The 287,012-nt window shown below is 48.9% G+C and overlaps 2 protein-coding genes, 1 long non-coding RNA gene and 3 pseudogenes across 9 annotated transcripts; 3 read left to right on the forward strand and 3 right to left on the reverse strand.

The window, feature by feature from the left end:
- Nucleotides 1-5,258: 5,258 nt before the first annotated feature.
- On the forward strand, nt 5,259-196,561 carry Hlcs (holocarboxylase synthetase). 5 transcript variants are annotated; one of them, XM_052158116.1, is made up of 11 exons: nt 5,263-5,617; nt 32,953-33,087; nt 45,811-45,973; nt 46,177-47,117; nt 51,961-52,143; nt 87,532-87,803; nt 185,210-185,277; nt 188,132-188,292; nt 190,540-190,654; nt 192,359-192,572; nt 193,321-196,561. In XM_052158116.1, the coding sequence occupies exons 1-11, from the start codon at nt 5,393-5,395 to the stop codon at nt 193,490-193,492; spliced, it is 2,649 nt and encodes an 882-aa protein (XP_052014076.1). In that variant the 5' UTR covers nt 5,263-5,392; the 3' UTR covers nt 193,493-196,561. The 5 variants fall into 5 exon arrangements, with proteins under 5 accessions (XP_052014081.1, XP_052014079.1, XP_052014076.1 ...); XM_052158117.1 differs by lacking the exon at nt 5,263-5,617 and adding an exon at nt 30,596-30,813; XM_052158120.1 differs by lacking the exon at nt 5,263-5,617 and adding an exon at nt 40,677-41,023 and having other exon boundaries at nt 33,010-33,087.
- LOC127665620 (uncharacterized) lies at nt 8,406-10,386 on the forward strand. 3 transcript variants are annotated; one of them, XR_007973479.1, is made up of 4 exons: nt 8,406-8,488; nt 8,748-8,796; nt 9,385-9,496; nt 10,309-10,386. It is a non-coding gene; the product is annotated as an uncharacterized LOC127665620 (long non-coding RNA). The 3 variants fall into 3 exon arrangements; XR_007973478.1 differs by having other exon boundaries at nt 8,421-8,488; nt 8,706-8,796; XR_007973477.1 differs by lacking the exon at nt 8,406-8,488 and having other exon boundaries at nt 8,638-8,796.
- Nucleotides 75,274-78,254, reverse strand: LOC127665891 (aminoacyl tRNA synthase complex-interacting multifunctional protein 1-like; annotated as a pseudogene).
- Nucleotides 147,510-147,746, forward strand: LOC127666266 (MICOS complex subunit Mic10-like; annotated as a pseudogene).
- Nucleotides 196,562-199,655: 3,094 nt separating the features above from the next.
- On the reverse strand, nt 199,656-241,199 carry Sim2 (SIM bHLH transcription factor 2). Its single transcript, XM_052158751.1, has 11 exons — nt 240,950-241,199; nt 232,624-232,706; nt 229,771-229,860; nt 221,542-221,650; nt 219,830-219,915; nt 216,996-217,195; nt 211,760-211,866; nt 204,249-204,396; nt 202,733-202,901; nt 201,958-202,366; nt 199,656-200,050 (listed from the first exon to the last, which is right to left on the reverse strand). Exons 1-11 carry the CDS (start codon nt 241,122-241,124, stop codon nt 199,656-199,658), a joined length of 1,971 nt encoding a protein of 656 aa, XP_052014711.1. The 5' UTR covers nt 241,125-241,199.
- Nucleotides 241,200-264,760: 23,561 nt separating this feature from the next.
- Nucleotides 264,761-266,124, reverse strand: LOC127666284 (histone-binding protein RBBP4-like; annotated as a pseudogene).
- Nucleotides 266,125-287,012: the final 20,888 nt, after the last annotated feature.

Consider the following 287,012-nt stretch of genomic DNA (forward strand, 5'->3'; position numbering starts at 1 on the left):
TTTGTCCATCCCTTAGTTGTAACAGGGTCGCACCTTGTAACTCTGGCTGGCCTGCCCGTCTCGACACAGGCTAGGCTGGCTTTGAACTCACCCAGAACTGCCTGCTTCTGCCTTCCAAGTGCTGGAATTAAAGGTGTGTGATACCACACCTTGTTTTCCAACCCCAATTTTGAAATAGGTTCTTACATGTGGACAGCTAGCCTTGAAAGCCTAGGCTCAAAGCTATCTGTGATGGCTAATCCTGGTTGCCAACTTGACTATATCCAAAACCAACTAAAACTCAAGCAGCTGCACACACCTGTGAAGGATATTCTCGATTGGCTTTTTGGAGGTGAGTATTCAAAGTCTAAATCTGGGTCTTTTGAGGCAGAAGACTCACCCTAACCCTGGGCTGCACCTTCTGGAAACAGCCCAAAGAGAATGTCACAGAAGACTTGTTTTTTGATGGCTTGCCCTGTCTGGTATTTTTTTCTCTCCTGCCACTGAGACACTCCTTCACTGGTATTAGACCCTACCTGAGACATCTGGCTCATGGACTGAACAACTACTGGATCCTTGGCCTTCCCATGAGACAGCCATTGCTGGGCTAGCCAGACTGGCCTGTTTATTCTCTCAGCTGGGACTACAAGCAGGTACCACTGTGCCTTGATACACTGCTGTCATTGATGTGGGTTTGAATAGGTTATAAGAAAGTGCCTACGCCCAGATAACAGTTCTGGAGACTGGGAGTCCCAAGATGGTGGCACCAGCACTGGCTGCAGCCTCTTTGCTTTATCGTAAGAAGGTGGAGGGTATCCTATGGACACACACAGCAAGTGTGTCACTCAGGGGATATCCTATGGGCACACACAGCAAGTGTGTCACTCAGGCCTCTATGCCCCTCTCATGAGTCACATCTATTGAAGCCAGCTACCACCTTGATGACCTAACCATCTTGCAAATGTTCTCTCTCCAGAGGTCAGGAGCCTGTGAAATGGGAGGTTTCCAGCTTGTGAATTTTGTGGGACACATTCAAACCTTAACGAGGAACGAAACATTTCCATGGATCAGAACTTTTAAGATGAAAGGTATCCGTAAACCACAAGGACACAGGGGAAAATCGAACTAGTTAGCATGTTCCTTGGGAAACTAAAATGTACATTAAGTGCATATGCCAATATAAATGTCAAAGATAAAGCAGCAGAAAGCTCTCGGCTTCAGGCAGCCAAGGGCAGTAGACTGTATGCCCAGAGCGAGCACAGAGCCACCCTCTGGTGAAAGCGGCCGGATTGGCTGGTAGGATTTGCTATTCCATCCGCACTGCACGTTTGGAAGTACAGCTGCTCTTCTTGGAAATCCCTTTCTTTCTCCCGTCTCATCATTCCACATGTGGGCAGGGCCACAGCCTTCCCTACCTGAGCTTCTCCCTGTTCTGGTCTGAGCAACACCCCACCTTGAGGTGATTTTTCCTGTACTGCAGTTTTCTGTAACACATCTGTAACATGTCTGTAACATGTCTGTAACACGTCTGTAACATGTTCTGTAACACGTCTGGTGACATTGGGGGTCCACCGTAGGACAGTGATTCCCATGTGCAGGGCCCCGGACTCAACTTCCAAACCCCAGTGCTACCAACACTAGAGAACCAAGCCACCAAATTGTAAAACACTGGTCAGAGGCCGGTCACACCACTTCGAAGGTCACATGCCTAGGTTCTAGACCGTCAGTGCTTTTGTTAATCTTTGTTTATTTGGTTACTTTTGAGACAGGTTCTCAAAAAACTCATGGCAATCCTCCTGCCTCAGCTTCTCTAGAGCTTGGATTGTAGGTGGGAGTCACTGTGACTTGGCTTTAATTCAACTCATAATACAACCTGCTTCAAACTTCTCTGCTCTTAGATTCTAAGACCACCTTAGTTCACAAACACACTCTCCATTTAGAATTGGATTGCCTGGTTCCTTCCGGCTTTATCCCAAGGCCAGCTAGGGCAGGGGTTGGGACTTCGTGCCCCCTCCCCCAATAGGAACCAAATGGTTGAGGATTTCTTGATTTCTTACCACTGAGTTCCTTGTGGCCATCGGTTGAGGTCTGAGTTAGTGAGGGGGAGGAGAGGTGGAAGCAGATGGGATGGGTCTGACCTGAGCAAAAAGGTCTGCTCGCAGAGCCTACAGCTGCTGTCCTTTTTCATCCTGAGTGACTTGGGGGTTTCAGTGAGGCTCTCCACCCTGTGCCCCAGGACACTGGTGAATGCCCTTCAGTTTTGGAATCTACCTTGTAACTTCTTCATCCTCTTGGAGACCCGGTACTCCCTCTGTACCCCACATCCAGTGCCAGGGCCCCTCAGCCCACAGATGGTTCCAGAGCCCATATGGATGAAGTCCAAGGCTGAGCAGAGGCTTCGGCATGCGGCCTTGCAGAGGGAGCAGGCACCATCTGTCTTTTCTCTGGATTTTATAGGTCATAAGTGACACCCACCTACAGGGTCCTCCAAATGGAAAGGGCTGGCTGCCTGTGTCAGCTTTGCATTGCAATTAAACGGCTGTGGCAATTGAGATATAAATGTTTGTACAACTGATGGCTCTGGAGGGCTCAGTTCAAGACAGGGAAGCTCCACTGCTTTGGGTCTCTGCTACGGTGTGGATTAGCAACAGTGGGATGTGTGTTCATGGAAATGTCTCACATGGTGAACCAGGAAGACAGAGGACCGTTGTTTTTTGTTTTTTGCTTTTTGTTTTTTTTTTTAAAAGATGTATTTATTTATTATATGTTAGAACACTGTGCTGTTTTCAGTCACCCCAGAAGAAGACACCAGATCTCATTACGGATGGTTGTGAGCCACCATGTGGTTGCTGGGATTAGAACTCAGGACCTTTGGAAGAGCAGTCAGTGCTCTTAACCGCTGAGCCATCTCTCCAGCCCAGGACCGTTGTTTTTTTAACAAAATCTCAGTTGTTCGATTTTACCAATGAAGACTCAGGAGCCAAGTGCTGGGGCCAGCAGTGTAAGCACCCAGCTGACCTTCTGCCTCAGTAGACAGAAGAAACGCCCTTCTCCCATGATCCTTCTGCCTCAGCAGACAGAAGAATCGCCCTTCTCCCATGATCCTTCAGACTGAATGTCCCTCCCTTCTACCCCCCCTCCTCTCCCTACCTCCTTACTCCCTGTGGCTCTTTTTTCTCTCTCTTATAATCCTATGTTCACGTCCTCTCACCTGATTCTTGCTCTGATTCTTGACTTATGGTTGACTTTATTTAATTCTGTTTACAATATTCAAGCAGAAAGTTCTTGCACTAAAGGTGTGTGCTAAGAGTGAGCCACATCACAACTGAAAAGGGGTTTTTCCAGGAAATAACACAATCTCGGGGTGTGATCAAATATCCTGCAACAGAAGCCAGGGTCCTACAGTCCCCTTCAGGGTCACCCTCAACGACCTAAGGATTGTGGCTGCTAAACTCAGCTCCTATCTTAAAGGGAACATATTACTTGTTCAGGATCCAGATATGAGTGAGTATGGAGCTGGGGTGTCCCAAATACAGAGCTTTGATATGGTAACAACTTCATGAAGTTTTTACAGTTAACAAAAAAAGAAGAAGAAGAAGAAGAAGAAGAAGAAGAAGAAGAAGAAGAAGAAGAAGAAGAAGAAGAAGTAGTCAGACAAGAAAAATTTCAAAAACTTTTAAGGGAACATGATGAGGCATGCGAGCCGTTATTCCAGCACTCCAGAGGCAGGGGCAGGAGGGTCTGTGAGTTCCAGGCTGTGCAGGATTAGGTGGCTTATGCAGGTCCAGGAGGTGAGCATCTCAGAGCAGCAAGGACCCTTCCCTTCCGCAGGTTGGCTCTGTGCATCCTTGTCTTTCTCTGCTCTGGGTTGCATCCTCTGAGATAACCTGGTAACAGCAAGTTGCTGTTACCTGTGTTGTGTGAGTCTGTCTTTCTAGGGCCCAGTTTCTTAAATGGTATCTCACCCCACATGACTGAATGTGTTGGTCCCTAAGAACTTGGCAACAGTACAAGGTTTTGGAATGTAACAACCATAAACTAACCCCAGTCAAATGCACAACGTGTCAGTGTGTCTGGCCGCACTTGCCCATTGGGTACCCTGACCTCATTACAGCCTTGTCTAACATATCTGGGCTTGGCACCCAGATGGCCCTGTACCGACTTAGTGTCTTACTGTACACAGGAAGCTTTCTGCTCTTACAGAAACGTAATGGTTTAATTACAGAAGCAAAGGCTTTCAATATGTCCCCAATGCCATTTATCAGCATGTATCAAATTAGTATGTATGGCTTTGGGTTGTGTCGTGTTGGAATGTTTGATTTTCAAAGCTGCCGTCTGGGTGGAGCTTCAGAAAAGAAATCTTTAGTAAATTTTGGCTTGAGATTAGCACAGAATTTCAGGCATTTTCTGAAATGGCTTTAAATTTACTTCTGCAGTCTCATACAGATATTTATGTGAGGCGGTATTCTCGGCACTGCTTGTAAAACCTCAAGAGACAATGCCTTCACAAGGCTAGCTTATAGAGCAGGCTGTAGTGCTTGCTGCACACCTTAAATCCCTCACTCAGGAGGCAGTGGAAGGAGCTCTGTGAGTTCAAGTCAAGTCAGTCTGCATAGGGAGTTCCAGGCCAGCCAGAGTTAGGCAGAGAAAGACCAAAGGCCGTCCCTCAACAAACAAAAAATTCCCAAAACACATATATGTATATACATGTACACACACACACATCTAATTTTCTTGACTTATGCTGGGCTCAGCCCACTGTGGCAAGTGACCCTGGTTATTATATATAAGAAACCTAGCTGAGCAAGCCAGGAAAGAGCAATCTAGTAAGGACGGCCCCTACCCACCTTCCCAGGCTCTTTACCAGTTCCTGCCTCCAGTGTTGCCCTGATTTCATGAGGGCTACAAATGGAAGCTGAAATAATAAACCATTTCTCCTCAAGAACTAGCACAATACTCTGTTCTACAGTATCAAATATTATTCAGTTTGTATGTACTCTATGTAAAACCAAGCACACTAGTGTGCAGATTTGCTTTCAAGTAACCTAAGCATTATCTTGTAGTTTATTAGTAGCAGACGTTTGATTTATGTAACTACTTTATATAGCTATACATTGGGGTTGTGAGAAAATTTCTCAGGCGAAAAGGGTGCTATGTTCAGGAGTGGAAACAGTTTAGGAAGCGCTGTTCTAGGGTACTACTTAAGCCTGAGGTGGGGCGGGTTCACGGGTGGCCATCTCACAGTTCCGACTGGTTGGGCAGAAATTTGGGGCTGCCATCTTAACTCGGGAGCTGGGACCTGATAACGCGGGGGTTGGCTCTGGAACTGATTTGCTAGACGCTGGGTGGGAAATCTGAGCAACTGTCTTCTGGGACTGGGAAGAGACGCCGCGGGGTGGGTACCCAGAGGAAAATGTGTTTGGCACGCGGCGCAGCGCGAATGGCTCGCCTGGCTTTGCAGGGGACGGGGAGCTCCGGATCCAGATTGCAGGGGCAGACTGCAGAGCGCGTCCCCGAGGCACGGGCAGCTTTGCGCTGTGCGCATTCCCGCGCGCTGCTCGCCGCGGCCGCCAGGGGGCGCAGCGGGGTCTCAGCGCGACCACTGTGCGGAGCGGGCAGCCGCGATCAGGGCGGCGAGGTAAGCGAGGCGCCGCGCTGGCCGGTATCGTGGGCGGGCGGGCGGCGGGCTGGGGCGGTCAACCGGCAGAATGTCGGGCCGGGCCGGGATGTCGTCCCTGCCCTGCAGCGAGCGAATCTGGCTTTGGCGCCGGAGGCGGGGCTTCCGGTGGGGCCTCTTCCGGAGACCTAGCTCCGCTCCCACTGCGCATGCGTGCAGTCGCGAGGCCCGAACTCCCTGCTGGGAAGTGACTCCCGCCCTCCAGAAAGAGAAAATCTACTGCGTAGGTGAAAAAAAAAAAAAGAGCCTAAACAATGTAAGAGACAAGTGGTAAATAATCAAAACCATTCCTAGCATATGTCACAGACGAAAGATTAATGTCCATAATACGTAGATGGATCTTGAAGATTGGGGTAACAAGTCAATTTAAAGAGGGGACAGGAATGGAGGGCGCGCACCACGTGACGTAAAGCCTGGTTTCTGCTGGATGGAAAGATACTCTGTAGCTCTCCAAGAACCAAAGCAGGCGCTGTGCCTTTACCCCGCCTTTGGGACCCGCTAGTCTGTGGGAAACAGGCTCACATCGGTGTTGATGAAAGGTGGAATCACTCCACCACTCCCGTAAAGGGAATTTTGGTGATGTCCATGCACTTCGTATGTATCTGTCCTTTAGGAATACCGCAGTAGGGAGGCATGTGAAATCTGGTTGCTCCGTGTAGTCGCCTGCAGGGGCACAGCTCTGCAGACCGCGTCAGTGCTAGCACACCAGTAATTGGTTGGATGAATCCGCAATGCAGCACCATTCGGTTGTGCAGAAGAGATGTCATCTGACAGAGTGCTTTCTAGATTTCACCGGCCAATGGAGGAAAGCTAGGCATACACGAATGTTATATAACTGTTATTTTTCTGTGAGAAGGGAGAACTAGTAAAATTTTCCTATTATTTTTAATGAAAGAATGAAGGGAAGATTTAAAATGAATTTTGCCACTCTAAAACCTGTGGGTTTTAGCCAAATTATTTTGGGGTAGGGATGCAGCTCTGTGGGGGCGGATTTGTCTAACGTGAGTCAGGACTAGGTTCAGTCCCCAGTGGCCCTCCACCAAAGAATAAGAAAATAATTACACTGAAGAAATGAGAAAGTGAAAGGTTTCTTCAAATATGAAGAAGATTTATGGAAAGCAGGGGATTGGATAAGCAATATTTATAAGGAGACACCATCAGTATCTTCATTATCCACCATTATCTTCATTTGGGGTTTCTCTAAATTGTCACTTTTATTATTTAAGAAAATAAACCAAAGTCAATTCCAGATATCTCAGACATTTTGTAATAGATACAAACGTCTTTGCAAACTGTTGTGGAAGCATCAGAGCGGGTAGGAATGCTGCTGCGGGGCTTTGAGTTTGTCACTTGGAGTGCTCTATTGTCCATACAGTCACAGCTGAGAATCACCCAGCTTTTCTGCAGTCCGTGTAGACATGGCTTCACAATGAACTGATGGTAAGTAATGATCGGAAGCTTTCAGCACAAGTGAGGAGGTCTGTTAGGGACAGCGATGTCCCTCATTGGTGTGGGATCTCCCTCACTCCGATACACAAAAGGCTTTAACTCTTTATCATTTAGGTCTTTGTCTCCCAGCAATGCCTTAGTAAAGTCTTTGTGAGCAATTCTGAAATTTCCTCTCTCTCTCTCTCTCTCTCTCTCTCTCTCTCTCTCTCTCTCTCTCTCTCTGTGTGTGTGTGTGTGTGTGTGTGTGTGAGAGAGAGAACTGTCTGTTTCCTGAGTGACCCACAGGAGCCTGTTTGGTGTCCTGGTCTCTCATTCTCATGCCCTTGAGACAGAGTCCCTACTGCTCCGGATGCCAGCGAGTTCCAGCCATACATACCCCTTTCTTTGCTTTCCCCGACCCACAGTGCTGGGGTTACAGGTGCATGTGTGGCTATGCCCAAGTTTTTATGTGGGTACTAGGGATTTGAACTTGGGTGTTTGCTCTTGGGCAGCTAGTGTACTTATCCCAGTCCTGAAGTTTAAAAAAAACCCTGCTCCCTCATTGCTAGTGTGTGTGGGGGGGTGGGTGGGGGTGTGTGTGTGTGTGTACACAGGTGCTTGTGTTTTCTTTGAATATATGCCTGTGCACCACTTGTACGGTGCCTGTGGTGAGCAGACATCTTCATGTCTGATCCCTTGGAGTTGAGTTATAGACTCATCATCTCCAGTGTGGGTGCTAGGAATTGAATCCTGGTCCTTTGGAAGAACAGCTAGTACTCTTAACCTCTGAGCCATCATTTCTCCAGCTCCATATATTTTAAATTGCCATTTGTTTGGCAGACATACAGCATTCAACAGTCCTGATATCTGTTGGCCATTTGAACAGGCTGGCCAGGGGTTTAGAACTCCTCGTTGTGTCTGCAGCATGCTGCAGACAGCTGCCGCTGCAAAGGCTGTGCAAATATTAGCTATTTTTGTTTTTGATAAATGATGTGTTATGGTTAGGGCTATAAAGTTAGACACCAGAGCAGATTTAATCACAGAAAAAATGAATATGCCTATAGTCCTAGCACTAGGAGGCAGAAATGAGAGGATTGGGGCTCAGGGCCAGCCTTGGCTACTTAGTTGGAGCCTGTGCTGATTGGAGCTCAAGGCCAGCCTTGACTACTTAGATGGAGGCTGTGCTTGCCATTTTTTTCCCATCTGACATACACCTAGATAGATCTTGGAAGAGGGGATGTGAGAAAAATGCTTCCATGAGCCTGGCCTGTAGGCAAGTCTGTGAGGGTACTGTCTGGATGGGCGGATGTGAGAGGTGAGGTAGAGCTCAGTGTGGGTGAGGTACAGCTCAGTGTGGGTGAGGTACAGCTCAGTGTGGGTGAGGTACAGCTCAGCGTGGGTGAGGTGCAGCTCAGTGTGGGTGAGGTACAGCTCAGTGCTCAGTGTGGGTGAGGTAGAGCTCAGTGTGGGTGAGGTAGAGCTCAGTGTGGGTGAGGTACAGCTCAATGTGGGTGAGGTAGAGCTCAGTGTGGGTGAGGTAGATCTCAGTGTGGGTGAGGTACAGCTCAGTGTGGGTGAGGTACAGCTCAGTGTGGGTGAGGTACAGCTCAGTGTGGGTGAGGTACAGCTCAGTGTGGGTGAGGTACAGCTCAGTGTGGGTGAGGTACAGCTCAGTGCTCAGTGTGGGTGAGGTACAGCTCAGTGTGGGTGAGGTACAGCTCAGTGTGGGTGAGGTACAGCTCAGTGTGGGTGAGGTACAGCTCAGTGTGGGTGAAGTACAGCTCAGTGTGGGTGAGGTACAGCTCAGTGTGGGTGAGGTACAGCTCAGTGTGGGTGAAGTACAGCTCAGTGTGGGTGAGGTACAGCTCAGTGTGGGTGAGGTACAGCTCAGTGTGGGTGAGGTACAGCTCAGTGTGGGTGAGGTACAGCTCAGTGTGGGTGAGGTACAGCTCAGTGTGGGTGAGGTACAGCTCAGTGTGGGTGAGGTACAGCTCAGTGTGGGTGAGGTACAGCTCAGTGTGGGTGAGGTACAGCTCAGTGTGGGTGAGGTACAGCTCAGTGTGGGTGAGGTACAGCTCAGTGTGGGTGAGGTACAGCTCAGTGTGGGTGAGGTACAGCTCAGTGTGGGTGAGGTACAGCTCAGTGTGGGTGAGGTAGAGCTCAGTGTGGGTGAGGTACAGCTCAATGTGGGTGAGGTAGAGCTCAGTGTGGGTGAGGTACAGCTCAGTGTGGGTGAGGTAGAGCTCAGTGTGGGTGACGTACAGCTCAGTGTGGGTGACGTACAGCTCAGTGTGGGTGAGGTACAGCTCAGTGTGGGTGAGGTACAGCTCAGTGTGGGTGAGGTACAGCTCAGTGCTCAGTGTGGGTGAGGTACAGCTCAGTGTGGGTGAGGTACAGCTCAGTGTGGGTGAGGTACAGCTCAGTGTGGGTGAGGTACAGCTCAGTGTGGGTGAGGTACAGCTCAGTGTGGGTGAAGTACAGCTCAGTGTGGGTGAGGTACAGCTCAGTGTGGGTGAGGTACAGCTCAGTGTGGGTGAAGTACAGCTCAGTGTGGGTGAGGTACAGCTCAGTGTGGGTGAGGTACAGCTCAGTGTGGGTGAGGTACAGCTCAGTGTGGGTGAGGTACAGCTCAGTGTGGGTGAAGTACAGCTCAGTGTGGGTGAGGTACAGCTCAGTGTGGGTGAGGTACAGCTCAGTGTGGGTGAGGTACAGCTCAGTGTGGGTGAGGTACAGCTCAGTGTGGGTGAGGGACAGCTCAGTGTGGGTGAGGTACAGCTCAGTGTGGGTGAGGTACAGCTCAGTGTGGGTGAGGTACAGCTCAGTGTGGGTGAGGTACAGCTCAGTGTGGGTGAGGGACAGCTCAGTGTGGGTGAGGTACAGCTCAGTGTGGGTGAGGTACAGCTCAGTGCTCAGCGTGGGTGAGGTACAGCTCAGTGTGGGTGAGGTACAGCTCAGTGTGGGTGAGGTACAGCTCAGTGTGGGTGACGTACAGCTCAGTGTGGGTGAGGTACAGCTCAGTGTGGGTGAGGGACAGCTCAGTGTGGGTGAGGGACAGCTCAGCGTGGGTGAGGGACAGCTCAGTGCTCAGCGTGGGTGAGGTACAGCTCAGTGTGGGTGAAGTACAGCTCAGTGTGGGTGAGGTACAGCTCAGTGTGGGTGAGGTACAGCTCAGTGTGGGTGAAGTACAGCTCAGTGTGGGTGAGGTGCAGCTCAGTGTGGGTGAGGTACAGCTCAGTGCTCAGTGTGGGTGAGGTAGAGCTCAGTGTGGGTGAGGTAGAGCTCAGTGTGGGTGAGGTACAGCTCAATGTGGGTGAGGTAGAGCTCAGTGTGGGTGAGGTAGAGCTCAGTGTGGGTGAGGTACAGCTCAGTGTGGGTGACGTACAGCTCAGTGTGGGTGAGGTACAGCTCAGTGTGGGTGAGGTACAGCTCAGTGTGGGTGAGGTACAGCTCAGTGTGGGTGAGGTACAGCTCAGTGCTCAGTGTGGGTGAGGTACAGCTCAGTGTGGGTGAGGGACAGCTCAGTGTGGGTGAGGTACAGCTCAGTGCTCAGCGTGGGTGAGGTACAGCTCAGTGTGGGTGAGGTACCGCTCAGTGTGGGTGAGGTACAGCTCAGTGTGGGTGAGGTACAGCTCAGTGTGGGTGAGGGACAGCTCAGTGTGGGTGAGGTACAGCTCAGTGTGGGTGAGGTACAGCTCAGTGTGGGTGAGGTACAGCTCAGTGTGGGTGAGGGACAGCTCAGTGTGGGTGAGGGACAGCTCAGTGTGGGTGAGGGACAGCTCAGTGTGGGTGAGGGACAGCTCAGTGTGGGTGAGGGACAGCTCAGTGTGGGTGGCGCCCCCTCTGCACAGGTGGCACTGGAGAGCAGGCTGTGCAGCCCGCGGAGGGAGAGCAAGCCAGTGAGCAGCCTTCTCCACAGCTCTTCTTCACTTCCTGCCTCCAGGTTCCCACCTTGAGTTCTGATTTCTCTCAGTGATGGAGTGTGGCCTCAGGGTTATAAGCTGAAATAAACCCTGTCTTCCCCAAGTCGTTTTTGGTTGTCTTAGTCAGTTTCTATCGCTGGGATAACAACATGACCAAGGCAGCTTGTACAGGAGTCATGGTTTCTGAGGGGCAGAGTCTGTGACAGCAGCAGAGTGAAGAAACCACTCATGTTTGACCCACAGCAGAGGAGCAGAGAGCGCCCAGCGTGTGCACTTTCTCATGCTTTGTTTATATATATATATATATATATATATATATATATATATATATATATATATATATATATATATATATATATCGAGACTGAGTTTCTTTGTTCAGTTTCTTTGTAGACCAGGCTGGTCTCGAATTCAGAGATCCCCTTGCCTCTGCCTCCCAAGTGCTGGGATTAAAGGTGGGCACTGTCCACGGCCCAGCCTTCTAGTCTTTTAAAATCTCAAAGCCCTCTTCCAGTGTAACAAGGTCATAACTCCTGATCCTCCCCCAAACAATTCCACCAACTAGCCACAAAATACTTGAATATATGAACCTATGGAGGTCACTCTTACTCAAGCCACTGCAGTTGTGATGTTTTATCACAGCAATAGACACCTAACTAGGGCAGAGGCCAACCTGGGAGGCATGAGACACCATTTTAAAAAACAAAACCCAGGGACCTCAGGTATGCAGGCTACACAGATGGCCCAGCTCTCTACTCCAGGTTTCAGATGTGAGCTCATGTTAATTTTAGCTTTTGGGTTGCTGCAAGCTAGCGCGCACATGCATTGGAATAAGAAGTTTTTCTTTTTTCTTTTTTCTTTTTCTTTTTTGGAATTTGTTTTTTCGAGACAGGGTTTCTCTGTGTAGTCCTGGCTGTCCTGGAACTCACTCTGTAGACCAGGCTGGACTCGAACTCAGAAATCCGCTTGTCTCTGCCTCCCAGAGTGCTGGGATTACAGGCGTGCGCCACCACCGCCCGGCTAAGTTTTTCATTTGGAATTATTTTTTAAGCAACTACTTCTAAGAGCCTGGGACCGGGCCACCCATAGGAAGGGAATTCCCTGGCTCATATCTTTGTTTCTAAGTATCATTGTCCATGAAAAGGAGCCAGAGATCCTTGGAGAAATGCCTCCTTCAGGGAGAGTGAGAGATGGACCAGGAATAGCTCCTGCCGGAAAGCATAGAGGTGCCGTGAGGCATGATGGGGAGGTGGGTGTCCAGAGGGCATGGTTTCATTTGTCAAGCCTGGCACAACCTGAGCATTAGAGTGAACAGTGGCAGCACTGGGTAATGACACCAAGGAGGAAAGAGGTGGAGCTGGAGATGGTTTAGTGGGAAGCATTTGCCATGCAGGGCGAGCCCTGGAGTTCAGAGCCCCAGAACCCACATAAAGGCTTTGTGAAGTGGTAAAGCGTTCTGCCTATTCCAGCAATATCATTGAACTCTGGATTCCATTGAGAGATCCTGTCTCAGTGGGTAAGATGGGAGAATGATTGAGGATTAGCCACCACGTGGATGTGCACATAAGTGCAAGCACACCCATGTGCATTCACACACACACACACACACACACGGAAAAAGAAAGTCCGCCACTCAAGAGTGAAAGCAAAAAGCAAATGAAACTTAAAATCAAACAGGTGAGCAGGGTGGGTGGAAGGGACATTTCTGAGCTGTAGTAGATCCTACATAACGACATGCTGGAGGAGCAGCCCAGGGAGTCAGTCATGGTTCAGACACACAACAGGTGCGACAACCATTGGGTGAATGATGGGGGGAATAAACACTACAGTTTCAGAGTGTCACCCCACAGACAATGTTTTATAAAGATTGAAAAGGAATTTGTTGAACACGCCTGCACTCTGTGATCAGAGTCAGCATGAGTGAGGGTTGAACTGACGTCTTGTGCCAAAACTGTACACTCTGAGATGTCACCCAACAGTCGAGAAGGGTCACTGCCAAGAAAAGTTGCTGCCAGAAGAACAGACCAACTCCCTTCCTGCTCCCGCCCCCCAGACCGCCTAAAACCATTCACAAAAGCAGAGCCTTTGTGACCTATCCCCCCCCCCCCCCAGTTAAGTCCCAGCTCCCTCTACAGACCTAGGAAGACTCAACAACAGGGGTCTGGGGGACACAGTCAAACCACAGCGGATGCAACCTGATAGTCCTGGGAAAATCTTACAGCTGGCATATGTTAGCTGTGGGGCAATTTAAATCTGAATTCAGTTACTGCAGCATGATTGGGTAAGAGGCGTGTTCTTAGGAAATACACCCTGAGTGCTTATGGATGAAGGGTCATGATTATTGCAGCTGAATCTCAAATCATTCTGGAAAGAAAACGTTCTGTACAATTCTGCGTGCACCGTTTTTTTGTTGAACATTTAAAAATTCCCAACTTGGATAGTTACTCCTTAAAAATATTATTCTTCCTTTATTACCACTTCTAGGGTAAATGCCTAGCTTATGCCGTGGTCTCTGTAAGCAGGTACATGCTTTGTACAAAGGAGCCTTGTGTTCCTGGGAACTCTGGAGGTTAGAAATGCCCCTGACATTATCCTGGGGCTGCTCTGACCTAGATTTCGAGTTTGGACAATGCAGTATCTGTAATTAGCTGGAGTATTGCCTCTAGGAGATTTCCCCAAGCCACTACAGTGTGAAGCTTTGTGTGCAGAGATTCATCAGTCTCCAAGGCACTTGTGAAAATTGGTAGAAATCTAAAATCTGAATGGAAAAACAAACAAACATGAAACTCCTGGCTTAAAATGCGGAGTGGAGAACAAAACCCACTGACAACGGGGGTATGGTCAGTGCCGGTTTTAGGAAGGTTTAGCGTTATCTCTGTGAGCGTATGCACTGTCGCAAGCATGTGCCTTTGTCTTTCCATAATGTCAAAATGTAATGAAAAGCAATAAATTCAAAAGCCGTGCCAAGTCTATTGGTTGCCACTTCCAAGTAATCCAGATTTTGTTCGACAGCTGCTACAGTCATAGCTTCTTTGTTTTTCAAAGATTTGGTGTTTTGCTGTTTTGCCTGCATATATGTCTGTGCACCATGTGTGTGCCTTTAGAGGGTGTTGGATTCTCTGGAACTGAAGTTACGTGTTTGTGAGCCACCATGTAGGTGCTGGGAATCAAACCTGGGTCCTCTGTAAAAGCAGCAAAGCAGCCAGAGCTCTTATCTGCTGCGCCGTCTTTCCGGCTCCTAATGGGTGTTTTATTCCGATCTTAGACATTAACTCTCAGGTCCCGTGTTTATATAAGTGTGTAAGAGTGAGAGTGTCTCTCTGTGTTATATGTGTGACTGTTGTGTGTGAGTTTGTGCTGTGTGACTGTGTGTGTATCTGTGTGTTGCATCTATTGTATATTTGTGTATGTGTGCATGTCTATTGTGTATGTGTGTCTGTGTTTTTGTGTCTATTGTGTGTGTGTTGTATGTGCCTCTGTGTTGCGTGTGAGTATGTGCGTTGTCTGTGTTGTGTGAGTGTGTGTGTGACAGCGCGTGCGCACTGTCATATACAGCATATAGATGCCACATTTGTGGGGGAGCACCACACTGTATCTCTTCCTTGCACTCTGGTCACTTGTGAATTTTGTATTAACTACTGTCCACTGCAGGAACCTTCTCTGAGGTCAGGGAACTGCACTAATTTATGGGTGTGGAATAAGAGTTTAGAGTTTCATATTATTTCCATTCAACAGACTGACAGTAAGAGCCTCACTCATAGGGCAGTGAGCTTCCAGCCATTGCCAGGTCCACAGCACCGAGCCGAGCGTGCTTTTCCTCCAGTGGAGACAGGCTTAGATCCGACCACAGCATGTGAGTCACTGGTTTACTCGCAGGCTTATCCTTCTGTGCTGCTCATTATTACAGATTACAGGGTTTGAGGCTGGGTCTGATTATTAATGGATTCCCCCCATGCAGCCTACAGGGTACCTTCTGACACTGAGGTCTTGCTAGCAGGAGGTCAGTGCTAACTTGATGTCCTCTGTCTGGTCACCACTTTGTGTCTCCAGCAGCAGGGTCTTACTCTCAAGTTCTGAGGGAGCAACCAGGAGCAGCAGCAGCAATAGTTTGTATTATTTTGGAGGTTTCCGGAATACTTCTCGCCAATTGAGGTATCCAATATCTGGCACTGGGTTTTTTTTTTTAAGATTTATTTATTTATTATATGTAAGTACACTGTAGCTGTCTTCAGACACTCCAGAAGAGGGAGTCAAATCTCATTATGGATGGTTGTGAGCCAACATGTGGTTGCTGGGATTTGAACTCAGGACCTTCGGAAGAGCAGTCAGTGCTCTTAACAGCTGAGCCATCCCTCCAGCCCCAGCACTGGGGATTTTATTTGTTAACTTATGGCTTATGGGGGAGGGGCAAAGACCCCATCCTACCACACACACATACACTATACACTCACCCACACATATACACAAACACACACATGTAAAAGTTATTCACCAGATATTGTCACCTTGGAGGCTTGCTGCTGAATAAGCTCACCCTTCCTAGCTCTTCCTGAACTCTGGCTGGCTGGCTCAACTCAGCTGTTCTGGCTCAAACTCCTCTGCAAGCTGACTGATTCAAACTGGCTTTTCTTGGCTTCTCATTGAATTGCTCTGCTTGGCCTCAAATTAACTCCAACAATCTGTTCTAATCTTCTGGCTCCTCATCCTCTGGCTGGTTCTGTCTTCACCTGCAGCCCGTCTCTGTAAAACTGCCTCCTCTCTCTCTCCCTGCTCCCTCTGTGCTTCCCTTAAGTAGCCTCTCTTCCAGTGCTCTTCTCCTGAGAACTGGGCATATCTGATCTCTGACTTTGTGGCTGCTTCCTTCTATAGACTAACTTTACCTTCATTGCTTGGAATTAAAGGTGTGTACTAAGGATGTGTCTGTATTCCAGTCAGAGGGGATTAAAGGTGTGTCATTCCAGCTGGATCTCCCAGAAGGTCTTTGGATATTATCCCTTGACAGAGCAGCGTCCTTGCAGGATTAAAATTCCTACACATACACACACACACACACACACACACACACACACACACACACACACCACTCCTCCCACTCCAGGAAATTTAGCATGGTGGTTTGAAAGAGAAATGTCCCTCACAGGGACATTTGTATTTGAACACGTGGTATCTAGTTGGTGGTTCTGTTTTGGGAGGTTTGCTGGAATAAATATGCCACTGAGGGATGAACTTTGAGAGCCCCTAGCCTGTGAGGGTTTGTATGTGTTTGGCTCAGGGAGTAGCACTATTAGGTGTGGCTTTGTTGGAGTAGCTGTGTCATTGTGGGTATGGGCTTTAAGACCCTCATCTTAGCTGCCTGGAAGCCATCCACTAACAGCCTTCAGATGAAAATGTAAAACTCTCAGTTCTGCTTGCACCATACATGTCTTCCAGCTCCATCCATTTATCTGCAGATTTCATTTTTCTTTACCACTGAATAAAATTTCTTTGTGTATAGCTGCCACAATTTCATTATCCATCCACCAACTGATGGGTATCTAATCTGTTTCTTTGTTGTAGCTATTGTGACTAAAGGAGCTGTGAACATGGGTCAGCCTGTGTTCCCAGAGCAGGAAATAAAGTCCTTTGGTTTGTGCCCTGGAGTGAATAGCTGGGTCACTTTGTTTTTGTCGGCGTTTTTTTGTTTGTTTGTTTTGTTTTTTGTTTGTTTGTTTTTTTGAGGAATTGCCACACTGAAGCTCCGCACCAGTTTGCACTTCCCAAGAATCAAACAACATTAATGCGGATGTGTTCTAGCTTTCACCCAGGCTTTTATCTTCAGTACTGTGTGAGGCACCGGGGAGAGGCAGACAAGCTCTGAAGAAGGGGTACAGAACCCTTGGATGCCAGATATTTGTAGCCACGGAGAACTGTGTCTTTGAGGATGCTGATCATGATCACCCTTGAATGGCAGGGGCACTGGGAACCCCCGCAGGGACCGGAGGCCACTGGGACTTACACACACGGTTCTGTGCAAAGCACTCACAGTCAGGTCCCTGGGCTCCCCGTGCCTCCCAGCCTCACTCAGTCCCTCACCAGAAGAGTGTCTTAGTTAATCTCAGGTGCCAACCCATGTCATAACCAGAATAAAGGACCCTCCAGTTGTACCAGAGCCTGGCTGCACACATCTGTAATTACAGCTAATAGGGAGGCTGAGGCAGGAGGATCAGTAAATGGTCATGCCTAGCTTAGGTAAACTAATAAGACTTTAAAAATAGTATTATAACGAGGTGTGTGTGAGAGAGAGCAGACAAAAGAAAAGGGGCGGGACTTCTTGAAACCATTGACAAGAAAATGAAGGAATCAGGGGTTCAGAGGTAAGAATCAAGATCCTCTTAGGCTTCCCGTCCCCAGGGGAGAATGGTAAGCTAGAAAATTAAATATTAAGAAATAGGTAGGAACCTCTTGTTTCAAAAACCAAAAATAAATAAGTAAAGGGAGAAAGAAAAGCAAGCAAGCAAGGAAGCAAGCAAGCCGGGTGTGGTGGCGCATGCCTGTAGTCCCAGCACTTGCGAAGCAGAGGCAGGTGAATTTCTGAGTTCGAGTCGAGGCCAGCCTGGTCTACCGAGTGAGTTCCAGGACAGCCAGGGCTACACAGAGAAACTCTGTCTCGGAAAAAAAGAAAGAAAGAAAGAAAAGAAAAAGAAATAGAAGCCGGGCGTGGTGGTGCATGCCTGTAATCCCAGCACTTGGGAGGCAGAGGCAGGCGGATTTCTGAGTTCGAGGCCAGCCTGGTCTACAGAGTGAGTTCCAGGACAGTCAGGGCTACACAGAGAAACCCTGTCTCAAAAAAAAGAAAGAAAGAAAGAAAGAAAGAAAGAAAGAAAGAAAGAAAGAAAGAAAGAAAGAAAGAAAGAAAGAAAGAGAACCGTTCTCACACAGCTGAGAGGAGGCAGGAGTAACGTGCCTCTCTAAAGGGTCTGGATCTGCTTGCTTTCACCCGGTAAGCAAAACTTTCCATGGGGTTTATTACCCGCAGGGAAAACAGCCCGAACAGCCTGGGGATTCTGAACCAAGTCAGGCGGGCACAGGTGTCTAAGCGATCCGCGACGAGGGCAGTAGCGTACTGCAGGTTTCCACCGGGAGGTGACATTCTGATCACAGAGGCCAGCATCCCTAACGACAAGCCTGCTGCGGGTCAGGCTGAGCTGAGGAGCGCCCTCCGTGTAGAGGGAGGGCCCTGGAGTGTGGCTAGAGGTAGCCCTGGCACCGCCTGAACCTGGCTGGGGTGTGGCCAGGATCGGGGCCGCAGGGATCCTGGCCCTTTCCCATGGTCTGTCTGTCCCTGCTCACGAGGCTGCCACCTGCCTGTGGTTGGCGAGGACACGCCGCCCCACTCCGGTGCATTTCCCTGCTTGCTGCCGGCTCCTGGAGCTGCGGGTCGCTCGGGCCAGGAGCACCGGTGAGGGACCGCGGCCGCCCGGCTTTACAGGTACGTGCTACGTGGTGACCGCGGCTCCCACTGGGGACACACTCCTTTTCTAGCTCCTCGGGAGCTAGCCGGCTTGCCCAGCTCGGCTCACTGTCTGGGCTAGTGTCCTGACTTTGATGTTTCTGTTTGTCCCCCTAGGGGGAGTTATTTATAGACAGGAATAATTTCTCCACAGCAGGGCCCTTCTGGCTTTGCTTGGCCGGTCTGGATACAGTCATCTTTTCGGGGTCAGAATCTGGTAGGAAACCGGCGGTGGAAAGCCAGCCCAATCCAGCTGCCTCGTGCTCTCTGCCTCTTCAGTAGTTAGCTTCTCTCTGTGTGTACGGGGCGCGCGCGCGGGTGTGTGTGTGTGTGTTATTGTTTATGAATATGGGGACACCTCATCTTCCCCGTCGATGACCGAGTGGGGCTCGCCCCTTTTCAGCTTTAGCCCGCAGCAAAGGAGGTGGTTTTGACTTTGGAAATCTGTGAACGCTGCCCGGTGAGCAGAAGGGAGCGGCTATAGGGCTCCTCTGGAAAGTGTGTACGTTCAACCCCAGGCGCCCCGCTGATTGTTTGGACGGGGTCTCCCTCCTGCAGCCAGGAGCTGGCTTCTGTATATTTTGCTTGTAAAGCTCGTCTCCCCCTCTGCTGAGTGAAGATGGATTTACTTTCAGTGTAGAAAGTTTTGTGAGCACTTTGCTTTCTAGTAGCCAAGCAGGTAAAAGAGATGGCAGTTGTGCCTCACTGGAAAAAGAAAATGGAGTTTTAGGATCAGAAACTTCTGCTGAGAACCTTCTGCTGCAGGCATGGTGCTAAACACCTTGTAAGCTGAGTCATGTTGTAGCTGTGCCGGGATCTGAGTGTCTGAGAGTTGGGGGTACAGAGGGAGGCAACTGGAAACTGTCTAGTTTGTGTTCATCCTTTCTAGAAAATGAGGCTATGGATTTTCTTTTTTAAGAGCAATATTTCTTTTATTTAAAAAGTAGTTATTTTTATTTTATGTGTAAGAGTGTTTCCCTGAATGTATGTGCTGTGTGCATGCAATGCCTGCAAACACCAGAAGAGGGCGTCTGACTCACCATGCATATGCTGAGAGTGGAATCTGGGTCCTTGTCAACACTGAGCCATCTCTCCTTTCCCGTGTTCAAAAGTGCGTATGGGTGCACGCATCCCATGGTGGTCCATGCAGAGGTCCGGTCAACCGTGTAGGGTCTGTCTGTTCACCCCTTGTGCCCTTATGTCAGTTCTGCAGATGGAACTCAGCAGTCAGACCTGCATTTTACCTATTAACATCTTGCTGGATCAGGATAAGAGCCTTTTTCTGTTGCCCAAGCTGGCTTCCAATGCTTGGTTCTCCCATGTTGGCCTCCCTAGTAACAAAACTGTGTTTATCTGCCTTCATGCCTGGCTGTCATTTCATTTTGTTTTTTATGGGTGAGAAATCAGGACTCAGCAAGATGAAGTAACTTGCTACGGCTACATAATTAATTAGGGACAGAAAAAGGAGTGCTAATGAAATTAAGGAGAAAGTCACTCTCTAATACCTATTCTGAAGTCAGGCTAGACTTCCTAAAGAGTTGTAGAAACAGGACTGAAAGTTCTCTCTCATCTCTCCTCAGCTCCCACCAACACTGGCATCTTACACAACCATGGCTCGATCAGTCCTAACGCAGTAATGGTAGTGCAACATACAGACGCCAGTGCAGGCTCCAGAGCTCACTCATTTGTCCCACTAGTGTCTTTTTTTTTTTCTGGTCTAGGATCCATTCCAGGATTTCACATTGCATCTCAAACCCTTATTTAAATATCACCATCACCACCCCCACCCCCACCATCACCACCCCCACCATCACCATCACCACCCCCACCATCACCATCATGTGTGTGCACGCATGTGCACTGCCCATGAAGGTCAGGACAGCCTTAGTTGCTTCTCTCCCTCCACCTTCACATGGGTCCTGGACTGAACTCGCGCTAGGCCTGCTCAGCAAGCTCTGTTATCACCCACTCACTGTCCCACTACACTGAAGAGAAACCATGACCGAGGCAGCTCTTTCTTCCTTTATAAAAGAAAGCATTTAATTAGGGGCTTATTTACAGTTTTAGAGGATTAACTCGTTATAATGGCAGGCAGAAGACAGGCATGGCACTGGAGCAGTAGCTGAGGGCTTTACATTCTCTGTCTGCAGGGAGGGGGGAGGGGAAGGGAAAAGGGGAGGGGAAAGGGGAGGGGGAGGGAGACTGGACCTGGGATGGGCTTTTGAAACTTCAAAGCTCACTCGGTGACATACTTCCTCCAATAAGACCACACCTCCTAATCCTCCACGAACAGTTCCATTCTGTTATGACTGAGCATTGAAATATGAGCGTCTGGGGCCGATCCTCAGCCAAACCGTCACCTCTGTGAGCTATCATGCCAGCCTTGTCTTTTTTATTTTATTTTTATATATTTTTTAGCAAGTTTCTCAGTTTGTTTCCTGCTGGCCTGGAAGTCACTTTGTCGTCTGGGCTAGCCTCTACCTCCCGAGTGCTGGGATAATAGACATAGAGCACCGTGCCTGGCATGAACCTTTAGTTAGTAAATTAAAACTTTAAAACTTTTTTTTTTAAAGACAGGGTCTTACTCTCTGCCTGGCCACCTGGGAAGTCACTATGTAGCCAAGGCTGGCCTCAAATTTAATAGTGTCCTCCCCAGGCTCATGAATGGTAGGGTGATAGACATGAGGTACCACTCGTGGCTGCTGAGCTTTTTAATTTTTAATGTTGGTTCCTCCCTCCCCCGACTTGAAGTTTCTGCAGCTGGTGCTGAATTACTGAGAGTCAGCGTCTGTACAGAAAGCCTACCCCAGGCTTCTTTTCTCTTCCTTCTCCTCCTCCTCTTCCTCCTCTTCTTCCTGTTCTTCCTCCTCTTCCTCCTCTTCTTCCTGCTCTTCCTCCTCCTCCTCCACCACATACCATGCACTTGCACTTTCAGAGCAAGCTGTCTCCTCGGGTGACCTTGATAATACCCACCCACAGCTTTTGGGTGTTCCCAAGTTAGGGAGAGTCCCAGCCCCTGCGATCTGGATACCGAAGGTTGCCCCCAGGGCTTACAGTGACAAACCTGGAACCTTCCGTGAGGTGCCTCGTGTGGATCCTTGATGATGTGTGCATATGTGCGTGTGCAACTGTGTGAGTGCCAACGGCATGGGAGTGAAGCACAGATGACTCCTGGTACAGCCTTTGATATGAGCTCCGGGGGTTGGATTCAGACCATGCCGACTGTGTGGCGAGTGCATTTACCTGTAGAGCCACTGTTCAGGTCTTGGTTCTCCATTGTCATCCTTGTGGGAACTACATTCATCCAGGGAGCTAGAAAGCCACAAATTCATCCCTTAGCTTCCTCATTTGTTTTTTAAATTTATTTATTCATTTACTCATTTATTAGTTTTTCGAGACACGGTTTCTTTGTATAACCTTGAGTGTCCTGGAGCTCTGGAGACAAGGCTGGCCTCGAACCCACAGAGATCTGCCTGCCTCTCCTTGTTGGGTGTTGAGAGCTGGGGGAAATCACTCAGTTATTCTAAATTCCACTTTTCAGCCGGGCGGTGGTGGTGCTCGCCTGTAATCAATCCCAGCACTCTGGGAGGCAGAGGCAGGCAGATTTCTGAGTTCTGAGTTCGAGGCCAGCCTGGTCTACAGAGTGAGCTCCAGGACAGCCAGGGCTATACAGAGAAACCCTGTCTCGAAAAAAACAAATCCAAAAAACAAAAACAAAAACAAAAAATAAATTCCACTTTTCTCCTCTGCAAGGAGGAGACCCTGATGGCTATTTTGCACAGCGTATCAGTTTGTTTTCTATTATTTCATTTAATTAAAAAAATTTATATACGTAAAGTACATTGTCAATGTCTTCAGGCACACCAGAAGAGGGCATCAGATCCCATTACAGATGGTTGTGAGCCACCAACTGGTTGCTGATAATTGAACTCAGGACCTCTGGAAGAGCAGTCAGTGCTCTTAACCGCTGAGTCATCTCTCCAGTCCCCATTTAAGTTTTTGATGGAGGGGTCTCCTAAAATCCCCGGCTGGTCTTGACCTTCTGGGTTGAAATGACCCTCCTACCTCAGCCTCCCAAGTAGCTTGAACCACTATATCTATGTGTTTTCTATCGTTACAGCGTGTACTGGATGCTGGGTAAAGAGTAATCTTTATCGAGCTCACAGCTTTGGAGTCTGAAGGCCAAGACTGAGTAACCCCAATCTCTGTCTCTAAGGGGGAGCTTCTGGCAGAGCTCTCTGGGAAACAGGAAAGGAACCGGTCATGTGCAGAAGCAAGCGCACCTGTTGCTTTGTAACATCACATTCTGTGAGAGCTGATCTGAGTCCCATGGGGATTCCGTTAATCCCTTCTGAGGATAGCAATCTGCCATGGCCTGTGTGCCTTCCTCTAGGCCGGTTGGTCCACCCCGCGGCCCCAGGGTAGCTATGCATGCCACCCAACGTAAGATCACAAACCTACTGCAGACATTGTGAGGTTTTCTTTTTTTCTATCAATTGGACTGTCCAGTTCTCAAGTGTGACTCCTGTAGATGAAAATGCCTATCACAGGGCTGGAGGGATGGCTCAGTGGTTAAGAGCACTGACTGCTCTTCCAGACGTCCTGAGTTCAAATCCCAGCAACGGCATGGTGGCTCACAACCATCTGTAGTGGGATCTGATGCCCTCTTCTGGTGTGTCTGAAGACAGCTACAGTAACTCATATACATAAGATAAATACATCTTTAAAAAAAATGCCTACCACAGTGTAAGAAGGCTGGACATGCCTGCAGCTGGTCCTGTTACTGCTGCACTGGGGACCAAGCCTCTAGTTCTCAACCTTCCTAACACTGCACCATTTTAGTACAGTTCCTTGTGCTGTGGTGGCCCCACCACCATAACATTATTTTTGTTGTTACTTCATAAGTGTAATTTTGCTACTGTTATGAATCGAAACGTAAACATCTATGGCTTTTGATGGTCTTAAGTGACGTCTGTGAAGGACTCATTCAGTCCCCAAAGGAGTGGGTGACCCAGATGTCACCGCTGCTCTAGCACATGAACCCTCAGGGACCAACAAGCCACAGCACAAGCTCACTGAGAGACCTGGGTGTATGAAATGCCTGGCGCAGTGCCTGGTGTGTGGTGGGTGCCAGGAACGTGTCGTGTCTTGTGAATGAATGGAGCTGAGGCAGATAGCGTCTTGGAAGCCAGGCATGAATGGCTTGGATCCCATGAGGGGAGGAACAGCAGGCCTTTGGGAAAGGATCAGTGGGACCTATGGGGGCATTTTACTCATTTCTGTGAGATCACACTGAGGCCTGCAGTAGAAAGATTAAACATGGCCGCTCTCCTGCTGGAGAAACAAGTGAGATGTGGAGGAAGGACGTCAGGGCTCTAAAATGACTAAATTCTGGTCAAGAGCGTCACGGAGAATACGCTCATGTGAGCACAGAGAGAAGAAACCAGGAGCTGACTTGTTGGGGGAAATGCATTTGGTTTCATTCAAGTTGCCTTTGGAGCACCAGCCAGCTCTAGAGTGAGGTGTGGATGTGACTCGGTGGCACCAAAGCCTGGGAGAGGACAGCATCACAGTGCTAGCTTGTGGTGGTGGCTGATGCCAGCAGGGTGGGCAGGATCCTCAAGGATAGTTGGTGTTGGGTTGGAAGTTAGAGCAAAGCCCTTCCCAAGCCTGGTGGTTCAAAGGTGTCCATTCGCCAAGGGTGCGGTCGCAAAGGCACTGCTCAGTTTGGGAGCTAGAAGTCCAACGTGGAGGCGTGACCACAGCTGGTTTTGCCTGAGGCCTCTGGATGCAGATGACGTCTCTCTGTGCCATCGAATGATCTGTCCCTTGCACGGACACTAATCATACTCACTGGATCATGCTCCCACTTTACAGTAATCAATCACCTCTGTAAAGGCTTCACCTCTAAATATGGCTACATGTGAAGTTCAGGGGTCAGGTCTTCACTGTATGAATGGGGGCGGGCACAATTCACCCATAAACACTGGACTAGAAACAGGAGTTTGAACATTGAAAGATCCAGAGGCAAGCCGGGCGGTGATGGCGCACGCCTGTAATCCCAACACTCTGGGAGGCAGAGGTAGGAGGATTTCTGAGTTCGAAGCCAGCCTGGTCTACAGAGTGAGTTCCAGGACAGCCAGCCAGGGTTATACAGAGAAACCCTGTCTTGAAAAAACCACATCCAAAAAAACAAAAAAAAAAAAAAAAAAAAAAAAAAAAAAAGAAAGAAAGAAAGAAAGAAAAAGAAAGAAAGATCCAGGGGCTGGCTTCTAGCCCCCCACACTTCCTGCCTCTCCCTGTCGGGTCCCAGACATTTGACTCCGGAAAGCTTCAGCCTCAGGAATCCTCAGCCACCAAGAGGTGCTCCCCCACCCTCCCTCCTCATGCGTCTTCATCTTCCCCAGGTTCCGCTGGGTTCTGGCTTCCATCACGTGGCCTGGGTCCTGGAGCTCCATGCCCAGCCCCATGAGGGCAGAGGCAGCTGCTCTGTGCTCTCAGTTTAAGTGTGGGCTATGTTCTCAGTGGCCGCGTGCATCGTGCTGAGGCAGAGGTGTCTGTCCTGCTCAGTCGCCGCCGCACTCTCATCAAGCTCCAGCTGTCCTCTCCTCTCAGTGAAGCCCCTTTGTCTGACTGCTGCCATGCAAAACTGTGGCCAGAAAGCCACTGATGCAAGTCAGTGCAATGGCTTCTGCAGTGCCACGGAATGAAATGACAGGGCTTACAAAGGGATCTCCGCTAGCCAGATATGCTTAAACCAGTTCTTACCAGGGTTTCCTTTTCTTTTTCTTTTTCTTTTTTTCTTCCCTGAGACAGGGTTTCTCTGTATAGCCCTGGCTATCCATCTTCAGCCTCCTGTCCTGCCTAACCACGCTTTATGAGTCTGGCATTGTTTACTCCAGATCTGAAGCCTTCATCAACTAGCTGTGCCTCTGGTGTCTCCTCTCATGTCAAGTGTGTGCCTTCCCAAATAAATTCAGGGTTTTAAGTTCAGCCCATTATCACCAAGGCTGAAGCATGGCAGCATCCAGGCAGGCATGGTCCAGGAGGAGCTGAGGGTTCTTCACTGAAGACCACTAGGAGAAGACTGGCTTCTAGGCAGCTAGGAGGAGGGTCTTAAAGCCCATGCCCATAATGACACACCCACTCTTACAAGGCCGCATATCTTAATAGTGCCACTCCCTGGGCCAAGCATATATAAACCATCACAATAAAAAAAATACATTAGGTCCAACTTCTAAAGCCCCCATAGTAACAATGTTAAAAGTCCAAAGTTCAAGGTCTCCTCTGAGATTCATCCAAACACTTAACCCTAATCCCCAAAGCAAGACAGGAAACCAGCTGGGGAAACTCCAAACTCTGCATCTCCATGTCTGATGGCAAAGCAGTCTTCAGAACTCCAACTCCTTTTTCATCTTTGTTGACTGCAACAAACTTCTTTCTCCTGGGCTGGTTCCACTCCCTGTTAGCAGCTTTCCTCTGCGCTTTCCTCAGCAGATAGCCCACGGCTCTGGCATCTGGGTCTCCAAGGCAATTTCTTTCTTTTCTTTTCTTTTCTTTTCTTTTCTTTTCTTTTCTTTTCTTTCTTTCTTTCTTTCTTTCTTTCTTTCTTTCTTTCTTTCTTTCTTTCTTTCTTTCTTTCTTTCTTTCTTTCTTTCTTTCTTTCTTTCTCTCTCTTCCTTCCTTCTTTCCTTCCTTCCTTCCTTCCTTCCTTCCTTCCTTCCTTCCTTCCTTCCTTCCCTTCCCTTCCTTCACTTCCTTCCTTCCTTTCTTTTTTTTCCCCGAGACAGGGTTTCTCTGTGTAGCCCTGGCTGTCCTGGAACTCACTCTGTAGACCACGCTGGCCTCAAACTCAGAAATCTGCCTGCCTCTGCCTTCCATCCAAGGCAATGTCAATGTTACAACTTCTTGTTTCAATGTCTGGGAACCACATATGATCTGAGCTCTTCCAGGAGGCTTGGGTCACATCTCCAGCTCTGCCCTCTGTAGCACTCTAAGGTCAGGTTGATCCACTCTACTGCTGCTGCTGGCCTTGGTGATCATCCCATGGTACTGGCATCTCCATTGACTGTGGTCTTTGGCTGCAACTAGGCTTCACCAATAGCCTCTCAAAGGCTCTCTTCATGGTGCTAAACCTCAACTTCTTTGCATGACCCCTTCAGTCCTGGGCCGTCAATTGCCACTGAGGCTGCACCTTCACCAGGGGCCTTCCCTGGCCTCTCAGTGCCCAGCCTCAGCTGCTTTTCAAGACCCCATCATACCTTCAAAACAGTACCACCTGGGTGACTCTTACACAGTACCAAGACCTGCTGCAGCACGAGGTACAACCTTGGCTGTCTCTGGAACACAGCCTTTGTGCTCTCAGAAAACTCTTCCCTGAAGATCTCACCTCAGTGATGCTGGTCTCTTCTTAATCATGGCCAGTTTCTTAGCTCCAGCTAACCAGCATCAATTGTCCCAGCAGTCCCTTCTACTCTGGACTTTAAAGGCTGAGACACATAGGGAAAGCAGCTGAGTTCTCCTGCTTGCTGGGCCTGGATCACATTCCCCCTCATTCTATCACCAGCATCCTGTTTTCCAACTCTCTCACTGCCTAAGCTTGACTGTCCTGGAACTTGCAGTGTAGATTGACCTTGAACTCATTGATCTGCTTGGCTCCACCTCCTGATGCAGGATTACAGGCTTGTGCCGCCTGGCCTGGACTTACCTAAATCTAGCTTGGTAGAATTTTGCTCCAAGGTCACTGCTCCCTAAATTCTATTTAATATCCTTGAACACAGGTTTCAGTTCCATTTCACTTCTTGGTGCCTCTTTAACACTCATACAATTTTTATATTTTTCCTTTCTCAGCTTGCTTCACTTGTTTAAAACACTCTTCATGAGTCTTAACTGGAAGAACAAAGTCTGTGATTGGCATTTCTGAGACTTCTCTGTCAATGCAATTAACCTGAGTCTCTCCACCTTAGCCCCAGGCAGCCTCTTCCAACCTGGGCAAAGAGTAGCCTCTAGTTCTTCACCAAACTACAAAAACAAGTCCCTAGGCCACATACTGCAATTCTCCACTGAAGCCCCTGGGGCGGGGTCTACACAGTTCACCTCACTCTCAGCAACAAAGTCTCCTATATTCCTACTAGGTTGGCTCATTAAGCCTTTCTTAAAATAATCCATGGCTTTCCAAATCCAAAGTCCTCAAATCCACATTCTTCCAAACAAAAGCTTGGTCAGGCCAATCACAGCAATACCTGAGTCCCTGGTACCAACATCTGTCTTAGTTAGGGTTTGACTGCTGTGAACAGGCACCATGACCAAGACAACTCTTATAAAGGACAACATTTAATTGCGGCTGGCTTACAGGTTCAGAGCTTCAGTCCATTATCAAGGTGACAGCATGGCAGCTAGGCTGAGAGTTCTAAAGTCCATACCCTCAGTGACTCACCCACTCCCACAAGGCTACACCTCCTAATAGTGCCACTCCATGAGCCAAGGGTATACAAACCCTCTCTTATACACACATGGAGATCTAGCTCTGTGGTAGCATGGCACTGTGGACTGTGCCTTCCCTGGGTAACACTGCACTGCATGTGAAAGACAGCCAGCTGAGTGAGCCACGGTGAGGAAGCTGTGGGTGGCTTCTCTGTCAGTCTCCTGCCTTGGCTTCCAAGATGTATGCTAACCCCCCCCCCCCAAGGTGGATTCATCAGTGTTTTTATAACAGCCATAGAAAGAAAACCAGAACAGTGTCCTCATTAGGTTCACTGTCGCCAAGATGAAATATCTCAGGCAATGGTAAGCTAGGAGGAAAAGGTTATCTGGCTTACACTTCCACATCAGTCCATCACTGAATGAGGTAGGGACAAGAACTCAAGTAGGACAGGGACTTGGGTGCAGGAGCTAATTCAGAGGCCATGATGGAGTACTGCTTAGTGGCTTGCTTAGCTTACTTTCTTATAGAACCCAGGGCTAATTTATGGTTGTGGGTCACTAAAACAAGAGGAACCGTATTAAAGGGTGACAGTGTAAGACCCCCCAAAACCGAGGGTGCCCCAGCACCCCACGCCTCGGAAGTCGACACCCAAATCACTCGAGAGAAACTGTCTCGATGCAATAGCATGAGGATTTCTTTATTCCAGAATTCTGGGTTCCACAGCCATACACCACGCAGGGGTAGAGGACTGAGGACCCTGTGCAACTGAAGCTGGGTATTTAAAGGGGAAAAAAATCACAAGACAAGGGTTGGAGGACACAATTCCTAAGGCTAGGGGTGGAGGACAAAACGTGCATGGAATGGGGAAGTACAGAATAAGGAAGTCTGGCTGTAGTTTATGCCTTAAGGAAGGTTAGAGATTATCTGGAGCAAACGTCCTTGGGGCCTTGTATAGTTAAACTAGAACAGGGTGGGCTATCTTTCTCAAGCTGAAAGCAGAAAAACAAGTTACTCTGTGCTGGGCTAGTTGTTTAGAGGTCTAAAAACATTGAGTTGGGGGTCTCTCAATAGTATTAGGAAGGTTGAGAACCACTGCCCTACAAGCTTGCCAGCAGCCCAATATTTTTTGTTGCTGTTGTTAGTTTTTCAAGACTGGGTTTCTCTGTGTAGCCCTGGCTGTCCTGGAACTCATTCTACAGACCAGGCTGGTCTTGAACTCAGAAATCCACCTGCCTCTGCCTCCTGAGTGCTGGGACTAAAGGCATGTGCCACCACTGCCTGGCTCAGCAGCCTAATCTTAGCCCAATGAAGGCATTTTCTCAGTTGAGCCTCCAGGGACTCTATTACACTATCCAGACAAACACTATTTGGCAGTAACTTGTGCCACACAGGGAGCCACTTCCACTGGGGAAGGCAGCCTGCCGTCCTTCCAGTACAGCCTGCCTCCCCATCCTCAGTGGTGTGTACCTTTCTTATGAGCCTAGTCATTTCTTCCTGAATCCTCCAGTTAAATCTGTTGTTGCTACGCCATCTGTCTGAGGTTCTGTGAGTGGACTTTTGTTTTTTCTTTTCAAGACACAGTTTCTTTGTGCAGCCCCAGCTGTCCTGGAACTCACTCTGTAGAAGAGTCTGGCCTCCAAAACAGAGATTCGTCTGCCTCTGCCTCCAGAGTGCTGGGATTAAAGGTGTGCGCCACCACTGCAGAGTGGCCATTTGAAATTCGAGGATCCACAGCCAGTGGGAGCGGTGTACCTGACTGTTCTTGACACATTGGCTGCTTGTTTACAGCTCGGGAGCAAGGGTCAGGGAGGCAAGCAACTAGAAATTGTTTGTTCAGAATTAGAAACTGAATTAGAAACTGCTGTTTAATTGCTGGGAGAATTGCTTCCCCTGGGAGTCATAACTGACATTCCCTCCTTCCACCGGACTCAGGATGCTCACGGTTAACCGGGTAACAGACATGGAGTGGGAATACCACCTTTGTCTTTTTTTGTGCTTCAATCCATGTAATTTACCAGGTAGTACTTTTTGAAGGTTTAGCATGATCTAATGAAATAGCCTCGCCTAATTTTCCAACTGTGCCTGGTAGAGGCCGTCAGTCGTCAGTTCTCTGATTTGTTATGTGTGGATAGTTAGCAAATACTGGCTGTTGACATAAACTTAGGCCCAGTGCCTTACTCATTCCCACCCTCAAGGAAGGGAGGCTGGACTTTGACTTGATCAGGCTATCCACCCCCCTCCCCCTTCATCTCCTCCCCCCTCTCCCCCAATTAAACTCCCCTGTGCCTACTTTCCCAGACCCTCACTACACTGCTCCCAGTTCACTCTAGTTGTGGAGCCCAGGCCTCTCCATCTCTAGAGCACACCTCCAATCTCCTGGCTCTCCCTTCTCCCCTCCCCCCTTGGAAAAGCCAGCCTCCTGAGACCTGACAGTGACCTCTCTTCCGGTGCCTTTTTCAGTCCTAGCCCTCCCTTTCCATTCTACCGGAGGCACCCTCTCCATGGTCCTGGCGCCCCCAGCTGCTACCCAGCCTGCAACCTTCCACTTCTAGCTCATCCCTCCCCTGCATCCTGCCCTGCTCAGCACACCCGCCCCGCCCTAAGCCCCCTTCTGCAGCGCACGCGCACTCCGCACCCTCCCTGAAGCCTCGCTTCCGGCCGGGGCGGGGCCTGGCGCGGGCCCGGGCGCGGGGCGCCGGCCATGCTCATCACGCTGTGCTACCTGTACCTGTGGGCGCGCTGGGGGCGCCGGCCCGCCGCCCTGGTGCTGTCCACGGTGCGGCGGCTGCGCGCCTCGCGCTGCTCCTTCACCTTCTGCCGCGCGGCCGCGCAGCCCGGGGGCGCGCGCGTGTGCCTGAGCCGGGGCGGCCGCGTCTTCTGCGTCGGCGAGAGCCAGGTGGGCGGCGGGCGGGGTCGCCGCGTGGACGGCGCGCGGCGGCGACTTTGCAGCTCCGCTCGCACAGCCCACGCGTGCACTGGGGCTGGGAAGCCCTGCTGTGCACTGTCGGCTGCGGGCCAGCTGCCCCTCCCTCGTGTCTCCGGTCCTGCAGCTGTAGCAGGGACATCCCGGACATCCCTCGTGGCACCTAGTGTTTCCGTGGGGTAGCTTCTGGTTCTGCCGGAGGGCGATGGCCGCTGCCCCTTACTGGGAAGGGGGCACTGGCCGTTTGCACAGGCTGGCTGCAGGCAAGGGACCTGACTTCACAGTGCACTTACTACCATATACTTCTGGACATCGTTTGTTTCCGTGAACATCACACAGCGTTTTGCTTTTCAACGGTCTCTTGCCCTTTCCGCTTCCTTCTGGAAATCTGCCTCACTTTCAGCACGAAACTGAGTTTTTTTTTTTTTTTTCATAGATGTGAAACCATAACACCCATATGAGAATCATAGTCTTACTTCAGGTGAATATTTTGGTCGAGCTGCCTAGGAATGAGGATGGAATAGTGTTTCTAGGGAACTAACAAAGCCAACACTGTAAGAAATACAGTGTAGGCATGGAAGATGGCTCAGCGGTAAAGAACACTTGTTGCTCTTACAGAGCCCCCGTGTCCAGTTAGTTCCAAGTCCCCACACGGTGGCTCATAACCATCTGTAACTCCAGTTCCAGAGAGTCCAAGGAATGCAGATGGTGCACATACACACACGGGGGCGAGACAGCTGTACACATAAAATCAAATGAATCTAAAGCAGAGTACAGTGTGAATTACACACCGAGTTTTCTCGGGTTTCCCAGGTTTACCGCTGCAGGACCAGACATGACTAGTACCACCTGGAGCAAGGCTCGAGCAGTACACACAGACAACGCCCCTCTTAGAACATCTGGGCTCAGTTCTCTAAAGAAACCAGTTAAGACAGATCGCAAAGAAGAATAATCCATGGTGGACTTTTTCACTGCGGCAGTCTCTAAGCTGATTATTTAAAACAAAACCTTTGGGATTTATAGTAGAGAATTTGCCAAAGAAAATTTCCTAGATACTTTGGACACGTTCATGACCTTGGCTTTCTAACTCTGCCAGCTCAGTTGCTTGGTTCCCCCCTGCTTCAGAACCCCAAGTAGGGCACAGCCTGATGGGTATCTGTCCCTTGATGCACTCCTGCTTGTCCCTCAACTGAGCTTTGCCCACACATCCCTACTGTGTCTCTCCGGATTCAGGGCTGTGACTCTTCTGCTCTGGGTGTCCCTTGATTTTAGTAGACTAAAACCTTTTAAAATCAAATTACAGTCCTTCCAGAAATCTGAAAACGAAGGAAGTAGATTTTCAAGGTTGATAGCTCACCTAAAACAAGATATGAACACCCGAGGAATGCCCAGTCCCTAGTATAAATGTATGTTTGCATTCAGTGTGGGGCCTCCTATATTTGAGTCATCTCTTGGTTACTTCAATGCCTGATGCAGGGCAAAAGCTGTAAGTGGTTATTATACAGTGTGGCTTAGGGGTCAACGACAAGAACAAAAGTAAATTTATTTGTACAGACAAATTATTTTTTGTTTGAAGCCCTCAGGTAAAAATGGCCAGACACGTCTGATCGGCTAACCAGTCTTATTGCTAAACTGATGATATCTGATGCCCACATGGTTGTGAGCCACTGTGTGGTTGCTTGGAATTGAACTCTGGTCCTCTGGAAGAGCAGTCAGTGATCTTACCCCGTGTGTCCGCACGTGTGCATGTGGGAAAGGTTCTTTCCTGAAGTAGCTCCAGTCCCTGGGTTTGATGACTGTGTGACTCTCAGACGTTGCCAGGCACGCGCCTCGCCGTTAATGGCCTTCCTTCCAGGTGTGATTGGGAAAGCTCGTGCATGTTAGGCTGTCAGGAGAAGCAGTCAGAACGACTCGTGTGGAAACAAATATCCAGAGACTTTCACATTCTTGTGAACCAGGCCCAGGTCCACAGTCAGATTAGGAGGCGAGTGTTGCAGGGCCTGCAGCAGGCTGGGAAGATTGCGGGGAGGCCACTGCATGCCAGGCACGCTGACCCAGGTGACACTGGGAGGTGACGCTGACTCCTCCTTTTCTTTCTCTCCTTATTTGTAGTCTGTGGATGACTTGAACAAATGGGCCCTGTTTCTTGTGTCTCCCTTCGTACTTGAGGCAGAACACATAGCGTTTGTGACAGAGAGCATTTGGGCACAAGGCACCAGTTTCCAGGAGCCATCATCCTCAGAAACCGTGAGTGACATGTCCTACTTCTGTGTCCTTTTTTTTTTTTTTTTTTTTAAAGATTTGTTTGTTTATTTTATGTACGTGAGTACACTGTAGCTGTCTTCAGACACACGCCAGAAGAGGCATCAGATCCCATTAGAGATGGTTGTGAGCCACCATGTGGTTGCTGGGAATTGAACTCAGGTCCTCTGGAAGAGCAGTCGGTGCTCTTAACCTCTGAGCTGTCTTTCTGTTCCCAGCTTAAGGATGTGTCTCAGTCCAAACCCAAGTGGGTTTTTGTTATTATTATTACTGTTGGTCTGTTTGTTTATTTTTTAATAAGTGATCTTTCCCGGACTTTCTGTATAACTTTCCTTCTTTTAGGATATATTGGGTTATATAAAATGTACTAGTAAAATTATTTTCATCTGTTTGTGCATATATGTGTTTGTGAGTGTGTTTATATGTGTGTGTTTGTACATAGTGGTTGGTGTGGAGGCCAGGACACCACCTCAGGTATCTTCAGTTTCTCTGCCTTGTTTTTGAGACAGTCTGGTATTAGGACCTGGAGCAGACCCATCTGCTAGTCCCCACCTTCCAAGTGTTTGAAGGCTCAACACTCCTGGCATGGTTTGGTGCTAGGGTTTATACACAGGTCCTCGTGCAAACATGGGGAGTGCTTTACAGATGGAGCCTTTCCCTGGTCCCTCTTTTCTTCTTTGTATAATTTTGTTCCATTTACACTTGTTGGTTGATTCACAGGTTGTGTATAGATGTGTGCGTGCACATGGAGGTTTGTGTGAACGTGGAGGGCAGCACCAGAGGGTCGACTGCCACAAGTCCATTCTCTTCCTCCATGCTGGGCCCCGGTCTGTCCCAGGTCGTCAGCAGAGGCAGCAAATGCCTTCATCTACTGAGCCATCTTGCAGTGTCTTTGGGCAACAGTGTCCCTCTCGTGTTCTGTCCCTGGTGGGCTGGTCTGCCCTGTAATCTCTTCCTTTTCCTGGCACCCCAAGTAACTACCTTCTTCCTGGAGAGTGTGTCTAGAGCATGCTGAGAAAACTTCAAACTCAGTCACAGGTCCAAAACTATTGTTTGTAAGGAGAGGGAGAGAGAGAGAGAGAGAGAGAGAGAGAGAGAGAGAGAGAGAGAGAGAGGAGAGAGAGAGATGGACAGAAAGGCAGACAGAGACACACACAGAAAGACAGATACAGACAGACAGACAGAGACATACAGACAGACAGACAGAGGGATAGGTTGTCTAGAGCATGCTGAAAATACTTCAAACTCAGTCACAGGTCCAAAACTTGTTGTTTGTAAGGAGAGAGACAGAGATAGAGACAGAGACAGGGCGGAGGAGAGAGAGAGAGAGAGAGAGAGAGAGAGAGAGAGAGAGAGATGATGATGATGAAAATACTTCAAACTTAGTCCAAAACTTGTTTACAGGAGAGGGACAGGACTGGAGAGATGGGTCGGCAGTTAAGAGAACTGACTGCTCTTCCAGAGGTCCTGAGTTCAATTCCCAGCAACCACATGGTGGCTCACAACCATCTGTAATGGGATCTGATGCCCTCTTCTGGTGTGTCTGAAGACTGCTTCAGTGTACTCACATAAATAAAATAAATGAATCTGTTAAAAAAATAAAATACAGGAGACAGACACAGAGAGATATTCCAAATTAACACCTCTTCACCCCTCCCCCGCTGTGAATATAACAAGTTTGACCCACACAGCTCCTCCTTCATTTCCATGGCGACACATTTCATCTCCTTCTTGAGCCTTCTGTCTAAGCTGGGGCAGCGTCCTCCTGCCTTGTCTTGTGGCCCTTTGGTTTTCCCCTATGGACAGAGCACACCCTTTGGGACACTCTTGCTTGAGCATTGGTGGCGGCCTGCCCCTGAGATGCAGTCCTGGTTCTTAGGCTGGGTAGTTTGACTCTCCTCGGCTTGGGGTCACCTCGCCCCGCCCCGTCTGTCTGTCTTTCTGTCTGTCCATCAGTCCGTCGTGAGCCTGGCATGGCTACCTGTTCTCACTTGCCCTCCGTGCCTCTTGCCTGCCCTTCAGGGATTCCGCTGTTCACTGCTGCACTCAAGGCTTGTGGAATCCCTAGTTTGTGTAATCATCTGCTGGGAGGAGAGAGGAGAGGGAGGCAGCTCTCCCACCCACCTGAGTGGCCCCTCGCCTGGAGTGAGAAGTGGTACTCGGAGACCCGGGAGGAGAGCGAGGAGGTGGTGGGAGTGGGGTGGGCAGATCCAGAATATTCACGAATCATTGTTTACCTTTTCTACGGCTAATGGCAAAGGCGATGCACTCGCTCTACCGACTCCCTGGAGATATTTCACATCCATCGCAGCATCCGAGGCCCAGAGCCTTGTGCCTCCGATGTTGCCTTTGAAAGGAAGCTGCGGGACCTAAAGCCACTGGGGCCAAGCGACAATTTACTGATGCTGCTCCAGCCTTAGGTCCTTCCGGGTTGCCAGCGGAACCATGAGTGGTTTTCCTTTGTTGATTCTGAGTTTTCTAAACAGGAAGAGGTTTTGTTAAGCTGAGTCTAGCCAGCGGTACCTGTGGCTGACTAGAGTCTGCTTTGGTATCAGGAAAACAACTATTGAGGCCATTTCTTTTTGATGAACTTGAGAAGTTTTGGTACACAGAAATGACTGTTTATATACTTACCTTTTAAAGAATTATTTTCAAAACAAATGGCAAACGATCATTTAGTTAAACCACCTAAAACTGCTTATATTTAAGTTTTTTTTTAGAAAAAGATTTATTTATTATATGTAAGTACACTATCTGTCTTCAGACACACCAGAAGAGGGCATCAGATCTCATTACAGATTGTTGTGAGCCATGTGGTTGCTGGGATTTGAACTCATGATCTTTGGGAAGAACAGTCAGCGTTCTTAACCGTAGAGCTATCTCTCCAGCCCTTTAAGTTTTTTTTTTTTTTTTTAAATCTATGAAAAGTTTGTGTGATGTGCTTGCATATTCTTCTCTGGGTCTTTATTTTTATTCTTACCATGTTTATTTATTTGTGTATGTGTGTGAGCGCACATACCATAGCATGTATGGGTCAGAGGACACGTTGAGGGGGCCAGTTCTCTGCTCCCACCACATGGGTCACAGAGATCAAACTCTGGTGATCACGTATCCTGATTAGATCTTTGTCACCATGACGCACGCTAAGGTCATCTGGGAAGAAGGAACCTCACCTGAAAAAATTCCCCCATCGGATTTCCTTTAGGCAAGTCTGTAGGGTATTCTCTTGATTCCTGGTCGTGGAAGGGTCCTGCTCACCATGGGCGGTGCCATCCCTGAGCAGGTGGTCTGGGTGCTACAAGGGGAACAAGCCAGTGACAGAGCCCCGCATGGCTCTGCATCAGCTCCTGCTTCTAGGTTCCCGCTCTCATTTCTTGCCTTGGCCTCCTCTGATGGTAGACCATGACCAGTGAGTCAAGGAGACCCTCTCCTCCCAAGATGCTTCTGGTCATGGTGTTTTATCCCGGCAATAGAAACCTAACTAAGACACCATGCTTAATGGGAAGTAAAAGCCCTGTGCAGCCTAAAGTATTATGTGTAAATTTAATAAAGTTTCAACCTAAAAAAAACCCTCTACCAAAGCTAAAAGTTTTAAAGCATTACAATAAAATATTGAATGTATGCAGGTTCTTTTGAAACATCAAGATGTAGCTAGGGTAACTTCTTTGATTTTGGAGCTGGGTGTTGAATTTGGACCCGGAGTCACTAAGCAACTGCATTGTAGCAACACCCTCAGCCTCTACCTGCTGTCGGTTTTAATTTCCTAGTTACTTAGTTGCACATTACCACTAGGTTAAGGGCACCTGCCTCTTAAGCGACATGGTGGCTGCACTGCAGGGACAGCTACTGTAACAAAGAGATCCAGAGAGAGTTAGTGGCTCAGGCAGGCGAAAGTGAACTTACCTCCCTGTGAGGTGTCACAGCAGCTAGGGGAGCAATTCTCTTTTGTTTTGTTTCTCTGCCATCCCAGATCAAAAGCACCCTCTGGCCCCTGCTGCACCCTGACACTCTACCAGGGACGTCGCATACATTATAGCCCCCCAGGAGAGAGGAAGAGGGAGAAGCAGAAGGTGGCCAGCTTCCTCTTGGACACCGTGGTCCACAAATTGCCTGGCTATAGCTGCTCCCATCCAGTTGCCCAGAGTTTAGACACCCAGTCTTTTCGTCCATTAGCTATAGGGAGGACGAGAAGTCCAGTCCCTCACTAGACTCTATGGGTTTAGCAAAGACTCAGAGTCCTGTCACTTCAGGGGAAGAGGGAGCACTAGATATGGTTGTGCATTAGCACACTTGCCACAACCATCCTCCCATTAGCTAGCTAAGGCACCGTCTAATAGACCAGACTGGCCTTGAACTCATAGAGATCCACCTGCGTCCGATGCCTTGGCAGTCACAAAACAGGCTGGCAGATGATGTTAAGATGTTCAGATCAGTTCAGCGATCAGTGAGAAAGGAGAGGAAGTCTGGGGTGGAACAAGGCTTTGGATCAGGAAGCCATGCTTAGAGCATAGGCCATGCAGTCCCCTCTGCAGTGTCAGCAGTTCCTGCCGCCCAGAGGTTGCCACGGCACAGCAGACGGAAGGAATGATGGCGTCCGAAGCCAGCGTGCTGTTGCTCTGTTGTACTGATGTGGCATGCATTCCTGATGCATGTTGATGTGGCATGCATTCCTGCGGTGGCTGGGGCTTGCAGCCATCTGCTTAGAAGCCAAGTTGATATTTGTCGATGCTTTTACGAAAGTATCCATGAGGCTTTAGAGAGTGGTCTGTGAGGATGACGTAACTTCACATCTAGATGTAGCGTAATTTGTGTTCTCCTTTTTTTTTTGTTTTTCTTTTGGTGCTGTGATCAAATGTCCAGCGAGGAAGAATTTAAGGAAAGGGGTTGCTTTGATCACAGTGTGAGGACACTGTCTGTCATGGCGGGGAGGGGTGATGCTGGAGGGTCCCGAGGCTGTGGCAGCTGTGGCCTCAGGAGTGAAGCTGTCTGCTCACAGTGCAGCAGACTGGGGAGGCAGGAGAGTCAAGAATGCTGACATGCATCGGACCTCTGCTTCCTGTTCAGCCTGGGTCCCTCGCCTGTGGGATGAAGCCCCTTGAGATTAGGTGGGAGTTCCCTCCTCAGGTGATAAGCCGTGGGGTGTGTGTGTGTGTGTGTGTGTGTGTGCTCTTAAATTGGATCAGGTTGACCATGGAGACTGGCAATCACGCTTGGTCACCCGTGATTTCCCATCTCTGGGAAGCGCTCCTGTTCTATCTTTACATCCAAGTCGGCACACACAGGTCACGTTTGTCTGTCCTTGGATGTCTTACAGGTTTATGATTCTATATCATAAAATAGGTGTCAGGGGGCTGGAGAGGCAGCTCAGTGGCTAAAGAGCGCTGGCTACTCCTCTAGAGACCCAGGTTCTAGTCTCAGCACTTACAGCCATCTGTGACTCCAGGCCCAGGATATCTGATGCCCTGTTTTGGCCTCTGAGGGCACCAGGCGTGAACGTGGCACACAAACATACATGCAGGTAAAACTCACTCCCGTACACATGAAAATAACTTCTAAAGAAGATAAAATATACACAGTTGTTTAATTCAAGAGTATGTTTTACTGTTTGCTATGCGGCGACATTGAATGTTAACTGTGTGACAAACACATGCTGTGGTGACCCTCAGCCATTAGATTATTTCATTGCTATTTATAACTACGTTCTTTATGAATCATAGTGTGAATGTCTGATATTCAGGATATGTGGTGTGCAACAGCCACAGGGGTCCCGACCCACAGGTTGAGAATCACCGCAGCCTGGTCAAAAAATGCTTTAATTGGGAACTGGAACTCTGTCCTGGACTCTGGCAGGCATGTTCGTCGGGGGCTGTTCATCTGATGGGGGTGGGGTGGGGGACAGAGGTGGGAGTGGGGTAGGAAGTAGGGGTCTGAGAAAAGATGAAGTGCCCAAGGACCGATCCCAACAATCCTACTTCCTAAAATTTCCACAGCCTCTTAAAGTAGCGCCATTGAGGACCAAGTGTCCAGCGAGTGAGCCTGGTGAGGACATTTCATGCCTGACCCTAAACCAAACGCTGTTCCCGATCCTGGGAGGCAGCAGATGTAACAGCAGGGAGTAACCCCTGTGCCACAGATTCCGACTGGGCCATGTTACCCTCTTCCACACACCCGCCCTGTAATCCAATACCAGGACCTTTTTTTTTTCCTGTTCATGTTATTGAGACATGATCTTTCTATATAGCTGAGGCTGGCCTCACATTCATGGCAGTCCTCCTGCCTCAGCTTTGGGTGCTGCATTACAGGTGTGTACCACCTTGTCTACCATGTCCAGCTTTTATGTTTTGAGACAGGCGCTCACTACACAGCCCAGGCTGGCCTCGAGCTAGCATCTCTCCTGCTTCCTACGTGCTGAGATTCCACGCCTTCGCCACCATGCCCTGCTTAGTAGAACTTTCAGCAACCCATCCAGCGTGCGTTTCAGAAACCCATCCTTGCATGTTGTCATAAGTAGTGACCCTGAGCTTCAGACAGGGGACAGGTTCTGCCAGCGTTGTGTGAATGGAAATCCGGAATTCCGCACTCAGGGGCAGCCTCCGCTTCCTTCCTTTGATCTTTGGCATCGGCCTCTTTCTTGCCCGGCTTCCCCTTTCTTCTCTTTCCCTTTGTCTCCATCTCCCAGTGCAAATCTGAAGCCTCCCGTTTGCGTTTAGGGCTGGAAGGTGACCCCACCCCTGCGAGCTCTCAGCGGGTCCTCTGGTATTCACTTTGATCGGAGCCCCGGCACTGCGGGGAGGGGTTTCCACGCTCCGCGGCTCACAGACCTCTTCCTAGAGAAAGGATGCGCGCACTTAGGCGAGGAACTCGATCAGGGGGTGTCCATGTTGTTCCATGGCTGTTTCCTGTCCTCGAGCTTCCTTGTTTCTTCTTCCCTTTGAGGTGTGGGGATCTAATCACTGCACCTTTTCCCTGCAGCAGGTGCAGAGGCATTGGGAGCAGCTCTGTTGGCCGCGCGCTTCCCCCTTCCTGGCCGTGTACAGCTGACTCCCGACTCCCGTGACTCCGTGGCCTCTCTCCGGAGCCAGGCCTACTTCACTCTGCTCCTTTGCTTGCCTCCACTTACCTCCATCTGCAAAGTCCACACTTGCATTAGTGCCTCCTCCAAAGACAGCCCTGCCCCAGGGCCACGCACAGCGTCAGCTGGTGTCCTGGCGACTACGCCATCAAGGTTTATTTGTTTTTTGTTGGGTTTTTTTTTTTGTTGTTGTTTTGTTTTTTTTCGAGACAGGATTTCTCTGTGTAGTCCTGGCTGTCCTGAAGTCACTTTGCAGACCATGCTGGCCTCGAACTCAGAAATCCACCTGTCTCTGTCTCCCGAGTGCAGGGATTACAGGCGTGCGCTGCCACCGCCGCCCGCACACCATCGCCGACCATCAGGGTTTAACATATTTATTTTTGTTTATTTCTTTTATCTTTGTCTCTCTCTCTCCCTTTCTCGTGTGTGTGTGTGTGTGTGTGTGTGTGTGTGTGTGTCTGCGCGCACGCACTCTCAAGTGCATTTTTGTTTTTGAAAACAGGGTCTCCCTCTGTAGCTCAAGAAAGCCTTGAACACAAGGCAACCCCCTGCCTCAGAGTCCTAAGTATTGGGATTTCAGACGTGAACCATTGTGTCCAACTAAGATGTCCGTTTTAAATATGGAAGCCTATTGGATACTGCTCCACTTGGCCCTTGTGTATGAAGCCCGTGCGCGGCTCCGTGTGTGCTGAGGTGGAGCGACCTCCGAGTTTGCCGAGATTCTTGGGTCTCTCTCTTCGTGTGTTCTGCCAGTTTCTGACCCCATGGTCCTGTATTTATCACCATTCCTCCTGTCTTCCCACGGGGCCGATTCACTTCTGCGTTGCTGCTCTTATAAGGAAAATCCAGGTCAGTTTAAATTCTGAGGATACTGGGGAATGGAGAACTTCTTGTGGTAGATTGAGTCTTGGGGCCAGAAACCACTATAATATCTGACTCTTTACTTTTAAAAAAGTTTATTTATTCATACGAGTACACTGTTACAGTCTTCAGACACACCAGAAGGCGTGGGATCCCATTACAAGATGGTTGTGAGCCACCATGCGGTTGCTGGGAATTGAACTCAGGGCCTCTGGAAGAGCAGTCAGTGCTTTTAACCGCTGAGTCATCTCTCCAGCCCTGACCCCCTATGCTATACACCTGATATGTTTTATAACACCGTTGGCATGTTGTGGCTGGAGGGGGTGCCCTAGTGGGCCCATGCTGAGGCCTCCGTCCCTGAGGTACCAGCATATCACGGCTCTAGGGTGACATGAAGTTTATTTGAGGGCATGGGAAGCATGGCGAGAAGGAAGAAGGGACAGGGAGGAACAGAAAGAGAAAGGAGAGAGGAAGACGGGAGCAGGCCAGATGGCCCATGTGGAGAGGGCCTTGAGAGGAGGAGGAGGGAGGCCGAGAGGGGGAAAGGGGTCAGAGGCCAAGCAGTCCTTCTATGGCCAGCCAGGCTTGTACCTGGCTGTTGCTAGGTAACTGTTGGGCGGAGCCTAGAAGAAATGCTAACAAAGTCTCTATGTTCTGCTCCCCCCCCCCCCCCCCCCCCGTGAGAAATTGCTCTGAGGACTTCAGGTTTTGGGATAATCACCCTGAGTGGACCTGGCTGTTTAAGGAGTCTCCCATTTAAATCTCCCTGGCCTTCTAGGGAGGCAGCCTTACCAGTTCTAGAAGACCAGTGCCGCTCAGATCAGTCAGCTCCGGGGTTCAGGGGCAGTCCCTTGCTGACTGACTCTGCTGTCTTAGAGTAGTGTGGAGACTAGCCAACGCCTCCATTCCTCTTGAGAAGGTTGGAGGTTTGGGTTGCAGGGACAGCTCTGTGGTTAAAAGCTCTCCATGCTCCAGCTCAGGTGGAAGTTGGGCTCACAGCACCTAAGTAGGGCGGCTCACAGCCACTGTAGCTTCAGCTCCAGGGAGCTCTGATGCCCTCTGATGCATGTGTACACACACAAACACATATGCATACACACACATATACACACACATATACACACACATACATACATACATACAAACACACATACACATACACACAGATACACACACACACATACACACATACTCAGACACATACACACACACACAGACACACATACACACACATACACAAATAAAGTAAACCTTTTGAAAAGTTGCTAGGCAATTTCCATGTCATAAGGTTTATCTTTCTATTGTATATAAGCCAGTTAAATAGTTTCTGGTGCATGCCCAGCATTTTACAGTTATCAATCCTGTATGACCTAGAAAGCCTTCCTCACCTCAGAAACTGTCTTCCCTCCATCACCATTGTGCTCATCACTAGTCTATGTTCTGACCGTGGATCTGCCTATTTTAGATATACTGCATACATAAACATCATACACACATACATATCATACATACATATATCATACATATATGTACATACATATACACACACATATATATCATACATATGCAAACATATACACATGCATACATATATACATATACATACATATCATACATGCATATATATCGAACATACATACACATACACACATACATATACATACATATCATACATACACATATACATATATGCACACATATACATATGCAGACATACATGCGTACATGTATATCACATACATACACATATACACATACATATCATATATATATATATCATACATACACACATACATACATAGGATCATACATGACCTTTGCCTATTGGCATCTGTCCTGACAAACTTTATGTGGTCTTGACACAGGCTTAGAGCCATCTGAGAGGAATGAACCTCAACTGAGGAACCACCTCCCTATCACTGGCCTGCAGGGCATCTTCTTAATCAGTGGTCGATGTGGAAGGCCCAGCTCATGGTGGGCGGGGCCGCCCTGTGCAGGTGGTCCTGGGTTCTGTAAAAAGTGGGCCCAGAAAGCCATGGGAGCGACCAGTCAGCAGCACCCCGTGGCCTCTGCATCAGCTCCTGCCTGCAGGCTCCTGCCCCGAGTCCTTTGATGGTGACATGGAAGAGTGAGCCAGATTAACCTCCCCCAGCTTGGCTTTGGTCATGGCGCTTCATCAGAGCACCAGGAACCCTGGCTGAGACCCGATCTTTTCAGCCGATCATGGTTCGCCTGGGGCTCTACTTTGTTAGTGGTTCAGCATCGGCCTAATTGTCCATTTATGGACAGGCATGTGCTTACCTTAGGCAGTCCCCTGTTACAGGATAGTAGGGTTGTTTTTGATTTGGGGATTATGTACAGCGCTGTGGGCATTTATGCGGGCATTTATGCACTCTGCGTGTGTGCATGCATGTGTGTGTGTATCTGAGTGTGTGTGTGTGTGTGTGTGTGTGAGAGAGAGAGAGAGAGGGAGGGAGGGGAGGGGGAAAGAGAGAGGCACTTGTGTTTTTTTTTTTTTTTTTTAAGATTTATTATTATATGTGAGTACACTGTAGTTGTCTTCAGATGGTTGTGAACCACCGTGTGATTGCTGGGATCTGAACTCAGGACCCCTGGAAGAGCAGTCAGTGCTCCTAACCGCTGACCCACCTCTCCAGCCTGAGAGACTCAGTTTCAAGAACTGAGATGGTTCTTGATGACACTGAGCTGTTTGCATCTCTACCAGCAATGCATTCAAAGTCCGATTTCCTTTTTAAAATTTCCCTTCATTACATTTATTCTTTGTGTACCTGTGTGTGAGTACACACATGCACTTTGGAAGACACGTGGAGGTCAGTGGACCACACTGGCAGGAGTCCGTTCCCTCCCCGCACCGTGTGGGTCCTGGGACTTGCACCTCAGTCATCAGGCTTGGTGAACATATGTGTAGCATCTTAGAGAACATCCCTCTAATTGAAGACTTTAGCCTAAGCTTTATTCCCCTTTTGGTACAGGATTGTTACTTATTACTTTATTTATTTATTATTTTACTTATTTATGTGTATGTGTATCAGGTCCGAGTTCACAGGGAGGGAGATGAGTTCACAGGAACAGCTGGAAGTGCTCTCAGGACTGAGCCTCTCTCTCTCTCTCTCTCTCTCTCTCTCTCTCTCTCTCTCTCTCTCTCTCTCTCCAGCCCTTGTGGTGGGTAGGACAGGCTCTCTTTGATCTCATAGCCACACAGACCCGAGGTGACCGTAATGGTACCATCTTCCCTACTTTACAAAGAGGGTGCTGTGTGGTGCAAGATGCTTGCACAGGGCCAAGGAGGGCGGGGAGTGGAAGTGGAGCCGGGACTCTGCGGCCGCATTCCCCTGAGATGCTTTCATCTCACACACTGGAAGGCGGTTCTCGCCTCGTGGCTCTCTCGCCCTCTAGTGGTGAGCTTGTGAACGGTCTGTGGCGTCTTCCCATGGTAACTAGTGCTTGGACCTGTTTGGTGGTTCTGATTCCTGGGGTGTAACGGCAGGGAGTGGAGGTCTGATGTGCTGTCAGGTACATCTTTGCAGCTGGCCTCTATCTCCTTGAAAATAGCTGTAATCCTTTACATTATTGGGTTTTCTGAACTCTCCTGTCCCATGCCTGTCACAAAAGGAAGGTTTCCCCATGTCTGAGAACGCCCCTGTCACCTTTAGTGTCTAAAACAGTGGAGGCTTTGTTTACCTTCATTTATTTCTAAATTATATTTATTTGTATTTTAATAAATATATTTTTAAAGATTTGTGTATTTTATGTATGTTAGTACACAGTTGCTCTCTTCAGATACACCGGAAGAGGGCATCAGATTCCATCACAGATGTTTTTTTTTTTATTCGATATAATTTATTTACATTTCAAATGATTTCCCTTTTCTAGCCCCCCCCCCCCCCAGATGGTTTTGAGCCACCATGTGGTTGCTGGGAATTGAACTCAGGGCCTCTAGAAGAAGAGTCAGTGCTCTTAACCACTGAGCCATCTCTCCAGCCCTCAATATTATTTTTTAAAATTAATTCTGTGTGTATGGGTGTTTTACTTGTGTATGGGTGTGGTCCCCATGGGACCAGAAGAGGGCATTAGATCCCCTGTAACTAGAATTGTAGATGATTGTCAGTCACTATGTGGGTGCAGGGAACTGAACCCAGGTCCCCTGGAAAAGCAGCAAGTGTACTTGATGGTGGAACCATCTCTCTGGCCCCCTGCTTTGCTTTTAGAGGAAGGGTCTCACAGCATGGCTTATGTTGGCCTTGAAGCTGAGAGCCTCAGGCCTTAGCCTTATTGGTGCGGCTGGTGTGAGAGGCATGCGTCCCACACACATCAGCTACATTAAATGGCAGAGTTCCTGTTAGTGCTCTGTAATCAATCACTTTTTTAAAAAAAGATTGTTTGTTTATTTATTATATCTAAGTACTCTGTAGCTGTCTTCAGACACTCCAGAAGAGGGCACCAGATCTCATTACGGATCTCATTACGGTTGTGAGCCATCATGTGGTTGTTGGGATTTGAACCCAGGACCTTCGGAACCGCTGAGCTATCTTTCCAGCCCCCAATCAATCACTCTTATTAGGTCAGAATAGAATGTCTGAGCCCAAACATCTTTGCTCCCAACCAAGGGTAACATCCAGTAACCTGCTGGATGCGTCAGTCTGTCTGACTGCAACCCAGTATCGAGGAGGAGCCGGAGGGCGGAGTGTGTGTCTGCTCATTTTAGATGTGAGAAGTTCCAGCTTCCCTTTCTCCCTCTCCTCCTCCTCCTTCAGGTTGTAAAATGGTCGGACTGCTGTTTGCCGTTAGCTTGCCGGCCCGGGGACCCCTACCAGTTAATCGCTAGAGCGAGCGTGGACGACTTCAGCAAGCTGGGGGCGGCCTTCATGGAGGGCAGGCTCCAGATGGATGACGGCCTGATAGCCCAGAAGATCGTCTGTAAGTACAAAGTGTTTCCGTGAGTCCCTGAAGCCACGACTTAGGGGATTTTATTTACTTTCAGCTTTAGCCAACAGGTTTGATCGCACAGTGGAAGTGCGCAGTCAACGCACGCGGGGTTGGGCGGACAGGAAGTGCCTTCTAATCTGCTGGGTCTCCGATCGATCGGTGCTGACTGGTGATCTCTCCCGTTCACACTTTAGCAGTCCACTTAAAGGACCCTGATCTGCAGGAACTCGGCAAGGCCTCCGACGAGCAAGTGCAGGCCCCACTCCCGGGCCCGGAAGCCTCCCTCGAGGCCCAGCCGGCAGCGCAAGGTGTCATGGAGCACGCTGGCCACGGTGCCGGGAAGGCTGCTGGCGAAGGCCCTTCCCCACCGGGGAGGGGCTGTGCCCCCGGAAGTGAGCCTGCTGCAGATGGGGACCCAGGGCAGGGTTCCACCGAGCTCTGTCAGCTCCACCTGTCCAGCTGCCGCGAGTGTTTGCAACTCGAGAACAGCACCATCGAGTCGGTGAGGTGTGCGTCTGCTGAGAACATTCCGGACCTTCCCTGTGATCGCCGGGATGGCGGCGTGGAGCGTGCTGCGGGCGAACTCTGCCCTGAACGGAAAGGGAAGAGAGCCAACATTTCGGGAAAGGCGCCCAATATCCTGCTGTACGTGGGCTCTGGTTCCGAGGAAGCCCTGGGCCGGCTCCAGCAGGTGCAGTCTGTCCTGACCGACTGTGTAGACACGGACAGCTACATTCTGTACCAGCTGCGGGAAGACAGCGCTCGGAGGGACCCGTGGCCGGACAACTGCCTCCTGTTAGTTATTGCCAGCACGGACCCTGTCCCCAAAGACATACACCACAAGTTCATGGCCTATCTTTCTCAGGGAGGGAAGGTGCTGGGCCTGTCTTCCCCCTTCACGGTCGGTGGCTTTCGGGTGACCAGGAGAGATGCGCTACAGAACACAGCCCAGAACTTGGTTTTCTCCAAGGCTGACGGGAGTGAGGTACGGCTCAGCGTCCTGAGCAGCGGCTACGTTTATGAGGACGGCCCGGGCCCTGGCAGGCTCCGGGGCCACCTGGAGAATGAAGACCAGGATAAAATGATTGTTCATGTGCCTTTTGGAACCTGCGGAGGGGAAGCTGTGCTCTGCCAGGTACTGCGGTGGTGTTGATATGATGCTTTGGGGTATGTTTGGGACGGAGTATGCTCTTTAAGGCTTGAGAAGTCCCGGGAGGGGCTGGCACAGTAATACTGCCGTGAAGTGCTTGCCTTTTAAGCACGAGGGCCCGAGTACGATTTCCTGGAACCCACATGAAAATCAGGTGTGGTGGTGTGTGTTTGTAATCCCAGAGCTGGGGGAGTAGACACAACTGGATAGCCAGTGTACCTTACCTCCAGGTTAACCAGGGATTAGCCAGAAAATTCTTTCTTGTTTTAACCTTTTTTTTTTCTTTAAAGATTTCGTTTATTTATTATATGTAAGTACTCTGTAGCTGTCTTCAGACACACCAGAAGAGGGCATCGGATCCCATTACAGATGGTCGTGAGCCACCATGTGATTGCTGGGATTTGAACTCAGGACCTTTGGAAGAGCAGTCAGTGCTCTTAACCGCTGAGTCATCTCTCTAGCCCTGTTTTTGTTGTTGTTGTTGTTTGTTTTTGTTTCTTTGTTTTTGTTTTGTTTTGTTTTGTTTTTTTTGAGACAGGGTTTCTCTGTGTAGCCCTGGCTGTCCTGGAACTCACTCTGTAGACCAGGCTGGTCTCAAACTTAGAAATCCACCTGCCTCTGCCTCCCAAGTGCTGGGATTAAAGGCGAGTGCCACCCCTGCCTGGCTCTCCAGCCCCGTTGTAATCATTGTTAGTATCACTCTTCCTAAAAATGTTGCTTTATTTCCTTGCCTCAAAGCAGGCACTGGTTAAGATCATCAAGCCCTTGTTCAATGCAGGAAGTTCTGAGGCATAGGGTTGCAGTTAGAACCTAGCTCCGCTCTCCTTCAGCGGTGCTCTTGCTCATGCACGCATGTAGCATTGGGCAGATCTTCACAGCCTGCTCTCCTCCCACGATTTGTTATGTTTAAAACCTAAGTGCTTAGGACTGGAGAGGTAGGTAGATCAGCGGTTAAGTGCACTGACTGCTCTTCCAGGACCCGGGTTTGATTCCCAGCAACCACGTGGCGGCTCACAACTCTCATTGATTCCACTGATATGGATCAGCCTCAGTCTTCTGGTGTCCACAGGCACTGCATGCACACCCGTACATACGGGCACACATACTAGATCTCTGTCCGTCTCTGCACATGTCATGGTTCTTGTGTGGTGGTCTGGCTCGCTCCGACCTGTGCTAGGCAACCTGGGCAGCAAGCTTCCCGGGAGTCTGTCTCCACCTCCTATCCCTGTAGGAATGCTGGGGTTCCAGATGCGTGCTGCTGAGTCTGTCTTTCGTGGGTTCCGGGAGTTCAGGTCTGCACACTTACCCAGTTATCACTTGCCCCAGCCCTCCCTCATGCCTGTGTCTTTGTTCTGAAACCCATTATTAAGACGATGCACGAAATGCAGGGATCGGGACAGTGGGGCAGATGTTCGCACACGAAGCCTGCAGGTTTCCTGTGAGGCTGCAGACCACATGGGTTAGTTTCGGGAATGCCTGCCCAATAAACGCCCCTCTTATCTTTCCCTCTGCAAATATGGTTACCATAGTAACCATGCATTCTCAAAAAAATCGCTTGAAAACTTCACTTCCTGGAGCCGTGTTTCAGTTTTGAAGACTCTTTTTCTCTTTTTCCCCCTCACTTCTATGCACAGACTTGTGCTAGAAAATTGATTCGGCACGTCACAACCCATTTCTCCGAGTTCCACGGCACATCTGCCTGTTGTGCCGTTCAGATTGACCCCAACACTACCATAAAATTTGATACCGCAGTATATTGCCCCAGGAAGAAAAAGGCAATATGATGCAGACTCACAAATCAGAGTTGGGGGATTAGAATGTCATTTTTGGTTCTAAATGACTTCCAGTCTCCTGTGTGGCAAGGTCACCGTTTGCTCCTCCAGCGTCGGCTGCTATCCTACCTCACTGAAATCAACCAATAAATATTACTACAGGCTGCTTAGCTTCCTCCTTCTCTCTTCAATTTTGTAGCCTTCATCTTTGTAATAAATCTAGTAACGACGTAACCCAGCAGGAGTAGGCAGAACACAGACTGCCCACCAGGCGGGGCAGCCCAGCCTGCCTGCACATTCATAGTAACAAGAAAAGATTGGCCAGCGGCGCGCAAGCCGCTGCCACGAGGGCCGCAGTTACTGCGGAGTCGTGAGGCCGAGGAAGGCCGGCATCTGATGACCAGATGGATCTGGACTCTGGTATGGAGCCCACGTACCAGCTCGAGAGTGAATTTGAGGTTTCACTTGCTTATCCAGCTTAGTTCAGAGAAGATGACGGACAGCATAGTTTCTCAGGTTTTGACATTTTGGGCCAGGTCAGTCTTCGTGGGGAGGTGTGGTCCTATAAACTCTAGACATTTATCAGCATTTCTGCTCATTGCCCAGGGGATGCACTCACCCCTCCCTGCATTGTCGCTGGAGACGTTTTTCTTCTGCCCTTCAGTCCAGTTGAGGAGCCGTATGCTTCCGTGAGGCTGGGTCATGCATCTGTGGCCGGCGTCCGAGTTGCAAGCAAATGGATTACATGTCAGGATTACAGAAGCAGCCAGGCGGTGGTGGCGCACGCCTGTAATCCCAGCACTCTGGGAGGCAGAGGCAGGCAGATTTCTGAGTTCAAGGCCAGCCTGATCTACAGAGTGAGTTCCAGGACAGCCAGGGCTACACAGAGAAACCCTGTCTTGAAAAAACTAAATCCAAAAAACCAAAAAAAAAAAAAAAAAAAAAAAAAGGATTACAGAAGCGCAGGAATCAGAGCCGCACGCCCAGTGCCCAATGGATGCGCTGTTCTGTCTGTCATTAATTGACGGGGCAGCACCAGGCTCTCGTATGTGCTGAGCACACACTGCCCTCCGAGGCACTCCACAGCCAGCAGCTGCAGCATCTCAGCCTTCGCAGTGGTGTCTTTGGCTGATGGAAGCCTTTCCCCTGTGCATCTTTCTCTGTACAGAAAGCATACTTGACTGTGCGTGTGCCTGCGCGTGTGCCATCCGGTGAGGCATGCTGCACGCACTCAGCTGTGCATGCGTCTGCGCGTGTGCCACCCAGTGAGGCATGCTGCACGCACTCAGCTGTGCGTGTGCCTGCGCATGTGCCATCCGGTGAGGCATGCTGCACGCACTCAGCTGTGCATGCGCCTGCGCGTGTGCCATCCAGTGAGGCATGCTGCACGCACTCAGCTGTGCGTGTGCCTGTGCATGTGCCATCCGGTGAGGCATGCTGCACGCACTCAGCTGTGCGTGTGCCTGCGCGTGTGCCGTCCGGTGAGGCATGCTGCACGCACTCGGCAGCACGCTTGCTTCCCTTTCTCCCTGGGCTCCTTGCAGGAGCACAACTTTCCATCTTTTTCTTTATTTGGTTTTTTGAGACAGGGTTTCTCTGTGTAGCCCTGGCTGTCCTGGCACTCACTCTGTAGACCAGGCTGGCTTCCAACTCAGAGATCCACCTGCCTCTGCCTCCCTGGTGCTGGGATTAAAGGTGTGCATCACCACCCCCAAACTTTTGCTCATTTTATTTGTGCCACCGTATTGGTTCAACCTTCAGGGCAAGGGTGAAATGGTCCATTGTCTAGGACAGGGACCCTGCAGGCACCTCTTTCTTTCTTCTTTCTTTCTTTCTTTCTTTCTTTCTTTCTTTCTTTCTTTCTTTCTTTCTTTCTTTCTTTCTTTCTTTCTTTCTTCCTTTCTTCTTCCTTCCTTCCTTCCTTCCTTTCTTTCTTGTTTTTCCTTCGGTTTTTTGAGACAGGGTTTCTCTTTATAGCCTTGGCACTCTGTAGGCCAGGCTGGCCTTGAACTCAGAAATCCGCCTGCCTCTGCCTCCCAAGTGCTGGAATTAAAGGTGTGCGCCACCACCGCTCAGCACAGGCCCCCCTTTCTTTTCTAACTCCTTGAGTGCTGTCTGGGGGACAGGTCCACCTACTGACCGCCTGACCGCCTGACCACCATGCGCCACGTTGTTCAGGGTGGCCCCATTATGGACAATGTTTGGAGGTTACCTTTGCCTTGGTAACAACTCCAGTGAGAGGTGAACGGCCGGATGAGCCCGAGGCTGGCACCCTGCTTCCTTAGCCTCCTACTGTTCCGCTTGGAAAATAAGTTCACAAAACCAAAGTAAAACTAAGCATGGGGGCTTTGCTGTCACCGAATGTAAGATCTGCTCTCATGGGAGCTAGGAGTTCCTTTGTCCTGGCGGGGATGCTGATGGAGGTATTTATGTATTTATAACCTTCATGTGGTCTCCATTATGCATCCTAAATATCGATTTAACACCTGACTTTATATAGGAAGCCCCAGATTTTAGAATCCAGACAGGTGCGGGGGGTGGGGAGGGGGGTCAAGGAAGGCCTTTCTGTTGTCGGGGAAGTCCGCTCTATCCACTCCCCATCCTGCAGACAGTCTCCAAATGATGAATGTGCCACTCTGTTATTCTGATTGCAAGGTAGAATGGAAGTCTCTAGTGACCCATCATGCCTCCCTAGGTTGTGTAGTGTGTTCTGTTGTATTCCCAGCATCATTGTGTTTCCAAATACTTTAGTCCAGGTTTGGTGACTTTCGCAAGAACCTGCGGTTAGAACATTGAAGGAAAGCATCATGACCTGGAAAGAGGCTGGTGGTCGTCCAGGGTCGGGCTCTACCATGACTTTTGAGCTGGGAGGGCATTATTTGAAGTGGTCCATTCCAGGCCTCATCCTGATGTTTCTTGACACTACTTTGCAGATGGTCAGGCTCCAGGCCGATGGGGTAAGAAGGAAAAGTCACGGTTCCGATTTCCACCAAACCTAGCAGACACCGCTTCTCCGAAGCAGGTGCCCACTGTTCACCTGCCGCTCTTTCCCTCAGGCACATCTGGAGCTCCCTCCAAGCGCTTCCCTGGTGCAAACCGAAGACGACTTTAACGTGCTCAAATCCAGCAACATGAGAAGACACGAGGTCCTTAAGGAGATCCTGGCTGCCCTCGGTCTGAGCTGTGACACACCACAGGTTCCTGCCTTAACTCCGCTGTACTTACTGCTGGTCGCTGAGGTGAGCGGGCTTAGTGGTGGGCCGCCTCAAAGTCACGACTCCTTAACCTGTCTGTCAGGACCATCTTCAGCCTCTTTTTCTAGTTTGACTTTGGTTTGGGTTTGGTTAGTGTATCTGTAATGTTTTATTCGTGTGTATGTGTGTGTGTGTGTGTGTAAGGAAAGTAGAGGTGACTGTGGAGTTGTGGGTGTCAAGTCTGAAGTTTGTAGTCCTTTTGTGGGGAAATGGAGCTCTGTCTGTCCTGTGTGCTCAAAGGGCATGGCTCCATCTCCACATGTGGTTCTGTATCTGTGGTTGCAGCCACTGCAGATGAGATATTTGAAATAAATAGGGAGGGAAGCCTGTATTAGGTCATAGAGATGGCTTGGTGGGTGAAGACCAAGTGTAGGGTATTGACCTTTAAGGCCTAGGAACTTGTGTGCGCACCTTACGTGAGGCAGAGATGGAGAGTCCTGAGAGCTCCTCCCTCGGCCAGCAGCCAGCCTGCACAGCAGGGGGCCGTGTCTCCAGTAGGGTAGGAGAGGAACACCCACGCTTGTCCTCCGACATGTGTGTGCCATGGTGCATACTTACCCTCAGCCTCACAGATGTATACATAACACATCATACACATACAACACACTACACACACAAGAATAACATATACATCACACACATGTACACAGCTAAAAAGAATCCTGCCTCTACTGAACATGCAAAGACTATTTTTCTTGTCATTATCTGAGCAATACACAGTACGGTGTAACAACTGTTCACATAGCATTTGCAGTGTAGTGTGTACCTTTCCAGCCTCCTAGAGATTGTTTAAAGTCTGCAAGAGGATGTGCATAGGCACATATGCAAATGCTGTGCTGTTCCGTGTGAGACTTGAGATTCTGGCTTTTGGCGTCGGTGGGAGAGAGCTGAGGAGCCAGCTCCCTGAGCACGCTGAAGGGTGACCATTGTGGAATTCAGTTGGGATGAAAACCAGTCGTTTTGATCTGGGTTTTCCTCAGTAGGTGGGAAATCACAACTTCTGTGTGCTGATGTCTGCTGCCTTATGGTCAGAAGGTTTTAGGTTTTATGTTTGCCACTCATGTCTAAAAGGAAAACGGAAGTGTTGGCAATGTGTCCTGAGTCCATCACCCACCTGTATTCATCGCTGGTCCCTGAGGGATGCCTGGTTTTGGGCAGGCTGCCAGACTTTCCAGGTGTGTGTTCCTACTAATCCCTTCGTGGTGACATGTTGTCAATTTCTTTTTCATTGTGACAAATGAATTTGTGGAGCTCTTTCTGTTCCCAGCCAGCATCAGGCCAGTCTGTGGGGTTCGTGACGGTAACACGCAGCCAAAGCACTGAGGCCCGGGGATGCCACACACCAAACCCACCTGCTTCTCTTGAAAAGAGCAGAATCCACCCTTTCATGCCTGCAGTATGAGAAGGCTGCCTTCCGGGTTGGCCGCCATCCCTGGGGAGCTCAGATTGTGTGGATCAGAGCTTCGCACTGTGCTGGCCACGAGAGACAGATGCAGATCTGTGAGGGCCGTGTGAGGGAGACCCGTGTAAACGCCGCCATTTAAAGGATAGCGCAACGAGCCAATGCAGGGGCGGTCGGATGGTTAAGGTGTTGGATGGTTAAGAAAACAGGATGTGCTTAGTAAGTTCCTGGTATCCAGCCTGAGAAATGGAAGGCAGTGCTTCTAACTGAAAAAACAGGGTGCCCTTTTTCCATTTAAAAAACATTCTTTCATTACATTTCATTACCTAATTTCTAAACATTTTTTTTTTTTGAGGCAAGTTTTCACTAGCCCACACTGGCCTGGAACACAGTCTGTAGTAGAGGCCACCTTTAAGTCTGCAGCAATCCCCCTGCCTCAGCATCCTGAGTGCGGGAGTTACGGATGCGAGTTGCCAAACCCAGCTCTGCAGTTTGCACCGTTTCTGCTGTGCATTCCTGGGCATTAATGAGATGGCTTCTGTTTGCGTCTTCATCATAGGAACTCCAACACCAAGTTACTCGTCACTGTTTTATGCTCAGTTTATGTGGCAAAACTTATGACTCTGTAATCCCAGCACTCTGGGAGGCAGAGGCAGGCGGATTTCTGAGTTCGAGGCCAGCCTGGTCTACAGAATGAGTTCCAGGATAGCCAGGGCTACACAGAGAAACCCTGTCTCGAAAAAAACAAATCCAAAAAAACCCCAAAACCAAAACCAAAAACAAAAAAACAAAAACAAAAACAAAAACAAAAAAACCCCCAAGTGGAGCCACATACCAGAGCTTTTGGTTCTTGTCCGTGCAGGCCAAGGCCACCTGTCTTCGGTGGAGTGTGAACAGCAAGGTGGCCTGCTTGCCCTTTTCTGGGTCCTGCCTGAGGGGTGGAGGCCTTGGGTTATTTTCCCGTGATGGCGTCCGGAACCCTTTGCTCTTCAGGTGTTTAGTCTCTTGGTTCTTGGACAGAGGAGGACACACTGTGGAGAGGCTCTGGATGTATTCGCAGTGGGGACCTAGTTAGTGCCCTCAACATCTGCATAAAACACTGGGTAGGTACAGCAGCCTGCCTGCAGTGCAGCCTGTGGGGAGTGGAGGTGGCCCTCCTGGGCAAGCCAAATGGTCTAGCTCTGGGCTCAGCAAGAGACCCTGCCTCAGGAAATACAGCGGCGAACCAATGAGAGGCTCTGACCTCTACACACGTGCACTCACTTGCACACATTCAAACATGCGTGTGCACACACACAGACACATACAGACACATAGACACACACACACACAAACACACACAAACACACACAGACACACACAAACACACACACACACAGAGTGATTTTAGCTCTTTAAAATGTCCCATGTCAGCCAGTAGCAATGGGGGTGTGTTTGCTTTCCTGTTGAGTAGCTGGCTGGAGGAACGTTAATTTACCGACTCACTATCCACGGGATGAAGTTCTTGAGAAAGGTGAAAGCCAAGGTTAGCTCTGTATAGAGCATGCACATGCAGTCTTGGAAAGAATGGTTTTGAAATTCTTTCCAGGTCCTGGTCTCCCTCACAGACTTGAGGTTGGCTCTGGTCGGAGCTCTGGGTTTTTTCCTTTCTAGTATTGATCAAGTGTTGTGTTTTCTTGGGGCCAAAGATCTCCAAACAATTATAATGAAAATGAATTTGAAAACAGAAACAGTAAGTGAGGTTTTTTTGGGAGGGGCAGACAGAAGATTCTTCCTGCCCTTTTCCTGATGCTGCAGTTGCCACATCTAGTTCCTGTGCAGCTCAACATATAAACCGAAGAGGTAATGTTTTCCCTCCTGCGTCTGTGCACAGTAGGTCTCACTGACCTCGCTTCCTGCGTCTGCGCACAGTAGGTCTCACTGACCTCGCTTCCTGCGTCTGCGCACAGTAGGTCTCACTGACCTCGCTTCCTGCGTCTGCGCACAGTAGGTCTCACTGACCTCTCTTCCTGCGTCTGCGCACAGCAGGTCTCACTGACCTCTCTTCCTGCGTCTGCGCACAGCAGGTCTCACTGACCTCTCTTCCTGCGTCTGCGCACAGCAGGTCTCACTGACCTCTCTTCCTGCGTCTGCGCACAGCAGGTCTCACTGACCTCTCTTCCTGTATCTGTGCACAGTAGGTCTCACTGACCTTTCTTGGATGAAAGGTACAGTTGGCCTTCTCCATCTGATGGACCTGCTGCAGCTCGCCTTAGACTTCCTGCCTGCTTCCTGTAAAGCTCTCTGCTCATGGAAATCCACGCTCACACCACATGATGTCGCTGCTGAGCTAGGCTGCCTGTGTTAAAGACCGCCCTCCCAACTGTAACTGTTCAGAAATTTAATTTATTTGCCATATCTCCGTGTCACACAGTGTAATAGTTTTCTACTATATTGGTGGCACTTTCTTTTGGGTCTGTAGAAATCATTTCAATGCCACAGTTCATAAAATTCATCCATTCATTCAACATTTATTCAATATTAAGTCCTGTCCTGGTACACGACGTGAAAGAACAAAATAAATAGAGAAATTATCTAAATACCTTCACCGAGCAGCAGCTGTGTTTACTCAGTTTGGAGCCCTGACGCTGCTCCTGACGGCCGAAGCACGAAAGATTTATGGCATCCCCCTCTGCCCGGTGGTTCTGTGTCACCTCCATAGAGACACTTGAAGAGCAGGCGACCCTCGGTGTTCCTGGGCTCCTCACTGAGAGTTCCCTTCCTGCCTGAGCAGCAAGGCCTGCACGGGACGCCCTTGGTAAAACCCAACCACGGTGACCGGTGAGACCACTGGGAAGGGAGGGCAAAGCAGGGCTCTGCGAGGGCGACTCCCGGGCCAAGCTGCCTTCCCTTCTGACATGGCTCTTTACAGCTGAGCCGTCCGCCCAGGGACAGTGAAGGCTCACAGTGCACTGAAAACCACCACCACCAAATGCCGTGGGTACCTGGCTCCACTGAAAGCAGACTGGGAGAGCCACGGTGTGTAGACACATGCATATGTATCTGCACACACATTCACATATACATGCATACACAAACACATATACATGCATGCATATGTACACACAAACATATATACATGCATGCACATGTACATACAAACATGTACACATGCATGCACATGTACGCACATACATATACAAACATGCACACACAAAAACACACAAACACATACATATATGCACATGTACATGCATACACATACACATGTACATGCACATAAATATACAGGCACACACAAACACATATACACATGCACACATAAACACACTTATATATAAACATACATATGCACACATGTACAAATACATATATGCATATATACACATACATACACATTCTGGTGGTAAGCTTAAGGTAATTTTAATAACACTTTAAAGTTTTCTTTATATTTTTCAAATTGTCTATGATGGATGTATGTTACTTTCATAATGAGCAAACCAGTTATTAGTAAGTAAAAAAAAATAAACTAGTGTGTCACCAGACATTGGAAGCATCTCACATGTACTTAAAACCTGATCATTTGGGATTTTCTCTAGACACTGACCTTGGTTAAAATTTGACATCTGACTTAATTATTGAGAGCAATTGTTCTCAACCTGTGGGTAGTAAATATCCTGCATATCAGATATTTACATTATGATTCATAAGTAGCAAAATTAGTTATGAAGTAGCATCGAAATAATTTTATGGTTGAGGGGTCACCACAACATGAGGAACTGCACTAAAGGGTCGCAGCATCAGGAGGACTGGGAACCGCTAGTGTAGGCGGTGTAGCGTTGCCAGTTTGATGCCTGTTAGTGGCATGTCAGAGCCATGACTGCCAGGCTTAGCAGTGAGCAGCAGGGTGCCTCACGGGTGTTCACCTGTGGGAGTGACTCACAACTGGAGCCCTGTTCCTGCTGGGGTGATCCAGAAGCCTCTGCACTATTTCTCCATAAATAACCTCACACAGGGGCCAGTGAAGGGCCGTGCTGGACGCTTGCTGTAAGATGCATTATGGGCTAGCATTACATGGTGGCCTCCCTGTCAGCCAGAAGACAGTGTGTTGGCAGCAACGCAGCATCTCTGTGGGGTATCTGTGGGAGACACACATTTTATAAGGAAAAGACAGACAAGGAACCCATTTCTGTGATGCTGTGTAGGAAAAGTTTCAGTGAAAACTGTCGTGTAATCTCTGTCTGAGGGAGGACCACGCTGGAGGCAAGCCGTGAGTCTCTGGCGGCTCCTGTGGAATGACTATGCCAGCCAGGGTTCTGAACCTGCCCCCCCCCCCCATACCGCCCCTGTCCGTGTGACGTCGATGTTTCCCTGGTGGCCAGAGGATGCAGAGGAGGATGGACACGCCACCTCAGGCAAGGGGAGCTGCATTGCTCTGAGGAACCCGGGCTGTTTGCAGATTTGCCCCGGCTTGGCTTCCCACTCAGATAGGAAGCACACACACACACACACACACACACACACACACACACACATTTTTGTTTTTGTTTTTGTTTTGCTTTCTTTCAAAATGAAGAGCCTTGGGATCTTCTCGGTGTTCACTGGGCTGGGAGGCTGCGGTGTGTAGGCAACCTGGGAAATGGACTCCGACTGGGCTCGTGCTTGGCAGGAGCTCTTTGAGGGTGTCCAGTTACTTGCCCTTGGGATCAAGATGTAACCATAACAAGAAGTGACAACTGAGTTTGTTGATAAAGCAGCTGGGCAAAGTCATGGTGGTGTGTGTGTGTGTGTGTGTGTGTGGGTGTGATGTCAGTGCTGTGGGTGTCGTGGCATGAATCAGTACATGCTTAAAGATAAAAACCGGTTACGGTATTCCATTTTGAGTCACCCTACAATCACACACAAAGAAACTCTATTTCCTTCTTCAGCGGCCAGCTCCTGCTGGTGATCAGCTGTTGGTGGTAGGAATCAGTTTTTATATTTGTAGATATGTCAGAAAGCCCTTAGTGTGGCCTTTCCCAGGGGAAATCCCTTCCTGAAAATTCAGTCTCAGTTGCTCACATTTGAGGTGTTTAGTGTGGTGTTTAACACATAGCTGTCATGAGGTGGAAGTCTCTCTTCTGGTCTTGTTCCTTTACCACAGAATGTAGACCAAGTCATTCCACGTGGGCCTCCCTTTGGTCCGCACTGGCCACTTCCTTCAGCAAACATTTGGGAGCTGGTGAGGGTGAGGCAGGAGCCAGGGCAGTTTGGGAGAAATGGTCATTTCTTATCTTAATTTTAGTTAATTGAGGTTTAACGTGCTTCATGAGCTCACCTGGTCTCCCCACTAGGCAGGATGAGGCGTGTGCGTGCGTGCATGCATGCATGCGTCTGTCTGTCTGTCTGTGTGTCTGTGTGTCTACCCTGGGATGAGGAAGCTGAGCTTTTATTGACTTATTTACTTAGGTGGGAATCAAACCCAGGGCCTGGCTGTTGTATTACTGAAAGTCGGGTTCTTTCTTCTTAATATTTAAAAACAAAACTGTGTTTGGGGTGATATATGCAAGTGTGGCTGCATTAGCCTGGCGAGCGTGTGGGATGGCCAGGGACGGACTGTGATCTGTCTGTCTGCAGTCACTTCTCTATGTAACAATAATGTTGCTGTTGGGAGGTAGGGTCTCTCCCTGAATGTGACTCTGCTCGGCTAGCTGCCTAACACCTCCCGGGATCCCCTCCATCTCCCATCCTCAGAGTTACTGTCCCTCCACCGCACCCTGCAAGTGCTGTGCGCACCGAGGTGTCTCCCCAGGTTTGGAGCCTAGAGGGTCTAGTCTTGTTGCTTTTTAAATTCCAATATCCATTTAAGAAAAAAAAATCTCTGCCTGACATTTTCTTTTTTTTAGCATAGTTTTGTCATGGAATCCTCCCCTCCCTCCTGTGGCCTTTAGGCCTGGCTCAAATCTTAAATAAGAGACAAACGTCTAGCAATACTTAAAATATAGTTGAAGAAATGTTTTTTTGGAGATCCAAATTGGAGAGAAAGTCGGGGTTCCAGGTGCACCGGTGGCTCCCGGCGTGCCTGCTCTGTGGAGGTCTTGTGGCGACTGCTGTACAGGACGGCCCAGAGCAGCTGGCAGATTAAAGCCAACATTTAAAAGCTTTTATAACTGCGAATGTGTTCAAGGGTCTTTCATATACCTTTCTCTCCTTTCTTCTCTCTCTCCCCACCAATACTGGAATTTTTTGTTGCTGTTCCTGTTTTGACTGACTTCCTGTTATCAAGTACAATGCCGGTGTAAAGGCAACACGATCCCCTTTGACGTTGAAATCCAGAGAGCATAATACAAGGGGTGTGGGCCTCAGCCTCCTCTTTACGGGGCTGTTTTTGTGAGGAGCCTTCACGCTCCTGGGTGACCTGCCTTTGTCTGTGGATCTTGTTCTTACAAGCATGTTCCAAAGCTGCCTTCGGGGTCCACACTAGAGGGCAAACATCAGGTAGGAGAGAAATGCTTACGGGAGGAGACACACTAGACACACGCGCCTCCCGGCGCCTCCCAGCCTGGCTGGTTTCGGTGCGGGTTTTGGTTTTCTGTGAGCTGTGTTTTTCCGCCATGGGATCTGGAGGGGTTGGTGGAGGTCCACACAGCTCCGCGGCCTCTTGCTCACAGAAGGGCGGCCCTGTTTCCTTAGACTATTTATATCCAGCGTTTATGCAGTAACCGATTTGTGGATGGGAAGCAGGCTCATTTGGAAATTTAAAAAAAAAAAATCCTCCAAGAGCAAATGCTTTCTGTCTCCTACACCAGCCCCCTAATAGCTGCCATGTGTGAGCGGGTATGCATGGTGCCATTACCGCCCGGGAAGCCGACCGAAGCCGTCTCTACTAAATCTCAGAACATTCTTACCAGCAGATTTTTGTCTCTCGGGTCCGACAAACACATCCCTAGGAGTCAGCCCACACAGGTACTGGGTTAGGGGGCACCATCAAAGGGCCCTGTGATCAGGTGCAGAGGTGAGATGCGGATTCAAGGTGGCCAGTGGTCGGCACCTGTGGTAAATTGGCAAGGCCTCCACACGCGTTTTCCCCCAGCCTGGCCTCGTGGGGTTCCATGTCAATGCAGGAATGCGAGGGTCTGGGACCTGATGGCCACTTGGAAAATGTGTGCACTAGAGCGAGTGTCACGTGCTCTCTCTGTCCATACTAACCTGGGGACATTGCTCTGAGAGTGAAGCTAGGTAGGCATCTTGGACAAACATGGAATTTCAAAACAGGCAGGCCAGCCTTGACGCTGCACCCGGGTGATGGTCAGGCCCCAGCAGGGAGGGTCAGGTCAGGGTACTGCCGTGTGACTGGGCCCTTCAGGCTCCTCTCTCTGGCTTCCTTAGGAAAGCAGGTGACTCCACCAGGGTTAGGCTGTCTGTCTGTCTGATCACCAACCAGTCACTTTCTGCAGACTGGGCAGACCTTCCTTTGCTCGGTCCTACCTCGGGACTGCGTGCGTGCGTGTGTAGGATTGTGTGCTGGGCACCGAGGGGTTTGGGGCTGTTTCTAGGCTCCTGCTGGAAGTTCATGAAGTTCCCTTCCTTAAGGGGTTTTCAGCATTTGGTTCAGTAATGTAATCAGAGGAAGGCGGGTTGGTACTTCCATCTATGGCTGACAGACAGGCATTACGTTGTTCAGTATAAATGTACACAGATTTAATGTGTCAATGAAAAAGAGGGTGTACTGGAGTTAAAGACTACATTGCCAGCTCTGACTGGTCATGAGGGACAGTATCCCGCATAACACAGTTTTAGAGTCTGAACCCTGTTTTATCACCCGAGGAACATGGCTTTTATAGGTGACAGCCGTTAGAAGATTTTTTTTATTGCTGTTCGTAGTTTAACTTTTTCGTGTTTGCCACATGCACATGCATTTATCCATTTAAATGCATGTCTCCTTTAGCTAAAATTGTACTGAAAATAAGATTCCTGAGGGAGAGCCTGTCTCTGAGAAGCAGTGTTTCTTTCCTTGACCCGAGGATAAGGAGATGCAGGTTGAAATATCTGGAGACCTCTGACACAAGAGAAGTCACAAGTCTCCCTGTGAGATTCGCAGTGTAAGGGGTGCTCTCTCTCTCTCTCTCTCTCTCTCTCTCTCTCTCTCTCTGTGTGTGTGTGTGTGTGTGTGTCGGTCTCTGTAGTGTGCATTTGCCTGGGCAGAGAGATGGGGAAAGGTGGAGAGAGGCTTGCTTTAGCACAGGACATTTAAATTCTAAATGTTTGTGAAGGAAGCTATCACCTGTCTATAAGGATGTGAGAAGGGCCACCCCGTGCATCAGCATCACAGATGTCAAGGCTTATTTGCAACTTGAATTTTAAGAAATGAGAAATAAGCTTACTGCCCACATGCATGTGAAAGTGTAGAAAATTAAAACTAAAAGCTATACTAATTAGAGAATAAAACGTGAAGATTTGCTTTCTGTGTCAGAACATTTCTGAGAAAGAGAGAGAGAGAAAGAGAAAGTGAGAGAGTGAGAGATGGCCTCACTCATTCCTCTCTCAGTTTTTTACAGATAAATGTAACTAATTAATAAAAATGTGGAAGTTGTACATATTTACAGGGTTCCCTTAGGCAATCAGGGAGATAGATATGCATGTGCATATTGTGTGATATTTAATCAGCTAACACTTCCCATATGTGGTAGCTGTAATACCCACCTGTAATTTCTACAGATAAGCAAATATAACTTTTAAAAGATGCACCAGACAGTGGCTTCATATTCTAAAAATGGTTAAATTTTGAAGAGCACGTGGGGCATATTTAATCACATTTGCCTGGAAGTTGAGTTAGCTAGAGTGTTCTGTCGGCAACCTTGATGTATAGCTGCGTCAGGGTTGTTTTCCTACAGCCTTTTAGTCTATAAAATATCTAAAAGTCCAAAGTCTATAACTTTGAAGGTTCTTCTTGGAATGTTTTCTTTCCCTGATGTTAGGCACTGCAGATTCTTCACACGGAGTCTTTCACAGACGATGCCTTCTAAAAGACAGCCACCACAACTCCAGAGTCTTCTCTCTCTGCCAGAACATGAGAGACGAGATGCCCTCCACATCCTTTTCCCAAGCCTTGAGGTGTTTATGTTGCGACTGGCAAAGCAGTTAGACTAAAAGTTCCAAGTGTGCACACGTGTGTGAATGAATTTACACGTGTGTCCGTGTTGCTGGGAATCGGACTTAGCATTGTGTGTGCCTACTGATTAAATCTCTCAGGCTTAAAAACCATTAAAAATGCCCTTACCCCTCAAAAAAAAAAAAAAAAGAAAAGAAAAAAGAAAAGAAAGAAAACAAAAACAAAAACCAAACTAACCCTTTGAAGTAATTCCCTAGGATGCAGCCTATCCTAAAACTCTAATTATTGCCACTTTCATTTTTATACCGGAACAAATCCTGACTGGAGACCAATCAGTGCTTAATTTAAACACAATTAAAGAATATTTCACTTATTTTAAAATGTCAAGCATTTTCTCAAATCAATTTGCCTTTACTGTAAGAATTATCATTATGGTCTAAACTAGTCTCAGCTTTTCAAACAAAGTTATATTTTCAAAAACTGTGTGTTGTCTGTTGTAAGACTGTGGTCTCTGTCACTTGATGTTAGGTTTTCTTACCGAATGTTTCCCTGTTCCACAGTGCAGTGAAGTCCTAGGGAGGTGACCTCTGATGCAAATTCATGTTTGCCATACAATAATCGTATGTGTGCATGTGTGTGTGTGTACATGCATGCCAGCCTGTCTTTATGTCCATCTGTCTTTGTGTCTGTGTGTATTGCTAGCAATCAACCAGAGTCTCACCCATGCCAGGCGCCTGCTCTACCTCTGAGTAATGTTTCCAGGCCTTTTTCGATACCATCTGCTGGTTCTCATTCTGCATCTGGGTCTGACGACTAGGCCATGAGTACACTGAGAAGACGTGGCGTGTCCCTTCTGCTGGGTAGAGAGTCATGGCTCTGCTCAGACATTGCTCAGAGAGTGTCGAGCGGGCCACTAGGCACCATCGTGGAACACGCCTATCCGTACTTGAGGGGGCTCACGTATTTGTTTTGACAGCTCAATATTTTCTTACAGTCAAAAACCAAGAAAACATTCTTCTCTCTGAGCGACTGCTCAGCTGTGCACATAAGCAAAAGTAGACGCGCCTCACCGAAACTGTCGCACGTGCAGCTGTGAATGAACACAGCGCGCCCCTCTACTCAGCACGCTCCTTCACGGCTATCCACCTCCAGCCAGTCAGAGTTCATCTGACACACCCACGCCTTCAGGGCTGTGGTTCCAAACCAAATCCCAGTTAATGTTCCGCTCCCCTTGTGAATATTGCAATATGTATTTCTAAAGAGATAACAGCCCTGTTTGAAAATGTTGCTACGAGGTCACCGTGGCGTCCGTGTCGGAGCGCTTCTTCCCAGCGGTCTCCCCTCTAGCTTCTGTTTAGACACATGGAAGAGCAGGCTGTCTCCCTTGCTTGCTCTCAAGCATAAGCTGCTAAGGCTACCGAGAGACTGACGAGGGAGGGAGCAACTGGGAAGCCATTGTAACCAGGGGTTGGTGGAGACAGGGAGAGGTGCTGGCTCTTCCAGGGCCCCTCTGGAGGCAGCAGTCAGTAGCTGTGGCCACACAGAACAGCAGGTGAGCTGAGCTGACCTGCACAGGTTTATCCCCGCTCCAGCCCTCTCAGAAAGAGCTCTTGAGTGTGAGTTTCTCACCTCAGTTTTCCGCGTGCTGAGTCCCAGTTTCCTTAGCAAGTATTGGATTTTACTCTGTATGCTTTCAGTTTCAGGTTGATGTCTGCCCTTTGACCCAGCCACTTTCTTACAATAAACAGTTTGTTGATGAGAGCAGCTGCCCAGCCGATTGTTTCCAGATTGTTCTCTCCCGGCTGCAGGCCAAGCACTGTAGGAAGTAGAGGAGCCGGTGGCTTCTGCTTGCCAGGCTCCCTGCCTTGGATTCTGTCGGCCTCGGTCTCCGGTTCTTTTGTTTGCATCTCAAAATGTTGTGACTCTGAAGACCTCATGGTGCTGGGTGCTTGCTTGCCCTGCGTTAGCAGCATCTGCTGCACGTTCTGTTCTGAAAAGCAATCCTTATGTTGCAGTAAGAACTGCCCAAGTTCAGAATGCAGAAGTCGGCAGACTGCAGAGAAACAGGAAGGGATCTGACTTCGGCCCCTCAGATATAGACCTTCAGGGGTGGGACGCCGATTCAGTGGTAACGGGCTTGCTTGCTTTGTAAGTGTGACTGTGGACATCCCACACCTGCATAAAAAGCCAGACAGTACTAGGGTGCAGAAACCTGGAGGGCTCGGGACGGACAATCTGATAGCTTTAGCTCAGTGGTTGTCAACTTGTGGGTTGCAACACCTTTAGGGGATGAACAACCCTTTTAAAGACCACTGGAAAACACAGCTATTTACATTATGATTTGTACCAGTAGCAAAGTCACAGTTATGAGGTAGTGACGAAAATATTTTTTTTAAAAGATTTATTTATTGTTACATGTAGCTACATTGTAGCTGGCTTCAGATACCCCAGAAAAGGGAATTAGATCTCTTTATGAATGCTTGTGAGTCACCATGTGGTTGCTGGGATTTGAACTCAGGACCTTCAGAAGAGCAGTCAGTGCTCTTAACCACTGAGCTATCTCTCCAGCCCCAAAATATTTTTTTGTTCATGACAGCATGATGAACTATATTAAAGGGTCACAGCATTAGGAAGGCTGAGAATCGCTGACTTAACCCCAGATTCACTGAAGAGACCCTGTCTCTAACACCAAGGTGAAAAATGATAGAAGACACCAGAGGCTGAGCTCTGGTCTCCACAAGCCCACGCAGAGGCAGCGTGCATTGCACATACGTGTGCATGCACCCGCACAGATGCATATACCTTTAACACACACGACTCAATTCCTTTCACTCTGTACAGTGTGCATGCTTGCACACATGTGGTGCTTTAGTGGAGACCAGAGCTGCACGTGCCTTGAGTCCTTCTGCTTTTGAAAGATAGAACTTTTACTGTTTTTATTTTTTAATCATGAGGGGGATTACTTATGTGACTCAAAGCCACACCTTCATGGGTTTTTCTTGCTTCCCTGGTCTCCCTCAGTTCTTACCTGGAATGGCCTGTCTGCCTGTAGCAGAAGGGGAGGTCAAAAGCTTTCGGCAGGAGCGCCAACACTTCTTGCCAAACCGGCCACCCGGGGCTGCTGTCAGAAGGGTGAGGCTGAGCTCACTTCCCCAGAGGCTGGTGACTTTTTCTACAACCCGTAAATTTTGTTAAGCTACCATTCCTGGTTTCAAAACTTAGGTCTTACCAGGCAGCCTGCAGTCACCAAGCACACTCAAGCTGCAGCCCTGTCAGCCAGCGGTTATGTGCAGTCTGGACAGGATTCAAGTCCCAAGACCCAGACTGGTGTGCTTTCCCTGCCAGCAAGCCATTAAGAACTTGCCGAACCTCAGGCTGAGGAGCCTCACGAAACGTACCCACCGGGGCCTGTACAGCCCGCCTGTCTTCGAACTGCTCCGTGGCGGTGGAAGTCTGCAGTCTCTCAGAGGCTGCTTGCTCTGGTGCGGCCTCAGCGGCCCTGCACTGACCCCAACGGCAAGGGAGTGGGGGTGAGGGCCACCTTCAGATCCAGCTAAATGCAAAATGGCCGGATGTGTTCTTCCATGTGTTTTGATTGGGATATGGGGAGGTCTTTTTCCAACTGTAGTCTCATTTTGTCCACCAGGCTGGCTTTAAGAGCAGTACTTTCCTGCCTCAGCCTTTCTTGTGAACCACTACGTTCAGCTGTTCTGATTTTATTTCCTTTCTTTTCTTTCTTTTTTTTTTTTTTTAAGGTTTATTTATTATTGTATGTAAGTACACTGTAGCTGTCTTCAGGCACACCAGAAGAGGGCATCAGATCTCAGTACAGATGGTCATGAGCCACCATGTGGTTGCTGGGATTTGAACTCAGGACATACGGAAGAGCAGTCAGTGCTCTTAACCACTGAGCCATCTCTCCAGCCCCTGGTTTTATTTTATTTTTTGAAAGAGGGTCACATCTCTTTTAGTGACAGAAGTGCCTTCTGTCCACACATTTATTTTTGAAAAGTAAAAGGACAGGAGGACTTCTTTCTAGGTTGCACTTAAACCTTCAGCCAAATTCACTACTGTTGACATTTTACTGATAAAAAGGGCTGCAAGCTTCCGTGTGCACGTCTGTGCGAGTGTGTGCCTACCTCCATATGTACATACATGTGTGTGTGTGTGTGCGCGCGCACGTGTGTGTGTATATGTGCGCATCTGTGCGTGTGTGTTCCTACCTCCGTATGTACATACATGTGTGGGTGAGCGTGTGCATGTGTATGTGTGTGTGTGCATGCGTGTGTGTGTGTGTGTGTGTGTGTGTATGTATGTATGTGTGCGCATCTGCGTGTGTGTGCGCCTACCTCCGTATGTACATACATGTGTGGGTGAGCGTGTGCATGTGTATGTGTGTGTGTGCGCGTGCATGCGTGTGTGTGTGTGTGTGTGTGTGTGTGTGTATGTGTATGTATGTATGTATGTGTGCGCATCTGTGTGTGTGTGTGCCTACCTCCGTATGTACATACATGTGTGGGTGAGCGTGTGCGTGTGCGTGTGTGTGTGTGTGTGTGTGTGTGTGTGTGTATACGCGCACGGCTGTACACCAAGGGTTAAAACATGGAGCGCTTGCTCCGCGCGCTCGGTCTTTGTTTCTGAGGCAGGATCTCACTGACTCTGGAGCACATTGGTTCAGCTCGCAGGTTGGCCAGTGAACCCAAGGATGCCCCTGTTCTCCCTCCCGCTACTGCTATTATGGGCCTAGACTGACATATCAACGTTTTATTCGGGTCCCTGGGTACTGAACTCAGGTCCCCATCTGCCCATGGTAAGCGTTTCCCTGACAGCCATCTCCCTAGGCGGACCTTTTGTTTTTAAGATGCTTGTGTTATTACTAATACGGAAATCAGAGCTCAGAGCCCCCTTGGGCTCCTTTCAGGGCAGGCAGCGGCCTCTGGCACTGATGTTTAGGGTTGTCAGACGGTGGCATTGGTTCCCAGTTGGCACTGGGTGCACTTGCTCCCTCTCAGCTTTGGGCCAGCCTCGCCTATGAGGTGGGTTTCTGGACAACCAGGGCTACATAGAGAAACCCTGTCCCCAAAATCAAACCAAACATCCAGACAAGCAAACAAAAACCACAGACAACAACAACAACAGCAACAACAGCCTAATGAAAACGGAGACCTGGAGGCCCAGCACAAGCTGCGTTCACTTGACTTTACAGTTGGTTGGTGGCAGGCCAGTTTATCTGACCCCCATGTCCAGTGACCCTGCCCCATGGGCAGTGCTCCAGAGAACAGAAGACAGGCACATGAAAAATGGTGGCACCTGAGCATATCCTGGATGCAGAGGAGGTCTTGGCTCTTGGTGGCCAGCAGTTCCATCGTGGGACAGAACACATGACAGAGAGGATGTAAGGAGCGGGGTTTTGCTTTGGATTGTGGCCTCAGGAACGTAGCTCATGCCAGAGTCGCTCAGTGGCAGAGGGGGATTGCGTTTGTATGCGTGAGTCCCTGCCTAGCCTGGTTGGACCAGGAGCAGGGGTAGGTCCGACTTGAAAGACCTGCCTGCGTCTGTATCTCCCAGCTCCTAAAGGCGCCCAGCTCCTGCAGTGCTTCCATCGGGGCACTAAATGCAAAAACGTGTGAGCTTCTGGGGTACACGTCACTGTCAAGCCTTAACATGCAGCAGATATCTGTGCAGTAGGTGACACACAGGTCAAACTGCTCTGAGGGAGGGCTGTCGGGCGACCCATCCAGCCTCTGGAGGAGAAGGGGAACCAGTCATCCACACTCAGGCTCCTCGACTCCCCGTGACCCAAGCGCTGATCACAAGGCCCCACCCCCCAGTACAGCTGCATTATGGAATTAGGGCCATGACCATGAACTTGTGGGATACATCCAGACCATAGCAGGAAGTATTAATGGTCACTCCTGGGTACGAGGAGACCAGGCGAGTCCACTTCCGGGAGAGCTGAGCAGGCGTTTCCACTGGCACCCCAGGCGTGTTTTCTTGGCTTTGCCCCCTTCATGTTCCCCAAACTGTCAGAAGTTGGTTTGTGTTGGACTCTGACAAATGGCGGGCGTTTCGAATAAGGCATGGCTAATGAAGGCCTTGGAGACTCTTGCGGATGCCGGCCCAAACCCAGGAGCCCTGTGAGTGGAAGTCCGCCCTCTTAGTTGTAAGGGCAGCAGTTGATTCCTGCCTAAAGCCTCCCTTTGTCTCAGCCCCCCCCTCCTGCCCCTCCCCCCTGCTTCTAGAATGAACCTCGTTGGCTGGAGGAGGTGTGAGGCCCATAAACCCAGCCTTGTTAGAAATGACTTACTCGGTTCTCTGTTACTCTCCCCCTCAGCCCTTTGTGGTCTTCACCACTTGGGATGGGAGGGTAGGGAGTGGAGCAGTGGGGGGAAAGGGGTGTGGGGTGGAAAGTAGTAAATCTAGGGCCTTTTACCGCAACTGCACCAGGCTATCACTTTACATAATAAAGGAAGACACACACTGAGTGCCTACTTCCCGAGGCACTGCTGTAGATGGAGCCCGAGGAGCCCCTCAGATTCATGTCACAGGTGGCACGCATGGTACACTGTGGTGGCTTAAATGTGTCCCTGGTCTGATGCTTCAGGACTCAGGGGGTTCTTCAGGGCTGCGGCTTTACAGCAGGAGTGTGGTCACTAGGGGGTGGACTCGGACCCTGGCTAACCTCACTTTCCATTCGCCCTCTCTGTCTCACGCCTACAGTTGAAGGCCTGAGCACTCAGCTTCCTGTCCTGGCCACGGTGCCTTCTGCTGTACCTCCTGCCAGGAGGAACCACCAGCCCCAATCCACCATTCCTTCTGTAAGCCCGTCAGGTTTTACCTCATTGTGTTTAATCACAATGGAAAATAACTCAGAGTTGCATGCAGACTTCCTGGTTCAGTGTGGCCCAGGGTCTAGCTGAGGATCAGAGTGTGCAGAAGGGCAGATGGCAGCAGGGACAGACGTCAGGCCTGGCCTGTGAGAACCCTCCCCAGGCAGTGCCCACTGCAGAGGGGTGCTGGCCCCTCCATAGTCCTCCTCACCCTCAGCACTGTCCCCCAGTCTTGCTCCTCCTGCGCCCACCTCTGGGTGGTTCCATCACGAGGTTGTGCAGTGTTCCCTGTGCTCCTCAGGTGCCGCATCGCCCCTTGCTCTGGTTCTTTCAACCCTGCCCACAGTGAATGCGATTTATCCCGCTCAAACCGGATCACCGTGAGGCCAGTAACTCAGCTACGGGATTAAAATCTTTGCTTTGTGTGAGAAATGTCATCTATCAGAAAGGAAGCAGCAGGGAGATGGTGAGTCCAAGCTTCACCTTGATGTGATGTGGTTCCTCGCACCAACCCACAGTCCCCCCACCACCCTGCTTCCCAGATCCTAGCTGCACCCCAAACTTGCACTTGCCAGAGTTTGTATCTGTCTGTGGGGCTCTGGTAGCCGGCCATGACAGTCTGTGTTGCTTCGACTTGGGTAAGACTGGGGTCATTGCTAGAGACCGTGGGGAGGAATTAGAGCAAGAATTCAGGGGCCAGTGGATTCGGTTTCATGGCATCCAATTCCAGCTCTGCCACTTGTTGCTTGTGTGGTTGTGAGGCAGGGTGGACAGGCGGGATGTTGTGGCACTGTCGGGAGGGAGAGGAGCCCTTCTCTCTGGAGTCCAAAGCCCCTGGCAAGCCGAGAACCAACATTTGTTGTGAAGAGTGCCAATGTAGCTGAGGGCTGACAAAAGGGCTCTGTGGGCAAAGGGGCTTGCTGCCAAGCTTGACCAGCTGTGATCCAAAAGACCCACCTAGCTGAACGGACTCCTGTAAGCTTTTCTCTGACCTCCCCACAGTGTGGCACCTCTGCCCTCCCCCAACAAAAGGAATAAATGCTAAGGGGGGGGGGCGAGGAGGAGGATTCAGTGAGCAAGAGAGCCTGCTTTGGAAGCATGGGACCTGAGTTTGGATCCCAGGTACCAGTGAATCTGGGTGTAGGGCGGGGACATTAGCTCTGTGACTCAGAGTGCTTAATACTTTTACAGAGGACCTGAGTTTGGTTCCCATCACCCACACGGTGGTTTACAACTGTTGAAACACTCAAATACACGAAAAGAAGTAATTTTTTAAAAAGATTTATTTATTTATATTTATTAGATGTAGTGTTACACCGTAGCTGTTTTCAGACATACCACATAAGGACATCTGATCTCAAGACAGATGGTTGTGAACCACTGTTTCTTTCTGGGATTTGAACTCAGGACCTCTGGAAGTACAGTCGGTGCTCTTAACAGCTGAGTCAACTCTCCAGCTCTCGCTCTGGCCTCGCTCACTCCAGCTCCGCTCGCTGTGGCTGTCTTTACACACCCCAGAAGAAGGCATCTGATCTCCTTACATATGGTTGTGAGCCACCACGTGGTTGCTGGGATTTGAACTCATGACCTTTGGAAGGGCAGTCAGTGCAGTTAACTGCTGAGCCATCTCACCAGCCCCCAAGTAAATCTTTTTTTAAAAAAAACTTCTCCGTGTGGCTTCACCGACCTGTAACCCCAGCACTACGTAGCAGAGACCAGGAGATCCTGGGGCCACCCCCAGTCAGACACAGTGAGGTCTGGGGCTCAGTGAGACACCCTGCCCTGAGGGCATAAGGCAAAGGGCGCTGGAGGATCCCTGACGTCCCCTTCCCCTCCTGCATCACATTTGTAGGCATGCACAAAACTGTTAAATGGAAAGAGGCTGGGGGGGCACTGAACATGCCCCCCCCCCAGGCCCACTCCTCCCTCGAATGTTGGATGGGCTGTTGTTACCTTAGCTTACACTGGGGAGTTTCTGACTTCCTGAGTTCCAGACCTTCCAGCTTCACCTTATCAACTAGAGTCCTGCCCTGTGCCCCAGGTGTCCCTGTGATCTCAAAATTACCTCGGAAATCACCCAGTCTTCTTTCCCTGGCTGTTGCACACACTAGAATGTGTGACTGTTCTTGGGATGCCTCGATTTTTCTCAGAACATCTTTCTATTAACTCCTTTTCTTATGTTAAACAGGTCTTGCACGGTGGGGAGATGGCTCTGTGCATAAAATTCCTGCTGTGCCAATTGAGGGCCTGGGCTTAAATCCCAGAGTCCCTGTAATCTAGTTCTAGGCTTCCTGTAGTGAGGTGAGAGGGAGACACCAGAGGGTGCAGGGGGTTTGCAGGGCCAGCCAGCCTGGTATGTGTCAAACAAGAGATCCTGTCTCAAACAGAGTAGAAGGACAAGGGGCTGTTTTCAAGCGTCTGCTATGGCAAACACATAACACACGTGTCACATTCACACACACAAACACACACATTTATAATACATTTGCACATTATCAACTAGAGTCCTGCCCTGTGCCCCAGGTGGCCCTGTGATTTCAAAATTACCTCATTTTGAGACATGAATATTATGTGCAAACTGACACAAACTATTGATTTCAATAAACTTCAACTCTGCTCAGTACTGACTTGTCCTGAGTTTTCAGTGGCAAAGCCAAGAATCCCGGTTTTACCTGGAGTTTGTTAATGTTCCCCCTCTTTCCTTCCCCCTCCTCCCTCTCCTCTTCTGTCTTCCTCTCCTTCTCAAGCTCTTTCTCCAGAGTCTTTATGTAACCCTTGCTCTCCCAGGACTCACTCTGTAGACCAGGCTGTCTTCAGATTCACAGAGACCGGCCTGCCTCTTCCTCTCTTGTTGTCAGGACTAAAGACTGGCACCAGCTTACCCTGTGGAGAGGAGCTCCCATACAGACCTCAGACTGCTTTCAGTGGGGGCATGGGACAGTGTTCTAAGCCACCTTGGCTTTCTTAGGCGATCTGTCCTGTCCAGTGGGAGGTCCGAGGTGCACAGAGATGTCCTCTGGTTTGAACTGCCCAGAACAGTGCTTGGCATGAAGCAGGTGCCCAGGAGGTGGTGGCTGTTTGAGTCATTTTTCTGTTGCTGTGATAAAACTATGACCAAAGTAACTTTTAGAAGGATAATTTTGGCGTATGTACCAGGGGGTAAGAGTCCATCACTATTACTCTGGAGGGTTATGTGTGCGTGGTGTGTCCAACAGACCGATGAGGCGGCTGGAGCTGGAAACTGAGAGCGCATTTTTTGGAATTGCAAGAGGAAGCAGAGAGACCACACTGAGGATGACATAGAGCTCCCAGTGACCTACTTCCTCCAGTGACCTACTTCCTCCAGCAAAGCCACACCTCCTAAGCCACCGAGGAGCAGGGGAAACCAAGCATTCAGATGTCTGAGCCTAGGGGGGGACATCTCATTGAAACCACTACCAAGGCTTTTGTTCTGTTGCTGTAGGTGCTTGTGTGGTGAAGTGGTATTTAAAATCACTTAGCAGGGCTGGAGAGATGGCTCAGCGATTAAGAGCACTGACTGTTCTTCCAAAGGTCCTGAGTTCAAATCCCATCGACTACATGATGGCTCACAACCATCGGTGATGAGATCTGATGCCCTCTTCTGGTGTGTCTGAAGACAGCTACAGTGTACTCACATACATAAAAAATAAATAAATAAATAAATCTTCTTTAAAAAAAAAAATCATTTAGTAGAGGAAATTGCTGCTAACATCTTGGTGTCACTTTGAGAGACCTGTGCAGAGAGGTCCCTTCTGTGGCTTCTCCTCCTAGTCACTCAGCACTTGGGGGCCACAGAGTGGGGGTTGGGAGTGGAGAGGGTTAGGCGTAGTAAGACACTTGGGATTCTGCACATCCCCCTGGGAGACAGAGTGGGGGCCTAAGTACGAAGTGGTGGGGAGCCTCCTGGAAGAAGAGAAATGGAAATCTGACCTCTAGAAATGTTAAATTATTTGTATGGGCGATTTAGAGAGCAGAGGATATAACCCGTGGGAGTCAGTTTACTGTTCCCAGGATATGGGTTCTGAGCTCCGGCTCAGGTCACCAGTGTGAGTGGCACGCACCTTTACTCACTGAGCCATTTGCCAGCCCTCCTTCTAGTCTGTGTGTGTGTGTGTAAAATCTGATACCTTGAAGATCTGTGAGTTAGCAGTTCTGTAGCATAAATGACACCTCAGTTTTTCACAACCATCTCTATTGTCTATTTCTAAAGCATTTAAATTTTTTTTATTTATCTAATGTCTGAGTGCTCTGCTGCATATATACCCTCCTGCCAGAAGAGGGCATCAGATCCCCCTATAGATGATGTGAGCCACCATGTGGTTGCTGGGAATTAAACTCGACCCCTGGAAGAGCAGCCAGTGCTCTTAACTGCTGAGCCATCTCTCCAGCCCTCTAAAAAATTTTTTTCTTTTTTTAATCAACCCAAGAAGAAACTCTTGGTAACTCTCCCTCCTCTTCTGGTTCCTGCTGACCTCTGTCTTCCTGTTTTGAGGAGTTTGCCTGTTGTAGATCTTGCTCATTGTTTGGAATCCTGTATGTAGCCTTTTGTGTCCAGCTCTTTTTCATATAGCAAAGTATCTTCAAGAGCCACCAATGTATCAGAAGATACATGTATCCAAACTCTTCCTGCGTAGTGACTGGGTAACATTAAGTTAAATGTATATTGCTGTTCCCTCTTTTGATGGACGGACAGAGTCAGGCTGTGAGAGGTGTGGGCTTAGGCACTGGGCCTCCACTGACGTTGTGGACCAGAGGGTAGCTTGCTGGATTATAGGTCAACTTTGTGTTTAAATTTTTGAGGAAGTACATAAACATAATTCCTTAGCTATATTTCTTTGTTGCCGTGATAAAACATCATGACCTGAAACCTCTTGGATCTATTCAGTTTGCTGTGTTGGGGTTGGTGGTTAAGCTCCTGAGGAGAGGCAGCACCTTGGGAACCTGATCTGGGAATCCGAGCCCTCCCTGTAAGGAGGAGTCTGCAGGTATCAGACGTGGACAGCAGCCTGCACAGGGCCTGTGTGGCTGGGACAGCAGCATCTGGCTTGGGGACCATCATGGTGAGGAGATGCACAGGTGTGTGAAGATGCCTCTCACACGTCACGGAGCCTCGCTCAGCTTGATGTTGGTGCTTGGGGTCAAAGTTCACCTGGAGAGTGCTCTGAACATAATCCCAACCTTCAGTGAAGTTAGGACTGACCCAGGCGGGCAGCATCCTTAGTGCCACGCTTTGACAGCCCCGTGTGGTGTGCCTGCATCCTGATAGACACCTGGCTGTGCAGTGTTTAAAATGCTAATAGGAGAAACTGGGCCTCCTGTAGGATACACAGTGGGCTTATTAGCCTCCAGTTTACATGGAGTCCACCACAGGTCAGCAAAAGGAAGTCAGACTCAGCTTCTAAAGCTGCCCTGGGTAGCAGGCTGTGCTGTGGCCAGCCAGTCGCTTGTTGGGCTCTCGTGTGTCCTCCTCTGGGTCCTGCTTCTTTCCCAGTCAGTGACTGGTAGGAGCCGTCAATGCGTTCCTGCCACCAGGAGGCCCTCCCTGGCCTGCTCTCTGGGGGAGACCCTGTTACAAGAGCGTCCTGTCTTAGCCGGTGACTGTGAAAATACCCTTCACGTTTCCCAGATTTGGGATGGCTCCAGATTCCAGGGAGGGAGAAAGTGACATCTTTTTCTGTTGTTCTTTTTGGTTGTGCTTTCTGTCTTTCTTCTTTTTTTTGAATTATGAATAATAAACTCACTCCTCTTTATTGCTATTAAGGTTTCACCAATGCCTTTCAGTTACAGAGCACTTATTTAATTCCACTATTGGCCATGGTTTGGGCCCTGCAAACTCCTTTCCCCTCCAAGGGAGCTCCTTTGTGTGTGGCCACACACTCATCATTGGTGTGCAGGTCAGGCTGAATCTGCTCCCAGATCCTCTTCTTAGGGTTCAGTCCCTTGTCGGGCTCTCCAGGGAAAGCATCAAAAGTGATTCTGTCTCCGGGGACGGCCCCGTCGGGAGGGGCCGGAATCTCCACTTCTGGTGTACTGGCACACGTCACCATTGCTTGAGACAGCACTCCCCGCATTTTTGCAGGCTTCAGATTACAAAGCAAAACCACTGTCTGCTTTTGCATCTGTTCTAGAGCAGCATGATTCACCAACCCGTTGATGACCACTCTTGGGGCTGCTTCTCCCACATCAACATCATAGACATACCGTGAATCTACGTCGGGGTGTTTCTTGGCAGCAACGATACAACAGTTCGAAGATCCAGGTGCAACGTGTCCATAGGCTTAGAGTCAGCACCTGCTGCTGCCGACTACTGCTATTTCTCCTTTTTCTCTCCTTTCTTTTCAGTCTTCTCTTTTACCGTCTTTTCTTCTCCTCCCCCTCCTTTGATCTGCTCTTTTGTACCAGAAGAGGTGGTGGTTGTTACTGATGTTGACTGTATCAAATTTTCAGACACTGTACAATTAGTCTCTAGTGAAGTACTCATGGGACGGGTACTTGCTTCACTCCCTTATGAATTTCTGCCTGAATCAGCTCTTGCTTTAGTTCTTCTATTTCTTTTTTTCAGTTTAGCATTTTCAACTCGAAGTTTCTTTTCTTCTCACAATGTTGCCTGCAACATTGTGAGAAGAGCAACCTGCTGCTTGAGATAATGATCAGACCTGCCTCTGTACCCTTCTGCTCCAGCCTCCTCAGAACAGCAGCATTACTGCCATCTTTCCCCAGAAAATCATGAAGTGGGGAGGCTCTCGAGCAGCCTCAGCCGGGTTGGTTGTGTGTTTTCAAGACAGGGTTTCTCTTTGTAGCCCTGGCCATCATGGAACTCACTCTGTAGACCAATCTGGCTTCAAACTCACAGATCTGCCTGTCTCTGCCTCCTGAGGGCTGGGATTAAAGATGTGTGCCACCACCCACTGGGCGAGAAAAATTAAAATCCTGACCTGTATTGGAGAGGGTCTTCTTTCTCATAGTAGCTCAGGGGCCACATCTTCCTGAAGCTCAGTCACCAAGAGCCCTGTGCACGTCCCTCCAGGACACTGTAGCCTGTACTCACATCTTTTCTTGTCTGCCTTTCAACTTCTTTGGGAGTTCCTTCAGGCTGTGATGACTTAGGAGTATCAGTGTATCCTGCAAGGCTGGGTGGGAAGGAAGGAAGGAGCGTGGTAATTCCAGTCCAGTCCATGTCCTACGATCTGGTTGTTGGGGAGGGTGGCAGTAATTCAGTTTAAGAGTGAAGCTTGTTATCATCATTTGGAACTTTTCAGGAGTGTCGTGAAGACAGGGTCTCCCTGTGTAGTAGTTACTAGCCTTGAACTCACAGAGATCCACCTGCCTCTGCCTCCCAAAGTTGGGCACCATTGCTTGCTCCTGGCAAGAGTGAAGTTTTTGTGTATGGTCTTAGAGTAGGAGATAATCAACATTTCTTTTCAAGAACTGTAGAGGAGCTGGGTACAGTGGTGCATGCTTATAACTCCATAGTTGGGCGGCAGGGGCAGGCAGGTGGGTCTCTGTGAGTTGAAGGCCAGGGGATCTACATGTGAATTCTAGGACAGCCAGGGCTAAATAGTAAGGTCTTGTCTTAACAAAACAAAACACAACACTGTAGAGGGCAGTGGGGGTTTCATAAGAGGAGGGTGCTGGGTCTTGATTTCCCCACTAACGGCTTGAACAACTCTTAGCACATGGTCTTCTGACTCTGTCTTGCACATCTCTGCCGTCCCATATCTGAGATCCATAATCACCCAGGGCCTGCACCTCCTTGCTCTCAGTGAGAGGAGAGGGGTTAGTGGAGACACGGTGTGGTAATGGGTCTCAGGGTCCCTGCTCTTTCCCTGAGACCAGCAGGGCTCCATTCCTTTGTGTCTTCAGGACACCCCACTTTAGGGAGGCTGTTGTCAAAGAGTTGCTTTCCTCGGAAAACAGAACTCTACACCCTGGCCCAGCTCTCGGGACCACACCCTTCACCCTCGCTCACCTGCCTGGCTTAGGGCTTCCTGCAGGGCTGCGGCATCTCTTACAGGTGTCTGTGACATTTCTCTGTAGATGCTCTGTATATTTTTATTGGGACTAGGGTCACAGGTCAGTGAGATGGATTCAAACCTTAAACATCTTACTCTTTTTTTTTTTTTTTTGAGTGGATTTTAAAAAGATGGAGAAGAATTGGGGTGTTTCACAGGCATTCCATGAGAGTAGACATACATTTGTCCCTGGTCCCTAAAGTATTTAAGAACCAGACACCCATAAAAAGGGCTTGCGTGCCAGTCTTTGATGACTCATTTCTGATTTCCCGCTCTGGTTGCCTAGCAGCTGCCGATGCTGTGACCGGAGTGGGACTAATCTAATTATTTATCATGAGCCAAATGTGTCTCCGAGATAAAAAGCTTTATAGATTGGGAAATGGAACTTCAGAACACAAACACAGACGGTAGTAATACTTCTAATCCAGCACTGATTTGTCAGATGAACAACGGGTTTTGGGGCAAGAGGGGTAGCGAGGGGGGAAGGGTGGCTTTGGAGGGACAGTCAGCATCAGGTCCCCATCCTAGCCACACACAAGTCATCGTGTTTACCAGAGTGCCGCTCTGAGTGTGCGCACTAGCACAAGCGAGCCCCCACGCCCTGCGACCTGCTTTTGAACGCCAGTGATGGGGTGCTCGTTTCTGTGTGGCTCAAACTTTCGGCCATTTGATTTTTTTTTAATCAATTTTATTTAGGTATGATTTGTACTCGAGATAATGGCACTGATCTGGCGTACAGTCTCCTGCGCTCTCACCCCCATGCCCAGCCTCACGACACCCCCTCATCCTTCACCCCCTCCCCCTCCCCACCCTCTACCACCATGGATTGTGAACCTGGCCTTTCTGAAATGTTGCCTAAATGGGATTTTGTTGAACACATTTATCTTACTATGTGTGTATATGTTCAGGCATGTTCAGGTGCATATGTGTATGTGTGTCCATGCAGAGGTCATTAGCTTGTTGGTACCAGGACCTCTGAAACCTGTCACATCACATAGGCCACAGCGTGACCTATACACCTGTTGCCAAGGCAACAGCCACCATATTCCTAGAATCCACTTGGTTCCCATCTCGCTTGGCTCCCATATTTATCTGATACCACATCACCATCATCATCCATATATAAGAGCGCTCTCTCTCTCTCTTTCTCTCTTTCTCCCTCCTCTTCTCCTTCTACTGCCACCTTGCCCTTTCCCCTCTCAACAAACCTCTCCTGGAACTGTTTGGCTTGGTGTGGTCTTTCTGGAGAGATCCCAATAACGTTCACCCCCCACCCCCCACACCTTTCCTCTTTTATCTTTTTGGAAGCAGGGTCTCTTAATCCCCTGGAAGTTGCCACATAGTGAGGACAGTTGGCCAGCAAGCCCTAGGAATGTACCTGTGTCCCTCGCCTCAGTGATGAGATTTGGGATTCCAGTGTGTACTGAATGTGCACCACCACACCTAGCTTCCTTAAGGTGGGCTCTGGGAATTCTCATTCTTGCAAGGTAAACATTTTATCAATTCCCTAGACTCATAGTTTTGATTGGCCCTGTTTTCAAGAGTCATTACATGTTTATATGTGAGTAGGTCAACATTTTTATTGCTGAGTAATGCCCTGGTGAGCATTTTAAATTGCTGAGTCATGCTCTGCTGTTTTTTTTTTATTGCTGAGTCATGTTCCAGTGTTTCAATAGACCCGTTTGTAGGTACCTAAGGCCTAAGACACCACGCAAAGCAATGTATAGGTCCGTTGCCCAGGCAACGGCTGCCATCTACCCAGAATTCCATAGCCCACCTTTACCTGTAATTACGTCACCACCCCTATATAACCTAGCAGCGCCCCTTTCCGCTCTCTCTTTTCCTTCCCTTCCTACTCCCGTTCCCGCCGGCTACCCCTCCCTTCTTAAATAAACTCCACGTGGAACCATTTGGTCTAGCGTGCCTCATTGCGGTTCCCGGCTCCACCGCGGTCCGCGGCCCGGCGTTCGGGGTGCGCGCGTGTGTGCCGGCTAGCGGCGGTGGCTACAGAAGTCGACGCAGAAGCCAACAGACGCAGAAACCAACACCGTTCCTTTATTTATCCATCTCCTACCCATGGGCATTTGGGTCTGTGCCTTCTGGCTGTTGACTGGAGTGTCACAGACACTCAAATGAAGGTCTTTTGTATGCATCTGTGGTTTAACTCTTGGCTCAATATTTAAGACCTAAATTTTTACTGTATGATACACGTTATTTTATAAGAAACTGCTAGGGCTGGGCATAGTATCTCATGTCTTTACTCCCAGTGCTTGGGAAGCAGAGGCAAGCCGATCACTATACCCTCAAGACTGAGTAGCCCGGACTCTACAGAGAGTTCTGGGCCAGCCAGAGCAAGACTTTGCGACTGTAAGACCCCCCAAAACCGAGGGTGCTCCAGCACCCCATGCCCTGGAAGGTGACACCCAAATCACTCTCGAGAAACGGTCTCGATGCAATAACATGAGGGTTTCTTTATTCCAGAATTCTGGGTTCCACAGGTGTACACTGTGCAGGGCTAGAGGACTGTGGACCATGAGTGCTGAATTGCGACAGCTTTTATAAGTTTACGACAAAGCCCTCGAATCACAAACCAATCATTTCTTAGCATGGAGAGCCCTCGAAATGCGAGCCAATTGATTTGTACCACTTCATAGTTTTTAGGCCAATCAGTTTAAATTGGTCCCTCGCTCAGTGGACCAGTTAGTTTCCTATTTTCTTGAATGTCTACAGCTGCGTGAACTCCTGCTTTGGGGTAATGGCGTAAGCAGTTTACAGAAGCAAGATAAGCTTAGCCCATTTCCTGTTACCTTGTGGGGCCAGGATCACCTATTCAAGGCCTTTCTGCTAGGTCTAAACAAAGGGCGGGCTCTGGAATGTGACCTTTTACCTAGTTTCTAACAAAGCGAGATAGCATTTTAAACTCCTGATTTCTTGGGGTCATTAGAGTTAGGCTGTATTATTTTCTATCCTTTCAGCGACCAGCTAAATTGTTTTCCAAAATTACTCTGGCCTTTTATTTGCTCAGAGTTCTCTTTACTCTACAGATTGCTGTCACACAGCAGTGTCAGGATTTAAACTCATCATTTCAGAGGACATTAGCGAGTCTCACTGTGGCTTTTCATTCGCATTTCTGGGCAGCAAATGGTGCTAAGCATTTTCTTCATTGACTTATTGGTTGTGGATTCTTTTCTTTTGGGCAATGTTCTGTCAGACATTTTGCCCATGTTTTAAGTTGTTTAGTTTAAAAAATACATTCTAGATAAAAGTTCTCTGTCTGGTCACGTTGAGGAGACTCTCCCTGGTGTTTGCCTCACTTCCTTCTGTAATATTCTCCTCTTCCCACCTTTCCTGCCCTTCCGTGCTGAGGGCCAAGCCAGGGCTGTGATAGGCTCCGTGTGTGTGTGTGTGTGTGTGTGTGTGTGTGTGTGTGTGAGTGTGTGAGTGTAAGCGCACGCTCTGCCGTAGAGCCTTGTCCCCAGCCCTTCGTGTTAATTCTTGGTGGAGTTGCTGGTACTCTTTCTTCTTCCTTATGGATTGACCCCATTGAAGTCTAGTGTGACACATTTTCCCCTTCAGAGTTCATTTATATTTTGTACCCTCTGAGAAATTATGTATCTTAAGATATTAAGATGTCTTTAATCCCAGCACTTGGGAGGCATAGGCAGGTAGATTTCTGAGTTCGAGGCCAGCCTGGTCTACAGAGTTAGTTCCAGGACAGCCAGGGCTACACAGAGAAGCCCTGTCTTGAAAACAAAACAAAACAAAACAAAACAAAACAAAACAAGAAAGGCATGGTTCTATTTTATTGACTTAATTGTATTTTTAGTACTTTTGCAAAATAGTTGGTCAAATGTGTGGCTCTGCTTTTGTGGACTCTGTTCTGCTTTCGTCTGTGAGTCTGTGCAGGGCTGATGCATCTCCACTATTGTGGCTTTATAGTAAGCCGTGAAACAGGTAATCAAGTCTTTTAACTTGATTTTTGAACATTTTAAGTATTTTCTATTTTAGTATTAATTTTAAGCCAATTTATAAAAAAAGAAAAGAAAACGGTGCTTGAGAGTTTGGTTGGAATTACATTGAGCCTGTAGACCAAGAACTGCAGAGTGAAAGGAGAGAACCCACCCCACACACGGCATCCCAACCTCCATGTCGTAGTTAGGGTGTCTGTTGTTGTGCTGAATTCAACACCATGACCAAAAAGCAACTTGGAGAAGAAAGGGTTTATTCCTCTTACACTTTCACATCACTGTCCATCACTGGAGGAAGTCAGGACAGGCCCTCCAGCAGGGCAGGGAGCAGGAGCTGATGCAGAGGCCATGGAGGGATGCTGCTTACTGGCTTGCTCCCCTTGGCTTGCTCAGACTGCTTTCTTATAGAACCCAGGACCACAGCCCAGGGACAATACCAGTTGTAGTGGACTGGGTCCACCCCGTCTATCACTAATTAAGAAAATTGCCTACAGCTGGATCTCATGGAGCCATTTCCTCAGTTGAGGTTCCTTCTCTGATGACTCTGGCCTGTGTCAAGTTGATACCCAAACTAGCCAGTATAACCAACAAGTCACACACACACACACACACACACACACACACACACACACACACTCTCACACACTCACACACACACACTCTCTCTCTCTCTCTCTCTCTCTCTCTCTCTCACACACACACACACACACACACACACACACACACACACGAACAAAAGATGACCTTGTCCTATTACCCTCTGAGGGGTTTGCCTATAGCTAGGAGGATGTGCCCATGTGTGTGCACATGTGTCTATTTTTTGTACAGTTTCCTTGGTTAGGGACTTAGTATGAATTTCCACCATGAATGATTGTTCGGGATTTGCCAGACCTGATCCTGGATGCCCTGGGCACAAGAGAGCAATGTACATGTGTGGCTTTTATGGAATTCTTGTTCTCACAGGACAGGGGGACATTGAACATGGGGCCTACAAGTTATAATTCTGATGAGAGCCGTAAAGTCGCTGAAGGTCTGTGAGTGTCTGACCTAGATTGTGAGGGACTGTGCACAGGGATGTCCTCTTAAAGAAGAGACGATAGTGTGCTCTGGCTCATCTCAAAGGCAGAAATGGGTTTGGAGGTTGAGAGTGGGTCACACTACTGACATTTCAGCCCAGTTAGAACATGCACATAATGCTTACACATAGCTGTTCATATATGCATATATGTGTGTATGTATACATGTGTGTGTGTTTATATATATATAAAATCCAAAACTTTAAATTCAGCAACATTTTCATACTGCCTAAACGGTTACTGCTAAGTTATCTGAGAATCATGAATTTGTTCATTTATCTGTTCTTTCATTTTGCTAAGTTGATTTAGTTAATTTACTAACAAAACACTACAGTAAAGAAGAACCTGTGTCTCCTGGTGATGGAGACATTGCTGTAGAGTGCCACATCACGATCCTATCATCTGGTGAGAGCATCTTGTGGTATTATACACTGGCAGCAAGAAGAGTGGGATGGAGGGAGGGAAGAAGGGAGGGAGGGAAGAAGGGAGAGAGAGAGAGGAGGGAGGGAGGGTGCTTCCATTATACGCCCGGGACGACTGGTTGACGTGAGCTAACCACATTAACCTGTTTGTGGGTGCCAAGCTGTCATGACCTAGTCAGCTATTAAAGGCCCCACTTCTTAATGCTGTTGGATCAGAAGTCAGGTTGCCAACATGTGGGCTTGGGGAACACTCAACCCATAGCCCGTTCATGTCTTAGCGGCAACTACCTCAGCCTCCAAGTCATTGTAGTCATCCGAGTGCATATGAAAGGGCACAGCTGGCCGGTTTGCAACGGACAGGTGGAAATGTTTATACTTCTTGATGATTATATCATATATGTGTGTGTATGCTTGTGTATGTGTGTATATCTCTGTGTGTATATATCTCTGTGTTTATGTGTGTATCTCTGTGTATATATCTGTATGTGTGGATACATAATTATATGTATGCATGTGTGCATGTTTATGTGTCTATGTGTCTGTATGTATCTGTATGTATATGTATACATGATGGTTATATCATGTGTGTGTGTGTATGTATGTTTGTGTATGTGTATATATCTGTGTGTATGTCTGTGTGTGTGTTTATGTGAATGTGTGTGTATATATGCATGTGCATTCATGTGCGCACAGCGTGTGTGTGGAGGTCAGAGGACAACTTTGTGATGTCAGTCCCTTCTTCTACCTGTGTGTGGGTTCCAGGAATTAAACTCCAGTTGTCAGACCTGTCGGGAAGCGCCTTTCCCTTTAAGCCATCTCTCCGAGCCGGGCTCCCCATTTTGATAACATCCGAGTATGTCCTGTCAGCAGATGCTAGCCTGCGCTGGGAGCATGTTCTCAGCATGTGTGCGGCACAGCTTCAGCCTGTGCCCTCACTCCTCCTGCATGTGCTTCTCCCTTCAGTCCTCACCCCAGCAGGCAGGGCAGGGACCCAGTTCCAACAGCCTTGCCTCATCCTGTCAGGAACTCCTGTTGCTTCCCAGGTGGGCTCCACCGTCTGTCTCTCTGCCCCTTCACCTCCTTGGCCCCTCTGCCCTTCCAGATCCTTTCCCTTTTCGTGCTGTCTCCATACTTGCCTCTTCGGAGCATCTGCCCTGCTCTTCTGGAATCCCTTCTCCATAATAAATACAAATGATGTCATTGCAGTCAAGCATTACTTAATGACATGGATGTGTTCTGGGAAATGTGTTGATTTCTTCACTGTGGGAGCATCATAGAACTCTGACACAGAGTAGATGGCTTAGCCTGACTCCAAACAGATCACACTGTAAGGACTTCCTCCCCCTCCCTCCCCTTCCCTCCCCCTCCTTCCCACCTTCCCCTCCCTCCCTCCTCCTCTCTCCCACCTTCCCCTCCCTCCCTCCCCCTCCTTCCCACCTTCCCCTCCTTCCCCCTCCCTTCTTCCCTCCCCCTCCTTCCCACCTTCCCTTCCCTCCCTCCCACCCCTCCCACCCTTCCCTCCCTCCTGCCTCCCTCCCCCTCCCTCCTATCTAGGTGCTGTGTAGGCACTGTGTGTGTCCCAGCCACCTGTGTCTGGGTACGATAGGTGTTATGTAGGTGCTGTGTGTGTCCCAGCCGCCTGTGTCTGGGTAGGGTAGGTGCTGTGTAGGCGCTGTGTGTGTCCCAGCCGCCTGTGTCTGGGTACGGTAGGTGTTGTGTAGGCGCTGTGTGTGTCCCAGCCGCCCGTGTCTGGGTAGGGTAGGTGCTGTGTAGGCGCTGTGTGTGTCCCAGCTTCTGTGTCTGGGTACGGTAGGTGTTGTGTAGGCGCTGTGTGTGTCCCAGCCGCCCGTGTCTGGGTAGGGTAGGTGCTGTGTAGGCGCTGTGTGTGTCCCAGCTTCTGTGTCTGGGTACGGTAGGTGTTGTGTAGGCGCTGTGTGTGTCCCAGCCGCCTGTGTCTGGGTACGGTAGGTGTTGTGTAGGCGCTGTGTGTGTCCCAGCTCCTGTGTCTGGGTACGGTAGGTGTTGTGTAGGCGCTGTGTGTGTCCCAGCTCCTGTGTCTGGGTACGGTAGGTGTTGTGTAGGCGCTGTGTGTGTCCCAGCCGCCTGTGTCTGGGTACGGTAGGTGTTGTGTAGGCGCTGTGTGTGTCCCAGCTCCTGTGTCTGGGTACGGTAGGTGTTGTGTAGGCGCTGTGTGTGTCCCAGCTCCTGTGTCTGGGTACAGTAGGTGTTGTGTAGGCGCTGTGTGTGTCCCAGCCGCCTGTGTCTGGGTACGGTAGGTGTTGTGTAGGCGCTGTGTGTGTCCCAGCTCCTGTGTCTGGGTACGGTAGGTGTTGTGTAGGCGCTGTGTGTGTCCCAGCTCCTGTGTCTGGGTACGGTAGGTGTTGTGTAGGCGCTGTGTGTGTCCCAGCCGCCTGTGTCTGGGTACGGTAGGTGTTGTGTAGGCGCTGTGTGTGTCCCAGCTCCTGTGTCTGGGTACGGTAGGTGTTGTGTAGGCGCTGTGTGTGTCCCAGCTCCTGTGTCTGGGTACGGTAGGTGTTGTGTAGGCGCTGTGTGTGTCCCAGTTCCTGTGTCTGGGTACGGTAGGTGTTGTGTAGGCGCTGTGTGTGTCCCAGCCGCCTGTGTCTGGGTATGGTAGGTGTTGTGTAGGCGCTGTGTGTGTCCCAGCTCCTGTGTCTGGGTACGGTAGGTGTTGTGTAGGCGCTGTGTGTGTCCCAGCCGCCTGTGTCTGGGTACGGTAGGTACTGTGTAGGCACTGTGTGTGTCCCAGCCGCCTGTGCTGTGGATGCAGACGTGCACATCGCTCCTGGTCTCACCCGCTCTCATCCATCCCGCCCTCTGAACACTAGACAGTATCCACCTCTGTCCACTCTCATCCCTCACTCCATTTCATTCAGGACCCCGCCCGCCTGCTCTGTAGCCCTGTAATGTGTCTCACTGGCTGGATTTCTTCCCATATTCTTATTAGTTGTTCCTGTTTGCTTGATGTTTCCTACAACCCAGAAGTGAGTTCTGAAGGCTGGTAGGCAGTGATTGGTTGAATGATATTCCATCTCATCGACCCTTTCTCTGGAATGTGGGGAGCTTTGGGGCACACTCCTAGTATTAATGGAGAAGGGGACACTTTTTATTTTACTTTGAAAGTTCTGACATTTGCATGGTCCTAAAACCCTGGCTCTCAGGGCTGGAGAGATGACTCTGTGGTTAGAGGGACTCACTGCTCCTACAGAGGACCTGGTTTTGGTTCTCAGCACCCCCACTATGATTCACAACTGTCCATAACTCCAGTTCCAGGGGATCCGATGCCCTCCTCAGGCCTCCGCGGGCACAGACAGACAGATACCCTTACACATACACTAAAAGTGATAAAATCTTTTAAAATACCTGGATCTGTTTTGTGCAGGCCTTTTTGGAAGGAATCTACACAGTTCTTGATGAACCATCCCAAAGTAAGGTCTCTGACCTCTGCAGATGGGCATGGAGGTCTCCTCGGAACTTCAAGACCTCCCTTAGACCTGGGCTGGAGACTCTGAGTTAAGCACGGTCTTTCCTGTTGTCACCTTTAGGACAAAGGAGAGCAGCTTAGGGTGCCACACCGTTTCCCCTTTGCTGGTGACAGTGTCCAACTGCCTTTACATGCAGACAGTGTGTCTTCTAGGAACCAAGATTAGACACTTGTGTGAGGGCCTGAGACTTCTGCTTAGGGTTTGTTTCTAGGTTGGATAATTCGTTACAATGTAATTCAAAAGTGTAAATATGTAAGGGTGATTGTTTTTTGTTTTTCTTTTCTTTGTTTGTTTGTTTCTTTCTTTGCTGTTGCCTTGTAGACTGCACAGAGCACTAGATAAATAGGAACTCTAGAGCTGGAGAGGGCTTCTGGTGTGTGCCAGGATAGAATTGCCAGGTTAGAAAGTAAATGACGGCTCACCTCCTTGGATCCTGGTGTATAATTCTTAAACTATATTTTACTCTGTTAGGGCTGGACAGTTTATAAGGAATTAATTCCTCACAGTTTGAAGACTGAGAATGGGAACGTTTATGTGAGTGCATGCATTGTGTGTGAGTGTGCATGTGCGTGTATGTCAGTGAGGGAAGGCTTTTTTTGCTGGTGACAGAGGGACAGAGCACTCTGCACAGTCCTTAGGGAGTGCTGTGCATGTCAAATGGTAAGCGCCTTCTAAAAGGTGACTACCTTAGCATTTATTACAGTCCTGATCTACTTTCGTGATAACTAACTCACTCAGTGACCCAGTAATCCACTAATGGTTTAATCCATTTGAGAGGGCAAAGACCCCCTTGACTCAGTCACACCTCAAAAGTCTCATCCCAAAATACCATTATGCATGAATTTGGGAATTAAGTTTCTAATGTGTGAGTTCTGGGAGACAGAATTGAAACTGCAGTACTCACTTAGTCTATCATATTGTGTGTGTTTAGATGTACCAACTCTGCTTATGTGGTTCTTTTGTTAGGATCTAGAAAGTACCAAAGTCACCCAGCAGCATCTTCAGGAAACACTACTGTCAGTGGATTAAACCTCAAGTCATAAGTCCTTCCCCCCTTCCTATGACACAGGAAATCCAGGATCCGTTTATGCAGTGGCTTGGGAAGCGCATGGATCCTGAAGGAATCATAAAATCCAGCAAGCTCTCCCTTAAGTTTGTCTCCTCCTACACATCTGAAGCGGAGATCACCCCGTCTTCCATCCCTGTGGTCACCGACCCTGAAGCCTTCTCATCAGAGCACTTTAGCCTAGAGTCCTATCGACAGAATTTGCAGACCACGCGCCTTGGGAAAGTGATTCTGTTTGCAGAAGTGACCTCCACGACCATGAGTCTCCTCGACGGGTGAGTTCCAGCCAGGCCTGGCCAAGGTGTCCACTGATGTCTGTTCTCTACCCAGTGGGAGGGACAGATCTGCCCATCATGTGAGCGGAGGGGGGTGGTGTAGGAAGGAAGACCTGCCCTTCCTTGCCGCCCCTCCCGGCCCCGGCCCCCCACCCCTTCACCTGAGCCATAAAAAAGGAATTAAAAGAAGCACTTGGACTGGAGCTCGTGTTTTATACGCAGTTTTTGTGACTGGTATAATTCCTTTAGTCAGCCATTTCAAAACATCCTTGAATGAAATTATGAAAAATAGTGCAACAGGTGGCCATGACCAGGTGACCATTTTCTTTGTGTAGTAATCAGTGTGACACATTTAATCTAGGACATTCTGCAGGGCGCTAAGAGTCGGTCAGAGCGACACATAGCTGGGTTAAATGGAAATGTGCCGAGACATTGTGTTTTGCAAACGGTCCTGGTACATTCCTAGACAGCCAATTTTCAAGCTCTCTCTCATCCGACTTGGATGTTTGAAATTCATTCTTGCGCTAAGCTTTAATTTCTCTTTCTGTTCTGTGGCCTCTGCTTGAAGTTAAAACACCCAGCTTCTTCTTCTTCTTTTTTTTTTAAAGAATTTTTTTTTTTTAATTTCATGTATGTGAGTACACTTTCACTGTCTTCAGACACACCAGAAAAGAACATTGGATGCCCATTACAGATGGTTGTGAGCCACCATGTGGTTGCTGGGAATTGAACTCAGGACCTCTGGAAGAGCAGTCCAGAGCTCTCACCGCTGAGCCGACTCTCCAGCAGAACACCCAGCTTCTTTATGTTGCTGCTGTGGAGTCAAACTCAGGTACTTCTGTTTGTGTGGCAAAAGTGTCACCAACAGAGCCATCTCCCCATGAGGCGTCTGTGGATCCAGCTGAAGGTTGGCCATTTCTAAAGTGGCGAGCAGCTATGTGGTGACAAAAGTCTTCGTGGCGGTGTTTCAGTCTAAGAGAAGTATCTGGAGACCTGTGTTGTGAATATGTTGAAGCCCCAATGACTGTAAGATTCAGAGGCACTGGCGGAGTTACTTGTACTTGAATGCTCTCTTCTCATGCACACCAGAAGAGGGCGTCAGATCCTGTTGCAGATGGTTGTGAGCTGCTATGTGTTTGCTGGGAATTGAACTTGGGACCTCTGAAAGAACAGCCCAGTGCTCTTAACTACTGAGCCATCCCTCCAGTCTGAGACAGTGACTCTTTAGAAAACAGTAGCTTTTTTTGCTGCTTTCTTTTACTATCTTTAAAGTCACCCTTCTGTTACTGTATATCTAGGGAGATTTGGAGATTTCTCACCTGACAAATGTGTTTGCCCTCATTGTATTTTTGCTTTCTCTACAAAGCCCACATGACCACCACACTGCAGCAAGGCCTACAATAACTCCTGTGCTGCAGCAAACCCCATGTAACTTCCATGCTGCAGCAGGAGGTACTGGCAGCCACCATTTGGTCTCTGGGTGTGACATCGGGTTCATCTGGAAGTTATGACGACCCTTCACCTTCTGTCCCAACCCGTGACTCCAGGAGTTGGAGCAATAGGAAGTTAAGAATTGCTTACTGATTACTAGAGGCAGTCAAAGGGCATATGGCTCTCCCTTCCAAAAACAAGAAACACTCGATCGGTGGGCAATGTGTCCGCAGTCATTAGACTTGGCCGTGCCATCGATTTCTTGGGTTGGACAGGCAATCTCAGCCTTTATCCTGTGTCCAGTCATTTTCTCTGGCTTATCTTCCTGGCCATGAGTTTACCCTCCTCTGTTGTAAGGGGAGAGTCTGTGCTGCTGGCTCTGCAGGAGTCCAGAGGCCTTTATTTTCCTTTCTGTGCTATTTCCATGTTCAGTTAGCTCAGCTGTTGGGTAGAGTCCCAAGATACGGGATCCAGGCTGTGTCTGGCCCGGAGAACCTCTGAGGGTTCCACAGTCACGTCCTACATCTGGGCCAGGGAACTGTCTGCACATGTGGTGCAGACTAGGCGTGGATAGGCACAGGACCGTCACCGTCACTGGAGATGCACCTCCAGGCGCTTGCTTTGATGGGATATCTAGGGAGCCTGTGCATTCTGTTTACTGGTAAGATGAGGGGCCAGCCTGCTTGTGAGGACAGCCTGAGGCCACAGAGCCCTTGATCACGGGGCAACCGAATCGTGAATCATTGTTATTTTTGGAATTGTCTTTTCCATGAGTCATAGAATCTTTCTTGATTGACTTACGCCAAGTCTTTGTCAGATACTGGAATGACTTACTTGTGAAGCCGTCCTGGGCCGAGCCAACTGAACACAAACTCACTCTGTGAGTGAGTGTGGTGGACTTGTCAAGGGTCGGGTATTTTTTTATTTGTGTAAAGAATAATTTTGATTTTCCTATTTCATGTTTAACTACATGTTTAAACCCCTGGATTTTTCATGTTTGCCTACAGCACTATATGAAATAAGCCAGGCACTGTGTCCATGAGTTTACGCTTCTTTTGCCTCAGGACAGGTTCCCACAGGTGGACTCTGACAGTATAGTTCTTTTTTTTTTTTTTTTCTTTTTTCGAGACAGGGTTTCTCTGTATAGCCCTGGCTGTCCTGGAACTCACTATGTAGACCAGGCTGGCCTCGAACTCAGAAATCCTCCTGCCTCTGCCTCCCAGAGTGCTGGGATTACAGGCGTGCGCTACCACCGCCCGGCTGACAGTATAGTTCTTAAGATGGACTGCTACTCTTGGTCTGGGAAAGAGCACAATAGGGACAATGTAGAGGCTTCCGGGGTCACCGAGCGTCTTTTGTGCAGTTACTGCTTACTGAGTGGAAGGGGAGCATGTGGGGACATGACAGCATCTCCAGTGGCTCTGGGACCTTGGCGGCATCACCCTCCTGAGCTGTGAGGACAGGGACGTTGACCATCAGCAGCTGTCCTGGCGCCTTCTCCAGCTTCATCTGACCTGGAAGCATCCCATGTCAGCGCGGCCACCAGGCAGGCTTGGTTTCTAAGTAAGCGCCAGTGTGTTCAGAGGGCAGAGGTTTTGTGGATCGTGTTGAGGAGGAGGAACGTTTGAGAGACAGTTGACTCCTACAGAGGGAAAGGAAAGAAGCAATTTCATAAGAGCCTTGAAGATCTGCTTTTGGACGTCATGTCTGTAACCCCAGCACTGAGGAGGTTTGGGCAGGAGGATTGCCATGAATTCAAGGCTAGCCTAGGCTACATATGTTTCAGGTCAACCTGGGCTACTGAGTGAGACCCTGTTTCCAGAATTTTTATGATTTTTTTGGGGGAAGGGATCACATTAATGAGAATGGCCAGGGTCATTTTGGAAAGAGTATTTTGATCTTCAAAGTTGGGGGCCAGCCCAGCTCCTCAGCCTCCCACTCCCTCGCTGCTCTAGCCGGTCTTGACCCTCTCCTCCCTTTTCTCCCCTCCTGAAACTGCTCGGGCGGGGACTCACTCCACCCTGCACCCCCTCCCCTCCAGTCCAAGCCTGAGAGGACAAAAATTGGGCTGGAACTAATTTAATGGCTGAGTGACCTCACAGTGGAGAAACAGCCGGATCCTAATAGGGGGCTTTGTCTCCGTTCCCACCCTGGCTGGTAGCATGCCAGTCAAGAGTCAGGCGGGAGACACAGGTGGAAGCCATTAGAGCTGTCAGAGCGTTTGAAAAATTGATTCTGGAGGCCGAGCGAATAGATTGGACTTGACAGTGTTGTCCTAAAGATTCTAAGGGAAAATCCTGTCGTTTAATTCGAAATCCCTTGATTATTCATTAGCTTTCCAGATGGCTTTTGTTGGTGTTTTACATATTAGTGCCTGCGCTGTGTTGTCTGCATACTCTTAATGTGCACACAGGTAACAGGCAGAGAACAAACTTGTTGGTAAGTGTACCAAATTAATGGGATATTAGTGTAATTGTGAAATAAAAGGGCTTTAGGAAGTTGATTGCTTTGGAATAATTAGAGATTTTTAAAAAATGGACCAATTTAGTACTTAAGAAGTGAAAATGATTGCTGGGTTTGGCCTTATTTGAATGTTTACCTCTAAATTAAACTTTAGGATACAGTTCCAGCTTTGACTTCTGCAGTGGTCACGACTGAAGGGTTATTCTGGCAAGTTCTCCAGGAATTTTATTTGGCCGATCTAGTTTGACACCTGAGTAAGTTAACCCCTCACACACCAGGCTACTCAGGTTGAATTACTTCAGTAACCCACTTTTCTCTCAGAGATCTCTTCACGTCTGTTTTTACTGTCCTCAAAGGTCTGTTACTGTTGTATTTGTATGTTTGTGTTACGTATGTGCTTGCATTCCTGTGAGTGTATCCCTGTGCACACGTGGAGGCTGACACACTGCTTCCCTCAATTGTTCGTTACCATTTTTTCGAGACAGGGCCTCTCACTGAGCCCAGAGCTTGTGTGATCAGCTAGACTCGCTGACCCATGTGCTGCAGGGCCTGTTCTTCTCCACCTTTCCAGCGCTGCTTTTACGTGAGGTTGGGACCCAAATGTCTGAGTGGCAAGTGTGGAACCTGTAAGAATTCTAAAGGCAGGACTCATCTCTTACTGTGACGGTGACCATTTAGTGGTCACAGTGTGCACTATCTGGGTGACACCTCTCTGGGATGGACCTTCCAGGTTTCTCACAGCTTGGTAGTGTAGTCAGTTTGTAGGTGCAGCAGGCTGGTGAGGAAAGGCTGGAAGTGAGACCAGGATGCCCCCAGGTCAGGGCCTGGTGAGGACCCACCTTGCTACCTTGCACATAGCTGCCTTCAGATGAAGGAGGTGGGAGAGAACACTCTTCAGAGCCCCTTCTGTCAGGCCCTGACCCCATCCTAAAGCTCCACTGTGTAACCTCATCCTCTCACAGGCCCCGCATCCTTGAACCATCACTCCAGGGATGAGCTTGGGCCAGGGAAAGCAAAGATGCACCGAAACGTGCACCACGGGCAGACCCGGACCTTTATTGTACCACGTTGTGGATGGGCCTGGCCCTGTTCTTGTGAACCAATCCCGTAATGCCTATCAGTGGGGTGAGTAGGCGGGACTTCCAGGTTAGATGGAGGAAGAGAGGGAGCAGAAGAGTGTTTTAGGTCTTTTTGGACAGGGATAGCATGAGGACAAGATGTAATTACGAGTGTCTCCCATTTCAATGGTGGACCCATCAGGATTCACCACCAGAGGATTTAGATTTAATAAGGTTTACAGATTAGGATTTTAGTTGTTGTGCCCAGCGATTGAGTTACCATTGTTTCTGAACTAAGTTTGTGTTGCACTTTCCTTCACGCTGCACCTAGTCTGAGTTTAAGAGAGAAAGGTACTGCAGCAAAGCATGGTTTTGCCAGATGTGAGCACAGAGGCTGAGGGTGATTTGAAGCATGGTGCTGGCATGGTAGCCACCCGCCAGTGGGAACTCAATGAGCAGGGTGGAGAGATTTTGGAGCACTGAGGCCGAGGCTCCACGAGATAAAAACGGCCACTGCTGGCCAATGCATGGCCAGCCAGACCCAGTGGGCAGAGTTGCCAAAAGCTAGGGGGTAGGGTGTGGGGGAGGGGGAGCACCCTGGTTCCATTTTCAATATTTCCCGCAGTAGTACCAAAGAGTGCTATCAATGTAACCAGCAACCAGCGCAGCAGACGAGGACTCTTCAGGGAGGCAAGCTGCTCGGCCCACTGCAAGGTCAGGCAGGGCTGCTGAGACATTTCAGGTCACAGCAGGGTCTTCTGAATGCTCTCAGTGGTGAGGTCTGGACCTCTTGGGGGAGTCGGAGACCTTCGGGCAGTCACTGTGAAGTTCTCGCTGGAAGCTGTGTGGTTGGCACGGGTGCCTCGCTCCAGCACTGAGGCTCTCTCCATCTGTGCCCAGGGCGGATCTTGTGGTGGGTCGTTTTGTGGGACGATGGGCCCAGGACGCCCTAGAGCAGGTTGCTTCAACTCTTTCCACCAGGGAATTTTAATGCGTCTGCAGGTATTTAAGTATATAAAATAGGCATGCAAATTAAACACTTACTAAAAATAAACCATAGAGCAAGTTATCTAAAAACAATTCCCTAGTATGTACAAAATTTTACTGTTGATTTAATACAAAAGAAAATGTGCCCACTAACGAGAATCATGGACTTATTTGTTTTTACAAAAAGAGACAGATTTTGGCTGACTACCTGATACTGTAGGACATAGGGCCTCTTCCATATTTTTCACAGTTGATTGATACTTTGATTCCGCAGTCATCAGTGCTGAGAACACTGTTTTGCTTAAATACAAAAAGACAGAGTGTGCTCAGGGCCAGTTCAGAGATGGCTGGAAATTCTGTCCCGATTCCAGGTCAAAATTTACAGAACTGTTTTCAAATGCAGCTCGACTCAAATAGAAAGTTTAAAACCAGACATTCTAACACAATCAAAAGACAGACTAACCGAGGCCCGCCAAGGCTCAGTGCGTGGAAGCCGTTGCTTCCAAGCTTGGGACTGAATTGGATCCTAGCAACCCACATCCCGGGAGGAGACAACCAGCCTCTTCATGTTGACCTCTAACTTCCACGTGCCCAGACACCGCATACACATGCGTAAGAAATAGGGAAATGCAATATGTTAAATAAAATTCCAGTGTGATACTTGGTGAGATATCAGGATGGCAGGCAAATATAAAAAGTCTTGTTTTTCATAATTAATCTACTGTATTTCTGAACGAGTAGAAATGTCTGTACATACCACTGCCTTTCATAATGTTATGTCCAATACAGTATGTAGTATCAGAGCCAAGACATGGCGTCTCTCTCTGGCAGCAGCACTGGAGTTCTGTGCCGTGGTGCCATGGGTCCACATGGTGAAGAGGATCGTGTGTTCAGAACCGTGTCCACCACAGCCTGCAGGGCGAGCCAAGCCGAGTCCTGACAGAAATACCTTGGGCTTGTTGGGTGTTCGATTCTGAGTTAAACTTGGTTCATTGTGTGTTCAGAAACCTTTTACTGTTGCCAAATTTTGTGTGGCATCAGTGTCTCCAGACACAGCTGAAAAGTTGTGTGTTGGACCAGCAGCCCTAGAAAATGGGCAGCTTTACACTATTTCCTTCTGTGCACCATGCACTCGGTTCATGCATTTGCTTGGTTTTATTTAAAGCTCAGTCACTCAGCTGGTATCTCCAGAGCTCCAGCTGGACACAGGTGCGAGTCAGTGGGGTGAGGTGCTGGTACTCAGTTACCAGGCTGTTATCAACCTGCTGTGCTCTCACACACCTGTAACCGCAGTGCAGGTAGCTCAGGACTATGGTGGGTTTAAGGCTAGCTTAGGCTACGTTGATACCCCGTCTCTTATGAAGGAAAGAACTAAAAAGAAAGAAAAGATGAGAAACAGCCAATAAGGATAACCTGAAGGACGTGGTTAAAATCTCATCCTCGTAGCTCACGTTCATCTTGGAGAAAGAAGCTACGGAGATGCTTTACAAGTTTACAAGTGACCCGAATCCCTCTGCTGGCCAGAAATGTTTTCCCTGGAGTCTATAGGGTACAGACGAGAGTCTTAGTCAGGGTTTCTATTCCTGCACACACATTATGACCAAGAAGCAAGTTTGGGAGGAAAGGGTTTACTCAGCTTACATTTCCACATTGCTGTTCATCACCAAAGGAAGTCAGGACTGGAACTCAAGCAGGTCAGGAAGCAGGAGCTGATGCAGAGGCCATGGAGGGATGCTTCTTACTGGCTTGCTTCCCCTGGCTTGCTCAGCTTGCTTTCTTATAGAACCCAAGACTACCAGCCCAGGGATGGCACCACCCACAATGGGCCCTCCCCTCTTGATCACTAGTTGTGAAAATGCCCCACAGCTGGGTCTCATGGAGGCATTTCCTCACCTGAAGCTCCTTTCTCTGTGATAATTCCAGCCTGTGTCAAGTTGACACACAATAAGCCAGTACAGACGAGTTAGCCCATAGTAACAGGGCCATGACCTGACCTAGGCCAACTGGGATACACTCACTCGACATCTGGCTATGTCCCGGTAAATCAGCCGGGGATGTTTGGCTACCGGACCTGGACCAGATCTCAGGACTTTCCATTGTGACTATGTCAGGTTCATCAGTGCCGGTTCATGCCACTAGGAAGGGTAGCTGCATGCAAGGCCCTTTGCAGGGCGGCTGACGTGAAGGCGGAAGGTTGGTGAACGGTGGTTTAACCCATTTGTCTGTAACCAAGATGATGGCATGTGCTGCCCACGAGAGTACATGCACGTGGACACTGAGAGAAAGCAAGACTCGGAATACATGTACATTGGCTTCGAGTTTTTCTTTAATGCCTAACATGATTTCTGAGCAGAATGAGATCCGATTGTACTTCTGGTCCTAGGTGGAAACATCACTGTCTAGCGAGCCTAGGCTTACTGCCCTAGAAGGCTGTGAGTAGGTTACAAGTCTGGTGCAGTAAGACACGTGTGGTAAGAAAACCTTCTCCAAAGTTGGTTTAGGGGTTAACACGAGTCCTAACTGGAAACGTTTCAGATAGGTTTAGAACGGCATGTTCACGAGTGTGTTCACGGAAGCCTGACCACTCACTCACCTCTGTACATGTTGTGTGGAGACAGAGGTCGAGCGGTAGGCAGGCTTACAAATGCGTTGTATTAAAACCCTGTAAATGTGTAAAGAAAAAGTAACCGTAATATTGTGTTGGGTAACGAAGCAGCCATTTCCCTGTTTATTAGGCTGCCTCCCTTCCTCTTTCCTGAGTTTGCTTATTTAGAACCTTTGTTTTTCTTTCAAATAGAGCACCTGTTTTGGAGCAAGAGCTGCGTTGTTCTCACCTGTCCCTTCACAGGTTCTTCTCCACAGGCACACCTGGGGACAGGGAGGGCCGTTTCTCCATGGAGGGTTTTCCGTCACTTGGCCCAAAGCTGCATATTTTCCCGCATTGCACAAGAAGTCATTCATCATTCTCTGTATTTGTTTGGCTCTCCCCAAAGAGGATTCAAATTAGCAAGGAGAATGGTGAGGTCAGTGGCTAGCAGAGGGCTTTTCCTAGGAGTGGGGAGCAGGAAGAGAGGTCTGGAGCCCAGTGAGATCTAGTCCTGCCTGTGGGTTCCAGAGGTTACCTGGGTGGTGATGGAGTTCTTGGTTTGGAGCTGAAGAATGTGTGTGTGTGTGTGCAGTGTTTACCCAAAACTGAAAGTGCATGGTGGGGTGAGTGGCCGTGTTAACAGCCTGGGTACCTTGGGCTACTCCTACTCTCATGTTCCTTTGAGAGCCTGGGGTGCAAAGTTGTCTCCTCCCCCCCCCCACCCCGCAACTAAGCTGGAATCTGCCAGCCTCCCTGGGCCAGCTTCCTTGTTTGTAAGACGAGAGGTCTGCGTTGTATATGTGGCTTCAAAAAATAGCTAATATTGCAATTCTTTTTAGTATTCTCTCATATATTACAACCTGAGCTCAGTCTCCCCTCCCGCCACGCCTGCCCCCAGCCTCTTCCTCTCCACTTCTGCCTTCCCTCAGAAAAGATCAGGTCTCCCAGAGACATCAACCCAACACAATAATAAGCTACAATAAGACCCAGCACATCTAGGCTGGACAAGGCAGCTTCGTAGGAGGAAAAGAATCCCACAAGTATGCCAAGAGTCAGGGACAGCCTCACCCCCACGGTTAGGAACTCATTTTTTAAGCAATAAGTTCATTCGCAAAGGAAGATACAAGAATCTACAATAGCTACATGGGCTTTCTTGGCCCTTGCGTTTGAGTGGAGACTGGACCGGAAGTTATCTGAGGTCAGTCAAGCTGGGACACTCGATGGTTGATTTACTTTTATTTTGTGCCCTGCTAGGGAAAGAATTTAAGCCACAGGGCTTTCACAGTCTCTCCTTTTACGCCCTTTATGTCTCCTGGACCATCTGTTCAGTTCTAATGCCTCCTGGATGGTCTGTTCAGTCCTAACGTAACACACTGCCTTGTGGCTGTTCTACTCTACAGGAAGCCTTATTCACAACACACAGTGTCGTTAGAAGTTCTCGACTTCTCCAGGGATGGATGCCCTAGGGATGGATGGCTAGAGCCCCCTTCGGGCACCGAGGGAAATCTGTGTGGGCCCAGTGGTTCTTCCATACTAAGTAGCCACTGTCCTGGGTGGGAGTGGGGAGCAATTGTCTGGGTGAATGTTTAAATGCTTCCCCTTGGAGTTAAATGACATCCAAGAGGGGACTGTGTCCTGGGATCACTTCCAAGCCAACAGCCAGACCTGGGGGAGCTGGGACCGGGTGGGGGGTGGGGGTGGGGAGCTGGCATGGGAGTGCATGCCTGCCATCCCAGCATTTGGGAGGCAGAGGCTGGATGATTAGGAATCCAAGGTTGTCCTCAGCTGTGTAGTAGATTCCAAGACCAGTCTGGAATATGTAAAACACTGTCTGAATATTTGTTTCATAACTTGTTGGTTATTTAAACCAACAACTCCATGAACTGCAGAGGAGTTGGTGACACTGCAGTAAGAACTCAGCTGCCCTGAGAGACTCCCCTTGGCCCACAGAACCACCTGAAGGCTTGAGAGGACCAGGAGGGTAGGGGTAGTGGGGGAGGGAAAGTTCAGCAGAGGGGGAGGGTGCTGTCTCAAGTCAGGTCTTAGTAATTAACATTTTAGACCTCAGAGTCCCTTCCAATCCTGTTTGGCTGGTTGCTAGTCGCACCCAGGCTCTGCCTGGCCCCTGAGTGAGGCCTTAGGCCTGGACTGGGGTGCAGATTGGGAGGTGGAAACTTATGCAGGACCCGCCTCCTCCCATTTTATGGAGATTCTAACCCTCTCTCCTCGGTTTAGTGTCCTCTCTGCAGAAGGAACCAAACAAGATATAATTTGACTTTTAGCAGTCCGTGATGTCAGTAGAGGTGATCAAGATGCTTGGGTGTGGAGCCGTGGTTGTGAATCTGCGTCCTCCAGGAGGTCAGTACACTGCTTGCAAGGGCTTATCTCAGCCTCTTCCTCCCTCCTCCTCCTCTGCCTGCCAGCTGCTCAATATCTGGAGGGGCCTTTGTGGAACCAAGGCCTTCCGGAGACCACAGTGGCATCTACCTCGTATTGTCGGCACCCAGAACACAGATGTGAAACAGACGGCCCTCACCAGCACAGCCAGGGATTGCATGGTGGGCTCAGCATCTCCCGTGCCCCGCATCAGGGGACAGTGTTTACCAGACCCCATCTTCTCTTAGATCTGAAAGGCCAGCCACCACTGCAGTCGGCCTGAGCCCCAAAGTGTCTGAGCGGCCACAGCGGCCACAGCCTCCTGTCCCAGGCTCAGGTAACAGTCACTGAGCTCATGCCAGCTCCGTCTGTCTGAGTGGGTCTTTGTAGACTCATCTCATTCCACAGTGGAAATCTGACTGCGACTCTAAATAGAAAAAACACTTAGTCCTGTCCCAAGTGATTGCCATGTCTCTCTTGGTTTCAGACTAATGTTGATTATTGTACAGATTTTCTCATTCCGTACAGTCTGTTTTCTGCGTCTCTCCATCTTACCAGTGGGAAAGGCTGCTTGTTCCTCTGTGCCGTTGTCTGTGGATATAGATACCAACACTGATCAGCCGTTTCTGAGACCTACATTAGGTGACTGTGGCCACACCAAGGGCCTTGTCTTAGGTGGCAGCTGGTATAGGACGTTTCTAGTTAATACAACTTCCTGTGAGAGTTGAGACTGCCTTTCCTTCTGCCTTCTGTCTTGTTCATGGTAACCTTCCAAAGGTCAGCCTTAGTGAATGCAATTATGTAGGTCTTGAGGTCTAATGCTTTGTGAACTTGAAAACAAAACTGTAATAATGATTAGATTTTAAAACATAAACAGTACCACAGACCTATGGGGCAGTATGAAAATGTCTAATACATATATAATCAGAGGTCCAGGAGGACAAGAGAGAAAGAGAGAAAATATTTGAAGAAATAACAGCCAGATGTTCCCCCAGTTTGACAAAAGACATAAATTTACAAGTCTAAGACATTTGCAAACCAAAGCAAAATAAACACAACGAAATGCACCTAGGCACTCCATACTCAGTGCCAAAGCCCCAAATCACAAAGACTTATCAGTCAGTGCGAGGAACCGGCACTTTATGTTCACAAGAACGGAGTGGCCTTCTCAGAAGTCTCAGACTCCAGAAGACTGGATCTACAGAGGCAGAACTGTGTTTCTAAAGGACTCAAAGAAAATAAGCTGTCAATCCAGACTCGTTCACAGAGCAGCATGTACAGCAAAGGCCAATGTTCTCGGATGAGCAGCTGACCGTGGTGCAGGGAGCTCCAGATGGAGGGAGAGAGCTGGATCCTGAGAGCAGAGGGCAGGAAAGAGCTGGATCCCGAGAGCAGGGGATGCGTGCACGCACGCACGCACGCACGCACGCCTGAGAGATCCTGTCGGTGGGGCAGGGCAGCAGGTGGAAGAAGAGCCTCCTGTGTGACACTCGGGCCCAGGTGCTGGCGGACACTGTACTGGGTGTTGAGAACCCTCGGGGGCCTGGTTGAAAGGGTGGGTCGCTAGGGATGGTGTTGTGATCATAAAAGAGAAAGCAGTGTAAGAATATATTCTATGGGCATGTAGGGGAAGGGGGTGCCTCATCGGGCCCATGCTGAGGTATCCCTTCCCCCTGAGGGACCACACACACAATGGTGTCTAGCCTAGAATAGAGTTTATTCAGGGCATGGGGAGGGGAGTTAAGAGTGTAGTAGAGGCAGAGAAATAGGGAGAGGGTAGAGAAGTAGAGGCTGGCCATGACCATGTGGAGAGAGGGGGAAGGGAATGGAGAGGGGAAGCAAGGGTGAGAGAGAGAGGGGGGGAGGGGGGAGGGAGGGAGGAGGAAGGGAGGGAGGGAGGGAGGGCCGGCCAAGCATCCCCTTTTATAGTGGGCCAGGCCTGTGGGGACGGGCATACCTGACTGTTGCCAGGTAACTGTGGGGGTGGAGTCCAGAGCACCAACAGATGGGCCTTGCGGTTTGATAACTTGGACCCACTTAATCCCACTCTGTGCTGCTGCCTCACACTTCTGCTGTCACGTCCCCCCACCTCCCCGTGATGAACCCCAAGCTATGGCCCAAGGCAACCTTTCTTCCTTTAACTGCTTTTGCAGCCTTTGCTCTGTCATAGCAGCGAAGAACGCGCCCAGTCCACAAGGCTACCTACCGGGAGAGTCTGAGTGAACTCAGAAAGCCCCTCTCCACCCAAATTATTAAACATGTTGTGGGCATCCGCCCGAAGCAGTTTCAGCTGCCATCTTGGGTGGTCCTCATGTAGATGGGTAGGGGGTGAGGGAGTGGGGGGTAAGGGGGTGGGGGTGGGGGCTTATGGCAGCTCCAGCCTCCTGGACAGCCAAGGGTGAAGTCAGCCATTGCTGCATAGACAGTGGTCTTGCTGAGAGAAGGTGCAAGCTTGGAATGGAGGCTGTGATCCCTAGGGCAGCCATGAGCGCTGAAGACAGAGATTCAGTTAAGAGCCGAGCTGCGGGTCTGGGGAGATAAATGCTCAGCAGTTAAGAGCTGGCTGCTCCTTCCGAGGACCCAGGTTCGGTTTCCCGTGTCCACGAGGTGACTCACAACCATCTGTAACTTCAGTTCCAGGGATCGAATGCCCTTTTCTGACTCCTGAGGGCACCAGGCACGTACATGGTTCAGTTCCTTTGGAAGCTCTTGTCAGTAGGTCAGTGACCTGACCTCAGTTATTTCCCTGCATAGAAGGGATATTATATAGTGGGTAAGATGTAGCAAATACTTACAATGGAGGAAAAACAAATAGGGCCACTGAGGCAGCTCAGTGGCTTAAAGTGCTTACCACCACCGTGGGTTCAATCCCAGGGACCCACGTGGCAGGAGAGAACAGACTCCCAAAAGTTGTTGTATATTGTCTACATACATGCCACAGTACCCACACGCCCACACATGTCACACACATGTACACACACAGATTAATACATGTGACAAAAAGAAGAAAATTACTCAGCAATTAAGGTTCAAACTGGTATATACATTGGTTGGTGTGAATCCACAAACTTGAGGCAGAGCAAGAGAAATCCTCCGCAAAGGGCACATAGTGTGGCTCCAGGGTATAAAGTCCTGGAACAGGCTGGAAGAACCCAGGGTGGTTGGCTGTGGAGCAGGGAGTGGCCGTCAGCAGAGGACACAAGCCACCTGATGAGGTTTGCAGTCCAGCAGACCCTGGAACACCGCAGCCAGCTAATTTCACCTAAGAACTAAAATGCTGTGCTCTGGTGGGTAAACTGAGGCATTTAACGACGGACACTGACCTGGCAGCCTGTCTGTGACTGCGTTGAAATGGGGGAGGCAGGAGGACGGATGACTGGATGGATTCATGGTTGGTGTGCACTGAAGTATTTATAGCCAGTGGAATGGCGGTGGCTGGTGCAGGGGCGTTCATGCCAAAATCTAACCTCCTTGCAATGCGTAAATATTTTTATAAATGAGCAAATCACCACGGAGCGTTTTTTTTTTTTTTAAGTAGCAGTGATAACTTTATTTAAAACAGATTAAAATTTAAAAAATGAATTTAAGTAAATTGTTTTAGTCACCCTTTTTGTGTTTGTAAAGGCCTTTTCCTGAAGATAGATGCTTGTTTACTTGTATATGTGTGGTATGCGCTCGCTCACGCTCTCTCATGTGTGTTCAACCTCCTGTCCTTCCTTGAAGAAAACTGTAAGTTCTGTGAGAAGCATAAAGTCAAGCTGAAGTGTTGCTTTTGGTGACTTCCTCAGGTCTTAGGTGCCCCAAGTCCTCAAATTTAAAACAAAAACCTCAGTCTGTATTCTCACCCTCTGAAAACCCAGGGGTCTAATTTCTCTTTATTTATGCCCCTAGTGAAAATATTTTAAAAATCTAAATTTGTATGCACATAAAGTTTTCATTTCTCACACCTCATATCATGCGGCCTCCTGCCATGGCCTTTACAAGTGTGTGCAGAATACGAGGCTCCCCGCCGGGCACCTGGCTGGTCTCAGGGTCGCCGTAAAATATTCTACCTCGTGTTAAAAAAAGAAAAGATACAATTAGCAGTGTTCTCATTATTGAAAATATTCTCATTAATGCATATTCTGATGTAATTTTATTCCATAATCCCTCACTAGAACCTCTGGAGGGAAGTGGGGTGTGGCCCCGAGCAGGGGTTGGTGCCAAGCTTCCCCCCCACCCCCACCCCCACCCCCATGCTTTTCCCAGGCCTTTTTGCCCTTGAGCTTCAAACTGCCACCCAGACCCCGGAGGCTAGGCTGTCTCACCTAGCCTTGGCTTCTCCCAGCAGTTGGGTTGAAGAACCAGGAGATGGCCCTTGAGGTAATTTCCCTCCCGTGCCGAGTCCCTCCTGTGTTAAAGCTAGTCGCTCTGCACCTCCAGACCCTTGTGAAGGGGATTCCTCAGCCCCCAGAAAGCCTTTTTGGCTCTGTCATGAGTGAAGTCAGTGTCTGAGGCCAGAGGGCAGACAGAGAAGCCAGCTCTTCTGTTCACCTTGCCTCTAGATTAATAGTGCACGGACGACGCATTTGGCTTGTGAGGGAGGAGACTGGAGAGATGGCCCAGGGCTGTGTGAGAGGCAAGCACCTGTGTGAAAACCAGGCCACCTGGGGAGGTGGAGACAGGAGGATGACTGGAGTTTGCTGATCCGCATGGCTAGCCCAATCCATGAGCCCCAGGTGAAAATCAAACCATAGCAGAATCAGTGCAGAGCTATTGAGGAAGACACTGAACATGAGCTTGTTCATGTTACACGTTCTCACACACGTGTGTACACACACACACACACACAGTGAGAATGTGCAGGAGTAAGTTAGTAACGGCAGCCAGAAGGTAACAGGACCCACCTGGCCTAAGTTCTTTCTGCGTCCAGATGTGCCCGACTGCCTCCCCACAACTTTCTGTGGCAGCAAGGAACCTAGGGTGGGTGAGAGAGGCGCTCCTTTGCAGGGAGCTCCCTACCAGGGCAGCAGGCCCTGCTCCTACCACAGTGCTGAGGCCAGAAGCCTAAGTAGCCGGGCCCCTGCTGACAGTCCTTCAGTATCAATTTCTGACGTCTCTTAAGTGAAAACACACATGTTCCGGTGTGGAGTTAATTTTAAAGTCGTGATAAAACAACTTCTCAGATTCTTTGCAGTCCGGGAGCACTGTAACTAGGGCCCCAGGGTGCCGTTCCAAATGCAGTTTTCTCTGGTTCCTTCGCCTGCTCTGCTCCCCAGAGAGTCTAAAGCAGCAGCAGCTCGGGCCCTTCTGTTAAAAGCCCCAAGGTCGAGGGGGCTTGCGTGGGACCCTCAGGTGGGTCTGAAAGTCTGAGGTCAGGGTTGAACCCACTTGGTATGCATCCACGATTAGAGATGCTCGTGTGTTTACCATGAAGGAGGGACTGCTGGTGCCCCAGTGTGGGGCTGAAAGGGGCTTCTTACACAGCAGAACTCCACAGACCAAGTCCTGAAGAGGAGAACCGTGAGAGGTAGTTATTGGAACAGTTCCTCTCCCGCGTGGTCTGCTTCACATCGGTGTCTCATGGGACTTCCCGAAATTCAAAGACATTTTGAAAATGCAAAATGTAGGATGTAGAGGTCATCTTAGGACTGAAGTTGGATCTGAAGGCGAAAATCTCTTTTTTAACGTTGTTGTTGTGTGGGTGGGGTGGGCGTTTGTGCCGTGCTCCGTGTGTGAAGGTGAGAGGACTTTATAAACTGGTTCTCTCCTGGCTTGACACTGACTCAAACCCAGGTGCCCACACTTTACCCACGGAGCTATCCCACTGGCCCAAAAATCTTTCTGCCATGGCACAGCTGAGAGAATATTCACCTAAAATAATGCATCTCTCTTTTAATGACCTTATTAAAATCCATTTAAAAAAGGAAGGAAGGAAGGAAGGAAGGAAGGAAGGAAGGAAGGGTGGAGAGATGGCTCAGCGGTTAAGAACACTGACTGCTCTTCTGAAGGTCCTGAGTTCAAATCCCAGCAACCACATGGTGCCTCACAACTATCTGTAATGGGATCCGATGCTCTCTTCTGGTGTGCCTAAAGAAAATGACAGTGTACTCATATACATATAATAAGCAAATCGTTTAAAAGAAAGAGAAAGAAAGAAAGCAGTTATAATTGTTCTCACTGAATCTCTTAGCCAAGACCTGATAGGCTGAGGTCAGATCCTGCCCACCCAGTGTCCTAACTTCATTGGAAGATGCTGCATTTAGGAGAGTTAGCTCATTTATCCCTCTTCTTGGGGTGAAGCCAGCATAGTTGTTCCCCCCCCCCCCCCCCCCCCCCCGTTCCAGCTCAGGGTCTTCCTAGACTGCCCTGGGTTTTGGTAACCACTAAGTGGAGGTGCACTGCCAGGCTCCTATGGTAGCCCGGCAGAGACAAAGTTCCTTGGCTGTTCCAGCCAACTCTTTTGGAAGTGTGAGTGACAAGCAGCAGCTTTTATCTGGGGCATTATTTTCTTTACACTTTAGGAATTACTTGGGATTATATAGTAGAGCCAAAATAGAAGCTTAACAAAACCCTTAGAGGAACTACGAAATTAGTCCTCGAAGCATTGAGATCTCTATGTTGTCAGGCAGTGGTGGCAGTCATTTCATCTCAGCAACTGGGAGGCAGAGGCAGGAGGATCTCTGTGAGTTCTAGGCCAACCTGGTCTACAGAGCTAGTTCTAGGAAAGCCAGGGCTACACAGTAAAATCCTGTCCAAAAAGCAAACAGACAGTCAGACAGACAGACACCTCTATGTTATCAGTTTGTTGTTTGCACAGGAATATATTTTCTTTTTGTAAAACTATAACGTTGACATACACTCCTATTTTTTCTTTTTCTTTATCTCTGCTCTTCCTGTTCATCATTCTTAACCTTCATTGTCACTCCTAGGAGAAGTGTGTCTTTCTCAGGACATTTCTGCTGCTTATAAACTGTTTGATCTTATATTAGGATAAAAGACCATATTTCCATGGCAATACACTCAACCACAGTTCATCCATTTGTTTAGTCATTTAGTTAGGTTTTGTCTTAGGGCTTGAACTGTGGCCTCGCATCCACCAGGAAAGTTCCCTACCTCTGAGCTCTCTACGCTTACTCCCTTCAGTGTCCCAGGCAGGGTCTTGCTGAGTTGCTCAGGCTGGCCACAATGCTTCCTAGTCCTTCGCCTTAGCTTGGGAAGTAGCCGGTGTTCCAGGTTAAACGTTCCTCTCTAAGGGGCTGGAGAGATGGCTTAGAGCACTGGCTGCCCTTCCAGAGGTCCTGAGTTCAATTCCCAGCAACCGTGTGGTGGCTCACAACCATTTTTACTGGGACCCGACGTCCTCTTCTGGTGCTTCTGATGTGTCTGAAGACAGCTACAGTGTACTCATATACATAAAATAAATATAAAAAATTATTTTAAAATATAGTTTGTCTTTAAAACCTTAGAGCTGGGAATACAGCTCAGACATAGCCCTCCCTTCAAACTGGTTTTAGAAGAAACTTAGTTTGTAGAAGGAAGTAGCCATGCTTGAAAGTGATGTCTAATTGAGTGGCAGACAAAGTGACGGATAGACTAGGATATGCCCAACTCGCAAGATAAGAGAGAGGAAAGAGAAGCTACTTAAGTCAGCAGTGCAGAGAGGAAGGAGAAGAAGGCCATTTAACTGGGAGAGTTTTACAGAGACAGGTTGAAGACAGAACAAGCAAGAGAATGAGGAGGAGTCAGAGGATTAGAACAGATTGCCAGAGTTTGAGCCCAAGCTAAGAGAACTTCAGGGGAATCCTGGAGAAACCGGTTTGAATCAGTCAGTGTGGAGAGGAATTTGAGCCAGAACATGAGTTGAACCAGCCAGCCGGAGTTCAGAAAGAACAAGAAAGGGTGAGCTTATTCAGCAGTAAGTCTCAGATGTTCAGCTAAAAACATTCTAGGCCATGATTAGAGACTAGAAGCTTCTAGGTCTATGCCTAGGTTAGCAGACTGATGCAGTAAGCCTCCCAGATGACAATTAGATCTGGGAATAAAAGATACATTTACAGCTGAGAGTGATTCTGCTGGTCATTACAGTTCTAGGTAACCTGTAGGCAAGAGTGGAAATAGCACCGAATGGTTTTTAGCCAATGGCACAATTCACCGGCTCTGTCTGGGCCCAGCCAGCCCGGTTCAAGAGGTCGAGGCACTGGCCCCATGGAATTCTGTAACCTGGGATGGTAATGGGGCGCAGGTTTGGGTGGGCTGCTGCCTCTGCTGTGTCTTCTGGAACCGCAGCCATGTTGTAGTGTTTCGATATAGCTTGTTCTTTTAACCATTGCAAACCAGACCACAAGCACAGTCTTCGACTTTGGCTTTGCCTTTCGTAAGAAGTTTCCAGCCTTTCTGTTAAAGTCAGTGCTACAATGCCTGCTGGCTTCATTCCTCAGGCACAGGTGTATTGATCCTCTCCTGTAGGGACCGGCCTGCTGGGGGTGTGCCTCTGTGCCTGGGAGCTGTTGTTGAACTGCCCCTAACCGGAGACCTGTGCCAGGATGTACGTTAGCCCTTATGATGGGGAGAACCCTTCACCCTGCCAAGGTCCAGGGCTGATTTTGTGTTTTAATGATGACGGCAGAGAGGTTAGCCATCCCTTTCCCCAACTCTCCAAAAATGAAAACATGAACCTGAGTATAGAGTCCTTGGGGAAACAGTTATTATGGAACAGATTCATTAGAGCAGAAACTTAAAGCACTTGTTTTATGGCCAACCTCGACTACTAATTTATTTCTACTTAGCCCTTATTTAGTATCAATTTCCAGTCTGTAGTGGAAGATGATAAAGATGAAACTGAATTATTTGAAGGAAATGAAAGTTACCTTTTGATTTAGAAGCAGCGAGTGGCCCTGGAGCCAGATTGCTCAGAGGAGTTTATGGTCCGACGAATGCGATCCGGTGGCTTTTACCGGATCTGCTCAGTCACGCAAGGCCATCTAAATTAGAGGGACCCACCTTTATCGGGCAGGCTTTTGGGAGAGAGCGGAGCAACCGACATCTGAACTTGTGTCTACACACAGTCATGAGTGTGGATTCTACAGACATCCTCACCGCTGTGCAGACACTCTTACTGTGTCATCCTGTGAAGTGTGACCACAGGTTTCCCAGTGGTTTCAGGGCAGTGTTTATAATTGTGTAAGGGGCTTGAGGGATGGCTTGGCTGGTGACAAAATTATTGCTCAATCATGGGGAACAGGACTGGGGTTCAGGACCCAACACCCTCACTGGGTATCTCCACAGACTGCTCTAAGGGCTTTGGTGCCGTATCCTGGCCTCTCTGGGTATCTACATACACGAGTGGGTATATAGTCTCTCTCCTCTCTCTCTCTCTCTCTCTCTCTCTCTCTCTCTCTCTCTCTCTCTCTCCACATATGAATAAATCTAAAATATATTTATAATCACATGCATGTATTAACATGTTTTTCCTTTGCATATATCTTCCTTCTGGGTCTAAGTTTCATTTTTGGAAAAAAAACAAACCAACCACAATTCCTTCAATCCTGTGTTATTCAGTATTCCTCCCATTGCCCACTCTCCAGAATCTGAAGTGGATTAGTTCTTCACGCTCCCAACCAAACCTACCTCACCCAGACTGAAAGGTTATAAAGTTTACGGAGCTCCAATTCCCTGAAGCAGGACAGCGCATATGGAGTCAGGGAGCTGTGAGCCGGGGTTCCTCCCCTCCCAGAAGGAGAGCCGTTGGAAGCTTCGTTGAATGGAACTATGAAAGAACTGAGTATTATTTTACAATAATTTTAGACTTTCATGACTGAAATTAAACACAGCAGTTTTAAAGGCATATTTTTACTTGAACTTTACAAGCTCAGGCCATGTTTTTATTAAAAAATCGGACTCAGCACCTTATATGGAGTACAATACCAGATGTGAGGCATGAAGGGATTGCCGGGCCACCTGCTCACTGTGTATTAAAAACTTGTGTGGTAGCTGATGTCATATGAAGTACTTATGGTGGGGAATAATTTGGAGTTATTAGACCATATCAGACCACTAAGGGTCACTGCTGGTGGAATGTTCAGAATTCTCTATCACATTTTACCATTTGTTTGGAAAAACCACGGTTGGGATGATGACCCCCTCTGCTTAAAAATGAGGGAGAGAAAAAAAAAAGCCAACAGGAATGAAAAAATAAGTCAGAGATAGCAGGGAGGAGATGGTGTATGGGGCAGATCTCTAACAGAATGGACTTCTTCATGCGGACAAGCTGCATGATTCACAGAGCTCTCTTCAGAATCTCCTGTCCGGGTCAATTCTCTGCAGTTCTCCTCTGCCCCCTTAACCTTGCTGGGCTCAGCCTGTTAGGAACAAAGTTGGCCCACCATGGTAGACCAGAAGTCTGCAGCCTGCCTTGGTGTAGTATCTTTGAACCGGAAGTAGGAAGTGTGACGGTTTTCATGACCTCAGCCTTGAAACGTCCACTCACGCGCAGTCCGCTCGATTCCCCACAGCTGCCCATTCACCCCTGCATCAGTACCTTTTTACCCATCTCTAATTTTGCAGCACTAGGCTTCTCTGAATGGAGCCACCTCTAGGTGTCCCATAGAAAAGGCCCCGGGGATGTGACCCCTAGTGACAATCCCCTTTGCTCCTCAGATAGGGTCTCCCTTTGCTTCTAGGACAAACCGAAGGAGGATCTAGACAATCTGTGGCCTGACAGATCATTTAGAAAGACTCAAGTGACAGATAAGGGTACGGTTTAGGTAGGTAAGTTGGAAGGAGTTTAGAGAATTGAGAAACAGTGCCCTAATAAAACCAGTTTCCCCACAAAGGCAAGGCTGATGGGTGATTTGCATCTAACAAAAATGCAAACCATGAACAATACTGATGTGCATGCTCTCTCTCTCTCTCTCTCTCTCTCTCTCTCTCTCTCAACAAGCAGTGTTCCTCCAGGGCTATAATTATCTAAAGGCCTTTTTGTCTAATTAAGAAATATATTTCGAGGCTGGAAAGATGACTCGGCAGGCACACACGGTCAGCATGCCCACACACCCAGATGCCACAACACGTGTGCACACACACAGACCAATAATAGATTTTCAGAGTTTTAAAGATATAAAAATGTGATTTCCAATTCTTTCAAAAGTTTTGGTTAACATTTTAATCGAAGTTAGAAACATATGTTCTAAGTGATTATTTGCTATCAATGATTAGTGCCAAATGGAATCTCAGTTAAAAATTGACAATTAGGATAAAGATAATTTAAAACACTTAATTTTTTTAAAAAATAAATATTTGTAATGTTGGCAAGTGGAAAGGAGGCTTAAGATTCTGAAGCCGAGATTGGATGTGAATCTGGGGTGGATAGAAGAATGGGCTGGCTGGCAGCCTTCAGGGTTTGCTTGTGTATTTAAAGGTAGATACTGAGTAGCAAATCACCTCTACTGGCTTTCTAGTCCTCCAAATACACTTAAGCATCATGTGATAGCTTTATTTTATAATGGTATGACAGACATGGTAAGCCAGAAATACCATCCCTTATGATTACCCACAGGCTGGAAACTTTTTATATGCCAACCTAAACCAATACAGAGTTTCCATGTTTGTTTTTTTTTTAATTACTATTTTTATTCTATTTACATTGGTGTTTTGCCTGCTTGTGCAAGAAAGCCACGAACAGTTGTGAGTTGTGACCATGCGGGTGCTGGGAATTCTTAACTAACCCTGGGCCATCTCTCCAGCCCCCTTTTCACGGTTGTTACAGTTCTTTCAGGGGGTGTGAAGCTGAGGCTTAGAAGGTGCTTCAGGGCACACAGGAACTTGGGGCGTGTGGTGATATGGAGCTGATGCTGGTCTTCAGCAACAAATACTGTCCAGAAGAAAACACAACAGTTGGGGCTGTGGCTCAGGAAGCAGACAGTACTCAGGCCCTGGGTTCCAGGCCGGGCATTATATAAAATAGATGTAGTAGCACACGTCCAGAAATCAGGAGGTAGGGACAGGAGGATCAGGATTGAGAAGCATTGCTGTAATAAAACCCCATTTCCCCACCAAGGCAAGGTTGATGAGTGATTTAACAATCTGGGTGCCTCAAGGCCAAAGCCTCTTGGAGAGGCGACCTTCTACCTTTGGGTCTTCCATGACCTCGCCCAGGGTCTTCTTATCACTTCATACCTGCAAACACTGTTCCATACTTGGTCTGCCCCGCCCACTGTTCCCCTTCTCAGTCACTCCATCAACAGCCACAACAATAAAAACCCACACTTCGGCCTCAGGTGTTTTGTTTTTACAAACAAACAAACAAACAAACAAACAAACAAAAAAACAACCCATGACTACAGCTTTCCAAGCGCAGGAACTGGGAAAATAGCCTAGGCAGAGCTTGCTAGTCCCCCCTCCTTCACTCCTTCCAGCGGCTGGCAGCGAGATAGGCAGCAGCCACACCTCATCTAAACAGGGCAGAGGAAGGTGCTGAGCCGTAACCAGCTACCAGGCCACAAGCTAAAGTTTGGAAAAATACTGAGTAAGATACATTGGAAGATTCTGTGAGGGAAACGGGTCTGTTAATACACAAAAGATATTCAACCTCTTTAGTCATTAGAGAAGTTAAAACCAAAGCTCACACTCACTGAAATGGCTATAGGAAGAGACAGAAGCTGGGCCAATCCCAGCACTTTAGATGCTGAAGCAGGAGGATTTGGGGTGGCGGGGGGGGGGGGGGGGTGTGTCTTATTCAGGGTTTCTGTTCTTGCACAAACATCATGACCAAGCAGCAAGTTGGGGAGGAAAGGGTTTATTGAGCTTACACTTCCACACTGCTGTTCATCACCAAAGGAAGTGAGGACTGGAACTCAAGCAGGTCAGGAAGCAGGAGCTGATGCAGAGGCCATGGAGGGTGCTGCTTACTGGCTTGCTTCCCCTGGCTTGCTCAGCCTGCTTTCTTATAGAACCTGAGACTACCAGCCCAGAGATGTCACAAGGGGGTCTCCCCACTTGATCACTAATTGAGAAAATGCCCCACAGCTGGATCTCATGGAGGCACTTCTTCACCTGAAGCTCCTTTCTCTGTGATAACTCCAGCCTGTGTCAGGTTGATACACAAAACCAGCCAGTACAGGGGAATAGAAAAAGACAAGTGCTGGCAAGGCAGTGGGAAACTAACCCCTGTCCAATGGGTTCCATGCTGTTGCAATGGAAGATGGTACCATCTCTTTGGCAGCCAGCTTGGCAGTGCCTCTGCTGAACAGGCATAGGGATAACTCTGTACGTGTGTGTGTGTGTGTGTGTGTGTGTGTGTGTGTGTGTGTGTCTGTAGTGCCACTGTTTAGCCCTGACACAACCACTCCCATCAGCAGATAAACAGGTACATAAAATCTGCTCTGTCAGTCGGGCGGTTGTGGCCCACGCCTTTAATCCCAGCACTTGGGAGGCAGAGGCAGGCGGATTTCTGAGTACGAGACCAGCGTAGTCTACAAAGTGAGTTCAGGACAGCCAGGGCTACACAGAGAAACCCTGTCTTAAAAAACAAACAAACAAAAAAATCTGCTCTGTCCAAACCAACGAACATCAGCCACAGAAGGAACAAAGTGCTGATAAATGCCACACAGGGCAAACCTCAAAGATACATTGTTGCTAAATAAGAGAAGCCAGAGGCGAAAGGACTCATATTGTGTGATTCCATCTATGTGGGATGCCCGGAATAGAAAATCTCAGAGATGCAGAGTGGATTAAGCCGGAAAACGGCCCAGTGGTTAGGAGCAGCTGTTCTTGCAGAAGGAAGTGGGTTCAGGTCCCAGCACACACATGGTGGCTGTCAAGCATCCACAACTCCAGTCCCAAGGGATCTGATGCTCCCTTCTGACCTCTGTGGGCACCAGGCACCTGCGGTACACAGATAATAAACATTCTGGCAAAATAGTCATACGCATAAAAATAAACACATCTAAAAATATTTACAAAACAAAAATAAAATGCGCCCAGGTTGCCAGCCTGGACGGAGTAGCTGCTTCAGGGCAGGGGCCCTCTGTGGGCTGCAGAGATGTGGAAGGCTGAACAGCTCGGCCGGTAGGCTGGGACTGCTGGACCTCCGACTTCCCGAGGATGAAGTTGTAGTCTTTACACACCTCTGTAGAGTTGTCATTTTAAAAAAGCTGACGATAGAAATTTAGCAGCTTGCATCAGAAATTATGAGAAAGGGAGGTGTGTGTGTGTGTGTGTGTGTGTGTATGCCCATGCATGTGATGAGGAAGGCAGAGCAGGACATAGGGTGACTTCCCCATCCATCCCTCTCAGCCTTCCTACCTCAAGGCATCTCATTTCTCTTTGTTGTCGTCTGTTACTGAATCAGAAGCTCTCTAATTTAGCTCATCTGGCTAGCCTGAGGGCGCTCAGGATTCACCCGTATACACCCTGAAATGCTGGGGACTTGGGCACACACACACATACCCGTCTTTTACATGCATGCTGGAGAATGGAACTCAGGTCCTCATGTTTGCTAAGCACACACTATCATCCGCCTTCCCACCTCACCCCCCAACAGGAAATATTCTTTAAAATGAACACAAGAGCCTGGTCTGCCAGTGCATGCGGTGATCACAGCAGAGTGCAGAGGCAGGAGAATCAGGAATTCAGGTTTATGCTGGGGCTGACAGTAAGTTTGAGGCTGGCACAGGTAGCAGGAGATGATCAAATAATAATAAAAATAGCAAGAGCCAAACCAGAATGTATTAGCCCTGTCTCGGTGACAGCGCATTCCCACGGCTGACGGGAGTGAGGTGTTCAGGTGTGTGTCTGGGCTGTGCAGATGGTGTGGGGAGGCGAGGCTGGCGAGGGTGTGACTCACATCTCCTCTGCCTGTCTTGATCTGGGCCATGGGACGCAAATGTACTCCTGGAGGTGGGGCAGAGTGAGTGCCTCCAGCCCCGAGCACAGACCTGGCCAGCATTTCCATAAATGTCTGTGGAAATAAAGTGAAGTAATTTTTCGATCAACACGCCCACCACTGGGAGAGGGAAGAATCGCGAAACTGAGCAGACTGCGCAGACTGCACTGGACTCGTTCTCACTTGTTTCATGGACGCACCCCTGAAAATAAACCCAGGCAGACGGCAATTGATCGAGTGATCATTTCTAAGCAGCAGTGCGTTAAAGCAGGGAAGTGGCTTCTGCTGCCGAGAAGTTACCACCACCCCAGCTGCCACCCCAGCCGCCACCCCAGCCGCCACCCCAGCCTTCTCTGAGTTTGTTTTCTCTCTGGGAAACACTTACCGCTCCGCAGATATGCTGTGTCTACACTGGACTCGCTTTAGAAGGTTCAGTATTCTCGATTCCGGTGAGTTTCTGAGAGAAGGAATTGTTTTGGCCTTTTCATGTATTGACTCTTTCCCTTCATGTTCTCCTCATCCCAGGATTACGCTAAGGTGTCACTTGATTGGTTTGTTGACTCACACAGCGTTCACACGAGCACCACCCACAATAGCGTAGAGTTACGGTGCGATCTGGGACTTGGACCTTCTGTGGTGAGCCTTGTTGTGCCCTGTTCTCACCGCCCCATCATTCAAGCTTGGTTCTGTGTGGCCAGTTTGAGGGATGACTGTAGCTTAGCGGGAGGTGGTGGGGTGGTGGGGTGGCCTTCTGAAGGGTGTGACTGGGCTTACTGACTGGATGGTCTTGGGGCACTAGGTGAACATGGAGAAGCAGATGGTCTCTCTGCTTAGGTCCCTCACCTGACGAGAGACGGGAATAATAATGGACACTCAGAGAGAAGGGGCGAGCTCACTGGGAATGGATCAAATGCTCCGTCCAGGTCTCCTATGTGTCCTGTGTACAGGATGCCTGTGCACACGAATGCTGTCCTGGCCTGTCTAGCATATGACCTTCCCTAAAGTTGTTTGTGAATGTCAGTGCTGTGGGCGAGTGATCTTATAAGGAGCTGCTGTAGGCCAAGGGTCAGAGCCAGCCCTGTCCTCAGCTTCCCCTGGTCTCTGGGCATAATTGCTGGATTCTTCCCCCGTCCCCTCCCCTGGCCTGCTAGACCAGCATGACTGGTGAAAGCTTCGCAAGGTCACTTTCCCCAAACCTGGGACTGGTGGGTTATACCACCCTCCTCCATACCACTTCCCTGTCTTGTTGGACATCCTTACTGGGTTGTGGCGATGGCTCAGCCAGTCATGAACTTGCCAGTGTCTAAGCTTGAGGGCTCTAGTTCAAGCTCCAGGAATCAAGTCAAGTGTCTGGCAGATCCCCGTGGCTTGATGGCCAGCTCTCCAGGCTTAATTAAGTGAGTCTCGAAAAACAAGGTGGACAGCACCTGAGCAAGGACTCTAGCATGCGTGTCAATGTGGCACTATTCTAAGTGCCCACTGAGTTGTTAACGTATTGATAAATATAAGGCAATCACAGAATGACACACCTGGAAAAGTGTGTGTGTGAGCACAAGTGTGTATGAGCATGAGTGATTGTGTGAGCATGAGTGTGTGTGCATGTGCAGGTGTTTGTATGCATGTGTGTGTGAATGTGTGTACATGAGTGTATTGTGCATGTGAGCATGAGTGTGTGTGTGCATGAGTGTGTGTGAGCATGAGTGCATGTGTGTGCAAGTGTGTGTGTGAGTGTATGTATGCATGTGTGAGCATGAGTGTGTGCATGTGCATGAGTGTGTGTGAGCATGAGTGTGTGTGCATGTGCAGGTGTTTGTATGCATATGTGTGTGAGTATGTGTATATGAGTGTATTGTGCATGTGTGAGCATGAGTGTGCGTGTACATGAGTGTGTGGAGCATGACTGCATGTGTGCATGTGTGTGCAAGTGTGGGTGCATGAGTGTATGTGTGCATGTGTGAGCATGAGTGTGCATGTGCATGAGTGTGTGTGAGCATAGTGGTGTTCATGAGTGTGTATGAGCTTAGTGTATGCGTGTTCATGAGTGTGTGTGAGCATGAGTGCATGTGTACACGTGTGTGTGCAAGTGTGTATATGCATATGTATATGTGCGTGTGTGAGCATGAGTATGTGTGAGCATGAGTGTGTGTGTGTGTGTGTGTGTGTGTGCGTGCGTGTGCATGCACACACTTGAGAGAGAATATATATGGATGGCCATAAGTGGGTTGTGTACACATGTATGAGATTTTCCATGCTAATAAATCTCTGTTCTTGTGCACCGTGTTTCTGACTTTGGAATACATTAGCTATTTCATGCTCTGGCTTGTGCCCACCTCATAACCAGAGGTGAGAGAACGCAGTCCCTAGATGTGGTTTTCTCTTAACTAGGTGATTATTGGTGTTGGGTGCTATTGGGGGATGCCGGGGCATTCGTGGGCTTTTCTTCCTGCTGTTTTCATGGTTTCGTGGGCTGTGTTACATGGCCTGCTGCCGCACTTCCTAGAAAGGCCCGTTCGGCGTGCTGACTGAGTCTGCAGGGACTGCCGTTGGTGTGGTATGTGCTGTATCTTTCTGACCCATAAAAGCCCTGGTTTTTATTTGAAATCTGAGACAGTCTATTTTGGAAAGTGTCCCCTTGTGTTTATTGCGATTGTGTGTCCTTTCAGAACTTGGCTTTCCCACCCTGCTCAGCAGAGTTGCTCTGGAGCTCCACAGCAGTTTCAATGCTGCAGGTACCCCACCAGTGTGTCCCACCAGGGTGCCCCACCAGCATGTCCCACCAGCATGCCCCACCAGTGTGTCCCACCAGGGTGCCCCACCAGCATGTCCCACCAGCGTGCCCCACCAGCGTGCCCCACCAGCATGCCCCACCAGCATGTCCCACCACCTTTCTCCTGGTTTTCAAACAAGTTAGGCCCATTACATTTTACAAACAGCCTCTTTGAGATATAATTCACACCTTATGCCATTTGGACATTTAAAGTATGCATGCAATCCAATTCAGTGGTTTTTAGCATGCCCTCACCACAGTAGACCTTTATCCTCTCCAAGGAAGCCCTGTACCCATAAGCAGTAACTCTTCATTCCCCCTGATCCCTCCCCAGCCTGGGTTCACCATCGAGTGCACTGGAGTCCCCTGTCCTGGGGATTGGGAACAACTGGAGTTACATAACTGTCAGCTGCCTGTGTTAGTGTTCTTCTATTTCATAAGAGTGTGTGTGAGTGTGTGTGAGAGTGTGTAAATATGTGTGTGTATGAGTGTCTGTGAGTGTGTACGTGTGAATGTATGTGTGTGTGAGTGTGTGTGTGTAAGGCTGGAGATCAAAACCAGGGCATTGCTCCTGTAAGCAAGCGCTTCACCATTGTGCTGTCCAAACAGCATGCAATGAAAGTTCTTCATAAGCTCATCCAGTTGTAGCATACCCTTTTCACTTGTCATAATTAATTTTTTACATTACAGGCTTTAATGTTCTGCAGTTAAATTTGTGGGTTATGGGACAGGAGCCTGATACAGCTGTCTCCTGGGAGGCTCTGCTAGATCCTGGCCAATACAGATGTGGATGCTTGCAGCCAACCATCAGACAAAGCACAGGGACCCCAAGGGAGGAGTTGGGAAGGACTGAAGGAGCTGAAGGGCCTTACCTGGTATCAGTGGGAGGGGAGGCCCTTGGTCTTGTGAAGGCTCCCTGCCTCAGTGTAGAGGAATCCTAGGGCTGTGAGGCAGAGTGGGTGGGTGGGGGAGCACCTTCATAGAAGCAGGGTAAAGGGGGATGGGATGGAGGGTTTGCAGAGGGTAAACTGGGAAAGGGGATAACATTTGAAATGTAAACAAATAAAATATCCAATTAAAACAAAACAAAAAGCAAACAAATACTAGATAAGTAAAAAAAGTATACAGCCCGTCTATACATAGTTTTAAAAATCAATGCAATATTTAAGCTCCGAAGGAAATAAGATACTTTAATAAAATAAAATAAAATAATAAGTACACACTCATTTCTAGCCCCTCACTGAGGTGAAGTTCTGTAGTTAGCCTGCACCTCTGAGGTAGCGGCTGTCGGCAGCTGTCCGTGTCACGCGATAAGAACTAGACCCTGTGCTTTCTGTGAACTCTGCCTGCTCGCCCTGGTTCCGTGCGGTAGCGTCTTTGGTGCACGTGGGGTAGTAAAACTGTACAAAAGGTACTTTCTGTTCACATACAGAAATGCAAACAAGTTCTAAAATTGGACAGTTGTGGACAGATGCTCCATTTTCAGTGAATGTTCAAGAGAATTAAAGTTTCATTGGATGAGATAAGACAAAGGGAGCCCTGGGCCCCTCTGAACTCAAAATCACAATAATAACAACCAAGAGACCAAAGGGAGGGAGGAGCTGTGGCCCTGGGGTAGGGCGGCCCATGGAGGACTGCCTTGTGCAGAGCCAGGTCTGCGTTGTGTTGTCCGAGAACTCTGGGTTCTCAAGCCTCCCAGCCGGGGCTGCTCACCAGTAGTGGCTTCCTGCTGCAGCCAGGCACTCGGAGCTGCCCCTGCAATCACAGAAGGCGGTCCCTATTCTCACAGTGCAGCCTCCCCGGCAGCCTTCTCCTGGAGGGACCGGCTGACCTTTGTTTCAGGACGGAAACAGGGTGCCAAGACCTCAGTGTTCCTCAACTTTGTCTTTGTGTACCCCAAAATAGTTCTGAAAAATCCTAAATCCCCTTACAGGGATTTAAGGCAGCACTTAAAGGTGTAAATGTTTCCAAGGAATGCAACTCTCCGTATGGTAAATATTGACATTTGATGACAGTAGTTCAATGTCTTTCTGAAATAACTGTTAGCTAAACCTGTCATTTGCTCTAGTTTCCATGAAACTTCTTAATAGTTAAGATTTTACCCTGGTGTTTTGTCTCCTTAAAGTTGGGTTTCCAGTCCACTTCTCTATAGATTATATCAATGTGATCTGGTTTGGTCGCCCGCATTGTTCCTCTGTAGCAAAAACTCAAGTCAGCTCCTCCAGAATGGAAGGAATTGATTTTTTTTTTTTAAAGCAGCTCCAATAACTTTTTTGAGATGTTTACAAGTAAAATGTCAGAGATGACCTCAGTACCCATCAGTAATTATTTTTGCCAACTGTAAACGCCAGGACCTCCTTCAGCTCTGATGAAATGCCCAAAGCCACCTGACTCATGGGAGGATTTCTTGGTAGCCATTGGAGTTGGTCACCTTGTCTGTCCCTGAAGCGTTCTTAAAACTTTACTATGGCTTGTAAAAGTCATGTGGGTCAGTCTGAGATACTTAAAAATAGCTAAGAAGTTGAAATCTTTCATTTTGAAACATCATCATCGATAAAACATGCTTCTTAAAATGATTTTACTCTACCTGCACTTTGACTATGATTTCATAAAAAGCGGTTTACCCTGGAGTTGGGTGGGTCTGTGCCATGGCTGGCCAAGCCCGTCCTGGCAGCCTGCCTGCCGGTTAGCCACAGCAGGCCCTCAGTTAAGGTCCACATTACATCACAGACAAGCCTGTTGGTGCTCACGTTCCCATGAGGAGGTCCCGCTCTGTCTCTTAGGGGCTTAGCTGGATAAGTGTGGCATGGAGTTTGTCCCCTGGAGGAAGTGAGGTGTCTGCCTGTGTTACAGTTCTCTTCACTTCTCTCTGAAGTCAGGCATTCTGGAACAGCTCAGTCATGGAAGGTTCCAGATGTCAAACAAAAGCTGTCTGTGCCCCGACTGCCCCACCGCGGAGATGACACACCTCCATGGACATATCTCCATGCAGCCTAAATCAGAACATCTTGTTTCTGAAAGCCATAGTCCGCTCTCATCAGAATGTGTCTGAGGTGCAGTCTGGGGAGATGGTTTGGGTAGTCTTTAGTGGGCTCACAATCCCTAGGGTGTGTCTGCAGTCCCCAGAGCCTGTGTGAAAAGGCTGGGCTTGGTGGCTTGCTCTTAACCCCCAGCAATGAGCTAGAAATCCTTAGGGCTCAGCCTGCTTAGCCAGCTCCGTGTCCAAGGCTGTCCTTCGTCACTTACAGTCATGTGCACATGTACCTGCGTACAGTCGTGCACTTGTGTACAGACATGTACTTGTGTGCTCACAAACACTTTTATTTTAATATGCCTTAAACGGCTCAATGGCCGGACCACTCCACACTTCCCCATTGCTAACACTCCCCTCCAATACTCCAGAGTTATTCTTACTAGAATCTATCTTCCATCTCTGCTGCCCTAGACCCAAGCAGGGAAGCCGCTCTAACCCCGGCTGCTACACAGAGGTGTGCTCTCCCTCCTGCTGCTCCCAAGCCTGGATCTTACTCCTTCGCTTCCCAGCATGGCCATTCTCCTTTTTCCCTCAGTCCCCTTGCTCGCCAGTCCTAACGTCCCACCTCTTCCTCTCTGCCCAGCCATTGGCCGCCAACAACTTCGTGGCTATCTGGTGAATCAGCCGCCTAGTGTTGAGAGCCTGCTGCAAGCTCTGATGAGCCTGATGAGCCTCGTTGGCTGGTCTCCTGTGGTGCTGAGAGAACGGAGGGACCCTGGGCCTGTGTGGCTCCTCAATGACTGAACTGATGAAAACACATAGTTCTCACAGGTGTGCATTCATCTTTAAATTATCAACAGCCGGTGCATGGGAGTCTCACAGTAGGTGGCCACAGCGCCCAATCCTTTGAGGACCTCCCTGCCTTTACTCTGCAGTGAGGAAGGGAGCCTTGTGGTGTGGAGGTGAGGAGGATAAAAGGGTTGGCTTAAGACTCTACCCTTTTCTGGCCAGTGTATGGGCCATGCAGTGTTGCTGTGAGGACTGAAGATTAGGCCTGCTATCACAGGGGTTTCCTGGACAGCCCTGTGAGCCCTAAATGTATTTGTAAAATAAGAAAGTCAAGTCCCTAACAGCTTTGGAAAGGATCAGGAAGACTGGGAAAGAAGGCTGGTTAGAAATTCTCCTCCACTCTCCCTAACTCCCAAAGCAGGGTGGGTGGGGATTGCACACCTCTGAGCGCCCACCTATCCTCTAGCCTTGTGAGTTCCACAGAAGGGGGTGGGCCAAGGAGGGAAGCCGCTCCCCGGATCTTGCCTCCCCGTCCCCCTCACTGACCCAAGGGACTTTTACCTCCCTCTCACAGCCTCTCCTTTCTTTTAACTGAGGATGCGCAGGTGTTGTGACTGTGGACAGCGATGTTAAGTCAAGTCCCAGTCCAACTGAGTCACTTTCGAGAAACAGGAAGTCCCGTCCCCTAACCCTGCAGGAAGCAGCCACCACTCCTCTCTCTGCTCTGTCCATCTCCCACCCGCACCCCTGAGGCCTCCAAGGAGAGGAGGCCCAGGCACAAAGAAAAAAAAAATAACAAAGGGATTGCATTCAAGTGAGAGTCACAGAGAAGCGAGAGCCTAAGCCAAGCAGCTTTGAACAGATTGTGTGCGCTTCCGCACTGACAGCACCGCCACCGAGTGAGCTTCCGCTGCTTTGACTGGTGTCAGAAACTAATGGGAGTGTGCAGGCAAATATCTGTGTGTCCTCACAAGCAGAACCGGGTAGCGAGCAGAAGGAATCCATACCATGGGGATGGTTGAGTAATGGTGAAGTGCTTTGCTGTGTGATCATAAGGTTCTGAGTTTGGTCTCAGAACCTACACAAACCAGCATGGTGGCGAGTGCTTATAACTAGGCAGGCAGGCAGGTGGGTCTCTGGGGCTCATGTCCCCTGCCTGCTGTATGGTGGGCTCAGTTAGTAGTGAAAACCTCTGTCTCAAAAGAACAAGGAAGAAGCTCTTGGAGAATGACTCCCAAAGTTGTTCTTTGTTTCCACACCCCTGTGTGCATGTGCAGACAGACAGACACACACACACATACACACACACAAGAATGCCTGCACACAGACCTGTACACCGCCACATAGACATGTGCATACTCAGATGCACTCATACAGACACACACACATTTTTTAAAGAATTATTTATTTATTTTATGTATATGAGTACACTGTAGCTGTACAGATGGTTGTAAGCCATCATGTGGTTGCTGGGAATTGAACTCAGGACCTCTGCTCGCTCCAGCCCAAAGATTTATTTATTGTTATATGTAAGTAGACTATAGCAGTCCTCAGACACCCCAGAAGAGGGCATCAGATCTCATTACGGATGGTTGTGAGCCACCATGATGTTGCTGGGATTTGAACTCAGGACCTTTGGAAGAGCAGTCAGTGCTCTTAACTGCTGAGCTGTCTCACCAGCCCGACATGCACACATTTTAAAAGAAAGGACGAGGGCAGGGAAGCTTGCAGTGCCAGCACACATCTGGGAAATCAAGTCAGAAACGGAACCTAAGTGGAGCCAGAATTCACACATGCCCAGAAAGGCAGGAGGACGGCACGTATGCTGGGCTCCGCTCTGGCCACCTTCACCCCTGTCCCTCAGCCGGGCTTCCATACTGTTCCAGACAGCTTTATCACACTGAATAGGGCTCAGATCCCCAGCCTCCCCAGCCTCGTTCCAGCCAGACACTCCCGAGGCCCCTTTTCCTTCCCCGGTTGAGAGGACCATGGGTTGGCACAGTGGTGGCCGGCCATTCATCTCTGCTGGAACCTAATGAGATTATGATTACATTTAATGGCCAACACACACCGAGTTTGATATTTCTTTTTACCTTTCAACAGAAGCAAGTTTTATGTGTGTGGTGTGTGCATTATATATTTGTGTCTAATCTCTATAAACACACACAAGGCATCCTGTAGCACATAATAGTTGATTAATTGCACACTAAACACTCCTCTCCACACATATGTTCCTGGATGCCCGCAGTTCTCTAAGTGGGTTTGACCCGCCACAGGCACACCTGGGACAGGTAATAGACGACTTTTGTTCAGCACTTTCTGGGTCATTGTTAGAATAACACCTCTTAAATGGAATGTATCCACAGTACTGTTGTATCAATACATCCCTTATTATCTTAGGATCAGGTTTCCCTGAATAACAAGAATGTTGGTGTTGTCTTCAGTGCGGTTTCATTATTGCAGTTCTAGAATGGACCCTTTTCTTCCAAATCTCCATTTTTCTCCTTCATTAACTAAGGAGCAAATTAGAAGCGCATTTAAGCCCATGTTTGCCAAATGTTATTTTTAGAAGCCTTCTCACCTCTTTTTCCCTCCTTTGGGGTTTCTGTTTTCTTTCCTCAGCTCTGCCTTGCTCTCCCAATCACTGCAATTAAAATGAGCACGGTCCATGAAGTGGGGAGGGGAAGTGGAGGGGAGGAGGGGGGGGAGGAGGGTCGAAGAGGAGAGGAAGTGCATAAAACTCTCAAACAATACAAAGACATGTATCCATAGGAGACAGCTCAGGACAGTACCACTATCAGCCTCACCGGAAGGAAAGCTCTTTCTTTAAAGGTAAAAGACCCAAGCACAGCCTGGCAGAGGGGCCCATGGGCCTGAAGCTGCAGCTGCGCACCAACTCAGTCTACCAACATTCCGTTGACCAGTGGAGGAGAAAGTATGCGATTGCGGAATGCTTTCACCGAAGGGTTAATATTTCTGTAGTGGGTCAAGGAATTGAGCACTTTCTCAAAAACATCAGGTGGCCAGTACAAATGTGGGAAAGATCTAAATGTCATTATTAATAAAGATAGAAATAATGTGGGTTTTTTGCATGCGAAATTAGTAGAGATTAAAGTTCCTCGGGGGTTGAGGGGTGGCACTGCAGATAGAGCTCTTGCTATATCAATGTAAGGACTTGAGTTCAGGTCTCAGACATCCACAGAAGAAGCCACCTTGGCAGCTCGCATCCCCGGCAGTCGAGGGATGAGGGGGGGGGGCACAGGTGGGCCCAGGACTCGAGAGCCCACAGCCTGGTTACAATGAATCCACAAGCTCCAGTGTCAGTGAGAGACCCTGTCTGGATAGAAAACATGGTGGAGAGCAACAGAAAAAACTACCCCAGGTCGCTCTGTGGCCCCCCACACACCCACACAGGTGAGTGCACAATCCGTGCTCTACCCCACACGCATCATTTGGGCAGCGGCACCAGGCTAAGGATGCTCTGTGCTTGTGGATTTAATATGGCCTCCCTGGCTACCACATGCATCAAATACCTTGATTGTGTGTACACTTGGATGCAACAACTCAGTTCTTAGTAATTTAACCTGAGGATGATAGGGTAACATGTATGTGCATGGCCGTTTGTTGATCCATGATTTATAATCCAGAAAAGCACCATCCATGTCCAATAATTATACATTCTATACATAGCTAATTCTAGATTCTATACATCTATTACACAGCTCTAACAGTTTATAAAGCACATCAAAAAATAATACATACAGCATTACCCAATTTTTTTTATAATTAGAAAGTTTGTGTGAGTAAGGCAGTGGTGGCGCATGCCTGTAATCCTAGCACTCTGGGAGGCAGAGGCAGGCGGATTTCTGAGTTCGAGGCCAGCCTGGTCTACAGAGTGAGTTCCAGGACAGCCAGGGCTATACAGAGAAACCCTGTCTCCAAAAAACCAAATCTAACCCCCCCCCCCCAAAAAAAGTTCATGTGTACATTCAAATAAGGTGAAGGTTTACCAGGCTTTCTCCTGGGATGGGAGGACAGGGGACCCTCTTCTTTTTATCATTTTATAACATGCAGTGGGAGTGTTCCAAATAGCACTATTTATAAAACTGGTTTAAGAGGAATGCCTGGACCAACCAGCCCACTGAATTAGTTAGATTTTTGTGTTTCTGAAAAGGCTATAACCTTGCAAGAGCTGTACTTGGAATGGCTCTTTGTAAATCTCCTTGCTTGCTAGAGGGATGCCGGCATTGTTGGGCCAATCAGGCTGAGGTCTGGGTTATTGACAGGGTTGTCGCAGCAGAACCACACGCTGCTGAGCTGTTTGCTCTTCGATTTAGCAGTTGTTTAGACAGGGGGCTCTTTATTTGAGCTCAGACCTGAGGGGCTGAGCCTCAAGGTTGAAGAGTAAAAAGAAGACATAAGACAAAAAAAAAAAAAAATCTCAGTGCAGATTCCTGGGGGCTGTCTTGTCTTCCCTCACCACTGTGTACCATTAGGACTGCGTCTTCCTGTTCTGCTGCCATCGTTAGGACCGGTTGCATGCTTTCATCAGCTGCATTGTTTGATTAACCAAAACCAAAGTAGGTAATAGTGTATAGGAACAACATCCCCAGAGCCTGGATGGACTTCTTCTTGCACAGACCTTCCTCTGGGTACACCTCCCCCTGGATAGACTTCCCCATGGATATTCCTCCCCCTGGGCAGACCTTTCTCTATGCAGACTACCCTCTGGACAAACTTCTCTCTGAACAGACTCCCCACCCTGGACAGACCTTTCTCTGGACAGACTTCCCCCCTGGACAGACCTTTCTCTGGACAGACCTCCCCCCTGGACAGACCTTTCTCTGGACAGATCTCCTCCTGGACAGACTTTCCCCAGCAGTAAGTAGAAGCAGCATTCCTGGGAACCAGCTACCATGATTGGCACTGCAGGTCCAGCCCTGGGGCAATGTCTTGATGACCTCAGAAGGGACAGAGGAACCCAGCATTTATCAAGTGCCTACATGCACCGAGTTTTAGAGCTCTAGAAGGTGGTAGAACTCCCATTTTACCGATGAGCAAACAGACCTTGTGGCCACTTGACCAGAAGATACAGAACTTGAATCCAAGTCTGCCCAGCCATCTCTTCTCCTTCTCCACAAAGAGAGGCATTTAGAGGTCTGGGCTACCAGAACCAAAACGAGATATACTTAGTAGCCACCATTCTGAACTCAGAGGGGGAGGCTATCCACTATGCCTGTTTCTTACCCTTCACAAACACCCCTACCAACTGGTAACAGCTCAGTTGCCACTTCAAAGATGATCCTGTCATGCCGTGGACACCTCGTCTTCTCTACCAACTCTCTGTCTACCATGAAGGTGTTGTTTAACAGTCTTGGTCTTTACAACACTGGCTTAGAATGTTCTGGAAGGTTCTAGGTTTATCTCGAAGACACTAAGGGGAAAGCAGGAATGTTCCAAGGGATGTCTGAGCGTCTTTGGGTTGTGACACGGCGCTGACTTTCCTGATTCTGATAAAGGGTGTGTCTCTCATCATTCCTTGCCCTTCTGCTGCATCTCACACGAGGCAGCTTTGGAGTGTAAGGGGGAGAACACAGGCCCGGGGTGCACATTTATGGCTGTGAACTCAAAGTTTGCTGCCTTTTTCTTTTTTTTAATGTCACCATTGAAAAGGATAAAAGTTGTTATTAAGCTCATTTCCTGTGTTAATTTTTCCCCTTTTTGCATGTGGTCATAGGAAATATAGGCAGAGAGTCAAGCCCGCCTAAGCTTGGAAAGAACTCTACAGTGGTGGATTTGCACATCGGCCTTAATTGGCCCAATTGACCTTCCCTGCTGTATTTACAATTGCCTCGAAATTGTAAACAGATGTTGGAGTCCAGCTTTAATGGTCTCCCACATCTGCCTCGCCAGCCCGCTGCCCACCAAAGCAGCTGTAATTAGGGAGCACCTAGCGACTACATCTTTCCTTATGGGCCCAATCGATTGGGTTTCTCTCTGAGGGATTAAAGTCCACCCTCATTCTTGCTTTTATTTGAATACGGCTTGTATCATGTTTTCTTAGGCAGAGAGGTCCGCCAGCCAAGTACAGAAAGAAAAAGAAAAATACCCATGCTAGGTATTCTCCATAATGCAACTCTAAAATAGTGCCTGGCCTCTTCAGCCTCGATGAAGACTGTCTATGCACAGAGGCGAGGCCTTGGGGATGGGCCTTTGCTCCTTCCTGCTGCATAGCCTTCTCTGCAGACCAGCGAGAGATTGAAATCTTTAAAAGGTGGAAGGATGGTTTATCTTTTAGTTAATAGGGTTCATTTTTGAGGAGCTTTTTTAGACTTCTTTATTTTTAATCCTGTGTAGCTCTCTGTGTGTGGATGTGTTCATGTGAGTGCAGATTCCTTCATTAAGTCAGAGGCACTGGATTCCCTGGAACTGGAGTTACAGACAACTGTGAGCTTCCTGATTGTGTACTGTGAACCAAGCCTGGGTCTCCTGCAGGAGCAGTACATGCCCTTAGCAACGAGGCAGGATCCACCCGGCTTAGAGAAGCGTTACCTTTATAGGAAGTATGGAGCTTAGCCGGGCTTCTAGCCTACTCCCCAATCCACCACCCCCTCCTCCACCCCTCCCCTCCCCCGCCCCTCTCCCTCCCCAGCACTCCTCCCCCACCATCCCCGGTTTCTCTGTTAAAAATAACTCTCCCTGCTGTGGGGCTTTTATGGTTTATGAGACTCTGTTGATACATTGTTACTAAGTCCATCTTTATTTACATTAGTGTCAATTCCCTGTGTTATACACTCTGTAGAGTTTTCAAAAACATACTGGCATGGATCTACCCACTACATTTTCTTCTAGAATAGTTTTACTGCCTTAGCAGTCCTGTGTGTTAAGTATGGAAGGGAACATAACTAGAGGACAATCTGTGTTTGCCATGGATATCATCAGTGTCAGAAGAGCATTACTGACTGGCAGAATTTTTTAACTTTTTTTGGTCTTTTTGTTATTTTGTCTCCCCCCACACCCCAGAGCTGAGGACCGAACCCAGGACCTTGTGCTTGCTGGGTAAGTGCTCTACCACTAAGTTAAATCCCCAACCCCCTGGCAGAATTTTTATATAGAATATGTTTATTTAAAAAAAAATTCAAGCCTTGGTATGGTAGCTCACACCTTTAATCCCAGTACTCAGGAGGCAGAGGCAGGCAGATCTCTGTGAGTATGAAGCCAGCCTGGTCCACATAGTGAGTTTCAGACCTGCCAGAGCTACACAGTGAGGCCCTGTCATCTTAAAATGTAAGTTAATGTTATCTAAAATTATAACTTTATGAGATGTTAGGAATTTCTCAAATAAAGCTATGTTTAATTTTTTCTGAACATGAACTAGTCGAGACGCCTCCTTAACCTCCACTCTGAGTGGTGGAGTCTCTGTCCTTGTGCTTCCCGTCTGCTGGAAAGCGCTTCCAGTGCTGTGGTAACAAGTTACACGAGCACCTTTCACCATCCAGCAGCTCACACTCAGGGGAGTCAGTGCTCGAGGTAGAATTTGTTATCTGGAACGACACGCCATGCTGTGGGGTTCCCCTGGGTTCTACATGCTAATGTCACGGGGATGGAAAACACAGATGTAAGTTCCTGCAGACCACACGTGGCTTTGAGGCATCTGTGTGTTTAAGGACGTAAACACACATGCAGGGCTTAGCCGCTGAGCTGGCTTCTGTCGCTGTTCAGTTGTATCTTTGGCGTGCTGTTGGTTTCCTTGGCCTGGTCTTTGATGGCCGTGTACATCTGTCTTCCCCGAGGGCTCCTGCTGCCAGGTCATTTCCTGGGCTGCTACCTGTGTGTCCCATCTTTTAGGGTTCACATCCCATAACGAAGCCAGAGCTTCTGTTTATAGATAGAAAGGAAAGCAGTTGTCTGTAAATGATGAATTTTAGAGCAAAGTGTCTTCCTGCCGACTGTCAGGGCAACATAAAGATTCCTTGATGTATGTAGTCTGAAAGCTGGTGTCTGATGGTGGTGTCTGACCCAGCATGTACTAGAATTTCTCCAAGAAGCATGACCATGCAGCCTGCGACCTCTCGCATCTAGTCTCAAGAGACAGCCACCATCACCCCGCCGGACCCCATTTCACAGCCATAGAACCCTGCGTTTCAGCTGCCCTGCCAGCATGGGCAGGCACATGGGCACCGAGACTGCTGAAGTGACATGCCCTTGCTGCCTGCAGACGACAGGGGTGCACCTGTGTATCTGGGGTATTCCTTGAGGCTGCCCTATACAGTCACCACAATAATTCCCTCGGCATTCCCTCAGCATTCAAAGATCGGGTGTGACAGGGCGAAGCCTTTAGTGGCTCTAAGTGGGGATCCAGCCTTTGTTCCGTCTGCATCTCCTGGCACTCGGCACCCCGGCTGGCAGCTGCAGCTCTTAGGTCTCTGCCTCACTTTGCACGTGGCCCTCTCTCTTCTCTTCCTTCTCAGGAGAATACTCGTGACGGGTGTAGGGCCTGGGTCACTTGGGATGAGCTCTGGGTTCACTGGGCTCATGGCACTCACAAACACGGCGTTAACAGGTCTGCATATCGGGGTGTGGACTCTGTGTGTCCACTACAGAAGGAAAGACAGCTCCTGTTGGTAAGCAGCAAGGTGGTGGGCGGTGACAGGTCACCCCACCCCTTCCTGCAGGTGGAAGTCCTGGGTCCCCAGAAGGATTATCTTGCTTCACTTCTTCAAAGTCAGACTGTTTCTCAGGTTCACCAAGACTGTGATAAAATGACTGAAAAGTAGTCCCAGAATGTCCTCTACCTTTACAATCAGCCTGGGTTCCTGTTATTTGGAAGTGGGGAGAAAGCGCTGGAGGCAACGGTTGGTAGGGAGGCCATTCTCCAAGGACTGCTTAGATCTCGCTCGCTCTGCTTGTTCAGAGAACCGGTGTGTCTGGCCTGTCCTGGAGCCCCACCCCCACCCGCTGCTGTCACTCCAAGTGAATAAGAACCACAGTGCCCCCGGCCCACCAAGCTGAGAGTGGCTTTCGCTGTCTAACTTGACATTACGTTCGTGATTGTAGCCATCCTGCCCACGTCTCCTAAATCACACGATCACCCGTGGCTAAATCTCAGACCGCTGGCTTTGCTCTCCTGTTGTCCAGCCTCACCAGCAAGGGGTGCACTCTCTGTATTCCTGCTGGTAACTTTGTGAGCCTGACCTTAAAGAGCTGCATTAGCAGCTCCCACTAGTTAGACACCTGTTCCTTTCTCCTTGCTTTCTGGGCAAGGATTTCTAAACTTAACCAGGTCATTTTATTTTCTTAGTTGTCCATGGCATGCATGTGGTCAAGATGCCACTTTTCGTATTGTATTTTGGAATGTCTGAACTTAAGAGACTTCGTGTCCTTGGGGGATTTTGAGTTGCCTCTTTGTTTAGGTAGACTAGCTAGTACGCAGCTCCAGTGCTTCAAGCGCCCCGCTTCATACACAGCCTTCTCTGACAGGTGGATCAGGCAGCACCGCAGATCCTGCTCATGTGCTCTCAGTCATTCACCACACGGTTTTGGTTCAGTTCCTGCTACAGGAGAGAGAAGCTCAGATCCTGACTTGACACCTGCTGCCTAAAAAAAATAAAATCACACCAGGATTTCTCCATACCTGGGGCAAGGGGAAAATGCAGGGAGCCTGGGGGGTGGGGATGGGGGTGGGGGTGGCATCTTCCCAGTCCCTGCCTCAGGGCAGGGGGAACTGGCTGTCTTGGTGGGGGAGGGGCCTTGATTGTCAATGCCAGGCAAACCATGGATGAGCATTCAGACACATGACTGGCACAGGCAGATTCCTATGTCACTGTAGAGTAAGACATTGCACTGGATGTGGGGGGAGAGGCGGGGTAGAAGGAAAGGGTGGCAGAGTGACTTCGAGTCAGGTGACTCCTAGATGGATTTTGAAAATAAGAATCAGCTCTTTTGGTGTGGCTGAATTACACACAGGACACCAGCTCTGACATGCCCAAGGGAATGTTTTCACATCTAAAGTTCCCTGGTGTTGATTGTTCCTCTTAGAACGTGACATCTTCTAGTGGATCATTAGACCCCTCCCTGGCACGCCTACCCAGGACAGCTGATCTAGGGCGTGTAAGAGCACCTATTCCTGTGACACCTGATCCCAGCCCTGGACTGGGAGAGATGCCCAGTTCATTAACTCGGAATAGGGAGCCCTGGGTGTGGCCTGCCATGGGCACCGAGGCCTTGTGGGGGGTCGGGAGAGCACGTCCCCAGGATTCTGCACCAGGCTTGGCATGAGCCAGCAATCAGGATGGCTTCTGAACTGTGTCTGAATTTATGGTCTAGAGAGGGGCAGATGATACAATTACTGCTTTGGCTGTAATCTGGAGAGATTGTAAGTTTATTCCCAGCATCCACATCTGCTCTGCATTTAATCTTACTGCTCATGAAGCAGTTTTTAGTTGTTATTTAGATTTAATCAGATTTTTAACCTAAAAGGTGATGGTTACGATTGCCTGATTTCCATGAAGCTCAAGTAAGAGGGTTCAGTTCTGGAAAGCTTGTTGGCCCTACAAAATTCTTCATTTAGTGTAAAGTAAAATCTTTGTTACCATATGCAAGACTGACAGAGCCACTTTACTGAAAACTTGACTCCATCATCCCGGGTTCCCCAGTGACTTTAATTCTACCTGCTCAGCCAGAAGGGCTTGTGATGAGGTGGAAGACTTTCTTATATTCACCTCAGAGGATGGCCATCTTGAAAAGGCCGCTGACACTCAGCCTGGTCCTGAGTGAGAACTGTTTATTATTTCAAATGTTCTCATGTTCAACCTAAACACTTGGTATCTGTAGAGAGCCTTATTGAGGTGCCATGCCACCAGGCAGGAACTTGACATCGATCAATGTGAAGTTCCTCATCCAGCCTTTGAGTGGGAACTCCTGTGTCAGCCATAATCCCCTCCCCCTAGGGTGGAACACTCAGACCAAGGTGAAGCCTATTGTTCTTCAATGACCTGCAGTTTCCTGAGAAACACTAGCCACCTGAGGAGCAACTGAACCAGTTCTGCTGAGAAGCTTCCAGCCTTTTCCCCTGCCTATATATTTGGAGTTCTTCATTAAACTTTGAGACCTTGAATAGCAGGTGTTATCTTGGTCTCCGTCTCTTTTTGCTGCCTTCCCATACATCCCCAGCTTCCCTTCCAGGTAACCCGTTCGATGTAACGCGGGTATCTGCATTCAGAGTTAAGCTTTAGAAGCATTTGTGGGTCAGCCTCTTTGTGACGTGCTGACTGCCGGTCACCAGAAGTATCTGCTGGCATTGGTAGTAGTCTTGGTGCGGGGCTCTCCAGATCCCAGACATCACAGTGCCTTCCTCTGTCCTGACGCCTCCCAAGCTTAGCAGCTGCCCTGCCCCCTTCTCTTCAGAAAAAGTGTTCCTCATCTTATTCATCCTTTGCTGGTTTGGTGGCTTGATTAAGAAATGTCCCAATAGGTTGCTCAGTGAGCACTAACTACTCTTCCAGAGGTCCTGAGTTCAAATCCCAGCAACCACATGGTGGCTCACAACCATCTGTAATGAGATCTGACGCCCTCTTCTGGTGTGTCTGAAGACAGCTACAGTGTACTCACAATACATAAATAAATCTTAAAAAAAGGAAAGAAAGAAAGAAAGAAAGAAAGAAATGTCCCCATAGGCTCAGGCGCTGGAATACTTGGTCCCTAGTCGGTGACAGTGTTGGGGAGGTTCAGGAGGTTTGGCTGAAAGAAGATCACTGGAGGTGCACGTTGGAGAGTTTATGCCTCACCCCATTTTTGAGTCTCTGTCCTTGTTTACAGTGGAAGATTTATGCTATGGGCTTCCGTCTCCACCGCCTTGCTTGCTGACCACTTTGCTGTCTTGTCACAGTGGACTCTATAACCTTCTGGAACCATAAGCTCCAATAAACACTTTCTTGTACAAATTGTTTTTGGGCATGGTGTTCATCCCAGCCACAGAGAAGTACAATACACAATACTGGAACCTACAGATAGAGTTAGTGTTGGGACGTTTGCATAGACGTCTTCTTAAGTTATGGCTTGCGTGTGGCATGTCCTCATTGGCTCATATGTTGGAGTTTAGTCTCTAACTGGTAGTACTCTTTGGGAAGCCTACATGAGGGGGAAACCTCTGGAGGAAGTGGCCCACCAAGGTCGGGTCTTGAGGTTTTCAGCACAGCATAGCTCTTGTTCCAACTTCTTGGCTGTGGATGTGTGCGGGCGGCCAGCCCCTGCCACCACTATGTCCCTGCTGTGACGGGCTGTATCACCTTCATCTTATCAGATCAGCCAGAGAGTGAGTCCAACCTCTCAGCCCTCACAAAGGCCATGATACAACAGGGACTGCCTCTGTTACCTTCCTTTAAGGACACATTTTGGGGACTCTTAGACTTATGTAACACTCGCTTGTTTGTTCAAGGAAAGAAAGTAACTAAGCAATTACATCTTAAAGGAGAGAGTGAATGGGGATCTATGGATGGCCTTCTTGGTCAGATCTACGGCTGTGTTTGTCTAGCCTCGGGCAAGTCACTCACCTTCCCTATGCCTTTACCTTGCCACTTGTAAAGCAGGGGCCATGCGGACGCCACTATAGTGGCCAGCCGGCCATGGCTGTGAGGAACGCAGAGCCTGGCATGTGCTGGCTCCGTGTGGTTGTGGGAATCCTCGAGGGCTGAGTGAGGTGAAGGGGCTGCAGCTCTGGTGGGCTTTCTCGTCTCACCTCACACTCATCTGATCCACGGACTGGCGCGTGTTAGAGGATCTTCACAGCCGTGGGATCTACACTGGATATTTTAATCAAGTTTCTCGGGTGTGATATTCTCCCAGCTAGGACTCCCCGCTAACTCAGTCCTGGAGGTCTGCGTCCTTTCTCCGACCACCCTCCTGTCAGGCATATTACTCCTCTTCAACCTTTCTGTGGAGCTGTAACTCTAAGTACAGAAGAGTCAGAAGGATTGTGCTCAGGCCCTCAGACAGGGGTGTGTGTCGAGCATCGCTGGCCTGCCTAGCTGGGCGTTCCTGCAGTAGCTTTGCAGGATGCGATGGAGTCTAAAAGCTGTTTAGGTGCAGGGAATGGAGGGAGAGTTTCTTTCTCTTCCACCATGGTGCATAAGTCAAAGCTGCAGAGGCTTTGCCATGTCCTGGGTGTGTAGTATAATATATAATAATAATCAATATCAGTGTAATTAACAGTGTAAGCTGTGCCCATTTTATGCCGACTTTAGGATGAATCCGTAGACAGCCACTAACAATTAGCAGTTGCCCCTAAGCCATGTGATGCGGGTGGGCAAAGTGGATCCAAAGGCTGAGCCAGAGTGTGCGCCTCTCAGGACCCAAGCGGTGAGATAAAACAGGAGCAGACATTTGTAATGTACCACCTGGAGTTTCAGAGGGAATTGCAACAAATGTCTCACTGAAGCGGAGAGGAGGGAGGGGAAGAGGGGAGGAAAAGGAAGAGGACGAGGAGATGGATGATGTCCGAGCTATGCCCACATCAAGATGAAGGACAATATGTCAAGTTGCCAGGCCATAAAACCAGTAAGAGACAAATTGAAACCCGTTAAATGAAGCGAGGGGAATTTTTAGAGCACTTTCCTTTGTGTTTCCTGTTTGGAAACTTAGCTACTGTTTTGTTTTGTCTTTTAAACATCACTCAGTTTTCTTTCATTAACAACATAAGCCAATCACGGGCCACTTGTCTCCTAAGGGTGGTTTCAAGTTTTTGAACAGACATTCTGGCATTTTTGCAGGCCGAGACCTTTATTGCATTTTTCCTTCTAGAGGAGATGGAAAGCGTGACCCTGGAGACTGTGCTCACGGCCGGCTTAAGTAAACGGGATTTATGCAATCAAATTTACACATGGTCTTTTTTATTGATCACAACTTTTATGCAGGGGATCAATTTTAATCTACTTGGCATCTTTAATTGCATATCCACTTAAAAAATTAACCTGGTGGATAGAAGGGCCTCTTCTAATGTGAATTGTCTTCGCTGCTAATGAAAATGCTATCTATTATGTTATCTGTTACAGTTAGGACGAAGACTGCTGAATCTGCTGTTAACCTTTCGGGCAAAAAGGAAGGATGGAGGGAAGGAAGTTTTGGGGTACTTATACATTTTCAGGGTGCTGACCCTGGCAGGAGTGAAGAATTCTCCAGCTTTCTCATGCAAGTTCCCAATATCAGAGATACAAATGGGGATGATCTGTAGACATCGGTCCTGTTGTCAGGACCCTGAGTGTTGTCGCTGTATGCTGGGCTGGTAGATCCTCTTGCTCAGCACCTTCAGAGCTGAGGATCGAGATGCCCTTTCCCGACTCCACACACAGGAAAAGCTGGGTATCCCTTCTCATCCTCAGCACATGGGACGGAGGTGGAAGACAGCACAGACTTTAATTCTTGAAGAAAGGATAAAGCCATGAAGGAGCAGACAGCAAGGTCACGAGGAATCGCTCCAGCAGAGAGGTCTGTGGTACCAGCTCTCTCTGTTCTCACGTTGGGTGTGCAAGTCCGGAGAGGAGTTGCTTCCTCTCCAGACAGACTCAGTCATCAGCTCCGGCCCTCCCCATCCCGTCAGCAGGCATCCCCATTTACTACTGTTGTCGCCTCCTGTCCTTGGCTCTGCCATGCGGCCTACACCGTCCCTCATGGTTGTCTTTCACAGCACCTCTGTAACCCACCCGGCCATCTCTTGTCCTCCGCTCTCTCTTCTGAGCTCAGGTCCGTCCGTTCCTCCTTAGTCCAACCTTGGAATCCCAGCGTCTTCATTCTCCACTTGGCCTTCCCTGAGCAAGCTCCAAACTTACTGGGAGACAGCATGGCAAGCCCGCTTCTGTGGCTAACTGACTCACTGTGTACGGGCGAGCTTTCTCCCTGGTAAAAGGGGAGTGGTGCTGGTGTATACGTCATTCGTGGTGAGTGGACTGGTTTGGAACATGAACCACTCTATGGCCACTCTAGAAAATGCTGCAGGACAGTAACGTTCATTGTGAGTTGGAGGTCAGCTCAGACAGACCCCCTTGTGGGCCTGGTAGTTAAGACAGTGTACTGGCTGGTTTTGTGTCAACTTGACCCAGGCTGGAGTTATCACAGAGAAAGGAGCTTCAGGTGAGGAAATGCCTCCATGAGATCCAGCTGTGGGGCATTTTCTCAATTAGTGATCAAGTGGGGAGGGCCCCTTGTGGGTGGTGCCATCCCTGGGCTGGTATTCTTGGGTTCTATAAGAGAGCAGGCTGAGCAAGCCAGGGGAAGCAAGTCAGTAAGAAACATCCCTCCATGGCCTCTGCATCAGCTCCTGCTTCCTGACCTGCTTGAGTTCCAGTCCTGACTTCCCTTGCTGATGAACAGCAGTGTGGAAGTGTAAGCTCAATAAACCCTTTCCTCCCCAACTTGCTTCTTGGTCATGATGTTTGTGCAGGAATAGAAACCCTGACTAAGACAGTCTCAGCAGAACGGGATTTAATGCAGGTGCCTGGGGACTTGGGAAGACAGTGACCAGCCATCAGGTCCTGACTCTGCGCTGGCTTCGAGAAGAACTCCTAGGCCACAGTCTCTGAAGTGGCCACTGCTCAGCAAAGAGACATCCCCATGGGACCTGCTAATTTCAAGAGCTTCCCTTGCAGCTGAGACCCCAAGACAGATCCCCACGGTGGCTGTGCCTGCTCACAGCACCCAGGAAGCATGTGGCCAGGCCCTGGGCGCTTTAGCTGCTCTGTCACGCTGGGGACTGGACATGAAGAAGCTGAACAGACAGCAAGAGAGGATCTTCAAGCCTCACGGGAGCACATCTCCCAAGCCTCCCCTGCAGGGCATCTGGCCCTGCCCGTGTGCACTGGTTCAGTGTCTGAAAGACAGGAAAGCACCTCTCAAGGAGTGTAGGAGGCCTTGGGGTACCAGTCCCCCTGATCTATTCTTGGGGTCATCTCAAAGAAGAAGGCTTTGTCTGAGGACAAACAGGATCAGTGGATGTGTTGTGGTGGCTCCGTTCAGCCCTCCTATGGCTCTCCACATCGCTGGGGTACCAAGTCTCACCTCTGCTGCGAAGCTCATCTCCAGAGAGGCCCCTGCTGCCTCCCGGCTCCTCTGGAACCCTGGCTTTCATTCTCTGCCGTCTCCTGAGGTACTTACCACTCCCAGGCGCCACAGAGATAATGCATGGGCGCTGGACCACTTCTGAGCTTCGCTGGAATTTTGAGAGCCCTTTCACACAGGCCCCGGAGATAAATCACTTCCTGTGCGGCTGCCCTCCTTTCATCTCACGTTCAGCAACTTCCTCTTCGGTGCTCTGCTCAGTCCTCACCATGCTGCATCCTCGTGGTCGCTGTGAAGGCTCAGTCTTCGTCAGCAACCAGGCGGCAGCTCCGGCCTCCTCTCCTTGGAGACAGGGTTGCTTACGTACAAACCTTCCCCATTTATGTTTTATTTTCATTCTGGATTTTTAATAGACTTGTATTAGCATTGATTTACTTGTCCCTTAAAAGTTAAAATTGATGGGTGGCATAGATCTTTAGTATATTTAGGAAAAGAAAAAAGCCACCTGCACGCTATTACAGAAAGTAGAGGAGATAACCAAGAAGAAGACCGAACACTGGATCCCAAGGACAGGGAAGGACCACGTGCAACCATCAGAGAAGCATCTCCTGTCATGGAGTGCCTCTGCTAGGCCTGTAAGAAAGAGAGTGACCCAGCACAGGAGGAAGAGAGCCAACATCTCCTTCACCGAAAGCCTAAAAGACGATTTCAGCTAGTGCCTGAAAAGATTCACATAGGCTAGTCAGAACCGTCACACAAAGCACGCAGGCCGGTGCAAAATTGTGGACCGGATGGCTTTCTCTGCTTGTTGTTCTCACACTAAAATTGGTCCAGAGTGAAGCGGGACAAGCCCCCTCATTTTTCTTTTCTTTTTAAAAATCCATGTGGGGCTCTTATTCCTGGCATTAGGTGGAAAAGCCTCCTCCATCTCCAGATGTTTCTCCTCTGGCTGTTTTGGAGAGTGGTGCCCCTCACTTTCCGCCCTTCAGCTAGGGCTGGCAGCTGTGAGAGTTCCAGTTCTGACTGGATTTTATCCTCAGTAGTTCCTGGCTTGCTGTTTGCTGTCCAGAAGCCACTGCTTTATAGGTGTGATGCCAGGTAGCAGAGGAGCAGTCAGGATCCATGGTCCTCTGGCAGGGCTAATCCTGCGGCTGGACAGGGGCTCAGACTGGGAACAGCTTGGGGACTCCCTGGTAGAAGTGAGTCTTGGAGTTGAGAAAGGAAGGACAAATGGGGCATGTCTTACAAATCAAAACTGTGTGTGTGTGTGTGTGTGTGTGAGTGTGCTCATGCGCATATTCATGTACACATGCATGTGTATGCATGTGTGTGCATGTATGTGTGTGTCTGTGTGGGTACACACTCAAATTCACATATATATAAACATTAGAACCAAACCAATGTCAAGGATTGATTAACAGACCATAATTATTTTTAGTATCAAACTAAAGGAATATACATTATTGAGTGGTTGATCAGTTTTGTTTGGGAGCTGGAGATTAAACCCAGAAACTTATTCATAGGTAAAGGCTCCTCCCCTGTGTTTGAAACTTAGGTAGGGTAATTGTTAGAGTTTTATAATGATGAGCTAGTATAGGGCGGTGGCTTTAAGTGACTGAAACTTATTGTCTCTAAGCTGAGGTATATTTGATATTTGAAGATCCTTCTCCCTGGTAGTCTCTCCAGAATTTCCTGGCACATAGCACACAGCTTCACACCTGTGCCTCACACTATTCCTCCCTGCATGAGTGTTGTGTGTGGTTTCCCTTTAAGAAGGTTAACTGCTACCCTAATAACTGTTTCCAATTTGGTGACACAATGTGAGGTTACAATGAAACCTGTTTCTACCTTGATGATGTTGCAAAGGCACAAATGAGGTTACAATGTAACATCCTGGGTGTTAGCATTCCAGGATCTTTTTTTTTTATTGGGGCTCACAATTCAACTAATAACTGTCTTCCATCTTGGAGCCAGTGAGCAAGCTCGAATCCCAAAGCAAGTGGCACCCCAAAGTCCCTGTGGCTCTGTACTGCAGCCCCCTGAACGGTCTCAAAACTGACTTCAGGTGTGTTCTCCATTGAGTCGGACATCTGGGCTTCAGACCTTCCAGTGCACCGCTGGACTGCCCTCATCCCCGTGGACAGGGTTGCACAGTGGCTAAGAGCTACAGTCAAACCACAGTTTTACTACTGGCTGCTGATTGTGTGTAAGGCTGAGTCATTTCATCTGTACAGTACGGCTCTAACGACACCTCATTGTGGCAAGGACTTCAGCCAGCCTGAGATTTCAGACACACTGAACTAGATGGGTCTTAGAGAGACTGGGGGATGGGATAGACTGTATTTGAAAATGGCAAAACAACAGGGGAAAAAAGAAATCCCGATATCACACAAAGTAGTATGTTCCTGGTTTTATTTTCTCAAAGGCTTCCATCCCAGGCCTGTCAGCTAAGATCAGTCTACGGAGACTGTGATGCTCAACCTGATAGGCCTTGGATCACTGTGAGGCTATTTCCAGAGAGGTTTAACTGAGGAGAGGTAACCCACCTGGGTGTAGTTGGTATCCTACAATGAAAGAAATGGATGAAGCAAGCAGAACATTAGCATTTATGATAATGATATTCTAATGAGCACCTCTGCTTCCTATGGACAGTGTGAACAGCCACCTCACACCTCTCGCCACAGCAGACTGTAGCAGTGGGTGTTGTTTGGTATTTAGACACAGCAGTAAGAAAAAGTAATGCACACAGTCTTACTTGAGCGTGGCTAGGATTGTATGCCATTATTCTCCAGAGTTTTATTCAAGAGAGGCTTCAGGTGTTGACACATATTCTTTCTGAGTGAAGGTTACAGTGAAGGCGTGCTGGCCCTGCTCACACCCACCTCACTTCTGGCTGTTACTGTGTTGACATCTAACAGGTGCACCTGACAGCACCACCTGTGTGTGTTTGTGTCTTTCTACTTCTACATCCTGTATAGACTGAGACCCTGCAGATGCCCTACCTGGGGCACAGATACATAGAAACTCAAGAGTTTCTATTGTGTACACCTTGGTCAAAATGATGGGCAACAGATAAATCCTTCCTGTCTATGGACAATGGAGAGATGATTCTAGGTAGTTCCTTAGGACCACGTAGCAGGAGGACTCTCCTGTCCACATACTGTGGTGTCCAGTTCCAGGCACCAAGCTGGGACCTGCTGAGGTTGGGGCAGCTGCCAGCGTCACCCCGTAAATCGTTAACATCTCTACAGTTGTCTCTTTCAAATCCCTGCGATTCTGAAGTAACATTTCTATGCCCAGTGTCTTTCTTTCCTTACTAAAACAACCAAACAAACAAAAAAACCTATTGCAGTAAACCCACAGGTGAGACCGTATGCTGGCATCTGGCAGCAGGTCTCACCAAGTCACTTCCCAAAGGGCAGAACTACGTGAAGCACTTTGTATGTCAGTTGTGTGAGTGGCTGTTGGGACACCTTGTTTCTAGTGGTATCAATAGAAAGGAAGTATCTGACTTGCCTTTCTCTCTCTCTCTCTCTCTCTCTCTCTCTCTCTCTCTCTCTCTCTCTCTCTCTCTCTCTCTCGTGGTTAGGGAAAGTGAGTGTGCCTTTTCTTTTGTGCATATCCCCAGAAGATAACTATGCAGGGATCATAGCAAATCCAACACACGTAGGGTTGTCTCCAAAACATATACGCCCATAATAAACTTTACCCATTTCTTCTTTATGGCTTTGGTGGCACATTCAAAATTGCCTGCATCAGTATTTTCATGTTTGGAAGACATTAGTAAGTACAATAAGGGCTATTTGAACCCAGGCATCAAGGGTGCTGTTGGCTAGCAAGAGGGACTATACAATGTTGGTACACTGGATGAGGGGAAGATCACATGCCTGGCAGGATGAGACAGCTCAACATTCAGTTGTGCTATTAGAATGGCATCACTCTTAACACTTATGAAATGTTTATCTCCAGAATTTTCAATGTAATATTCTTGGACCACAGATATTCTCCAACCCACTAGAAGCACAGACTGAAAGTGGACGAGGGGGGGGGGGACCTCCTGTGATCATCCACCATCTTCCCTTCTCTTGCTTTGTCCCAGTGTCACGGGGTCAGAGAGGTAGAGAACCTTTGAGGACAAGAAGTTAGTTTTTTCCTCATTTGAAATTGTTGACCCTGCTGCTGCCAGTCTACTGCTGGACTAGATTCACGCTTACACAGATAAGCAAGGCAAAGCAGACGGAGGGTTCGTGCAGTAACAAGTGTGCGTCTCCAGTTCACGCAGAGGAATGGGAGAGGAGAGTCCTAAGCACACAGAGAAGAACGATGGCACAGGGAGAGCTTGCAAGCAACCCCAGCAACAGTCGGTGCCGCCTCCTAGACCGCCCATCCACTCAGGAGGTGTTTACCTGCTTCCCACTCTGGCATTACTGGGATCAATAGGAAATGTCTGGTCAGCCTCAGCTTGGTTTGATTCTGTTTCATCTGTTTCCATATTTCTGAAATCGGGACAAGTACTCTATGTTGCAGGAAATTCTTAAGCTTTTAAAAAAGCTTTTGGTCCTTGTATATAGGGCAGTGCTTTGGAAATGTGTAAACACACACACACACACACACACACACACACACACACACACACACACACGAGAGAGAGAGAGAGAGAGAGAGAGAGAGAGAGAGAGAGAGAGAGAGAGAGAAGAGTAGAGAGAGACAGACCTGACTTACAGGTCCTCAAAGCCCATGGGTAGCAGTGTCCTGACCATGTAACTCCAGCATACAATCTGCTTACTTTTACACGTTTTTATTTCTTTTGATTGGAGTTTGAATTAAATATTTTATTTATTGGTGCTTAAAGAATAGCTGTCTTGTTTTTTGTAATTTTATTACATTTATTTACTATGTGTTCGTATATGTTTGTGTGTGTGTGTGCTTGCCATGGCATACATGTGAAGCACAGAGGACAGCTTATGAGAGTAATCCTCCCTCTGTGTGAGTTCTGGAGTCAACCCCACTATCCCATTCACCCTCAGAGCCATCTCACCAGCCTATATCTGTTTTTGAGCTGATTTTCCTGCTATAACTAAACATAGGTTAGTGAAAGAGTCTTATCCTTTTCTTTTTCTTCCACTTTCTTGGCATTTTCCAGGCGTCTAGAACCCTCTTTGTGAAGTGCCACAAGCAGTAAATTCCACAGTAAGGATTATCTGTATATATCCTTATATCTGCATCCGTATCCATGTACCATGCCTGCTAAGCACCCATGCCTGCATCTGTGTAACATGCCTGCTCAACACCCATGCCTGCATCTGTGTAACATGCCTGCTCAGCACCCATGCCTGTATCTGTGTAACATGCCTGCTCAACACCCATGCCTGCATCTGTGTAACATGCCTGCTCAGCACCCATGCCTGCATCTGTGTAACATGCCTGCTCAGCACCCATGCCTGCATCTGTGTAACATGCCTGCTCAGCTCCCATGCCTACATCCGTGTGCCATGCCTGCTCAGCACCCATGCCTGCATCTGTGTAACATGCCTGCTCAGCACCCATGCCTGTATCTGTGTAACATGCCTGCTCAGCACACATGCCTGCATCTGTGTAACATGCCTGCTCAGCACCCATGCCTACATCCGTGTGCCATGCCTGCTCAGCACCCATGCCTGCATCTGTGTAACATGCCTGCTCAGCACCCATGCCTGCATCTGTGTAACATGCCTGCTCAGCACACATGCCTGCATCTGTGCAACATGCCTGCTCAGCACCCATGCCTGCATCTGTGTAACATGCCTGCTCAGCACACATGCCTGCATCCGTGTGCCATGCCTGCTCAGCACCCATGCCTGCATCCATGTAACATGCCTGCTCAACACACATGCCTGCATCCGTGTAACATGCCTGCTCAGCACACATGCCTGCATCTGTGTAACATGCCTGCTCAGCACCCATGCCTGCATCCGTGTGCCATGCCTGCTCAGCACCCATGCCTACATCTGTGTAACATGCCTGCTCAGCACCCATGCCTGCATCGGTGTGCCATGCCTGCTCAGCACCCATGCCTGCATCTGTGTAACATGCCTGCTCAGCACCCATGCCTACATCTGTGTAACATGCCTGCTCAGCACCCATGCCTGCATCCGTGTAACATGCCTGCTCAGCACACATGCCTGCATCCGTGTAGCATGCCTGCTCAACACACATGCCTGCATCCGTGTAACATGCCTGCTCAGCACACATGCCTACATCCATGTGCATGCCTGCTCAGCACCCATGCCTGCATCTGTGTAACATGCCTGCTCAGCACACATGCCTGCATCCGTGTGCATGCCTGCTCAGCACCCATGCCTGCATCCATGTAACATGCCTGCTCAACACACATGCCTGCATCCGTGTAACATGCCTGCTCAGCACACATGCCTGCATCTGTGTAACATGCCTGCTCAGCACCCATGCCTGCATCCGTGTGCCATGCCTGCTCAGCACCCATGCCTACATCTGTGTAACATGCCTGCTCAGCACCCATGCCTGCATCGGTGTGCCATGCCTGCTCAGCACCCATGCCTGCATCTGTGTAACATGCCTGCTCAGCACCCATGCCTACATCTGTGTAACATGCCTGCTCAGCACCCATGCCTGCATCCGTGTAACATGCCTGCTCAGCACACATGCCTGCATCCGTGTAGCATGCCTGCTCAACACACATGCCTGCATCCGTGTAACATGCCTGCTCAGCACACATGCCTACATCCATGTGCATGCCTGCTCAGCACCCATGCCTGCATCTGTGTAACATGCCTGCTCAGCACACATGCCTGCATCTGTGTAACATGCCTGCTCAGCATACATGCCTGCATCCATGTGCATGCCTGCTCAGCACCCATGCCTGCATCCGTGTGCCATGTCACTGATTGCATTCCTCTCTTCTGTCTCCCCAAGACTGCCCTGTCCTGAGACCCGAGAGCATGGTATCAGCACGGGCCCCTAGTCCAGGGATGATCATGCATGCACTGGCAAGACCTAGCACTAGGGTAATCTCTCCACCCTGCCAGCCCACTTGCCAAGCTCATCCTCCAGGCCTCTGCTGCTCTGGGCTCTGTCCCTGCCCCTTGCTTTACCCCTGCTGAAGGGAAGGGCTGTCAGGTGCCGGCCATCAGTCTTCAAAGACTCCCCAATATGCCTGTTCCCCTCTGCTGCTCTGTGGGACACCCAGTCTGGCCTAGGTAGGGGTGGCTTTTTCGATTTCTCCTAAAGCTCTTCTTCCTATACCTAACAAGTATCCTTGAGCATGAGAGACCCTGCAGCCTTTAGGACTGTGGCATCTTGATTCCTTAGGATTCTTTCCCTCCATTTCTTTATGGGAACAGCCTGTAGTTTGGAGTCCAAAAGAGCACTGTGTTTGATTCTGTTGTGTCTTAGCTGTGTGGCCTTTAACAGCTGCCTTGCCCTCTCTGAGCCTGTTTCATCTGTCACACAGACACCACCCACCTGAAGGAGTATGAGGCTTAGGGGTAATGTGTGCAAAATGGATGCTCTGTCTGGAGTGTCCATGTGTAAAATTGTTGTGTGGTCACCATGATTGTCACTCCTGTCAAACTCCAGAGTTTGAACTAACAAGCTTGTTACAGGAGCTTTGATTAGGTCACAAAAGGGGTGAAGGTGGTTGTGAGGGTGAGGGCTTCAGGGTTCCTTGTGTGATGTTCAGCACAAGGGAAAGTGCCATGGGGAACAGTCATATACCTTGGGGACCCCCACAGGCATGGGCACACCGTGACTCATGGGGACAGTGTGCTTGTGCCCCTCTGCTGCCTCCCCACCCGATGGAGCCTCTGCTCAAGTGGCACCTAGCAAGCACGCAGGGTGGACTTCCATGTCCTGAGCCACCAGGCTCTCTGGCTTCTGGGTGAGATGCAGTTTTGTTTTCTGAGTCCCTGTTGGTCTTGTAGGGTCCCAAGCGCTTTGTCCTGGGTGTATCTAAGCTCTGTGTGTCATGATCACGTCTGGGGTTGTGCGGCCTTCCCCGAGCTGTAGCTGTGGACTCCACACACACTCCACCCCACCATGCGCCCATGGCTGCAGATTCGCCTGCAGAAGCAGCTGCAGTGAATGTCTGTGACTGCTCAGCTCAGATCACATCTTGATAAACGGCTAAATTATCTCTTAATTGAGTACAAGCAAAATACAATGGGGGGAAAGGAGAAGTGTTCGACGACTGCTCGTTCTTCAAGGGAAATTAAGTGCTCTTTCATGTCTGATTTTTTTAAGTGGGTTTAATGACACTATTGTGTGGCTAAAGTTGTGGAAATGCATCCTCCGGGCACAGGAGGGATAACGGAGCTTAAGACAGATGGTGAAAAAGGCCTGCTTCGTGTAGCATTTCTTACGTGATTACTCCAATGGCCTAATGTAAAAATATTTTGATTGCAGGTATCACAAGTGACACCCGGGCCCCTTTCTCCCCAGTGTGTGAGGACAAAAGCAGGGTTCTCTAAGACCCGCACCTTTAATGAACTGTCTTACCCGGGACACTCAGCATCTAATAGTGTGCCTTTTGGTGAAGTTGTTGAGAATTTTAATGCATTTTAGTTCTCATTCATCACGGCCTGTGTGCGAGGGCCTCGCAGGAGGGTCCTTAGAAATAGGATTAACTTCTAGAGGAATGCATTAGCCGTGCCGCAGACGGAGGCAGCGAGCTAACCAGTCTGATAGGTGGCTCCAACCTTCAAATCCTTCGGCTGCCCCTCCCCGGGCCCCCACGTCCCCCCACGTCCCCTTACTGACAGCTTCCCGTTGAATGGCGTTCGTGTCTTTAGGAGTTAGATGTTTTGTACGATCCTAGGCTGATCTCATATTCCCTTTCTGAAACTAATTCAGCTCTGCTTTACATGTTAATCCGCAAAGGATTGATTTGGAGAAGGTCAGAGCTGCGCAGCCCCAGAAAACTCAAGGAAAGCCGCACTCAGCAGCTCATTTCAGTTCCCAGACCGAAGCCCGCCCGCCCGCCTTTTCATTGTGACCCTCAGCCAGCTGTAGGCAGCTTGGAGGGCCGCAGAATACATCAAACACTGGGGTTTGATGTGGGCTGTAGGATCACCAGGCTAATTAAGTTCAGCTTGGTTAACCAATTGCAGTTTGCAAATTGAACAATCGCACTTTGAAAGCTTTGGACACAATAGAACACAGAATCTTCTTTTTAGGCATAAACAGGCCCAATAACGGAGTAGCAGCCTCTGAAAGAAGCTTATGCCAAATCCACACACAACTTGGATGTCTCCAAGATAGAGTTCGTTTCGCTGGTAACAAAACTCCTGCCTCTTTTCTTCAGAGTTGAGTGATGTCAAAGACAAGAAGACCCTATGCACCGGGCAGGCGGGGGAGCTGGTGAGGGAGGGAGGTGCCCCGTGGGTGGAGGGGAGGGGAGTTTTGGAGAATTAAGAGATTTAAATTCTTTGAGACGAAAATTTAAATCTTGAGCCACAGTCAAACAATCCTTGGCGAGCTGATCACCACCGGTACCCGGGATAAGCAGCGATTCAGAAGATGAAAGTCTCGGATCCAGAAAATCAAATTAGAGAAGGCAGGGTCGCTTGGTGAAAAGTTTCAGTGTTGTAGGGAGAGGCGGAGAAACCAGTTAAGTCCAGACTGAATAAAGATACAAATGGTAAATCCAAAGAAAAGCATCCATGTTTTAATCTATGCCCGGTGCGTGTTCAAGCACCCTTTCCCACTCTGAAACTAAGATGCCGTGCAAGGGTTTGTTTGCCCCCTTGTCCTCTCTCTTTAATGTAATCGCAGTCTTTACCGAATGCTTGCTCTGCTCCGAGAAGTCACCCGACTGCCGCCCTGTTCTTCAAGATCACTGGGAGGAAGGGCTGCCAGCTGGACCTGGGGTTTAGCTACTGGGTGTCTGTGTGTGCGTGTGTGTGTGTGTGTGTGTGTGTGTGTGTCTGTCTGTGTGTGTGTGTGTGTGTGTGTGTCTGTGTGTGTGTGTGTGTGTGTGTGTGTCTGTATCGTGTTTGGTGGGATGGGGGGGTGGACTGGGGATGTAGCTCAGTTGGTAGAGTGCTTGCCTGTCCATACATAGTACCCTGGATTTGATCCCTGACACTGCACAAACTGGGCAGTGTGCCGCACATGCCTAAACTCAGCTCTTGGCATCAGACGTTCAAAGTCACCCTCAGCTATGAAGGGAATCCAAGCCAGCCTCGTCTGTGCTAGATCCCACCTCAAATAAACAGGTAGATGAAGAAAATAAGTTAAATCCTTCTGGAGTTTGGACATCAGGGCAGCTGTCCCTGGCCTTCCGTGGAGGCGTCAGTCACCATTAAGCCTTCTTTCCAAAGCTCCCGGGCATGGAGGGTTGACTACTTCTGTGCTGAGGTGTAGGGCATCAGCTGCAGTGCAGTGGCATCTCTTCAGGTCAGCACAGGAGCCGCGGCTGCAGCCTTGTACTGGGCCCTTCCAGTCTGAGGCAGAATCATCCACAGGAAAGGGACTTTTAAAATGGTTACTGCTTTTATCTGTGAGTGTGGCAAATAGTGTAAACAAGTTTAACTGTGACTTTTGTATCTTTCTGGGAAATTTTCTGGTGGGGCTTGGGGGGTAAGCAGCCATTTTTCATGAGGATAAAAAGATACTTTTCTGAAATTAGCTATTTTATTACTTATAAACAGTGGGCTGTTTATAAGATGACTTTACATGCATGTATTTAGGACTGACTGGAGAAGGCTGTGTGGACCAGCTGGTTCTTCCTAACAAGCATTTCAGAGAGTTGGTGCTATGGTTGCGGTGATCATGAGGAAGGGCGCCGGTCCGACGAATCCTGCTGGCTTGTGTCTTGTGTTTGTGGATTGTCCACACCAGCAGAGGCTCTCACACTGAAGTTTTGCATGTGCTGCTGGTCTCAGCGATGCAGGAAGCATGCGTGACCAAAGCTGCTTGGTTTATCTGCTCCGTGTCTGTGTGTGCCTCGGATCGGAACCCTCGTCAAACGTCTTAGCGTCCGACAAGAGTGGCAGTTTCTCACAGTGGGAAGCTACAAGGAAACTCAGAAGAGATGGGATATTTATATTTAGTTTCTTTTCTTTTTAAGATTTGTTTATTTTCTTATGTGTATGAGCACTTTGCATGCATGTCTGTGCGCCATGTGTGTGCCTGGTGCCTCAGAAGGCCAGAAGAGGGCAAGGGCAATGTATACTCTGGGGCTGGGCTCACAGACAGCTGTGGGCTGCCTGGGTGCTGGGAATGAGGCCCAGCTCCTCTAGAAAACAGCAAGTGCCCTTTACCACACAGCAGCTCCCCAGCCCTGAACTCCAACACTGTCAGAAGCAGGAGGGAGTGTGGGAGTGTGTGCTGTGGTTGAGGGTGCCGTGGATGGGGGACATCTCAGGGTAAGACCTGGGCAGGAAGTGGGATCCAAGTGTGGTGGGCACAGTGGTAAAACTAGGTGTCAGCTTTGGACTGGGAGTCGTTTTCTCCTTCATCTTCTCTGAAAGAAGAATATGGCCCTGAGCCTTTGACTCTGGCGAGCAACTGCATATGCTCTACACCAACTGTCAGACTGACTTGTAGGCTCTGTGTGTTCTACATGGAAAATATGTCCACGAGTAGCGGTTATTGCTGGGGACATCCCAGTGGAAGGAAAGAAAGCATGCATACTGCTGCCGAATACTCCAGAGCCTCAGTGTGCCCTGGCATACTGTAACCATGCCATGGGCGTTGCTTCCAACTCCGACCACCATTTCCGTCCCTGAAGCCAAGTCTGCCTCTTTTGTAGTTTCTCCCTGGTAAGGAGGCAGAATTAAATGAATTTAAGATGGGCGTGTTGGAGATTCAGTGCTCACTGGCGAGTTCCTCTACAGAGGACCACCTCCACCATCCCTTGCCTAGTTGGGCTTCAGAAAGTGATGGAGCCAGAGACCAGAGCGTCCATCTTGTCTGGAAAGATGGGCTCAGAAGGGAAGACAGGCGCCTGGCCCTGGCCCCACCTCTCAGTGGCCATGTATTAAACAAGCCATATCTGGAGTGATGCTCAGGTTGAGAAGCACCAACGGGATGGTGGGATCGAGAACGCCTACATTGTACCCTCACTCCCTTCCCCTCAGCCCCCTCCCGTCTTCCCAGGTGCCACCTTTTCTCTTCCTAGGCTGATTGCTAAAAAGGAGGATGGGGCGTTCATTTCTCCTTCTCCATCTTGAATATTTGTGTCCTGACTTTCCAGAGAAAATACCAGACACCTTGTTGAATTTGAGTTTCAGATAAACATGGGACAAATCTTTAGTGTAAGTATACCCCATGCACCAATTAGACTGTATTGGGGAAGATACGTTTTAACTTTTAATCACTATCATTAGATCATTAGGCCATCTAAGTTGAAAATATCCTAAGTTGAAAATTTAGAGGCTGTCAAGATGTGAGCCAAGGTGGTTGTCAAGTAAGCCTGGAGGCCTGAGTTTTTGATCCCTGGAACCTTTTTTTTTTTTAACAGCAGGTGTAGGGGCTTTCTCTGTAATTTCAGCACTTCCACCTCAAGATGGAAGATCTTCATCTTGGACAGTCTAGGAGACTTACATGGAAGCTTCCAGACCCCCTAGCCTGGTCTACATGATACCTCAGAGATACGAAGACAAACCCTGCTCCAGCCAGAACGATGTGGGAACTGAGAAATAACCACAAAGCTGCCATCTTGCTTTACACAGGTGCATAGGCAGGGATTATCCCAAGTGCCCCAAGATGGGGACACTTGGGACAGACACAATTTTTAAGTGTGACAAGGAAAAAAGAAATGTTAAAATTGGAATTCATTGAAGCAAAGAAGGAAGGAGGGAGGTGAGAGGAAATGTGTTTAGTAGGCCTGACTTAGATGCATTGTAGCTTAGCATCGTAAGGCCTGGGTCAGACTTGTGGCTGTGTCTGTCTACAGACCTGGTCTGCTCTGCATCATTGCCCTCCTAATTCAGGGCCATCCATACTACCGTTGTTTAGCGGAAATTCACGTTTATGTCAGTGTCCCATCACTGTGACAAAATGCCTAGACAATCAACTTCTAAACGAAAAGGTTTATTTTGATTCATGATTTTAGAAGTTCTAGTTCAGCAGTTCTCAACCCGTGGGTCATGACCCTTTGGGGGTGTCAAACAACCCTTTCACTGGAGTTGAGTATCAGATATCCTGCATATCAGGTGCTTACATTACAATTCATAACACTACCAAAATTACAGTTCTGAAGTAGCAACGAAAATAATTTTATGGTTGGGGTCAGCACAACATGAGGAGCTGCATTAGGAAGGGTGAGAGACACTGTCCTAGTCCATGGCCGCTTGGCCCCATTGGGTCTGTGGTGAGGCAGAATATGATGGCAGGCGTGTTTGGAGGAAGCTGCTCACCTGGAGACCAGAAAGTGAAACAGAGAAGAAGGGCCAGAGTCCCAGGATCCTTATCAGAGGTACCTCTATGAAAGGCCTTCCACCAGCCCCCCAAGCCCCTTGAGATGCCCTCACCTCTCAATGCAGCCTTGAACACGTAGCCTTTGGGGATAAGGAAATCCTGTCGTCTGTACAGCTGGAATGAAGTTCCACTATGGGTCATGGGGTGTGTGAACTTAGCAGAGTCATCCACTCACCTTGATTCCTTAGTGACAGTCCAGAAAGGGATGAGTTCTGGTCCTCCGAGGCGTCAGTGAGTGCCCTCTGGCTTCGGTGGTCACGTGTGTTAGGAGGTGGCAGCTGGAGACCCTGAGGGAAAATTTCTGTCAAGCCTCTAAAGACCCAAGTGAGCTGGTCCCTGCTCTCCAGGGAAGCCCACTGAGCATGAGGACATGTTTTTCCACCAGGTGGCTTTAGGTGGGAGAGCTGGCAGTTTGAAAATTTTGGAAGAGAAAAACACCCACGTAAGAGTGTTTTCCTTTCTGCAGGTTGGGACGTTAGGCTTACGTTAGATTTAAGTCTTGGGCTTTCTTCCTGGAGGAGCCACCTGAAGTGCTGGCCCTGTCACCTCATTAGGCAGAGGGCTCGCAGCTGTTTCTCCAGGAGCGCCTGACCCAACGGTTCTCATTGTTAGGTACTTCCAGATGAGGGGGTTTGACTCAAATGCCCCAAAGCAGCGAGCCTTGGAGCGTAGGTTCCAGCGTGCTCCATGAGTTTTGCTTTTAATGTCACTTAATAAGTTGTGCATACAGGTTCCGAGAGGAGTTATGGGCTGCTTTGCTCATTACGCACTTTCCAACTCATAATTGCATTGGCACCAAGTGCTGGCATCGTTCGCAAGAAGCCGGCATGTGACTTGGTCTTTGAACCTCCCATCCTTCTAACTAAAAATGGCCTCAGTTTTCTCAGCATCTGCTTCTACCATGATTCCCCCTACCCCCAGGGAGGTGGACAGCCCTGGTCAGTACCTCCAGGACTCAGTTGAATAGCTCATCCTTTCACAGGGTGAATTTTTGCTGTTGGCACGATGACCTGTGTCGCACAAAGAAGTGTGTTTCTGGGCCTCGGGCATGAGAGAGATTATCCAGGAAATGATGTGGTGGAAGACCTGGAAGTGGGGGCTTTAGAACCCTGGCTGTTTGGGCAGCGTGTTTGCGTTGCTTAGGACCGAGATGCTGGTGCTGAGGAACGCTGAGTGAATTTATAATCTGCCGAAGTGACGCCCTTAAGACCAGAAAAACGTATACATGTGCTTTACATATTTGCAAGATGTGTAGCGTGACACTCAGAGCTTCTTGTCTATATGACTTGTTTCCCTTTGAGAGGAAGAAAATGTTAAGATGTGAAAATTTTAATTTGTCCTTTCTCCCTCTCTTCTGTTAGTCACTGTGATAAATTGTGTGTCTGTGTGTGTGTGTGTGTGTGTGCACACGCGCCTGCCACAGCCCATGAAGAAAGCAGAGGATGGAGAAAGCAGAGGATGGTTCCTAAGGGCCTCTGCTGTCTCTGCCTTGCCTCTCAGCACAGGCATCCTGGGATTACAGAAGGGCACTGAGGCACTTGGTCCTTATGGGCTCCAGGTTGTGAGGCTGCCGCCGCCTGCTGAGCCATTTCACCCGGACAGTTCTTTCCATTTTAAACTCTCTAAAATTGGTAAGTGGCACTTGGGTTTTTTTTTGAGGAGTTCTCTCAACATTTTAAGCAAACACTTTAATTCAAAATAATAGAACCTGTACTGGGTGGCTTACTTTTAACTGTTAATTAGTGTCCTAAGCCCTCTGCCTCATGTGGGCTGGGCTGTGTCTTACTCCACAGCTAACAGGCAGTGGATGATAGATTGTGCGCAGTGATACCCACCTGCCATCCAGTACTCCGAAGGCCGAGGCAGCAGGCTCAGAGTTGTCTTAAGACAAACTGGATAAAACCTGTCTCAGAAGCCACCAAACAATACTGATGAAATAATCCAGTAAATACAGTAATTCATGCACGATACAAAGTGACATGAACTCTGGGTTTGATTAGTATGACTGTCTGATAGGACATGCAGAGCTAGTGCTGAGGAGGGCGGATATTTTCTTGTCTCTGTGAAATCTGTTGGGGGCCTGTTACTGCTGACTTGATAAGACTCTGAGGAGCATAGAGAGATATTGGGGGAGGGTCTTTGCTCTGTACTCAGACGCTGGTTTCTGTGCTGGGGCACAGCATGGCCTTGAATATTGAAGAATCTTCAGTATCAGTGTGGAGTAAAAGATGACCCCCAATTCTCTCTGATTGGTCACTAAAGGGCTGAACCACCAATGATGGGTAGAGGAGGCAGGAAGTCTGCACTTCCGGTCTGGAGAGAAGAGCAGGGCAGGAGTTTGCCGTGAGGCAGGTGAGGGTCCAGGAAGGGCCACGGTGAGAGATCAGTGGAGGAAGAAGGATGTTGCCATGAGGAGGAGTCACCATGTGACTTGTTGAGGACACACACAGAGCAGAGCAGAGCAAGCCAAGGAGAGACAAAACACAAGTAACTCGGGTGTGTGACTGGGGAGCAGCTAAGAGAGCATAGAGGGTTAGGAATGGCGGCTCAGTTACTGTGCTTAAAGTTTATAGGTCTTGTGCCAATTATTTGGGAGCTGGCCTGGTTAGGAAAACTTGCCATCTTTAAATTTCATTCTATTGAGAGATACTTCTTTGACCGAGTGATTCCATAAAACCTCCACCTCACTAAGTACCTTGTAGCCATGCAGGGCCAGTTTCTGTGTGTCCACCTGGCGGCCCCATCTATGGGTGCTAGCCCCAACTCCTAGCCTGTCATTCACGATCTCCCTAGGTATCAACAGCAAGTGGGGTCACAGGCGACATCTCTGGAAGCACGCATTTTGAAGGGTCCAAAGTTAATGTTGACACATGGATACCAAGAGTGGGACAGAGACCTCTGTGAACACACACGTGCACACACACACACACAGCACATGCACATGTGCACACACACGTGCACATACACACACACACACATACACACACATGCTCCCCATATTCTTGTACATCATGACTGTCTCAGGGAATCTAGATATTTTCCATGGATGCCTAAGTCCCCAGGAGAGCCTCTGTCCCTCCATTGGCAGCATGCTGGAGAATCTGGAACTAAGATTTTCAACCAGTTTACCTTCCTCTCTCCATTCATCTCTCCTCCCTCCCTCCCTCTCTCCTTCCCTTCCTCCCTCCCTCCCTCCTTCCTTCCTCCCTCCCTCCCTCCCTCCTTCCCTCTCTCCCTCCCTCCCTTCTGATAGGATCTCATGTATCCTAGGTTGCCCTCTAATTATCTGCATAGTCAAAGACGACCTTGAACCTCCCTGTCTGTGCACAAATGCACTTCAGTGCTGGTATTACGGGCCTGTGCCACCATGCCTAGCACATGTGGTGCTGAGGATTGACTCCAGGCCTTCCTGGATGCTAGCATACTCTATCAACTGAGCTGCATCCCCGACCTAAACCTTTCTTAAAATCTGTTTTTATTATCCCTATTTTAAGACTTATAACATGAGGGCGGTGGTGGCGCACACCTTTGATCCCAGCACTTGGGAGGCAGAGGCAGGCAGATTTCTGAGTTTGAGGCCACCCTGGTCTATAGAGTGAGTTCCAAGTCAGCCAGGGCTATAACAGAGAAATCCTGTCTCAAGGGGAAAAAAAAAAAGACTTACAACATGACATTTGATTTACATATATTATTCTGGATTTGTTTCATGTATAAATATTTTGCTGTCTCTTAATGATTTTATCTAATAAAGCTTTGAATTTAAAATATTGTATGAAATTAATATTTGTCTTTCAAGTTATATTGACTCCACTGGGGTTGTATAACTTAAAAGCACTCTGTGCTAATGTGGATTTTGGATTGTGCTATTTGCTAGGACCTATGACCAGGATGCCCAGGTAGAAATGCTAAGAGGAGCTAGAGAAGGGAGAAGTGGAGATGTATACCGACCCTGCCAGGGTACCTGAGAGAGCGCTGGTTAACTCGTACCTTCCACCCACCGTCAGATGAATCCCATCCCTCAGAGTTCACTGGGCAACCTTTGGCTCCCTGCCGTGTGTTGGTTATTTGAGAATGATAATCACATCTGATTCCTTTCCCTATTCCCTTCATGCCTGGATGAATGCAAGCAATGGTGAATGTAGGATAGAGGAGCATTTGGTTTAAAGTTGGTTCTTATACTGTGAAATGATGGGCATTCTTTCTAGAGCCCTTGCTTGACTTTGTAAGGGAAGCCTGTGTTTTTGTATCAAGTTCCAGGTAGCAAAGACTGTTGAGTTACAATGTGGCCGGATATTGATGTGTATGTTTGCTGGTTTAAGGTAAATGTATCTTTTTAACTCTTAAGTAGATCCTTTTTGTTATGTTACAATGTGGTTGTATAGCGATGTATATGTGTTTAATGGTTTAAAGTAAATGTATCCTTTTAACCCTTACCTACTTAGAACATTCAAAACTGGGCAAAGTGGCAAATGCCTGTAATACCAGCAGTTAGGAGGCTGAGGCAGGATCCCTATGAGTTTAAGGCCAGCCTGGCCTACACAGCAAGATGCTTTCTTTCTTTCTTTCTTTCTTTCTTTCTTTCTTTCTTTCTTTCTTTCTTTCTTTCTTTCTTTCTTTCTTTCTTTCTTTCTTTCTTTCTTTCTCTCTCTCTCTCTCTCTCTCTCTCTCTCTCTCTCTTTCTCTCTCTCTTTCTTTCCTTCTTTCTTTCTTTCTTTCTTTCTTTCCTTCTTTACTTCCTTCCTCCCCCCTTTCTTTCTTTCTTTCCTTCCTTCTTTCTCCCCTTTAAAGCAGGGTTATTTCAAAATAAGATTTACCTATGTGTCTCCCCTCCTTGAGTTTGCCGGGCTCCGGGCAGCTTTGACCGCCGGCATACCAGCCTTGGGTCTTAAGCGATTGACAGCGTCCACATCTACTTTCTTGGAGTGCTGTGTAGAAGCCCACACAGCTTTATGAAGAGGAATGGAATCTCGCGCAGCTTTGGCCACGGTTTCCACCACCACCACCACCCTGGCAGTCTGTAACCATGGCATAACTGTGTCATGCTGGTGTGTTCTTCGTCCCCAATAGAGCTGCCCCAGCCAGTGCAGGTGTGAGTCAGACCAACGGTGGGGTTTTATAAGCCACTGCACTACAGTGCTTTGTTTGCAGCACTAAAAAACAGAGGGAGGCTGAGGAGGAACTCCTTATGTCTCCTAGGCTAGACATCTAACCTGTGTGCTTGAAACTGTTCCTGCCCTCCTGAGGCAGTAGGGGACATCTGTCCACTGGGCTCTTGGGGAGTCCTGAACAAAACGGTGTCCCCAGAGTGCCACCTCTTTCCTGACATGCGCCCCAGTGTTTGTCCTGAGTCATCACCCTTTAGTCCCACTGACTTGTAATGGCTTCCTATCTCCTCTGCGGCCAGAGACTAGAGTCCCTTGGAGGCTGGCAAAGTGTCTTATCTGTCCCCTGTGCTTTCTCTGGTATCTGGTATATTGTAGGTCAGGGTGGGGACATCAGGAATAAGTAATTAATACCATTGGAGTGCCTCGTACTGGGGCTGCTCATAGCAGAGTTAACGTCCTGCTGGCCTGGGATAGGGAGGTGCCACCTGGAGTCACTTTTCTGCATCTGGGCACTGTCAAAGCAGAGTCATGGAAAGTAACCAGCTTGTCACCTCTGTGCAATGACGAGATGAACCACGAGAACCACTCCACTCCAGATTCAGTCCCCAGTTTCTACCACAGAGTAGAAAAGATTCTCCTCCCAATTTTTTCAGTACGAATTTAAACACTCTGGAAAGTTAAAGGAATGGGATAATGGACATCAGTATACAGCACACACAGAGTCCGCAGTGATTGACATTTCCACCTGCTTCAAGGAACTACTGCTCCTGCTGCCTCTGCACGAAGCTTCTCTCCTGAGTGGGCATGCTGCACATCGAAACACTGGCTCGCTGGTGTGCAGTGCACGCTCAGACTCTTCAGCCATATGAAGTGTCTTGTGTGGCTGTGTGCTTCTAACCAAGGTGCAGCCGCAGTTATGCATTGCAGTGCTTAATGTTTCCTTAATCAGGTTAAGAGAAAAAACTACACCAGCTATGTGAGGAGGCCAGTCTTGAGGAATATTCTAGGCTATTCATTTGACTGTGTCTTGTATGGCAGAAGTTAACACCCCCCCCCCCGCACCCCCCCTCCAGCCAACAAGGTGCCGCTCACTCCAGTCTTGTTAGCATAAGAGTCTGCCTTGTTGGTGAAGGCAGTAAGTGTGAGCTCCTCCATCATGTATAGACACTCCCTTTCGGGTAAGCCGTTGTCATAGCGCAGATCCGAGCCTGAAATGCCCTCCTTGGGCTGTGTGGTTAAGGTTTGGCCCCCAGCTGCTACCTTGGGAGATGGTGGGCACTTCACAAGCTGGGGCCTGGTGGGGGGAACCAGGGCAGAGGGAGGGGCTCCAAGGTTTAACTTGGTCCTGGTCCCTTCCCATCTCTCTGCTTCCTGGCTACATGAGATGATCATTTCTCCTCCACCTCCTGGTACCAGATCTGTCTCACCTCGCTTCCTAAAGGAGGGCACGGTGGTTTGAATATGAAAGGCCCCCAATGTCTCATATATTTGAATGGTCAGTTACCAGAATGGTAGAACTTATTGAAAAGATTAGAAGGATTAGAAGGTGTGGCCTTGTTGGAGGGAGTATGTCACTGGGGCGGGGGGTTCAAAAGGCCATGCCAGGACCAGTTTTAGTCTGTGTGCTGCCTGCGGATCAGGATGCAGCTCTCAGCTGCTGCTCCAGCAACGTGCATGTCTGTCTGTGTGCCATCACGCTCTTCACCATGGTAACGGACTAAGCCTCTGATACTGTAAGCAAGCCACCGCCTGCTAAGTCTTTTATTTTATAAGCATTGCCTTGGTCATGGCTTCTCTTCATGACAACAGAATAGTGACTAAGACAGAAAATGTCAACCCGCCACAGTCTTAAACTAACATGAGCTAGCTACCCCCATCCCCACCTGCCCTGCCCCCAAGTCTGCTCTTCTAATGCCAGGTGCGACTTGGCTCTCCAATAACCAGAGTTGATTTCTTGAACTTGTAAATTGGTGATTTTTCTTATTATTAGTCCCCCATTCTTTACCTAATGTTCTGTAAAGAATAATTTTCAGAATAAGAAGTTTTATTTTTTCTTTCCTTCAAGCAGTAGTCTGTAACAGTGTGCTTTTATCTAACGTGATATAATTGGCTACTGCTTCGTTCTCTTTGCTTGGCCGGTGAGAGCCCTTCAGGCAGGTTCTCATTCCTCTAACTCAGTGGTTCTCAGCCTTCCCAGTGCTGCGACCCTTTAATGCAGTTCCTCATGCTGTGGTGACTCCCAACCACACCATTATTTTCATTGCTACTTCATAACTGTAATTTTGCTACTGTTTTGAATCATAATGTAAATATCTGATATGCAGGATGTCTGCTATTCAACCACTGTGAAAGGGTCGTTCAAGTCCAAAGGTTGAGAACCGCTGGTCTAACTCCGTTTCCCCTTGTATCTCTTTGGCTAATTCTTCTCCCTGTGCCACAGATGGATCTCCCAGGCATACCTGAGTTCAGCTTTGTAATCAGCCACTTCGTACTATCTCTGCAGTTCTCATTTCCCAAGGATTTGATTTCCTATAGTAAAGCATGGTATTAGGAAACGCCTACCTCGGAGAATGACAGGGGAGGAGACAGCTATTTCTCCTCAGTCTTCCTTCAAGCCAAAACTGATGGTGGAAACTGAATGTTAGCAGCTACTTGCAAGTGAGGGGCCAGAAGGTAGACTGAGGTGGGAGGCACCCTCCACACAGGTCAGGGTAGAAAGATACAGGAGTACGTATAGGGTCCAGTGCAGAGGACATGATGAGGAAAGAGAGAACCAGCCAGGGGAACCCCAAGTTCTGTCCCCATTGATCGTTGACTTTTGAGCCATAGAGCCTCTAGGCACTTCAGATGGATTTGATCTGTGCCTGGAGCTGTTTTCTGCAAGACACAGAAATTGCAGGTTGGACTCAGCCCAGGGAATTGCCAGTCAGAGCAAAAGAAGCAGCAATATAAGAAGAAAAGTAGCAAACCCCAGATCCTCCACAGTTTAACGCTCATGGTACTCAGGAAACAAAGCTAGATAAGTACAACGTTCTGACTGAGGAAGGGCAGCTAGGAGAATGCCTGCATGCTTGAGCCCAGCCTGGAGGTGAGCTACAGCAGACAGCCCATGCCGTTAAGACCCCCACCCCCCCACACACCCCATTCCCACAGGAAGGGGAGATGGGGAAGAAGAGAAGTGATCAAACGTAGAATTGATTGGAAATTCTGGGGCTGAAAATAAAGTCACGATACCTGTGTGTTACCTTCTTATTGGAGGGCAGGGAGTGCTGGGAATTGAACCTAGGGCCTTCTGTCCCAACCCCTACTATTATCTCAAATTAAAAAATAAATCACTTAGTAGTTATAGTTGAGAGGAAATGAAGCAAAAGAAAGGGCAAGTGGAGCAGAAGGAATAATTGAAGGAATTGATAGCAATCTTTAAAGGAATCAATGAAAAATAGAAACTTGTAGATACAAGATGCTCAGAGAGTGCCAAGCAGGAAAGGTGGCATTTGAAATCCAGGGGGATTCTTTCAGAGTGTTAAACTAAAGGCAGCAAGCAAGCCTTGAGGACAGAAATAATACAAGATAATACTAGCAGCTGATTAATTTTAGACTCCTCATCAGAAACCAGGGGAGCAGAACAGACCGAGACCGTGTCTCTATGAAACCCTGAAAGAGAACAGTTTCTACTCTGACTTCTAGGAGACACATCCTTCTTGAATGAAGGGGAAATAAAAGCATTTTTGGTTCAAAGAAAGTTCATAGTTCATCACCAGTGGACCATCGCTGTGACACAGGCTAAAGGGACCTCTGTGAGGGAGAGGACATAACGCCACGGGGAACTCAGGTCCTGGCAGGGGCCATGACGAAAACTGGAAATGAACTGTTTGTACAAAATACTGCTTTATGTGCTTTTCCCGAATTTAATTTTTTGATTAACCACATAACTATTTAGAGCAAGGATTATTCCACTGCCTCATGGGCTTTATAACATCTGTAGATGCGGGACACGTAACAACTCCAGCCTAACGCAGCCGGCACGGGCCTCTGCGGGTCTAAGGTTTCTTCATCATACAGGAAGTGGTACAATATTGACTATTGAGGGTTATAAAAAGTTACAGCATATACTGTGGGCCCTGGTGCAATAACCTAAAGACATAAAGAAACACAACTAAGAAGCTAATAGAGAAATTGAAATGAATATCCCAGTAATTTTTAAGAAGCAGGAAATGAGGAGCCGAGGGATACGATTTTAATTTTTTAAAACAAGCAAAAGGAACCAGTTTTTACAAATTAAGTCATAACAAAGCGATGAACCATCCAAATTTCCATTGTAAATCAGGTTTTGGGGGTGTGGGGAGATAGTGGGTAAAGTGCTTGCAATCAAGGATGAGGCCAATGTTGGCCCGCCAACACCACGTAAATGCCAAGTGGCTGTGGAAATGGGAGATCCCCAGAACAAGTTGGCTAGATAGACAAGCCTGATCATTCAAGTCTGGGTTTGAGTGAGAGGCCCTGCCAACTCTCGCACACGTTCGCACACGCTCGCACATGCATGTATACTCATATGTACCTACTACACATACGTACTACCCCACCCGTGCATGCACACCCCCACACATGTGCACTACCCCGGCATGTCATCCACCCTCCTCTCTTTATAATTATTTATTATTGATCTTGTGTGGGGGTGGGGTGGGGTGTAAATGACACAGCGCATATGTGGAGGTCAGAAGTCAACCTTGTAGGTAGGGTTGGTTCTCTGCTCCCACAGTTCCAGGGATCAGACTCGGATCACCAGGTCTGCCCAGCACACCTGTTCCTGCTGAGCTGGCTTGCCTCCCTGAACAGGTGTTTTGAAGAACATTTATTAGCAGGAGAACTTGCTCACACCCTGCAGTGAAGACAGCAGCAAACTCCAGCGTGGTGGTGGTGATGCTGGTTTCTTCTTCTTCTTCTTCTTCTTCTTCTTCTTCTTCTTCTTCTTCTTCTTCTTCTTCTTCTTCTTCTTCTTCTTCTTCTTCTTCTTCTTCTTCTTCTTTCTTCTTCTTCTTCTTCTTCTTCTTCTTCTTCTTCTTCTTCTTCTTCTTCTTCTTCTTCTTCTTCTTTTCTTCTTCCTCTTCCTCCTCTTCCTTTTCTTCCTCTTCTTCTTCCTCTTCCTCTTCTCCCCCTCCTCCTCCCCTCCTTCTCTTCCTCCTTCTCATACTCTTCCTCTTCCTTCTCCTCTTTCTCTGCCTCCTTCTTCTCCCTCTTCTCCTCCTCCAACTATAGAAAACAAGCTTATTTATTTACTTACCAGTTTTACCAAAATATCATTGGTGGTAGAGTTGTGGATGCTTCCTCGTCCTGCTCTTCTCTGCCCTTCCATTTTCCACAGTGCAGAGGAGTTGTTACAAAATGTACCTTCTAGGTACTACTGGGATGTAAACATGCTACACACTAGTTCTCTGCATTCTCATTTTGTACCATCACCAAATTTATATTTATTCTACTAGTTTTTAACTGATTTATTTACTTACCTACTTATGTTTTGAGATGGGAGTCTCACTATGTAGCCCTGGCTGGAGCTCAATCTGTAGACCAGGCTGGCCTTGAGCTCCCAGAGATTCACCTGCCTCTGTCTCCCAAGTGCTGGGGTTAATGATTTATACTATCACATCCAGCTCATTTAGATTTCCTAAATCTGTAGTGTTGTGATGTAAGACCATAAAACTGCTTGGATACATGTCTGTTACTGTCTGTTTTAATGCAACTGAGTATTGCCAGGACCCGGAAGTGCTCACCTGCGGTTCCTAAGTGATGCAAAGTCACACTGTAACTGACATTCCTTAGTAGGATCATGCTGAGAAGTGCTTGATCCAGAATTTTTCCATCATGCAAAGCCAGCACGCCGGTGGTGCTTTCTATTGTGAGGGTGCACCCTGAGCATGCAGTTCCCCTGCAGAGTCCAGTGCCAGCAGCTGCCATAGCAGTCTGAACATATGTGATAAGAAGGGACAGCCACCAACAGTTGGCATCTTAGAGTGGTCAGTTCTGGACAGCTGTGCCTGAAAATTAGTTTACCCTGGCCTGGGCCTCACAAGTTTTCCGTGCTGAATGCTCCGTCTGTGATAGGACGCCATGCTGCTTCTATGGGACATGAAGAACGACAAGGGTGAAAGCAATGATGTTGAAGTGTGCCCTGTCACATGACCTTGCTGTGTGTAGTTGTGTGTAGTTCACATGTGGACCTTGCTGTGTAGTTCTATGTAGTTTAGATATGACCTTTCTGTGTGTAGTTGTGTGTAGTTTATACATGGACCTGTGTAGTCATATGTACTTTACATGTGGACCTTGCTATGTAGTTGTATGTAGTTTACATGTAGACCTTGCTATGTAATTATATGTCGCTTACACGTGACCTTGCTGTGTAGCCCCATGTAGTTTACATGTGACCTTGTTGTATGGTCATATGTAGCTTACATGTGGACCTTTCTGTGTAATTGTATGTAGTTTACATGTGACCTTGTTATATGGTCATGTGTAGTTTACATGTGGATCTTGCTGTTTAGTCATTTGCACATCACCTTGCTGTGTAGTTGTATGTAGTTTCTAGGAGCTCATTACGGAAGGTTGGGCCCTGGTTCATTCAATATCTGAAGAGTCCCTCTGTGGTGAGCCGCTGTGTCAGCCCAGGGGCCTCTGCCTTCTACCCTTGGTACTCTCTGTAAGCCTTTGCCTCACCTGAGGTGGGCTCTTGTGACTCGTCCTAACAAATCAAGTATACACAGTGCAACCCATTCCTGACACTGGGTTACAAACGAGAGCGTGGCATCTTCTTCGCTCTGTCTGACTTGCTTGCCGCCTTTCTCTCCCCTCCCCTCCTCTCCCTGCCCTCATAGACTCTTTCTCCCTGTCCCAGAGAGCTAAAGGAAGCCTGGAAAAGCAGGCTGACAAGCTGTAGGAGCCCATGGCAAAGGCCTCGTGATTGACAGCCTCCAGAGAGCTAAGGGAGAGAGACAAGCTTGGAGGGGTCTCCCCAGCCCCGCCTGCCTGTGACTGTGGCCCAGGCCGACACCAGGATTACAGTACGGAGAGAAACCCTGAGCCACAGGCACGTAGCACAGCCCTGCCAGGCCACAGGAACCAGGAGATGATCAACACCACTGCCTCCTCTTTTCTGTAGTTGGAAGGAGGGGCTGGACACTGGGGCCACAAGTCTAGCCTTAAGGAAGGCTTCCTCTGTAAGCAATAGGAAATAAGGATTTAACATTTGAAGGGTTTAACATCATGCTGTTTTCAGACCATTCTAGGAGCTGTTTGGGGTCTGTGCAGTGTTGTGGGGAGAAACAGCGTATCTGAAAATATCTTGCTCATGGAGGAATTAGTTTTCCTCAAAAGTCACTTCTGTGTTCCTTCAGCAGTCCCTTCTCCAGGTCGACTTCACCCCGGATGTGGTCGTCATCTCCACAGCCTTCCTCACACCATTCCTGCCCCCAGTGTGGAGAATTAAGCTGCAGTAAAAGTATACTGTGGGTTTTACCGAGAGGTCACGGAGAGCCCCTCTCCCCTTGGCAGTCAGCAGAGCTCTGATTACTTTCCATTTATCTAGTTGGGAGGACTCGGAGGACCAGCTGGGCCCCTGTCTGTACTCATCAAGAGTTAATGTCTGAGAGAGGTGCAGTGGTCATGAACAAGTGCAGAAGGTACCCCGGTGGTCCTGCCAGACAAGAGGGGCCCTTAATTAGCAGCAGCGTTCAATCAGGCTGCTTAACCCGCCATGAGCTGGAGAGGTCATGTCCTTCCTGCCACCCTGCCTATAAACACAGAGCCCAGACCAGGCAGCCTGGGAGGAGGAACCACCTAAACACAAGGAAGCCAGCACAGATCTGAGCGTGACATTGCTTCAGGGCATACCCGACGTGTGCGTGTGTGTGTGTGTGTGTGTGTGTGTGTGTGTGTGTATGTGTGTGTGTGTACCTATGTGTTCCTGTGTGTCCATATGGGGCTGTGTGTGTATGCATGTTTGTCCATATATGTGTGTGTATGTGTGTGTACCTATGTGCCCATATTGGTATGTATGTGTACACCTCTGTGTACATATAGGTGTGTGTGTATGTATGTGTGTGCACCTGTGTGTGCATTTGTGTGTCCATATGGGTGTGAGTACATGTATGTGTGTCCGTCTTCATGTCTATATTGGAGGAGTATGTGTGCATGCGGGGTGTGTGTGTGTGTGTGTGTGTATGTATGTGTGTATATGACTATGTGCCTGTATGAGACTGTGTGTTTGTATAGCTGTGTGTCCATAGGGTTGTGTATGCATATGTGTTTTTGCACCTGTGTGTTCATATGGCTGTATGTTCATGTGTGTGTACATGTGTGTGTCTGTACCTATGTGTCCATATGACTGTATGTACATATGTGTGGGAATGTGTATGTTTACACCTGTATATCCATATAGCTGTTTGTGCATGTGTGTGTACCTGTGTGTGCATAAGAGTGTGCATGTCTTTATGCATATGTGTGAAAGCCAGAGGTTGACATCTGGAATCTTCCTCTTTTGCTCTCTCCTTAATATTTTGGGATAGGGTATCTCAGAGACCTAGAATTCAAGATTTTGGCCGCTGAGCCCCTGGGACCCATCTATTTCTGTCCCATGGGGTTGCAGACATGGACCACCCTACCCGGTTTCATATGGGCACTGGGCATCTAAACTGAGGTCCTCATGCCTTCACACACTGAGACATCTCCTTGCCCGTAACCATCACTGTTTATACTTGACTAAGTGCCAAGAATTCTCAGAGAAGTTCTGTTGCTATTGTTTACAATCTGGGAGTATCTTTATATCTCTGGAGCTGGACACTACTCCGGCCTTCTTTCCTCACTGTCGGAACATCATATGCTATCCTGTCCCCAGGGTCCCATGCTGCTACAGCTTCGCAGAGTGGAGAAGAGGCCTTTGCTAGCCCGAGGGCCACCGACTCACGTGATTCAGCTACAAAATGTGATTGCCTGTACTTGTCCTGAGCTCTCAGAGCTAGGTGGCTTCTGGTCTCCAGAGTTAGTGTGTCAACTGCCACACACACAAATGTCAGGAGACCTCAGATGACAGGCTTGGGGATCTTTGTGTCCCATGCGTTGTAGCCAAGGTCAGTGTTCATTCCCCTGGTACATGGAGAACACCAGAAACCCAGTGTGGTTGGTGTTCTTGGATTCACAGGGCAGCTCTTCACCTCTGCAGCCCAGAGTGGACAGGATGCATTGGGCTTTCTGGCTAAGTAGCTCTGATGTACTGTGAGGTCCCTAAAGAATCCAAGGCTGGGTATGGGAGGAGGAAACAGAAGACTCTCAACCCCTGAGGAGGTGTCCAGTTGTCACGAGCCATGCAGGCACATAGAGCTGGTCCCAGCAGGCATGCTGTGCCTAGAGGTGTGGGTCAGTAACTTGGAAATGGCCTTGTAGACACTTAGAGCACTTACTAAGTGTAGACACTTAGACACTGGGTACTCATAGTTTCTGAGGGGTGTGAGGGAACCCAGAGCTGTCCCTGATCACAGCCTATAACCACCTTAATTTCCTTTGTAAATGTAGCTAAAAATCCACCTCGATCAAAGAACCCAAGAAACAAAAATCAAGAGCAGTCCCCTGTGTGTGTGTGTATATGTATGTGTGTCTGTGTCTGTGTGTGTATATGTGTGCACGCATGTGTGTGTGTCTGTGTATGTGTGTGTGTGTATGGGATCCAGCACCCTGGGGGTGTGTGGAATGAATAGCAGTTACAGTGCCGGTTTTGAGGGTTGCATGGAGTACAGGAAAAGCTAATACAAGCCTCATGGAAGCCTCGTAGAGCCTCAGCCCCAGCAGCAGCGGAAGCAGGCCTGGAGGAGGATCAGTGCAGCACACACATTCATGTAAGGGAGACATGCTTGCTGTCTTCAAGGCGACCGTGAACCTTATGCTACATTCTTTATTTTCCTGGCTAACAGCAAGCAGAGAATGCTACATCATGGCCTAATGAAGCATTGTGTCAGTATAGGAGAGGAAATCACCCTACCAACCGGGATTTGTCCTCAGTAAAGGCCTGGGGTCCGGTGGGGTGGCCAGATGGGAAGTATGCAGTTCACATGTATGTGCACAGCCCTCAGTCACGATGGAGGCATGGAGACCAAATTGTCCATTCAATTGCTTAATCTTGACAGTTTTACAAAATGGATATTTGATCACAAATCCATTTCTGTATTGAAGATTGTTTCTCTTAACCTTGTTAAAAATTTTTCTAAGTCTGTGGGGTTTTTCTTCTTCTTTCTACTCTTGCTTTGGCAACATGGATATGATTCATGCAGAGAAAAAGGAACTGCGGAATAAATCAGTCGCAGGATAGATCTTGGAGCCAGGAACTCTGTTAGGGGAAGCCAAAGGCTGCAGCCTCACACAGGAACCTCGCCGTGCCTCGTGGGCATAAACTGGAACCTTGGCAATAAACCTTGGCTGGACACAAGGTCGCCCTGTGTGAGTGAGTACTTCTAGACTCGAGGGTGGATGCTGCACATTCCACTCATTTTAAGAAGAGGAAAAAGAATTGCATTTAATGTTATGTAAACTCCCTCCATCCTTAGCAGAGAAATACTGGTGCTTTAGATAAAGGAGGCAGCAGACATTGTTGATAGATGGGGTGTGGCTTCTGCAACTGTCTCATCTCAGCAACACCACAGCTTTGTGTACTGAGTGTGTCTTCAAGCTTAGTCAGGCCAACTATCACCATAGCAGCTAGTGTTAGACTTGGCCTTGCTTTTGGTTAAAAGGATAGGGTTGCTGATTGCACATGCATGTGGAGGTCAGAGGTTGACACTGAGTCTCTTTTTCAGTTACACTTCACTTTATTTTTAGAGACAGGGCCTCTCACTCAACTTGAAGCTGACCAGTTCAACTAGTGGCTTGCTGTCTTGCACCAGGGATCGTACTGTCCCTACCTCCCCAGCGTTAGGCTTATAGGTGTGTGCTTGGTACCTGGCTTGTTATGTAGGTGCTAAGAATCCAAACTCAGGTTCTCATGTTTATACAGCAAACACTTTACTGACAAACTGAACCATCTCCCTGGGCCCTCCACAGTCAAGTGGCTGGTGACGGCTACTGACCGGCAAGAGCTGCCTGGCTGCTCACTCTGCCATTGTTGGGTCCTCCTGAGTCTCACAGGGACTGCGCCATGATCGGGTAGCACTAGACCAGATCCACAGGCAGCAGCAAGGTAAGCCTAAATCTAGCGTGAGTCTTTCCCAAGAGCTGTGATGTTCCTGAAGTTCAATGCAGAGTAACAAAAGGTTTGAGATGTGGACTAGTGGCTCAGCTGGAATACTCAGGGTTTGGTGTTATATCCTCCACTTCTCAACCTGCCAGCTTTGTCTAAATGAGTCAAATGTTCAAGGGGAGAAACAGCATGTGGCAGAAGGCACAACGAGAACAATGTATCAGATGCAAACTATCTACTATGCACAGTGGTATAGTATCACACTGTGAATATGTATCAAATACAAACAGCCTACTACACACAGTGGCAGAAGGCACAATGAGAACAATGTATCAGATGCAAGCTGTCTCCTATGCACAGTGGCATAGTATCACACTGTGAATATGTATCAAATACAAACAGCCTACTATACAGTGGCAGAAGGCACAATGTGAACAATGTATCAGATGCAAGCTGTCTCCTATACACAGTGGGGAGAGTACCCTGCCACAGTTCCCAGCCCTGCTGTTTCCTCTTTGTTGCCTGGATGGCCGGCTGGGGTGGCTGGGAAGGGTACCTCTTTCTAGATCTCGCCCCTGGGAGCCCCAACGCTCCCTTTTCCCTCTGTAGTCAAGTGAGAATATGGTGGCTTCACAAGTTGCCGGAAGCCTGAGGCCCTGAGCCATCACTTGGAGGAAAGCCATGTGACAGCATTGAATGGAGGGGAGGCCACAGGGGTCAGGTTCCTTCAGCTCACATTAGCCTGCCTTGGTTAAGCATAGATTCCTTTGTGGTAACATATGAAATAGTAGTTCTTTATATGTAACTGAGTTATGTATTATAAACACTGTATGATGTAGTGTTAAAAATATACTAATGGCATGTGAAAACCTGATTTCCAAGATATCCTGGGGCAAAGAGCTGCCACAGGTGATTTTCAGTCAACTGCAGTTGAAGAGTCAGAGGTGTCCCTGTTGTGCACTGGCTGTTAGGGCGTGTACTGAAGAAGGGGGTTATTGGAAGGGCGTCTGTGCTCTGCGGACACTTTTCCCATCTGTCCTTTACCTTTCTTCTGTAAATCTGTCAGACAAGCACAGCTTCCTGCCTTGCATGACACCTGTGTGACACAGCTCATAGGCTTTGTCCATAACAGCCTGCACCGGAGCAAAGGACACATTGAGTCTGCCATCACAGCAACCGTGGTGCTTGACGATGATTAGGCCTCAGCCCTGGCGCCTCATAGCCCCACTACCGAGCTACACAGAATGTGGGTGAATTCACACTGCAAAGGAAAGGAATTGCAGTCAATGTGGAACTCCCGGTGTTAGGCAGGGGTGTCGTCATGACGGATTGCACTTTAAAGTTCTGTAAGTTAGATTGTTTAAGGTAACAAGACAGCGTGGGCATGTGCAGTCAAGGGTTCCCACTTGTGGGGAAGCAATGTTCTATGGAGGACAGACTGGAGAATCCCAGAGTCAGGTGATCAGGTGTCAAATCCCAACTCTGGCACCTATGTGGGTCTTAGTTTCTATCTCTAGCAAGGAGGTAATTTTAGCACCCTCCTGTCTACACCCTAGGCAGTGAAGGGGTTAATACTTCAGTTCAAGGGGTTAATACCTCGTCAGATGAACAAGGCACTCTGCATCCAATGCTGAGAACATTGGCAGCAGAGAGAAGGCCCTCTGAACTGTGGTGATTCTAGTACTCAGCCCAGATTTGATGTCTGTTCCCATTGTGTTGGACAGCTTGGCGGCAGAGTGTCTGCCTAGTGTGCAAATGCCCGTCTCTCTTTGTGGATCTCTTGTGCGCTGAGTATTTATGGTGTGGCTGTAGCCTGCCAGGCGTATCTTGTAAGTACGCATTTCCACATGGGCTCCTTTAGGTGCCACATCTGCTTTTGCTGAGCCTCCTCGGTCAGTGAGAGCAGCCATCCTCCAGGCTGTTGCCTGGGTCCCCTTTGATGTTGATGAAAGGGCGTGCTGACCCGTCCTATGCTCTGTGTGGCTCATGCGAATCAGTGAAGGAGAATTATGTGGAACCTCCAGCCAAGAGGAGGGACATGGGGCCTCTCCTCGGGAAGCCTGGGTCTCATTTGCATGTTGCGTATTAGTTGCTCACAAATGGCCCTGTGCAACTGCAATCCCAGCTGTGCGAACTGAGGCTTAGAAACCTAGATCGACATCCTGAGCCCCCGGGCTTAATTTGGGCCCCTGAGGGAATCTTTGACCTTCGGAAATATGGCAGAGCCCAGTTAGACAGAGCTGTACTGGCCACTGTTGGCATGACTTGTGACAATCAAACTATTTGAAGACCAGAGCTCGCTGGGGGCTACACTTTATGTCTGTTTCATCCATCTACCTATCTATCCACCCATCCATTCCTCTAACATCTACTTATCTATCCAGCAATCTATCAGGTATCCATCCATCTGTGTCTGTCTTTCTATCTATTGTCGTGTGTGTGTGTGTGTGTGTGTGTGTGTGTGTGTGTGTGGAGGTACACATGTATAAACATACATATGATGGCCAGAGACTGACCTCGGGTTTTTTTGGTTCGTTTGTTTTTTGTTTTTTGTTTTGTTTTGTTTTGTTTTGTTTTTTTGGTCCCTTGCACCTTGTGTGTTGAGATGGAGCCTTTCATTGCCTGGAACTTGCAAAGTAGGCTAAGCTGGCTGTCCGGCAAGCCCCCAGAGATCTTCTAGTCTCTATGTCTCCAACACTTAGATTACAAACATGTCTCCATACCTAGCTTCATGTGGGTTCTAGATACTAAACTTACCCCCCCCCCATGCTTTCATTCATTGCCAACACTATACTGAGTCACTATTTATGTTTGAGACAAGATCTCACTGTATAGTCCAAGATGATCTTGACCTTGTTATTTTTCTGCCTCAGCCCACTGAGAGTTGAAATTACAAGTGGGAGCCCACACCTGGTTACTTTGTTACTTTAAGAAAGGCTGACCGGACTAGTTACCTTTCCTGCTATGTAACCAATTGTGAGTCCACACCTGGTTACTTTGTTACTTTAACAAAGGCTGACTGCACTGTCACCTTTCCTAGGCTGTGTAACTTAAGGGAGGAAGCATTTGTTTTGGCTCATGGTCCAAGGATTGTAGGAAAGTCCCAGCAGCCAAAGCCCAAGGCCTGTACAGTGAGGAAGGAGAACGTAAAGATCACAGGTGCTCAGTCACACCTCCTGTACATTCGGGCCAGGACCTTAGCCCGCTCACTGGTGCCAGATGCATTTAGGACAGATCTTCCCACCTAATCAAGATAATTCCTGACAGATGTGCTGGGAGTCCTGTCTCCTAGATGATTCTAGACCCCGTCAAATTGACGATCAGTATAGACCATCCCATAGCCCAGATTCATTCATGGTCACTTGGATCCACAAGCTCAGAAGAGCCCCTTCCTTCTCCTCATGTCTCTCAGCGCCCATGTCCCTCGAGGATCACTTAGTCTCTGCTTACATATCCTCTCTAAACTCATCACTGTGTCTCAGATCTCTCCACTGACTTCAGGCTCTTGTGTGGATTTGCTAATTGGATATATAAATTATATTTCAGCATAGACAGCTCATCTTTACATAACCAAGAGACATCTTAAAAATTAGCTTGACCTCATAGGTCAGATAGTCTGGTTGTCATGATGATGAAGGTGTGTAGCAGTAGAACAGGATAGTGAGCGTGTGCAGAAAGACTCATGGCTATAAACTAATTGAATTTTGAGGAGAGGGGTAATATTATTGGATGGGGCAGAGAGCTATTTCAGTGCGTACTCTGACAACCAAATAGCTGTTTAAGAGGGAAAATTTATTTGATAGTATGTAAAAAAGATTAATTTTAAATGAACCATAAACTGAAATTTTAGTAGGGCTAAAAGCACAGAAGGAAATACTTCTGACAAGCTAAAACAACGAGCTGTAAAGGGAAATAATGATAAAGTGATTCTTCGTTTTTTACAGAAACGAAAAGAGAAGCTTTGTTCGTTCCAGGACATGGTTAAGTCCTCGAAGCACCTTCCTTTCTATTAAACTTGTACAGTGATCTGAACACCAGCCTTGAGCCACAGAGGGCGAGCTCTCTGTAGCTGTCCGGAGAGTCACGTGATTTCCCTCAGCATGGATGTGATGTAGTTCATTGCTGTTTTCCTGATGTTAAACCGTCTTTCCGTTTCTAGAATAAACTACTTGGTTACAGTGTGTAGCCAGAAGGTGCACTGCTGGCTTCAGTTGGTTGACATTTTATTTAGAATTTCCACATCTGTGTTTATTGGTGCCAGGCTAACCGTCTCGCCTTAGGATTGCAGTCATGCTGGGATCATGGAGCATGCACAAGTTCCTGCCCTCTCCACTTCACGGCGAGGCATGGGCGGTTTCAGCACTGTGGCTGTTCTGAACCCCGTTTCTGCTTGGTTACTTAAGCCACCAAAATATTGTTTTAACCTTGTTCTTAATTAACCTTTTAAATTAAAAAGGTACTTTTCTAGTTTTACTGTTTTCCTTTTTTTCTCAGGGAGTAAGCTAAATTAACTGTCCAGTTAATTTTTAATGGATATTTATTCGCTCATTTATTTGACATTTATTTAGATTTATTGGACATTTGCTCTGCACAGGGTATTATCCCCGGTGCTGGAGAGGAATGAGCGGCCAGAGTGCTGCCGCTGGTGCTTCCAGAAAGGAGACATAACGTGTCCAGCTAGTAATAGCTTACACCTGTGGCAGGCTGTCTGCGTCTGTGAAAGAGACCTTCAGACATTTGTCTCTCAGGGAATAATGCCTTTGAATATTTGTTGAGCTGTGAATTAAGCATGGCTCTAGACTCTCTAAATATATATCATTCATCAAATATTTATGAGACCCATATAGTATTCTAGGCAAAGAGTTTAGCACAGACACTGTGAAGTCTGTCTCAGTAGTGTCTCAGAACATATTCAGTCACTATAATAAACTGCCTGTGACTGAGCAGCTTACAGAGCACAGAAGTGTATTGGTTTGTAGTTCTGGAGTTGGGGACCCCATGAGCATGATCTTGAATTCAGCAAGGCCTTCTTACTGTGGTGTCGTAGGGTTTCTATTCCTGGGCAAACATCATGACCAAGAAGCAAGTTGGGGAGGAAAGGATTTATTCAGCTTACACTTCCACACTGCTGTTCATCACCAAAGGAAGTCAGGCCTGGAACTCAAGCAGGTCAGGAAGCAGGAGCTGATGCAGAGGCCATGGAGGGATGTTCCTTACTGGCTTGTTACCCCTGGCTTGCTCAGCTTGCTTTCTTATAGAACCCAAGAAACCAGCCCAGGGATGGCACCACCCACCATGGGCTCTCGCCCTTGATCACTAATTGAGAAAATGCCCCACAGCTGGATCTCATGGAGGCATTTCCTCACCTGAAGCTCCTTTCTCTATGATAACTCCAGCTTGTGTCAAGTTGACACATAAAACCAGCCAGTACATGTGGCACCATGGTAGAAGATGCCACATAGCATGCCCCATCACATCTGTTGTCTGAGTGTCCTAAAACTTCTAATGCCGTGATAGGACCCTCCTCATCCTAACCGATGTCTTAAGTCCTCACCTCTAATTGCCATCAGCTCAAATATCTAAATTATGAACTTTGGGAAGACATACTCAAACGACAGCAAGTCACTTGTGTCGAAGGTCTTAGGCATTTTGGAGGATGTGTGTGGTTCATTTACATTAAGATTTGAAGGCCATGTGTCCCTTGTCCTGCCCTCTGTCCCGAATGCTTGAGCCCCCAACTCTCTGAGTTCCAGAGCTAGGTAGGAAGTTCCTGTCAACCCTTGTCTCTGATTGCAGCTTGTGTGTCTTGAAGGAATGACCACCACACTTCCTTTCTGAAAAGAGACAGAGGGCTAGAATTGAGGTCACCAGAAGTCCCACCTTCTCTGCTTGACTCCTCCTCCTTGTCCTGGAACTTGAGGCACTGCCTCTCCGGGAAGCATATTTCAGATTCGCAGAGTAACCATTCTTGAGGGGCCATCACCGAGTTCCACGGAGCATGTGGAAAATTGAAAGAACAGGTGCTAGTCTGTTCCCTGCTCTCGAGTGGTCACAGTGAGCAAATGTTCTATGTAAAGAGTCCTTCGGCAGACGTCCCCCTTCCCGCTGCCCCCACCCTGGGCTGCTGTGGAAATCCCCTAGGCTGTCTGGTGGGCCGCTCTCACTCACCTAATCCAGACCCTGCACCTGCAGCTCAGTCCAGCTCTTCCCAGGCTGGGCAGGCCCCTCAGGCTCATCTGTGGTTCCATCTGTCTAACAGGAACCACTTCCAAACACGGCCACGCCCACTCCCTCAGCCTGCACAACTGCTCCGACCCCTCCTTGCTGGTTGCCCCAAGCCCATCATACTCAAACCGATGAACTCATCTAAAATATGGATGTCAGCTCGGACTGTATAGCCCAGGCTAGCTTCCCAAGTGCAAAGAACACTTGTACGGACCACACCTGGCTCAGTTTAGCATCTTATTTCACTCTTCATAAAACCCAGCCTCTATAATGCTCTTTAAATCAGGTAGGCTCCAGCCTCTGTGGCTACTGTGTTTCTCTCAAACCTACCCAGAGTTCAGATACTTGCTTATATTTTTTTCTGCCTTCTGAAAAAAGAACCGCCTATCAGAGCACCAATTCAGGTCCACCCTGGTCCCTCCCACTCCAGAGTCACTGCTGGCCTTCTTACTCAGTTTTCCCCAATTGGCCTGTTGGCCTGCCCATCCCCCTCACTAGAGTCCCAGCCCCCGAGGTAAGTGCAGGGAATTTGTTCACTGAAACCTCTCCAGAGCCAGAGTAGGCTGGCACATGATTTATCTTCTTCCCTTTCTCCATGAGCTTCAAGTGGTGGCCCCTCAGGAACAGGTGCCCCAGAAGGGCATGGCTGGCCACATTGCTGGCTGGTCCTTCTGAGCAGAAACTGGAGGGCCATGGCCAGGACTGAAACTTCACAGCAGCCCTAGGAGCAGCACCCTCCTGGGAGGGTCAAGGCACTCCAGTGAGAGGAGCAGGAGCAGATGGGTGTGTAGCGCATCTTCTACATCCCTGCTGTGTGGCTAGAGGCAGAAACGGATGCAAATCCCCTCCTGCACACAAGCCTTTCCCTGCAGTTTCCTGGTCCTGTTCCCAGCCTCTGGGCCGGGAGGCCATGCGGCTGTCGTCTCATTTGCTCAGGAGCAGTTGTTTGCAGCGGGGAGTGAGTGTGCCTCTTACCGCCTGCGAGGCCCTGAGCGAGCCATCCCAGTGCTCTTAGAGTTACCCATCTGCAAATGGGATAGGAACAGTCCCATCCTGGAAGATGAAGTCAGCAGTGGCTCCCTCACACGGGGCTGTTGAAATAAAGCCCGCGCATGACCCTCCTCTCCTGCTCCGCATTAGTCCAAGTCACACGACCGAACAGTCAAATGTCCATGGTTCCTGTGTCCCCCGCTGCCGCCACAGTGGTGGACAGTTGATAAGCAGGTGGCAGCTGTCGGTCTCCACACAGAAGCCAAAGCCCGATTTCCTGCTGTGACAGAAGAAAAGGCTGCCTGTCCCTGCAGTGCCTGCAGAATCCCCCACAGGTGTCTTCCACCAGCCTCTCCTCACGGGTTTGCTTGCTGTTAGCAGCCAGTTATTATGGACTGGGGACCACGGTGTCTTTTGCTAATCTATTTGCATCTTGCCTGTCTCTGAGCTCGCCATCCACCAGGGCGTTATTTTAGACAGCGGATTCCCCTGTGTAATCAGCTGACCTTTTCTCTCCAGTTGGGAAGGAGATGCCCTCTTCTGACCTGCCTTTGTTTCTTTTTTTAACACCTCCCTCCATTTTCTTCATTTTTATCTTCGGCTTTTGGTTTCCGAAGCCACAGAAACAGTCCTGTATGTCTGTCCAGCAGCCCCTGGGGAACGGCCACGTTCCACGTGGCGTTGTGGTACCCACTTGTGTGGCTCCTGGTGGCCGCCCAGCCAGCCTCTCCTGCTGGCTCTCTCCCCCATCACTCTCACATGGAAAAAAAACCCACCTAGGGTGGGTTACATTTAATGGGGTGAGAAAAATCTACACGGTAGAAGAGAAGTTACAGGTGAGGCCAAGCGCCTTCCTCCCAGGAGGGTGAGCCGGTTTCTCCTCTCTGGCTCCCACATGGACAAGTCATACAAAAGAGCCCTTTCTGTGTTTGATGTATTGCTTTTAAAAAACAAACCGTTCATGTTTTTTTTTTTATTTTATTTTATTTTTGGTTCCTACCTCTTGGCCGACCCAGCAGGAATTTTGGCAGTCTACTAGGCTGTTTCAAATGCTAAGAGCCGCCTCTCTGGAAGTCACATATTAGAGAGAACTAGGGATTTGAGATTTGCTGTGGCCTGAGCTGCCAGGCTGGCTGGGCGCCCAGGAAGAGGACCCCTGGTGCCCAGTGCATGGCCGGGGCTTAGGGCTGTTGATGGACAGCGTTTATGGGTGGAGTTCTCTCTGTGACTCCTGCTTCTTGGCGTATGTTTGAATTTTTTTTTATATTCTTTTAGAGTACTTCAGGGTCTACATGAGGAGCATTTTGTCTGGGGCAAGCCTATTTGTTGCTGTTTGGTTGTTGTTGTTTATATTGTGATTTGTGCCCCAGTTCTGTGGTAAGTGCACGGTCTCCATGTATCGTCTAGTTCTGTTTACAAAGCACATCGGTCGACACCTAGCTTCCCTACTTTGAAAAGAATCAAGAGTCAGTACTGGTTCAGCATGCGTTAGACAGTGGTGGTGAACAAACAGACTTGTGTACGTTCTGCTGGTCCTGCTGGCATGATGATGTTCCGAAATGATGGGGAGCATTCCAAAATTCTCCGTCCTGTTGTCTGGAGCACAGGGTCTTGGTGGGCTGACCACAATGCTTCCCCGCTGGGATGGGGGTACAGGAGGCAAGCCCTTCACTGGCAGGGTCTTGGTGGAGCAGAATGGAGCCTGTGTGGTGTCTTCTGCAGCCTTCCATGTACTTAGACAAAGACATAAGGCAGCCTAGGGGCTGGGGGCATGTGGCTCCGTTGTAGAGTGCTTGCCTGGCATGCAGAATGCCCTGAGTTCTGTCCCTGGCACCACATCACACAAAGTGCTGTGAACACCTGTGATCCCCACTCTTGGGAAGTATAGGCAGGAGGATCAGAAGTTCAGGGTCATCCTCAGTTACAGACTGAGGTTGAGGCTAGCCTAGGCTACATGAGGCAGTGTCTGGCTTACTGAATTCATTCCTACTGTGGCCTGAATGCAGTAACCTGCGTTTTGTTGTACTGTTTAAGGAGAACAGAGGACTGCATTTGTAGCTTGTTGGGAGACCACATGTCTCTGCATGGTGCCCTAGGTTCAGTCCCCTGTACTACAGGGAAGGTCACGCCATGTCTCCTGGCTCAGGTAGCTACTGGAGATGAATCTTTGTTGCCTTTTTCTATTAGGATAATCAAGATAGTCCGTTGCTAGGGGACAGAGGCCCCTCAGGCCTCCTAGCGTGTTCTTAATCTAACCCTGCACTCTGATTCCTTGCCCCTAGACAGAGTGTCCTACAAAAACAGCCAGATCCAACTATTAGCAGTTAAAGAACTCAGCCAGGTAACCACCCCTCCCCCAAAGCCTGTAGGAAATGTGAGTTATTCATCTCTACCAAAGAAGTTATTCATCGTCACTAAAGGTTCCTTTGAGTTTTTATAACTTTAGGATCCTTTTAATAACACACTCGTTTTATATAATAATATCCAACTGTAATGCTGTGCACAGCCCCCGCCAGCCCCTGCCCGCCAGCCCTCCTCTCTTCCCCCACAGGCCTCGTCTGTGGCAGGAACTTTAATCTTCCTCTTTGCATTTTAATGCTTATCGTAAAAAGCCTTATGAGAAGGCCCGGGCAGTTTCATTTCAGAAAAGCACACCCAGCAGCCTTTGTTTCCTTAGAACGCTAAGCTCCGATTATGGATTCCAGCTTTATGGGGGTCCTTTGGTGGGCCAGTGTGCAGCAGTAGGTCCCTCAGTGTGGCAGCACCCAAGCTCCACTAGGGAGTCCACCAAGAACCCTTCACTACAGTTCTCTGTCCCACCCTAGTGCTTGGCATGCTCGCCCGTGTGCCCAGAGAGTACATCATGTGAGGAAGGTGGGCACAACCCCTCCTCTGCCAGACGAGTGACCCTCAGGGAGGCTCTTCCTTAAGGTGCCTCAGCAAGCGTCCAGCACAGGAACAGAGAGGATCGAGCATCGTATGGTTTCAGGGAGGCAACGCGCCATCTCTAGATGTGGCAGCACAGAGTTTCTAGGAGCTTGGGGGGATGACTGAGCTGAGCCTCCTTGGAATGGAATAAATCCACATTCAAACCTGAGCAACCAGGGAAGAAAAGGAGGGGAAATAAACCCCTGGCTGCTGCGTGTTCGGGAGAGCGTGCCCCACAGGAGAGCGTGCCCCACGGGGAGTGTTCACATGAAAGAACTTGTGTCTAGGAGAGGGTTTCCCTGAGAGAGTTTGTCCCCAGGAAAGTAGGTCCAGGGAAGAGTGTTGCTAGAACATGTGTCCTAGGGAGAGAGGTCCCTCAGTAATCCTCAACTTTTAGGGCCTGTTTCAACCTGGCTGTCAACATAACCCGACACCTTACCACCTGGACGCAGACACAGCATCCACCCTTGATGTTGGTGTGTTGATGGCCTTATTGGCTGTGTGCATGGGGCTTTCATTATTCTGAGCCATGTTAGGTAGAAGGGCACACAGGGCCCTATTCCAGACCTGCTAGAACCGGAAGCATCTCAGGGGAGCCAGAAGACGGCTTGAGTGGAGTGGCCTGTGTGTAAGTGTGTGAGTGTGTGAATGTATGTGTGTGTGAGTGTGTATATGTGTGTAAGAGAGAGTGTGTATGTGTGTGTGAATATATGTATATGTGAGTGTATATGCAAGTGTGTGTATGTGAGTGTGTGTGTATGTGTGTATGTGAGTGTATGTGTGAGTGTGTATGTATGTATGAGTGTGTATGCAAGTGTATGTGAGTGTGTGTGTGTGAGAGTGTGTGAGTGTGTATGTGTGAGCATGTGTCAGTGTGTGTATTTGTGTATATGCAAGTGTGTATGTATGTGTGAGTGTGTATGCAAGTGTGTATGTATGTATGTGTGAGTGTGTATGCAAGTGTGTGTGTGTATGCAAGTGTGTGTATATGTGTGTATGTGTGTGTGAGTGAGTATGTGAATGTATGTGTGTGTGAGTGTGTGCGTGTGTGTGTGTGCACACGCGCATGCGCCCTTATCCAGGAGAGGTGCCACCGAGGAGCCTTCTGGCACATCAATAAGAGGAAAGCAAGAGCAAGAGCAGCTGTGACATAAGTGTGGCATGCCCTGCTCAGCAAAGGAGCAAACCCCACAGGTGCCCTCAGTAAAGCGTGCCTCTCGGATTCCTAAGCCAGCAGCCCATCACTATCAGGAGGGGCACAGGCCTGTCTCACTGTCCATCTCAACCCGTGGCCCCAGTTGCTCTAAGGAAGCTTCCAGAACCAATCTTTCCCGTTCCTGAAGTGGCGGTGGCAGGCGCAGCAACATGGTGTGTGCCTATTACAAAGCCCAAGGCCACACTGTCTTCTCCTGTACCGCCTGGCTCTGACAAGCTGCACCTCTGCAAGGGGCGGATACAGCACTGAGTGTACCCGTCACTGACTACAGCTGCTAGGTTCAGTGTTCAGGCGTGAGCTGTGGCCACGCCCACTCGGCTGCCGTGTGACTGTCCCTCTTCAACCAACCTGTGTGGCTTTTTGTTATCCATCCTCCTCCTTATTCAGCGAAAACCTGCTTTGTTTCTGGTTTCATCGAATTATTTCACACAGCTAGCATGACATTTCAATCCATAGAAGCCCTGCAAGTAGTATTTGTTATTTTTAAAAGTGCACCTTGGGGCTGGGAGAAGGCTCAGTGGGGGAAGTGTTTGCTATGTAACCACAAGGAAACTGAGTTCAGATTCTCAGCACCTAGGTTAAAAAAAATAGCCAGATGTAGCCACACATGCCTATAGCCCTAGCACTCAACAGGAGGGGTCAGGCAGGCCAGCCTCACTGAGGGGAAGGGATTGAAATCAATCTTTAGCTTGTACACAGGCAAGCACATGTACACACACACACACAAACATGCACCTTACACATTCACACACACTCACACATATACCCACAAACATGCACGCACGTACTTGCACATGCACACATGCACTTGCACACAGGCATACACACATGTACACACACACACACTTGCACATGCACTTGCACACAAGTGTGCATACACAGGCGCACACACATGTGCACATGCACTCACACATATACATACAGGCAGAATCATTGTCTCACGAGCTGGGGAATTCTTTCTTCCTTTTTCTCATTTTTGGGAAAAGAAAATGAAACAAAATGTGTAGGAAGGATTTGTATATTTGGTTGGGGGAGGGGAAATTAATCTTCTCATAATAGTTTTTAAATTAAGTTTCGTACCAGTCCAAACCCTTTCCTCTCCACCCCTTCCTCTGATATTCCCTCTCTCATTAGAGCTCAAGTTTTGATGGCATTCACAGGGAGGCTGATTTACTGGAATAGAGACGCTCTTTAGGTCTTAAGTTTTGGAACATTCCCAGTGTGTCTGAACCCAGGTTTCAGATTTTACTGGCATTTTGTTGGCAGGGCCGTCTTTGGAGCCCTTCCTTATTTGAGCATGTTTCCTGACACCTTTAGCAGTATGGTCCTGTGTTTCTTAAATTTAAAAAGAGAGGAGGGGGGATTTTAAATAGAAAAGCATTTACAAACACAGACGGAAGGTTGGTTCTAAGATGTCAAGCAAAATAAAAAGGCAGTTAAGCCTCAGAAATGGACACAGACACTTTATTTTTAAAGGTCAGGAGAAGGACCAGAGAGAAGGCTGTTTCCGGAAACCCCAGCTGTGTGGACTCTTCTCTCCCTGTGGAAGACGCAGCCTGTCTCACTACCCAGGGTTGTGTCTGTAACTCCAGCAGCCAGGGTCGCAGGTGAAGTCAGGACCTCGCTCACTCACCCGAAGGAAGACCTTGTAGTCACAAAGCCAGACTGATGGGAATGGCGGGGGATGGATACACCTCTAGAGATGGCCAGAAAGACGCTCTGACACCGGAGTCAGGAGTGACAGAGGAGAGTTTGCCTGTGTCTCCCAGTGGACAGGATCTGAAGCCTGAAGCTAACATCCCAGGAGAAGCAGCCGGGGGCTGGCAAGGCCACTTAGTGGGAAGAGGTCCTTGTCACCAAGTCCGAGGATCAGTGCCCAGCAACCCCTGTGCTGGATGGATCAGAACGGCTTCCACAACTGACCTCTGGTTTCCACACTTAGGCGTGCATACACAAAATGTTTTCCTAATGAAGGGGGCGGGGCAGGAGCGGTCTGTGAAGTTATTGTCTCTTCGCTTTGATACCATCCTGGAAGCACTGGCCAACCCCGAGGGACATGGGAAGCCAGTTGGAGACATCCAAATAAAAAAGGCGTGGTGCTCACCATGCGCATGTAGATGCTGTATGGTGCACTGAGGAATCCTCCGAGGACAGCGGGTTAAATACTCAGACGGCTGAAGAGTTCAGTGAGGGAATGGGGTGAAAAGTCCCACCAACGTTGAACCCAGCAGAAGTCAGTCTCGCAGGGGTGGAGAGATGGGTAGAAAGAGGAGTTGGCCGGAGGGGATGGAAAATAACGATTTGAATGAGTACCTGTTCCAGCACTGGATCCAGAACCAGGCTTGCTTCCCAGGGCCGCCAACACGGCGTGTCATGGAGCAAAGCCCTGCATTGAAGAAAGAGGCCCCTTGTCCTGTGGTGCAAGGAGCTGAGCTGGTGCTAAGCACTCTGTGCCCCTTGGCCCTGGCAGGGCGGAGCCTGAGAGGAAGGAAGGGTGATGTTCAGGGCAGGAGCGGAAGATGCTCTCTGGCTTTTGAGGCCAGCTGGCAGGGAAGGAAGTCCTTCCCGACGATCACCCAGAAGCACAGATGGAATTGAGGTGGGAAAGGGCTCCGTAGCCTGAGTGGGAGGGCGGGGCTTCCTTTTATAGAAGAAACTCATTCCATGGAACTTGCTTTGACCACCCTGGTGCTTCAGAAACTCCTTGGCTCTCTCTGTAACTGAGGAAACAGATTGTTTTATTATTTTATGTAAATTTGGTGAGGAGAAGTTGGCTTCCTTAAACAGCTTCCGTGGGAGAGGCCTTGCCTGCTGTGCTCAAGGCCATGGGCTCGATCCCCGGCACCACCAAAAATAAATACAATTTTTAAAGAAGGACTTGTTTCCTAGGAGTGTTGCTCTGTTGATAAAGTGGTGTGTGAAGTCCTGGGCATGGTCCACAGTAACGTGACTCAAATGTGGTAGAACATGCCTGTAATCCCAGACTCGGGAAGATCAGGAGTTCAGGGTCGGCCTCAGCTACACAGAGTCTGAGGCCAGCCTGGGCTACACATGAGACCCTGCCTTTAAAGACAGGGGAGGACTGAGGAAGGGAGGGACAGATAGAAACAGGAAAATAACTTCCCAGATGCAGAGGGAGGGAAAATGAACTTCACAAGTTTGGTAGCATCTAATTTTTGAAAATTTAAGATCTTATTTCAGTTGTTTAAAATAAACGAGATTCCTTTCTCAGGTTTAGGACTAAGTATACAGAACTTCTCCAGAAATTCTTACAGCTCCCTAGGACTGATAAACTGCCACGGTGCCTTTGAGGTAACGGAGGTCTCACTGGTGAAGAGAGAGGACTGAGAGGCTGAGGCAGGAGGATCCCAAGGCCAAGGCCAGCCTGGCTACATATCAAGACCCCAAAAACAAAACAGCAGGTCTTCTGTAGTGAACCAGGCCCCCCAAGACCCCCAAAGCTCTACTTCCTCAGCTGTAAAATGTGACCACATGGTCATGACACCTGGGACCATTTGGGGGCATTTAAGGATTGGCTCAGTAAATGACACCAGAGCTGTATACTGTCCAAAACCTTGGTAGATATTCTGAAGAGCCAAAGAGCCCACTTTCTATTACTAGTTGGAGCTGTCCTTCTGCATGACTCAGTAGTCCATTTGTTCTTGAGGTCTTAGAGAGATCTAATCGAGTGTGACGATGTCACTGTGTTGCTGGTAGGCTGACTAAGAGAAACCCACCATGTTTACCTCACAGAACCTAACGCCTACTAAAGGCATAACTGGAAAACAAGCAGAATTGTGTGTGCAGATGAAATGACGGCTTGCCTGTGAAATCTTAGAGAAGTGGTGGTTCTCTTACATAAGCAATAAAGGAAACCATTCCTGGGCAGGTTAGCCCATAGCAATCAGCAGATTTTATCATACATGATAACAGTGAGATGCTATCACAACGTGTATTTACAACAGCTAGAAGCCTGATGGGACCGCCTAAAGAGATGTATTTAAGCAGCCTGACACTCCTTGCTGGCCGGGCAACTCAACTTCACAAACATTTCAGTTCTCAAATAAATTTAGAAAGTATATTTATACGAAACGGACAGACAGAGACCCTCGACCTCTGCAAAGGCCTGGAGAAGCAGCACCCAGGGGAGACCAGTGAGGAGGGCGGGGCTTGCATGGCATGGGGTTGTGCTGGCAAGTGAGCTATGCGATGTAGGGATGGCGACCAATGCCAACAGGAAAGGATTCACATAAAAGGAACAATGCAGTCCGGATCGCTGCCAGGCCTGATCGGGCAGAAGGGATGGTCGCATGAGGTGAAGAGGAAAAAGGATTTGCTGAAGGCATTTGTAGACACACTGTGTGCTTTTGTACCTCAGGCTGCCAAGGACTAGGACTGCAGGCAAACACACACGTCTTTCATCTGTTTGTCCCAGAAGGATGGTCAGTCATTCTGAGATCTCTGTACTGTAGCAATGCCTTAAAAAAAAAAGTTCATTTGTAAATTAAAAAAGATCTGTGCACTTCATGGGATGTAGGTCATAGCTCAATACAAAGCACAAAATGGGAACAAAAGAAAATGGTTATAACTCATTTTTTCCTTCTCTGAGTACTCCTTAGGATTCAGTTCTAGATGCAGGCAACATAGTTACTAAGTCAGAAGGTATTAAAAATATACAAAGCTGGCATCCATGGATGTCAGGAAGACCTGCTTATGATGGTTCTCAGTGTGCCTTGTTAGATTCTTACTGTCTGACAGCACAAAGGCTGCAGACCAGCGCTCACTACCATCTTCATTCACATCTATTTATCTACGTATCTGTTGAGGGGTGTGTGTGTGTGTGTGTGTGTGTTTATTTGTTGGGACAGGGTTTCTCTGTGTAGCCTTGGCCATCCCGGAACCAGAACCAGCTCTGTAGACCAGGCTAGTCTTGAACTCTGAGATCTGACTGCCTCTGCCTCTGCCTCCTTTTCCTTTGAAGTTCCCATAGGTTGAATAAATGCTTGTGTTGCCTTTGAATCTTGCTGTTCAGTGTGCATTCCGGGGCCAGCGTATCTTCCACGGTTCTGTGTGTCAGAGTTCTCGTTGTAATGACCACCAGTTGTCCTTTTGGGTCCTCACACTATGACTCAGCTGTTTCCCTCATAAAGTTAGGTCTTTTCCAAATTGTTGCTTTTCTAACTGGTGAACGTGGCTGCCCCAGATCCCCACAGATAATGAGGCTGAATATCAGTTAAACGTTTGCTCACCATTTTAGCTGTATGAATATCAGAACTTTAGCCTTTGGCCAGTCTGCGCAGAGCACCCTTGTAATGTCCTCTGTAACCAGAGCACTCGGTGTGGGGATTAGATCATCTCGATTGCAAAGTGATCCCTCACAGGGCTGCAAAAGTTTCAGGCTCAGCACAAACAAGGCTTTTCTTCAGCGTCCCTTTGGTACGGCAGGGAATGCACATGCGCCAAACCTTTCATCATGTAGCTTTGCCGGCCACAAAATAAAACACAGAGGCTGGTAGGTAAAGGCTAGGCAATCCCCTCCCTACCCCACCCTGATTTTTCCTTCTTCAAGGGCATCAAGAAAGGATGGCATGTATCCATGGTTGCTTTTTCTCTACTTAAAGCAGACTGCAGCAGCTTCGTGTTCAGAAATGCCGCATTGACAAAGTTCATAAATGCGCCTTTGTCAGTCGTGAGCCGTGCGGCTTGGCCCCCAGAGTTATCTCAGATAGCACAAATAAATCTGGCGGCCTCCAGTTGTCTCAAGCAGGCATTAGCTCCTTCCTCCTCTGTCTCTGTTGCAGTTTCCTCTTGGCCTCGGCAGCTCTGCTCGTTAGCATGGTCTGTTGAGTGCTGCCAAACGCCTAGCAGTTTGGTGTGTGTGCTCCCTTAATCACTTCTCTTTGTTCTAAAAGTCCACGTTTGGTTTCTGAGCCACTCGTGTTCCCTCGGCCCTGCCCCCACCCCTTTCCATCGATGGGTACGCAGTGCTTGAACATCTACGGTCCACATTTCCAAAGAACATTCTAAATTACCCACCGTCCAGAGAGCTTCTGCAGTCTGTTCACAGAATACTTGATCCTATCCTCCTCCTTCCACATCCCCGACCCACCCCAACCCCGATTACCCCAGGAGCTCAGACCCTCTAGGAAGCAGAAATCCCTGAAAGACAATGTTAACTCTGCCATGGGACAGAGATGCCTTCAGATTTGTCTCTTGTCCAGCACAAGAAAAAGACATTTTATTCTTGGTGTCCAGGGGTGGGCAGGCATACTCCACCTCAAGGAGTGATTCATAGTATCCAAGAGAAATACTGTGAGCATGTGTTTCACGTGCATTGGCACAGGCTGGGTTTCTCCTGAATTCCTTGTTCTGCTCCAGCAGCTATGAGGAAGATCCCACTGTTGCCCCAGCCAGACCCTGCCCAGCATAGTCGGATGTCCTGTTTGCAAGCAAAAAAATTCTTAGGCTTCTTCTCCTATGCAAGTACTGCACACCTCAGGGATACAAGAGACAGTGGGGATTGGGGTGGGGGGTGGTTTTTAAGCAGTTTCCTTCTCTTAGGGGTTCCTTTAGCCTGCAGGAGATGGTGGAGAGCTACACAGGGCACAGGCTTGCTTTAAGAGGTTCTGCTTGCAAGAATGTTGAAGAACACTTCAGAGTGACTTGTAATTTCTTGTTAATACACAATACCAGTTTGTCCTCTGCCTTGTTCAACCCCTCCTCTCCCACAAATGATGAAAGGCAGATAGATGATAGATGGATGGATAGATAGATGATAGATAGATAGATAGATTCATATACACACATATATACACACAGATAGATAGGTAGATAGATAGATAGATAGATTCATATACACATATATGTACACACAGATAGATAGATAGGTAGATAGAATTAAAAAGACTGCCCCCATATCACTGATAGAGGAGAACACTTGGCTTTGGTCATTAATACCTCCTGCTCTGAACTATGCCAGATCAGCAACTATGGGAAGATGGAAGAGAAGAGTCTTAGCACGGAAATAAAATGCAGAGAACACATCTTGGAGGAGCCACTCAGAAAGGGGCTCTGGAATGCATGCACATTTTCCTTTTTCTTTCTTTTCACCCCAAATATCAGCAGGTCAGGAGATATACTTAAGTTTGCTTTGCTACTTAACTCCCAAAGAGACGTTTGTATTCTTCCAGTGAAACTGTTTTAAAAGCAGACCTGAAGCCCAAACAAATCCAGGGTTCTTGGGAATTCTCAAAAGGTGTTGATTTATTTACTGCAGTTAAAGCATAATTAGTTCTCAGGGGATGGGGTATCTCTTAAATGCTTTATTGCCAGCATATTGGTTTCCTGAGTAATCAGAAACGTGTGCGCATTCAATCAGAAACTCACTGTAAGTAGAAACAAATGTCAGACACTGTTGTCACTTGAAGGTAGATACAATGTATACTTGAAGGTAGATACAATGTACACTTGAAGGCAGATACAATGTATACTTGAAGGTAGATACAATGTATACTTGAAGGTAGATACAATGTACACTTGAAGGCAGATACGGTGTATACTTGAAGGTAGATACAATGTATACTTGAAGGTAGATACAATGTACACTTGAGGGTAGATACAATGTATACTTGAAGGTAGATGCAAGGTAAGGGAAAGAAACGACTTGATAAAATTGTCCAAAGAACTGTATCCTAGCAGTCAAACAAGGCACCAGCCAGGCTGTTCCCACCCTCCTCTCTCCACCCCTACCCCTCTCCACTCTCTTGCTCTTCACCCCTGTGCTGGTTCCCACCAAAGGCTGTGAGGGAAGCAATACCCCTCCTTTCTACAGCAGATCGTGGGTCCTTCCTGGCCACCGTGCATACGCACACACTTGTCACTGTTCTGTCAGAGCTGCTGGCCCTCCTCTACGTGTCCGTTCTAACTGACCAGTTTTTCCCACCATTTGCAGGTTGATGTTTGAGATGCCACAGGAAATGGGCTTAATCGCCATCGCCGTTCGGCAGACGCAGGGCAAAGGTCAGTCATCTTTTGTTGTCCTTGCTGTTATTTTCCTTTCTGAAAATCCACGAGTCTCCTGAGAGCTCGGTGTGTGCTGAACCCTGAGACCACTCGAGTTAGATTCTTTCCATTTTAACGGCCTCCTGAAATGGGGCAGAGGAAAAGGAGAAGGCCCATTGACTTCCGTAGAGCACAGGCAGTCTCTCAGTCCACCGTTTGTTAACTACGCAGTGTTTGCGTTTGATGGCTGTCACGCCTGCTAACCTACATTCCCCATACATCCTCCAGGTTGTGACAGAAACAAAATCCTAAGACGTTTATTCTCCTAAATGTCCCCGGTGAGGGTCTGTTGGAGTCTGTAGTAAGCTTGCATCACATTCAGAGGCCTCCTGCCCACCAGCCCCCATGAAATGGCACTGGATAAATGCCCGCTCAAGAGCGAAGAGCCGGTCTTGGTTTCCACCACCTGCCCATTGCAGACTGAGTCTGCACTGTCCCAGAGCCATGGTGGGACCAGCAAGAGCAGAGCCCTCACCAGCATCTGCAGAAGGCATGGACACCAGACCACCCGCATCCGCTCCTTGCTCACAGCAGAGAGATGGGAGTCTGCCACTTCTTTGATTTGAGCATAAGACAAAGAAGAAACTATATTACATGAAAGCTAGGGGATGGCTATATATAAAATTTAGACCAGGTCTAGCTGTGTAGCTCGAGCTGACTTTCAGCTCCCAAACTTCTTGTTGCAGCCTCCCAAGTGCAGAAATTACAGATAAACACCACCCACATCCACCTAGGATTGTAGTGCACACCACCCATTCCCACCAGAGATGGGATTTCTTAAAAAGATAAGCTAGAAGAATTTTAATTAAACGATACCTCTCATTTTGATTATTTTCTTTTCCTAAGTTAAGTTGTAAAAAACAAGTAGCGGCTTAGAGACTTGTTATCAGGGATCACATGTGTATGTATGTGTATGTGTGTACATATGTGTGTGCATGGTGATGCGTGTATGTGTGTAGGTATATGTATACGTGTATGTGTATACATGTGTGTACATGTACATGTGTATGTATGTGTATGCACATGTTTGTGTGTGTGATACATGCTCATGCATTTATGTGTATTGCACATGTGTGCAGGTATATACACTTGTGTGTACAGGCAAAAGGTCAATGTCATCAAGTGTCTTTCTGTCACTGAACCTGGATCTCACCTATAGGCTGGACTAGCAGGCTTTAAGCCCCCGAGAATCCATCTACCTGCCTGTATCTTTTCAGCAAAGTTACAGCAAAGGCACCACCATGACTGGCTGTGTGTGTGTGTGTGTGTGTGTGTGTGTGTGTGTGTGTGTATGGAAAAACCTTGTTACCCTTCACTGTATTTATTGAGGCAGGGTTGTCTTGTCCCATGACCCTGGAGTTTGACGATGCTAACGAGACCATCTAGCCAGCACCTGGCTTCCCCTTCCTCCGCATCCCAAGTATCCTCAAACTTATCTAATCCTCATGTGTGACAGCCATGTCATTGTCAAGCCATCTGCCCGGCTTCTTGCCTGTCCTTTCGTGTGGATGCTGCAGATCCTCAGGCTTGAGCTCTAAGTGCTTTACAGACTGAGCCACCTCTCCAGCCCCCGGGGATTCCTTAGTAAACATTTGGTCTGTAGCTCGGGCTGGCACTTGCCTAGCATGCACAGAGCTCCAGATTCAATCCAGCAGGAAAACAGCGTGAAGCCTTTCACACTAGTATTACTGAAGGCACGGCTCTGGGTTCCCGTGTACCTGGACCACACAGCCAGTACTACAGAAAGCACCTTTTGATTTTCACCCACATGCCCGACCATGTGGTAGCACAGCATTCAGACATTGTAAGATGTTAGTTGTCGGAGCACAAAAGGCAGGGGTCACCCTCATTATGTTTTGGCAGCAGTGGGGTGTGTGTGTGTGTGTGTGTGCACATGCGTGCATGTACAGGTATTTGTACAGGTATGGTATATGTGTATTCATGTGGAAACCAGGATCGGCCTTCAGTATTGTTCATTGGGATCTGTCCACCTTATTTTATTTTATTTTATTTTATTTTATTTTATTTTTTTTATTTATTTGGTTTTTTTTTTTTTTTTTTTTTTTGGTTTTTTTGGATTTGTTTTTTTCGAGACAGGGTTTCTCTGTTTAGCCCTGACTGTCCTGGAACTCACTCTGTAGACCAGGCTAGCCTCGAACTCAGAAATCCACCTGCCGGTGCTGGAGAGATGGCTCAGCAGCTAAGAGCACTGACTGCTCTTCCGAAGGTCCTTAGTTCAAATCCCAGCAACCACATGGTGGCTCACAACCATCCGTAACAAGATCCGATGCCTTCTTCTGGGATATTTGAAGACAGCTACAATGTACTTACATATAATAAATAAATAAATCTTTAAAAAAAAAAAAAAAAAAAGAAATCCACCTGCCTCTGCTTCCCAGAGTGCTGGGATTACAGGCGTGCGCCGCCGCCACCACCACCACCACCACCACCTTATTTTATTTATTATTTACTTATTTAGACAGTGTCTCTCTTTTGGGACTTGCAGCTTGTAGATTCAGCTAGGCCGTTCCAGCCAGAGAACCCCAAGGACCTGCTCGTCTCCACCCCATAGCTCTGGGCTCTGAGCACACAGCAGTACACTCCTGTACCTAGGCCTTCATATGAGTGCCGGGAGACTGAACTCGGGCCTCACGCTTGTGTGGCGAGCAACTCTACCCACGGAGCTTGCCGAGTTAACCCCTAGAGCATCGAGGTGTGCTGTGAAGCACAAACAGACTCAAGTGGGACGTTGTCATCTAGGAGCGTCCACATGGGAAGCAGTATTCTCTCAAGGGGTCTGTCTGTCTTCCAGGAAGGGGCCCAAATGCCTGGCTGAGCCCTGTGGGGTGTGCCCTTTCCACTCTGCTGGTCTCCATCCCCCTGAGGTCACAACTGGGACAGAGGATTCCATTTGTCCAGCATTTGATGTCCCTGGCCGTGGTGGAGGCAGTGAGGTCTATCCCAGAGTATGAGGTATGTGTGACTTCATGAGGTCTATCCCAGAGTATGAGGTATGTACGGCTTCACTGTCTCTCCCCTTCTTGCGGAGCCTCTGGCCTGCCTGGCCTTTCTGTTTGTAGCATGTGTTTGCACAATTGGCAAAGCTGTCACCCAAGTGTGTGTGGCACCCTTCGGGGTGGGTCGTTCTGGCTGGGGCCATAGCTCAGGGGTAGAGTGGCTGCTGGGCACGCTCTCCCTTTACAGAGCCCTGTGGGTGATTGCTTCCACAGAGCCTTTTCCAGAGGCCCTTCCTGGGCTGTCTGCCAGTTTTCTTAGCATCCTAGTAAGGACAAGCTTTTCTTTCCTCTTAATGAAGGTATTGTATCAGGCCGTTGGGCTGGGTAGGAGCTGTCTGTGTTTTCAGTTTTAAAAGGAGGCTGTTTTATGGACCGAACTAACTTGTGCCCCCTCACTCTCATGTTGGAGTGGCAGAGCTGCTCTGTGGCTGATGGAGTGTTCACAGCCAGGTTCATTCGATGCTGTCTTCCCCCAGTGCAAGGACAGACGTGCTGGCATCCTTAACCTTGTCAACCTTGTCGGAACGACCCCACTTCTGGTTACTTTTCTGTTGCTGTAATAGGATACCATGACCATAGCAACTTTTAGAAGATGAAAAGATTCTTTCTGGCTTACTGTGTCAGGGGGAGGAGAGTCCACCATGGCATGTCCTGTATAAGATGGCTTCCATTTTGAGTGGAGTTTTTTGTTTGTTTGTTTATCTTAACTTTATGCAGTGTATTTTGATCTTATCACCTCCAACTCCTCCCCCATCACCACCCTCCCTTAACACCCCTCCCAGCTTTATTTTCTCTAAGTTTTTTTTTTTTAATCCACTGAATCCAATTAGTGCTCCCATGTTTGGACATGGATGCAAGACCATCCAATGGAGGACAAACAACCTACCAGTGGCCACGCCCAGTGGCCACGTCCCTAGAGGAAAATGGTTCTCCTCCTGCAGCATTCATCCACTGTAATAGCTCCTCGGCTACTGAAGGAGTTGTGTGATCCCTTTCCCCATCCATACTAAATTTTGGTTGGTTCAATCTTGTGCAGGTCTTTTTCAGTTAACCACAAGCAACAGTGTTTGACAGAAAAGTCCTCCCCATTCTCTCTGGCTTAGGTCTTTACTGCCTTGCCTTATCTGATGTCCCCGAGCCTGGAGAAAGTGGGAGATTCCTCTTAGACATCTATTTAGGACTAAGAACTTGTAGTTGGTCATTCTTAGTGTTTTGACCAGTTGTGAATTCCTGCATTAACCATTGCCCTCTACAGCAAGAAATGTCTCCAGCCAAGGTTGAGAATAGCAGAGTAGGTGTAAACACATGTAAACATATATGTAAACATATATGTAAACATAACCAGTTCAATGAGAGTCTGACGACATGACCATTTGGTAAAGCACCAATAATAGGTTCTGTTCCAGGGCCTGAGACATGGGTTTGAGTCAGGTTTATAGTGTTGGTCATGAATTCTCTTCTAATAAAAAGGCTTGTAATGCAATCATAAAAATGGTTGGCTATCTCCCGACAGTCACCACAGCAGTGAGCGCATCTTGTCCAATGGCATAGCATTAAACACCCAGCCTGGGAACAAGAGGCACAGTTCGGGAACGGGGTATATCTAAACAGGAAAGAAGTGCAGCTAGGGATGCAGCCGGTGCTGAGGCGGCTCAGCCAGAGCGGGAAGGCCAGTCAGCAGACGCAGAGACCAGTAGCTGCTCTTCTCAACCTCATGGTCTCAGATCTGCAGTCCTCCAACCTGAGCCACAGAGCTATGTGTGCAAAAGGTGATTTAATGAGAGACGGTGATGGGAAGGAAGTGTGCTGAATGGGTACTGAGCGGGCTCCGAGCCAGCTCCAGCAGGTACTTTAAAACCATGTTCCCTGGGGCTGGACAGACGGCTCAGTAGTTAGGAGCACTGGCTGCTCTTCCAAGGGCCTTGGGTTTGATCCCCAGCACCTCCATGGCTGCTCACAACTGCCTGTCACCCCAGTCCCAGAGGGTCCCAACACCTTTATGGCTCCAGGCCTGCACAAGGCACACAGCCACATACATACAAACAGTTTACAAACCACTGTATGATGCCCCACAGAGCGGTCACCTGTCTAAGGCTGCAGAGGACTAACTCTCTGCCCCGCTAGTCCCGAGAATGTTCATCTTCCATCTCATTGCTTGCAGCCCTGTGGTCGATTGCTCAGCTAACACGCAGATTTTCCTTAGGATATCAACTTGCGAGTGAAGTGGCCCAACGATATTTATTACAGTGATCTCATGAAGATCGGAGGGGTTCTGGTTAACTCAACACTTATGGGAGAAACATTTTATATCCTCATCGGTAAGTTTTTAACATTCTCCTCTGGCATTTCTTTTTCTTTTTTTTCTTTTTCTTTCTTTTTTTTGTTTTTGTGTTTTGTTTGTTTGTTTTTTGTTTTTTGGATTTGGTTTTTTCGAGACAGGGTTTCTCTGTATAGCCCTGGCTGTCCTGGAACTTACTCTGTAGACCAGGCTGGCCTCGAACTCAGAAATCCACCTGCCTCTGCCTCCCAGAGTGCTGGGATTAAAGCACCACTACCCCCTGGCTCTGGAATTTCTTAATATTAGCAAAAAGAGCAAAAATTAAAAATGTCGTATATGCATGCCTGTATCTAAAAGAGCGACTGTCGGTATGAGACGGATGTTTCTAGCCTTGAGTTACAGAGTGTGAGGTGATCCAGAGAGGACCGGATGAGCGGAGAGCACTTCAAGGGCTTAGCAGCCCACATCTGGGGCTGTGGAAACTGCCAGATTGGCATCACACCTAATGTCTCTCTGCGGGCCTGCTGCTCACAGGACTTGAAATGGCTGAAACAAATACTTTACGATTTTATCATAAGCAGTAGGGTAGCGCCTGGGGCGGTGAGCTTAACCGTCCACTTGGCCCATGTAGAATCTCCTGGAAAGAAAGTCTGGGTAGGGAACTGTCCAGATCAGGTTGGTGAATGAATATGTGGGGAATTATCTTGATTGTGTTACCTGCGGTAGGAAAACCCAGTCCAGTGTGGCAGCACCACCCTCTGATTTTTTTTTGCTGGGGTACATTACAGTAACAGATGTGAAACTGGGGTGATATCTAAGACGTGTCTGCTGCCGGCAGGGCCTTGCCGTCTTAGCCATGAAACATTGGCTCTTTAGCCTTAGGTAAACAAAACCCCCAAACCAATCAAAGTAAAATGGAGTCCCTTCCTGCTTCACCTCAGCACACCCAGGAGGAGGCTCCAGGCAGTTCCAGAAGTTTTTAGGACCCTGGCATCCAGCCACCAGGCTCCCCTAATTTCCAGGAGAGCTTACTTGTCACTCCTAAATCAGCAACGGACAGAACCGTGTGATCACGTCTCTAGTGCCAGCTGAAGAGCTCAGGCTATGCCTTCCAGTCCTGCTGTAACCAGCAGCCAGCATTTCCTAAGCCAGCTGCCCCATGCCCCACACTCAAGTGAGCGATTGTTGTAGGTGCAGATGCCACAGGCTGGCACCCCGCCGTGCGAGGCCAGTGGATTGCTTCAGGAAGCTAAAGGACAGGTGTCCCCCCAGCATCGGCCAGTGTGTGGCTTGTGCTATTCTAAAAGTTTTGGGAGGTCAGGGAGTCCAGAAGGACAGGTTTCTTCAGGGTTAGTATCAGCGTGTCCTGGCTTCTAGAAAGACATAGCAAGTTGATGGTAATCGATAGCGTTATCCTCCTTCAGGCTTTTAATTCGTGAATGCTGGGAGAATCTGTACCATTATTTAGAACAGCGGTTCCCAACCTGTCAGTCGAGACCCCTTTGGGGGCCACATAACAGATACCCTGCATATCAGGTATTTTCATTATGATTCATAACAGTAGCAGAATTAGTTACGAAGTAGCAGCAAAATAACATTATGGTTGGAAGTCACCACAGCGTGAGAAACTGTATCAAAGGCTTGCAGCATTAGGAAGGTAGAAACTCATTGATGATGATTAGGAAGGCAGAAACTCATTGATGATGTCAAGCTGCTTATGCTTAAAGTATTTGTTTGTCCCCAGGCTGTGGATTCAACGTGACGAACAGTAATCCTACCATATGTATCAACGACCTCATCGAAGAATACAATAAGCAGCACAAGGCAGGCCTGAAGCCCTTGCGAGCCGACTGTCTCATAGCCAGGGCCGTGACTGTGCTGGAGAAACTGATTGACAGGTTTCAGGACCAAGGGCCGGACGGCATCCTTCCCCTCTACTATAAATACTGGGTGCACAGGTCAGTCCCACGCTCCTCTTTCTTTTGAAATTCCTTAAAGTTAGCACTTGAGTTTCTTAACAGGAGGGTCTGGATAACAGTTATTTCTTAACTGATGGGAAAGCCCAGTGAGCACAAAATCTCAGTTGGCCTAGCAGGTGTAGGAGGGGCTGGCATCCTGGGAGGATGAGTTGGGAGGACCATGACACTGAGAAGAGCTGAAATCACTTTAGGGCAGATCCTTCCGGATCACAAGGTGGGATCCCCATGGGACAATGGCAGCCTGTACCCAGCATCTACTGAATCGACACCGGGGAGGGGGGGAGCCAGCCCTGACATGCTAACACTTGTTCCCAGCATCCTCCTGCAGCTGAGATTAAGAGCCACAAGTGTGTAAGACAAGCCTCTACCCTTCCAAAACAAACTTAAGAGAAGGCAGGGTGGCTTTGTGGAGTTAGTTCTCTTCTGATTTTACATGGCTTCCAAGGATTGGACCCATATCGCCAGGCTTGCGGGACAAGTGCCTCACCTACTGAGCCAGTTTGCCTGCTTTCTTTTCCTTTCTTTATTTTAGCTAGTGCATATTGATTTGAAGAGCAGTGGATTTGGATTAAGACATCTCGCATGTTAGGGCATTTCACAGGGACAGAGGTCAGAGGTCACCATAGCAAGCCTTAGCCTGTCCCCAGGACCCTTATAATGGAGTCACTGAGCAGATGCTCCTGCCTCCCCTGCCGCCCGTGACCCTGGTGCTGTGCTTCATTTTCAGTGGTCAGCAAGTCCGCCTGGGCAGCAGCGAGGGGCCACAGGTGTCTATCGTGGGCCTTGATGATTCCGGGTTCCTGCAGGTCCACCAAGAGGGTGGTGGGGTTGTGACGGTGCATCCAGACGGCAACTCCTTCGACATGCTGAGAAACCTCATCGTGCCCAAGCGACAGTAGCACCTCTGAGCGTCCAGACAGCTTGGATCTGCTGCAGCAGCAGCCGTCACTGGGAAGCCGCCACTCCTGGGAGCTCCGAGCAGGCGTACTGTGCTTGCATAACTGTTGTCTCCGCCCGCCTATGGCCTGGGACACTAATGCAGAGTCAGAGGCTGGTGCCATTTCTTAATTCTTCAGGTTGTGGGTGCCCTGCCCCCCACCCCCTCCCCACCCTGGGGTTTGAGTTTTTGTTTTTGTATTTTATATATATCTGTGGTTTTATTGGGTGTGTGAAGGTGCATCTGGGGAGGATTGACTAACAGGTGAAGAGTTAGTTTAGTCTAGGAGTTTAGTTTGCCTTGTGCAGTATAGAAGTGCTCTTGCCACACAGGCTTGGATTCGTGTGTATTGGGGGGAAATGAGAAGCAAGGGTTGGCAACAGTGATGAGATGGTACAAATATATCCCAAGGAGTGAAGGCCTTTAGCCCTCTGCTATTCAAACAGTTATCGCCCACAGCTCAGGTGAGCGCTCAGTGCTGTCCCAGAACACACAAGTGTTTCCTTACACAGTGGGTTGTTGCTCTTTCTCTTAGTCAAGTTGGGCTTCTTGTAGTATCCTGGAACACGGGACTGATGGGCACGGAGACGCTGCTAGCCGGCGTGGCCCCCTTCCCAGGGTCAGACGTGGACGTTTTCAATGTTTAAGCCATGGTGGCAGCTTCCTTGGAGTCAGAGGCTTGCCTGGGCTGGGGGAGGTGTGGACTCACTCTCTCACCCACACAAGGGAGGATTCTTGGAGCGTTTGAGCTGATTAGCCGCAGGCCCTGATCGTTAGAAGGGGCACTTGTGTCCCCGTAAGCCTGTGTCCCCGAGCAGGACCGAGTGCAGCACTGTGTTGTAAGTCATGATTTTCTGCCCCCAATTTCCTCATGTCATGAAAGAGAGAGAGACTGACACAAAATGCCATCAGTTTAGACAGATGTGTGTGTGTGCAGTGCATGCCTGATTGCGTGTGTGTGTGTGTGTGTGTGTGTGTGTGTGTGTGTGTGTGTGTGTGTGTGGCTTTAAAAGGAGATGTTCAAAATTTGATGTGCTAAAAGTCTCCGTGGAAGAACAAAGGAGAGGAAGCCTTTCTGGGTCCGTGTTTCCAGATGTGCTCCGTGCTTTTCTGTGCACCTCCCGTCTCCGAGAGCTTGTGATTCATACCCATCGCTACCCAGCCTGAAGGAACCAGTTCCTGTCTGCCCTCCTGCTTCCTGCCGCTTCAGCTGAAGTGGGTGGAGAGGAAACGACGGAACAGAACACTTAGCTTTGAACAAGATCCTCGTCGTCGTAAACGAGTACCATCTTTATCCAGCTTATGTCGTCAGGCCAACTCCAGAAACCAGAGGCTTTCAGTATGGAAACCCATCTACCTCCAGCCCAGCACAGACAGCCCCATTTGAACCAAAAATAACAGGGCAAACTACACCAACCTGTACGTGAGGGGCGGTGACTTTAAAAGAACTTGAAAGTAAATTTTTTTTGCAAATAAGACTTTGATTAAAATTTTTCTCAAAAGAAAAAGATACATATATAAGTTTTAGTTCCAATATTTTTTTAAACTCATGTGAGTTTAAATAAAACTGTACACCACCCAAAATTACAAAATGACGGGCCCTTGAGAGAGCGTCTGTAAAATATCATCAAGAATGAAGATCTCCAGGCTTGATGTTGCAAAGCTCCATTTCTCTGACTTTGTAATATAAGGCTGCTCATCTCTGAGGACCGCCATCGTTACATTTTACATTTCTATGGGGGATTATTTAATGAAAAACATGCTATGTTTTATTTTAAGCTGAAGGCCCATTCTGGATAGTTCTACTTTTGGAGGAAAAAAATGTTATCATTTAATTTCCTTTCTGTAAGTTAAAACTAATGAAGTGTGTTCATGTCAGAGCAGAAAGAGATGTTTTGGGCAGGCTGGTTTGCCTTGGAGTAGTTACACTGTTTAGGGTGTTCTCGCTTACGCAGACATGAGAGACAAGTAGCCTGAGGTAGATGCTGCATCTCCCATTAGCCTGACTTTACCTCACAAGAACCAAAGACTTCAGATTCCACACCGTAGAGAGAGCACTCTGCTGACGGTGTGAAGGCTGCCACGAGCAAGGGTAAGCCCAGGATCTCCAGGAACTTAACAAGTCTCCTAACTCTGCAGCCTCCTAATTTTGAGCTGTTGCCACTTAACCCTGAATCTGCATTTGCTGTAGAGCAGGTTACTCCTAGTGTAAACCTGCCCCTGGGTGTATCTACCCCTGGGTGTTGGAAAGCACACAGCAAAAACTGGGTTTCACACGGCTTAGCTAAAGGGAGCGATGAGGGAGGCCTTCCAGGGAGGGCTGGAAGCGGCGGGCCTGAGTCCTGTGGATCTTACCGTGCGGGGGATGGGACCCAAGGAAGCAATGGCATGTCGGAGGCTTGGACACGTACACACCCAGTGAGGGATGACAGACTCTGGGAAGCCCCTACACCTAGCACACAAAGCAGCAGTCCCCCGGCCTATCTCACCTGGCACTTCCAGAATGTAGGGCGGGAATCTTCAGGGCTTTGCTACCCGGACATGCCAGCAGTGCGACATCCTCATTCCTGGTTCATCTCTATGCATCTTTGAAATAAACAAAAATGTAAACCTTTGCTACTTTTTTATTTTTTAGCTTTTCAAAGAATTATCTCTGAAAAGAATTACTATAAACCTATGCCTATAAAGTGATTCAACCAAAATAAACTTAGGGTTTTCACTGTGGCTCCAGTGCATCCTTGCTTTACCCCAGGTCCATTAAGAATGGCCAGTAGCTTCTGATTACGTTGTTTTTATTTGATATTTAAACACGCTTTTATATCAAAGATCACCTGTAAGAATTCAGGAACCTGGTACTTTGTGAGTTTGTAATGTATTTTTGGCAGAAATCTTACTAGTGGGGGGAAAAGGTTCACAAAGGCTCAAAGTACAAACAAATCTTAACCAAAATAAGTGCTTGCCAACTCTGATCTTTCCGGTTGTTTCCGTTGTAAGAACTGATCAACTTTCATTAAAGATACTTTTGTCCTGAGTTTTTTTTTCAAGATTATATTTATTATATGTAAGTACACTGTAGCTACACTCCAAAAGAGAGCATCTGGTCTCATTACAAATGGTCGTGAGCCACCATGTGGTTGCTGGGATTTGAACTCAGGACCTGCAGAAGAGTAGTCAGTGCTCTTAACCGCTGAGCCATCTCTCCAGCACTGTACTGAGGTTTTTTAATGGTGTATATCTTGCCTGTATTTGGAATCAGCTTGCACCATGTGCTGTAGATAACCCATAAGCTGCCAGAACTGCTTTGCAATTCTAATAGATGAAAACATGGATAGATTTTACATGTGTAGGCTGCGCGCGCGCGCGTGCACAGACACACACACACCCCACATACCTTTATGGTTTAAGGGAGGAAGGCCTGGACTTCTGAAAGGGTGGAGGGAGTGGGGGCGGGGTAGGGACCAGGCCCGTCCACCCCTTCCTGTCTGCAGAGGTATGAGTGGGATGGCTTTTCTAGAAAGGGGCGTCCAAGAACATAAAGGAATTCCATCCTGGGAGGCCCCGGACAGGGCCAAGGCTTGAACTGGCTTAGGCTTCAGTCCATTTTGATCTGGCATTTGTGTCGACCTGCTCCATCTTAGGTGGGGCCCGCAGTGATTATCGTTGTCATTGTCGTTGTCTTTGTTGTTTTGTGAAAGAGGGCACATCGTTATTAAAGTCCTTCTTCTTCCCTCAGGTCAGAGCTTCACAGAGTTGAAAAAAGATACCAGGGCAAAATCTTGAGGATGAGGAGACCGGTATTAGGTTGCCATGGTAGCTGCCTGGCAACTTTGAGTCTGTAACCTCTGGAAGCCAGTTTAGCTCTCTGAGGAATCTTCCTTCCTCATGTCGGCTATGAAAACTGGTGATGTTTATCCGAATAAGGAAATGTTTACTAATATGCATTTTAAGTTTTAGGAGCACACAGACTCCCTATGTTTGCTTACATTATCATTTGTAGATCTACAACAGGCTCATTTTCCCGCTTGTCCCCCACCCACCCGCACACATTAGAAACCTTTCCTATTAACCTCCTTCATGGTTGGTGTCTAGTGGATACAGGTTGCCACAAAAGCAATTAAGTGGAACTTTATTGAAAAATGTTGGTGCTAATTTCCACGGGTCAAACATAGACCTTCCGAGAACCCTGGATTAATCGTGAGACTCATGAGCATAAATGCTTGGCTTGACACATGCAGACACTGAGAGCATCCAGTGCTGGGCAGATGAGGGCTGTGAGCAGTTATCCTGTGACCCAGTGCCTTCCACATGTCCTGCTGGTCCTAACCTGCCAACGCTCTAGGGAATAAACAGGATCCTCACTGACACAGAAGGCGGGCTAAAGTTTACACTTGAGAGTTCTCCGCACCACTGATTCTAGACCGATTAGTTTCTGGGGTTTTTTGTTTTGTTTTGTTTTCATTTTGTTTTGCTTTAATTGGAAACTTTCTGTACAAGTAGGAAGAGTTTCCTAAAGTAAAGGGAGGGGTTGTTGTTGTGATTGGTTGGTTTTTCCATACAGGCTTTCTCTGTGTAGCCCTGGCTGTCCTGCAACTACTCATAGAGATCCTCCTGCCTCTGCCCCGCCCCCCCCAAGTGCTGAGATTAAAGGCATATTCCACCACTGCCAGGCCCATGTAAACTACATTTTAAAAAGTAAATAGATGAGATATTTCCTGTGTAGAGAAATGGAGAGATGGCCATCAACACAAATATTCATTGGTCAAGGCAGATGTGCGGGTCAGAGCCGTGAGAAAAAATTTGAATAGTGATTTTCTCTTTTTCTTTCCATACTTGGGTTCAAACCAGCATCTCCTGCCTTCTAGGCAAGCACTGGGCCACTGAGTCACACCCCCAGCCCTAAATAGTGACCCCTTCAAAGAAAAATGCTTACACCTATAAATAAACCATGAATGTGAAAGAAAAGTAATGGAAGTTTATTTTTAAACACTGCTGGTAAGTTTATAAAAAGGGTCTCCATTCACCTGTTACACACAACATGTTCGTATGAAGCTCTTGCTATGTAGAAAACGCTTAAATGTATACACCACTTTCATTACATCCCTTAAGCATGTTCTTCTTCCACAAGGTGCAGTCCGTTCCGGTTTTTGTATTGCACATGCAGTTTAGCCTTAGGAGTTCCTACTTGCAAGCAAACGCAAGCGCAGAACTAGCAGATCTGTGCGGGCTGGAGGGACGTTGCCAGGGAACCGCGGTTGGCAGGGCCATTCTCTAACATGCCTGGCTATGTATATATATTTATATATATATATATATATATATATATATATTGCATTTAATGCCTACTTCATGTTTTGAAGGTGCAACTTGTGGGTGTCATCCAGAGTTCCTAAGGGCTGGGTTATGAGCGAGCTTCCTAATGTGCTTTTGAAGCACACGCATGTCCACGCACACAATAGGCTTGCACGTCTGCCTCCTTAGCCTCGGCTTGTTGGCTTTTGTATTTTTAAAAGGATTAAATTTAAAAATGAGATGCATGAGTTCAAAGACAGCAGAAACTGTTGTCTGCTTCCCGGGGCTTACAAGGGTAACATTTTACGTTTACAAGTGGAAGGGCCTTTCCACCCTGTCCAAACCGCCTCGGGAACAGAGGACGGGGTGGGGGTGGGGTGGGGTGGTGGTGGTAGAAGAGGGGGGCGGGGTTGCCTAAAGCGGCATCCTTCTGCCTAGCCGCATGCAATGCCTTGAATTCCCATTATTGGGCCTCGGCTTGATTGGCTTCATGATGAGGAAACCAAGATCCCTGGAAATGTAGTTTGAAGTCACAGGTTGACACCTAGATGCTCAGCCCCGTGATAACCAGCCCTTGGAGACAGGGATGGGCAGTCCCTTCTCCCCATCCTCCAACTGCGTCCCAACCCTCTACACCAGCGTCTACGGTAAAAATCTAAAAGTCGGCTGCGGAGTTCTATTAAAATAGTTGTCTCTGTATAAATTAATTTATATCGTGCATATACAGTTCGTCCCTCCATCTGCTGGACCTTGAGGGTGAAAAAGGAACCAGAGAAGGCCTGGCCTATGGCTTCTCCCAGCGGGCCGCCCTGCGGAGCGGGACCTGCCCTGGCGGGTCACCTGCCGTTGGTGATGATGACCGAGGCGCCCAAGTAGTGCGGCCGGGGCGCGCCGGGCGCAGAGGCTGCGACGGGGCCGGGGTGTCGGGGCCGCAGCGAGCCGGCCGCCTCGGGGGCTCCGGCGGTAGCGCTCCCCAGCGGCCCGCGGCGCGCCAGCACCCGGTGGTAGTTGAGCAGCACGAAGGGCAGCTGCGCCGGCGCCTGTGGCTCGGGGGCCGGCGGCGCGCAGCACTCGGGGGGCGCTCGGGCCAGCGCCAGCCGCGCTGCGTCCCGGGAAGCCTGGCGAGCCGCCTTGGCGGGGCCCAGCGCCGGCTCCTCGCGGTAGTGGCCGCAGCTCGGGAAGCTTGGGGGCGCAGGGTCCTCGGCGAACCTGCGCGCGGTGGCTGCAGGCGCTGCAGGGGACAAGCGACAAGTGAGAAGATTGTACTGGAGAGAAAGCCGCACGCACTCAGAAATGCGTCTACCCTCTGCTCTGCACTGAGCCACAGGCGCCTTCAGACCTGCACAGCCACAGTGAGGCCTTGCACAGAGACACACGCGCCTTCAATCGCTCACAGAGAGCCACAGGGTCCTCCTGGTTCCTGCACGGAGTCACAAGCTCCCTCACACGTGCAGAGCCACGTGGTCCTTCTCTGTCATGTACAGAGTCACAGGATCCTCCATCATACCCAGCCACACACGCCCTCCATCGCGCACAGAGCTACTTATCCTCTTCTGAGCGCACCACCCCTTGTGTATTCCAGGCCAGCACAGTGCAGTCATGAGACATTGTTGGAAACATGCTGGGAGCTTTAGAGGAACAGGTGGGATTCATTCTGAGTAACACGCTTAATGCAACAGATCCAAATACTTGAGTGTGTCATCAATATCAAAAGATGCTTTAAAGCCACGTGGGGCTAGTGGACAGCAGGGGAATCTAAGCCAGCTAAGTTGGTCTCTTCTTCACAGCACCGAGTCGACCCATTTTACTAATCCCTCAGTAAGGTGGAGGGTGGTAACGACCTGTGCTGTTTAGTAGGCCTGTAATTAAAAGTATTAACAGTGCCCATTCAAGTAACTCCCAAAGCTTTCCCATGAGGCCATTGTTTTCTTTTAATACCAATGACTAGAAAGTTGGTCACAAATTGCCTCAAATTAGCACCTTCAGTCCTTCCCCCGCCCCACCCCCACATCTAATCAAATGTGACAAGCAGGAGGCTGCCAACCATTTTTGCTTTAAAATAGGAATAAAAGCCAGATTCTGTGTGTTATATCATTGGTCAGACGATACAAAGAAATAAGTCTGGCTCACATGGATGTTTGCAAGGTCCTTCCTTCTGCTTTTCCTTCCTTGACTGTGAAGGACCCTTGCACAGTTGAGCGTTGGGGATCCAGCCATCCCAAGTGTGGGCTCATGGCTGCTGGGACAGGCTGGCGCCAACGCAGGGCGGGCCCCAGTGGCTGGTCGGTCTCTTCTAAGTTGTGCGCTATTAAAAACAATGTTCTCCTTGTGTCCACAAAGGCCTGATTTCTCCCATAATTGTCCCTGTGCTCAGATCTGGCCACAAAATGTAGACTGGTCACAATATGGAATCGTATCCTCAGAGTTTGCACAGAAAGCAGAGCCAGAAAGGCAGAGTGTGGGAAATAGACACGGTTGTGTTACAGGGGTGTGTGTGGGGACACGCACTTCAGGGAACTACTTAATAAATGCTGATGATACTTTCCCCCTAAGCCACAGATAGCATCCAAGCGTGACATTTACTCCCATATTAACAGTCCCTGAAGAACTAGCAGGCACCTAGAGTGTGCTAAGTAGGTTCCCTACATAGGCCGTGGTCCCATTTTGCAGAGAGAAAGGTGAAAAGCCCATGTTAATTGTTCACTGTTCATGGCTTCTGTCCCCAAGGCCAGACACTTCTACATTTGTTTTCTGTAGTTTGAAAACCAGTCTAGGAAGAGAACTAATGTCTGTCACTCGCTCTGAGGAACGGCGAAAAGGCATCTCAAGGATGCAGGTGGAGCATGGTCAAATATAGGAGGTGGTTTGGAAAATCACCTCCTGTGGGGTCCCGGATAAGGCCAGAACCTACATGGGAACAGGCACCCAGCTTCCCTCTGCTGTTTATGCCATCTCCGGTGTCCTTGTTATGTGTCACTCACTCCCGTGAAGCCATGGCTGGCACTAGGAAGCATGGTAATCCCTACTTAGAAGCAGAAGAGGCCAGTCCGCCCAAAGCATGAGGATTCTTTTTCCACCTACCACCCACCGCTACTGATGGTGAACCCACGTCCTTCCCCTTGTGCAAATGACACCCACCTTCATAGTTTGGCACAAGTCCATGCCGGGCAGCATTCACAGGAGGCTCAGAAAAGTTTTTAGCTGGCGATGGGCTGCTGGGCACCAGAGAGTTGGCATAATGCCATTGGCACTCACTGCTGGCTGGCAGCGTGCTCAGGAAAAAGCGTGCCACCTCACACGGGGATCCTTGGGGCTGCCCGAACTTGGCGGGCAATCCTGGCTTCTTACTGCTGAAGACGTGAGAGTCCAGTGGGAAGTGTCCATAATGGTAGGAGAAGGGGAGGCTGTAGGGCGGCCCATATAAGAGGTCGCTGGCTTCTGAATGGAGCTGCTGTTCCGGGGGACCCACGGCATTTGTGGGGGGACTAGTTCTCCAGTTTCCCATCTGGCTGCACTCCAGTTTGTCCATTTGGAATGAGCTGTATTGCTGCACGGTAAGGGAAGACAGAGGTAAGCTACCTTCTAGTCGCACCAGACTGGAGCTTAGGGGGGCCTGACCCTAGTGTTCCTGTGAGACGCCTGAGTGTTTGGCTTTATTCTCCAAGGTGACCACACATCAGATGGTTGTGAACACTTCCCACTTCCCAGAGCTTACTCCTGAGGCTTTGAGAGGGGACGTTTCGTTTTGATGTTACCGTAAGCCAGAGAGGTAGCACATGCCTTGTCCTCCAGGCTGTTCATGGGACCTTTTCTCTCTCTGCAAGGACGCCCCTCAGCAGAGGCTCCTGGTTCATGCCCAGGTGTGCTGAGCCCCCAGATAGAAGCCGCCTTGCCCTGTGTGGCATCATGTTACCTGAGCCGGGTACGGGTTGGTTCTTAGCTTTGTCTTCATCCTTGTGTTTTTGGGTTTAGCTGATTTCCTAGTTTCTTGTGAGGTAGACAAGGTGGTTCTCCAGGACTCCTGCGACTTAGAGGTGGAAACCTGGTCCAGAGACAGCTGAAGTTCCTTGTATTCAACATCCCTGAAATGCAAGAGTGGGCGAGGCATGCCCAGCAGCTCATGCGTGGAGGAAGAGCAGCTGCCCAAGCTGCACCCACTGAGCAAGCCCCTCCCCCAGTCCCTGAGCATCTCTTGTGAACGGCCACGTGGCCCTGACTGACAGAGGCCACTGCAGCCCCACTGTGTGACTGAGTTCTGGGCAAGGTTAGTACTGTTTGGCAAGACTGGAGGATTGTAACGTGCTTTCTCTAGACTCAGTCAGCCCGCATACATGTCCCAAGGACGCTCTTGACTGTGGCAAGGGGTAGACATGCTAACAAGGCAAAGGCAGAAGCCAGCAGCCCCGCTGATCCTCATGACCCCCGTTGGTTTGTGTGTCTGAGGCTCAGCTCTTCTCTGGCCAGTGCTCCAGAAGCCTGGTGGGATGGACCTGCGGGAGCCAGCTCCTGGCCTGGCCTGCTTTCACACTGCTCGTGTGGGCCTGCATGCTTAGCTCGGCACAGTGTGGGCCTGCATGCTCAGCTCGCACAGTCCCATTCCCAAGGAGAGTTACTGCTAGATGCTGCCAGGCCTGGCTGGGGTAATGACAGAGCAGAGGCACTTTCTCCCGTGTAGTTTTGCCAGATCAGCCTCCTAAGGCACCTGGTAGCCTGGTGATGGCTCTGTGAAAGAGCCTGGGGTCTGAGTTCTCAGGGCTCAGGACACAAAGGAGGCTAGGGCTAAGAGACGGTGCACGGTGACTCCGTAACAAGAGCTTTAGTGGACACGCTGAGCCAGTTCCGGGAAGGTATGCCTGTGACTTCTATGGACTTACACATGTCTGCATCTGAGTTCTTCGGTGGCCCACTCCTGAAGCCCCAGTACTTGGGAGACTGAATGCGGAAGTCATGATGCAGAGGCTAGCCTGAACTAATGACAAGACCCTGTCTCAGAGCAATATTTTTTTCCAGTTAAACTCTGGTGTCTTCCAGGCACCAAATATCTAACCACATTGGTGACAGAATATGTGGGAAGACAGAAAAATGGGAGAGAGTGTCTGTCCCTAAGGGAGAAGCACAGAGAGATGTGTGCGGCTGACACAGGACATGAGCACGCCCTCTTGGCACTCTGTGCCTTCCCGGGCCCCTCTCTCGGGCTCAGCCCCAGGATCTAATAAGCTATGATCCTGCGAGCAAGGTTCCCCCATCATCCTTGCTGCCACTCCCGGGCACATGTTAATGGTTGGGAGCTCCCAGTCTACCAGATCTTTCCAGTAAAACGAAAAGGGAGGCAAACCGTCCAGAGAACGGGAACAGGAGGAGACACTTCTTGAAGCAGTGTGATGGGGACAGAAGAGAGAACAAGGAGAAGAACGCATGCGCTGACTTACGTGAGGACGTAATTGACGCTCACGATGCAGTGAGGCCGGGAGGAGCGGCTGTTGTGCACCACGGTGGCGTAGCTCTGCACCCAGACCCAGCCGCCTAGCTTGGACAGCAGCCGATAGTATTTGGTGGTGACCTGGCCCTTCACGAGCACTGTAAGGACGAGGTGGCATGAATCCTGGAGCTCCGAAGGTCCTGCCCTCCCCCTGACACACCCCTGACAGAGCCCTCCAGGGCAATGGGAGGGCCTTAACAGGGTAGGTGGGCTTTCACCATACAAACATGCACACGTGTGGGTGTGCAAGACACACACACACATGTTCCCATGAAGGAATGTCACCTACAGCTTTGCACAGTCCCCTCCCCTCTTGTTAAGAGCCCTGACTTAACCGTCACTGCTTTCAGGGAAGAAAAAAGCCCCCAGACACTACCGGTACCTGCAGAGTGGTAAGATCTGATTAGCTCTTTAGTATCCAAAATGCTCCCAATTATGTTTTAATCCCCAAAAGCTTTAATGGGCAGAAGGACTTAGTTGTTTAAACAGAACGCTAATTTCAGTGCATCCGACCAAGTGTCAGATTGGTGCTGATGTTAGCCATCTGTCTGGATGTGTGTGTTCATGGAGAGCCCGCTCCCTCCTCGAGTTTATAGCTTCTTCCCAGTTACCCATTTTCCTCGGGCTGCTAATTTCCCGTGCTGTTCATGTAAGAGAGACCTCGGGATTGGGGCCCAGGAGCCCACCTTCTATGCATGGGTGCAAAACGCTGGGCAGTGGAGCATCCCCAAAGCCGCAGGCACCCATAAACCGTCACTCCTCCCCGGTAGACCTCAGGTAGGCAGATGGGGGGAAGACTGGGAGGGAAGGAAAACCCAGGAGCTGCGGGCGGTCAGTGGAGAGCAGAGAGCTGAGTGAAGGCATGGCAGCTATTCACACACACACACACACACACATACATAGACACACATACATAGACACATACACATGCATAGACACAGACACACACAGAGACACATGGAGAGAGAGACACACACACACATAGACATGGACACACACAGACACACACAGAGACACATGAAGACAGAGACACACACAGACACACACATATAGATACACACACATAGACACAGACACACACATATACACACACACATACACAGACACACAGACACACACATAGACACACACAGACATATACACATAGACACACACAGGCCCCACACACACACACAGACACACACACAGAAATACAGACACACAGACACACACACAAACAGACACACACACAGACACACACACAAACAGACACACACACAGACACACACACAGACATACACACATATAGACACACACAGACACACATAGACACACACAGACACACACAGAGAGACATATGCAGAGGCACAGAGAGAGACACACATACAGGCACACACACAGACACACACACACAGACACACACACACAGACATACACACACAGACACATACAGAAACATACACAGACACACACACACACACACACACACACACACACGGACACATAGACATATACATACACACACCCCTGCTCTAGAACATTTCTGCTCTTCAAGTCAAGGCTGGCCTGGGGCCCCTACTGGAAACCACCTGAGCAGAGACCCGGGTAGAAGGCCCAAGGAGCAGAGGCCGTGATGGAGCTAGCTTGTGCTAAAGGACCCCCACACAAAACAAGGTACATATCCAACACAAATTCAGCTCACACACATCTACAAAGCGAGCAGAGACCCTGTCTGCCCAGCCCTCTGCAGGCACTCTTGGGAGTTCATGATCGATCTGTGTCAGCCACAGGAAAAACTGCTTCGAGACGTTTTGATACATCGGGAAATAGTGTGGATTGATAGTCAAAAGATTCTCAGCTTTTCATGTCAAATGTCAAAGGAAATAAAATCTCTGAAACATCTATGATTATTCTTATATATTTGGATGAAACTGGCTCCATTTTATCCCGCCTGTGGGGGTGCCTCACCTGCATATGGGATGATCACCACGGGTCTGAGGCTAGCTCAGGTAACAGTGAATACCAGCCTAACTACAGTGTAAGAGCATGTCTCAAACAGATACACAGACATACAGACAGACAGACAGATACTCACCCACAGACAAGACAGACACACACACACATACACACACACTCAAAAACACAGACACACAGACAAAACAGACAGACACTAACACACAGACAAAACAGTTATACACACACAGAGACAAAACAGACACACACAGACACAGTCATATACACATACACAACAAAACAGACAGATACATACAGAGAGAAAACAGGCAAACAGACACACAGACAAAACAGACAGACACACACAAACAGACAAAATGGACAAAACAGAGAGACATACACAGACAAAACAGGCAGACAAACACACAGACAAAACAGGTACGCACATAGAAAACAGACAGACACACACAAACAGACAAAACAGACAGACACACACAGAGAAAGCAGACAGACATGCACACAGACAAACTAGACAGACACACACAGAGAAAGCAGACAGACACGCACACAGACAAAACAGACAGAAACAGAGAGAGAGAAAAAACAGAGATACACACTCAAACAAAGCAGACAAACAGACACTCAGACAGACAGACACATGAACATATGCGTGCACGTGAACACATGCGTGCACATGAACACACACTTGAATACACAGAGAAACCTCATGATGATTACTAAAAGCACTCAGACCTAAAAGTTGTGCGCCGGAAGCACAAACCTCCAAAGAGTAACCATAAAAGCAAAAGCTGAGAGAGTGATCACTCGATTTCCCTGACTCAAACGCAGGTGCCCCCCAGCAGGTACTCAGAAAGAAAGGGAGGGACTGCACGGTGCTGTTTTTGTGAGATGCCCACGGTAGGCAAACCCATAGGGCCAAAGCCCATAGGCTGCTGCAGGATCCAAAAGATGAAAGGCAGGATTAAAGGAGACAGAGCGGCCACTCCAGAGAGGCCGGCAGTGTCAGGGGTTACATAAAGGTGTCAGCTGCACTATGAACGCTCCAAAACCCACTGAAAATGGTTCAAAGGGTGGTGGTGGGCTGCCTGGGACTGGTGGCAGGTGACTCAGAGCTCTCTGGAAAGCAGTGTGGCGGCTCCCCGAGCCACACACTTCACTTGGAGGGACAGGGTCTGCGGGAATTGCGCATGAAGCAAACAGAGCAGCGTGCAGGAAGACTCGTGGCCATCCTGTTTAAAGACCAAGAGCTTCTCTGGAGGGGCCTGTGTGTTCAAGGGGGGAAGGTTGAGGCTGCGGAACTCTGTGTAGACAATGAAAGGTTTGCCGGGAAATGTGGCTCGAGGATGCACACACAGCAGAAAGAGGAGAGGCGAGACACAGAAATTAGGAGAACCCTAACTTAAGAAAATGGGCCCGTGGGCACATTCTTGCTCAAACCGCAATCTTCTACCAACCAGCCTGTGACTCAGTTTCCTCATTTGTAGAAGGATCATCATAGTCCCTGACACACAGTTGCAAAGGTTAGACCTTTCCTGAGGCACTCTGGCCGACAGATGGGGCTCCACACACATGCACTATTGTCTGACCGGCTTCTCTCCTCTAACATTCTACCAAAGAGACAGTCTGACTTCTCCAACTAGAGCGAACAATCAGGTGTTTTGTTTGAATACGGGAAAGTGTTTTGTGTGGGAGGTTGAGAAGCAGAAATACAGCTTCCTTGAGGCCCCAAGGAACATCTGCGAAGATGCATATAGTAATCCTGCCGTGTGACAGCCACCTCATCATGCTGAGTGACAGCCATCCCTGTGAACCTACTGTGACATCCATCCCTGTGAACCTACTGTGTGACAGCCATCCCTGTGAACCTGCTGTGTGACAGCCATCCCTGTGAACCTGCTGTGTGACAGCCATCCCTGTGAACCTACTGTGTGACAGCCATCCCTGTGACCCTGCAGTGTAGCAGCCATCCCTGTGAACCTGCTGAGTGACAGCCATCCCTGTGAACCTACTGTGTGACAGCCATCCCTGTGACCCTGCAGTGTAGCAGTCATCCCTGTGAACCTACTGTGTGACAGCTATCCCTGTGAACCTACTGTGACAGCCATCACTGTGAACCTACTGTGTGACAGCCATCCCTGTGAACCTGCTGTGTGACAGCCATCTCTGTGACCCTGCTGTGTGACAGCCATCCCTGTGACCCCACTGTGTGACAGCCATCCCTGTGACCCCACTGTGTGACAGCCATCCCTGTGACCCCACTGTGTGACAACCATCCTTCTGACTCTGCTAAGTGACAGCCACCCCTGTGACCCCACTGTGTGACAGCTATCTCTCTGACCCTGCTGTGTAATAGCCATCCCTGTGACCCTGCTGTGTGACACCATCCCCGTGAACCTACTGTGTGACAGCCATTTCACCTACTCTTTTCTGCTCAGGATTAATTCTGGCTTCTCAGCACATTTGCTTGGCCTGGGTGGGATCCGTGCCGTGAACACAGACGAGGCCACAGAGTGTGGTATTTACAGTGCTTCCGTGCCTCATCTACTTTTCTCATCCCCATGACGTCATAGGAAGTGATATCTCCATGAAATAGGGCTTTCCTACCAAGTTACACACCACAGCTGACATAGGATCAGTAAAGAACGTCCCTGCTACAGGCTGAACTGTGTCATCCAAACAGTGAGCTCAAACTCTCACCCCTAGCACCTCAGAAGGTGACATTTTGGGACAATGACTTTAGAGAGGTAAATATGGAAGCACAAGGTATGGGCCCTGACCTGCTATGACCAATGTCTTTATAAGATAATGGGACGGTGGGAACAGAGAGAGGATCGAGCACTTGGGAGCATGCGGAAGATGCCGAGGAGAGGACTCCTTGAATCGGACTTGTGCCCCACAGCTGTGAAGAAATGAGTGTCTCTCCTTAGAGATCTCTGGGCTGTGGTGGTTTGTTGTGGTCGCCCCAGAAAACTCATCTGGTCCCCACAAGGATCTAAACATCGTGAACAGCAGGGTCCTCAAGAAAAGTTATGTCCCTTCTGTGGGCTCTAAGGAGCCAAACACAGCTGAGTGCTCCTGTGAAAGGAAAGGTAACAGCATTGGCCACCGGGCTGGGGGGCGGGGTGGGGCTGGGGGGCCAGGGCAGGGTGGGGCTGGGGGGCTCAGGGCCCTTCACTCTTCACGGAGCAGGGTCTGTGAGGAGAGCAGTGAGGTCATGGCCGTTAGTGAACAGGGACCTCAGACAGGGAAGGTGACAGGCCCAGGAGAGGCTTCTGCGTACAGGAGACCGGGAACCAGCTGAGGAGGGACTGAGAAGTGGGCTCTGGGCTCTGGGCTCTGGACTAGCTGGTGGCGCTTACAGCTGTAGGCACCTGCTCTCCTGCTGGAGTTCTTTCTCCTTAAGCAAAGCACAGTCTGACCAGACGTGGAACGAGTCAGGGGATTAATGTCACTCATAAGCGGTTCTTAGCGGAGAACCACAGGAACCGCGCATAGACATGCTGGCAGCTTTTCCTTCTTTTGCCCCATTTCGTGCGGAGGCATATGGCTCCCCTGGCTCCCAGAGCACCCCAGGACTGAGGCCCAGCTGGGCCAGCAGCAGCCAGTGGGGTCCCAATACTTTCCCAAGCTGGTCACACACTCTCTGTACAGATAAGGATGCCCTGCTGGGAGTCACAGGCCTTTAATCCCAGCATCAGAGACAGGCCGGGCAGACTTCTGAGTTCAAGGCCAGCTGCTCTACAGAGTGAGTTCCAGGACAGCCAAGCTACACAGTAAGACCCCCTCTCTCAGCCGGGCAGTGGTGATGCACACTTTTAATCCCAGCACTTGGGAGGCAGAAGCAGGCAGATTTCTGAGTTCAAGGCCAGCCTGGTCTACAGAGTGAGTTCCAGGACAACCAGGGCTACAAATAGAAACCCTGTCTTGGAAAAAAAACAAAAACAAAAACAAAAAAAAAACAAAAAAAAACAACCCCCCCTCACACACACACACACACACATGCATAGACACCACATGAAAGAAAGAAAGAAAGAAAGAAAGAAAGAAAGAAAGAAAGAAAGAAAGAAAGAAAGAAAGAAAGAAAGGGAAAGGAAAAAATGCTTGAACTTCTGATCCTACTGGGACTTGAACCCAGGGCCTGTGATTCTGTGTTGCCTACAGACAACTCCAGTCAGAGTTCCCTCTGGTCCTGGTCAAAATGCGGAGATAGGAAACTTCCCATTAGACCCCTAGCTTTCACATTCATACACATACATATGCATATATAGCTTTATATATGTGCATAAACATGTGCAAATAACATACACAAAATACAGACACACATGCATGCTCTCACACACAGTTTCTAACTCCTCATCTGTGTGCCAAGGGGCCAGGAATCTGGTCATGGCAGGGCTCCCTGTGAACATGGGGAAAGGAGAGCAGCCCAAACGGTGTCCTAGTCACCATCCCTCGGTCACACCACATAGCCAAGAGGACAGGCAGCCCCTGGATCTGCACACCACCTCCACAGACACCAGCCAATACCGTCTAACATCTCTAGATCCAGAACAAAACATACACCCAGGACATGGCCCAGGCCGTGCCTGGAAGCCCCCAACTTGCCCAAGCATCTGCATCCTCCAAGTCCCCAAGGCTTGCTTCGGCCTGAAGTGGTTGGAGAGCAGGACAACGTAATTCATCCTATCAAATCATTCTCTGCAGTCCTGAAGAAGTGACATTTCTGTACACACCCTCCCCAAAGCCCTAGGTCAAGAAACTGCCTCCATGGGCAAATCAAATCCTGCCCTGTGCTAGAACAGAAGGTGTCTCTGGCATTCCCATGGGGCAAGACTCAAATGCTGAACTCCGCTGAGGGTTAGCCGCAGGCAATAGCATCACCTCTCTGAACTTCAATATCCTTAAAAGTAAAGCAAAGATCTCTCTCACTGTTGGTAGTCTATTTAGTTTCTTCCTCTTCCTCCTCCTCCTCCTCTTCCTCCTCCTCTTCCTCTTTTTATATATTGGAGTACACTATAGCTGTCTTCATACACTCCAGAAGAGGGCATCAGATCCCATTACATATGGTTGTGAGCCACCATGTGGTTGCTGGGAATTGAACTCATGACCTCTAGGAGATGACTCTTAACCACTGAGTCATCTCTCCAGCTCCTCTACTTAGTTCTGTAATCCAGTGCCTGGCCATACATATTAAGGGTCCCATCCTGTTCTTATACTAATACTGCTGGTGTTCATAACTGGAGTCCAGATCCCATAGATTACCGGACCTCCATGTCCATAATCTATGAACCCAGGACCGCTGGAGTCTGACATCATCACTAAGACCATGCCTGGAAGCAGTAGAGAAAGGCAGCGGGGGTGGGGGGTGGGGATGGGGGTGCGTCATCAGCAAGAGGCAAGGGGAGTCACACTAGAGTTTATGATTTACACGTGTAAGAGGCTCGTCCCCTCCCTGTCCTCAGTACCTCCACCCTGACTGGCTCCTTGGCCCGGTGGCTTGATACTCACAGAGGTGGTGTGCATATCGGAGGTGGAAGGTGTCACAGCCATGCACATGATGGTACAGCGTCTTCTCGATCAGGTCTTGTGGCTCGTAGCCCGTGAGCTCTGTCACCCTGCAGAAGGATGGCTGTCCCATGAGTCAAGCTGCTCTCAGGCAATTCCCTTTAAACCAGTATTTGCTTTGCCAACTAATCACGTGTGAAGAGGCTGGGGGGAGGGGTTAGTGTTGGAATGATCTTTTTTACAGGAAGAAAATCTTTGAAGCATAGCTCAGGGTAGTCTGTAGAACTGGGAGTGAGAATGTTCTGGAACCACGGGATAGCAGCATGTTTGGGACGGCCTAGCAATGGAACTTTTCTCGAACCCTGCCTATCTGCGGGCACTGAGGGGAGGGAAGCCTTTGATCGGACCATTGACACAGCTATGTGATGGGGAAGAGCCACTCCGGGGGCCTGTGAGGACCTGTTTTGTTCTGTGTGTGGCCTACTGTGTGCAAACCCCCATTTCTGTCCTCCAGTGCTGGGGTTATAGGCTGCACTGTCATGTGTGGCTTTCGTAAGCGGCTCCTGGGGACCCTAGCTCGGGTTATCACACGTACACAGCAGACACTTTGCCCAGTGACCCATCTCCCCGGATCCTTTGCCTTTTTTAATCCTAATAAAATATACATCCCATAATATTTACTATCTTACCATTTTATGTGCAAGGTCTAGTGAATTACCTATGTGCGCTTACAATATTCACGCTGTACCATGATCACCTTCCCACACCTCCTGGTTCTCCCAAACAAACTCCTCACCTTCAAAACATCACCTCCAGCCGTCCTCCCGCCCCCCCCCCACCGTCCTCCCGGCCCCCCACCGACCTCCCGCCCCCCCACCGTCCTCCCGGCCCCCCACCGTCCTCCCGCCCCCCCACCGTCCTCCCGCCCCCCCCCCCAACACCAGCAGGCCTTCCGTTACAACCCTTGTCTTCCATCCAACTTCCTGTCTCCCTGAACTTGTGCTGCAGAATTAGAGTGCTGCTGCATGTGGCCCTCTCGTCCTCTTCCTTCATACAGATAGCATGTTTCAGGTCCACTGCCGTTTGCAGCATGTGGCAGAGCACTCCTCTCTGTGACTGAATGCTATCCTCTCTCGTGTAGAGGCCACGGTTCGTGTTTTGCTTACTCCTTTGTCTGCTGGTGGGCACTAACGCCGTTTCCACTTCTTGGGTCTGGGTTGGCTGTTTACATAACTGCTCTACACTGGGTACTGTCAATCATGGTGGTCGTCTCCAGATCCTACAGTCGGGTGGGTTTTACTAATGAGACTCACAGAGTTCCGTTTAAGCCCGGTATCCACAAAGGATTATCCGTGGACCCCCCAGAACACAGCGCGATAACTGCAAATGTTCTGGCCGGAAGGTGGAAGTGCTCCCTCTCCTCCGGAGTGGAAGGCTGTCCCAGTGAGCCAGCGACATGATCCCTCTGCTCTCAACAAGTCCCAGACATATTCATTTCTCACGTCAGCGCTTTGAAGAGAAATGGCTGTCAGCAGCTAAGCCCTCATCATACCACGTTGGGCTGCCCCTTCCGTGGGTGAAATTGTGTGTGGCGGTGGTACCGCTTTATAGACTTGGCCCAACCAAGCTGGGAACTGTGTCCTTAAAAGAGGTAGGTGGCCCCAGGCATGTTGGCGACAGATATTTAAGAACAGATGAAAGGGTGTAAGGAAGGATTCCGAAAGCAGCATGGCAGTGGGAGGAGTCAGCTCAGGAGATGGCGGAGGGTGGGGGCGGCGAGGAAGAAGGCTGGCACTGAGGGCCCTGCTTGCCAGTTGCGAAATGCCAGCCACAGACAGAACTGGGAAACGTGACCCTGTTTTCATGCTTTAGTCTGCTCAGACCTGGCTCCTACATCTCTCGGAGCCTCGGATTTCCCTGGGACAACTCTCCAGTTGCACGTATATTTCCACTGACATTCCTCTAAGATGGGAGGGAACAGGACTTCAGGTGAGCACGTCGGGGTGTCGCTGGCTCCTGCTCTGTTTGTTCAGGACTCTGGAGATTTCTCCAAGGGTCACCTAGAACTGCAGTCCTGGTTGAGTCTGACTGGGTGGGAGGAAGGGTAAAAGACAGCGGCTGACTCCAAAAGTGGCCCAGGTCCCTCTGCAGCGTGGACTGAGAGGCTTCTGTAGCACCTGGGTCACTGGACTAAATTAGCAAGAACACGAATGTGTCAGAGACTCAGAAACACGAGCGAGTACTATGTTCTCCTCAAACCACTCGCCAACATTAAAAGTTAAAGGCCAGGGAAAGGCTTGGTTGGCAGGGTGCCCTCCTGGGTTTCTTCAAACCTCCAATGTCCGTAAACCTGTCAGAGGGATCAGCCAACCCCCAAACGTCGCTGGCCTCACCCGACCTTAGCCAAAGCATCAGCTATAGTTTCAACCCGAATATCACAACCCACTGAGGATCCAAACGTCAGGGTAAGCCAGTAAATTCAGTTGTGCTGGGATTATTCCGGGCGAGTGGCCAGCAGCTGCTCCCCGATGCCCACCACCCTTGCTCCCGGGACTTGGGTGACCTAAGCCAACACCTTCTCTCTCCACTGTTGATGTGGGGCCATCCCTCCAGAGCTGGCTCTAGCCTAACAGGCTTTCAAAAACATGTTACTGCAAGGAGACAGAAACAGACACGACAGTGAAGGGTCCCAACCCTCTTCAATGTCTCCTACATGACAGCAGCCTGGCTTCTGAGCTAGCCTACACCCTTCCCTGAAAAGACCTCCACATTTCAAAGCACTGTGAGCTGGAAAGTAGAAAAGACTTCCAGTTGCTCCTCTGGGGACACAGCCACTTCTTTCCTCTTTGAGAGAATTCATCAGAGAAATTCTCTTGGGGTTTTCTTGAACTGTCTGAAAAATACAAGCAGGCTGTGCTGGCTGGCTTCATGTCAACTTGACACAAGCTAGAATCATCAGAGAGGAGAAAGCCCTAATCGAGAAAAATGCCTTCACCAGATCCATCTGGAAGGCATGTTCTTAATTAGTGATTATGAGGGAGGGCCGAGCCCATGGTGGGCGGCACCATCCCTAGGCTGGTGGTCCTGGGTCCCATAAGAAGCAGGCTGAGAAGGCCAGCAAGCAGCACCTCCACGGCCTCTGCATCGGCTCCTGCCTCCAGGAGCTGCCTTGTTCCTGTCCCGACTTCCTTCAGTGATGGACTACTGTCTGGAAGTGTAAGCTGAATTAACCCTTTCCTCTCCAGTTTGCTTTTTGGTCATGGTGTTTCATCACAGCAGTGGTAACCCTAACTATGATAGAGGCAATGAGAGGAAGAAATCAGCTGACCTTGGATGGCCCCCATCACCATCCTTCCCAGGCTCTGACACAACCTGCACCCCTCCCCCACACCTGCAGTCCTTGCTTCTGCAGGAAATAAAACAGAACTTGCCACCATGCCACCATCCTGGAGGGTGCAGGCCAATGATTCCATTTCGGCTTTGCCTGGAGTTTTAGGGTGGCTCTGCAATGCTATCTCTCTCACTTCTCGATCCTTTGAATCACTTTGAAGAACACGAGAATCAACCCTGACTAAGCTCCCATCTCATGCCCCACCCTGGGCCAGATGGGTTGGTTTCTTTTCGATAAAGAGCCAAAAACGTGGGTGGGATGGTCAAGGTTACGGCATATTTTAATGCTGGAGTTTACCTGTGCAAGTTTTGTTTTTGTTTTTGTTTTGTTTTTGTTTTTGTTTGTTTGGTTTATTTGCGTCAATCTTGCTCTGTAGCCCAAACTAGCTCTGAATCTGCTTCAGGCTGGCTTGGAACTCAGTAATCCTCCTGTCTCGGCCTTACAAGTAGTATAATTACAGATGTGAGTCTTCACACTATTTTTCATTAACTTGAAAAAAACGGAAAAAAAATCAGTAGCCCAGAGTAGGGGCACGTGCCTGTAGTCTCACCTCCTCATAAGGTTGAGGCAGGAGGATTGCTTGAGTCCTGGAGCTCCCGGAAGGACCTTGGCTTGTGCAGCCAAGCGGCACGATGGCCTTGTGAGCAGGAGGCTTCGCGCTCTCAGCTGCCTCACACCTGCTGGCTACTTTCATCTTCCTGAAGGCTTGCAGGATACCTCGCGGTGGGCACAGCCGACAGCTTTTACCCAAGGGCAACAGAAGAAGGCAACACCAGGTGAGGCTTCAAGATCTGTGAAGACTGGATCATTCCAGAACGGGGAGCATGCCAGTGTCAAAACACCTCAGATGTCCATAAAAATATAGCTGCTGGCTCTCAAATGTTAAACTTTTGAGGCCCATTGCGATGGCGCATGCCTTTGATCCCAGCTCTTGAGAGGCAGGGGCAGGCAGATCTCTGTGAGTTCAAGGCCAACATGGGCTGCAGAGTAAGTCCCAGGATAGCCATGGCGACAACAACAACAAAATCAAAACCAAAACACCATTTAACTCTTGAGACCTGAAGCTCTCTGGGTAAGATCAGAGGCTGCTCCAGCAAGGCCTCCTGAACAAAAGCCTCAGGTACCTTCCCTTCCCCAGCCTAGGCACCGACCAAGTGTCCACACGTGGAAGGGGAGCTGTCTGCTGTCACCACTGACTTAGGTGGCTGTCACAGAGGTAGGAGCTTCACATGCTGTTCAGAGTGGAATATCATTTATCTCAAAGCCCTGCCGGTGTGGTGCAGAGATGAGTGAGAATTGAAGTTACGGCTTTTAGAGAAGATAGAGGGGGGGACAAAATGTGACATGCATGCCTGTCCTAGCGCTCCGTGCCTGTCCTAGCGCTCCATGCCTGTCCTAGCGCTCCGTGCCTGTCCTAGCGCTCCGGACGAAGAGTTGGAGGGTTTTAAGATCATGCTCAGGGAAATAGTGAATTTGAGGCCAGCCTGGGCTACATGAGACTGTCTCAAAAGAAAGGGAGAGGAGGAGGGGAGGAGAAGGGGAGAAAAAGGGAGGGAACGAGGGAGGGAACGAGGGAGGGAGGGAGGACCCTCTTACATCATAACGTTGATGCTCATCACAAACTTATGACCCAAACATTAAGCAATTAATTAAAACAAGTTCTTGCATCTTACATCTGTCTTGAATTCTTTCCCTTCATGACCAACTTCCTTGCTAATCTACACCTTTAGTAGGTCTTTTTTTCTCGTTCTAGTTATTACCCCAACAATGTAGCTCTCAAGGTTCGGTCCCCACCCCTGGGGCCTTCTGGGGAGTCGGAGCAATGGGGACAGCAAGGGGCGGACTCACCTGGAGTCCAGGAATATGAGCTTCAGGTCGAGGCTTGCTCTGAACATGAACATGTTACTGTGGAGTTTGATCTCTGTGATGGCGCTGGGTGGCAGCGACTGGCCCACGGCCACCAGCCCCACGATCTGGTAGCAGGAGTCGTACAGGGACATGTCCAGCATGTACTGCCTGATCTTTAAGTAGCCACTGCAGTGAATGACCTGGGAAGGAGGGCACAGGCTCAGAGGGCACCACTGCTCTGCCTTAACTTTTTGGGCTTTGTTTATTTGCTTGTTTTTGAAGTGCTACAGCATCCTCCAGCCAAGTTTCTGTTGAGCTGTATAGTCAGCATTCCTAAAATGCCTGATTTGCATCCAGGTGGTGGTGGCCCATGCCTCTAATCCCAGCTCGGGGAGGCAAAGGCTGGTGGATCTCTGAGTTCAAGGCCAACCTGGTCTACAGAGGTGAATTCCAGGATAGCCAGGGCTACACAGAGAAACCCTGTCTAGAAAAACAAAAACATAAAAACAACAACAACCATAATCCCAACTGTTTCTTATAAAATCAGGTGCACAGTAGGCACGTTGCTGCCCCAAGCTCACTAGCACACTAAGCGTGATGGACTGACTGCCCCAGGCTCACTAGCACACTAAGTGTGATGGACTGCCCCGGGCTCACTAGCACACTAAGCGTGATGGGCTGCCCCGGGCTCACTAACGATTGGGGGACCTGGACGTAACCCCCACCCCAAGTTTCCCTAGAGACTAGAACAGGGAGCACTAAGGAACCGGTTGGCTGCCTTTCTGTGAGCATGTGCCGCAATTAAAACGTTTTCCAACTTCTAACAGGATCCAGCCTGGCATTTCTATCGCTCATCACTCCAGGGAATTAGGAATTCTCCAGGTAAAATCTTTACATTTTTTGGCCAGTGCTGGGAATCCAGACTCAGGTCTCGTGCCTGCCTGGCGAGGACTTTACCACCTGAGCTGACTCCCCGGGCTAAAGTGTTCACCTTTAATTTGTTTACAATACGAGTTTTACTCAACAATAAGTCACCAGGTGGTGGTTAGAGAACCAAAGACCGCACTGGAGAGACTGCACAGTTCCCAGGGCAAAGGAGACACCTGGAGGCATCGGGCTCACCATCCGCCCACCCATGGTGAAGTGTGTTTGCCATTGAAACATGTGTAATCCTGCAAGGACCAAGGTTGTTACAACAGTGGTCATCTGAACTCTAGCCTCTGTCTCTGTCTTTGTCTCTCTATCTCTATTTGTCTGTGTCTCTCTGTGTCTCTCTGGGCCTGTCTATCTTTCTCTGACTCCGTCTCTTTGTTTCTCTCTGTGTGTCTCTGTCTCTCTATCTTTCTCTGTCTCTGTGTCTCTGTCTGTCTCTGGCTCCACCCACACACTCACACCATGCCAGGTCTCATGTAGCCTAAGCTTAAACTCACAAAATAGTGGAATATGACCCTGAATTTATCCTTCTGCCTCTATCCACCCCCCGCCCGGTGTTGGGGTTCCAGGTGCTGAGACCACACCCAGTTTCTGCAGTGCTGGGGACCGAACCTAGGGCTCCTGTGTGCCAAGCACTAGCTCTCTACAGCTGAGCCAAACCCACGACCCACCCAAATTCTCTTCAAAAATTCTTTCTACAGGATTCACAAATCTACACTGTTTAGAGCTGGAAGAAATCTTGAAGTCCTTCCAGTCTAGCCTGTTCCCCCACCTTCCCCACAGGGTAACCAAGGACAAGACAAACAGATGCTGTAGCATTTACAGTTGGAGGTGCTAGGTTTAATTCCAGTTGTACAAAAAGTAACCACGGAAAGCAAAAGTGAGGAGTGGGGTTAGGGTCAAGGTCAAAGGAGGAGTCGGGGACTGATCACCTGCTGAGAAAGCAGGCTGTTGAAGGGGGGGCAGGCTGAGAAGGGTGTTGCAAAAAGAGACACAAAGCACAAAGGCCTCACAGCACCCTGAAACCCTTCCCCCTCCTTTTCCAAGGGACAAGTGAAAAGGGATGCAGTTCTGCTGCCTCCAGCTTTGTCCCCCCCCTCCCCCTCCCTCAACTCCCACCTCCCCCTCATCTCCCACCCCAGAGAAAAACAGTACCAGAGACTCCTGCAGGGATCCCTGGCAGACTGTCCCCATCCTACCCTCCTACCTGGAAAGCCCTGTCTCTAACCTGAGGCATACTATTGCCAACCGGCCATGTCGTTGATCTACTCTTAGCTTGCTAATTAACCTCAGCAAGGGCCATATCTGGCAGGGAAATTCTCCTAGGACTAGGCTAAGAAGCCTCAGCTGTGCACGCCATCCTTCTCCCTTTCCCTCCCATGCTTCAGGATGAAACAAGGCCAGCGTCACTCCCTTCGGAAGGCCCAGGTGGCCAGATGGATGTAGTGCCACAGAGAGGGCTGAGCTTGGCATCTGGGAGGGCCCCGGTGGTTATCGGGGAACACGCTCTTCAATACCAGGTTCACTTGAGCATTCCAGTAGTTAGAGCAACATCTCTGTGGGGCAACTGCTCACTGCTGCCCTGCGACCCTGTCCAGGATGCTCAACAAACACAGGGCAACTGGTCCAGGGGAGCCGACCTGTGGTGTGCAAAGCGGAACTCGCAGACAAGGGGACAAAAATCTACGCTAAGCCATGACAATCCTGGTCTTATATGATGAAATCCAACCAGCCTGGAACATCTGTGTACAGTGCCAGGTCTTTGGGCTCATAATCCACACTGAGCCTTGCTCAAGACTTCTGTCCTGGCAGAGGTGACACGGTGGCTTCCTGCTGAATGTGAGACACACAGTGAAGACCCTTGCCAGCCTTTTCCTGGTCCCACCAGGAGCCCCGTGTACCTTGTATCCACTGCATGTCAGGCCTGCGTTTCTTTTTGCCAAGACGCACTTCATTCGGAGAAAGAAAGACCGTTCTATCTCGTACTCTGAAAGCAGAGGTGCCGTTAGATGGTAACTGTCCTGCTGGTGTCTCCAACAGCCTCCAACTTTGTACCCACAAATTCCCAGAGCAGATGCAGCAGCCAAATGCCTCCTGACCCACACCCAGACCCCGACACAGAGCCCTGTCCACAACCAAAGTCTAAGTGGGGAAGGCAAGAAACCGTGATCATCCTGGTACCGTTTCCAAGACTTTATGGGAAAGCAGCCTGAACCCTTCCACACATGACCACTGCAGGAGCCTTGGAAACCAGCCTAGCGGTGGTGGCACACACCTTTAATCCCAGCACTTGGGAGGCAGAGCCAAGCAGATTTCTGAGTTCGAGGCCAGTCTGGTCTATAGAGTGAGTTCCAGGACAGCCAGGGCTATGCAGAGAAACCCTGTCTCGAAAAACCAAAAAATGAAAACAAACAAAAAAACAAAAAACAAAAAACCTTGGAAACCAATGGGTCAGCCTGACGGACCCTTTCACAGGCCACAGAACCGGGTGCCAACCAGCGTGGCGCATGAAAAGGCCCAGAAGCATCTAACTTCCATCAAGGCAGCAGATAGCAAATGCCAGGCACAGCTTGGAGGGACAGATTTACCTGTTGGCAGCTGCAGGGTAAGCTCTGAAACATCCTAGCTTGCTAAGATAACTGTCATCTTGGAACACCCTTCCCCAAGCCTTTCTATCTACCTAGGGCTCCGCCTTTACCTGCAGAACCTCTACCGCCTTTTCCTTCCCCCCTTCCCCAGCCCTCATACAGTGAAGTTTTGGCCACACCATTAACTGTAGCCCCAGGTAAGAAGGAGACCCATGCCTCATGGGGCTGCCAGGGAGAGTTGAAAGGCTGGGGCCTTTAGAATACGCGTTGTCTTCCCAGCACTCATCATGACTGTAATTTAAGGAAATGTGTGTGTGTGTGTGTGTGTGAGAGAGAGAGAGAGAGAGAGAGAGAGTGTGTGTGTGATGCCCAAGGTTTTTAAACCAATCTATGCCATGGCACACAACCTAAAGTCCCTGTTCATAATACTTCCACATGCAAAAAATAGATTACAAAAATAAACTAGCTATGTGGGTAAAGAATTACCAACATATTTAAACATGCCACTATAAATATAAGTACCTGTTTATTTACTGTGTTCAATTAAGATTCAGTCCCGGGCCTCATCACTCAGAAAGTTCCCAACCATCGACCCTGTACATCTTTTTAAATATCTTAAAGTCAGTGGCAGCAAAGCCAGGGTTCTGATGATCGCAGAATGGCCAAAAGCCTCCAATCACAAATGCAAACTTACACAGCCATGATTTCCCCCTGGTATCTAGCATTCCCCAGATCCTGCTTCTGTCCTTGGAAGAAGCAGGTGGGCCTAGGCTTGGGACAGGCTGCGCTGGAATTTTGAACCAGGAGCCTACGAGGGGAACGGCCTGTGACGCAATGCTGAACAGCGTATGGTACATAGTAGGGGCTTCATAACTGATCCAGCAAACAGCCCGAGGCACAACCGTAGCTGCTGTTACTCTGACTCTCCCTACTCTAACTCTCCCGGAAGCAGAAGCAAACCCTCTCTTTAGAGTAAGAGCATGACCTTGTTTCATTCTAGTTTCCCCGAGCTGTGGAGGACGAACCTTGGAGCAGGTGATGGTGGAGCGGCGGGTGGGCCGTAAGTACTGCTGTCATCTCGTCGTGGTCAGAAGGATGTATGTATTCATAAATACTGTTGCCTGTGAGCTCCACCTGCCAGGGAACGGAAGGATCAGACGTGTCTTAGGTCTCTCAGGAGGGGGTGCAAGGGGAAAGAAGAAGACAGGCCAGGTGTACCACAGGCTCACTCATGCGGGACAGGACTCTGCTCTCCTTGAAGCTCACACATTAGCCAAATGCAGAGGTAGAAACGAGCTCTTTTTTGCAGAGCTCTGAACTGGGCCCCTATTTCTGACCCCAGAAAAAGCCAAGGACACAGGCTTGGGCTTCCAGAGGGTGCTAAGTGGAAGAGGTGCACGGGACGGTGGACAAACTGAAAGGGGGCGGCAGCACCCGTGGTTGGAGGCTTGGACAGTGTCCTTCAGACAGGGAACATCTCCAAACACTAAAGCTGCCTCTGTCCCACTGTCACTTACATGTCGAGCAAGGGGAATGACCAGCTGGAGACCAGCTGCCCTGAGCGTTCTGCACCCCCTGGGGAGTCATGTCCACCCTGGAGAGGCTGACCAGCTGAGAGGAAGAGTTCCAGGCCACTCAGACAAAGGCCCTTCTGTGTCAGCACTGAACCATGCCCCAGGCGCAGCCAGAGCTCCCCGATGTTGCCAGGAACACAGCTCTGACCTTCCTGGTCCAAGCTAACCATGCTTCCTCTGTGGACACACCCAGGGTGTGGCTGGGTCTCTCTGAATGACCTATGACCTGAAGAGGGGTGGGGCTTAGGAAACATGAAGCAGCAGTTGTTTCTCCAAGGTCGAAGTCGCTATCTCAACTTTTAGACATCCCAGACACACCCCACAGGGAACTCCACAGCAGGCCCTAGGTGACAGCCATGCTGGACAGGGCCCTGGAGTAGACTCCTGTGCAGTAGCAGTGGGCCTTATTTTTAGAACTACAATCCAAAGTATTGAGTCAGCGTATCTAGTATTACTTAGGGGGCCGCAGGAATGGTGGGGTTAATTCCACCAGAGCCAGCAGCCCTCAAAGCCCAGTCAGTATTGGGAGAAACTCAACGTACTCACAAAGTGCCTCCGGATGGCAAGAACCTTAGGTGGGTCTGAAGACCTCTCAGCCCAAGTAAACCAAGACAACAGAGAAGCTGTGTGCCTGGTGCTGTCCCCAGCTTCAGATACTGTGAGTGGTCCTTAGGATAGGCCTGGCGCTGAGCACTGTGGGTCACAGGACCATCTGTCCGGGAATCTGACTGTGCCACCTCAGGAGGCAGCCTAGTGACAAGCTTTCCCTGGACTGGACATTCGTTAGCATCCAGCCCCAAGGCCAAGAAGCAAAGGAGAGGCCACTCTGCCTCCCCATCCTCCTTACCCAGCTCTTCCAGTTTGTCAGGATGTGAGGGTGACTTCTCCTTTGACACAACCATGCTTCTACACCTAACCTCACAGACAGCATCCACCGGTCTGTTTTCTTCATCATCCCTGGAATCTTTGCTTCGGATAATATACAATCCGAACTGGGCAGGGGGCATCCAAGCAGAGAACTCCTCCCTGGCCTACTTAACCCTCACACTCTAAATCCGAGGCTTCACAACCATCCCCAGGGCAGACCTGCCTCTGTGAAAACGCAGGGCCTTATTCAAAATCACGCATGAGTTACAGCTGACTCTCGCTTGCTTGTTTATTTGTGTGTGAGCATGTTCTGTGCCTGCACTGGGGGAAGGCACATACATGTGGGGACCAGAGCAACTTGTTGGCGACGTGGTGGCACACGCCTCTAATCCCAGCATTCAGGAGGCAAAGGCAGGCGGATTTCTGAGTTCGAGGCCAGCCTGGTCTACAAAGTGAGTTCCAGGACAGCCAGGGCTATACAGAGAAACCCTGTCTCAAAGAAAAACAAACAAACAAAACATAAATAAATAAATAAATAAATAAATAAATAAATAAATAAATAGAACAACTTGTTGGATTTGATTCTCTCCTTCTACCATATGGGTTCCGGGAGTTGAACTTGTCTGAAAAGCAAGGTCACCAGCCAGCTTTGGTGACAAGCAGCCTCACCACTGAGCCATCTCCCCCAGCCAGGTGGTTTTATTAAAAAATTAAGAATGAAAATTAAGTCAGGCAGTAGTTGTTGCCAGGAACATCTTTAATCCCAGTACTTGGGAGGTGGAGGCAAGTGGATTTCTGAGTTCGAGGCCAGCCTGATCTACAGTGTAAGTTCCAGGACAGTCAGGGCTACCCTGAGAAATGTCTCAACAAAACAAAACAAAACAAAAAACAAACAAACAAACAAACAAACAAAAAGAATAAAAATTAATCAGTTTTTCTTGCACAACATTCTTGTTAATTCCTAAAAAGTCTGAATAACCAGCTGCCCCAAAGCTAGCTGTTTGAGCCTGGAACATCGCCTTTCTCTGAAGGAGTCTGGGGGGGTTCACTGTGCAAGCGATGGAAAGATCCAAGCCAACTGCTGAAACACTAACTTCTGGTTTGCTTCCTTCCCTCCACCAACTCCCTATCCATTCACACACACACACACACACACACACACACGCACACACACACGCACACGTGCACACACATGCACACGCACACCGGCACATGCACACGTGCACACACACACGCCACACACGCGTGCTCGTGCGCACATGCACCCGCACATGTACATGTACACACACATCCACCCACCTGTCCACCACCCCATCCACCTGCCCCCCTTTTACCCCCTAATTCCAATAGCTTATTTAAAAACAAACCAGAGGTGGAATGGATTTTATATTGTCCAATTGTTCTCTCTCTTTTGATTTTTTTTCTGAAGGAAGTAAGCATTTAGTCTTGGTTGAAGTTCCATTTGAAAAAAAAATATTCAAGTGATGTCTGTAGACAAGTATCTTAGAGACTCTGCTGAAGACCCAACCTGCCCTTTAACTAACCTGCCCTTAAACTAACCTGCCCTTAAACTAACCTGTCCTTTAACTAACCTGCCCTTAAACTAACCTGCCCTTTAACTAACCTGCCCTTTAACTAACCTGCCCTTAAACTAACCTGCCCTTTAACTAACCTGCCCTTTAACTAACCTGCCCTTAAACTAACCTGCCCTTTAACTAACCTGCCCTTAAACTAACCTGCCCTTAAACTAACCTGTCCTTTAACTAACCTGCCCTTAAACTAACCTGCCCTTAAACTAACCTGCCCTTTAACTAACCTGCCCTTAAACTAACCTGCCTTTTAACTAACCTGCCCTTTAACTAAACTGCCTCGTCTAGTTTCAAGGCTTCTGTTCTCGTGACGGGTGGAAGTACAAGGCATTCCAAGATTTGTGGATGAAGAACTTGGCATTTTTGAGCTCTGGGGTCCATTATAAAACGAATGGGATTGTCTAGGAACCCCAATAACCTTTCAACAACGGAAATGTCTTCAGAGAAAAAATATGGAGTAATATATAACAGTGCAGACCTTAACTCAAAATTATGGCTGACGCGGTGTTTCCTGTATTTATATATGTGTCCATGCTTTTAAATGCTGAAAGAAATGCAGTTATCTTACCCCAGCCCCTGAATTATATGTAACTCTAAAGATATGTATTTGTCTCACCAAAACTCCTCAGGTCTCATATCTCAGCCTTATTAAAACGGGACTTCAATGAGCTGTTTTAGTGTCTGTAAAATTCTGCTGACCACAAAAGCGGTGGTGTTCCCACTAAGAGCTTTTTAATGCTTTGCTGAATAGTTTCTTCCTGCCGGGAAAGCTGATATGATACATCTGATGATGAAGGAAGGGTCTGCTTAGCAAGGCAGAGTCCCTCGGCTGCTGAGAAATGTGCTAGGCTCTGCCCGGGCATTTGCTGAGTGTAGTAGATGAAGATTTTTAAATTAAGATGGTTTGGGGTTCAGGGTTCGAGCTATGTAAACAAATATAAGTCATTGCCTTTTATTCCCGAAGTGAAAGGATTCTGTCTCGTGCCCCCGACCAGCATGGCTACGATTTTTATTAGCCAGTCTCTGGCATCCTTCGCAAATATTCCATTTTTCTTTATGTGTCCCATAAACAGCTATTTCACATATGTGTACACGTCCTTGAAAATGAGTATTGGTTACCTGGACGTTGTGGAACATAACTTTGTTAGATTTAAACCATATGGATACTTAAAATGAACACACGGCTCTATTTTCCCTTCATTGTTATTTGTAAACCAGATTTTGACAGCAGTGATCACATTTGTTTGCTAATTGGAAAGCAAAATAAAGGAACAAATTCATCTCTTGAAATAGATCTCTTATTCTAACATTTATTTTTAGAATGTAATAATGGTCTTTAAATGGAGATGGACTTGCTACACGTGAAGAATTATTTTTACCTCAAACAGATCATTCCGATGGGACAATCCCTTTCTGTGAACTTTCACACAGCTGTGGCTCCGAGCTGATTGTGCTTCTCGTGGCGCTCTATTGCTGAGCGTGACCTGGACTCCACAGGAGCGTCATCTGCTGATGACATCACTGAGTGTGACCTGGACTCCACAGGAGCGTCATCTGCTGATGACATCACTGAGTGTGACCTGGACATTCTCTGAACACAGAATGGCACCACGAAACTAGAACCTATGAAAGACTGGCTGTCACTCCTCAGAGAGTACTAAGCTTACTCCAGAAAGTCTCCCTAACACTACTTCACTGAGTTGTGCTGTTTCAGGGATCAAACTCAAGGCCTCATGCCTAACTCTGAGATACACCCCCATCCCCAACACTTTTATCTCTAGTGATCTTGTTAGAGAACCAACTGTAAATAAATATAATAATAATAATAATTAATGACTTAATAACATGGATGTTTGTCAGTTGCTACTTACAGTAATAACTTCCAGGATGCAAAACATGTTTGTCATTTTCGTTTTTTAAGACAGGGTTTCTCAGTGTATCCCTGGCTGCCCTGGACCAGGCTGACCCAGAACTCGGAGATTCTCCTGCCTCTATCTGAGTGTTTGATTAAAGGTATGTCTCACTACAGCCGAGTGTGCAAAACATGTTTTAAAAAAGTAGTTGACTTAGTATCCCATGCAATACTTATCTTTTTATACAGTACAAATCTGCCTGGCTTTCCCTCTCCTCTGTGGTGTTAATCTTGAGCAGGAGATGGGTTGGGGTGGGGAGAGTTTGTTGTTGCTTATTTAAACAGCTCACCCGGATCCTCAGACAACAAGGAGATCCCCAGTAGCAAAGGCAGCAGCCGACCGAGTTGCTATGTCTTTAATGTTGCTGACTGGGGCTCACAGACTCACTTAGGAAGAAACCAGTTGTTCTACACAGTTGGTTTGGCTTCACTCTATTTAATCTGTCTTTCTTCAGGGGATGCGAAATCAAAAGGTATCCCCTACAGCCTTCTTGCAACATAGTAGCATGTGGTCCCTCTCCCCTTTCAAAAGTGATGCTACCAAGTTTTATTTCTGGGCCTGATCAAAAGGAAACGTGATACCCAGCTCGTGAGGTTGCCTAGCTTTTCTTCAGCAGAGTTAATCAGGAGCAGGGCGCAGATCTGTCACCTAGCCCATGCTTTGGTTGTTCTTAATTAGAGTGCTCATAGCCAGTCCATCCTATTTCCCATGTGAAAAGAGAAAAATGACCAGGAGGCACTGCCTGGTGGACCAAGCCACCCACTGGAAGCAGTGGACAACCCTAGGCTTCCCCCAGGACCTAGGCTGAGCCACCACATTCCAAATAACCTGCCAGTTCCAGCAGGTACCCGCCAAAGGCTCTAGCCTGGGTTCAGATGCTGCTGCTAATAAGTTACAAGATGGTCGTTCAGTCCCTGACTTGAGAGAGGGTTGGAGGCCTTACTTTATTATCTAAATTATGGTTCCTGGACACGAGGTGCCTGTCTCACTAGACAGTGAAAACTGTAAAATTGATTTGTTTTGACTGCTAGGGAGCTCAGATCTAAGTTTAGTATATTCAACAATAGTGATTTTATTACTTTAAAAGTTGCTGATTGTCAGCCTAAAAGTGCACGGAATGCTTTGGTTTGTTTATGACATTGTTGAAGTGGTTTTGCAGTGGTTTTTACAGATCACAAATGAGAGTGAAAAAATCACCTGATCAAGGTCGTGTGACTACAGATCACGTCAAGAGTTGTGGTAAACCAGTCTGAGTACAGCTAAAGGGCCCCGACTGTTTCTGCATATGATGATCTAGAAATTCATAGAACTATAACAACGGAAATGTGGTTATAGATACAGCCTCCCTCTCTCCCCCTCCCCTCTCTTCCTCCTTCCCTCCCTGCCTCCCCCTCTCCTTTTCTTTCCTGTTTTGAGGATTAGTCCACTTATTGGTCTACCTCTGAGCTCTGCTCCCAGCCCTATAGACTAGTAAATCTCATGTTGTCAACAGCATTTCCAGTCTTACAAGTGTGTCAATCCTATGAGTCAAGTAGGCACAAGAGTTAAGCCTTAGTGAATTGTATTCAGAAGAGCTGATCGTATTTTAAGAAAGAAGAGAGGAGGAAGAGGGGAAGGGAGAGGGGAGTGGAGGAAGAGAGGGAAGGAGGGAGGGAGGAGAAAGTCGGAAATGAGAAGCCTCATTTTTGCTTAACTACAGGAAGAAGCCTGCAGTTCAGAGCCCTCGGGTGTCTCTCAGAGTCCATTCTCCATATTTATCACGAATTCCAGGATCTTCCACCATTGGCTACACTGACAGCTCATAATATAGAGAAACATTTAGTTCCTACCTATATAAAAACTGTGACTTCCCAAACGAGCAAACGAGCTTCTAATGTTTGTATTTATAGCCATAGACAAATGTTCCTCTCAGCCTCAGAGAAGCATCTCTCCACTGGGAGGGTGGTGACTGCGACTGCGCAGACTCACAGACTCGTAGCTGCTCAAGATAAGTAATGCTGACATCCTAGCTCTAAAGGTCCGGAGCGCTGCCGCCGTGGAAGATGGGACTGGAAAGAGCCAGTAAGAGGCAGAAGATGAAGAAAGGCTGCAAACCCATCTTCTGGATGTGCACAACTGCCATCCCCAGCTCATAGCAACTGTGTTGCTGCTATAAAATGCCTTTGCGCTGGATCTGCACAGCAAGGCCCTATCAACCGGATAGTCAGACTGGAATACAGGCGTGGAGGGACTTGGAGGCTCCACCCCCAGTGCCGAGCTATTGGTTCTGATCCCTGAGAGTCCTCGACTTTACTTGTCTACTCCCAGGTGAGTCTGCCAGGCTCCAGTGAGTAGCCTCAGGCCAGGAGTCACACAGAAGCCCTCAGTTTTAAACCCAGTGGGTCACAAAAGAAAACAAGACAGACAGGAATGTGGGAAAGGTGTTCATAGTGACGTGAGGCATAAGAGACATCGAGGGACAGAGTAGTCAGACATGTTAAACATCCAAGAAATCGGTCAGAGAACAAGGTTTTTCAATGTGTCTTGTGACGAGAGCCATGGCTGGAGTGAATGGGAGGGAGCTTTCAGCTTCTCCCCCCCACCCCCCCACCCCCACTCCCCCAGCCCCCCACTCTCCCAGCCCCCCACCAGATGTGCCTTTAGTCCCCAGCAAACTCTCTGGGGATAGACAAGCGGAGCCCAGCTCTTCTTCTAAGGAATTGCACTCTGGGATAAGTTCTGAAGAAATCAGGACCTTGCCAACAGTAGTGAGCTGAATTTTATGACTTTCTGTCACAGAGTATAAAATGCTTACTGAAGCAACCATCGAACTGGAAAAAAACCCCTCAGGAAAAATGACCCTGAATTCCATGGGAACAACCCATGAACCCACCCACCGTTCCCTTTTAGCCTCCCGGGTGAATGCTACACAAACCCAGGTTGAAAGAGAACCTGCCTCTTGCTCCACGGCAAAGCCTGATACCACAGGCAGACAGTGAACACGGACAGAAAGGTCCCCCTTAGGAAAGCTCTTGTTTTGTACCACCTCACATTACTAAGTGACAGATCAGGAAATCTGATTTTAAGAAGATGGTAAAAAGTGATCTCGGAACAGGGCTGACCACAGCTGAGACGAACTGACATTAACCTCAAAGAAAACAGAAAGTAAAAAGTGTAAAATGCAAGTTGAGGAAAGTCCATGGGGGTGGGGAGGGGCTTCACAAGTATAGATCATCCTCATTCATAAAAGCATGCATAAACAGGCTGGGCAACGCTGTCAGGACTGTTAACATTTAATATTTCAGCGGTCCACAGAATCAGACAGTACCTACCTGGGACAAGCCTAGATGGACAGAAGCAGTCTCAGATATATACATGATTTTGCCATCAGAGGCCACCACAAACACAAATCCATCTAGAGTCTGTAAAGAGAAAGAAACAGTGTGAGAGACTGCGGTTAGACATCTCGCAGTGAATCCAGCAACCAGAAGACTCTGGACTGGAGGAGTCTATTAAAATGAGAAGGGCTGGGGTGGGGGTGGGGTAATTGCTCTCAGGGGAAGGGGTTTGCTTAGCATGCCTAGGGTCCTGAGACAAAACTATATTTGTGCATATTTGTTAGGTGAGAGACTAAAAGCCCAGGACCATAAGGACTGCAGGTAACCATGCTCAGAGCCTGATTCCTGAGCCAGGCTCTCAAATGCTTTCAACGCACTTTTAAAACAATCTCACACCCACAGTACAGAGACTGCACAAAACATTTGAGAAGTCCTAACCCGCTCAGCTTGAACGCGGAGGCTTTATTGTTTGGCCTTATTTAGCACTTAGAACGAATCTGATTCCGGCATTCTATGGTTCTTAGGGGAGCATCTACCGCTCCACAGGCTCCTTAATGTGGGAACTGGCAGTGGCTTACGCCCGCTAGGACCAAGCCTTTATTTGCCACGGTTTTCTAGTTACCCCTAAGTACCGTTAGAATAATAAATTCCTACCATTGCCATTCCCTAGGAAATAAAACAAAATGTTCGATTATTCTACCAGACCGTGTCTACAGAATCAAGCATTTAGACTTTGAAAGAGATCAAATGACCTTTGCCAAAGTCGAAAGGAAGAGAGTATCGACTTCTGAAAAATGCAAACAAACCCAATGCAATTCTGATTCTGTCTGAGTTGGATAACCTTCCACAAATAGCGTGAGATTGTAAAAAGTGATCCAGGCAGAAAGAGACTAACAACCACTCCATCAAGGACAAAAAGACTAAATAGTTTTTGAAAAGAAGAAACTGTACTGTAATTTACTCATTCATATTTTAAAATCAGGAAGTTTAAAGGGGGGACAATAAAGTTGCTAAAAGTTCCATACAACTCTCAATTGTAGATCCATAAAAATATCCCAAATTAATTTCTGGCTACGAATTCTATTTTTACAGCATGTAATTGAAACCAGATTACTGTTGGGTTTCTTAAAAAAAAAAAAAAAGAAAGAAAAGAAAAGAAAAACACTCCTTTAAAGGGATGGTTAAAAGAGTAAAGGAGAAGTAAAATGTGAAGATATCCTTAACCTTCTGCGGTATTGAAGTTTGCTACCAAAATTCTTTGCCGCCTAACCTGTCATTCATTACCTTCATTACACTACAGGTAAAAATCACTTTTAAAAACATTTCTCCATTTTTAACTCAGCCATGTTGTGTTTTTCCTAACAGAATCAGTGACATTTCAAATATGAAAAACCAAAAATCAATTTCTAATGTTTTAATCTGAACGCTGGACTGGAAATTCGTTTAAGAAATAACAAATGGATTTCTCACTGTATCTAAGGAAATGAGTGGAAATTTTAAAAGTTGCGATTAAAAACTGAACGTAGCCAGAGGTAGCTTAAACAAACAAAAACAAAAACAAAAGTCTGATCTCAAACGAAGTGTGGAACCTCACCAACTAAGGAATTACCCACACTGAAAACATCCAGGACACTCTCACTATCCACCGAGTTCCTCCTTGGTACCTCAGTTCTTAGATGTCCCTGACAGGAATGTCACTATATGAAAGGGTTTATATATGAATACGCAAAAACAGCCAGCTCCTGGCTGCGACCAACCGTAGAGTGCTCAGGCTTGCGACTGCCACCCTACACGGCCGGCAGGCTGCCATTAAGTTCACTAAGGCTCCAAATACACCCCACGTCCACAGGATGTGCAGTATAAAGGCTACACCCAGGTTTTGTGGCAAGGCTGTTCAAAGATCTGGGGGACTGTGTTGTTGTTTGCTGGTCGCTGACTCTCCCACGTAAGCCATTAGGACTTTCCACAAACTTTTTTTTTTGTAAGAAAACACAAAATAGAAGAAGGAAATGCAAAATAGCCATCAGTGGGCATTTTTTCGGTGTCAGAGACAAATGACAGAGCACGGAGGAATGAATCGCACCGTTGATGGGATTCTGAGGCCAGCATTTGAGATGGGAGGGAGGCGGCGCTGTCCTCAGCTACCCCAGCGGCTGCGGTGGAAGCAACCGCGGGCGCCAGAGCTGCCCAGCTACAACCGCAACCGTGAGGTCGAGATAGCCGTAGAGACCGGGAAAGCTGAGTGCCTGAGGATACCCCATATTTAAATTATTGATATGAGCCACAGAACTGGACCAATTCAGGAATAACATCCTAGTGGATGTTATTTACAACTTCCATGTCTTCAATTTCCCTCTCAGAATAAAATGGGGAAGCGCTGGATGGTGCAGCAAGGTGAAAACATTTTGAAAAGAAGCGAGCATAGGGTGCGGTTTAGGAGCAAGGAGGGCTGAGGACTCGCATTCTGCTAAGGTCACCTCAACTCCAGCAAAGCTAGAGAGCCTGGGCTCTCTGCGTCAATCCGGCTCTGTCTCCCCGAAAGTGACCTGTCTACTTCTGTCAGGGAGCGAAGCTAAAGTGTCCCGGACTTAGACCTGCCCCGGGTGTCGTGCGCCCCAGTTTGGTGCTGGCGGGGTTCAGAGTGTGCATAGCACTGGTCTGACACTGCACTCTGGATTTTTAAGATTCATGCCTGAGTCCTGGTCTTTCCAGACTAGAGGCACTCCAGATGCCTGCGTCCGGGTTCCCAGTCCCCTCATCCCCCCCCCACCCCAACTCTATGGCTTAGAGGCGCCCCGGGAACCCTTCTCACATTCGAGGGCGAGAACTCTTGTGCTGTGGCTCTACCTGCAGCAAATGGGATCCCAGCTCTTTAGCCACGCTGTCCAGAGGCCCTGCTCGGCTCGGCTGTCCCCATGCGTCTCCTAGACCTGAGAAAGGGGAATAAAGCAGAGAATTTAATTGCAGCACCATAGATGCCAGGGCTCCAGGCCAGGCACGAGGAAATCCACCCACCCAGCCTGTGCGCCCTCAGCTCCAACCTCTGCTGGCACTCCCTGACCCCCTGCGTCCTCAGTGACTCAGCTATGTGGGGGGCTTAAAAACCTAAATGCCCACAGCGGGGGAGGTGCATGCTTTTAATCCTAGCACTAGCGTGAAGGAAGCAAAGGCAGGAGGATTTCTGAGTTCGAGGCCAGGTTGGTCCAAGAGTGAATTCAGATAACCAGGATCACAGAGAAATCCCATTTCAAAAAAGAATGCACACACTCACGCACACATACACCGCAAACACACACACACACTAACAAACAAGACAACAACAAAAGCCTGAGGATAAACTTCCGCCGGGCCCCAATTCTGGCGCCCCCTCCCCTGGGCATCCCAAGCCCGTCGTTGTCGGGTTCATTGCTCCCGAGGGTCGTGGTTCTGAAATTGCTGTTTTATTTTAAATGCCACAACGTAATCTAATCTGCTTTAAAATTGGCCATCCTGTAAGCCAAACGGGGTATCGATTTGACTCGTAAATACTCCCCCGAGGATCTGCGAGGCTGCCCTCTTCCCACTTCATCGAGCGCAGCCTGCAAAGATCACCAGGTCCTGTGACCCTGTCTTCTGGGCGCTTACGGTTTCTCCTGGAAGCCGGTCATTTTCAATCCCAGAGTCCAGGCTCACTTGGTTGGCTTTTCTGGGCACTTGTCTGTTCTCTCCATCCCTTCCACCTACAGGGGATCCTTTAAGAGCTGAGGCTTACCACCATCTCCCTCCCACCCTAGAGTGCACGTGGGAAAAGAAAGCCAGGCCCTTCTGAGTCTTCCTCTCCCCACGGCCCCAGAGTCGGCTGCTGAGGGCAGGCAGAGGCTGCCTTTTTGTAGGCTGGTGACCAGAACCTCAGCCGGAGCTCGGAGCTCAAGGCTTCTTCGCCCCACACCCAAAAAAAACCCGCTCTTTCCCAGAATAGAGGCAAGTCCGTGGGTCCTCTGGGGAACTGCAGAAGTAGGCCAAATCTCTACTTGCTTGTGTGCCTTAAATGTGGGGCCACACAGATCAGGGGCATCTTGATAAGGCTGATCACTAACTAAGCACACACCCTGGCCGGCAAACCTTGTGGCTACAAAATCCCTCAATATGGACAGCTTTAAGTGGGTTCCTTAAGAGTCACTGGTGACGTGTGGCATCTGAGCCTCCAACTAGGAAATAGAAAATGGACCTTGATATACAGCCCATGTGTCCTGAAAACTAAAAAGGGGGTAACCTCTAATTTCTGCTCCCAGAGAGAAGTGGCTGTTTACACATATCCTCCCGTGCCTTGGTCCTAGCTCGGCATCCCTCTGCCTCCACTCACTAGCAAGGGTGGCTCTGTACCAGCTTCCCTCCAAGCACCCCACGCTAATCTCCCTGAGCACCATTTGCTTTGGGCTAGGTACTTTGTTTTGTGGGAGGAAAGCTGGGGTATTGGATCTTTATCCCCATTGAAACAGACACGGGCAGAAGGGAGGTCTACAACCTCCGGAGGCTCACAGAGAAGAACGAATTTAGTAAGGATCCAGGAAACTTAGTTTCTGGAAATGGACAGATGTGTCCTGGTGACTGTCCTCCCCCCTCTCCCTGGCCTTTCTGGGTTTGGGTGGTAGATAGAGCCATAGAGCCACCCCAGACTACACAAAGTTGCTTCTCTTTCTTCTCTTTTCCCAGAGTCTTAGGAGACTCTTCCCATTTCAGAATGATCTCCCCCCAGAAGCCCCTTCCCACTTCCTGGAAAACCCCCAGAAGGCTGTGTCTCCACAGCAGCGGAGCCCAGGCACATAGGACTCTTTTCGGTATAATTCAAATACCTGGATTGTTTTGTACCTCACTATTCTTCTCCTGTAACTTCTTGAAAATGCGCCTCTTTTAGATCTGGCAGGAGGTGGCTGGGCTGCAGGGACAATTCCTCCACCCCACCCCACCCTAGCCCCAGTCACCTCATCCCCGGGAAGTGGCTCTGCCAGCTGTCCCATTAGGAACCGCTGTGGGAGAGGTCTTCTCACTCAGCCCATAAAAGTATACTTTGGGTTGTACTTAGGGATGGAATAAAGTAAGGTTTGTCATGAAAGCAAGAGTCTTGATCCTGGAAAGTGATAGTACACCCCTGAAAGCCGGGCGCCAGGTAAGTGGCTCTTACTTAGACCCAACCAAGGGATTTATGTATTTATTTGAAAAGTGAGGGTGCCCCAGGGTTCATAGTTAGTGGTCTGTGTCACTGAACCCTAAACCTGCTTCTCCCCTGGAAGGGCACACAAAGCCCCACCCCCACCCGCAGCTTCTCAGTCTTAAGATTGGGCTCCCCACAGCTGTCCTCTACAGGAGAAGTCAGGGAGCCCCCCAGGCAGAAGGCCAGATTGCATGGAAAGGCCCCAGGGAGAGATTTCTGAGACCACTGGGGAGGGAGCCACGCCCATGTGCTCATTTCTTGTGGCTTCCTCTGACATCCTGGGGTCAGCACTTGCTCCATATTGCCTGCCCTCCGGTTAAAGCTTACAACTAAAGCTTAGCAGACTTACCAACAGCAAGAAGCTAAATATGGTCCCTCCTCTCTCGGCCCTTTGGTCAGTTGGTCAACAAAGGACTCCTGATCAAGTATGAGGGTCTCAGCCAGGCTCTTGGAGGCTCCTCCAGATGCAAACCACAAACCACAAGCCTCTGGGAGGCTGGCTGCCCACTTGCAACTCAGATGCAAGGACCCTGGGTTTGCACACACCATTGTACCAACAAGCAGAATCCTGACCAGGAAGAGGTCCTGATCAGATTAAGGCCTGGGCACTGGTGAACACGACGGGGCTCCACACCCTTCTCTCTCACCCCTCAACACTGGGTGTCTAAAAAGTGGTGACAAAGGGGCTCCCCATGAAGGTCCTGTGAAATTAAATGGAATTAAAACCTCCCTCCATCTGTGGAGGGAACTGTCTGCACCCCCCAAAGAAAGAAGAGACTATAAAACCCAGTCAGGGAGCCTCCTCTCACATCAGAGAGCTGGCTTCCTGCTCCCCCCACCGCCCCCACCTCATCCCTGGTGTTTAAGGCTTCTCATAAAGCTTGACCTTCAGGCCGCCACAAGACCTCTAACCTGCTCAACTCTAAACCTCATCTTCTTGGGACTAAAGTTAAGGAGAATGGGAGTGGGGAGCACCAGGAAGGGAGCTTCTAAGCCCTTGCTACATCTAATGACCCCTGCTCCTCCCTTCTATGTCATCCCCTGGTCCTCCCTTCTATGTCATCGCCAGGCCAGCCTCCCCTCCTCCAAATAGCACTGTGGTAGAGTGGGGAAGGGGGTATGCTCCTGGGGACAGCAACTTCAAACTAGTTCCAGGCCACAGAGACTGTCCAGACTGCAAATCAAGCCTGTCAGAATGGGTGGGGGTGAGGAGCCAGCCCCCTCACAGTATCTACTACAAGGATCTGTAGCACACCACACACATACACACACATGCACACACACACACACACACACATACACACACAGAGAGACATGCACATGCATGCACATGCACATACACAGACACACATGCACGCATGGAATCCTTGCCCTGGATAGGGCTTGGTGGCTGCCATGGCTACAGTCTCTGCAGGATTATAAAGACTTGAGATCTGGCCCTCTGGCTTGTTCCCCTGGAGAGGCCATGCTAGTTTCTCTTCTCCAGTGCACTGGTGCCCCTACCTTAGAGTCCCTCTGCTCTCTCCCAGGTCTCTAAAAAGGCCTTTCCTGGCACCAATCCCCATTTCAAATCAGAGGGCCAAGAGATAGGTTTAGGGTTTAGCTGTGGGGGAGTGAGTAGGGATGCCCCAAGGGGGCCTCCTTGGGTCGGTGGGACAAGGAAGGAGTTGGCTTCAAGCTTTGGGTGTCCTGCCACAGGCTAGAATATACACATGCTGACCCCTGAGATAGCAACCTCCAAGGCTGAATATAACACTTAGCTTTAAGTGTAGGATTCAGCCCCACCAGTGGTTCCCCCGGAGAAAGGTACCTGGCAGAGCCCAGAATCCGTGGGGGAGCTCTCTTTCTCTGAGCTGCATTCCCACCCTACCCAGTTTCTTAGTCTGCAGTGCCAGACTGTCTCTCCTGCTCCAAAGCCAGGGGCTACATAGTGGGCAGCGGCTGCACCAGCACCAACCCGGGAGCTTCAGGCCTCAAAGTGCAAATAAAGAGATGGTTGTAAAGACAGATGGGCATGCACGCATAGGCATAGGGCAAGAGTGTCCTCGCCAAAGTCTTGAAATCAAATAATTTTGATCTGAGAAAGCATGACTTAAGCCCAGTGCCTGCTGGGTATTTTGACAGAGGTGAGGGGGTGTGTGCAATTAAATTTAAACTCCAAAGAATCCAGTCGTTGGTAAAACTCAGACGTTGAACACCACCTTCCCCTACCCGTGTGTGTGTGTGTGTGTGTGTGTGTGTGTGTGTGTGTGTTGCTTTCTCTTAAGTACATTGGGATAGGCACCTATGCCTTCTCCCCTTCCCATGAAAAGATGGGACTGGAGACTCCTGGTCCTGAGCCTAGCCTTAGGCCAGTCTCTCCTGCCAGGGTCCACACTAATGGGAAGCTCACTCGGGCTCTTCCGGAGGAGGTGGATTGGTGGAATCTACAGCAGGGATGCTCTGGCTCTGGCTGGTAAAAACTAGCCACTGAGATCTGCCCCATATTTAACAGAAGCTAGGTCACACTACCCAGCACAGCTCAGGCTGTGCCACAGCTGTTTACCCACCCTCAACCACGCACTGAAGTGTGCCTGCTTCTTCCTTATGTCTAGCCCTTGCTACAAAGCCAGCCTTGATGAGATGTCCCCCATATCAGTTTAGCATTGGAAAGAATGCAGAGAGGTAGAAAGGAGAGGTCTTTAGACACAAGTCAGTTGCCCCCACCCCACCCCTACCATTCAGGTGTTACTGGGCACGACAACAAGGTGGTTTTTCCATTTCTGTTGCAAGATTCCTTTGCTTTTTCTCACTTGTGTCCACAATAGTGCTGTGCAATAGCGGGTGTACCCAGTGGGCCTGTTTTACAGAAGGCAGAACAGCCTTCAAGCCCCTGGAAAAACTGGAGGCATTCCCCAAGCTGCAGGACACCTCGCTGCCTGACTCCAGTTTCTCTTTCTCCTGGCCTCTGTACTGCTGGGGTATAGGCACCTATCATTGCCTGCCACGCAGTTAAGGCATAAGCTGGACTGCTGGTTGTCCGCCTTTGGCTTCACATTCCCCAGCTAGAAAGGGTTCCACTGCCGCAGTGGTTCTTCACTTGTGGGTCATGATTCGTAAAAGTATCAAAATTACAGTTATAAAGTAGCAACGAAAATAATTTCACGGTTGGGATTCACCACAGCAGGAGGAACTGCCTTAAAGGTTGTAGCACAGAGACCCAGGCTCTGAGGTGTTCTACTTTATTCTTCCCATGCTCAAAGCCCCACGCTGCTCTTTTAGATTCTTTACCCAGTAAGCACTCTTGCTCAAGGCAAAATCAGATTTGGTGGGTGGAGTATTTTCAATTTTTGTGGGAGAACTGAACTAAAGGTCTTGCTGGTGTCCAGTACTGCCCTGGCCACCAAGCCCCCCTGGAGAGCCAATGTCTTGATTTGACCTCTCTGCAGCAGTCCTCAGCCGACCTGGTTTCCCCCCAAAACAGGTTAAATCAATTACAAGAAGAATACCTCTGGAGAAGAGAGTACATTATGTTGCATAACAGAGGTACTGCGTAACAAAAAGAAAATGACTGCTTGGGACTGTGTGGGAACGGGTGTCATCACACGAAGTGAGAGGGCAGGGACTCCCTTACCCCCTAGGCTACCTTTTCTCTGCCTGTATTCCTGTGGCTTCATTGGTCGAAAGGGGTGTCGAGGGTTGGGGTATGGCTTTCTTCCTTCCCACAATTTCAGAGCCATTTCTAGGGCTAAATGGTACTAGGCTGACTTGACACCTTCAAGGAGTATCAACCTTTAGAGTCACCTTCTCTGAAGCAAAGGTGCCCCCCCCCCCCCCACTGCCCCAGTTGGGCAGGGTCTGAGCAATGCACTGGGAGCACTTGCTCCGGGCAGCCCCCACAGAAGGCCTTCTCCTGCAGGAACCCAGGACGCAGTCAAGTGCCTTCACGTGCACGCCAGACTAAGAGCTTAGTTAAATGGCTTCCGTGCTGCACACACGGCAGAGTCCCGGCTTTTGGTAGTCTTTGCTGGCCAGCTCCCAAACAAGAATAGTTTAGTTAGTCCTTTGCCCGCAGTCCTCCCCTGCCAGCTTATCTCTGGTTTGTTTGAATGAACTGACAACATACCATTTTACTCTTTCAATAATTTCTATTTTTAAAACCCGGTATGGCTGGACGAGGCAGGGGGCCTGATCTCCATGCCTGTTTTGTAATAAGCAGATACAAAGGCTCTTTGCAGAACATGAACTAACACCACTCTTCCCGGTGGAAAGGAGACCAAGGAAAAGCTGTGGTACAAAACCCAATTTTAACTTTTCACTGAAACTTCACCCAGCAGGAAATCACCTCTGCTTCTCAAACCAAGGCATTGGATCAGGGACTTTCTGCACAGGGAGAGAAATCCCGAGGAACGTTCCTTGGGCCCAGCTGGGTATACTTTAGGACCGTTGGTGCTCTCCAAGGCGGGCCTGGAGGGCAGAGGCCGAGCCACCGCCTCCCAGGTGCTCAAAGTCCGCGGCTGGCGCTTATTCCCGGGCCCTCTGGGGCTGCAGGCTGCACCCACCTCACCACTGTGGTGGAAGAAAATTCAGCTAAGACTCAGACAAAGTAAACACGGGCTTGTGGGAGGCAGTCACAGAGGGCACTTACTGATTTCGGGTGCAGCGGCCCCCGCAACAGCAATGGTGGAGGAGCCCTGTGGCCGAGGGACACCTGTCGCCACCGGACCAACGACTCTTCAAATCCCTGTCTTCCTTCCGCGGTGCTAACTGTTCAAGAGGCCTGCCTGCTTTGCACTACCAGCACCAAGCCTGGAAGTCCTGGAGACAACAGGCCTCCGAGCCCGGTGCTGTCTGACAATGTCAGAATTCCTCGCCCGGCCACAGACACCAGACCCGATTCTCTGCGGTGCCTGACCCAGCCGCCTGTCACCCGCTGGAGCGTGTCCACCCAGCAGGCCGCTATTTCCTACAAACCGGAGTCAGTCCGCAGGAGAGCTGCGGCCCGGTGTAACGCTTTTAAATCCCGAAATGTTACACACTCGGGCCCTCCCGCTGCTTTTGAAATAATCCCTTTTCTCTTAACGGCAGAGTCCAAGTTTATCCAGTTTCTTTTCTCCTGTCCGGATCATTTTTCCCAAAGCAAAGGGAGGCGAGTTGGGAAAACGATATCCGAGACTCGAATCTGCTCCCAAGTAACGCTCGGATCGGCAGCAGCGTTGGCCTGCCGTGTGCGGGCCTTGTTGTGCATCCAGCTACTTGTAGAGGGTAGAGCAGCGAGTCCCTTTCCACCAGCAGAAAAAGAGAGAAATGGAAAGAAAAAAAAAGCAGAGGCGCGCGAGAGAAATAGAGAGAAAGGAAAAAATAATGAACTGAGAGAGGAGAAGAAGAAGAAGAAGAAGAAGAAGAAGAAGAAGAAGAAGAAGAAGAAGAAGAAGAAGAAGAAGAAGAAATGGAGAAAGAAAGAAAGAAAGAAAGAAAGAAAGAAAGAAAGAAAGAAAGAAAGAAAGAAAGAAAGAAAGAAAGAAAGAAGGAAGGAAGGAAGGAAAGAAAGAAAGAAAGAAAGAAAGAAAGAAAGAAAGAAAGAAAGAAAGAAAGAAAGAAAGAAAGAAAGAAAGAAAGAAAGAAAGAAAGAAAGAAAGAAAGAGCAGCATGGACTGGCATGGAAGGAAGAAAAAGAAAGCCAGTGAGAGGAGGGGGCCGGGAAGGGAACGGGAAAGAACGGCCCAAACGAACTAGCCTGCCCGTGCCAGCTTGGCAAACACCAAGCCAGGGACGACGCTTGGTTTTCCCGACTCTGCCCGGGCTTATAGGTGATAGGATCGCCTGGCCCGGCGCAGCTCGTCCCTCCGCCTTAGCCTAGGCCCGGGCCGAAGCCCCGGCGCGGCCTCCCCAGACGCAGCCACAGAAGCCAGGAGGCCGCGCGGGCTTGGCGCACGGAAGCCTCCTTTCTGCAGCCGGCCGCCCAGCTCCCCCGCGCCTCCGCACGCCCACCTGCAGCCTCACCTTCCGGGAAGACCGCGCGCATCTTCAGGTAGCTGGTGGTGAGTCGGATGATGGACGCTTTGTCCAGCTGCGAGGTGATGGCCGAAGGCAGCGGGAGCAGCTTGGCCAGCTCGTAAAACTCGCCATTTTCCTTCTCCCTCCTGGTTTTAGCCGCATTTTTGGACTTCTCCTTCATCGCGCCTCAGCTCTGGGCATATTAGACCTCGCTGCGCTCCAGGCCCGCGGAGTCCCGCTTGGGCTGCGGCAGCCGGGAAGGGGACAGGGATGCCAGGGGTCAGGTGAGTGGGGGCGGGGGGTGCCGGGCTCGGGCAGGTGCGGGGGACGAGCCTGGAGCACCCACCGGCTTCTGCACGGGCGCCAGCCCTAAGTCGGTCGCAAACCAGCTGCGCAGCCCCCTCTCTGCCTGAGGCTGGAGGATGGACGGTCCTGTGTGGACCTGCTTCCAGCTCGCTCTTCCTTCTTCTCTCCAGATTCTCGGGCCTCAACCTTCCTGGGGCTGTGGTTGGCGGGCAGGCAGGCGGCGAGCCTGTTTAGTCCTTAAAGGAGGGCTTGCACCCGCTGCCGCGAGGGCCCGCGGAAGGCAGGGGCGGTAGCGGCGGCGGCGGCGGCGGCGGCGGCCGCGGAGCCATTGAGCGGGAGCGGAGCGAGGTGGCAGTGGCGGGAGCCGAGCCTGAGCTCGGTGCGCTCTCCTGCCCTCCCCTGCTGTTCCGGCTTCCTTAGCCCGGGCGTCCGGAGCCCGCGATCGGTAGCGGGGCGCTGCTGCTCCGCGGTCCACGTGTGACCGAGTTGCGTTTGTTTATGGCGGACCCGCCTTCGGGCGGAGACTTCGCTGCGCGGGGCCGCCGCGGGGGGGGGGGGGAGGGGAGGGGGCCGCGGCGGGGGCGGTGAGTCTCGCCTCTGACCCCCGCCGCGGCCGGGGAGTCGCCGGCGCGCCTCCGAGTCGCCACCTCCAGGGACTGTGCCCAAGAGAGACCGGGCGCGCTCCCGGGGTAAGGTAAGCCGGGCGAGTGCTCGGGAAGCGTCGCGCCTACCAGTTCCGCGGTTGAGGAGCTGGACCTGGGATCGAGGCTGGGCGGCCGGTGCCGGGGAGAAGGAAGGAGGGAGGGCTTCAGTGGCAGGTTTCCACCGAGGCTCCGGGCAGGTCACCCGCAGGCGCGGCCCAGAAAAGGCGGTGCGAACAGCTGGCCAAGCGCCCGGCGAGGGGGGTGGCAATCCTGGTCCCACACACGCACATTCCTTGGGTGGCCGGCCCGCGAGCCTAAAGGGGTGGCCCGAGGAAAAATGGCATCTCCCCCCCCCACACACACACACTCATCCACACGCACGCGTGCACGGAAGTGACCTTTTCGCCCCTTCTCTTCTAGAAACCAGGGTGAAAAGAGACTGGCGCCTTCTGGAGAAGAGAGAGAGGCCGTGGGCGCACGGGGTGGGCACGCGGGGCCGCTGAGCCCAAGGGGTGCTAGCGGGAACAGGGCAATCGACTTTGGGCCAAAGCTTCAGGGTGACCATAGTAAAACCAGGGTCACCGGCGCTGGTGCGACCCTCAGAGGTGGAGCAGAGGCAGTTGGCGAAGGGAGACTCAGTCACCTAGTGCAAGCATTCTCCCACTGAGCCACACTAGGTTAAATAATCTTGGGGCGTCTTCCCCGCTGCTGAGGCCCGAATAGGTGCGGGCGCTTTAGTCCCGTCGAGCACCCGGCGGTGGCGGTCCCTTGAACCGACCCCACTTCTCTTTGGAGCCTGAATCTTCCGACGCGGGTCAGATGCCACTTCCCAGGCGTCTTGGATCCCAGACAGAGGCGCAGAGAGGCCTCGGGACAGTTCTTTTTGTAGTTGTGGTCCCCGTGGCTCTCTTTGGTGGCTCTAAAGCTATGGGATTCAGGGAGTGTGACCTTGGGAACCCGACAGGAGATTTCCGCGTCCTGGTCACTACCCCATTCCTCTCCCTCCAGTCCTCTCCCAAGTCTGAGAGAAGTTTGCAGGTCGACCTGCAGACTCCCCTCACCCGCGCTGGGAGAGCTGGGCCTCCTAACCACTCGCGTGAAGCAGATTCTTCTGTCCATTTCCTGGGACCCCATTTGAAAACTCAAAGTTCGAAGGCCTTAAAGAAGTTGTAGATTGCTGTGGTCTTCGCCGCGCGGTGCACAAACCCTGGCCTTCCGCTCCTTAATTAAAAAACAAAAAACAAAACGAAAACATCAGCGCGCTACGTGGTGCGAAGTCGCAGCAGGCGGGAGAACCGAGGAGCCTTCGCTTTGCGCTTCGGAGTTTGGATATGGGTTCTACGCTTGCTGGATTTTCTGGGTCCTGCACTAGTACGAGGTCGGGGCAGTTTCCCGGTGGCGCGGGTACCCATCCCCAAATTTGCAGCCCTGGTGGGGAATTCGGTGGGGTATTGTGCCTTTAGCCGCTCCGGACAAGCACGGGCTGCGGACCCACCCTGCTGCCGCGGACCCACTCCGGCGCCGCTTCGCAGGCCTCCGTGGAATGCGCCCCTGCACTCTGCAGCTACGATAGGGTTTAACGCTTCTCCCACGCCCAGGACTCCCGACCCTCAATTATGGACTCCTGAGAATTCCTCCCCGGCTTGAAAGGGATTACCCAGATCATGGAAACATGGCTAAGTGGAGGTGATAGAAAGCCGGCGAGTAACAAGAGTTCAAACTTCTCAAACGAATTTCCCAGTTTGTAACTGGAAAGTGTATCTTAACTGTTGTGACTGGATTTTCGCAGTGGCGGGCGTTTCCGCATCCGAAAGACAGTTTTGGCTTTTGGGAGGAGATGGCAAACGCGACTGAAGTGGGTATGGGGGAGCTCCAGGCCCAGCAGACGCCCAGACAGGTTCCACATAAGCCCGGCTCCAAACATCAAACATGGGTTCACACCACACTTCCAGAACTAGGGTCCCCAGCTCCCCCGTCAAAAGTCCAAGTCTCTGGGCGGGTATCTCGGTACTAGAGGATTTCCAGCTAGAAGGAGTTTAACGTCTACGTGGAATAATGAAGGCGAACAGAACACGTAGTTAGGACCCATCTAGAGCGCTCCCCTGGGAGCTGGAGCACGGGATCCTCAGGGCAAGACTCCAGACACCCACAGTCTACTATTGAGAGACGGTTTTAAGTTAGAAGCTCCGTTCGTTTGACATGGGAAAGATGAGAGAGGGGTGGGTATGCGTGGCTCTCCACAGGGCATGAGGAAAGCAGGGGTTGAGTGGGGACGTCTTCTGCAGGCATTTGTTTACTTGTTGAGACAGGGTCTCTGCACTGAACTTGTCTCCTTATTTCCGCAAGACCTCGGGCGGGCGAGTGAGGCCCCAGCCTTTCTGTTTGTCGCCATCCCGCAGTGCTGACCTTATAGAGCCCCTGGTCCCTCTTCACTCCATACATGGGTTCTGGGGCTCCAAAGTCAGGCCCTCACGTTGTGCAGTAGGTACTCTGCCTACTGGGCGCCGTGCCGGACCCATAGTTTAGCACAGCTACTGACTCCAGGACTGGAGAAAGGGTCTGCAAACTGGAGCTAACTAACGCTTAGCAGCAAACATCAGCCCCAGCCTTGGGTCCTGGGGGAGAGGCAGAGTTGCAGAGACCCTAGGCTCTCAGATACCTCTTAGAAACTGCTTTCTGCCCACTGGCTGGAAGGAGCCTGCAGAGGGAGGGTGTGAAGAAGTGACCCAGGGATCCCGTGGATCCCCCACCCCCACCCCCTACCCCCCCCACCCCCGCCAGGCACCCAGCTCTCAACATGCCTCATCAGAGCCCAGCCCGCTAGCCCCACCTCTTAGAAACTTTCCATTAGGAAAACTAATCTGGATGAAATTTGGGCCCCAAGAAGAAAGGGGTGGGGCCAGGCTGCCCCACATCTGTTTGAATTTTCCGCTTCAGATCTTTGGGACCGTTCTTGCCAAGCTGCACACCCCGTGCCTACCTGAAGCCCATCCCCTGCAGAAACCAACTTTCCGGTAGATCAAGGCCCCCACAGATGTTTTTCCCTGGATGGGCTCTGGAACTGTAAAAGGAGATCAGAGATCTGGCTACCACCAAGGTGTGTGTGAAGGGGGAGAGCCCTCCTGTTCCTGGTGTCTCAAGCCTCTAAGTGAAATTTGACCACTTCAACGCCCTGAGCTATCAGAGGAAACAGAAAATCTTGAATCGTTGGAGACTGGAAACGTTCATTTCTAAGCCATTATCTGCACGGGCAATCAGTGGGGTGTGTGCTTACTTCAGCAAACCTCATTCCTAGCCAGCTTCACAGATGCAACTGTCTCTTAACTGGAAATGGGTTCTGGTATCAGCTGCCCCAAAGAATACTGCCCTCTCCTGCCCTCTCTCCGTTCCAGGTATAAGTTACACTGGCTCCCCTCCGGTCATTGTCATTCCGAAACAATTACAATGTTAACAAACACATTGTCTAAAATATAATTACAGGTAGCCAGAGCTATTTCAGAATAATTTGTTCTGGCAGAGGTCAAGACAGTAACAGCCAGCCTGTTCCTTCTTAAGTTGTATAAAATCTCCCTCCCTCCTTCTCTCCCCTGACTGGAAGTTACTCCTCTGGAGAAAGTGTTTGCTTTAGCTTGGTCTAGGCATTTAACCGACCCCAGCAATGGGACACATCTATCTTCTTACGGTGGGTCCAGGAATCAGGCTTCCAGAGTCTGAGGTAGGGAGCCCTATAACAGGCAACCACAACGGCAGAGTCAGGATACCTGTGAGCCTCTCCTTGCCTGGGGAAAGGAGATATCTCTGAGCCCAGGCTCCAGTATTGGGGTACAGGGGGCTGGCTTTGGAAGAGCAGTTCTAGATTTGGTCATCTAGGATGACTACAGATTCCAGGATGGTGGCTCCAGAGGGTCACAGTTATCACTCCTGCCTGCCTCTCCTCTTCTCTCAAGAAGATGCATTTAGGGCAACAGAAACTGTCACTAGGAACTTACTGTAGGGATTCTCAGAGTTCCTGACAGAGGACCACAGGGAGTTAACTAATTTTGCCTGGAGGTGAAGAGGGAGTCCTTTCCCCCACACTTCATCTCCATGTCTTCTAAATCTGACCGTGTCCTCCCTGGTCTCTGAGAGACACAGCAGCTGAGGGCTTACACACGCTCCCCCCTCCCCCTCTTCTTCCTCTGGGACACAGACAGGAGTGACTTCCGGGGCGGGGGTACCTAGCTGCCCAGCTTCAAGCCAGACCCTTCCAGCAAAAGAAGGGGCAGCCAGGTCCCAGAGTGGCTGTCACCTGACCTGCCACCACCAGCTTGGTTTCTCTCAAAGGGCTCTTGGAGCAGCTTAAAGGAAACAGACCCCTCAAAATCCCTGGGGGTGGGGCAGGCAGCCCACCTGCTACTGGGCGAAGCCCTGCTTTCCTCTACAAACGATCCTTATGGCTTTCAGGGAGGCCGACATCACGTTTGAAAACCCCTAAGCGGGAGAGGCTTAGTTGGCTGTGTACTGAAATTCCTCAGTGGTTACATCAATTACACACCGCCTTGAAATCTGAAAACCCGATTAGTTCATTTATGACGTCGCTGAAGCAGTCCTTCAAAAAAAAAAAAAAAAAAAAAAAAAAAAAAAAAAAACTCTCAACCTAAAAAAATCCCTTTTAAGAGCCAGAACAAAATCTACCCACCTGAGATAAATATTTCTGGACATCAAAGAAAGTGTGAATCTGATGCCCCCACCTTACCCCCTAAGTGATAGATAGTAGCCCAAGCTTAAATTAGGGTTGGCTATAATACAGGGCTGACACAATATTTTATAAAGAGTAACTCGTTTCGTTTAATTAACATACTATAAGCTTCCAGCAAGGAGTCTCTTCCTTATTCTAAATAAATTTGGAATATACGGAATCGTTCAAAGTTTAAGGAGACAAAGTTTCTGGAAAGCGGGTAGGCAGGGCTGGTGTGCCACAGCCTGGGCAGCGGTGGCGGATCTAAACCCCTGTCCGGGCCCTCCCTGTCTTGTTCAGATTTTCATTTTGTTTTTTCTCTAAAGGCCAATGTAAAAGGCAGGATTACTGAGGTGTGTATCTAGGACACACTCAGCCTTCATTCGAGGAGGGGGTGACGCACGGGACCCAAGGCCAACGGTGGCCAGAAGTTCTGCATCCTGGCCACTAACTAACGAAAGCTGGACGCAGATGTGGGCTCCAAGGCCAGGCGCTGAAGCCCCCCCTCGGGCTTCGGGGCTTCGGGTCACACTGGCGGCGTCCGCAGGGGTTAGCTGGAGAGAGCGGCCAGGCTTGCACTCCGCGGGAAGATTCTCAATTCCGTGGAAAAGGCTCCCAGTGCGAGTTGGTGAAGAGATTTTTGGGCCTTTTTTAGACTGAAAACCTGATGGCAATTCCATGGCTCTCCTGAACCCAGAGGTTTGCTCAGTAAGCGTGACTCTCCTGCGCCTAGGAAGTCGCATAAACTGCTTCTCGGCCACTCCGAACCCCCGTCCACAAATTCTTTCTACAGGGGAACCAGTGGCCTGGGACCGCTGAAACTCAGGTTACAGTGGCCATAGAGAGTGGAGATCTGTCCGGTAGCTATCAGAAGTCAGTGAGTCTTTTACCCCTACGCGGGCCCCCAGCTTCCATGTCATACGTTGTGGAGTTCCTTCAGGAGCAGAAGAATCAACCCTTTTTTGGGTTAGATTCTGGAGTGGCTCCCGATTAAGGAATAAAATCCAACGTGCCCCGTCCGTCCAAATCGTCTCCAGTTTTAAAATGAAGGAAGAGGGAGAGAGATCTGCCTAGACGCCAGGGCAAACACCTGACCTGACGCCTTGGAACCATCCGCAGAGTGGAACTGGTTTTCGTGTAAAACGAACGGGGTGGAGAGAGAGAGAGAGAGAGAGAGAGAGAGAGAGAGAGAGAGAGAGAGAGAGAGAGAGAGAGAGAGAGAGAGAGAGAGAGAATAAAATTAAATTAACACTTGTCCTCAAGTCAAGAATACTGAATACTGTCCTCTGAGAAAGTATCCCTCCGCTGACAAACGACTTGAGGTTTACGGATCTTTTTGATCTTCAACTTCGAAGCCTCCCCACTTCCCAACTTGAGGACAAAAGCAGAACAATCGTGTTCGCTGCGGGATTGGCGCTTCTTGCACCCCGGGGATGTGCACAGAGGCTCGGTTTTCGAGCCACAGGCTTCTCTGTGCTTCCCTCTCAAACGCGTCGGAATCAGGCGGGGTTCCGGGGCCTGTCACCCAGGCTGCGGGTCACTGTCCTTTTAGGGACAGGCAGCAAGTGCAAGTGCGCGCGGTGGAACGGAATCGAGCGCGTGGAAGCCAGTTAAAACTTTAGAGTTATTTATTTTCGGAGATTTTCCATTTGCCAGGCCCTGCGCTAGGCGTAGTGTAACGAGGATCGAGGGTGGTGGAAGTGTTTATTGAGAACCCTAGCTTCCCAGTAAATCCCGGCAGGCGGCTGGGCGAGCGGGGGTGGGGGTGGGGTGAGGGGAGGGGGGAGGGGGGAGCGCGCAGGTGTTAGTCGGAGCCGCAGTCAGAGTGTAGGTAGGGTAGACAGATCTATACAGTGTCTGGACCAAGCAGCGACTTCACATACCTTTAAAACGGTTTAAGCTGCCGTGCCTGCTTGAAAGGTCACATGCAGACCTGCTTTTATTACTGGATTATTGGGGAGGTTGCCGTTGTTACACACAGTGAAACAATTTAGAAAGTGCTTATTGATGCCTATTTAAGGTAATTGACTGGAAGGACACCCCCTGCTCCGTTTAAGCAGCATCCTGGTGCCCATAATAACAGCTGGCTGACTTGTTTATATTTCTATTTACACTATCTATCTATCTATCTATCTATCTATCAATCTATCTATCATCTATCTATTATTTGTCTGTCTCAGAGCCAATTCTGACAAATGGAGAGCGTAGACCCTTGAGGAGATTCACCTGCAGGGAGTTCTGGAATTCCAGGACCAGCCCCACCCCCCTCTGGGCGGGACACCTGGTAAGGACACCTCAGGTATTCCTTTGCTTGTTTTCTGCAGGCTGGAGAGAGAACCCAGCTCCTCCTGTAAGCTGACACAGACCCTGCCAACTGTGAGCCCTGGCACATCTGGACCTTCTTCCATGTTGGAGATACATCAGTTCTGGGGTTCTGAAGATGAAGACTGTAAGTGGAGAGCTCACATAAGCACTCTAATTTCGGAGCAGCTAGGACTGAGAGCTAAGAAACAAGAGACCCATAGCAGATTGCCTGAAAACTCAACCCCCCTGCTCCCCTCGGAGGGTGACAGAAAGACAACCATTTAAACCCAAGGGCAATTCCTAGCCACAAGAAACAGCGCATCGGATTTAAGTTAGGAAGTATCTGTAGTGACCCTTAGACTAATGAGTCAGCTTGTGGCCCTAGTTCTCAGGCTTCCTTTGAAGGAATCAAGAGGCAGGTCTGACTAATGGATCTTCAGGAATCTCTGCTCCCAAGCTGGTTTTCTGTGTGGACCCTGGAAGCTGCTTCACTTGAGATGTTTTATGTGAGGGTTGCCAAGGGAACCTTGGGTAAAATTTTGCAGGAGTGTCTCTGAGAACATTATTCATAATTAAAAAATGATTCATAGAAATCACCAGAAAAATTATAGCACGCTGTGTTCAAACACGTTGTGGGACCATGTGGAATAAATAAAGCCAAGGTCTGGTTGGGTAACGCTGCCTCCCGGCCTTCCTCTGCCCGTGCCAGGAGGCTCTGATGTAGAGCCATACATTTCAGAGCAGCCTCTGTAACAGGAGCCAAAAGATTTTCTTTAGGTTTTATTTATTTAGTTTAATATTTAGTACAGGCTGGCCTCAGAAGCCTCTCCTTTAATTTTTTGAGACAGAATCTCACATAGCTCAAGATGGCCTCGAACTCTTGAACTTACGGTTAGAGGTTTCATGCTGGGGACTCCAGGTTTGGGGTTGTAGTAGGCATGTTTACCTGTAGTAAAGTTACAGTTTTAAACAGGAGTATTGTTAATAATAGTTGAATTTAGTTGGTGTTGTTTTGTTTGTTGATTTTTCAAGACAGGGTTTCTCTGTATAGCCCTGTCTGTCCTGGAGCTCACTCTGTAGACTAGGCTGGCCTCGAACTCAGAAATCTGCCTGCCTCTGCCTGAGGTTAAAGGGCAGGCTAGGCCTTTTCTTTTTCTTTCTTTCTTTCTTTCTTTCTTTCTTTCTTTCTTTCTTTCTTTCTTTCTTTCTTTCTTTCTTTCTTTCTTTCTTTCGCAGTAAGACTGGTCACTCCTAAACAGGAAGTCAGAGGGGATTGATTGGAATGCAATTTACTGACTTGAAAGCCAGTAAAATTCCCCAAACCAATCATCCTGACTCCAATTTGCTATGCAGGGAGTTACCAATCCCTGCTTAAGGTCCCTTCCTTCCTGGAAGGTAGGAGTAAGGCAGGCTGGATTCTTTTCTTTTCTTTTCTTTTCTTTTCTTTTCTTTTCCTTTCTTTTCTTCTTTTCTCTCTTCTGTTCTTTTCCTTCCTTCCTTCCTTCCTTCCTTCCTTCCTTCCTTCCTTCCTTCCTTCCTTCCTTCCTTCCTTCCTTGCTAAGACAGGGTTTCTCTGTATAGCCCCAACTGTTCTGGAACTCACTTTGTAGACCAGAGATCTGACTTCCTCTGCCTCCCTAGTGCTGAGATCAAAGTTGTGCCACTGTCACCTGGTGTAGGGTGAGCTTTGAAGCCTGCACACCAGTAGCAGTGAATTTATTTAGAGTTAGTTTCTAGTGCCTTAGCCACTGGTAGAGAACAGCAGTGTATGTCAGTGGCTAATGTTTACACAAGACTAACTTATGACAGAGCGATTAACTTATTAAGTAATCCAGACTGGAGCAGTTGCACTTGCTGGGAAAAGATGTTTCCATTATCAACATAAAAACAAAACAAAAGCCAAAACATTGAGGAGTCGGGCTCATCCGTTAAGACCATGGCTGCCCCTGCACAGGACTGAGTTTCGTTTCCAGCACGTGCACTGATCTGCTTACATCTGCCTGTAAGTCCAGCTCCAGAGGATCTGTCTCCCTCTTCTGGACTCCTCAAGCATTGCATTCATGTGCACTCTCCCCCCCCCAACCCCCACCCCACCCGCAACATAATTAAGAATATCGAATCAGTGGCCTGCCTGCACAGGGTTGCCAGACTGCATGGCTTCTGGCTCTCAAGGTGGTTTTGGTCTTCTGTCGTGGTGACGTGGTGACGTACCTAGCGTGTGAAGGTGACTGAAGCAAACAGAGGGCTGCCCGCTTTAGGCACGCTCATCTTATGCGTGTGCAGTCTAGAGAGACTCTTGCTTAGAAGAAACCCACTGCAAAAGGAATGCAGCCCTTCAGATTGGGAAATCCTCAGTGTGCTCGCCCAGGCTGTGACTCAGGCGGGAACTGTTCAGCGTTTCCTGGACGCAAGCCAGGCATGAATGTGACAAAGTGAGTTCCTGCCACTGCCAACATTCTGAGTCTCACCAGGAGGACTCCATGGTGTTCTTCCTTTGGTCTGTCATTGTCTTCCTATCTGCTGTGAGTATATATTGTTTTTTCAAGTCTTCCTAGGAACTGTGTCCCATAAGATATGTATGTCACATAACATATGGTTGAGTGTGCTCCCAGGTGTATGTGTGCATGCATGAGTATATGCGTGTATATGTACATGTGTAAACATGCATGCAATGTGTATGTGCACGTGTGTACCCTCTGTCTTAGGTACTTTTCTATTGCTGTGAGGACACCGTGACAGAAGGGTTTATTGGGGCCTTACGGTTTTGGAACTTTAGCCCATGACCATCATGGTGCAAAACATGACACTGGCTGGCAGCCGTGGACCTAGAGCTGTATCTGAGAGTTCATATGTTGGGACAGCTACAAGACAGAGAGACAGGGCTAAGTGGGAGTAGTGTGGTGTTTGAAATATCAAAAGCTGCCTACATCTCCTCCTCCTCCTCCTTCCCAAAGAGCTCCACCAACCAGAAAGCACATATTCTAACATATGTGGCTATGAGGGCAATTCTCATTCAAACTGCCACATCTCCAGCATTCCTGACCAAGTACGCATTACATGATAAGAAGTTAGGAAGTTCTAGACTCTAAAGACAACACAGCCAGGCTAGCTAGCATATTGAGTGGAAGATTTCATCCTCACATTATTGGCCAGTGATAGGGAACACACCGAACTCGAGGCTCAGATGGATGTTTTGGAGACAGACTAAATGGAAAAGAAAATTCGTGCAGTTTCTAGGAAGGTGAAGCTGTGTCCCATGGCCTTATGTCATCTATACTTTTGACTTGTCTGTTGCCCCTCTATGATCTATGACCCTTCAACGTGTCTACAGACGGAGTGTGCTCTCTCTTCTCCTCCTCCTCTCTTCCTCTTCTTCTCCTTCTCCTCTTCCCCCTCCTTCTCCTTCTCTCTCATTTCTTTCTCTCTCCCCCACCCCTGACCCGCATGTGTTGCCTCTTTTATGGCCCCACAGCTGCACATATTCATGCATGCACATATGTTCATGTGCGCACACTCAACCACATTTACCTACATATATGTCTATAGATTAATCTCTCTTTCCCTCCCAACGCCCCTGTGTGTGTGCTGTGTGTGTGTGTTGTGTGTGTGTGTTGTGTGTGTGTGTGTCTGTGTGTGTGTGTCTGTGTTCATGTACTTGGATAAGTGTGGGTTCCCACAGAGGAAAGAAGAGGGCATCACATTTCCAGGAGCTGGAGTTACAGGTGGTTGTGAGATGTCTGACACAGATGCTAAGAACTGAGCTAGGGTCTTCTGGAGAAGCCCAGGAATGCTCTGTAGCTAAGAGCTCCCCCCTCACCCCCCCACCCTGCCTGCTCACATCGGCAGTGCTCTGTGGCTGAGTGCTCCTTCCATTCTGCTCAGAAATGGAGCAGAACATCTTTGAAGCCAGGTAGGGTGGACTGTGGCCACATCACAGAAATCCTGCAATTTGATGTTGGATATTTTCACATTACAGCCTCTAGCAGCTGGGGTGCTGGGTATGTCCTGTCCCACCATGGCCGGCAGGACTCTGGTGAGCTACTCATCTAGTGTTCCTGTTACAACTTGGGCATGCTGCTTCAGGGTGTGAAAGTCACACCCAGGGCAGAAAAAGGAAGACTCCCATAGCCGTGTCTTCCCTCTGATCTCCCCGTGGGCCCCTGTGCCGCTTACTGCTTTTTCCTTTCTGACCATATCTAAATGGCCTCTGGCTCCTACTGCACAGCTGGGAAGGAAGAGAGCTGGGAATTTAAGCTCCTCCTGACACGGGGTCGGGCACTGCTTTCTCTCAGAATTCTTCCAATTCTTAGACACTACATGATTATCAGACTTGGCCAGGAACTGTGTGGCCAGGGGATGGGGGAGGGGGCCCAGCAGGCCCGGCTCCAGTCTCTAGCACGCACTACAACCCATCCTGTCTCTCGCTCTCAGCACCCCGTGTTGAGCCAGGCTCATCACAGATGACCAATAAATATTTGTTGAGTGAACGTGGGATTTTCACCAAAAGCCAAGCAGACTGCCCATGTGACTATGTGTGCAGCACGGTGACCATGTGGCGACTTTCTATGCAGTGCGGGAAAAGCAAAGCAAGGAACTCGATTCTTCTCCCTCCCTATGGGGACATCAGTGGAAACTGGTCTGTCACAAGAGCATGGAAAATTTCCACCAGAGACATAAGAACTCTCTGGCATGCCCCCACGAAACGTTAATTTTAGCTTCCGTGCCGGGTGCCTGGTGCCCTTGTATAATTTAGTGGGTCAGGAGAAGCAGGAGCATGGATTATACCCTCAGAGAGCCCTCGGTTCCCTCAGAGCTTGGGTGAGTGTAAACTGGCTCTCCACACATTTTCTTGGAGAGATTCCTGCCATCTGGACAATCTGGGGCCCGGGATTGTGGGATATTCCATGAAAGCACTGGCTCTGCAGTTTCTCCAGGGTCTATAAATTAAACATGGCTGTGTCTAATGGTGTCAAATGTTGAAAGGCCCCAGCAATCACCATAAGACTCAAAATGCTTGCAAGGCCTTGATATTCTGGGTCAAAAGACAAGTAAGTCCACTATCATGTGGTGGACTTAAAAGAAATCTCCTTGGGTATTTCCGAAGTCTCTGTATTTTTTCTTTCTTGGTGCCCCTAGCATAGCCATCTCAGCAATAATGAAGATATTTTAGAGAGATACGTGTGTCTCTCCCTTTCATAGAGACATTGGGCCCCAAGGTACCAGAATTTCTCTACGACTCTCATGCTGGAGGAGGAAGGAACAGGCTAGACCCTGGTCTAGCGGGCAGAGGAGAAGCAGGTCTCCCAGAGGGATCTCACACAGCCTGACCCCCCACCTTACAGGCTGGCTCTGAAACCTGTTCTCTGAGGGGCCAATGGCGGGTATCTTGACCAGGACCTCTAACTGTGCGTGCTGTTCTCTCTTTAAATGTAATCTCATATCAGCACCTGGGTGATGACTTGGGGGGCCCTGCATCAGCCACTTTTCTGTCGCTGTGAAAAACACTATGATTAAAACAACTTATAGAGCAGAGTGACTATTTGGGGTTGTGGATCCAGAGGGATACAAGCCGTCGGTGTGGGGGTGGGGGCTGGAGGCCCAGCAGCAAGCAGCAGGCATGGCAGCAGGGACAGAGAGCCAGAGCTCACACCTCACACCTTTGTCACAAGCAGAGAGAGCAAGCAAGTGGGACGAAGCTACCCTCAGTGACTGACTTTCTCCAGGAAGCCTTCGCGCACCTCCTAGACCTCTCCCAAGCAGTATGGCTAACTGGAGACCAGGCATTCAAAGGCCTGAGCCCATAGAGACATTTTCCATTCAAACCCCGATATGGAGGAAAGGTTAATGGAAATGTTATTCTGTGGCTCTTTTCAGTGTGAACCACTGAAGAAAACTTTCTCTGCTTTTGTTTGTGTGCTTAGTTGCCTCGCAGATGAGGGGTGGCCGAGGCCGGGCGTGAGGGCTGCAGGGCCAGGGTCTGACATGAGAGGCAGAGTCCTGCACCACAGAAGGATGGAAAACTGTGATTTTGCTGTAATCAGGTCTCCACTACGTGGGTGTGACTGTAGCCAGACTTAGGGTGCTTGGGGACTCCACCCTTTCAAAAGAAGAGTGAAGCTTTCCCCCTTTATGTGTTCCAGGTGCCCTTGACACCCACACATTTGTCTATCTACCACCCAGACTGTTCCTGTGTGAGCCCACCACCCACATGTATGCTGTAAAGCACCTGTTGTGGTTTGGACAAAATGTCCCCATAGGTTTACGGATTCAGAGCTTGGTTCCCCACTGGTTGTGCTATTTAGGAAGGTTCTGGAAACTTTCAGAGGCGGGGCTCTGAGGGAGGAAGTAGGTCACTGAAGATAGCATCCTGACACTTCCTGTCCTGCTCTCTACTTCCTGTTGCTAGGATGCGAACATTTCCCTACTGCCGTGACGACAGTTTGAATAGGCTTGGCCCATAGGAAGTGGCACTATTAGGAGGTGTGGCCTTATTGGACAAGGTGTAGCCTTGTTAGAGGAAGTGTGCCACTGAAGGCAGGGCTTTGAGGTCTCATATCTGGGCAGTGTGATCCTGTCTTTTCCTTGTTCCCTTTGGGACAAGATGTAGAACTCTCAGCTTCTCCTGCACCATGCCTGCCTGGATGCTGCCATGCTTCCTGCCATGATGATAATGGACTGAACCTCTGATCCTGTAAGCCAGCACTAGTCAAATGTTGTCCTTACAAGCGTTGCCTTGGTCATGGTGTCTGCTCACAGCAATGGAAGCCCCGATGAAGACACTAGGCTGGCCAGGGAGCTCCAGGAGTCCTCCTGTCTCTGTTTCCTCAGCATTGGGATTAGGGTCATATGGCACTACAGCTGGTTGCTTCTACAGGTTTCACTCCTCCTTGCTGACTAAACCATCTCCTCCAAACCCCCAAATGATTTTCAAATGAAAACAAAATCTTAAAGAATAAGTCTATGCTAAGAACTTAAAAGAACTTTCAGTTCTTACAAACACTCATGCCCCACAACCCCGACACATGTATCTGTTCAGATTGCTTCTGTGTGAGTCCAGCCCCCTGCTCAGGAATGCATTATGGGGCTGGAGAGCTGGCTCCATGGTTGAGAACACCAGGAGGCAACTCACAACTGTCTCTAACTGGAGGACCGAGCTTCCTCTTCTGACCTCAGGAATCAGGCACACTCACGAATCTATGAAATAAATTTAAAAATTAAACAAATGCACTGTGGGCAGAAAAAAAACTTCCACAGCTCAACTGCAAGTTTCCACTTACATCCTCCCTTTAGATTTATTTTATGTTACACGTATGAGTGTTTTGCCTGTGTGTGTGTGTGTGTGTGTGTGTGTGTGTGTGTGTGTGTGGCACACATATGCCTGGTGTTCATGGAGACCAGAAGAGGGTGCCAGATCCCCAGGAACTGTAAATACCGATGGTTGTGAGCTGCCATTTGGTGCTGGGAACCCAACGCAGGTCCTCTACAAGAACGGCAACTGTCTTAGCCACTGAGCCATCTCTCCAGCTTCTCCCCGCTTCCTTCTGTTACCCCGACTCTCCCTCAGTTGTCTTAAGACACAGTGGGAAATAGGCAATCACATCATTTCAGTCCAAAATAAAAGTGTGAGGTCCTTGTTCAAAAGACAGGAGAAAATAGCCTTGCAGGTCCTAATAGACAAGGCCTTTTCTTTTGTGCTTATCCTGGGCTTTGTAACGTACCCTAGTTGGGGAGATTTCTGTCTGCGGTTTGAGATGTGAGCTCTACAGTTGCCTGCCACCTTCGCTCCACCATCATTTATTTCTTCGGAAGCATAACCCAAATAAACCCTTCTTATCTCAGGCCTTGGTCACGGTGTTTTATCACAGTATCAGGAAGGTGATTGACAGGTGACCTTCAATTATTTCTTGTCTCTGCCCCTGCTGTACTTGTGTTGGATCCCACCTGACTCAAACACACTTGGTATCCTCGCTTTAGAAAGATTTGTTTCATGTTCAGACTGATGTTGCTTCCTCTTCTCTGAGGGCCAGATGCTGCCAGATCTCAGTGGGCAGCTCGGGGTTCCCCACTTTCTGACGGCCACTCAAGTTCTCAGTTCTACACCTTCAGCACCAAGAAACTCTGTTTCCTTGACTGCTCCAGACTGAGGCTTGTATCTAAGAGACATGAACTCCTGCCTCCCTGCCACACATGATCCATGTCTCTGTGCCCTACCCCTTCTTATCACCACAGTTGCTGCTGTAGAGAACACCCCAAATCTAGGATGACTTCACCCCAAGATGTATTCACTAAAGATCATTTTCTGACATTCAGAGACAATGTCTTTTGAGTAGACAGTCAGCTAACAAGGAGAATATTGAAAGGTGAGCCCAAATTTTCATCTCTCAGTGGTTTTCAGTTTGTTTTTCAACTCTGGGCAGGAAACCCATGTAGACTATGAAGTTCATATCTCTGAAGTTCCTTTTTCTTTTTTTTTCCAAGAACTTATACCCCTCTGACTGCCCTGCTCTTCCCGAGTCTATGCACTCCTCACAGGCTGGTCTTAGGTAGATACGGCTCAGTACCCAGCATCTCCAGATTGTGGTTGAGTTAGTTAGTGCTCACAGGGGAAGAGAGACCCCCAGAGTCAGCTCAGCCTGCTTGTCTGTAGCATCTCTCCAGGAATAGTTGATATTTAGATTGTTCTCTGACGTTACATGGGCACCTTTGGTATTATTCCTAGATGTGTTAGTACAACACTTGTTCCGATTTGTCCTCACAGAGAGTCAGAAGTCAGAGATGGCCCTTCTATTCTAAGCGCAGTGTCCAGTCCACGGGGACGTCTCAGGCGTAATATTTTGGAAACTCCAGATTTTAAGGGATGTTCTGGTTAGGTCCCAGCCCCTCCCTTTTCACTGTGTTTGGAAAAGAGGGTTATGTCTCTGTAAAAATGGTCACTTCAAAAAGGGATACATCTGAGGTGCAAAGAGAGAGGGCATGTGGAACAGAGGAGTCAGGGCCACGCAGAACCTCTGTCGCCTTCAAGTTTAGAGGCAGTAGCAAACGCGGAGCGAAAGGGGCGTTGTCGTTAGTGCCTTTCGGCTGGGCTGCCGTGATAAATCACCGTGACCAAAGCAGTTTATAAAAGGAAAGGTTCATTTGGCTTCGTGTTCCAAAGAATCCTCCATGGTAGGGGTGTGTGGCAGCTGGAGCAGGAAGCCGATTGAGTGAACTGCAAATGCTGAGCTCTTCGAACTCTCTGAGACGAACTCGAACTCCAGTGACGTACTTCCTCTCTCAAGGCGACACTATCTAAGTCTTCCCAAGTAGATCCACCACCAGCTGGAAACCAAGTGTTCAGATATGCGAGCCTATAGGGACATTTCTCGTCCAAACCACCACAGACAAAGGACAAATGCAAGACAAGCCACTGACTTGGCAAGCTAAGTGAGTACAGGGACTTCCTACAGAGGGTGGGGCTTCCTATAGTGGGTGGGGCTTCCTACAGGCGGGGCAGTGTGCTGCAGCTTTGTACAGACTTCAGGGTCTCTGATGCTGGTGGCAATACTAGCGGATTTTACAGATTAACAAAAGAGAAACCTAGGGAAGTTAATTAATCCTCCAGCTGGTTTCAAGGTACAGCCTTTAAAGAGTCGCCCAGGATGATCTTGAACTTGCTGTGTAACCAAAAATGACCTTTAAATTGTGTTTGGTTTCTTGAGACAGAGTTTCTCCACGTACCTCTGGCTGTGCCGGAACTGGCTTTATAGACCGGGCTGGGATTAAAGGCATGCACCACCACATCAAGTGACCCTGAACCTTTGCCCTGACTCTACCTGCCGGGCTGCATACTAACACTCCCTGTACATGGTGCTGGGAAGAAACCCAGGGCTTGTGCATATTAAGAAGCCCTCTTTACCTTAGGTTGACTAGAATAAGCTGCCTAGGGCTGGAGAGATGGCTCAGAGGTTAAGAGCATATGTCTGCTCTTCCAGAGGTCCTGAGTTCAATTCCCAGCAACTGCATGGTGGCTCACAGCCATCTGTAATGAGATCTGATGCCCTCTTCTGGTGACAAAGACAGTGTACTCTCATAAAAAAAAAAAAATCTTAAGTAAAAAAAAAAAAAAAAAAAAAAGACCTTCCTAGCTGAGATGACCTTGAACCCAGATCTTTCTGCCTCTAGCTCCCGAGAACAGGATTTGCGGCTTTGGTAGTAGTAGATGCTCTCTAACCTCCTGTGATGATATCTTTCATTCATTTATTATTCTAGTAAAGCAACATTAAAATTGTTAAATTACATTTGTTTGTTTTATTGTGTATGTTTGGAGGAAGTACATGGTGCTCACATGGAGGCTAGAGGTTAGTCTAGGGCAGTCAGTTCTCTTCTACGGCATGCATCCTGGGGATTAAACTCAGGGTGCTGACCTTGGTAGCAAGTGACTTTACCCTTTGAGATGCCCACACACACACACACACACACACACACACACACACACACACACACGGTGGGGAAGACGTGATGTATAGATGTGTGTGCTTGCATGAGGACTATGTGATTGTTGGAGCTGAGGAGACCAGAAGACAGCATTGAGCAGGTGCCTTGGAACTGGAGTTGCACTATGTGAGTGCTAGAAACCACGCCCAGGTCCTCTGTGAAAGAAACTGTCTCTCAGCTCCTAAGGCCTCATTCTTAACCAGCAAATGCACGCTGACGATGAAGTGAACTTTGAGAAACGAATGGATCCTTTTAGATCCTCTTTGTGTAATTTCCGATGTTCGGAATCGTTAGAAAAGCATCACCCCGATTCCCAGTCGTTCATGCTCCTTCCCATCTGATTATTGACTGATTCATTGGAAAACAGGCTGGAAACATCATGCCCCTCTAGAGACACCACACCCCTCTAGAGACACCACGCTCCTCTGGAGACACCATGTCCGGCTGGAGACACCATGTCCCACTGGAGACCCTATGCCCCGCTGAAGACACCACGCCCCTCTGGAGACACCATGCACCTCTGGAGACCCTATGCCCCGCTGAAGACACCATGCCCTGCTAGCCCAAAAGTTCTTCCCTGTCCATCTCCTGAGAATAGGAATACTCTTTCACATAACCTCAGTATGATTATGAAAATTAGGAAATTTATTATTGGGCACTACTATTATCTAACTCAGATTTTATATTCAAATTTCATCAATTTACAAAATAACGTCGTTTATAACTTCTGTCCCGACCCAGGCTCCGATCCAGGATGCTGCTGCGCCTTCAGCTGTCACGTCTCGTTAGAGTCTTTATTCTGAAGTGGCTCCTTAGCCTTTCTGTCTGATGCTCCTCAGAATTAATTCCAGGTGATGCGGAATTAGTGTGCCTGGACCCGGGCCTGGACACGGGTTCTCCTTGGGTCAGTCAAAGGGCTCAGGATTTTCTCTTTCCTAGTTGCTATTCTTTAAGGTGAGAACACCCCGCAGGCTCACATTCTGAATGGCCCCAGCTAGTGGCACCCTTTTGGGGGTTGTGGAAGCTGTAGGAGGTGGGGCCTGCGTGAAGGATCCAGGCCCTTGGAGATGGGACCTTGGGGCTTGCAGTGGCTTGAATGTCTCCCGTAGGCTTGTGTGCCTGAAGAATTTGTAGTGCTGTTTGGGGAGATTGTGGAACCTTTATAGTGTTCAGCCCTGTTGGAGAAAGTTTATCACCAGGGACAGACTTTTCATCGTTCTTAGCGGTGGCCTACTTCCGGTTCCCTCTCTGGTTACTGAGTGTAGTTAAGGATGTGCTCCCTCAGATTCCTGCTGCCCCTCCCCCATTATAGTCTCTCCTGGATTCATAAGTCTAAATGCATGATAAAAAAACTCAATAGCAAGGCATTGGAAGATGACATCAACTCTAAGAGAGAACAAACAGACAACAAGCAGGGAATGTAAGAGCTGGGCTGGCGGCTCAGTGAGTGAAAACGTTTGCGCACAAGCCTGACACAGCCTGAGTTTGGTCCCTGGGGCCCATGTAAATGAAATAAGAGTGGCCGTTTGGCCTCACACGTGAGCAGAGCTCACGCACTTACACGTCCATCTTGTGCATATCAGAGAGGATGATGGGAGACCGTGAGTCCATGGCTGGACTTCTCTGGGAGGCTATTGGAGAATTGGAATTTTTTTTAAAAAGTGTTACTGTTTGTAAGTCTTATTACCAGGGTTATTAGTTTTCCTCAGGGTCAAATGGTAAGTCTGACAGCCTTTTTGTTTTTCCTTGGGGTGTTCTGTACACGTGTGTGGTGTACATTTATGTGGATGTGTTTGCATGTGGGTGCATGTGAGTTGTTCAGAGGTCAAAGCTGGGCGTCTTAATCAGAGAAAGTGAGGTCTCCACCTCCCTTTTTTTTTTATAAAAAAATAAAGATTTATTTATTTTATGTATATGAGCACACTGTAGCTATCTTCACACGCCAGAAGAGGGCATCGGATCCCTTGACAGATGGTTGTGAGCCACCATGTGGTTGCTGGGAATCGAACTCAGAACCTCTGGAAGAGTAGTCAGTGCTCTTAACCGCTGAACCATCTCTTCAGCCCCCTCTAACTCCCTTTTGAGACAGGGTCTCTCACTGACCTTTGACTTACCAGTTGGCTAGTGTACTGGCTGGTTTTGTGTGTTAACTTGACACAGGCTGGAGTTACCACAGAGAAAGGAGCTCCAGTTGGGGAAGTGCCTCCATGAGATCCAGCTGTGGGGTGCTTTCTCAGTTGGTGGTCAAGAGGGAAGGGCCCCTTGTGGGTGGTGCCATCCCTGGGCTGGTAGCCTTGGGTTCTATAAGAAAGCAGGCTGAGCAAGCCAGGGGAAGCAAGCCAGTAAGAAACATCCTTCCATGACCTCTGCATCAGCTCCTGCTTCCTGACTTGCTTGAGTTCCAGTCCTGACTTCCTTTGGTGATGAACAGCAGTGTGGAAGTGTAAGCTGAATAAACCCTTCCCTCCCCGACTTGCTTCTTGGTCATGATGTTTGTGCAGGAATGGAACCCTGACTAAGACAGCTGGGCTGGCTGGCAGTAAGCTTCAGGGGTTTGCCTGGCTCCACACCTCTAGCTCCTCAGCAGGGATCTAGCCATACACACCCCCAATGCCTTCATGTGGGTGCTGGGGATCGAACTCAGGCCCTCAGACTCGCAAGGCAGCACTTGGTCCACTGAGCAATTTTCCCACTAGGACTCCCCCGCCCTGAGTAAGAGCTGCCTCATGTTCTGGGAACCAAATCTGGGGACATAACTGTTCACCATGTGGTTCCATGCAATGTGCCCCTCTCTACTTCACAGCACCTGAACTCTCAGTCATGACACCTGAAAAGGGAAGATTTTAAGAAAAGATCCTTATTATCTGTGTATGCAGGTCTATTTATACATGTATCCAGGTGACCTCAGAAGAGGATGGTGGGTCCCCCAGAGCTGGGGTTACAGGCAGCTGTGAGCCTTGTGTGTCCGCAAGAGCAACAAGTGTGTGTAACCTCTAAGACTCTTGGGCCCCTGCAAAGGGAAGATTCAGAAACAAAACCATTTGGGGGGCCAGGGCTTAGCTTTAAAAAACTTCTGCAAGAAGGATATTCAGGGGTCAGAAGAAATCGGCAGTCAAATACAAAAATAATACGAATTTAAAGGGAAAAACGCACTCCACAATTCATATCACCAGGGCTGACAACTCTGTCTGAGCTCTGTGTGGGGACAGCAATGTTTGTCACACCCAGACACCTGACAAACCTTCAGAGGCCAGCTCCTCAAGAAGCCTGGGTGAAGATTGTGCAAGGGGGTGGGGCGGGGACAGGGGAGGGATGGGGGCGGTGAGGAGTAGAGTCACTTAGAGAATGTTCAGGGATGTAAGGGGTACCTTTATCTGGGTCACAGGTATAATGACCCCTCCCCCTCCCTCTCCCTTTCCTTCCCCACCATCACTGCCTTTCCCTTCCTCGTTCCTTCTCCCCACCACTTTCTGCTGCACTAGGCTTGGTGGTGGAATCCGAGGGCTTGGGTGTTTCTAGGCAACTGTTCTACCTCCCCCCAGCCCACCTTTTTTTTTTCTTTCTGACTAGGGTGTGCATGACTACCACAAGTAAAACAGTCTGTTTCCACCTCGTGGTCAAGTTCCTGACCCTCAGGCACGTGGCAACCGTGTTTCATTTTGTGCTATTCTGATTCCTTATTCATTAAGTTATGTTTTGTTTTATGCAGTCAGTTTTATTTATTTGTTTTTTAGTGTAAGGATTATTAATTAGATTAATGGCAATGGAGGTGAAGCCCCTCTTGTTTGGTTAATAACACTCGTCCTTGCTAGTGACACCCTGGTGCTGATGTTTGTCTGTGAAGTGTTTGCTCACACAGGCAAAAAGGATGTGTTATTAGACTCTGGGGCTGTGGCTCCATCAGCAGAGTTCTGGTCTAGCATTAAGCAAGCCCTGCATTCTGGGTATACAACAGTAATCCCAGGGAGAGGAGACAGAAGGGTAAGAAGTCCACTATCATCCTTGGCTATATACTGGGTTTTGAGGCCAGCCTGGGCTATGTGAGACTCTGTACCCCAAAAACAAACACACAAAGTGGATTTGAACATCTAATGTGAGTGCTGAGAATGGAATACAGTCCTCTACAAGAACAGTAGATGTTATTAACTACTAAGCTATCACTCTTGCATTTGTGTGTGTGTGTGTGTGTGTGTGTGTGTGTGTGGTTATAGGCACTATCCAGGGCTGGAGAGATGTCTCAATACTTAAGAGCCTGTACTGCTCTTGCAAAGGATCTGAGTCCTGTTCAAGCAGGAGTGCATACACCCTCTGCCGGGTGGCGGCACCCAACCATCTGAGACTCCAGCTCCAGGGGTGATGCATCTGGCCTCTAGGGGCACTTACACGACACACATACACAAAATTTAAAATAATAAAAATAAATTATAAATAAATTAAAGTAAATTAGCAAAAGGATCCTGAATCTGAGAGCAGAGGATGCAGGTTGGGGGCAGAGCCCAAGCCTAGACTACGCTGAGCCTGGGTTGGTCTCTGGCACAAAAGCAAAACCCAAATCCTTGACTTGATGACATCTGCAAAGAAACTATTTCCAAATAAGGTCATAGTCACAAGCACTGGGGACTCCGGCAGCTTCTAGGGAGGTGTAACCCCATGAGGTTTCACATTTCCAGTTAATGCTGGAAACAATGATTACCCTTAAAATGTTGTCCTGGGTGGGTAGACAAGTACAAGGAGATTGTGTTTACCAGACACAGCAGGGCAGCTGCACATAGGAACTCATGGTGATCAGGACAGAATGGACAAGGCCAGGTAAGATCAAGATGTGTGTGTGTGTGTGTGTGTGTGTGTGTACTGAAAGTAACAGGCCTGAGAATGAAAGACAGGCCAACCAAAATGGAGATGGCATCACACTATAGTGATCAAAGACTAACCCCTAAAAAAACAACTTTTATCAAGGATTAATTTAATCTTAAAAACAAATACAAACTAGCAATTCAGTCTTTCTCAACCTGACAGTTCACCAGTGATACAACTGCCAGGTAAAAACATACGTCTTTACAGCTTGGTGGTCCCAAGTTAATAAAAGAAAAAAGAAGGAAAGAAAGAGAAAGGAAGGAAGGAAAAACCACACACAACAGAAAACAGACTTTGTTCAGCCCCGGTCACAGTTGGAACCACCAACGAGGCTTTGCTGAATTAACCCCCCCCCCAATTAAGATTTAGAAAATACCCATGGTTTGGGCTGGTAGCATCGTTGGCGGCACCCATTGTAATTGGGTAACTGAACAAAGCCTGTGTCTCAAACCAATGTTAGATCCACCTCGGGGTTCAGAGGAAAACAAGGAGAGTCTAGAACCCCAAGTGCAGACGTGGCTAGGATCCTTGCCCTTCTGGGTCCACACTTGTGGACTTCATCATTATACTTGTTCTCTGCCATCTGCCACATTGCATGGTGGAGTCTTCTGACACAGAACAAGTCACCCAAGGTTCACTGGGAATCCAGGAGAAGTCAAGAGTCTTGGCAGTGTGACCACCACGAATAAACAACTCTGGTGGGCCATCCTCTGCATCTTCTGGGCACTGTTCTCCAACTTTACCTAGATCCCAGACATTCAGCCTACGGTCAGTACCACTGCATGCTAAGATAGTCTCACTATGAGGTGACCATTAAACTTGGAATAGCTCATCCTTATGTGATTCAAAGGAACACAACTTGAGTTTCAGATTCCTCAGAACCCAAAAGACAACAGTCTTGTCAGCCGATCCTGTGGCAAGAATGAATTCACTGTAAGGATTGAAAGATTAAGGGCTGAAGAGATGGCTCAGTGGTAAGAGTACTGACTACCCTCCTGAAGGTCATGAGTTCAAATCCCAGCAACCACATGGTGGCTCACAATCATTTGTGGTGAGATCTAACGCCCTCTTCTGGTGTGTCTGAAGACAGCTACAGTGTGCTTACATATAATAATAAATCTTTGGGCCCGAGCAAGCAGGGCCTCAGGACAGCTACAGTGTACTCATATATATATATAATAAATAAAGCTTTAAAAAGAGGATTGAAAGGGAATCAACTCACTTCAGCTGTGTGAGCATCAGCCGAGTGGCTTGGTTGGGAGGTATTATTCGAGCAAGTATCCCAAATCATAAGTTTCTGATCATCTGCAACTGACCCAAAGAGAGACTCGGGGAGCAGATGCCGGGAACCGTCCTCTACTGCTGCTGTTTGCCTGTTAAGACGGTCTTCACATCCACCACTCTTCCCCCTTTGGAACTGCACTGAGGTCCCGCGGGCAGCTGGCAAGGTCATCTAAGTAAGTACCCACTTTGGATTCCAAGAAAGCCCATAACTTTTCTTCTGATGTCCACATAGACACAAATCTGGGCTGCCTTCTCCAGAAGGGTCTGGTTTAGAAGGGTGCTTCATGTAGTCAAAAACAAGCACATCACCGGATGGAGTCTTTGTTGCAATGATGCAATGACTCAAGGGTTCTGTTTACTTCTCCTTCACGGTTGATCTTGATTTCTATTTCAATTTTCCCACCGACAGAATTGAAATCTCCAAATTCTCCTTTCTCACTGTCATAATGGGATGCATCTAACCGAGCAGCAGCATCAGGGAGCGGGCAGAGGTGACGCTCTGTTGGCCCTGCCCGCTCAGAGCTCCTGGCAGCAGCTTCTGCGAGAAGCCTCTTGTGCTGAGTGTTGAGCTTTTGGGGATGCCCTGGCCTTTGCACCATCCATGATCCTGTAAGTGTCCCTGATATACTACTCACCGGTACACTAACTAGACTGCAGTGGGGTCATTTCTTCAGTCTGTCCATGTGTCCTCTTTGGGATGAAGAGATTTGTATTCATGGTTTCCCAGGAAATGTCACGCAGCAGGTACATGAGACCTTTTTTAGCCATTCTTTTTACTTTTCCCCCACCTTACCAATTGCCCAATGTAGTTCATCTTTCGAGAGCATTCTTTATCTCATAAGCATTTCGTGTTTAATGTTATAGTCTGCATGTTGTTTCAACCATCAAAGTGTCTCTAAACCAGGGGTAGGTATCTCCCAAATAGTACACGGCAGCCATGATGTTCAGAGGAGGAAGGCCTGGCCAGGCATGCTCTCTGGCCTGGGGAAGGCCCTCCTTGCTGAATGGACTCAGCAGAAGGGTTGACTGTGCTGCCTACAGGACTCAGAACAGAGTCTTCGTGGGCATGCAGGTCTTTCTGTCAGTTTCGTGTCTGCGGCACCTTGCCTGCCTGCGCGAGTATTGATGTTTGTTCATGAGGTCATGTGTACAGCAACTTTAATTTGTGGGATCCCTGCAGACCTAGCCAGAGGACTCTGCCTGCCATGACTCAGAAGGCATCTCCTCCCATCAGTCACTGCAATCAATCCGTCCGGAGGGTCCTCATGAAGAAAAGAGCCCCAGACTCCAGTCCGCGTGGTCCGTGTCCCACAAAGCCCAGAGCTCCATTCAGATTCCCAGTGACCCCAGCCCCGGCTCCCTCCTGTCAGCCAGTCAGTCCCTGAGGCTCACCCTTGGTGACATTGCTGATCCCTGCTCAGCTGCAGGTCCCAGGAGGCAGGTGACATCTTTTCTTCTCCTGTGTCACCGTCACCCCTCTCAGACTCAGCTTCCCCTTGTGTCTATTTTGTGGCATTCCCCCCCCAGGACCCCTAGCAGCACCACACCAGTGCCCCCCGCCAGGCCCAGGGTTCTCCATGGTAGAGAAACTGAATTGCTCACCTGGGCTTCACTTGTGAACCTCACGATCCCTGTTTGCCCACTCACAGGAAGCCTGGGTGTCTGCCCACCTCACAGGTTAATTTCCGAATGGGTCCAGATGCCCGTGTGGATTCACACATCTGGGTGCTGAGTTGTCCCTCCTTCAGACCTCAGGTACAGTGGGGCTCACATCCAACACTGCTGGTGTGTTTTCTGGTGTGTATCCCCTTACCCTGCATGCAGGACTTCCCACCACGATTATCTCTTATTAGAAACATCAAGATCAGGGGCCGAGAGCATGGCTCAGAGGGTCACCCCTGGAGGCTGCATGGTTAGTGCAGAGTCCTCTTCTAGGTCACTCCTGCCCGGGGCCAAGAGCAGGCAGGGCACATCAAGGAGTCGTAACTGGGTCAGGTGCCACAAAGGCTCAGGGCTGCTGGCCAGAGTCAACTTCTACCTAGGAGGCTTTTAGAAGTGGAGGAATCTGTAGGCTCATTTGTTACATGCACACACACACACACACATGAGTGCACACCCACAAACTCACAAGCACACACACACACACACACACACATATATGAATGTGAGTGCAAGCGCACGCACGTGCACACACACACACACACACACACAAGCTCATGTGCACACATTCACAAGCACACACACACAGGCACAACACCCTGTCAGAGTCCTCACTGCTAAATCATGTGTTCTATTTCTGTTGTACACAGAGCCGACGTGTCCTCACAGAGGCTTCTAGGACCTCAGTTTTTTCTTCCTTTCCCCTGGTAGTGAGGTGAACAGCTGTGCCACACTGTGAGTCCTGTAAAACAGAGCCAACCAGTCACAGACTGAAACCTCGAAACAGCCAGGTTAGCCTTCTCTTTCTCATTCGATTATCTTTTTGAAAGTGTATTTGTATATTTGGGGAGGGGCTGAGGTGCCATGGCTATGCACACGGAGGGCATAGAACCTGGGGGACTGGTTCTTTCTCTCTACCATGTAGGTCCCAGGGATGGAACTTACTCCTCAGACTTGGTAGCACATGGCTTCACCCAATGAGTCATCTCCTTGAGCCAAGCAATGTAAAGCATTTTGTGACAGGGGTGAGAAGCTGATTAACATGGAACCAAATTAATTCAGATTTATTGATAATCCTCAAACTTGGCTTTTTCCTTCAGGTAAGTATGGGAAGGGGTTATATTAGTTTGCTTTCTGTTGCTGTAATAAAATATTCCAACCAGGTGGGCAGTGGCAGTGCACGCCTGTGATCCCAGCACTCGGGAGACAGAGGCAGGTGAATCTCTGGGTTTGAGACCAGCCGGACCTACAGAGTGAGTTCCAGGACAGTCAAAGATACACAGAGAAACCCTGTCTCAAAAAAACAAAACAAACAAACAAAAAAATCCAACCAAAAGAATTGAGGGACGAGTTTATTTGGCTTAACCTTCAAGGTCACATTCTATCAATAAGGGAACTCAAGGCAGACACTGAAGCAGAGACCACAGAAGAAGGCGGCTTCCTGGCTTTCTCTCTGGTTCATGCCCAGCCTGCTCTCTTACAGTCCAGGTTCTCTTGCCTCGGGGTGGTGCCGCCCACAGTGGACTGGGGCTTCCTGCAGCAACCATCAGTCTAGACGGATTCTCACAGACAGGGCCCCGCCCACAGTGGACTGGGGCTTCCTGCAGCAACCATCAGTCTAGACGGATTCTCACAGACAGGGCCCCGCCCACAGTGGACTGGGGCTTCCCACAGCAATCATCAGTCTAGTGGATTCTCACAGACAGGGCCCCAGGCCAACCTGACTGAGGCAGTTCTTCACTTGAGATACTCTCCTCCCAGGTGTCTCTAGTACGTGTCATGTTGACGATGAAAACCACCTGGGACACTTGGCTCCTTGTACACTCGAAGTGCAGACCCAGAACTGTTAAGCTGTAACTCTTTAGTCCGTCCTCAAGACCTCGTGTTAACATTACAACATAAAAAACAGAGAATTTCACAAGTCTCCTCGGTCTATAAAATCCCCAATGCTTTGAAAGTTCAGAGTCTCTTTAACTGTGGCTATCTACAAGATAAAGCGGGTTTTGTATTTTTTTTTTTTTTAATGCCAAAAGGAGGGAAGGCCTTAAAAACAATCAAATCAAAACCAAAACCCAGTAGTAAAAAAAAAATCTCAACTCTACAGCTCAGTGTCTGGCATCTGGGATCCACACACGATCTTCTGGGATCCACTCTGGCTTTGCCATCTGTAGCTTACACCAGGACAGTGCTTCACAGAGCTGTCAAGGTGTTAAGGTGGGGTTCCCATGCCTGCATGGGACCTGTAGGGCAGTGTTCCCTCATTCCACATCCCAGCAGCCTCAGTAGGGTCCCGGGGACACCTTCTGTGGTGTTATCTTCAGGAACTGCCCAGACAGTTTCCCTTGGGGAGTCAGTGTGTGTGTGTGTGTGTGTGTGTGTGTGTGTGCACCTAGAAGACAGAGAATGTATCTCAGGTCTCGAACTCACAGAGATTCTCCTGCCTCTGCCTCACACATGCTGGGATTAAAGGCATGAGCCCCGCCTGCCCAGCGAGCGCTTATCCGATTCTAGGTTTAGCTCTGTGTATACTGTGCCTGCTCTCCTTACCTGGGAGTCAAGCTGAAGACTTAAGACCGAGTGTCTATCGGGACAAGCTGGTTTTATGGCAGAAGTGGAAGAAAAGTGTGGCTTTGGCCTGAGACACCCCCTCAAGGCTTCTCAGCAGTACCACATATCACTCCCATTCATGGTTCAGCGGAAACAACGAGGCTGAGTCCAACGGCAACAGGCCGGGGGGAATGGCATCTACCACGGGAGAGCAGCTGATGTTTTTATCACACCAGGCCTGTGGACACATTGCCCACACTTAGGCTTGTAGCCCTTGAACACACCTCTCCACTGGGACTCACACCAGCAGCCCCAAAGACACAGAGGTGGCTGCTCTCTCTCGGGTCCTCTCTCTTCAGACATCCCTCAGAGGGACGCGTCTCTCCACAGGGTGAAACAAACAAACAAACAAACAAACAAAGCTGACGAATAGATGTGAGAAGAGAAGCCAGCTCCCAAGCTGTGAAGGAAGCAAACTGTCAACTCCAGCTTGGGTCCCGGTCCCAAAAGGTGCGCTGTCAAGTTCCGCATTCCCCTCTTGGTGTTTCACCTTTGCAATTGTATGTAGTTCTTCGTGTTTACTTAAAATGTTAATGGGTCGGAGAGCTGGCTGGATAGTTGAGAGCAAGTACTGCTCTTGTACAGGGGACCTGGGTTCAGTTCCCGGCACCCAAATGGAACAGCTCACAACTGCTTGTAGCTCCTGTTCCGGGATTTCTCTGGCCTCTGTCTGCACCCTTGCTTACATGCGCACAGCCACAAGAGCCACATGTATACACAGTTAAAAAAAAAAGCAACAGTAAAAACGTTGTCCTAGAAGCCACATGCCAAGGCACACGTGTAATCCTAGCACACGGCATGAGACTGTATGAAAAACAGTTAGTAGAAATTTTGCTGAGTCATCACCACCATTGGTCTGTGGATTCCTCTGGTAATTTTAGGTCGTTAGGTAAATTACCTGAATGTTGCTCCCTGCTCCCCACTCTGTCCCCAGCTGCTCGGCTGGAGCGGATGGCTGGTGGTTCTCACCAGTAGCCACTATTAGTGACGGTGACACATTAATTGAACCTCACTGCTTCCAGGTGTGTGGCACACTCCAGGGTCACCGTGCGGGGGGGCTCATGTGTATTCAATTACTGCCTCACTGAGGAGGAATGCAACAGGTCCTGTTCAAGTGTCAATTACCACCCCTTACCAGTCTGGCCGCAAACTAAGCCAATTGGCCTCTCTCCCAGGAGCTGCTATGCAGCCCAGGAGGTGTGTGGACCTCACTGTGGACCGCTATGCTATGTGCTCCGGGAGAGGCCTGGAGGACGCAGACGGAGGGGAGGGGCTGGGGTTGGTAGATCCGAGCTCTCGCTGCAGCACCAAAGTTCTATTTATTTCCTGATGAGCCAACAGAGGGTTATGGGAAACAGAATTGGAGTCAGGGAGCCACGGAAGTAGTCCCTGAAGGATCCGGCCTCCTCCAGGGTCCAGATGAAATATGTACCCTCGTGTATACAGGGGTCATTACATGAGGATAATTTGCGACCTTAGCATTTAGACTTTCATTCTTAGCATTTTATGTAAAGGGAAGAAAGGTGTAATTGCTTGCAAGTTTTGGCCCCAAACACACCACAGTTGAGATAATTTGACAATTGCAATATGAAATTCTGCATGAACAATTTTAAAACATGAGACTGTCTGCCTATCCCAGTGTACCTTTGGGTTCTTTTAGGCCAGAGTGAGTCTGTGACCCAGGATACTGTCCCAGGAGGTTTTCTTTTGGAAAGGTTTCTCTTTCCTTCCTCCTTTTTTTAAAGGCATTTTTCTTCCAAGCCAACATGGTTATTATAATTAGTATTTATTACGCTGTCTTCCTTCCTCAGTCATAGCGATCAATCACCTTTCACCCCTTTAGCGATGCCCTGTATGGAATAAATATTATCCCTCTTTTCCATAGCGGCACACAAAAAAAGAGCTAGCATTTCTATTCAAGGTCACCTGACAAATTACCCTGAGTTGGAAGTCAGATGCCAGAATGCCGCCATCGCTCAGACAGACGAGTTGTGTTTTTGCTCTCCGTTCTTCAGTTTTGGGGTGCTGGCAGCCCTCCGGTTGACCTCTGCGTTCATTCATCAGCCAACAAATACGAGCTAAATACCGACTTTTAAATGAGTCAATTGTAGAACAGAATTCCTTGGTTGAAAGAACACAGATCAAATTCCAGCCTGAAAATCATGCTGCGCATGTGCCCTGACCGGGGAAAGCAGTCACTGTTGGTGCCATTCGCACACGCACAGGGGCTCATTTTCCTTCCGTACTTCTTCTTTCTGTGTTTTTCCTTTTTCTTTTGATTCTCTTTTTCTCTGAACCTATCCTTTTCTTTTCTTTCTTTCTTTCTTTCTTTCTTTCTTTCTTTCTTTCTTTCTTTCTTTTCTTTTCTTTTCTTTCTTTCCTTTTCTTCTTTTTCTTCATCTCCTTCTCCATCTCCTTCTCCTTCTCCTTCTCCTTCTCCTTCTCCATCTCCTTCTCCTCCTCCTCCTCCTCCTCCTCCTCCTCCTCCTCCTCCTTCTCCTTCTTCTTCTGGCCAAGTTTTTTCTGTGTAGTCCTGGCTGTCTTGGAACTTGCTCTATAGACCGGGCTGCCTTCGAACTCACAGAGATCTGAGAGCCTCTGCGTTCAGAGTGCTGGTATTAAAGGCATGGGTCACCATTATCCAGCTTTAGAACTCTGTTTAAAAATATTTGTTAATCTTATTTTTATGTGTATGAATGTTTTACACGCATATGTATGTCTGGGCACCACTCACTCCTGATGCCAGAGGCAACCAGATGAGGGCATCAGATCCCATGGAACTGGAGTTACAGATAGTTGTAAGTCATTATCTGGGTGCTAGGAACCAAACTGGGCTCCCTGGAAATTTTGTGCTCTCAATCCTTGAGCCATGTCCCCAGTCCCTTCTTCAAGCTCTTGCCCCTGGGGTCTGTGATATTGAAGTGTATGAAACTGCTGGTTTTAGCTGGGTCTGACTTATACTATTAGGAATTTCATATGATTCAACTTAAATAGAGGCTGCTGTAGTTTGCACCTTTGTGTGGTTGTTAATGAACTGTGTAGAAAAGAGGCATCAGGGGCTGCAAAGATGGCTCAGTGGTCAAAGGCTTGCCACACAAGCATGGAGACCTGAGGTTGGTTCTCAGAAGCCATTGCACAGAGCTGGTGGCTTTAAGAGACAGAACCTTTAGGAGCCATTGGCAATGCATAGAGGCTGAGCCAGCACCAGAGGGTCACAGAGGCTGAGGGACTGAGGGTGCACTGGGTGTGTCCCAACATACCAAAGGCAGGTTGCACTTGGACTTGGCCCCCTGGTTCCATTTGAGTCCTCAGTGGATGGCACTGGCTCCTTGGGACTTAAAGGAAAAGACAGAAGGGGGACATGAACAGGCAGGGTGGTGTGGATGGAGAAGCCCACTGGGCAGAGCTGGAAAGTGACAAGCTGGGAGGTCACTCTGTTAGTGTCCTGTCACAATGTGTTGACAAAGTATATGACAAGAAGCAGCTTAAGTCGGGAAGGGCTCACCAAGGCAGGGAAGCATGGTGGCAAGAGTAAAAGGCTGGCTACAATGTATATCAGGAAGCAGATACAAGGCTGGCTACAATGTATATCAGGAAGCAGATACAAGGCTGGCTACAATGTATATCAGGAAGCAGATACAAGGCTGGCTACAATGTATATCAGGAAGCAGATACAAGGCTGGCTACAATGTATATCAGGAAGCAGATACAAGGCTGGCTACAATGTATATCAGGAAGCAGTTACAAGGTTGGCTACAATGTATATCAGGAAGCAGATACAAGGCTGGCTACAGTGTATATCAGGAAGCAGATACAAGGCTGGCTACAATGTATATCAGGAAGCAGATACAAGGCTGGCTACAATGTATATCAGGAAGAGAACAAGGCTGGCTACAATGTACCTATGCAGTGTCAGGAAGCAGAGTGAACAGAAAGCCTCTGCAAAGCCCATCCCTAGTGGCCCATTCACCATCAAGGTTCAATCTCCCAAAATTCCCAGTCACAGCTGGGGACCAAGTGTTTCTACCTGTGACCCTTTCAAACTACAGCAGTCTGTGTAGTCTGTCCTGTGACCTGGGAGGTCACCTGTGGATGGAGAATGAGGGCTGGCAACCAGGATTCTTAATAGAAGCTGCTGAGGAGGAGAGACCTATCATCCAAGGCAGGACAGAGGCATGTGGAGTAGAGGACAAACGAGTGAGAAGCTAGGACTTTTGGGTAATTTAGATGTGGCCTGAGGTCTTCCTTTCAGGATACTATGCAGTGTCTTCCACCTGTCTGTCAGCAAAGATAAATCCCATAAGAATCCAGATGAACCAAACAGGAAATCTTTGCTAGGACAATGGGAGAGCTCACTCGGCTTTACAATCATGCCCTAAGCACACAGCGATCTGTGACACAGCCTGAAGAAAGATGTTAACCACTAACCTCATCAATATGTCATGTGTGTTTATGTTTGTGTGTGGATGCATGTACCTGTGTATGTGTGTGTATGTCTGTGTAGCTGTGCATGTGTACATGTTCGTGTGCATGTGTGTGCACATGTATGTGCATGTGTATATGTATATATGTATGTGCGTATGTGTGCCTATGCATGTGTGTGAGTGTATGTTTGTATAGCTGTGCACATGTGTGTTCATGTATGTGTGTGTATATATATGTGTGTGTGTGTGTGCCTGTGAGTGAGCATGTATGTGGGTGTACACAGACATGTGTACCTGTGTATGTGTGTGTGAGCACGTGTGTGTGAGCATGTGTGTGTGAGTATGTGTGTGTGAGCATGTGTGTGCATGCATGTGTGTATGTGTAGAAGCTAGAAGTCAACCTTCATGCCATTCCTTAGACACCATCCACCTTGGTTTTTAAGACAGGGATCTCTGGGGCTTGCCGGTTAGGCTGAGCTGGCTGGTCTGACTTGCAGTGATCCAGCTGTCTTCCCACCTCCAGTGCTAGGGTTCTAGGATGCCATGCCATCTCTTCATGTATGTTCTGGGGATGCAACTCAGATCCTCATGCTTGCACATAGAGCCAACTGCCCAGCCTACTCTAACGCTATTCAATGACCAGGAATTCCTTCTGGCCAGTCCCTAACAGATACCCGAGTTCTGTCTAACACCTAGTCAATGTCCATGGATGGAAACAGCCTTGAAAACAAGGGGACCCGGTCCTGTTCATGTGAACATGGTTGGAACACCTTTTCTGAGTGAGCAGTGCATCCCAGCGGCTAGGGCACAGCAGGGACACACCCAGGAAAGGAGCTCATTGACCACAGTGCCACCTCTCTTGGGAATCACCTAAGTCCAGACTCTGGGCTTCACTTACAACTGGCTGGTTCTCATCTGTGCCCCTAGGGGTACCATGGGGACAGTGTCTCCATTGCCCTGGCTGGCAGGAGATCCAGTCTGGAGTCATAACCCCTCCTCTTCAGGACACCGTGAGAGCCCCTCCCCCTTGACAAATAACCCAGGGCATGGAGATCATTACGCAGCACGTTATTAGGCCAAATTGGATTAATTAACCTTGTCTGGCCTCTCAGCTTTGGAGACAGAAAAAACCCGGAGTCTAATTCAAATGCAGCATTTTGGAAATGTCAGCCACGACTCGGTGATAAATATTTATAAATATATATGCTGCGTATCAACAGGGTGGCCAGTGTATTTTTACATGTAAGTACACAAAGGCACTCTGTCGTTAACACACATTCAAAGCAGGAGCCTTGAAAGGGCCATTATGGCCTGAGCTATGAATGTTTATTAAGAATAATATGCAAAGCGGGCTGCCTGAATGAGCCCATTGACAAGGCATCAGCTCCGCCGGGGCGGGGACGGCGGGTCCTGAGGAATGATAACCATCTTCCAACAGGGCCCAGCCCTGGCATGGGAGCATGAGGTGATGAGTCAGCCGTCCTTGCCACTTCTAGTTGTGGGTGTTTGTTCTGGAAATGTTGACTTGGGACTTGAACACATCTTTAGAGCCTGGCCCTTGAGTTCTGAATCACAGACCCATGCCAGAGATTTTCCCCTTGAAGTGAGCTGCAGGCAGCAATTGGAAGTGTAGACATGCATCCCCAAGTTCCTCCCCTCCTCCTTCTCGTTCTGAGTGGCCCATTTCCTACGGGCTTCTTTCCCCGATTCTCTTGGATAGAATCCCTTCTAGCTTAGTGCCTTATGGGCATGTCAGGATCCTTCCTGAGTTTAGAAGACTTTTCATTCATTGATTCAATCGATGTGTGTGTGTCTGTGTGTGTGTGTGTGTGTGTGTGAGTACATGTGTGTGCTGGTGCCTCTATGTGTGTGAAGGTACATGTATGTATGTATATATGTATGTATATGTTACAGACACACATGTATGTAGAGGCCAGAGTATGACCTTGTCCGTTTGGAGCTGTCCTCCTTGTCTTTTGAGACAGGCTGTTTTAACTGGTGGGGAGCTCACCTCTCAGGTGACTGGGTGACCAATGGACCGCACAGCTCTGCTGTCTGTACCTTCAGCTCTGCTGTTAGAAACATTCACCCCCATACCTGTGGTTTTGTTTGTGCTTGAAGCTTGTTTTTGTTGTTTGGTTTGTTGTTGTTGTTCTGGATCCTGAGGATTGAACTCAAGTCTCTGTGCTTGTATGGCAAGCACTTTACCAAATGAGCTCTCAGCCAGGGTTTAACCGAACACCTACCACCTGCCCAACATGGACGTGGTAAGGCTAGAGTAGACTAGAGACACAGGAGGAAACAGGCAAGAATTGAAGGCGGCAGGTAGCACAAGCCACTACACAACAGGGAGCATCAGGTTCAAATCAAGCAGGGCGACCTTAGGTCGGTGTTGCCAGCACAGAGTAGGGCAGGTTTCGGGATAAGATCATGGACAGGAGCTTCAGGAAAGCTTTTGAACTAAAGGGAAGGAGGGCTCCTTTATCACCCCTGCACTGCCAAGGTTGAAAGAGCAGCAGAGAGAACATCAGGAGGCTGTGGCTTTAATTGCCTCAGGGACCAGCGGGTGGAAGTGAGGGGGGGTGGTAGAGGCCACCAAGCATTCGGTGATGGAAGACACTGGCCTGAGGCCTTAGTTTTGGGGAACCCCAGATGGGTCTCGGAATGTGGGTCTTGTGCTGTCCAGGCTCACGATGCTCACACTCGAACTGCTCAGGCTACTACAGGGTAGGGATTTGGAGCCACCATTGCTGATTGATTTGTTTAGGAAAAAAAGAAAACACTTGCCCCAAATCCAGTTCGTAACAAGCTGACATCCCCAGCATAGTCTGACAGAGCTCTCTTTTTCACACCCGTTTCCCCTCCTCGCCTCCTTGCCTCCTTTATCAGTCAGCACAGTTGAAAGATGAAATTTTAAAAATCAACTTTGCTTATTATTTGAAGAATAGCTGACATCAGGATCGATATGGCCGGACAGAAGCTATTAACATTTTAATGAGATACTCTGTAATATTCCAACGACGCGTCAATGAGTCATGGCCCCTTTGATTAAAGATGTACTTCAGAGACAACTGTAAATACATCTAAGGGGGGCCCATAGCCAAGAGCTGTCACCCATCAATCCCAGGAAGAAGATGGAGGCTTCATGAATAAAGAATCTCACAAGGTGTCTGTCCCTGGGCTGAACAGTTTACTGTAAGAGAAGTAACCTTCTAAAATACCATTAGTCCTCCCTAAGTGACACACACACCCACCCGTCATGTGTCAGGTGTGTGCATAAAGGAGAGAGAGAAATGTCTACTCATCTCTTTGTAGATTCAGACACAAAGCCAGAAAGGGGAAAGGTATTGGAGAGGAATCCCAGGTGGCCTCAGAGGAGAGCGTGAGGTGTTGGAGGCTGGGGATGGGTCGTCGTTGTGTGTGCTCGTGTGGGTGCAGGCAAGCACTGAACACCGTGACATAAAGCCATCAGTTAGTGTGGCTGCGTTTGGGTCCCCATTCTTTCTTCATCAACTCCCTGAAACATCCAGACGTTCTCCAGAGTCACCCTGACTTAGCGTAGAATCAAAGCCTCCTTCTTTAAGAGGTCCTTGAAGGCTGTGTCCTTCTTGGTGTATGCTGTGGAGAAGATGCCCTGTGGTAGTGAGCCTAGGAGAAGAGCCAGGGCAGACACTGACTCTACACTTTGTCCTTGCAATAGACCTGGGCTTGGGTGATGGGGGAGACTTGGGGAGACAGTAGAGCATAACTGGTATTCATTATCCGTCGTAGTCTCAGACAGTGAGCCACATGGCTCATAAACCAGGACCTCAGAGACTGTGGTCTTCAGTAGTGTGAATCTGGGTCAGAGGGAAGTACCAGATGGGTGGGGATGAGCCAGCGTCCAAGTGGAAGTCTGCACCCCAAAGGAAGAGGGTTAGTTGTGATGGCGCACACCTCCAGTATTAGCACTTGTGAGGCTAGGGCAGAAGGAGTGTGAGTTCTAGGTTAGTTTGGGTGAGAAAGAGACTTTGTTCTTAAAAAATAAAGGAAGAAAGGGAGAGAAGGAATGAGGAAGAAGGAAAAATTTAAGATAGGAAAGGACTTAAGTCAATGATCTAACCACTGTACTTTCCCAACATGGAGTCTGTGGGCATCAAGGTGTCTGAGGTCAGGAGAGGCCAGTGTGCTCCATGCACCCTGCCCCATTCTTTCATTTTCCCCCAGAGACAGCACATTTTGATGATTAAATAGCTCCAGCTAAGCCCTGAACACCCGTTTCTTGTTGAGACCAACACTTGAGCATCATGGAGTTCAGCGTTCACAGAGTATGGATGGCAATGTGGCTTCCCCACAAAGCTGTGATGATGGAGATAGGACGCCTTGAGTGCTCTCTATAGACTCAACACTTGACACACATGCATCCTTGTGAGGCTGACCACCAAGGTCCACTGATCAAAGTACTGAAGTCAAGCAACCAGAAGCCCCTTCGGCTCACCTAATTAACCTGCCCAATTAAAACTAAGCACCTCGTCCTAACATGGGGCTTTCCTTTCAACCTTTATAAACTGTCACTTGCCATGAGCCATGTGTGTCCTTTCTATCCAGAGGCAGTCCTTTGTCCCTACTCAGGGACAAAGACCCCTGCCCCCTCTCCCTCATTCCTTTTCCCTCCCCCCTCATTGCCTATGTCCTGAATTTCTTATTCCCTGCCCTTTGTCCCTCTAGGGCAAATAAATCTTCTTTGTCCCGAGACCTTGGTCTTGGGGTCCTGAGCCAACACCAATCTCTTTCACCGACAGACAGCCTGACTGCTTCAGCGACGAGCCTTGTTCTCTGAAGTGACAGTTCATCAATGCATTTCCAATACTTTGAACTTGGATGATATTTACTGAGCATCTGCTGTGGACTTTGTGCGTCTGGCACCGTGAAGGACCAAGCTGACACAGAAATGCTCTGCAGTCAAATGTGTCCTCAGAAACAAACCAGCAGCAGCAGGGAAGATGGGGGCAGGTCCAGGCTGGAAGCGGAGGACCCAGGAAAATGGCACAGGGGAAGTTGGCACCAAAGCTGAGTGTCACCTATGGCAGGTCCTAGAACCACAGGACAGAGTGCTGGAGCTAAGACCCTGAACACTGGGCTATGAACTCCCCAAACCAACACCATGTGAATGTGGAACATTTGGTCCCTTTGAGAAGCAAAAACTTCAAGCACAAACCAGAGGCTTATTTGCAAATTGTAAATCATCCCGGCTGTGGCAAAGAAACTGTCTCTGTCTCTCTGTCTCTCTCTGTCTCTCTCTGTCTCCCTGTCTCTGTCTCTGTCTCTGTATCTCTCTCTCTGTACCTGCCCCCCCTCCAGTCTCTGGTAAACAATATCATACTCAGTATTTCTGTAGCATCAATGTCTTCTATTCTTCCTGAGGGAGAGCAAGCAGTGTGTGTCTTTACGGGTGGGTTCATTTCTCTTAACCTAATGGCATCCAGGTCCCCCAAAAGATGAGATCTCATTCTTCTTGAAGGCTGTGTAATATTCCACATGCGTTCTCTAGCCACTCATCCAAGGGTATGCAGGTGGGTTTTGTACTCTAGATATTAGATTTTTGTACTGGCTGGTTTTGTGTGTCAACTTGACACAGGCTGGAGCTATCACAGAGAAGGGAGCTTCAGGTGAAGAAATGCCTCCATGAGATCCAGCTGAAAAGTATTTTCTCAATTGGTGATCAAGTGGGGAGGGCCCCTTGTGGGTGGTGCCATCCCTGTGCTCTATAAGAGAGCAGGCTGAGCAAGCCAGGGGAAGCAAGCCAGTAAGGAGCATCCCTCCATGGCCTCTGCATCAGCTCCTGCTTCCTGACCTGCTTGAGTTCCAGTCCTGATTTCTTTTGGTGATAAACAGCACTGTGTAAGCTGAATAAACCTTTCCTCCCCAACTTGCTTCTAAGTCATGATGTTTGTGCAGGAATAGGAACCCTGACTGAGACAGGTACAGGTGCTGCTATAAACAAGGAGGTGCAGATGTGTTCTCAACACAGATTCGTTTCCTTTGGAAATGCATCCTGTAAAAAGTAGGACTGCTGACTCATACTATAGTTAATTTTGTTTTTGTTTTTGTACTTCTCTTAGGGTTTTGCTGCTGTGAACAGACACCATGACCAACGCATCTCTCTCTCTCTCTCTCTCTCTCTCTCTCTCTCTCTCTCTCTCTCTCTCTCTCTCTTTCTCTCTCTCTCTCTTTTGAGACAGGATTTCTCTGTGTAGCCCTGGCTGTCCTGGAACTCACTCTATAAACCAGGCTGGCCTCGAACTCAGAAATCCACCTACCTCTGCCTCTGCCTCCCAAGTGCTGGAATTAAAGGTATGTGCCACCACTGCCCAGTGACCAAGGCAACTCTTATAAGGCCAACATTTAATTGGGGCTGGCTTACAGTTTCAGAGGTTCAGTCCTTTATCATCAAGGCAGGAGCATGGTAGCATCTAGGCAGGAATAGTGCAGGAAGACCTGAAAGTTCTACATCTTCATCTGAAGGCTGCTAGCAGAAGACTGACTTTCAGGGAGCTAGGATGAGGGTCTTAAGCCCATGCCCACAGTGACACACTTCCTCCAACGAGGCCACACCTCTTAATAGTGCCACTCCCTGGGCCAAGCATATACAAACCATCACAAAACTTATTTATTTATTTTACGTATATCAGTACACTGTAGCTGTCTTCAGACATATTAGAAGAAGGCATCAGATCCCATTACATGTGGTTGTGAGCCACCATGTGGTTGCTGGGACTTGAACTCAGGATCTCTGAGAAGAGCAGTCAGTGTTCTTAACCACCGAGCCATCTCTCCAGCCCTTCTGTTTATTTTTTGAGATGGGGTTTTTCTGTATAACCCTAACTGTCCTGGAACTTGCTCTGGAGATCAGGGTGGCCTTGAACAGAGACCTTCCTACCTTTACCTCCTGAGTGCTGGGATTACAGCCACATGACCATACCCAGATTTTGAAGCTGAATTTTTAAAAGGAATTCCCATATCATTTCCGTGATGTCTGTGCTGATGCCATTCCCGTAGAGGATATAAGAATCCCCCCTTCTGCACCCTCATTGCCCTTGTTAGCTCTTTTCTCTGATGAGCGCTGTTCTCTGCTCCCCTCTGTAGCCTCAGGAGCTGGGTCTCCGTTCTCTTACTGCTCTCAACAGTGCCTTCCATATTCTCAGCTAACACTTCACTAAGCTCTGTTCGCTTAGCAGAATCCCAAGCACTTCCACAATCCTTCCAAAAATAAGCAACACACCCCACTCCTGGTACAATTTCTGTCCTACTTTGGTTTCTGTTGCTGTGGTTAAAACACTGACAAAACTAATTTGGGGGAGGAAAGGGTCACAAATCTGGCTTGTAAACGAAAGACCTCCGTTGAGGGAAGCCAAGGCTGGAGCTGAAGCCAAGACCATGGGGGAGTGAAGTCTACTGGTTTGTCCTCTGTGGCTCACTGTTTGCTTTCTTATACCACCCAGGGCCACCTGCCCAGGGGTGGCACACATTGGACCTGGCCACATGAATCACTAATCAAGAAAATGTCTACTAGCCAATCGGATGGAGCCATTTCCTCAGCTGACTTTCCCTGTTCCCAGATGACTCTGTCTGGTGAAAGCGACAACGCCTGACATCTTCCTCTGGCATCTGCACACATGTGCACAGGCTCAAGCTGGCAAACAAACAAAAACCAAAAACAAAAATGAACCTTTGCCTTGCTCTTGCATCAACCTTGTGATCTTCTCTGTACTATGTATTCATTTGCGTCTTCCTCTCCCCTCACTGAGCTCCCAGGGCGAGCCTGAACATCAGTGCCCAGGCCAGGCACTGTTGTCTCGCTCTGGATCTCAGATGAAGTGCTTTTAGTTTGTTCTTATTTAGCAGTGTCAGCTATGGCACTGTGGTATAAAGTGTTTGTGTTTCCACAAACATTCTTTCTGTTTCCAGTTCTGGGAGGGTTTTCGTTTATCATGAAAAGATGTATTTTATCGAATGTCAAGAAAAGTCATCAGTGTGTAATCCTATAGACAGAGAATTGGCGTTCAGGCCCCTACGCCAGAAGCGACTTCCAATCCTCAAAACTTATCAAAATGTAGGAGCATTTGTGTCCTATTACACAGCTTCTAAGAAATATCAGGTAAAATCAAAATTTGATTCAAGACATGGATACTTTCAGCTTGCAAGGTGTATGTGTGTTGAAGTTAATATAAAGCAAAACAATCATTTTAGAGGCGATACTTCAGTGAGGTTTCGTAGCATTGTGGTGTTAGGTAGTCACCCCTGTCTAGTTCATTTCGACCTTATACCACACCACAGGAACGGAGAACTCTTTAAACAGTTGCTTTGTGCTTTCCTGCCCTGCTCGCCAACCCCTGGCAGTCCCTGCTCTGCCCTCTATGGACCTGCCTCTTGTGTGTGATTCATATAAACGAAGACGTACATCATAAGATCTTCTGTGTCTGGTTTCTTTCACTCAGGATTTTCCAAGATTTATCCTCACTGGCTCACACACTAGAACTTTACTATTTTTCAGAACTTTGTAATAGTTTATCATGTTGATGGTAAGGTTTTTTTTTTTTCTTTAAAAATTTATTTTACTTTATTTTATTTTAATTTATTTTATTTTATAAAATTATATTTTATAAAATATATGAGTATTTTTCCTGCAGGTATATTTGTGCACCACTTTTATGTCTGGTGTCCACAGAGTCTAGAAGAGGGCCTCAGATGCCCTCTGACTGTTGTTAAAGGTGGTTGTGAGTGCCATGCAGGTCCTTCGAACCAAACCTGGGTCCTTTAGAAGAGCATCCAGGTATCTCAACCACTGAGCCATCTCTCAGACCTGCTGATGGAGTTTGGACCCTGTAGGCTCAAACAGAAGCAGAGAGAAATAAAATTGGAGGCAGAGACTCTGATGAATTAGGGAATAGGTCATTCCATCAAGATTCTTGGAGTGTGCTCCCACATTAAACTTTTGAGGGTGCTCTGGCTGGACTGGACTTCTTCACACTGGAATTCTCCTTGGGCAGAAGAACCCTCTCTTAAAGTCATTTTTATGTCTGTTACTAATTTGATTTCATGAAATTTCTTAATGCTTTGCTCAAAATTTCCTTCATAGCTCCCTCCTCCCCTCCCCACCATCACCACTCACCCATTAGTAGGAAGTGTTTCCTGTGTTGGGTAAATGCTATCAGATGACATGGTGTGGGGGACCCCTTCCTCTGCCAGTGCACTGTGAAAGCTGAGCCTCCCCCATCCTCTCAGGGTTAATGAGACAGCCATCAAGGCCACCGAGGGCTTTCGCTTACTAAGAAACATAAATGTGCATTCTCGAAGCAGACAGATGGTCTGTGGGCGGAATGGGTTTACACGCAGGGGTGTTTGTTCACTAGCTGGGAACACTGAAAACCAATACACATTGGCTCCCCAAGAGGACAACTAGGTGTCCCCCTTCCTAATGGAGTGTCGGAGATGGCAACTTGCTCTTGAAAGTTTCTGGACATGTCAGGAGCTAGCTTGCACACGCTGTCTATCTGGTTCACACTTATATTCAAAAATTTAAATCTTCATGAAGTCTCAGCTCTGTTCCCAGGACTCTGAAAACATTAGGGAGTGCACTGGCTGGCTTTGTGTGTCAACTTGGCACAGGCTAGAGTTATCATAGGGAAAGGAGCTTCAGTTGGGGAAATGCCTCCATGAGATCCAGTTGTGGGGTGTTTGCTCAGTTGGTGATCAAGCGGGGAGAGCCCCTTGTAGACTGTGCCATCCCTGGGCTGGTAGTCTTGGGTTCTATAAGAAAGCAAGCTAAGCAAGCCAGGGGAAGCAAGCCAGTAAGGAGCATCCCTCCATGGCCTCTGCATCAGCTCCTGCTTCCTGACCTGCTTGAGTTCCAGTCCTGACTTCCTTTGGTGATGAACAGCAGTGTGGAAGTGTAAGCTGAATAAACCCTTTCCTCCCCAACTTACTTCTTGGTCATGATGTTTGTGCAGGAATAGAAACCCTGACTAAGACAGGGAAAAAGAAAGGAAATACAATTTGTAACTTCCTTCACTGCCTGTCTCCTTTCTAGGAGGGCAGAGGCCAGATTCTGGCACTTGATAGGTGCTTTGTAAATGGCGACAGAAGGAATGCTCACTGCTTTCTGCTTGGTTTTATTGCTATCTTTTCTGGTTTTTCCAGGCCTGGAATTTGCTGTGTAAGCAGTTCATGTTCACACAGCACATCTGTGTATGTGTGGGGATGGGGAGATGTGACTGGCAATAGCACAGAACCTGCTGCCATTTTGAAAGCAGTGAAGGGACAGACTGAGACAGCCCAGACTGGCCAGGCTCCTAGATCCTCCGGGGACACCAGAAGTCCATGCCAGCCAATGGATCTCCAGTGGGACCCAGTCTAAGAACATTACCGAGTAGAGCAGAGGAGTTCTTGCCACATGCCCCATTCTTTGTCATTGGTAGACAACTCAAAGCCATAATCAGAAAAAGGATATTTTTCTGTGGTGCCAAGCCTTGAACTCAGAACCTGAGGTGCATAAACTAGGCAAGCGCTCTGTCTCGGGGGTACAAAGATTCGCCGCCATAGCCTGAGACCCAGATGCCAGGGGATGGACAGAGTTGGCTGGCCCAGGAAAGGCGGGCACTTTGGATGCCCTGGAGTAGCAGAAATAGCTATGCCCCAGGCTCAGCTATGATGATCCCATTATACGAGATAGTGGTGGCCAGAGCTCCTAGGCCAGAGCACCTTGGGGAGAGGCTGACAGATTTCTACAACAGCTATAGACTGAGGCCTCAGGAGGCAGCTCATGAAGGTCTGCGCCAGCTGCAGAGCAGGGGGTAGCCTGGAGTGCGGCAAAGCCCACTTACCCATATCTACTCCAGAAGGGGTAAAGAGACAAGGGCTGGGCCCAACTCAGAAGTCCTTAGCCCTACGCCACAGGACCTGTCTAGCATGCGCCAAGCTTGATAGCTCTGGGAGGGGCCTTCCGGTTTCCAGCCAAGGCTCCTTCGTTGTTGTTATCTAGCAAAGAGACTTTTTCCAGATGACCCGAGGCCCCAGAGGTGGGGGCAGCATGTCCAGTAGACCGGGACCAAGGGCGAGCCTCCTGCGGCTACTGCCGCTAGTGGAAGAAGGATAGGAAAGGCCTGGTGAGAACTCTAGGCTGTCTCTAGATTTCAGATCCCTTCTCAGCCATCCATAGTCCAGAGAATTCTAGCACTGTCACAGGCTGGTAAGAGCAGGACTATAACATGCCTCTTACTGATGCCCTGAACTAAAAGACCCAAGAAAGGGGTGTGGTCAGACCACAGAGGTTATCTGGACAATTCTTTTGTCCTTAATGACTAAACCCTCTACCCTGCCATTTGGCCACCAGAGATGAATTCTTTTGGCTACAGAAGTTGTAAGTATCAGTTATCATTCATCTGCTCTGATGAAAGACCCCAGCAAGAGGCAAGTTAGGGAAGAGAGGGCTTAATTTGGCTGCAGTTCTAGGTGGACAGCGCCCATCATTGTGGGAAAGACAACGGCAGGAATGCGAAGAATAGGAAGCTGCATGATTTTATACCAACCACCCCCTCTTGATTTTATCTCCACCTCCTAAGGGTTCTATAACCTTCCCAAACAGCAACAGTGCCACCAGCTGGAGACCAAATGTTCAAATGCATGAGCCTGTGGGGACCCTTCACATGCAAACCAAGACAAGATGCTGGGACCCTCTAGGAAAGACCTACTCTCTTCACAGAACAGAAACATCATGAGCCGTCGCCATGCTAGAGTCAGGGTTAGTGACTGGAATCATGGTCTTGTGGCTCAGGATACAGGATGGGGACCTAAGGCACAGGACAGGTTGGGAAGGAGGACACACAGGTGCAGGTGGGGTGTGCAGGACAAAGCTCTGTTGGCTGTGTGGCCTGTAGGAGTGACTTTAGCTTCCTGTCCCCGCCATCTTTGCTGTGAGCCCCAGATGCATCTTGTTCCTCTCTGGAACTTTAAGCAACTGGTCCTTTGGTGGGGCCACTGCCTCCAAACTAACAGATACATATGGGTTCAGTTCTCCACTGTGGGGAAGGAGCCAGTCCTAAACTTGGGGACAACGTGGTTTATTTATGCTAGTTCAGCTCTTTCCACTTCCCTTCCAAACACCCCCTTAGGGGTTAGGATTGGGGTTGGGGTTGGGTTAGGGTTAGGGGTAGGATTAGGGTTACAGTTAGGGTTAGGGTTGGAGTAGGGGTAGGGGTAGGGGTAGGGGTAGGGTTAGTGAGGGTTAGGGTTAGGGTTAGGGATAGTGAGGGTTAGGGTTAGGGATTAGGTTTAGGGGTTATGGTTAGGGTAGGAGTAGGGTTAGGATTATGGTTATGGTTATGGTTATAGTTAGGGTTAGAGTTAGGGGTTAGGGTTATGGTTATGGTTAGGGTAGGGTTAGGGTAGGGGTTAGGGTTAGAGTTAAGGTTAGGGTTAGGGTTAAGGTTAGGGTTAAGGTTAGGGTTAGAGTTAGGATAGGGGTAGGGGTAGGAGCAGGGGTTAGGGTTAGAGTTAAGGTTAGGGTTAGGGTTAGGGTTAGGATAGGGGTAGGGGTAGGGGCAGGGGTTAGGGTTAGAGTTAAGGTTAGGGTTAGGGTTAGGGTTAGGATAGGGGTAGGGTTAGGGTTAGGGTTAGGGTTAGGATAGGGGTAGGGGTAGGGGTAAGGGTAGGGGTAGGGATAGGAGTAGGGGTAGGTTGGAATTCAGTTTTGGCCTGGAATGATTTGAGCTCTTTCCAGCAGTGGTTTTTCTAACTCAAAGTTCTCAACTGGCTTTGGG

The sequence above is a fragment of the Apodemus sylvaticus genome, chromosome 15, assembly GCF_947179515.1.
Source record: "Apodemus sylvaticus chromosome 15, mApoSyl1.1, whole genome shotgun sequence".
In the NCBI taxonomy this organism is placed as follows: Eukaryota; Metazoa; Chordata; class Mammalia; order Rodentia; family Muridae; genus Apodemus; species Apodemus sylvaticus.

Bases quoted from the DNA above. Each gene is read 5' to 3' on its own strand.
- Hlcs (XM_052158116.1), top strand. From the start codon at position 5,393: ATGTGTTTGGCACGCGGCGCAGCGCGAATGGCTCGCCTGGCTTTGCAG. The intron at 33,088-45,810 runs GTGAGTGACATG...CTCCTCCTTCAG, and splicing joins AGCCATCATCCTCAGAAACC to GTTGTAAAATGGTCGGACTG. The intron at 87,804-185,209 runs GTGAGTTCCAGC...CACCATTTGCAG, and splicing joins ACCATGAGTCTCCTCGACGG to GTTGATGTTTGAGATGCCAC.
- Sim2 (XM_052158751.1), bottom strand. From the start codon at position 241,124: ATGAAGGAGAAGTCCAAAAATGCGGCTAAAACCAGGAGGGAGAAGGAA. The intron at 217,196-219,829 runs GTACACGGGGCT...CCTCCTTCCCAG, and splicing joins TGACATGCAGTGGATACAAG to GTCATTCACTGCAGTGGCTA. The intron at 202,367-202,732 runs GTAACATGATGC...CTTACCGTGCAG, and splicing joins CCAACCCGTACCCGGCTCAG to CAATACAGCTCATTCCAAAT.